Source organism: Pan troglodytes, chromosome 1 (assembly GCF_028858775.2).
Source record: "Pan troglodytes isolate AG18354 chromosome 1, NHGRI_mPanTro3-v2.0_pri, whole genome shotgun sequence".
Taxonomy (NCBI): domain Eukaryota; kingdom Metazoa; phylum Chordata; class Mammalia; order Primates; family Hominidae; genus Pan; species Pan troglodytes.
The window spans coordinates 36,950,548-37,220,500 of NC_072398.2; the positions used below are offsets into that span (position 1 = coordinate 36,950,548).

At 40.7% G+C, this 269,953-nt stretch overlaps 2 protein-coding genes, 1 non-coding gene and 1 pseudogene across 7 annotated transcripts; 1 reads left to right on the plus strand and 3 right to left on the minus strand.

Moving 5' to 3' along the window:
• Positions 1-56,273: 56,273 nt before the first annotated feature.
• Positions 56,274-124,692, minus strand: DTL (denticleless E3 ubiquitin protein ligase homolog). 3 transcript variants are annotated; one of them, XM_525058.7, is made up of 15 exons: positions 124,389-124,692; positions 117,241-117,366; positions 115,595-115,693; positions 113,139-113,200; positions 112,934-113,054; positions 98,042-98,107; positions 95,967-96,079; positions 94,103-94,176; positions 92,665-92,768; positions 92,291-92,395; positions 88,764-88,876; positions 82,716-82,805; positions 80,301-80,436; positions 60,005-60,837; positions 56,274-58,247 (listed from the first exon to the last, which is right to left on the minus strand). In XM_525058.7, exons 1-15 carry the CDS (start codon positions 124,438-124,440, stop codon positions 58,149-58,151), a joined length of 2,193 nt encoding a protein of 730 aa, XP_525058.3. In that variant the 5' UTR covers positions 124,441-124,692; the 3' UTR covers positions 56,274-58,148. The 3 variants fall into 3 exon arrangements, with proteins under 3 accessions (XP_525058.3, XP_016793800.1, XP_063648475.1); XM_016938311.2 differs by lacking the exon at positions 124,389-124,692 and adding an exon at positions 124,266-124,380; XM_063792405.1 differs by lacking the exon at positions 92,665-92,768 and having other exon boundaries at positions 124,389-124,601.
• Positions 124,672-219,910, plus strand: INTS7 (integrator complex subunit 7). Of its 3 annotated transcripts, XM_063790699.1 has the most exons (22): positions 124,792-124,843; positions 124,928-124,987; positions 129,392-129,595; positions 139,132-139,261; positions 140,081-140,227; positions 143,325-143,462; positions 149,487-149,533; positions 153,461-153,660; positions 154,151-154,273; positions 173,225-173,342; positions 178,439-178,573; positions 180,060-180,157; positions 182,735-182,974; positions 184,526-184,663; positions 185,873-186,079; positions 192,549-192,743; positions 193,275-193,378; positions 194,754-194,822; positions 208,560-208,692; positions 214,547-214,645; positions 216,284-216,469; positions 219,142-219,910. In XM_063790699.1, the coding sequence occupies exons 6-22, from the start codon at positions 143,326-143,328 to the stop codon at positions 219,427-219,429; spliced, it is 2,517 nt and encodes an 838-aa protein (XP_063646769.1). In that variant the 5' UTR covers positions 124,792-124,843; positions 124,928-124,987; positions 129,392-129,595; positions 139,132-139,261; positions 140,081-140,227; position 143,325; the 3' UTR covers positions 219,430-219,910.
• Positions 134,671-134,792, minus strand: LOC112207366 (small nucleolar RNA SNORA26). Its single transcript, XR_002941799.1, has one exon. It is a non-coding gene; the product is annotated as a small nucleolar RNA SNORA26 (small nucleolar RNA).
• A 4,646-nt stretch (positions 219,911-224,556) lies between the features above and the next one.
• LOC107970083 (peptidyl-prolyl cis-trans isomerase NIMA-interacting 4-like) lies at positions 224,557-225,001 on the minus strand (annotated as a pseudogene).
• Positions 225,002-269,953: the final 44,952 nt, after the last annotated feature.

The following is a 269,953-nucleotide window of genomic DNA, read 5'->3' on the forward strand; positions in this document are numbered from 1 at the left end:
TGTGGTAAAGACCAGAGATGGGGGTTGGTGGAGATGGTTCTTGATACAGGAGAAGGAAGATTCGTGAACAGGATTCAGAACCTGGGAGCCTGTTAAGGTGGTCCTAGGGCTACCTTCAAGCTCAGACCCCTCATTCGCCGCCTCACTTGCATCCTTTTTCAATGTGTGCTCAGGGACTGCTAAGAGACGCATTCCTCCCCTAACAGGCAATAGCTATGAGGCTTTTAGTTGGGCCAGGTCTTGCAGGACACTCATCCTTCTGTATGATGGTCTCATTGCTGGTATCCTGGGTCCAAGTGTCCCCTACTCATCCTCACTAACAGGGCTCTGGCACTGCTTGTTTAGATGCAAATGTCTGGGGTGGGAGGACGTAACCACCTATAGTGGCACAAAATGCCCAGGAGTCAAGTTAATCCTAAGGATCTGGGGACTAACTCAGATGCAAAGCCTGAGAAACACCTGTCCACAGGCCCAAAGAATGTCTAGGGTTTTAGAGCCATGGATTTGAGACCCAGTTGAGCTAGGACTAAATGAAAGCAGTTTGGGAATAAGCCAATGTAGGGTCCTGGGTTATTTTAGCATCTGCACTTTCTTTAAGGGCCCACGTGTATGTGGGATATTCACAAGTGTGAATTCAGGGTGGTTTTTTTTTTAAATCGGGATTTTTAAATATAGATCTTAAAAATATAGATAAAAATATGGATTTCTGGGCCTTGTCCTTAGAAATTCTGATTCAGTGAGTCTGAGGGGGACTCAGAAAGCTGTCTTTTGAAAACTTTCCCAGTTTACTCCGATGTGTGTTTGGGAATCATCAGCTTAACGAATTAGAGGTGGGGCAGACACTTGTCTGTCAACATCCAAATTTTCTGTCCTCAGCCTTGGTGGTGCGCTTGCCTTCACATTTCTTTTGCCTACCTGGATGACTCCTGCGACTTGATTACCTCCCTGCCCAGTCTTAGCAAAAGTGAGCTAATGTGTAAAGAGTGCTTAGCATAGGGCTGGTACTTAGTAATCACTCAATAAAAGCGGGTTGTTATTCTTATTATCTGTGGTTAAAATGATATGACATGCCTGAGCTGTATGACTCATTGGACCAGGCAGTAATATCCCTTGAACACAGTGGAATTAGGTCAACCTCCTACCACCACTAATCCTGGCATCTCTCCTCCCCCAGTGAGCTTCCTATTTGGCCCTGTTGGGTTCTCACTTGGTGCCAGTCTGACTTTCTTGGGTTTGCTTTCTATTCTTTTGGCAGGACCCAGAGCAGGTGCAATTCCCTTTGTGTTTGTTTAGAAACTGCTCTTCAGTGGTTGAGAGGAGTTGGGCCTCCCAGTCACAGTGTTTTGGTGGTTTGTTTCCATTTCTCCTTTGTGGTTGTGTTTATGACTGTGGTACAACTACTTGGAACTGAAATGTAGTTTCTTTGGAGACAGGGGTATTCTGTAGACACGGTGAAATTCCTTGGACTTGGAGGGTCTCCAGAATGCAATACAATATCTCTAACTGGCTCTAGAACTACCCAGAGTGAATAGGATTCTATTGTTACAGCTAGAACTAGGGTGAATGAATGCAGGATTCTTCATTTATTCAGCCAATGTGTGAGCACTTCTAATGTGCCAGGCACTACTAGTACTGGGAAGAATAAAATAGCCCTGACCATTGCAGCCAAGATTTTCTTTGTTCCCTTTCTAGGCCATCAAGCACAATGCTGCCAGGTTAACCTTCACACACTCACACTCACACTCACAGGTGTTAACACTTACTGTATGTTAGGGTAAAAAGTTGGTAGGGGGCCGGGCGCGGTGGCTCACGCCTGTAATCCCAGCACTTTGGGAGGTCGAGGCGGGTGTATCACCCGAGGTCGGGAGTTCAAGACAAGCCTGGCCAACGTGGCGAAACCCTGTCTCTACTAAAAATACAAACAAACAAACAAACAAACAAACAAGAGGGCATGGTGGCCGGTGCCTGTAATCCCAGCTACTCGGGGGGCTGAGGCAGGAGAATCGCTTGAGCCTGGAAGGCAAAGGTTGCAGTGAGCCAAGATTGCGCCATTGCACTCCAGCCTGGGCAACAACAGTGAAACTCGTCTCCAAAAAAAAAGTTGGTAGGGTATAGTCCCTGTCACTCAGAAACACAAAATTATCCTACTTTAAGGCCTGTTTGGAATGAATGAAATATATTTATTCTACCAAGTGCTTGGGACTAGAATAGAGTTATAATAGAAATGCATGGAGAGTACAGGAGCATGAGAACTAAATCTACTTCAAAGGAGTCATTTGCTGAATACCTACTACATGCCCAGTGATAGAGAAAAACAGCTTCAGCTTCAGAGCTGAGATGTGTGGACTTTTGAGTAACAGAAACCTGAGTTTGTAAACCGGATCTACACACAGCTGTGTGACCTTGGGCAAGCTATTTATCCTCTCTGAGCCTCACATTTCTTGTCTATGAAGTGGAAGAAATAATATCTACCACAAAGCATTATTGGAAAGGATAAAAGAGACTTTTTAAAAAAATTAATTAATTCATTTTTTTGAGACGGAGTCTGGCTCTGTCGCCCAGGCTGGAGTGCAGTGGCGCAATCTCGGCTCACTACAAGTTCCGCCTCCTGGGTTCACTCCATTCTCCTGCCTCAGCCTCCCGTGTAGCTGGGACTACAGGCGCCCGCCGCCCCACCCCGCTAATTTTTTGTATTTTTTAGTAGAGACAGGGTTTCACCGTGTTAGCCAGGATGGTCTCGATCTCCTGACCTCATGATCCACCTGCCTCGGCCTCCCAAAGTGCTGGGATTACAGGCGTGAGCCACCGTGTCCGGCCTTTTTTTTTTTTCTTTCCTTTTTTTTTTTTTTTAAAAGCTTTCAGTCTGGTAGCCTTTTGTTCTCATTTACCACCATATATGAGATCGTTTTTTGGTGCCTGACTGTTGCCCTAGACCATGAGCTTCCCAAGGGTGGCGACTGTCCTATTCAGTTTCGTATCTACTGTGACTGTTGTTTGTTGAAGTGACGGTTTTCAGCTCACCTCTGGTTTCAGAGTCTGCCTACCAGAGACCCTCACAGCTGTTGCTCACGCTCCCATGCTGTGGCCCATGAGCCTGTGGCTAAGCTGAGCTGATTCTCACTGCAGAGGACAATATCAGTACTGGGTCATGGTGCAGGAAGCTGCCTCTGGTTAAGTTGCTCCTTTTCTCCTGCAGGTTTCTGATGTGCCCCTTCCATTTCAGCTTCTACTCACACCAGGTTCTTGAACCCACTTGGCCCCAACCCCTCTCTTGGTGCCTATGTGGGCACTGCCTTGTCTGCCTGCTGCTGACTTCCTGCCTGGCCTGATTCACCAAATCCAAGGCCACCTGGCTCCCTGGTAGTCTGATTGACAGTATTGTATGCTTCAGAAGTTTGTGGTCACACAGGAGCCACCCCAACTGGGCTCTAGATCTCTGACCCAGTGACCTACTGGTCACCTTGTTATCAGCTTGGCCGCCCCAGTTGGACTCTGGCTCCACCTCTACCCACTCAACATAAACGCATTGAGTCCTGAAAGTGTACCAGGCCCTGTGATAGGCAACACGCAGATGAGTGACGTGGTTCTTGCCCTGAAAGACACCTGTAACTGTCCCTGTCTTCAACATTCTCAGGCTAAAAATGATGTTGTTAGAAAAAGAGTCTGCAGCTGGTGAGAGGACTGGTTGCGGGAAAACACCCTTTTCACAGCCACAGTGAGGTTTCTTTGCCTGCTTTGATAAGTAGATAGCAGTGTGCTGTCTGGCAGAGAACTAGGGTGGGATTCTTTACCTGACCTGAAAGAAACGCACAGAAGTGAAGCAGTTATAACAGAAGTGAGACATAGGCCAGGCGCAGTGGCTCACGCCTATAATGCCAGCACTTTGGGAGGTCAAGGCAGGTGGATCACTTGAGGTCAGGAGGTCGAGACAAGTCTGGCCAACATGGTGAAACCCTGCCTCTACTAAAAATACAAAAGTTAGCCAGGCATGGTGGTGCACACCTGTAATCCCAGCTACTTGGGAGGCTGAGGCAGGAGAATTGCTTGAACCTGGGAGGTGGAGGTTGTAGTGAGCTGAGATCGCTCCACTGCACTTCATCCTGGGTGACAGAGCAAGACTCCATCTTAAAAAAAAGTGAGATATAATTTCTGTCCTCACAGAGCTTGGAGTCTGTGGTAAGCAGAATAATGGCTCCTGGAGACGTACACGTTCTTATCCTCAGATGCTATGGCTTTGCTATGCTACATGGCAAGGGGGAATTTACATTATAAACAGAACTAAGGTTGCTAATTAACTGACTGAAATAGGGAGAATGGCTGAGTGTGGTGGCTCATACTTGTAATCACAGCACTTTGGGAGGCTGAGGGGGGAGGATCCCGCGAGGTCAAGAGTTCCATGACCAGCTAGGCAACATAGTGAGACCTCGTTTCTGCAAATTTTTTAAAAAAAATTAACCAGGCATGGTGGCAGGTGCCTGTAGTCCCACTTACTTGAGAGGCTGAGATGGGAGGATTGCTTGAGCTCAGGAGGTCAAGGCTTCATTGAGCCGTAATTGTGCCACAAGCACTCCAGCCTGGGCGATAGAGTGAGACCCTGCCTCAAAAAAAAAAAAAAAAAAATCAGGAGATTATCCTGGATTATCCAGGTGGGCCCAGTGGGATCACAGGATCCTTAAACATGGAAGTTCAGTGTTAAAATGATGTGATATGAGAAAGACTTGATCAGCCACTGATGGCTTTGAAGATGGCCAGGGAACCTAGGAACAAGGGCAGTCTCTAAAGGCCGGAAAAGGCAAGAAAAAGTTTCTCCCCTAGAGCCTCCAGAAGGAACACCTGACACCATGATTTTAGCCCAGTGAGAATCATTTCAGACTTCTGACCTCTAGAACTATAGAACATTAAATGTATACTGTTCTAATCCACTGACTTTGTGGTAACTTCTCATAGTAGCAATAGAAAATAAATACAGTCCGACTGGAAATATGGGAATTAAAGAAGGGATTACAATTCCAAGTGATGTGTGCAGGGACATGAGAAGTAGGGAATGCTGTGGGGATCCCCAGAAGTTCCCTCCCGCCGTGGGCACAGTGGTGGAAGAGTCAGCCAATGCGTTCTGGAGGAAGAGGGCTTGGTACCCTCAGGAGAAGGAAAGGAGCCAGGCAGGAAATCTACTGGAACTGTGTGAGGAGGGCAATGACCTGATCCGTCCAAAGAGCTGTGGGAGGACCTGGGCTCTGAGTGAGGCAGGTGTGCAGAGCTATCTGGGTTGGTTCACCTGGGTTGACTCCTCTGCCTGAAGTTCCTCCCACATGAAGAGGAATTTGGCTAGAGTTCAAAATGTCAATGGTGGATGAATAAATTGGCATAGTCATACAATGAAATGCAGTAAGTCTTTACAACTTCCCCGGTAGGTTCTTGGAAACTGAGACTTTAGGTGAAACCAATTTTACCATAGGCTAATGGGTATAAACAAGAGTTAAGTTCCTTCGGCATATTTCTGGTCGCAGAAACAGCTTCTAAATAAAGACAAAAACACTTCTAATATGAAATGTTTAAATAAACGTGAGCTACATATACGTACATTTAAGGAAGATTAATAAAATCAAGTACGATCACTATTTACCCGCTTATTCCAGTTCAGGATCTCTGGTTGCCAGAGCCCATCCCGGCAGCTTGGGGTACAAGGCAGGAACCCACCCTGGCCAGGACACCATCCTATCGCAGGACACACTCACACACACACCCACTCTCACTCAGACTGGGACCATTGAGGCACACCAATGAGCATCACGGGTACAGCTTTGGGATGTGGGAGGAAACCGGAATACCCAGAGAAAACCACGCAGACATGGGGAAAACATGCAAATTCCACACAGACAGCAGCCCTAGCAGGGAATCCATTTTATTCTCATCAATGTTATAATGAAACAACATTGTTTGAAGATCTGCCGTATTACACTTCAATTAAAAAGTAAATAAAATATTATTTTGGCCTAGGGTGGTGGCTCATGACTGTAATCTCAGCACTTGGGAGGCCAAGGTGGATGGATCATTTGAGGTCAGGAGTTCAAGACCAGCCTGGCCAACATGGGGAAACCCATCTCTACTAAAAATTAAAAAAAAATGAGCGGGGCGTGGTGGCGCACGCCTGTGGTCCCAGCTACTCGAGGGGCTGAGGCAGGAGAATCACCTGAACCCAGGAGGCAAAGGTTGTAGTGAGCCAAGATTTTGCCACTGCACTCCAGCCTGGGCAACAGAGTGAGACTCTATCTCAATAAATAAATAAATAAATACATACATACATACATACATAATATTATTTTACAGAAAAGTGTAAAAGGCACAAACTCTTTGACCCAGAAATTTTCACTGCTAGAATTTGCCTTCCACATGTGCTCTCACAGGGGTTCAAGGGAATGAGGAAGGAGGCTCCCTGCTGAATTCTTTGTAATAGTTAAAAACTAAGGGCCGGGCATGGTGGCTCACGCCTGTAATCCCAGCACTTTGGGAGGCCGAGGTGGGTGGATCGCTTGAGCCCAAGAGTTTGAGACCAGCCTGGGCAACCTGGCAAAACCCCGTCTCTACTAAAAATACAAAAATTAGCCGGGCCTAGTGGCAGGCCCCTGTAATCCCAGCTACTCCGGAGGCTGAGGCACGAGAATCACTTGAAACTGGGAGGCAGAGGTTGCAGAGGTCATGCCACTGCACTTCAGCCTGGGAGAGAGCAAGCCTCCATAAAAAAAAAAAAAAAAAAAAAACCTAGGAATAACTATTCATAAATAGATGATTTAGTTACAGTTAAGGTATCTGTGATATGCCATTCCATGAAACTTACTAAAAGTAAAAAGGCAGATTCATTCTGCCTGATAAATAGAGTGACTATGAGATTTATCCAAACCAGGATTCTTTTGAGAGTGGGAAGGGATTCTACTGATAATTATACTGGGACAAAAACTGTAAACCAGGACTGGCCCAGGCAAACTGGGACATATGATCATACTACTGATAAAGAGTGATTGCCAAAGAAGATTTTTAGGTGAAGAAAGCAAGATGTATAACAGTATGTATAGCATGATTCTGTATGTGTTGTGTTGTGTTGTTTTGTTTTGTTTTGTTTTTACAGAAAAGATACATTCTTATATATGCATACATACTTTTTATAAAAATGTACAAGGAGCTGCTTACCATGGTCTTATCTGAGGAGGAGAACAATTCTACACTAGGCATTTATATTTATTTTACACTGGGTACTTAAATTACTTTTATTACACTGGGTAATAAAATGTGTATTAGTCAGCTTGGGCTGCCATAACAAGATACAACAGACTGGGTGGCTTAAACAACAGAATAATTTTCTCAGAGTTCTAGAGTTTGGAAGTCTGAGGTTAGGGTGCCAGTATGGTTTCCTGGTGAGGGCTCTCTTCCTAGCTTACAGACAGCCACCTTCTTGCTGTGTCTTCACATGGCAGAGAGAGACAGAGAGAGAAAGATTTCTCTCTCTCCCTTCTTATAAGGCCACCAATCCTGTCCAATTAGAACCCCACCCTCTGACTTAATTTAATCTTAATCTCCTCCTAAGAGCCCTATCTCAAAGTACAGTCACATTGGGAATTAGATCTTCAACATATGAATTTTGGGGGGACACAATTCAGTCCATAACATTCCCTAGGAAAGCTGATGACATAATTGTAGCCCAAAAGCTGGCAGGCTCAAGGCTCAAGACTCAATAAAAGCCAATATTTCAATTCAAGTCCAAAAGCAGGAAAAGATTGATGCTCCAGTTCAAGCAGCCAAACAAGAGGCATTCCCTCTGACTTGCAAGAGGGTCAGCCTTTTTGTTCTATTCAGGCCTTTTATTAATTAAACAAGGCCCACCTGCATGATGGAGGGTAGCCTACTCGACTCAGTGTACTGACTCAAATGTTAATCTCATCCAGAAACACCCTCACAAACAAACCCAGAATAATATTCAACCAAATATCTGGGCACCCCATGGCCCATTCAAGTTGGCCCATAAAATTAATCATCACAAAATAGAAATTTGAATAGGTGCAAATATTATTTTCAGGTTTTCTTTTCTTTTCTGCCTTTTTTTTTTTTTTAAGACTGAGTCTTGCTCTGTTGCCCAGGCTGGAACGCAGTGCCACAATCTCACCTCACTGCAACCTCCACCTCCTGGGTTCAAGTGATTCTCATGCCTCAGCCTCCTAAGTAGCTGGGATTACAGGTGTGCACCAACTCACCCAGCTAATTTTTGTATTTTTAGTAGAGATGAGCTTTCACCATATTGCCCAGGCTGGTCTCAAACTCCTGACCTCAAGTGATCCACCCACCTTGGCCTCCCAAATTGCTGGGATTACATGTTTGAGGCACCCTTCCCGGCCACATATATTATTTTCATAATAAAAAAATGCAAATTTAAATAAAGTCATGGAAAGTCAAATACACTTTCATTTAGCAGTGTGCCCCAATCTTTCTCTGTTTCATAGGTTGGCTTCCTTGCCAATCTTTCCCCTCTTAATCCCAGCCTCATCTCCTCACACACCACCCAGTATGAATTGCAGCAGTTGCAACAGGAGGTGATGGGAAAAATATAGTAAATAAATAAACAGCTCGACCTCACAGATGATAAAAATCTCCCCAGGTTTCCGACTGGGACAATTAAAAAAGTAGAGGCTAAAACTTCCAGGGAAAGGTATCTTTAAAGCTACAAACTCTTCACTCAGGTTGTCCATTTTTAGAAAATATTTTTCCTCTATATTCTAAATACTACTGCAGGACAGTAAATTCTTTCTCCCACTCCTTCTTTCCTTCTGCACTGAAAAGGGAGCACATTTTAAAGCTTTTCTCCTTTAGATGATAAGTTCCTTCCAAGAAGAGAAGGGTTGAATTTTAGGTCATATGTCCACCTACTTCCTGAAAGGAGGTCACTTCCTTAGTCCTTATTATGTCCCTGCCTGAGAGCAAGGGAGAGGGACTGTTTCTTGGCTTGGTGGTTTGGTCAAACTGCCTTTGAGGGATCAAATTTGTCTGAAGACCTATTGATGTCCATGGATTTTTTTTTTTTTTTTAAACCTTGAAACCTCTCTCAAGGAAAAGGAGGGGATAGAAACACCCAGATCAAAGGACAGAGAGGGTGGAGGTAGTTTGACTATTTCTATTTCCCTGAATAACTTTTTAATAGGAAGAATCCCTGTCAGACTCATTATGTTTCTGGCGTTTCCCTACTCCTCATGATCACTTAACATTTCTGGCCTCAAAGAGCTTTCCCTCACAATGAGGGGCAGGAGGTGGAGGGCGGAGGTAATAGCACCAGTAAGTGGTTGAGCTAGGGTTTGACCAAGTCTGTCCTCCTCAAAAGCTTGAGAGATCACACATCTGGCCCATACCAGTTCATTCTCTCTTCTCCTTTTTTTTAACCCCCGTTTTTTAGAGACAGGGTCTGTCCATTGCCCAGGCTGGAGTGCAGTGGTGCGATCATGGTTAACTGCAGCCTGGAACTCCTGGGCTCAAGCAATCCTCTCATCTCAGCCTCCTGAGTAGCTAAGACTATAGGAGTGTGCTACCACACCCAGGTAATTTTTATTTTTTAGAGACAAGGTCTTGCTATGTTGGCCAGGCTGGTCTCAAACTCCAGCCTCCAGTGATCCTCCTGCCTCGGCCTCCCAAAGTGTTCAGATTACAGGCATGAGCCATTGCACCTCGCCCCCTCTTCTCCTCATGAGAATTCAGTATTCCTCCCTTCATGCCTTTCCTCAGCTCCTGTGTGTCCCTGCACCTTCTGCCCTCCACACCCTATTCCCATCCTCCCATCCCAACTTCCTTCCAAATACCATTCATTTTTCAGGGTAAACCAGTTCTATCTCTTATTCTTTCATGAAGATTTCCCTGAGCATTGATGTTATCCTAAAAAGATAGTGGGTTTTAAAAACTACTTTAAAAAATGTGCAAAAGATGTTTATTTTTATCATTCATAATAGTAAAGTCATTGACTAGCTGTGGCTCACAAGCAAGCTCCTGGTTGAGCCCAGTGGCAGGGAGCCTCTTGTAGAAGCATTGGATTCTCCAAGCTATTTTTCCAAACTGTGACCTGGAACAGCAGTAGGCAAGGAGCAAACAGCCCGACGGACCCAGTAGCTCTTCACTCAGGGTGAAAGCCAAGCCAGTCATGACTGGCCTGATAGCAGAAGGTACTGGGAGAGAACAGGCTGCAGTTTGCACATCAAATCCCAAGCTGTTTTGCCAGAAATACAAAGGAGTCATTTTCTAAGAGGAAGTCAGCTCTTCCCACTGCTTATCTGGGGCTACCAAAACAACTGTTGGTTGATTTATCAGGGCACAGGGGATGGTGTGGTTTCAGAACAGAACCTGGACATTCATCCAGCCTGCTTCTCTAATTAGAGCATTCTGGCCTTTACCACCCAAACCCATGGGTTCCCATTTCCAGCTGTGTTAGTGGAAAGAGAATCGGAGCTTGAGTCAGATCATCATAAAATGTTGAGATACAAGAAAATCAACAGGAATATTTGTCAGTCTTCCAAAAAATGAAAATAAGGGCAAAGTAGTCTCTTTTTATTTTTAGAATAAACTGAATAAAACAAATGGAATTTATTTAATTTAAAAGATGAGCTCTTAATTTTGATATCATGGTCTTCCTTGTTCTTAATATTAAAATGGCATTTCTTTTGTGCAGTGATGTTGATCATAGATGGTAGCTGATTTTTAAAGCTCTCTCTCTTTTTTTATTTTTTTTTGAGATGGAGTCTTGCTCTTATCTCCCAGGCTGGAGTGCAGTGGCATGATCTCGGCTCACTGCAACCTCCGCCTCCCGGGTCCAAGCGATTCTCCTGCCTCAGCCTTCCGAGTAGCTGGGATTACAGGCACCCACCACCACGCCCAGATAATTTTTGTATTTTTGGTAGAGACAAGGTTTCGCCATGTTGGCCAGGCTGGTGGCAAACTTCTGACCTCAGGTGATCCACCCACCTCGGCCTTCCAAAGTGCTGGGATTACAGGCATGAGCCACTGTGCCTGGCCTAAAGCTCTTTGTAAAGAAAGTAATGACTAAACCCCCTCTCTACTAAAAATACAAAAATTAGCCAGGCGTGGTGGCCTGCACCTGTAGTCCCAGCTACTCAGGAGGCTGAGGCAGGAGAATCACTGGAGCCTGGAAGGCAGAGGTTCCAGTGAGCCCAGATGGTGCCACTGTACTCCAGCCTGGGTGACAGAGTGAGACTCCGTCTCAAAAAAAATAAAAAATAAAATAAAATAATAACTATACTTGAAATCACAAAGTTTGGATACTATAGGTTTAGGTAACTCACTAAAGACCATATACATCTAGTCAGGAACAAAGCTAGATTTGAATTTCTGTTACTAGTTGTATTCTTCTAAGCCACAGAGATACTAAAGGTATGATTGGGGTAAATGATTTTATATCCTGAGCTTCATATTTTGCTTCCATAAAATGAGGGATCATGAAATCTGCCGTGTGTCACGAAGTAATCACTTGGCTAAAATGAGATAATGGAGATGAAAGTGTTACAGTAGGTAGCCAAACAGACATGAGCAGGCAGAACTGTCCCCCACCCCCACCAGGAAAGTCAGGTGATCATCAGGTGATGGTCAGGCAGGTGTTAAGCTGTCTCTCTCAGATGATAATTGGTTGCAGCCGCACCAGGTAAGGGCAGTCTCCCAATAGAAATACCTGAAACTGGTGATCAGCAGCTTCCTGATAAGATCTCAGGAGGTGGGTGAGTGGGCTCAAGCATGAGCACTAAGAGGTAAATTGACGGAGTTTTTTTTTTTTTTTTTTTTTTTTTTTTTTTGAGAGGGAGTCTCGCTCTGTCACCCAGGCTGGAGTGCAGTGGTGTGATCTGGGCTCACGGCAACCTCCGCCTCCCACGTTCGAGCAATTCTCCTGCCTCAGCCTCCGGAGTGGCTGGGACTATGGGAAACCGCCACCATGTCTGGCCAATTTTTTTTTTTTTTTTTTTTTTTGAGACGGAGTCTCGCTCTGTTGCCAGGTTAGAGTGCAATGGCTCGATCTCTGCTCACTGCAACCTCCGACTCCCTGGTTCAAGCTATTCTCCTGCCTCAGCCTCCTGAGTAGCTGGGATTATAGGCACACACCACTGCGCCTGGCTAATTTTTGTATTTTTAGTAGAGACGGGGTTTCACCATGTTGGCCAGGATGGTCGCGATCTCCTGACCTCGTGATCCACCCGCCTCTGCCTCCCAAAGTGCTGGGATTACAGGAGTGAGCCACTGCGCCTGGCCTATTTTTTAAATTTATTATTTATTTATTTATTAAAAAAAATTTTTTTTGAGACAGAGTCTTGCTCTGTCGCCCAGGCTGGAGTGCAGTGGCACAATCTCGGCTCACTGCAAGCTCCACCTCCCGGACTCAAGCAATTCTCCTGTCTCAGCCTCCCGAGTTGCTGGGATTACAGGCACACGCCACCACACCCGGCTAATTTTTTTGTATTTTTAGTAGAGACAGGGTTTCACCATATTGGTCAGGCTGGTCTCGAACTCCTGACCTCAGGTGATCCACCCGCCTCGGCCTCCCAAAGAACAGCCCTGCCCGTTCTTTTTATAAGGACACTGGTTGTACTGGATTATGGGGCCCACCCTACTCCAATATGACCTCATCTTAACTTGAATTCATCTGCAATGCCCCTATTCCCAGGTAAGGTCACATTCTGAGGTACTAGAGGTTAGGACTTCAACATATCTTGTTGGGGGAATATATTTTAACCCATAACAAAGATGAGGTAAATTTTAAGTTGCATTTTAATTAACACCACATGCTCTGACTTTAAGGAAAACAAATTTCTCCCTACCCTTCTAAGAAGAAACACTGTAGGCTGGGTGCGGTGGCTCACGCCTGTAATCCCAGCACTTTGGGAGGCCGAGGCGGGCAGATCACGAGGTCAGGAGATCGAGACCATCCTGGCTAACATGGTGAAACCCCGCCTCTACTAAAAATACAAAAAATTAGCCAGGCGTGGCGGCACACGCCTGTAGTCCCAGCTACTTGGGAGGCTGAAGCAGGAGAATAGCTTGAACCCAGGAAGCGGAGGTTGCAGTGAGCTGAGATCACACCACTGCACTTCAGCCTGGCGTCAGAGTGAGAACCCGTCTCAAAAAAAAAAAAAAAAAAGAAACACTATGAGGCAGAAACAAAGGGAACTGGGGTGGGGCGGGGGTGTGGTGGGGAGTTGAGTTTTAGAGGCAAATTGAAGCAGCTGGTTAATGAACAAACAAACTCCTTGGCTCCTGAGAGACGAAGCTTTTTAGAGCCCAAGTGGCAAATCAGTAGTGACCAAAGCTTGAAAGCAAACTCTAGCAGCACTTACTCCACGGAGAGCTCTCAGCTGGAGGCGGCTCCCCTAGATTAATCTGCACTGCCAGGGAAGGGTGAAGGAACCACAGTTTCTTAAGTCAACACACTTGGGCCTGAAGCAATATTTATTCAGGAGGATCTGAGTTAGGTTCTGCTCTGCCCAGAACTGGGCTGTGCAGTCCCACTTCGCCAGGCCCTGGGGCCAGTTGAAATGACACCAGCACTCTTCTTTCCTACCTGCAGGCCTCCGCTTCCTTCCCAGAGAGCTGTTTTGTTTTTTATCCTGACTCAAAGGATAAAGGCAGCTGTGTTCACTTCTCCAAAGTATTGGGCCAAGGGAGGACATGGTCAAAGCAGGGATTCTGAGACCTTGGGGAAAAAAAATCCCGTCTCCAGGAAGTTTGTGGACCCTGAAACCTGTTACTTAAGGAAGTCAGGGCTGCATTGTAACTTCTGCTAGCCCTCGGCACTTATGCCTTTTATGGGTCCTTCCTCCATAAGAAAATATTAAGTTATATTTTACATAACTGGTATAAAGATGAGTATGATCCAAGCTGGATTCATTATTATCTATCCATTCTTATTACATCCTTTGTATTTTCCTGGTTTGAAATCAAAATTAAAACATTTTTATTGGCCCCTAAAATATTCTCCACGCTGTGCCCACTGCCTATCTGGATAGGTCAGCCCTGGAGAGAGGCTACGCTATTTTTAAGCCTGTGGGTGTGGGGTACAGTAGGAGGGGTGTGTGTGTGTGTGTGTGAGAGAGAGAGAGATCTGGGAGATGATTTGAAATCAGTCCAGTCTAGGCCAGGTGTAGTGGCTCACACCTACAATCCTAGCACTTTGGGAGGCCAAGGCAGGCGGATCACTTGAGATCAAGAGTTCACGACCAGCCTGGCCAACATGGTGAAACCCCATCTCTACTAAAAATACAAAAATTAACTAGGTGTGGTGGCAGGAGCCTGTAATCCTGCTACTCAGGAGGCTGAGGCAGGAGAATCGCTTGAACCTGGGAGGCGGAGGTTGCAGTGAGATGAGATTGCACCACTGTACTCCAGCCTGGGTGACAGAGTGAGACTCCATGTTAAAAAAAAAATAGAACTAAGAAAAAAATAAAATCAGTTCAGTCTAGTTAGAGGGGAATGATCAAGATGACCTTTGAGACCCATGTAAGGTGAAGGAATAGGGTTTAAGGTATCAAGCTGTTTGTCTTCATAGTTAGATGCTCCCATTTCCTCCAATGGACCCCGATGTATGTTCGAATGTAAAGGGCATCTACCTTGTCAGTGGTTGCCTGTTATCCAACTGCAATATCTGGATACCTTGCTCCACATCAGGACAAAAATGTGGATGGGGTTGTGCAAACAGGGTAATGAATGGGGAGAAAGTTGAGAGGAATTACCTGGACCACCGATCTAAACAGGGGCCCAGGATCTGACACGTATCAACACAAATTTTTCCTTGTTGGGGTCCCAAAAAACATTTTTTCACTAGGACCAGAACTATTCACAGTTTTGAGCACAAAGTATTTCATCTTCCATCTAACTTTGTACTCACCTCCCTTCTCCTCCATCAAGGAAAACTGTGTCAACTCTACTGAGTCTAGGAAGCACTGATAGAGTAATTTTAGACTAACCTAGAGGTTGGCAACTTTTTCTGTAAAGGGCCAGATAGTACATATTTTAGACTTTGCAGGCCTTATGGTTTTTGTTGTAACTGCTTAACTCTGCTGTTAGAGTGGACAAGCAGCCATAGACAATATGCAAATAAATGGGCATGGCTGTTCTCCAATAAAACTTTCTTTTAAAAAACAGATGGGGCCTGGTGCGGTGAATCATGCCTGTTATCCCAGCACTTTGGGAGGCTGAGGCTGGCGGATCACGAGGTCAAGAGATTGAGACCATCCTGGCCAACATGGTGAAACCCTGTCTCTACTAAAAATACAAAAATTAGCTGGGCGTGGTGGTGGGCACCTGTAGTCCCAGCTACTCAAGATACTGAGGCAGGAGAATCGCTTGAACCTGGGAGGCGGAGGTTGCAGTGAGCCGAGATTGCACCATTGTACTCCAGCCTGGTGACAGAGAGACTCCGTCTCAAAAAAAAAAAAAAAAAAACCAGATGGAGGGGCCAGGCACGGTGGCTCATGCCTCTAATCTCAGCACTTTGGGAGGCTAAGGCAGGTGGATCACTTGAGGTCAGGAGTTCGAGACCACTCTGGCCAACATGGTGAAACCCTGTCTCTACTAAAAATACAAAAATTAGCCGGGCGTGGTGGGGGTGTGCATCTGTAATCCCAGCTACTCGGGAGGCTGAGACACAAGAATCACTTGAACCCAGGAGGCAGAGGTTACAGTGAGCTGAGATCACGCCACTGCACTCCAGCCTGGGTGACAGAGTGAGACTCCATCTAAAAAAAACCCAAAAAACCAAAAAAACAAAAACAAAAACAGATGGAAAGCCAGATTTGGCCTGTGGTTTATTGTTTGCTGAACCCTGAAGTAACCTATCTTTTATTTCCTGACCACATCATTTTCCTTCTTTCCAGAATATTTTTTGAGTGTCTTTTATGTGCCATGCACTATGTTAAGTACATTATGAGGCCTTGTAATATACATTTTATATATATATATATATATATATTTTTTTTTTTTTGAGACAGAGTCTCACTCTGTAGCTTATGCTGGAGTGCAGTGGCGCGATCTTGGTTCACTGCAATCTCTGCCTCCCAGGTTCAAGTGATTATCCTGCCTCAGCCTCCCGAGTAGCTGGATTACAGGCATGCTCCACCACGCCTGGCTAATTTTTGTATTTTTAGTAGAGACGAGGTTTCACCAGCCAGGGTGGTCTCAAACTCCTGACCTCAGGTGATCTACCCGCTTCAGCCTCCCAAAGTGCTGGGATTACAGGCGTGAGCCACTGCACCGGGCCAAGGCCTTGTAATATTTAAGTTTTCCTGTCCTTTCTCTGGTTTCTTCAATAACCTCGATGGCCTTGTTTTCTTCCATATCCACCCTGAGGCCTAATACAGTGCTGAGCTGAGCATACTCTGGTTTCTTAGGATATTTATTGCTTACATTCTTCTAGTCTCAAAATCAATGGGGAAGGCATTAGTTAAATTCACTAAAACCCACCTATTGGTTTTTGATGTTCAACCACCTTTCCTCTCAGGCCTCTGCTTTCCTCATGGAGCAACCTTCAGCTCTTGCCTGCAAGGCTCATCTTATAGAGCTTTGCTTTCTGTTAACTCTACTTGCCATTTATTTATTTATTTATTTATTATTTTTTTCATTTTTTTATTTTTATTTTTATTTTTTTTGAGGCAGAGTCTCACTCTGTCACCCAGGCTGGAGTGCAATGGCATGATCTCGGCTCAATGCAAGCTCCGCTTCCTGGGTTCATGCCATTCTCCTGCCTCAGCCTCCCGAGTAGCTGGGACTACAGGCGCCCGCCACCACGCCCGGCTAATTTTTTGTATTTTTAGTAGAGACGGGGTTTCACCGTGTTAGCCAGGATGGTCTCAATCTCCTGACCTTGTGATCTGCCTGCCTTGGCCTCCCAAAGTGCTGGGATTACAGGCATGAGCCACTGCGCCTGGCCGCCATTCATTAATTTAGTCAACAAATATTGATTGAGTGCCTACCAATATACTCTAGACAATGCTAGTAAATGTGAACATTTCCAAAATAGAAGATGCAATCTCTACCCTAAGTGTTTATAAACTGTGGTCAACATTGATGGCCCCCAATAAACCACATCTGCTAGTCATGTCCTTTTGAAGACCTTTCCCATATTGACTTGGGGTTTTGTTTTTGTTTTTGTTTTTGTTTTTTGAGATGGAGTTTTGCTCTTGTTGCCCAGGCTGGAGTGCAATGGCGCGATCTCAGCTCACTGCAACTTCCACCTTCCTGTTTCAAGAGAGTCTCCTGCCTCAGCCTCCCAAGTAGCTGGGATTACAGGAGCCTGCCACCACACCCGGCTGGTTTTTGTATTTTTAGTAGAGACAGGGTTTCACCATGTTGGCCAGGCTGGTCTCAAACTCCTGACCTTGTGATCCATCTGCCTCAGCCTCCCAAAGTGTTGGGATTACAGGCGTGAGCCACCATGCCCGGCCATGACTTGGGGATTTGTTGTGTGACTTCTTTGGCTAGTGAGATACTAACAAACATGAAACAAGTAGAAAAGTTCTTGCATACGGAGGCTCAACTTCTTGAAATACGCTCTTTTGGAATTCAGCCACCATGCTGTAAAAAAGTCCAGGCTACCCTGCTGGAGACAGAGGCTCATGTAGAGAGGCCCTGGAAGATGAGACCCCACATGGAGAGATGGGACAATCAGCCCCTCCCTGTTCTAACCTCCTCAGCTGAGGTGTCAGACAGGTGAATGAAGTCCTCTGGGATCCTCCCACCGCTGCGGAGCCTCCAGATGACTGAAGCTGCATGAGAAACATCAAGCCAACCAGCAGAAGAACCACCCAACTGATCCCAGCCTAGTCAGGAGTAAATCAATAGTTGCTACTAAGTTTGGGGGTGGTTTTTCATGCAACAGTAGATAATTGATAGAACAATCAGGAAGAGAGGGGACACACACACACAGAATCCAGCCAAGAAGCTACACAGGCCATAGCTGCTAGATCAAATACATGTACCAGCAATACAGAGCCCAAAGAATAGGGCATCAGGGCAGAGTAGGCTGGAACAAAACCATTGAGGAAGTGCACCGGGCCCTGACTGACAGCTAGGATTTGAATATATGGAAAAGAGCAACCTAAGCAGGGGACAGCCAGGGCAAAGGCTCATTGCCCCTGGATTATGTGCCTTTCAATGGAGATTCTGGGGGCTAAATGAGTCCCTAAGGACTGACTCTAATAATAGATCTTCAGGAACAGTGATGTGAGGAGCCATTTTTGTATGTGGCTGAGGCACCTCCCCATGTCTCTCAGAACACACACGTAGGTAGCAACCTACTCCACTTACTCATAAAGTCAGCCCTGATAAAAATAATCTATTATTTTAGAAACCTCCTAGAGCTAAATCCCCAGGATCCTAATAGAGGCTTAGGGGAAATAGCCAGGAACAGCTAGTTTTCTACCTTCTACTGTATAAAATTGCCAAAGGCCAGGTCTTAGGGTCCCATTTTTCTCTCTCCTGGTCTATCTTATATATACTTTGGTTTCTTGTTGTTAATCTCCTCTGTGAAGGCTAAACGCTTCTCTAACCCCTGACTTTTTGGTTTCCCAATGGCAACACCATCAACTGAGATGCAGAGCTGGACAATTACCACATTATATTGTAGTTGACTATCCACTTCTCTTCATCCTTATCAGAGCACAAGATCCTCAAAGGCAAAGATGTCTTATTTCCAACTTTGTGTCTCTAATGCTTACATAGTGGCCAGCACATAGTAAGTGTTCAATAAATGTGCAATTAATGACTGAATTAATGAGGAACCCAGAATACAACCACCATAAAACCAGGCAAATTAGAGTGGAAACATCACCAGGCACAAATATCACTAACATTGATTGGTACAACTTTGTTCCAGATTCTGTGCTAAGCAGTTTATGAACCTTTTGTTTTCTCTCTCTTTTTGTTTGTTTAGCAGGGTTTTAGTTCAATTTGGAGAGGTTAAATTATTTATCTGCAGAGCTGGAATTCAACTAAGCCCTTCTGTTCCCAAGTTCATGCTAGGTTTTCTTGCCCTCTTGGATATTGAATACTGCCCAACTGCTCCTATGTGAGGGTTCACCAAATAGGGGCAGGAGATAGAGGGGAGATTCACGAGGAAATCTGAGAGAAGTTTTGCTTAGGCGTCAAGAAAGAAGTTAACCCTGAGTGCATGCTGAGGAGGATTAGGATGCAGACAGGAGAGGCCCTGAGAGTCTTTGCATTGGCACAAAGAGAAAGGCCTTGGCACACAGCTTCAGTGGGAATAATAAGGACGAGTTCTTCCCAGGCTGCTCTTTTCTTTCTCAGGAACGAGTTCATGCTCTCTGCAAGGACCGACAGGCAGGAGAGGGCAGCCAGATCTGCCTATTCATAGGGTGGGGTGTTACCACTTAACCTTATTTCCCCAAAGTTTCATGATTAAGACCTGGAGCTAGGGGTGGGGCAGGGGCTTGGCACTGGGGATGGGGTAGACAAGGCACATTTGGGCTCATGAAGGGCAGGGCGGAGCTGGGCTGACTCAGTGGGGCTGCCTTTGGCAGGCAGAGGCAGATCTGAGGAAAATGTCTAACCGCACATTTGTGCCTGTAACTTTGCAGGCACCATTTGGCAGCTGCAGTGCGCTAAGGTCATCTGTGGCTTGGTCTCTGACATCCTAGGCTCGAATTTTAGCATGGCCGTTTACTATCTTTGGCTCTGGCAAAATCATTTAACTTTTCCAAGCTCCCATTTCCCCTTTTATAACATGGGACCAAAAAGCTGGGTTGGGGTGACAAATAAATGGGAAAACACACTGAGTATCAGTTTCCCTCCATCTCCCAGTCCTGACCGGCTCTTACTTGATATTAGCCAGAGCCTTAAAGGGTAGCTTAGTCAGGGCCACATTGTTATTTTCATGGGTCCCTTTCGCCTTCCTGGTTGCTCTCTCCAAAAACAAAAAACAAAAAATAAAAGAAAAACTATATTTTATGACTGCATTAGTATAAACATGATGATAATCCCAACTGGGTTTATTACCTCATATTAATTATTATGCTCATTTTTCTTCTGATTCCAAAAGAAATTGAAATATTTTCATGGGCCCCTAAAAGTGTCAGGAGCCCTTGGTGCTAAGTTTCCTCTGCCTAATGGACAAATCAGCTTTGGTGTCAGGCCACAAGTTATTCCTGCAGGCTCAGGTCTTTTCTTTCTTCCTACATCTTTGAGTCCCGCTGCAATCCAGGTGGTTCAGGAGAGTGAATTCACAAGTGAGGGAGCCTCTTTCCCCTCAGGTCAGTGACTGTGTTGTTTCCCATGGCTGTCTGGCCGTGCTATGTTTCTTTTTCTATCTATGAGTGTTTCTGTGGTTGTTTTGGTGCATCTGCATTTCAGGAGGTAGCTGTTTTGGAGTGGAGTGGGGTAGTGTGAAGTCCTAGACTATGAAGTCCCTGAAACTTTACCTGTTCATTCAACAAATTCTTTTGCATATCTACTACATGCCAAGCACTGTTACAGGAACTGGAGATATTGTGCAATAAACAAAAAGACAAAGTCCCTGTCCTCACGCATGTTACATTCTAGTGGAGGCAGATAGATAGTAAACAAAAATTGACAGCAGGTGGTAAGTGCTAAAGCAGGGCAAAGGGGAGTAGAGGGTGTGGGTGATAAGATGGGAGTAGAGGGCCAGGCATGGTGGCTCATGCCTGTAATCCCAGCACTTTGGGAGGCCAAGGCGGGTGGATCACCTGAGGTCAGGAGTTCAAGACCAGCCTGGCCAACATGGTGAAAACCCGTTTCTACTAAAAATACAAAAATTAGCCGGGCCATGCTGGCGCACACCTGTAGTCCCAGCTACTCAGGAGGCTAAGGCACAATAATTGCTTGAATCCGGGAGGTGGAGGTTGCAGTGAGCCGAGATCGTGCCACTCTACTCCAGCCTGGGTGACAGAGCAAGACCCTGTTTAAAAAAAAAAAAAGATGGGAGTAGAGTTTGTTATGACTTATGAGATGGTCTGGAAACATCTCTGTGTCAAGGTGATATTTGAGCAAAGTCCCAAAGTAAGTGAGGGATGGAGGCATGTGGCTATCTGGGAGAAAAGCTTTCCAGGCAGAAGGAAAGGCAAGTGCACAGGGTCTGTGGCAGGAGTGTCCTTGGTGTGCCTGAGAAGCAGCATGGAGGCCAGAGGCTGGAACTGGGCCGGGGGAAGAGTGGCAGGGGAGGAGGTCAGACAGGTGGCCCAGCGCCAGGACATGGAGGGCTTTGGAGGCTCTTGTAAAGATTTTAGCTTGTAGTCTGGGTGTGATGAGAAGCCACTAAAGGAATTTGTTAGAGAAGTAACATGAACAGACTTAGCTCTTAACAGGATCACTTTGGCTGCTTGCTTGGAATAGATTGGGTGGGGCAAGTGCAGAAGCAGGAAGGCCAGTTGGGAGGCTATAGTGTGTTCCAGGTGAGAGTTCATAGGGATTTGGACCAGAGGGTTAGCAGTGGTGTGCTGAGAGACGGTCAAATCGTGGAGATGAAAGTAGAGCCATCTAATTTGCTGGCAAATTAGATGTGGGGAACCAGAGAAAGAGAAAAGTCAAGGAAGACTGCAAAGTTTCAGACTGGACAAGAAGAATGGAATTGGCATGTACTGAAATGGGTTTAGGTTTAGAGAGAGAGACTTGGCTGTGAACAAGTTAACTTTGAGATACTTTTTAGACTGAATTGCCTCAATCTAAGGCACTGGGCAAGGCTTTGTAACCCCATATGGACCAGTCTTTGGATGTGGGCTGCCCCCAGTGAGGGGGTATAGCATTGAGCCAAGGAAGCTCCCTTCAGCTGCCAGCAATTGCCCGGAGAAGGACACAGCTGTGAGCCATCAATATTCAACACTCTTGGATGCTGAGGAGATGACTGTCTTAGTTCTGAAGCGGGAATTTGGATGTTCTATCAGAGTCCACTACAAACCACAAACCACTCCTTTCACCATTCAAATCCATTTGCTTCTTATAATAAATTCACTCCATCTGGGAATAACTTCTCTAGGATTCTGCTTGGTCTATTTCCTTGGGAAACTTAAAGGTTAGCGGGATGAACTAGCCACCCCTCCCTCCGTCCCCTCTGCTGCAGCTAGTCTTAAGGCCACATCAACATTCATCATCTCCCTCCTCTACTACCCATTCTAGAGTCCCCTCACCCTTCGCTAGCACCTCTGCTGTTCCAAGCGGCTTACCTTGTGTGTGGTATGACCCAGACCTTCATCCCTAAGAAGTCTTAGCCGTGGGTCACCTTGCCTTTCTCAGATCAAGGCTGCACTTCTCCACTTACCTCTATAATTAGGAAAGGAAGTGTCAGGAGATATCTCAGTGGATTACATGAATTTGAAATTCTTCTCTGCCCTCACAGCATAACACAGCCTTATCGCCTTATGATCAGGGTCAATTACGTCAGCCTGTGTGGTCACTCCCTTCCTTGTGTGCTGGTCTCTTGGCATGAGGAGCCTAGTGACTGGGCAGCAGCCATAGCTTTGCTTACTGAAACTACCATACCTCCTCCTGGTGGAAGCATTGTCCCTTTGGAAACTAGGACTTCCAGAGCCACAGAAGCCAAAGTTGCAGAGAAAGGACGCACATATTCCTCCAGGAGGTCACTGGAGTGATGGTAAGTGGGTCTACACCTTGGTTGCTGGACCTATGTATTCTGCCCACTGGGGACACGGTGTCATATCATGGTTGTTGATTTAGGATGATACCCTAGAGGATGACACCTCAACTTTGTGGGATATCAACTCCAATTTGGCACCTCAGCTGCATCATTTTAAAATTGTTTTTTTAATTTTTAATTTTATGGATACATAGTATATATTTATGGGGCACATGAGATATTTTGAAACAAGCATACAATGTGTAATATTCACATCAGGATAAATGGGGTATTTATCTCAGCACCATAGGAAAGGTTTTAAAAAATGGAGTATCTGTGACTTTAAGCATTCATCATTTCTTTGTGTTATGAACATTCCAATTGTACTCAGTTAATCTAAAATGTACAACAAATTATTGCTGACTGTAGTAACCTTGTGTTATCAAATACTAGATCTTATTCATTGTCTCTAACCATATTTTTGTACCCATTAACAATCATTTCCCTCTCCCCCTCCTGCCACGACTTTCCCCACTACCTTTCCCAGCTTCTGGTAATCACCCTTTTATTCTCTATCTCCATGAGTTCAGTTGTTTTAATTTTTAGCTTCCACAAATCAGTGAGAACATGTGAAGTTTGTCTTTCTCTGCCTGGCTTATTTCACTTAACATAATGTCCTCCAGTTCCATCCATGTTGTTGCAAATGACAAGATCTCATTCTTTTTTATGGTCGAATAGTAATCCATTATGTATATGTACCACATTTACTTTAGCCATTCATGTGTTGATGGACACTTAGGTTGATTCCAAATCTTGGCTATTGTGCATAGTGCTGCAATAAACATGGGAGTGCAGATATCTCTTTAATATACTGATTTCCTTTCTATTGGGTGTATACTTAGCAGTGGGATTCCTGGATCATATGGTAGTTCTATTTTTAACTTTTTGAGGAACCTCCAAACTGTTCTCCATAGTGGTTGTACTAATTTACATTGCCACCAACAGTGTACGAGGGTTCCCTTTTCTCCACATCCTTGCCAAAAATTCCTATTGCATCTTTTGGATAAAAGCCATTTGAACCAGGATGAGATGATATCTCATTGTAGTTTTTATTTGCATTTTTCTGATAATCAATCATGTTGAGCACCTTTTCATGTATCTGTTTGCCATTGGTATGTTTCTTTTAAGAAAGGTTTATTTAGATCTTTTGCTTATTTTTAATTAGATTATTAGATTTCCCTATTGAGTTGTTTGAGCTCCTTATATATTCTTATTAATCCCTTCTCTGATGGATAGTTTGCATATATTTTCTCCATTCTGTGAGCTGTCTCTTCACTTTGTTGATTGTTTCCCTTGCCATGCAGAAGTGGTTTTTTTAAATTTGTTTTTTGTTTTTTAGAGATGGGGTCTCATTATGTTGACTAGGCTGGTCTTGAACTCCTGACCTCAAGTGATCCTTCCATCTTAGCCTCCCAAAGTGCTCAGATTACAGGCATGAGCCACTACACCAGCCCTGTGCAGAAGTTTTTAATTTGAGGCAATCCCATTTGTCCATTTTTGCTTTGGTTGCCTGTGCTTTTGGAGTATTAAGAAATCTTTGCTCTGACCACTGTCCTGGAGAGTTTCCCCAATGTTTTCTTTTAGTATTTTCATAGTTTGAGGTATTAGATTTAAGTCTCTCTTTTTTTTTTTTTTTTTTTTTTTTTTAAGACAGTCTTGCTCTGTCGCCCAGGCTGGAGTGCTGTGGCACAATCTCAGCTCACTCCAACCTCTGCCTCCTAGGTTCAAGCGATTCTACTGCCTCAGCCTCCCCAGTAGCTGAGATTACAGGCGCACGCTGCAGCACCCGGCTAATTTTTTTTTGTATTTTAGTAGAGACGGGGTTTCACCGTGTTGCCCAGGCTGGTCTCGAACTCCTGAGCTCAGGAATTCCGCCCACCTCGGCCTCCCAAAGTGCTGGGATTACAGGCGTGACCCACTGCACCTAGCCAGATTTAAGTCTTTAATCAATTTTGATTTGATTTTTGTATATAGTGGCAGACAGGGATATAGTGTCATCCTGCATATGGATATCCAATTTCCCCAGCACCATTTATTGAAGATATTGTCCTTTGCCCCATGTATGTTCTTGGCACCTTTGTCAAAACTGAGTTCACTGTAGATGTATGGATTTATTTCTGGGTTCTTTACTCTGTTCCATTGGTCTATGTGTCTGGTTTTATGCAAGTACCATGCTGTTTTAGTTATGATAGTTCTATAGCATAAGAAGTTGGGTAATATGATTCCTCCCACTTTGTTCTTTTTGCTCAGGATGGCTTTGGCTATTCAGGGTCTTTTGTGGTTCCATATAAATTTTAGGATTGCTTTTCCTTTTTCTGTGAAGAATGTCATTGATATTTTGATAGAGATATAGAGAGTTCATTAAATCTGTAGATTGCTTTGGGTAGTATGAACATTTTAACAACATTAATTCTTCCAATCCATGAACATGGAATATCTTTCCTTTTCTTGTGGCCTCTTCAATTTCTTGCATCAATGTCTTATAGTTTGCATTGTAGGGATCTTTCACTTCTTTGGTTAAATTTATTCCTAGGTATTTTATTTTATTCATAGCTATTGCAAATTGGATTACTTTCTTGATTTCTTTTCCAGGTTGTTCACTGTTGGCATATAGAAATGCTACTGATTTTTGCAGGTTCATTTTGTATCTTGCAACTTTACAGAATTTGTTTATCAGTTCTAATAGCTTTTTTTTCAGCTGCATCTTTAAGCAGCCACTCCATCACTCTATCAGGCCAGTAGCTTTGGGGTATGAGATAGAACTAGTGCATACCTTGGTCATGTGCCCACTTCCACACACCTTTTGCTGAAAAGTAAGGTCCTTGGTCCAAGCCAAGGTTATACTCAATCTCATGTCAGTGGAGCAAATGTTCTCTGGATACTGGTGTTGGCTGAGGCTCTACTGGTAAGAAAGGCAAATTCAAATTTGGAAGATCAATGTGGAATATGTTGTTTTAAAATTAAACTTTTATTTTTGAGATAATTGTAAATGCACATGCAGTTGTAAGAAATACTACACGTACCCTTTATCCAGTTTCCCCCAAAGGTAACATCTTGCAAAACTGTAGTACAATATCACAACCAGGATATGGGCATTGATACAACTACCCAAACTTATTCAGATTGCGCCAGTTTTACTTGCACTCATGTGTGTATGTGCATGTGTTTAGTTCTATCAAATTTTATCACATGGTAGGCTTGTATATCCACCACCGCCATCAAGGTACAGAACAGTTCCCTTCCCACAAGGATCCCTGTGTTTGCCTTTTATAATCACACTCATCTCTCCCTCCCTTTCCCTGTCCCTAACCCTTGACAACCACTAATCTGTTCTCCATTTCTACAATTTTGTCATTTCAAAAATATTTTAGAAAAGACTTAAAAAATTTTATTTTAAGTTCAGGGGTACATGTGCAGGCTTGTTATATAGGTAAACTCATGTCACAGAGGTTTATTGCACAGATTATTTTGTCACCAGATATTAAGCCTAGAACCTGTTAGTTATTTTTCCTGATCCTCTCCTTCCTCTCACCCTCCACCCTCAGGTAGGCCTCAGTGTCTTTTGTTCCCCTCTTTGCGTCCATGAGTTCTTATCATTTAGCTCTCACTTATCAGTGAGAACACGTGGTATTTGGTTTTCTGTTCCTGCATTCATTTGCTAAGGATAACAGTTTCCAGCTTCATCCATGTTCCTGCAAATGAAATGATCTTGTTCTTTTTTATGGCTACATAGTATTCCATGGTGTATATGTACCACATTTTCTTTATCCAGTCTAGCAATGATGGACATTTGGGTTGATTCCATGTCTTTGCTATTGTGAACAGTGCTGCAGTGAACATACATGTGCATGTGAGAATGCTTTATGTTCCCTTGGGTATATACCAAGTAATGGGATTCCTGGGTTGGATGGTAGTTCTGTTTCTAGCTCCTTGCGGAATCACCACATTGCTTTCCACAATGGTTGAACTAATTTACACTACCATGAACAGTGTATAAGCATTTGTTCCTTTTTCTCTGCTCTCTGCAATCTTGCCAGCATCTGTTATTTTTTTTACTCTTTTTTTTCTTTTTTTGAGATGGAGTCTCACTCTGTTGCCCAGGCTAGAGTGCAATGGTGCAATCTTGGCTCACTGTAACGTCCATCTCCTGGGTTCAAGCAATTCTCCTGCCTCAGCCTCCCGAGTAGCTGGGATTACAGTCATGCACCACCATGCCTGGCTAATTTTGTATTTTTAGTAGAGATGGGGTTTCTCCATGTTGGTCAGGCTGGTCTCGAACTCCCGACCTCAGGTGATCTGCCCATCTCAGCCTCCCAAAGTGCTGGGATTATAGGCGTGAGCCACCGTGTGTGGCCTATTTTTTGACTTTTTAATAGCCATTCTGACTGGTGTGAGATGGTATTTCATTGTGGTTTTGATTTACATTTTTCTAATGATAAGTGATGCTGAAATTTTTTTTTTTTTTTTTTTTTTTTTTGAGATGAAGTCTTGCTTTGTCACCCAGGCCTCAGCCTCCTGAGTAGCTGGGATTATAGGTGCGTGCCACCATGACTGGCTAATTTTTGTATTTGTAGTAGAGACAGGGTTTCATCATGTTGGTCAGGCCAGTCTCAAACTCCTGACCTTGTGATCCACTCACCTTGGCCTCCCAAAATGCTGGGATGGCAGGCGTGAGCCACTGTGCCTGGCCCAATGTTAAGCTTTTTAAAAGCATTTTTATGAAATGTTGGAACCATACAGTACAGAATTGACTCTTTTTATTCAGCATAATTGCCTGAAGATTCATCCAAGTTGTTGCATTCATCAATAGTTCATTCCTTTTTATTGCTGAGTATCCCATGGTATGAATGTACCAGTTTGTTTAACCAGCCGCCCACTGAAGGACATCTGGGCCGTCTCCAGTTTTTTGGCTGTTATGAATAAAGCTTCTATGAACATTTGTATACAGGTTTTTTTGTGAACATAAGTCTTCATGTCTCTGGGATAAATGCCCAAGAGTACACTTGCTGGGTCATATGGTAATTGCACATTTGGTTTTATTAAAAACTGCCAAACTGTTTTCCAGAGTTTCTGTACCATTTCACATTCGCACCAGCAATGTATGACTGATCCAGTTTCTCCAAATCCCTGTCAGCCTTTGATGTTGTCATTATTTTTTAATTTTGTGTGTAGTGATATGTCATTATTGCTTTAATTTGTATTTATTTAATGGCTAATGATACTGAATATCTCTCTTCATGTGCTTATTTACTGTCCACATATTCTCTTCAGTAAAATGTCTGTGGATATCTTTTGCCCATTGTCTAATTCAATTTTTTTTAACTGTTGCGTTTTAAGAGTTCTTTATGTATTTTAGATACCAGTCTTTTGTTGGATACGTGCTTTGCAAATATTTTCTTCCAGTTGTAGCTTGTCTTTTCATCCTTTCCACAGGGTCTTTCACAGAGCAAGTTTTTAATTTTGATGAGGACAAATTTATCAAATTTTCTTTTTATGGATTATGCTTTTAGTATCAAGTCTAAGAACTCTTTCACTAACTCTTGGCAGAGCCCAAAGATATTCTCCTCTGTTTTTTCTTTTCTTTTTTTTTTCAGATAGAGTCTTGCTCTGTTGCCCAGGGTGGAGTGCAGTAGCATGATCTTGGCTCACTACAATCTCCACCTCCCGGGTTCAGGTGATTCTCCTACCCCAGCCTCCTGAGTAGCTGGGATTACAGGCATGCACTACGACACTCAGCTAATTTTTGTATTTTTTAAAATGGAGACGGGGTTTCCCCATGTTGGTCAGGCTGGTCTTGAACTCCCAACCTCAGGTGATCCACCCACCTCGGACTCCCAAAGTGCTGGGATTATAGGCGTGAGCCACCGTGCCTGGTGGTCTCCTCTGTTTTTTCTAAAAGTTATATAACTTTACATTTTACATGTATATCTGTGATTCATTTGAGTTCATGGAATAGGTTTTAATCCCCAGTCAAGGTAAACTGTTATCTCTTCCAGACTGAAGAAGGCCCAATGTAATCAACTTGCCACCAAATGATTGGATTGTCTCCTCAAAGGATGGTGCTGTATTGAGACTGAGTAACAGTTTCTGTTTCTGGCAGGTTGGGCATTCTAGACCAGTCTTCGAGAGTGGCACTAACGGGGCCCATGACAGAGGCTATCTGACATCAGCTGGCTGAGTCATTCTGCCTGCTTGGCTGATGCTTTCTTGTGGGAATTAACTTGTGGTACAAAGATCTTCACACTTTGTAACTGTGTCTTCACACACACACACCTCTCAGACCTCCTTGTCCCTAATCCAATCTTTCACCTTCCAGGACCCTGACCAATACAATCAAGCCATTCACCACAACCTATGAATCTTTGTACTTTTTACCTCATGCAACTTCTCTTTCCTCATCAATGAATGACAGATGCATAGGAGCAATGTCTACAGGGAAGATTTCCCCTTACCACTGTCTTTCAGAGCTGCCCTGAAATGGGCTGAGAGGCAGCACCATTTGTGGCTGGACCCATCTGTGAACCAAGGCTGGTGCTTTTTCCTCCTCTATCAGCTGATCCTAAGGGACCACCCAGGTGGTCACAAGTGCGAGCTGCGGGAGAGGTGGTAGATGACATTGGTGTCTGGAAGCTACACTTCCTTTCCAACCTAGGCTCAAAGTCAACACAGCTTCATTACCATATTCAATTGGTAGAAACAATCATAAATTTTCCCAGATTAAAGGAGGATGGAATTAGACTCCACCTCTTGATGTGGGACTAGCAAGGTTGCAAGATTGGAACTATTGGTCCATCTTTGGGAAATACAATCTGTCACAAGGTCTCTCTACTCTGACTGGTCAGAACTTGAATGATCCAAGCCCTGCATGAGCTCTAAGGATGTTTGGCTTCCATCTCCTCAGTCATTGTTCTTTCCCCAGGAGTTGTTCTTTGGCCTGGCCTTGTGGAGTGTCACCCTATGCATGCATTACTGGTATTCAGCTGGAGACTCAATGTTTTATACGGAGCTCTTTCTCTGTGTAGCTCCCTCCTCACTGGTATTTTATCTAGCAAATTCTAGCTGATTTGGCTTCCCCATACTCCAGTCTCTGACTCCTCAACTCAGGAAGACCATGAGGCTCTTTCTGAGTTCTCCTTTCCTGTATTGAAATCTGGAAATTGTTTCCACAACTGTGGGTTCACCTCACTTGTTCCCTTCCCTGAGTGGTCAGTCCTGCACTGCCTTTTGTCTATGTCTGGAAATAGCTGTTTTGTGTGTTTGATCCAGCTTCTTAGTTGTTTAGCAGGAGAAAGTAACTCCTGTTTCAGTTATTTCTCCATAAGTGGAAGCAGAGTCTGAATATATTGTGAAAATAAAGCCAGTAGGGCTGGGCGCAGTGGCTCATGCCTGTAATCCTAGCACTTTGGGAGGCCAAGGCCTGTGGATCACTTAGGGTCAGGAGTTTGAGACCAGCCTGGTCAACATGGTGAAACCTCGTCTCTACAAAAAATACAAAAATTAGCCAGGTGCGGTGGTGCACACCTGTAGTCCCAGTAACTTGGGAGTCTGAGGTGGGAGAATTGCTTGAACCCAGGAGGCGGAGGTTACAGTGAGCCAAGATGGCATCACTGCACTCCAGCCTGGGTGACAGAGCGAGACTCTGTCTGAAAAAATAAATAAATAAATAAATAAAGCCAATAGGATTTGATTATGAGTTGGATATTGGTTGTAAGAAGAAGAAAGACACTAAGGATGACTTCAAGCTTTTGACCTGAAACTGGGAGAGAGGCATGGCTATTACCTGAGGTTAGATCACATTTGGGGTTGTAAGGGTGGGTAAAATTAGGAACTCAGTTTTAAACATGTTAAATTTGAGATGCGTGTTAAACATCCCAGTGGAGATGTCAGCTTTGAAGTTGGATATACAGGCCAGGCATTCAGGCTGAAGGCCAGGCTAGAAACATAAAATCGGGAATTGTCTGTGTACGGCTGGTATTTGAGGCTGAGTCTGGATGAGCTCAATAAGAAAGTGAGTGTAGAGAAAAAAGATAGAAAAGATAAAGCCAAGCACTGAGCCCTGGGCACTCTAATATTAAGTTATTTGGAGAGATGAAGAGGAACTCTTGAGCTGTTTGTGCCAACTCTCCCAACCCATTGTCTCTTACACCCATGACTCTACCCACCCTGTCTGCTCGGTCAGCCTTCTCTTGCCAGCTTTCTGGCACTGACTTCTGCTGACCTGCTTTGTTCTGTGGCCATCCAGCTCCAGGCCTGACCGATCAGTTCCAGGGCTGATTCCGGGCCTTGGAAATGGACTCCATCAGGACTGGTTTTCCGCCAAAGTGTAGCCTGGGAATAAGGCAAATGGCCTGTGACTTCCAGAGTGAGCAGAGCCTTGGCCGGAAGCCCTTGCCAGTCCGTGGTGATGCCTCTCACATTGAGAGCTCCAAAGAACAGGAAAAGGCAGATATATCACCCTAGACAGAGCAAGTAGTTTTCTTTTTTGCCTCAGATTCCGTCCTGGACAATGTTCTGGTGTGGTTGCTTAGTAGTTGCACTCCATGTTATTGACCTCAAAAGATTAAGTGTACATTCCAAACATCCCCAGTTTCCCTATAGTAATTTATTACTGACTGGATAATAGTAATTAATGTTAGCATTATTCATCCTGTCAAATCATATGTAAAAAGAACCAAATGAGGACATTTATTGCAGTGCTATTTATAAAGGTAAAAATATTAGAAACTACCTAAATAACCGACAATGGAGGACTAAGTAAATAAGTTATGACAAATCCATAGTATGCACTTAGTAAAATAATTTTGCAGATATGGGAGATGTTTGTAATATGTTGCAGATTTAAACTTTTTTTTTAACGAGATGGGGTCTTACTGTCACCCAGGCTAGAGTACAGTGGCACAATCATAGCTCACTGCAGCCTCAAACTGGGGCTCAAGTGATCCTACCACCTCAGCCTTCTGAGAAGCTGGGACTACAGGTGTGTGCCACCATGCCTGGCTAATTAAAAATATTTCTTTTTGTAGAGACAGGAGGGTCTCACTACATTGCCCAGTTTAGTCTCAAACATCCGGCCTCAAGCGATCCTCCCACCTAAGCCTCCCCAAGTGCTGGGGCTGGGATTACAGGCGTGAGCCACCACGCTTGGCAGATTTAAACATTTTAATGGAGCAGTACAGTGTGGTGTTCAAGAGCACTTTAGCATAAACAGACTTGAGAATGCCATGACTTGAACTCTAACAATTAATGACTAGGTAGAGAAAATGAACCTGCAAATGAGACTGAGCAAGAGTGGGCAAAGACATAGGAATTAAGCAGGAAGAGTGTTTCATCATAGAAGACAAGGAAAGTTTTTTTTTTCTTTAAGAAAGACCAAATGGTCAATCATTCAACAGTGTCAAATGATGAAGAGCCAAGATGAGGCCTGAAAGGTGACCACTGTATGAAACAACACGAATGTCACTGATGACTGTTGCAAGAGCTGTTCCAGTAGAATAATGAGAGCAAAAGTCAGATTGGAGCGGGTTGAGGGGTGAATGGGAGGTGAGAAATGGAACTAGAGAGTGTAGAACTATTTTGAGGAATTAGAGTGTGTAGAGGCAGAGGATTTTTTTTTTTTTTTTTTTTTACAGGGATATCAGCTCCTTTAAATAACCATGAGATGGATCCAACAGAGAGGGAATGATGAAATGCACAAGAGAGGAACTGGGTAATTTAGAGAGAAGGTTGATGAAAAGGTGGGAGAAAATGGGATGTAAAACACAAGTGGTGGAACTGCTCTTGATTAGACAGTCGGAAGAGAAACTCTTCAATTGCAACAGGAGGCAAGAAGGAGGGGTGCAGGTGTGAGTGGGTTTAAGCATTTGGTAACACAAGGAAGAACTCAAAGATTATGACATCGGTGGAGAGTGGGGGGTGGGGGAGTGTCAGAGGTATCGGGAGAGTGCAGAAGGTTTGAAATAGTTGATTATAGTAGGAATAGTGAGCTATAGCACTAGATTTTCAGAGCACAGTAGTCATATTTTCGAGCATCCTTTGGTCCCATGTGGAATTGGAGATTCTGAATTATAGAGAAACCCATCTGCCTTATGGTGACTTTCTCTGGTAGTATTTCGTTGCCTTAGGCCAGGCATGGTGGCTCACGCCTGTAATCCCAGCACTTTGGGAGGCCGAGGCGGGTGGATCACTTGATGTCAGGAGTTCAAGACCAGCCTGGCCAACATGGTGAAACCTCCGTCTCTACTAAAAATACAAAAATCAGCCAGGTGTGGTGGTGCACGCCTGTAATCACAGCTACTTAGCAGGCTGAGTCAAGAGAATTGCTTGAACCTGGGAGGTGGAGGTTGCAGTGAGTTGAGGTCGCGCCACTGCACTCCATCCTGGATGACAGAGCGAGACTCTATCTGAAAAAAAAAAAAAAAAAAAAAGTATTTGGAAGCTGGGTGCGGTGGCTCACGCCTGTAATCCCAGCACTTTGTGAGGCCGAGGCGGGTGGATCACCTGAGGTCGGGAGTTCGAGACCAAGCCTGACCAACACGGGGAAACCCTGTCCCTACTAAAAATACAAAAAATTAGCCAGGCATGATGGCGCATGCTTGTAATCCCAGCTGCTCGGGTGGCTGAGGCAGGAGAATCGCTTGAACCGGGAGGCAGAGGTTGTGGTGAGCCGAGATCGCGCCACTGCATTCCAGCCTGGGCAACAAGAGCAAAACTCCGTCTCAAAAAAAAAAAAAAAAAAGTATTTGGTTGCAGGAAAGAAGGAAGAAATTAGTTTCCTTCATCTGGGGGTGGGATTTGGCCAGAGAGGAGAGAGAATTTCCCTGCACTGCTTCAAGGCCTGGGTAGATAGATGGAGAGAGCCAGCCGCTCAGCTCTTCTGTGGAAGCACAGCCAGAGGGAAGTGGGAGAGAGCGGTTCTCCATCCCCATGAAAGGAGGTTCCCTGCAGTTCACCTTCTAACTTCCTGTCCCTGGGAGAGCCTGCCCTTTGTTAAGCCTGACAGATTCCCCATGTAGAGCTCAGTACCCCCATATGCTGTTTGCTGTTTTTGCAGGCCTGTCAGGAACAATCCTTTTCAGCCTTCAGAAAGGTCTTTTTTCTTGATCCATACTGTGCTTGGGAATGCACGGGAGGGCCAGGGGTGACCCCCTGAGGAAGGTCACTATTAATGTCCAGTGAGGACAAAACAGCCTTCTTTAATTCTCCCAGCTCACATGATACTCCAATACAGCCCATAAGAAGCAACGGGACTTCTCTTTCCTATGGCCCTTGGCTTCTGCGGGAAGCAAAATAGAATGGAGACACTTATTTTCCTCAGCTCTGTATTTTTTACCCAAAGAGACACAGGGCAGCCAAGTTTGAATTTGTGAATGTGTGGCCCGGCGCGGTGGCTCATGCCTGTAATCCCAGCACTTTGGGAGGCCGAGGTGGGCGGATCACGAGGTCAGGAGATTGAGACTATCCTGGCTAACACGGTGAAACCCCGTCTCTACTAAAAATACAAAAAAATTAGCCAGGCGTGGTGGCGGGCGCCTGTAGTCCCAGCTACTCAGGAGGCTGAGGCAGTAGAATGGCGTGAACCCAGGAGGTGGAGGTTGCAGTGAGCTGAGATCGTGCCACTGCACTCCAGCCTGGGCGACAGAGCAAGACTCCGTCTCAAAACAAAACAAACAAACAAAAAAAACCCAAAAAAACAAAGAATTTGTGAATATGCGACATTCCTAACCTGGTCTCTGGGCCAGGGCTGGTGCTTGGAAGGGAAAGGCTTGGGGAGGAGGATGGAAGGAGTGGTGGCATCAGGTTCCAGCTCAGCCACAGGCTCCAGCCATGCCTCTACTGCTCGGGAGACAGAGGAGTGAGGGCGAACATGGGAAGGTGGCTCTGCTGGAGGGTGGACACTGTTCTCCAAGCAATCTGGCCTTGGGGAAGGAGCCAGTCACCCCCACTCCCACCTGGACATACACACTCCAACCAGGGAAAGGCTGCCCTATGCATCCTGCATGCCTCTGTTACCTCTGGCCAGGGGCAACCCCATTTAATAAGAAGTCACTGGCCAACTGACAAGGATGGGAAGGTGACTTGTCATCTCTGGGCCCGTTCCTCATTTACAACCTGAAAGTTGGACGGGGTAATTTCTTTTTTTTTTTTTTTTTTGAGATGGAGTCTCGCTCTGTCGCCCAGGCTGGAGTGCAGTGGCGTGATCTCGGCTCACTGCAAGCTCCACCTCCTGGGGTTCATGCCATTCTCCTGCCTCAGCCTCCCGAGTAGCTGGGACTACAGGCGCCTGCCACCACACCTGGCTGATTTTTTGTATTTTTTTCAGTAGAGACGGGGTTTCACCGTGTTGGCCAGGATGGTCTCGATCTCCTGACCTCGTGATCTGCCCGCCTCGGCCTCCCAAAGTGCTGCGATTACAGGCGTGAGCCACCGCGCCCGGCCGAACAGGGTAATTTCTAAGGCTCCTTTACTTCTGGCTATTAGTCTCTGGTTGGTCTGAAATGACACTGGGTTTAAATTATTTTACAGTCTTTGGATATCAAGGTCTTCACATGATTCGGTTGATAAGTACAGAGTTCTGGCACTGGTCCCAGGGCTGTGGGGAAGAGCATGATTTGGGAGGGCTCTGCCTTAAAGAAAGGCCCTGATTCTATTTTGCAGGCCTCAGTTTCCTCAACTGTAAAATGAGACTCTGAAGTCTAGAAGATCTTTGAGATCCAGTTGTGGTTCTCTATGCTGAATCTCTGTCTTCATGCAATTTGGATTCCCAGTAACTACATATTTCCTGAGCTATTTGCTTGGCATGTGTGCAGTACTATAGTGGAACACAGTCCCTGTCCTTACGGAGCTCACAATGTATTTTTAAAAATAGTAAGCCACATACACAGGAAAAACTAGTGTAATCCACATCCAAACAAATAATATAGACACCAGAGGATGGCTGTCTCTGGGCATATTGCAGGCCGGAGGAAAGCAGGCAGAGGCTGTGACTAGAGCTTGCTCACCCCATGACTTCCTGCTAACTCGGCTCTTAGAGGGGCGTGGTGGAGCCAGACTGCCTAGGTTCAGTCCTGTCTTCACCGCTTGCAAGCTTTAGGGAAGTTACTCAACCTCTCTAAGCCTCAGTTTCCTGATCTTTAGGATGGGGATAATAAAAGTATTGCCTTGCATCTTTGTTGTAAAGATAAAGTGAAATTATCCATGTAAAGTATTTAGCATAGTGCCTAAGACATAGTTGGTGCTCTATAATGATCCCTTCCCACCCTGACCCGCCAGGAAGCCCAGCTGTGGGAATGACTCCAGATTAGGGAGGGTTCAGTACAGCTGGCCAAGTCCAGTATGACCCGGGCTTAGTGCCAGATCACTCAATTCAAAGTCTAAGTCCATGTCTAGGTAGGACTGGGCATCCTACCTAGAGCATACCATTGTCCTCCTGGTCTACAGGTAATCCCTGCTTTTCCAGGAGAAAAATCTAGGTGCAGATGGAGTCAGGGCAGGATGAGGACTACATGCAAATCAAGGAGTGTCAGGGGCTGGGCGCGGTGGCTCAGGCCTGTAATTGAAGCATTTTGGGAGGTGGATGTATTAGTCAGGGTTCTCTAAAGGGACAGAACTAATGGGATACAGAGATATATAAAGGAGAGTTTATTAAGTATTAACTCACACGATCACAAGGTCCCACAATAGGCTGTCTACAAGCTAACGAGCAAGGAGAGCTAGTCTGAGTCCGAAAGCTGAAGAACTTTGAGACCAATGTTCGAGGGCAGGAAGCATGCAGCATGGGAGAAAGATGCAGGCTGGGAGGCTAGGCCAAGTCTAGTCTTCTCATGCTTTTCTTCCTGCTTTATATTCCAGCCATGCTGGCAGCTGATTAGATGGTTCCCACCCAGATTAAGGGTAGATCTGCTTTTCCCAGCCCACTGACCCAAATGCTTTTTTTTTTTTTTTGAGATGGAGTCTCGCTCTGTTGCCCAGGCTGGAGTGCAGTGGTGCAATCTCAGCTCACTGCAAGCTCCACCTCCTGGGTTCACGCCATTCTCCTGCCTCAGCCTCCCGAGTAGCTGGGACTACAGGCGCCTGCCACTATGCCCGGCTAATTTTTTGTATTTTTAGTAGAGACGGGGTTTCACCGCTTGAGCCAGGATGGCCTCGATCTCCTGACCTTGTGATCTGCCTGCCTCGGCCTCCCAAAGTGCTGGGATTACAGGTGTAAGCCAGCTCGCCCAGCCCTGACCCAAATGTTAATCTCCTTTGGCAACACCCTCACAGACACACCCAGGATCAATACTTTGTATCCTTCAATCCAATCAAGTTGACACTCAGTATTAACCATCACAGCGGAAGCGAGAGGATCACTTGAGGCCAGGAGTTTGAGACTAACTTGGGCAACATAGAGAGCCCCCGAGACCTTGTCTCTGCAAAAAATAAAAAAAATTAGCTGGCCATGGTGCCCTGAAGACCATAGCAAGACCCCATGTCTACCAAAAAAAAAAAAAAAAAAAAAAAAAAAAAAAAAAATAGCTGGGTGCATTGGCATGTGTCTATAGTTCTATTCTCTTCTCTCTCTTTTTTTTTTCTTTGAGACAGAGTTTCACTGTTGCCCAGGCTGGAGTGGTGCAGTGGCACGATCTCGACTCACTGCAACCTCCACCTCTCGGGCTCAAGCGATCCTCCTGCCTCAGCATCCCAAGTAGCTAGGATTACAGGTGTGCATCACCACGCCTGGCTATTTTTTTTTGTTTTTTTTTTGAGACAGAGTTTTACTCTGTCGGCCAGGCTGGAGTGCAGTGGCAGGAACTCGGCTCACTGCAACCTCCACCTCCCAGGTTCAAGCAATTCTCCTGCCTCAGCCTCCTGAGTAGCTGGGATTATAGGCATCTACCACTATGCCCGGCTAATTTTTGTATTTTTAATAGAGACAAGGTTTCACCATGTTGGCCAGGCTGGCCTCAAACTCCTGGCCTCAAGTGATCCTCCTACCTCAGCCTCCCAAAGTGCTGGGATTATAGGCGTGAGGTGAGCCATTGCACTTGGCCTTTTTTGTATTTTTAGTAGAGACAGGGTTTCACCATTTTGGCCAGGATGGTCTCAAACTCCTGATCTCAAGTGAACTTCCCGCCTTGGCCTCCCAAAATGCTGGGATTACAGGTGTGAGCCACTGCACCTGGCCTGTAGAACTCCTGTGTGCAAAGTTAGCTCAATTATTAGGGAGTCGCTTGAGCCCAGGAGTTTGAGGCTGCAGTGAGCTATGATTGCACCACCACACCACCATACTACAGCCCGGATGATAGAGTGAGACCCTGTCTCAAAAACAAACAAACAAACAAAAGCAAAGAATGTCAGGGATTGAGGAAAAGCAGCAGCAAGATGATGGGGTACACAGGGTAGAGTCAGAACAGGGCTGGGAGCTTGCGTGGGTACCTAAAATAGTTTTGTCTGGATTTAGTGTGGAATCCTGGCTTCCTTGTTTAGTTGTTTAGTTCTAGTATTTACTCAAACTTTTAGAGTTGCCCTATTCCAGAGTCACATGCCCATCAAAGATGAATCTGAAATTGAAGTGGCCATAGATGGTAGAGGACCTTAAAATTGTCTCCCTCCAACTTGATTTATGACATGAAGAGATCTTGATGCTGTGGCCAATGGGATCCCTGAGTGTAGACAGCATCTGAATCTATATCCACGCAGAATGAGATAAATATATTGCCATAGAAGAAGATGCTGGCACCAAATTGTGTCTGTATGTGTTTGTTTTTGTTAGTAACTTCTTTTTTTTTTTTTTTTTTGACACAGAGTCTTGCTCTGTTGCCCAGGCTGGAGTGCAGTGGCATGATCTCAGCTCACCACAATCTCTGCCTCCTGGGTTCAAGCGATTCTCCTGCCTCAGCCTCCTGAGTAGCTGGGATTACAGGTGTGAGCCACTGCGCCTGGCTAATTTTTGTATTTTTTTTTTTTTAGTAGAGACAAGGTTTCACCATGTTGGCCAGGCTGATCTTGAACTCCTGACCTCAGGTGATCCATCCGCCTTGGCCTCCCAAAGTGCTGGGATTATAGGCATGAGCCACTGTGCTCGGTCAGCTTTTGTTAGTAATTTCTTAAGGAAGATTTGAGCCTTATGGTAAATAGTACCTAGCACACTGCTTGCTGCATAGTGGACGTTAAATTTGTTTTTTTGATAAATGAGTAAATGAACAAGTGTATGATAGACAGTAAATACTGGCTGCCTATCTTGGTTCATATCTTTAAAAATGGAGATATTATAATCATGTGCTTTCTTCCATATATAAAGTTGATATTCCTGATTCACCATTAAAAGAACATTTACTTTGCATATGTGGTGTGACATAGGCTCTAGTCCTGACCCTGCCAGTAATTATCCATGTGACCTCAAGTAAATGACTAATATTCTCTTGCTTCTTTTTTTTTCCTGTTTATTCTGTAAAAGGAGGTGGTTGAACTAAGCACATGCTAAACCTCCATCTAGATCTGAACTTTTGAGATTACTCTGTGGTTCTAAGATAAGAGCTCCTGTGTACAAAGTTAGCTCGACCACATAGGGACCAAACCTACCAACCTTGTTCCATCAGCACGGTGCTCGAGCTTTAATTGGCTTAGAGTAGTTTAAGGCATCTTTAAACAGAGATCTACAAATCCCCCAGACTCCATCAATGGGCTTTATAGGGTTTACAAACTTGCGCCCCTCCTCACACTCTTATAAGCAACATTTTGTATATAAGCATCTTGTGAATTTTTCTGGGGTATGGGTCCTTAGATTTCAAAGAGTCTCAAAAATGTGGATAACCTCTAAAGGTTAAGAAATCCTGCTCTGTCACCCAGGCTGGAGTGCAGTGGTGTGATCCTGGCTCACTGCAACCTCTGTCTCCTCGGTTCAAGTGATTCTCCTGCCTCAACCTCCCAAGCAGCTGAGACTACAGGACGTGCCACCATGCTGACTAATTTTTGTATTTTTAGCAGAGATGGGGTTTTGCCATTGTTGGCTAGGCTGGTCTTGAACTCCTGACCTCAAGTGATCTGCCTGTCTTGGCCTCCCAAAGTGCTGGGATTACAGGCGTGAGCCACTGCACCCAGCCTGTTTCCAACACTATTGCATTTAATCTGATAAATGAGTAAGTCCCAGTTGTAGCCACAGAAAAACTAATGGAATTCAGAACACAGATCTCACCATTTTTATGCTTTAGACATTTTGACTACAGGGAAGCCTGAAACCCTCTTGATTAATCAACGACAGAGAAAAACATAGAATGCTCTGACTGCAGGACAATTATCTCTGGGCACAATAGAATTCCACCCGGTTGGGCTTATCACAGAAAGGAATCTGTCAGAAAGTTCCCCCAGTGTAGTGATGACCATTACCCGACACAGTGATGTCCAGACTGTCACATAGAAGGGGTCCACACCTGTGGTCATAAGTGGTTTGGGTCTTAGACTGGCACAAACCAGAGGTCAGCAGGTGGAGGATGGGCCAACTGACAGAGGCAGAGACTGTGGGGCTCTCATCACTGCTGTGCTATAAAGTTCTTATGACCATTCAGTGCAAACCACTCAATCTCATTGGATTCCAATTCCTTTACTTATTTATTTATTTATTTATTTTGAGACGGAGTTTCGCTCTTGTTGCCCAGGCTGGAGTGCAATGGCGCAATCTTGGCTCACCGCAACCTCTTACTCCTGGTTTTAATCGATTCTCCTGCCTCAGCCACCCGAGTAGCTGGGATTACAGGCATGAACCACCATGCCTGGCTAGTTCTGTATTTTTAGTAGAGACGGGGTTTTTCCATGTTGGTCTCAAACTCCCGACTGCAGGTGATCCACCTGCCTTGGCCTCCCAAAGTGTTGGGATTACAGGCGTGAGCCACTGTTTCTGGCCCCAATTCCTTTATTTCATAAGCGTATTTAATATGACAGAAATTGAATTCCTAAGAAAAAATCCCAAGGAATCAATAGGATATACTTTTAAAGAAAAAGGTGGGTCAGCATGTAGGAAATTAAGATATTAATGGCTACTCACCTAGAGCCCAGACTTGGGGGATCTGGATGGGTCTAAGGAAGACTGGAGATTTAAGGGAACCAGATCTACTATCCAAGAGCCATGAGTATCCCCAGGGCTGAGTCTGGTTCTATCTGTTTAGCAGAAATTAACCCAAAGGCTGGTCTCAAAGGTTCTCAGGGCCAGTTAGCTCAAGTTTCCAGAGCACTGTGCTCAAAGGATCACAAGTTTGACCTTTGTGATTATGCGACAACTAATGTCACTCTGTTTCCACATTAGACTGAGCCCTAGCTGTAGCCAGGAGCATCACTGGGGACACATGGAGGACTGGCTGGGAGAGTGTGAGTGGCATCCCTGCCTTTGGAAACCAGCTCAAAGTCCACTCTAGCTCAAACTGCTCACCTTAACAAACACCTCAAGTTTGTGTGTGTTCCGCATGTCATCATCATTTTAGGTAATTTTCAAAGAACAAGTGAGCAGCAAAAGAATACAAGGCTCACTCCTAAGGGACTTCAGGCTGAGGCACTAGCCCAGTTGGGATGACCAATGAGATTGACTCCTTCAAGAAGTAAGGACTCCTTTAAGAAGTAAAGACTCAATTCTCCCTGTCTTCGGTGAAGTCACATAACTCCTCTTTCTCACAGGGCCTGCCTCTCTGGGCACCTCAGCCAGTGCCTGCAGGGCTGGTTATCCAAGCTCACACTGAGAGCTGTCGCTGAGTGTCAGGCACACAGAAACGGAGGGCTGGGCCTTTGACAGCAGCTCCCAAAATAAGGTGCCAGGCCCTGCTTCTCACTTTCCCCTTGTGCCCTGTGAGCTGCTGGCATTGCCTTTGGAGCCATTACTCAGCAGACTGAATGTAGCAGAAATAGGATGCTGCACTGACTCAGGAGCCCAGATTCTTTCTCAGGCTGAGTCCTGCAAGCCTGTCTCTTGCACTGCAGTGGAGGGCCCTGGCAGGGCTATGTGGGGACATAACCTGGCCTCTCACTCTCACTTCCTGGCAGGGCAGTAATCCAGGACAGCGTTTTGCTGCTAACTATCCCTGGGCTTTTGCAGGTGTCTCTGTGCCCCTGGGCTGTACAGCACCAGCTATCTGGTGAACACCCTTTCCTTACCTCCTCCATTCTTTTCACACACACTCCTTCCCCCTTCTCATCCTAAATGAAAACCTGGCCTGCCACCAGGCCCCACCTCTCTTCCTCGGGGTCAGAACAGGCTGACATTCTCCAACCTCCTGACCCCAGCTTCTCCAGACCCCGGCTTCCCCACCCTTCTTGGGCACATCATCCTGTTTTACTGCTGGCTCAGTCCACTCAACTGTTCGCTGGTGTCCAGCACATTCTCTTGCCCTCCTCAGTGGCTTAACACCTGCCTTGTAGCTTTCATGACAACTTCCTCTTCTGTCACCTGTTTTTTTACTTTTCTGGTATCCTAGCTTCACTATTGTTTTCTAAAACCTACAAATGACATTAAATTCTGCCCAACCTGTCATTCACTGTAACAAATATACTTTGGACATGGGCATCAGAATGGCCCATATCATACCAAATTCTTACAACCCTACTCTGACCACAAACATCTTAGCTTCTTTCTACCTGTCTGCTTCAGGTAATTCTTCCTCACCTGCTCACCCTTCCCAGAATCTCTTGCATCCTCCACATCCAGCCTGGATCCCTTGGCCTGCCGTTTCCAGGGTGCCCATGGGTCCCGCATACTTTCACTCTTCCCTGGGTCGCCCGTGCTGACTTCCCACCTTGGGTAATCCCTACCTCAGTGTTCTTTGGCTCTGCTCCCAGATTGCTGAGTGCAGCTGAAAACGTACAAGCTCTCTGTGGTGTTGGAGCCTTCAACAACCCATTCCATTAAGACCATGTGTGTCTGACTGTCTTCCCCACCATTTGCACTTCAAGGTAGGGACTTTAGCACCCCCAGGATAATCATAAAAAGTTGAAATGTAGTACATGACTGACACTTGTCTAGGCACCTTACATATAGTAATTTATTTAATCCTCCGATGACAACAGAGAAAGCACTGTTATCACCTTTCCTGTTTTTCAGTGAGGACACTGGGGCTCAGAGAAATGAAGTAACTTGCATAAGGTCACAGGATCAGTAGATAGCAGAGTCAAGATTATGGTATCTGGGTGACACATTTATACTGTTCTCTTCTTAAGAGCTCCGTGGAAAGTTTGCTGACTTTCATCAGAGCTTCTGCTGCAGCTAGCAATCTTTTAAATCATCCCCAGTTCACTCTTAATTGGACGTATGTATATTTCTTTTTTTTTCTTTTTTGAGATGGAGTCTTGCTCTGTTGCCCAGGCTGGAGTGCAGTGGGGTGATCTTGGCTTACTGCAACCTCTGCCTCCCAGGTTCAAGTGATTCTCTTGCCTCAGCCTCCTGAGTAGCTGGGATTACAGGTGTGCGTCACCATGCCCGGCTAATTTTTGTATTTTTAGTAGAGACGGGGGTTTCACCATGTTGGCCAGGCTGGTCTCAAACTCCTGACCTCGTGATCTGCCCGCTTTGGCCTCCCAAAGTGCTGGGATTACAGGCGTGAGCCACTGTACCCAGTGGATGTATGTATATTTCATTTCTGACTCTTTAATACTTCTGGTAAATTTAGACCAGAGATCATTGCTCTCTGGTCCCAGTGGGCATCTAGACTCTCAGGGCATCCTTCCATGCTCTTCTTCCTTGTGTTTGAGTTGAACTAGCTCCCAGATGAGCTTCCCTCAGGGCCCCATGTGCCACAACCCCAGATACCTCCACTGTTCAGCTGGGCTGTGCTGTCCCAGTTCCCATTCTCTAGGGAAGAGAGAAGACATTACAATTGTCATGATGGTTATTTAAAGTCATTTCCATGTCAACAGGCTTTGGAAGCTGGGACTTAAATCCCCCCTCTGCCACTCACTACCTTCCATGGGCAAATCACTTAAATTCAAAGAGATTTAGTTTCTTTCTCTCTTCTCCTCTCTTTCTTTCTTTTTATTCTTTTTTTAAAGGAAGTCTTGCTCTGTTGCCCAGGCTAGAATACAGTGGCACGATCTTGGCTCACTTCAACCTCCGCCTCCTGGGTTCAAGCGATCCTCCCGCCTTAGCCTCCTGAGTAGCTGGGATTATAGGCATGTGCCACCATGCCTGGCGAATTTTTGTATTTTTAGTAGAGATGGGGTTTCACCATGTAGGCCAGGCTGGTCTCAAACTCCTGACCTCAAGTAATCCACCCCCTGGCCTCCCAAAGTGCTGGGATTACAGGTGTGAGCCACCGTGCCTGGCCTAGATTTAGTTTCTTTATCTGCAAAGTGAGAATAATAATGATACTCTTATTAGGGTTATATTTATTAAAGAGCCTTGCACAGAGCCTGGCTCATATTAGGCACTGTAAATATTAGTTCTTTTTCCTTCTCTTACCCCCACACCCCTCTCCTGTCAATTCATTCTCTGCAGATGACCTTTTAGGGTGAATTCTCTCAATTCCCTTGTATTTCTATCAAAAATTTCTCATTTATAGTACAAGTTTCTTAAAAATGAGTTGGCACTTTTAAGGCAATTGCCTTTATCAGACCCTTTGTCACAGTAATTCCACTTCTAGGAATCTATTGTGAAGAAGTAGTTGGAAATGTGTGTATTCTATGTATAATATTCTATAACATAGTTATATCACCTTATATAATCTGTTATCTTTAAATATTTTCCATTATAAGACTCTATATTCTGTGGTTTGTTTTTTATTCTTTTGAGATAGACTCTCCCTCTGTTGCCCAGGTTGGAGTGCAGTGGTGTGATCTTGGCTCACTGCGTCCTCCACCTCCCAGGTTCAAGCAATTCTTGTGGCTCAGCCTCCTGAGTAGCTGGGATTACAGGCATGTGCCACCATGCCTGGCTTATTTTTGTGTGTGTGTGTGTATATATATATATATATATATATATATATATTTTTTTTTTTTTTTTTTAAATAGATACGGGGTTTTGCCATGTTGGCCAGGCTGGTCTCAAACTCCTGGCCTTAAGTGATCTGCCCACCTTGGCCTCCCAAAGTGCTGGGATTACAGGCTTGGGCCACCATGCCTGGCCTATATTCTGTGTTTTTTTTTTTTTTTTTTTTTTTGAGGTGGAGTCTCGCTGTGTCGCCCAGGCTGGAGTGCAGTGGTGCGATCTCAGCTCACTGCAACCTCCGCCTCCCAGATTGAAGCAATTCTCTGCCTCAGCCTCCCGAGTAGCTGGGATTACAGGCGCATGCCACCACGCCCAGCTAACTTTTGTATTTTTAGTAGGGATGGGGTTTTACCATGTTGGTCAGGCTGGTCTTGAACTCCTGACCTCGTGATTTGCCCACCTCAGCCTCCCAAAGTGCTGGGATTACAGGTGCGAGCCACTGCGCCCAGCCAAAATAACTTTTTAAAATTACAGTATTAACATATGCTTCTTGTGGAAAATTTGGAAAATACAGCAAGCAAAAGAAAAAAATCACTTGTGGTTTCTACTATGATTACAGTACATTTCAATGTATGTGTCTATACATAATTTATACCAAGCTTGTCCAACCCACGACCCGTGGGCCACATGCGGCCCAGGATGGCTTTGAATGTAGACCAACACAAATTTGTAAACTTTCTTAAAACGTTATTATTATTATTTTTTTAAGCTCATCAGTTATTGTTAGTGTTAATGTATTTTATGTGTGGCCCAAGACAATCCTTCTTCCAATGTGGCCCAGGGAAGCCAAAAGATTGGACACCCCTGATTTATACCATTTATGTATTTATTTAGAGACAAAGTCTCGCTCTATTGCCCAGGCTGGAGTGCAATGGTGCAATCTCTGCTCACTGCAATCTCCACCTCCCGGGTTTAAGTGATTCTCTTGCCTCAGCCTCCCAAGTAGCTGGGATTACAGGCGCCTGCCACCACGCCTGGCTAATTTTTGTATTTTTTTTTAGTAGAGACGAGGTTTCACCATGTTGGCCAGGCTGGTCTTGAACTCCTGACCTCAAGTGATCTGCCCGCCTTAGCCTCCCAAAGTGCTGAAATTACAGGCATGAGCCACCATGCCCAGTCGATTTATACATTTTATAACAAAATTATATATTATACCTATTTTACAACTTATGTCCTATTTTTTTAAAGTCATTACAGTAATATAATTTCCAATAGCCATATTTTAATTTATTTAAACATTCCCTAAGAATGCTGGAACTGTGTTATCCAGTGTAATACCCAATGTAATACCTACATGAAATAGGGGATTTTCTACCCCATCTTAACTCTGATGCCTAAGATCAAAATTCTTCCTCATGACCAAATTGGCTAAGACTGATGGGATCCAAGATGGTACTCACTTGACCTCTGAAGTACCTCTAACTTCATTATAATCTAATTCCCATACTAAATGACACTCCCACAGCACCATGACAGTTGACAATCACCATGACAATGACCAGAAGAAACCATAAAAGGACATAAAGGAAGGCAGCACTCCTTTTTTTGAGGAGTTTTCCGCCTGTTCCCAGAAAAGACATGAATATTCCTCCCCTGGCTTTTAATGCCCAAAACTTTCATTAAATATACCCTGTATTGGCCGGGCGCAGTGGCTCATGCCTGTAATCTCAGCACTTTGAGAGGCCGAGGCAGGCGGATCATGAGGTCAGGAGATCGAGACCACCCTGGCTAATGCGGTGAAACCCTGTCTCTACAAAAAATATATATATAAAAAAAATTAGCTGGGCATGCTGGCGGGCACCTGTAGTCCCAGCTACTTGGGAGGCTGAGGCAGGAGAATGGCATGAACCTGGGAGGTGGAGCTTGCGGTGAGCCGAGATTGCACCACTGCACTCCAGCCTGGGAGACAGAGCGAGACTCTGTCTAAAAACAAAACAAAACAACAACAACAACAAAAAAAATATATATATATACACCCTGTATCTGTGACTTTCCAGCTCTCACAAGCTGATAAATTGTTTTATGAGTCAAACTCCCACTTCTTAAATTCCGTGGCCATTGAATAAAGCCTGCACTGCTAGATGCTCACTTTTGGTTTTGTGTATTGGCTTTGTAGCATCAAACAGGGAAAGATCCCATTTTTGGGGCACTGGCTTTGTTGGTAACAGAAACATTTAAGCTGTTTCTATTTTTCCAAGATTATACATAACACTGTGATAACTTCAACTGCATTTTTGGGCACTTTCTAAATTATCTCTTTGCCAGTCTCTGTTCCTGATGCCATCCCTCCCAAGCTTCCATTTCTGGGACCCCGAACTACTGCTTCACCTCTCCCATAGCATGGGCCCTGCCTCTGGCTGGCTCCTTCCCTTCTGCCTACAAACATTATAAACTTGGTGCAGGGCACCTATTCTTCCAAACCCTCCTAGATTCTTCTGGCCTTTCCTGGCATCCTCAGCGGCCCCTCTGGCCTCACAGGTGGGGCTCCTCCTCCTGCTTAAGGCAAAGTCCCTTTCCTTCCTGCTTCCCTTGTTAACCCCTCATTGTTATCTGGGTCTTTAAAACCTTCCTTTCTCGCCTGCTTTCTCCTAGCCCATGAACTGATCTAATGTTTCCCATACCCAAGTCCTTTCTTGACCATGACCCCCTCCATACCCTCTCAGTGTCTGTTCTTCTCACTTCTCTTCTCAGCCAAACTCTCTGGAAATGTAAACTGCACTTGCTCTCTCCCATTCCCTGACACTGCCACTTGGCTCCAATCTTACCTTCCAGACTGTCAAAAGCAATTGACATTATTTGTGCTTCATCCTGCTTGACTTTACTGTTTTACTCCTTGAAACTCTGTCCTGGACTCTCTCTCCCTAAAATAGCTTCTCAGTCACCTGTCAGCTCTTTCTCTAATCACCCCTAAATGCTGGCCTTTCTCCACACTAATGGTTCCGAAGTGTGGTCCCTAGACCAGCAGCATCAGCACCGCTTGGGAACTTGTTAGAAATGCACATTTTCAGGCCCCAGCACAGACCTCCAGATAAAAACAAAAAAAAAAAACTGGTGGAGTGTTTGCTCAAGTTTGAGAACTGCTGTGCTACAATCTCCCTGGACAATCTTCTCTATAAACTCCACTTTAACTATTCTTTTCACACCTAATACTCCTAAATTCTTCCCACCCCAGACCCCTCTCCTGAGTTCTAGTCCTATACATACAACTACCTAAAGGGCATCTCCACTGGCTATCCCACAGGTGTCTACAAGGGAAATAATTTCCTCCCATAATCTGGTCATTTCTACTATTAATATACCCCATTCCTCCAAAGGACACCATCTACCCACTAACTGGTGCCAGGATCCTGGGACTCATTTCAGGTTCCTCACTCATATAACCACCTAAGAAGACTTTAGTTTGCCATTTCAGGAGCATCTCTCAAATCAGTAACATCCTCTCATGTGCACCATTATTTTGTTTCAGGCCCACCTTCCTTACTGCATGGATCACTACAATCACCTCCTGATATGGTTTGGCTGTGACCCCACCCAAATCTCATCTTGAATTGTAGCTCCCATAATTCCCACATGACGTGGGAGAGACCCAGTGGGAGGTAAATGAATCATGGGGGCGGGTCTTTCCCATGCTGTTCTTGTGATAATTAATAAGTCTCACGAGATCTGATGGTTTTATAAAGGGGAGTTCCCTTGCATATGCTGTCTTGCCTGCCGCCATGTAAGGCGTGACCTTGCTCCTCATTTGCCTTCTGCCATGATTGTGAGGCCTCCCCAGTCATGTGGAACCGTGAGTCAATTGAACCTCTTTCCTTTATAAATTACCCAGTCTCGGGTATGTCTTTATTAGCAGTGTGAGAACAGACTAATACATCTCCTAACTGGGTTGCCTGCCTAATGTCTGGTTCCTTTGCAATCTACCCTTTACATTACTACAGAACCACTTTTCTAAAATAAAAATCTGATTGTGCTTGTCCCCTGCTTGGTCATTCAGTAGTTGTCTAGTGCCTCAAGATAAAGCCCAAACTCAGTATGGTGGCAATGCCAGGACTTTGTGCCCTACCCCTGCTTGCCTCCACAGTCTCATCTCCTGCTGTTCTTTACATGTTCTCTCTGCTGCAGCCACCAGGGAAACTGGAATAACTTAGAGTTCCCCAGACAGGACATTCTTTCTCATGTCCTCAAACCTCTGTTCATGCTATTGTGCTATTTCCTTTGCTAGGATAATTCTTCACTTAAATATCTGGAAAATTTGTTTTTCTCCAGAGTTAACCTCAGAGTTGGCTTCTGTATGCAAACTTCCTGGGATCCCCAGGCTCATTTTAACGTGCTCCAACAGCCCCCAGATCATGCCTTCAGAGCACTTATCATTGTGTTCTTGTGTTTGTCTGCCCTGTGAGTCCAGGAGCAAGATGAGGATGGGCCCATGTATTGTCTTTGTTTAATGCAATGCCTGACACATAGTAGATGTTCAGCAAATAGCTGTTTAACAAGAGAAAGACTCCTTCTCTTGTCTTGAAAGGAATTTATATCTACTGCTCATTTCCTAGCCACCTGTATTTTTTTCATTCCCAGCCATCTTTCATATCTATCATCCTACTGAAGTAGCTCTTGAGAAGGACAAAGATGTGCTTCATTTAGCCTTATTTAAGTTATCTTCATCAACCTCTCTGCAGCAGTGAACACCCACTTCTCAGAAACTTCTCTTCCCTGGGCTCCTGAGCTGACGCTATTTGAATTCTCTTTCCTTTTGATCTGCACTTTCACTGGTTGCCTTTCTTCTTCATGCATCTTACAACCACTATGCCAAGCACTACAGCAAGCACAGGGGCAGGCAGGTGGTGATAGGGTATGTGCAGTGATGTGCTGGTAAGCTAGCTCTCCAGGAAAAAATAAAAAAGACCCTGATTTGTACCTTCCATAGTGTAAATACTCTTGCCATGACTGAGTATTTACTACTGAGTATCAGGCTACTAACACTTTAACAGCTCACAAAATCCCTGAATATTTAATAATTGGCTGTCATGAGTATAAGCCAGTTCCAGCACAATACTGGGTATAGAGAGATGAGTAAGATCAGTTGGATATGGAGGAGACTAGTCTAGTGGAGGAAATATAGAAATAATTCTAAGACAAAGTGCTAAGCACTGTCAGAGTGTTGAAACCAGACATTATGGGGCTGAGTGGAAGGAAGCTATATTAGGAAAATCTGTGAAGAATTCCTACAGGAAGTGGTGGAGGGATTGAACTGGATCTTTAAAAATGAGGGCTTAAAGGTAGTCATAAGGTGGGAAAACTATTCCAGGCAGAGGAAACATTTTGAATAGCAAAGTATTCAAGTATTCAAAATATTCAAAATACCAGAATAGCAAAGTATTGAGGATAATGGCTAATAGATCAAGAGGACTGGGTGCAAAAACTGTAGGATACCAGCATGGATTCTGCCACTATCTAGCTTTGCGACCCTCTGTATCTTTAAAATAAGAATTTGATTTCTATGCCCCATTTATGCATTGATTTGATGGTGGACCTTGAGGAGAGAAAGAAAATACAAGACTGGGGAAGAAGGAGAAAGGAGGAAATGCATATGATGTGGAACTTTAATAGGCCGCCAAATGCTGCAGTGCTGGCAACGCTGCGGGACCTCCCTCTGTTGGCCACCCCTTGCTGTCTTCTGGCTCAGTCCCAGCTATGAAAATCCCAAACCCCATGCTTGAGCCACAGCACACTTTGCTGAAGGGACAATTCTTTTCTTTTAAACTGAATGAATATACTGAATCCTGACAGTACATGGAGAGGCAACTTAGTTTATCCTTCTGCTTTGAGGGAACAGAGGATTCTCCTGTTTTCCTTAGAAAGTATCAAGAAGACCCACAGTCTCACTTCAGTAGCTTATTCCCTTTGAACTGTTAGCAAGTCTATCTAGGCCTCCCCAATGCCCACCTCTTGTCTATCTTCTCTAGAGAACTATCTGATCTTCATTCCTTTTAAAAAAAACCCTTTAAAAACATCATGAATCATAAAACATATATAGAAAAATGTATAAAACATAAGTGCAAGATATAATTATAGAGCCAACACCCATATAATCACTAACCAGGGCAAGAGACAGAACCTTGCCATAACCTAGGAAGTCCTTCATGTTACTTCCCAAGCACGACCCTCCAGAGGGAACTACTGTTTCATTATAATAATCAAATCATGATTTTGTTTTGCTGTTTACCACCCATGTATATATCTCAATACTAGTATTTCCTGTCTTCTGTTAACACTTGATCTGAATGCAATCATACTGTATACATTCCTCTTTCTTGCTTCTTTTGCTCAACATTCTAACCATTCATTGGCATTGTTGTGTAGCTAGTTCATTCTTTTCCATCTCATTATTATATACTGTTGTTATGAGTATCTCATAGTTTATCCATTCTACTGCGGTCATTTGGATTACTTCCAGTCTTTCACTAGCATAAACGATGCTGCCACAAACATCTTTATACGTGTCCCAGTGCATGTGAGCTTCTCTCGGGTAGAAGGGTGGAATCGTTGGGTCAGAGGGCATGTGTATCTTTATCTTCGTTCTCTGCCGTCATATTTGGGGGAAAGCCTTTCTTCACTTTTTCTAATTTTAACTTCTGTGCTTTTGTTCCTGTTTTCCTATCACTGTGTTCATCAGTCTTCTTCCTGTGCTCCTCTAACACTCTCAGTACTGATTCTAGCTTCTAGTCCTGCATATCCCCTTCCTTCTATAGGTAAGAATGGTTTCTTCTAAGGAGTAATATTTTTTTCATATATTACTCTAGTAGGAAATGTATTTTGAGAGTTCTTCTCTTTTGAATATACTGACAATGTAAAGCACACATTTGATTGATGGGGAGGGCCAGGGGACAGACACTCTAGGATGGGAATTAAGACTGTGGGCTTTGAGTCAGACCAAATCCACAAGCTGCCACTTGCTACATATCCTTGGGCAAGTTATTTAACTTGTGTTTTAGTTTCCTTATCTGAAAAAAAAATGGGGATAATAATTATACCCATTTATAGGGTTACAAGTGGGTATAGGAGTGTGCACTAAATGAAACAATCTACAACTTTGATTATAAGAGGTTTATACATTTGGTCTTCAGGCAGGAAGAGGAAAGACAGGCAGCATTGAGAATGCCTTCAGGTTGTGTAGTGAGGATACCTACTATGAGTTTCTATCTAGTGTTTATACTAAGTCTAAACTCTGTCCACTCCTCCTTGTGGAGTGGCTGGCTAGCGCAGGCATGTGAGATGCTGCCTGTGGCCACAGAATACACAGAGTGAAATGAATTGGCCCATTTAGGAATGAAACCCACAATCCTGGCTTCATGCACTACTCAAATGAGTCCAGTGGCCAAAATGACATAAAAAGGGAGAATATAAATGGGCTTAGAAATGCTGTCAACGTAAACAGGAAGGCAAGAGGACACAACAGGGTAACTCAAATTAACAAGCTGCTCTAAACAGCATCCTCTCTTTGTGCAATTTATTGTACAGGAGAGTTGGCTGGAACAGAAACTATTTCTAATCATTATAATTTTCCTTATCCTACAGGCTTTCCGTGTATAACTTCAGACTCTGTCACTTACACTTCTTGGTTTTAGGAGAGTTTTCCAAAGCCAGATACTTAATTACACGTGCAGCACTCCAAGGCCAATACCTCATTACCTAATTAGGGAGTTGGGAAGTGTTTATCATAATCACGCTCAAGATCTTAATGTTCGTTTTAACTTGTCTTCCTCTTTGTGAAGACATTGATTTTTGGACTCTGAGTCTCTTACTGCCATATAAAACTGTCTAAATCCAAAACGGCTTTTGAGGAAGCAGCATTTCCAACTTGACATTAACGATTGGGCTGAATGTTGCCTCTTATAGAGGCAACAATGCCCACTGGATTTTAATTTCTCAGTTCCTGAACCACTAATAAGTTATTTCAGTTACATTTAATAAATCCTCCTTATGCTTCTTATCAAATAATTCTTGGAAAATTGTGTTTGAATATATTGCAGAAGATGGGGGAAAGGTGAAAGAGAAATTAACAGTCATCCTGAATGATTATCAAGTGACGTGGTATAACAATATTTGCTAACTCCATGTCAACATAGCAAGGCCAGATGGTTTAGTTTTGTTTCAGTAACATATATCATGTGGTAATATATTGATAAAGGGTTGATTTGTATAATTACTTTTAGACCTTGACTTCAGAAGTAAGCAAGGTTGTTATCAAGAAAAAAACAACCCAGCTCTTAACATCTTCATTTGAATTGATAACTGGCACAAACCCATGAAGGGGATACAAGGTGGCAGGACTATTTGCAGGAGCAGATACCAGCTTCTAATAAAAGCATACCACATTCCTTAAGTTCCTGTAAATTGGAAACTAGGGTCCCTAATAGCATCAGTGGCAGCATAAATTCAATGCTTAGATGACAGCTGAAACCCCAATGTTGGATTTATACACCAAAATATCAAGCAAACTTTCAGGGCTGGTATTTTCACACTGATGTGAGAATGACAAGTTTTATTGGCATCAAAAACAGAGTAGCCTGGGGAAGAATCTCATCAAGTGAGAGCAAAGAATCTAGAGTCTTCATTATACTTCAATGAAATGTTTGAATCTTCTTTTGTATCCTACTACTAACAGACAGCAACATGGCTTGTTTTGAGCTTTACCTATTTTATTTGTCTGCTCATGAGCAAGAGAGCACAATAGCCTAACAAGCGAGTACGAGTTGGCTCTTGGCTCTGAAGACCAGCAGCTGCAGCTTCCTCTCTAAAGGTGATCACATCTTAAACAATGTAGCAGAGCTGGGGGCAGCAGTCAGGAAATGGGAGGGTGGGCTTTGTGTGAGCAAAGGCTTTGGTTTGTTTAAGAGTTCAGGATATAGATTTGAAGATTATGGTCTCTTTGAACAGTGGCTACAGGCCACATACGAAATAATCTCCATAATTTTCATGTGTACCTGGTAAGACAAAGTCATGAATTTCAAACTTAATTTTTCCCCACAGACCTACTTGCTCCTTTTGAAAAGTGCTGGGACTGGGAGGTCCAGGCAACATTTATGCTTTTGTTGTTTTTTTTTTAATTACCAGTTGATTCTGATTTGTGAAGACCTTTGCAGACTGCAGCTGTTAGTGGAAAGGGAACAGGAATGAGCTAAACTTTTATGTCCATGTATTGAATATAGATAATAACTCTTGCCCTCCATACTTAACAGCTAACAGCAACTGTTCAATAAAACATTAGGTATTATGTGCCAGGCACTGTCCTAAGAGCTTTACATGTAATAACCACAAAAATCCTTTTTTTTTTTTTTTTTTTTAGACGGAGTCTCGCTCTGTCATCAGGCTGGAGTGCAGTGGCACAACCTCGGCTCACTGCAACCACTTGACTCCCTGGTTCAAGTGATTCTCCTGCCTCAGCCTTCCGAGTGGCTGGGATTACAGGCGTGAACCACCAAGCCCAGCTAATTTTTGTATTTTTAGTAGAGATGGGGTTTCACCATGTTGGCCAGGGTGGTCTCAATCGCCTGACCTTGTGATCTGCCCGCCTCGGCCTCCCAAAGTGCTGGGATTACAGGCATAAGCCACTGTGTCCGGCCCCACATAATTCCATTTTAAGGTAGGAAACCCATTCACAGAAGGGTTAAGTAACTTGTCCACGGACACAGTTAGGGCTTGGATTTAAAGCTAGACAGTGTGGCACTAGGGATCATGTTTTCAACCATTATTTATAACCTTATAAGGAATATAATAAAAACATGTATCCAAAAAGTATTTTACTTTGAGAAGTTAAAAGTTCTAAGCAGCTGCTGAATTAAGTTCCTGGAGGAAAAGTAGGCTTCTAGACAGTACTTGCTACATAATAGCTGATTACAAACAACTTTACTCAAAGGACTTGAAATCTGATCTTTGCTGTTTCTCTCAAATGCTGACTCTGGCCTACTGAAGTATTAAAGTGACTCCTTTGGCAACTGAAAATAAAGGAACTCTTTGCAGACCAGGTGCCTCACACACAGGGCTTGGCACCCAGGTGATATGTAAATGTTGGCTGACTTAAATGCCTTCCAATCAAAGGCATTTTGAAATGTGCTATTCATATTTCACAAAATGGCTTGAATATAAACTATTCAGAATGTCAAAACAAAGGGGCATGTGGCAAGTTAAGGAAATTAAAGAGAAATGGAGTACAAATGGAATATTAAACCTTTTACATTCAAAGTAAAGAACCTAGTTGCATACCCTAAAAATCCTCTTTCCTGGCTTAGCAAGGGATGAACTTTGGGGATCAAGTAAGCCTGTTCTTTAATAACATAATATCTCTCATTTGTGATGTATATGCTTGCTGCAGGCATACCAATATAAACAAGCTGCTTAATATGCTCAGGTGATTTCTTTTTTAAAGGCTGAATTTATCTTATATCATTTCTTAACAACCCCTACACTTTTTAGCTTGCACTCAAACACAGCTCAGAAATAAAACAGGTTTTGCTACCACTTTAGGGAACAAAATGGTTAACTTATAACAAGCTGGGGTCGTATTCCAGGCATCAAAGCATTAAACTTAACTCAAGTCCAACAAAATGTGTTCAGCCTGCCTATAACTTCCAACCAATATCTAAAGAACTGATGCATAATCCAATTTTTTTTACCATAATCCCTGAGAATTTTATGAGTAATGGGTTAATTGGTAATGTGGCATGATCCAAACCTAGGGCAGGCAAAGAATTCCCTGTGAAGACCTGTGTGAGAAGCAATGAGATCTACCGCAAGAGCTCAACTGGGCCTACATTTAGCCCTTTATGGAATTATGAAGCAGAAACCACTTGTGTTGAATTGCCATAGGGAGGAAATTAACTCAGTTTTTCTAGTACAATGTTTTCACTCAGTCTGTCTTCTGACACACATTTGTAAAATGCTGCCCACACTATCTTAGTTGTGGAATTTATTTTTCTCTGTTAGACTACTTGGCCTTTGCTTTAAGAGCAATGTAAAAGGAACTAGGGACTAGGAAAAGCAGAAAAACAGACTTAAAAGCAGTAGTGTGTTGGCTATGACAGGCTCTCAAAAAGCATTTGTTGAACCCACACACTACCTATGTTATGAACATGGCCATAGGCTAATTTCAAGATGGGAGTTAAAGCCGTTTTAAGCTGTTAGGGCTGGGGATGGGGATAATGGGCTGACCCTCAACACAAGAGTAGCTACACATGGTCTTGATCCAACATCAGTTAAATGTGCAGTCCAGATGAAGAGACATTTGAAGAGACTAATCAGTCATCCTCACAAAATTTAATTAAGGGCCCGTGTTGAAACAGCCAAAAGCAAACTCTAATACGGGATCCTAGCAATAGTGCTTGGAATGTATTCAAATGGAAAAGTTTGTGCTGGAAATACTTGTTTAGAAAAAGAACTACATCACTCCACCCTGCTTTATCAAGTAATCCAAGCCATCTTAAATGCTCAAGGTCTGATCCAAGCAAGATGTTTTTTATTAAAAGCTCTTTCAGCTTGAAATAGATTATAACTTTGGGAATAAACATTTTAATGAACAAATAGAAGGGATTCTTGACTACTATAGTTCTTTTTTGTAGACTGCTTCTAGGTAATGCAAAAAGCTCAGAAAAGGACATCAGATAAGGTAAAAGGCTTTATTATTCAGGATCAGCTCAAAGTCTGACATGGACACAGGCAGGGATAATTATCTCATTACAGTTGACCTTTGGCACCCATTTAAAAGTACTAGCTTTCCAAGTGAGACATGTTATACCCAGTAGACTCGGTATAATTTCTGACAGCCAAATGTATCCCAATTTCACTCAGTAGGGCTGCCAGGAGATGTGTAGGGATACAAACAAAATCATCTACTTTATCAATCTTTTTCTTTTTCATGGATTTTTTTCCCCCATTGGCTTTCAAAGCAAGTGAGATAAACAGCGTTACTGGCAGATATTGGTCATAAATAACATCTTCCCAAAGCCCAACAGTCAAAAAACAGACACCAAATATAAGCAGATTAGGCAGACTTCCTAAATATTCAGTTAAGGCTATGGTGTGCTTGGTTTTGACCAGAGAAATTCTATGGCTTCCTTTTATTTTTCTCCCTGGATAAAACTATGCTTACTTGATCCATGCAATTTCAGTTGTTACAGCTTTAACTTATAAGATCAAAGGAATTAAAAAGTTGTCAGAATAGATTTTCAAATAATGACAAAAACTGACATAAAGTCTACACAGTCCTCAGGGATACGGATAAAACAAATGAAGTTTCATGACTGGAAGGAGGCTCCCTTCTAAGTAAATAGTACATAGAAAGTACGTAAAGCCTCTTCCCATGAGGTTACAAAGGTGAAAAATATAAAACAATGGTTCAAGATCACTGATACATAATTGTTGAATAAGGGGAGGGATGTTTAAGATATTTTGCACATTATTAACTTAGAGTCAGTCTATACACTCTCTGTATTAAATAGAGAAAATTCTATTACTTTTTGGCTCAGGGCTATCTATACTAAAAGGCTATTGCTTTTTATGTACATGAAAAGAAACTCAAGATTTATGTTTCTGGTTCTGGATTTTCAGTTAAGAGCTATATTCTGTTACAAAAATATCAATAAGAAATCATCACTTTTTTCTTAAAATCTGATGACTTATTTTTTTTAAAACATTGCAGCCCCTAAAGAACTGATGACTGCACCTGAATTCAAACCCCAAATTGATTTTATAAAACATCTTCCTCTAGTAAATGGCAAAAATCATAACCTCCTGTAGAAAGTGATGTTGGGTTGGCTGACATAGCAGATTGCTTGGTGAAAACATGGGGACCTGAAATCTCATACGGGAGATATATTTGAGAGAAAAAAGACAAACACAGCTTTCTGTTGTTGTTCTCCTAGTTTCTCCAAAGAGTTGACATTTATCACTGCATTTAAAATAAAGATGACTTTAACTCGAGACTGCATTTTAACACTGAACTGATATAAATGTACTTATCTGAGCATCACATTTTTACACATACTTAAAAAAAACCCCACAAAAGCATAGTGAAAAGATTATGTATTTCAAATAAAATTATACATGTTGGAGGCAGAACAGAACCAGGGGTCTTCAGCAGAGGATTTCTCAGTCAGCCTTCACAGGCCTCATGCTGTGGCTGGCAGATACTTTCCACTGAGCATAGAAAGTTTCAGGATAACAAGAAACTTGTTTTTTGCCTCCATGAACTGGGATGTCATTATTATAGAGAAGATGAATAATTTAAAAAGTGAAGACTATTCATTCAAAATGCTAGAGTGACAAATTTACTTTATGAAATTTAAACACAGCATTCATCCTCGGGAAGCTGCATATACATTATGGTAGTAGAACCAGATTAGGTACATTTCAGCGTTGAAAAGATTTTGTCTAAAAATGAAAAGGCAGCTTTCTTAAAGACCAGAGTTATAGAGTCACTCTTGTATTTTTCATCTTGTTTTAGTGGACCAAAGCTCAGTAACTCACTCAGATTAGAATCTATAATTCTGTTGAGTGTTCAGGACCACAGAAGTCCTCCTGGGACTTTCTATGGAAGTATGTGCAGATTTTCCTCATGGAGCTGGGCGTGATGGTGACCTAGAAGAAGAAAGTTTAGATTTCAGAGATTTCCTTGAAGTTCAACTGTTACTAAGTTATTACTAAGGCATACCTTAAATTAGGCTGCCAGAAATTTCATTGTTTAGCCTGCTTTCAGCTCCAAATACTTTCAATGGCAATGTCTCTTTTGGCTGATTTGTACTGACTATAGTAAAAACTTAACAGATGATATGTAGGGAAAGAAGGCATAGACTTCTTATGTGAATAGAAAACATTTACTAGCTAAGTCTCCTAATAAGAAACAAATAAGTTACAATTACTATCCTTTTTGAAATAAATGAATAAATCAGCCCCCCCAATTTATAAACAAGATAGGTATTCAAATGGAAGATGTTACTCTCTTCTGAAGGTTGACATTATCATCATATAAAAGTAAAAAATTTTTAAGAAATGTTAGCTTCAAATAAATTACAAGACCAGCACACTATTTCTACTTTCTAAAGATTTTAAGATTTATGTATCAGTGAAAATAGTTTTTCATTGAAACTACTTTTCTGCTAACACATAGCTGAGACCAGCTCCCTTGAAAAAAAAAAATAGAAATTTTGGCTAGGGATAAAGAGCAGTCATAATTTTGAGAGAAGGAAAGATTCCTTATAACTGTCTTTTTTCTCCACTTTCTACAGCAAGGTCTTGATTGCAGTTTGTGTACTAAGTTGTCTTTAAAATCTATCAGTTTATTTTTCTAAAATTATGGGTCTTCATGAGAGCAGGTGGGGGTTATGAACACTTTTTAAACTCAAACTGGCCTAAGGTTGGTTATCTAGCTTCTGCCCTTTAAAATGGCAGATGATGCTGATCATGATTCTGGATTCTATTTCAATCATCCCGCCACCACAAGAGCTACTGTGAAGTACAGTGGAAACTTCCTTAACCCATCTCCCCTTCACATGCAAACAATAGAAGCTTTTTATTCTCTGACTGGTGCCCATAGCTCACCCAATGCACTCAGCTACTTCTGCCTCCACCACTGTAATGAATCTTGTTTTTCAAGGTTCACAAACCTATTTCTGCCATCAATCACTGATGACTGATATTATCTAATTTAAATATTAAGTCAGTCAATGAAATGAGTCCTAAAAAGATAAGTGACACTACACTGAATGTTAAAAAGAATAGATATAGGTGTCAAAAGTATTACTGTGGTGTGGCAAAATGATTATAAAAGATTGCAGAGAAGTCATAAAAATCTAGAAAGATTCTGCACTCAAATTGTTTTGTAAGGATCTAAGTTTCACTGTATTTTAAATAATCACAAAATGGAATTACAAACTGGAAATCTACTTATGGATGTTGGCAACTTTCCCATGAACAACAGCTTTATCTATAAAAAGAGGATGGCATACTGTCTAACAGGAGAGGGGAGATATTTTTGAATTGATATCCTGGAGCATGATGAAGGCTTTAGTCAATCAGGCAACAGGGCTGAGGAGTATGGACCCTGACAGGAGGGATTTTAATGGGAGTAAGTAGAGTTGCCAGATAAAATACAGCACATTCAGTTACATTTGAATTTCAGACAAACAAAAATAGTTTCTTAGCATAAAAAATTTTTACTAAAAATATGGCCCATGCAAAATTTGTTTTGTATTTATGTGCTGAATTTGGCAGCACTAGGAATAAATAGATTTCTTTCTTAAAAAAAAAAAAAAAAAAAAAGCATCCTGACTTGAGACATCTGGGTGCCTGGCCCCTTTTAAGTTAGGAAATGTATCTTCCCACCACTGCTGACTTACCGGGCTTGGCAATGTCTTTCCGCTCTGTCTCCTGGAATTGGGTGTCTGGGATGACGGACTTCGTGGAGATGGATTCTCAGCCTTCCGTTTGGCTGCCATGGCCAACAACCAGTTTTTATTCTCTGGGGAACTATTCTCTTTGCCTACCATTTCAGACCCTTCTCCACAAGGTCTCAAAGGAAGAGGTAGCGTTCCACAGCTTTCTGAAGCATACGGACTGACAGGAGACGGAGGCTCTGAGATACTTGTACCAGCTCCTTCAATTTTGCTTGATTTGGTAGGACCTAGAGAGTCCTTACTAAGGTCTTCCTGGTTACCAGCAAGGCAGCACAGATCCAAATGAAGATTTTCAACTTGGCCATCAAGCTCAGTCACACAGTTACAACTCTTCACACACTTTTGTTTCACACTCTCCAGACAGCTTGAGTCTAGCCTCCTCTTTACTCTATTTCTAGACTCAGAGCAAGCCTCTGCTTGGGATGACTTCTGGCTCACAGGAATAAGGGCTTTTCTTGGAGACATGATCTTGGTCTCCGAAGCAGGTGGAGTGATGGGTGGTGATGAGGAAGGTGTTCGGGTCACCCAGTTTCTAATCGACATCTTGAAAGATGAAGGTGGCTTGGGAGAGACGGAGGAGACAGAGCCTCTTCTGTTGATGGGAGACCGGGCCTTGGCAGGAGAGGTTTTAATAGAGAACGTAGGAGTATTTGAAGGAAGAGGGAGGTCTCCAGCACAGCTTGGGGCACAAGCTGCGGATGACGGGGAAGAATTGGATGGATTGCACTTTACCCTGGGGGCTTTGGCAGGAGTACTCTGGCTACTTGTTACTGTTACTGAAAAAGAGGAGAGGATCATGAAGATCAGAAGTGAAAGCCATACAAAGTCCCTAAATTCTCATCAAGAAAAATCATAGCTAACCTAATCATCTAAGGGTCAATTTGCCAGTAAGTAGGTATACATCACTTGATTCCAACCACACCCTTTTATCATTTTCCTTTCTCTTTTCCAAGTCACCAACCTCCCAACTATCCCATCATAAAATATATACTTGTAAAAATCGACAAAATACCAAAAAACATAAAGAGAAAAAATTTAAAGCACTTACGTAAACCATGTTTAGCATACTTTCTATATTTGTGCATGTGATACATACTATACATCTCAACTTTTTTCTTTACAAAAATGAGACTTATTTAAGGGGAAAGTGGCAGATAGGAGGCAGGACTAATTTGCCACTCAGACAGACAGAACAGCATGTGGAGACTCACATAGTGAACTTTGGCTCCAAGAACTATCGCAGGAACATACCAGAAAAAACAAAAGAATTAACAGATCCTTTGAAAGAAGTGGCTTGCTGCTGCAAAATCCACAAGACAGCAGAAAAATTGAGTGCCCAAAGTGTGAGAGGGCTCCCGAAGCTGTGTGCTTGGTCGAAGAGGACAACCATCCCTGATAAGAGGAGAACCAGTCTTCAGTCAAGGGTATACGAGTAAATGTGCTCCCCTGCTAGAACCTCCAAACAAGCTCTCAAGGTCCAAAGTGTGAGAAGGTGGCCGGGTGTGGTGGCTCATGCCTGTAATCCCAGCACTATGGGAGGCCGAGGTGGGTGGATCACTTGAGGTCAGGAGTTCAAGACTAGCCTGGCCAACATGGTGAAACCCTGTCTCTACTAAAAATACAAAAATTAGCCAGGCATGGTGGTGTGCACCTGTAGTCCCAGCTACTCGGGAGGCTGAGGCAGAAGAGTTGCTTGAACCTGGGAGGTGGAAGTTGCAGTGAGCCAAGATCGCACGCACTGCACTCCAGCCTGCCTGACAGCGAGACTCCGTTTCAAAACAAACAAACAAACAAAAAACAGTGTGAGAGGGGTAAAGTCCACTTCTGCACACATCCTCACTGAGGATCCAGATCATGGGAGAAGGAGAACTGAAATGAATTTAGAGAGCCAAACAAAATATAAAAGTAGAAGCAGCAGCAGGAAGAGCCCTGTAGGCACTCCTGGTCCCCAGGGAAACCATTTCTGACTATCTCACAGGGGTCTTTGGAGAGGGCAGCCAATGGAATTGGGGAAGGACCATAGGGAGAAGGAGACTTTCAGCTGAACTTTGTAATGATTTCAACTAAGCGTGAATTTTCCTGGGCAGAATCTGTAGGGGGATGGGACAAACAGGAAGTGCAGATATGAGCACAGAAGCTGTGGCAGGCAGATGGACAAGGCCTAACAGCCCTGCTTGCTTTCTCGGCGGGGAGGTTTGTAGTCTAGGGCAAGATCTCCACCCTGTGCACTGGAGGCATGGATATAAATTTGGTTCTCTTGGCTGTTGGGGAAGCACTACAGGAGTGAGACTGGCCTTGCTGGCTGTGGTCTGTCACTTCCGGCTTTCCCCTATTTCCCTGGTGATGTGTATGAAGCAGCAGAGGCAGCCATAATCTCCCTTAGAACGTAACTCCATTGGCCTGTTAACCACCACTCCCATCGCCCAGAGGCCACAGCAAGCCCTGCCCAAGGAGTCTGAGCTCAGACATACTATCCCTGCCCCCACCAGATGGTCTTTCTCTAACCGCCCTGGTGCCGTAAACAAAAGACAAAAACTCGTGGGGCCCTGCTCATTGCCTGAGAAGCCCGAAAACCTATCCAGGAAACCGTAAGGCAAGCTTATATCCCCTGCTATACTACTGCAGTTGATACTCTCTTGAAAGTGCCACCTCCTGGCTGGAGGCCAACCAATTCAAGCCATTACAGCAATTCAACAGAACAACCCTGCTCCAAGAAAGCAGAAAATAACAGCTAATTCTACTGCCTGTAACATCTTGGCCAACCAGAGGTCCTGAGTCTGTCCATGTAATAACTTCAGTGCTAGTATAACTAGCATTCAAGACAACCAGTACACTAAATAAAACTACAACCAAGTACTCTCACACAGTCCACTTCACTCCCTTCCTACCACCTCCATCAGAGCAGGTGCTAGTATCCATGGCATACAGACCTGAAGACAGATCACATCACAGGACTCTTAGCAGACACTCTCCAGTACCAGCCTAGAACCCAGTAGCTCTGCTGGGTGGCTCAACCCAGAAGAGCAATAACAATCACTGCAGTCCAGCTCTCAGAAAGCCCCACCCCTAGGGAAGGGGGAGAGCACCACACCAAGGGATCACTCTGTGGGACAAAAGAATTTAAACAGCACACATTGAGTCCCAGATCTTTCTTCTGACAGTCCACCCAAACGAGAAGGAACCAGAAAAACAATTCTGGTAATATGACAAAACAAGGTTCTATAACCACCCCTAAAAGATTATACTAGCTTACCAGCAATGGATCCAAACCAATAATAAATCTTTGAATTGCCAGAAAAGAATTTAGAAGGTCAATTATTAAGCTACTCAAGGAGGCACCAGAGAAAGATGAAAACCAACTTAATTTTAAAAACAAAACAAAACAGGATGTAGATGAAAAAAATCTCCAGAGAAATAGATATCATAAATAAAAAACAATCATGACTCCTGGAAATGAAAGACACATTTAGAGAAATACAAAATACACTGGAAAGTTTTAACAATAGAACCAAACAAGTAGAAGAAAGAATTTTGGAGCTCAAAGACAAGGCTCTTGAATTAACCCAATCCAACAAAGACAAAGGCAAAAGAATAAAAACTTCTCTGGCCTTGCTCGAGATCTAGACATCCAAATACAAGAAGCTCAAAGAACACCCAGGAAATTCATCACAAAAAGATCATCACCTAGACACACAGTCATCAGGCTATCTAAAGTCAAGATGAAGGAAAAAATCTTAAGAGCTGGGAGGCAAAAGCATCAGGTAACCTGTAAAGGAAAAACCTATCAGATTAACAGCAGATACCCTACAAGCTAGAGGGGATAAAGGTCTTATCTTTAGCCTTATTAAATAATTATTAGCTGACAAAATAATTATCAGCCTAGAATTTTGTATCCAGTGAAACTAAGCTTCATAAATGAAGAAAAGATGAAAGTCTTTTTCAAACGCTGAGAGAATTTGCCACTACCAAGCCAGCATAGTTTACAAAAACTGCTAAAAGGAGTTCTAAATCTTAGAGCAAAACCTCGAAATACACAAAAATAGAATCTCATCTCATAGTGGGGGACTTCAATACAGTAAGTCAACATAGAAACAATGGACTTATACCCTAGAACAAATGGACTTAACAGGTATTTACAGAACATTCTACCCAACAACTGCAGAATATACATTCTATTCATCAGAACATTCATGGAACATTCTCCAAGATAGAGACCATATGACAGGCCACAAAACAAGTCTCAATAAATTTAAGAAAATCAAAATTATATCAAGTACTCTCTCAGACCACAGTGGAATAAAATTGGAAGTCAACTCCAAAGGGAATTCTTAGAACCATGCAACATTAAATAATCTGCTCCTGAATGATCTTTGGGTCAATAATGAAATCAAAATCAAGCTGGAAATTAAAAAATTCTTTGAACTGAATGAAAAAAGTGACACAACCTAACAAAACCTCTAAGATACAGCAAAAGCAGTGCTAAGAGGAAAGTTCACAGCATTAAGTGCCTAGATCAAAAAGTCTGAAGGAGCACAAATTGACAATCTAAGGTCACACCTCAAGAACTAGAGAAATAAGAACAAACCAAACCCAAACCCAGGAGGAGGAAAGATATAACAAAGACCAGAGTAGAACTTAATAAAATTGAAACAACAACAACAAAATACAAAAGATAAATGAAACAAAAAGCTGGTTCTTTGAAAAGATAAACAAAATTGATAGCCCATTAGTGAGATTAACCAAGAAAAGAAGAGAGAAGATCCAAATAAGTTCAATTAGAAATGAAACAGGAAATACTAACAACGAATACCACAGAAATACAAAAGATCATTCAAGGCTACTATGAACACATTTATGCTCACAAACTAGAAAACCTAGAGGAGATGGATAAATTCCTGGAAATATACAACCCTCCGAGATTAAACCAGGAAGAAATAAGAACTCTGAACAGACCAATAACAAGCACTTAGATTGAAATGGTAATAAAAAAATTGCCAAGAAGAAAAAGTCCAGGACCAGATGGATTCACTGCTGAATTCTATCAGACATTCAAAGAAGAACTGGTACCAATCTTACTGAAACCATTCCAAAAGAGAAAGAGGGAATCCTCCTTAAATCATCCTATGAAGCCAGTATCACTCTAATACCAAAACCAGGAAAGGACATGACAAAAAAGAAAACTACAGACCAATATCCCTGATGAACATAGATGCAAAAATCCTCAACAAAATACTAGCTAACCAAATCCAACAGTATATCAAAAAGATAATCTACCATGATCAAATGGATTTCAAACCAGGGATGCAGGGATAGTTTAATATACACAAGTCAATACATGTGATACACCATATAAACAGAATTAAAAACAAAAATCAGGCCGGGTGCGGTGGCTCATGCCTGTAATCCCAGCACTTTGGGAGGCCGAGGAGGGCAGATCACTTGAGGTCCGGAGTTTGAGACCAGCCTGGCCAACATGGTGAAACCCCATCTAAAAATACAAAAATTAGCCAGACGTGGTATCTCAGCTACTTGGGAGGCTGAGGCAGGAGAATCCCTTGAACCTGGGTGGTGGAGGTTGCAGTGAGCTGAGATGGTACCACTGCACCCCAGCCTGGGCAACAAGAGCAAAACTCTAAGAGAAAAACAAACAAAAACACATGATCACTTCAATAGAAGCAGAAAAAACATCTGACAAAATCCAGCATCCCTTTATGATGAAAACCCTCAGCAAAATCAGCATAGAAGGAACATACTTTAAGGTAATAAAAGCCATCCATGACAAACCCACAGCCAACGTTATACTGAACGGGGAAAAGTTGAAAGCATTCCCCATGAGAACTGGAAAAAGACAAGGGATGCCCACTTTCACCACTTCTATTCAACATAGTAGTGGAAGCCCTAGCCAGCCACAGTCAGTCAGAAAAGAGAAATTAAAAGGCATCCACATTGGTAAAGAGGAAGTCAACCTGTCACTGTTAGTAAATGATATGATTGTATACCTAGAAAACCCTAAAAACTCATCCAAAAAGCTCCTAGATCTGATAAATGAATTCTGTTAGGTTTCAGGATACAAAATCAATGTACATAAATCAGTAGTACTGCTATACAACAACAGCAAACAAGCTGCAAATCAAATCAACAACTCAACCTCTTTTACAATAGCTGCAAAACCTAGGAATATACCTAACTAAGGAAGTAAAAGACCTCTACAAGGAAAACTACAAAACACTGCTAAAAGAAATCAGATGACACAAACAAATGGAAAAACACAACCTACGCTCAAGGATGGGTAGAATCAATGCTGTGAAAATAACTATACTGCTAAAAGCAATCTACAAATTCAAAGCAATTCCCATCAAAATACCATCATCGTTCTTCACAGAACTAGAAAAAACAATCTGAAACGTCATATGGAACCAAAAAACAGCCCACATAGCCAAAGCAAGACTAAGCAAAAAGAACAAATCTGCAGGCATCACATTATCTGACTTCAAACTACACTACAAGGCTATAGTCACTCAAATAGCACGGCACTGGTATAAAAATAGGCACATAGACCAATGGAATAGAACAGAGAACCCAGAAATAAAACTAAATACTTACAGACAAATAATCTTCAACAAAGCAAACAAAAACATGAGGTGGGGAAAGGACACCCTATTCAACACATGGTGCTGGGATAACTGGCAAGCCACATGTAGGAGAATGAAACTGGATCCTCATCTCTCACCTTATACAAAAATCAACTCCAGATGGACCAAAGACTTACATCTAAGACCTGAAACCATAAAAACTCTAGAAGATAACATGGGAAAAACTCATCTAGACATGGCCTAGCAAAGAGTTCATGACCAAGAACCCAAAAGCAAATGCAAGAAAAACAAAGATAAATAGATGGGACTTAATTAAACTAAAAAGCTTCTGCACAGCAAAAGAAATAATCAGCAAAGTAAACAAAGAACCCACAGAGTGGGAGAAAGTCTTCACAATCTATGCAACCAACAAAGGACTATTATCCAGAATCTACAAGGAACTCAAAAAAATTGATACGGGAGTGCTGGGAAGGGAAGAGCATGGTCCCTTTAAATGATACGGAATGGGGGAAGGGAAGTGTTGGGCAGAAGAAGGTGTGATCCCTGGCTAGGGCTCCATCCCCACAGACCTAGGTGAGGACAGGCATTTCCTGCCCAAATGTTGCATTTCCCAAGACCACCTTGGCCTGCCACGCCCCCATCCGGTGCCTATAAAAACCCCCAAGACCCTAGCAGGAACACATGGTGGCTGGATGTTGTGAGGAACACATGGGCAGAGAAAGACACAAGTGGCTGGTCGTCAAGCAGACGTTGAGAAGCACGCTGGCAAAAGAGCACACTGACAGGCATAGGCAGTCCGGCAGGCCAGCAGGGCATCAACCGGTGGAATGATGCAGTTTGGTCGGGGCAGTCGGAGGAGAACTGGGGCCGCCAAGGGCCCAACTCCAGGGGAAAACCATTTCCCTTCTGGCTCCCCCATCTGCGGAAAGCTACTTCTGCTCAGTGGAACCTTGCACTCAAATTCTCCAAGCCCACATGTGATCCGAGTCTTCTGGTACACCAAGGCAAGAACCCCGGGATACAGAAAGCCCTCTGTCCTTGCGATAAGGCAGGGGTCTAATAGAGCTGCTTAACACAAGCCGCCTATAGACAGCAAAACTAAAAGAGCACACTGTAACACACACCCACTGGGGCTTCAGGAGCTATAAACATTCACCCCCAGACACTGCTGTGGGGTCAGAGCCCCACAGCCTGCCCATCTGTATGCTCCCATAGAGGTCTGAGCAGCGGGGCATTGAAGAAGGAAGCCATACCCTCATCGCACGCCCTGCAAGGGGGACAAGGGAACTTTTCCGGTTTTAAAATCAGCAAGGAAAAAAAACCAAATAATCCCATCAAAAAGTGGGCTAAGGACATGAATAGACAATTCTCAAAAAACAGATATACACAGGGCCATCAAACTTATGAAAAAATGCTCAACATCACTAATAATCAGGGAAATGTAAATAAAACCACAATGCAATACCACCTTACTCCTGCAAGAATGGCCATAATTGGGGTGGATGTGGTGGAAAGGGAACACTTTTACACTGCTGGTGGGAATGTAAACTAGTACAACCACTATGGAAGACAGTACAGAAATTCTGTAAAGAACTAAAAGTAGATCTACCATTTGATCCAGCAATCCCACTACTGGGTATCTACCCAGAGGAAAAAAAGTTACTATATGAAAAAAACACTTGCACATGCATGTTTATAGCAACATAATTTGCAACTGCAAAAATGTGGAATCAGCCCAAATGCCCTTCAATCAACAAGTGGATAAAGAAAACGTGGTGTATATATATACCATGGAATACTACTTAGCCATAAAATGGAATTGAAATAATGGCATTTGCAGGAACCAGGATGGAGTTGGAGACCATTATCTTTTTTTTTTTTTTTAGATGGAGTCTCACTCTGTCACCCAGGCTGGAGTGCAGTGGCACAATCTTGGCTTGCTACAACCTCAACCTCCATCTCCCAGGTTCAAGCAATTCTCCTGACTCAGCCTCCCAAGTAGCTGGGACTACAGGCATGCACCACCACACCTAAGTTTTGTATTTTTAGTAGAGGGGGGTTTCACTATGTTGGCCAGACTGGTCTTGAATTCCTGACCTCAGGTGATCCACCTGCCTTGGCCTCCCAAAGTGCTAGGATTACAGGCATGAGCCACTGCGCCTGGCCTGGAGACCATTATTCTAAGTGAAGTAGCTCAAGAATGGAACCAAACATCGTATGTTCTCACTTATAAGTGGGAGCTAAGCTATGAGGACGCAAAGGCATAAGAATGATACAACGGACTTTGGGGACTCAAGGTGGGAGGGAGGTAAGGGATAAAAGACTACACATTGGTTACAGCGTACACCACTTGGGTGATGGGTGCACCAAATTTCAGAAATCACCACTAAAGTACCTATCCATGTAATCAAACATCACCAGTTCCCCCAAAACTATTGAAATTTTTTAAAAAAGGAGAGATCACTATATATATACTATTTCATAATATTTTATCTCAAGCAAATTTATTTTTATTATGTATATAGGCTATAATGTGATGGTTTGATACATGCATACATTGTAGAATGATTAAATCAAGCCAACTAACATCACTTCATATATTTTTATGGTGAGAACATTTAAAATCTACTCAGCAATTTTCAAGTACATAGTACGTTATTCTACTCTCTGCTCCTATGAGTTCAACTTTTTAAGATTCCACAAGTGAGATCATGCAGTATTTGTCTTTCTCTGTCTGGCTTATTTCTCCTAGCATAATGTCTTTCAGGTTCATCCCTATTGTTGCAAATGACATTAACTTTCTTCTTTTTCAAGGCTGAATAGTAGTCCATTGTGTATATACATCATATTGTCTTTATCTGTTGATGAATACTTAGGTGATTCCGTATCTTGGCTATTGTGAATAGTGCTGCAGTGAACATTGGAGTGCAGGTATCGCTTCCACATACTGCGATCACTTTTTTGGATATATACCCAAAAGTGAAATTGCTGGATCATATGGTAGTTCTATTTTTAATTTTTTGAGAAACTGCCATTCTGTTTTCCATAATGGCTATACTAATTTACATTCCCACCAGTGTACAAGGGTTCCCTTTTCTCCACATCCTTACCAATACTTGTTACCTTTTGTCTTTTTGATAAAAGCTATCCTAACAGGTGTGAGGGGATATCTCATTGTGGTTTTGATTTACATTTCCCTGATGATTGGTGATGCTGAGCAGTTTTTCATATACCTGTTGGGCATTTGTATGTCTTCTTTTGAGAAACGTCTATTCTGGCCCTTTGTCCATTTTAAAATTAGGAATAACCTGCTTCTTAATATATTGTGAACATTTCCCACATTAATACAGATTTATCATTTTTAATAGCTACAATGTATTCTAAGGTATAGGTATTCTACAACACATTTAACGCTGCCATTAGCATTCTTATATAAACTGTTGAGCAATGCTAGGGCAGAAAGGCACTGCACAGGGGCTCTCAAACAGGAATGCACAGATCTAAAACCTGGCACAATCACTTACTATGTGACTTGGGCATAACCCTTTATCTCTTTGGACTCAGATTCTATATCTGTTAAAGGAGATAGTTTTTCTTTTCACAAGAAGCCATTCAATCAATTATTTGTTAAGGTTATCAGGCCTCACATGGCTTCCCACTTTATTTTACAAATGACTACTATTTTCCACAAGGCAAAAAACATTCAGAATCTCAGTGCTTGCTCTCTGTAAATCAAATCAAACTTAGTAAATAGGACTTCTGTATGTGTACCTGTCCCTTTGTTTACACACAATGGCAAATACTTCAGGCAAATTTTTATGAACTTCATGCTTCTTCCCTCTCGGGCCCTACCACAGACAACACTTTCTCAATTTCCTTCTGAGCTTTCTAGATTGCTGAAATAGCATTCCTGTCTTCAAATAACAAGGGCATTTATTTATTTCTCAGTCACAAAGCCTTTGAATTGTTAACTATAATTTTTAATTCAGTTTAATTACCTAATTGCATTTATATCCAGCTGAATTTAGGATGGGCTGATATAAAAATGCAATCTCTCTTTTAGCATAAATAAAGATTGGCAAGTACTCACTTTAGTCAGTTAATTATCCTGTCCTTTTTTTACCCTGTGCTTTTCACTCCTAAAGCAGTCTTGCCTTGAGAGAGAGAAATTCTACAAATTGACTTTTGCCTAAACTTTTCTCATCAACCATATGTTTAGAACCAGCCAAAATGATACTGCTCTTTTAATAAGGATCATTACTGAAAAACCCCATTTTGTCATAAGATGCCATGAAAAGGACTTAGTAACAGGGACCTATTCATGAAGCCTCTGGTTATGGTTCTCACACTAATGCTCTAGAGCTTGATAACAGCTATTTTTTCAGCAGAAAAGGAAGTTTTCATTTGCTGCACTCCTCGGTGCAGGTTAATAGTCACTGCACAGCTGCCACAGTCATCTGTTCCATTTAAGTGGGTCAAAGTGTACATTTAGGGCAGAAAGTCCTAAAATTTTATGAGTCCTATAATATGCCGATTAACAAGGCAGGATTGGGGAAGAAGGAAGAGCTGGGACAGGGACAAACCAGGTATCTAGGTTTCTGAAACTTGCATGGCACACACTGGAGTATTTACTGATAAGGCTGGTATGAAATTGATGTGTTGGAAAGTTGGGGCATTTCCTCTTCCTTCAGGATGTCATGGTGAAAGAGGAAGTGGTCCATGGGGGTCAAAGAAATTTTGTTAGCTTTGAAGGTTAGCAAATGCTGGGTCAAATTTAAGTGTGTGTGTATATGTTTTTTAAACAGTAACTACATTATAACAGCATGAAAGTTAATGGTAAAAAAATTCAACCAGTACAGAGGGGAAGAGGGTGGAAACAGGATCCTCTTTTCAACTTTTTCATTTCACTTTTACATTCTTGTGCATTCCACAATTTTCTCTGTGCCTATTTAGCACATACAAAGGTATATATGTATCAGACCTTAAAAAACCCCAAAATACAAATGGATTATACTATATATATATCTGTACATGTTCTGCAATTTGCTCTTTTATTTTTACGTCTCTTCATGTAAGTACACATAGATGCATTGCATTATTTTTAACAGGTGCATAGCATGCCATTATATGGGCCTACACATTTAAATATGGCATGCCATTTTCTTTAGTACTTCATCTACTTAAGTGGACCAACTCCTTATTGACCTTAAGCAATATATGAGATTTGATGACATGGTAGCACAGACTGAGTTATTGCCCTAAATGCTTCCTAAAGTTAGTTCCTTCGAAGAATTATACGGAGCCAACTAACAGTTTGCAGCTTCTTTCTTTATTTTTTGAGACGGAGTCTTGTCTTGTTGCCCAGGCTGGAGTGCAGTGGCATGATCTCGGCTCACTGCAACCTTCGCCTCCTGGATTCAAACAATTCTCCTGCCTCAGCCTCCCGAGTAGCTGGGATTACAGGCGTGTGCCACCATGCCTAGCTAATTTTGTATTTTTAGTAGAGATGGGGTTTTGCCATGTTGGCAAGGCTAGTCCCGAACTCCTGACCTCAGGTGATGCGCCTGCCTCGGCCTCCCAAAGTATTGGGATTACAGGCGTGAGCCACCGTGCCCAGCCAGCTTCTTTCTATATGAGAGTTTGCCATCTGGCCTCAGCCTGCCTTTTCAGTACTTTGCTATTCTAGGATCACGTTACAGGACACTACTAGTTGCTTCCTGAACAAGCTGTGTACTGTCACATTTCTTTGTTCATGTGGTTTTCTTGCCAAGTCAGCTCCTCCTTTGCCAGGCAGAAATTCTTCTCATGTTTCAAGGCTCTGATGACAATGTTAACTCCACTGTGAAGAATTCACAACTTCTTTCCTCTTCTCCCACAGAGCTCTCCTCTCACAGGGGAAGTAGGTTCTCAGAGCCCCTTGTTTACACAGCTAATGGCTGTGTGCTATAGTTTTTGAATCTGCCTCCTAGACTAGACTGTGAGCCTCGAGGGCAGCTAATAATGGTTTACTCATCTTTAGGCCCAGTGCCCCTATAATGTGTAGTAAGGAATTATTAAACAATGTTTGTTAAGTTTCATTACTGCTGACAAGGATACAGGTGAGGTTCTAGGGATCAGAAAATTGACTCTATAATTATCCTGCTGACTTGTGAGACTGCAGCAAGCAACTGAGACAGAATAGGTAGGGTTTCCTTCTCTTTAGGATAAGGATAATCAACTTTATCACTCAATAATGCCTAAACCAGAGGTTCTCAATCCTGGCTACATAACAGACCTACTTGGAGCTTTGTAAAAATACAGGTCCAGTCCCATTGAATCAATCACTGGGGATACACGGACTTGAAAAGCTCCCCAGTAGCTATGATGCATAGCCAAGATTGAGGACTATTGGTTTCAACAGTGCTATGAGATCTCTGGCTAAAACACAGGGAAAGAGTGGTAAGCAATGAAGCAGGTGCCGGCTGGGAAAAGTAGGGCAGGGGAAAAGAGGCTATGTCTTAGCACTTAAACCCTTCCAATTAATGTGTTAACTGAGGGGGTTTACAAGCCAGGGCCAGAAGTGAAGATAAGCAGCCCAGGACAGCAATGAAAGGTTGGCGTGGCAATTAGAAGCTTGGGAAAGCAGGGGAACATGATTTTCAAGATGGCAATGTGATTAGAAGCAGCAAATCTGTGGCTGGAAGCTGGCTTAGAGAGTCGAATGGTCAGTGTGCCAGCCTTTGAAAACCCGTGTCAGGTTGTTGCTTCGTAGTGCTCTTCAGAGTAACCCTAGCATCACCCAGAAATGGAGTAATCTAGGCATAACTCTTACTCTGATCTTAACCTGAACTTTTGCCTTGCTCTGCTAGGTTCCTTTTTTTTTTTTGAGACAGAGTTTTGATCTGTCACTCAGGCTGGAGTGCAGTGGCGTGATCTCCACTCACTGCAAGCTCCGCCTCCTGGGTTCACGCCATTCTCCTGCCTCAGCCTCCCGAGTAGCTGGGACTACAGGCGTGTGCCACCATGCCCGGCTAATTTTTTTTGTATTTTTAGTAGAGACGGGGTTTCACCATGTTAGCCAGGATGGTCTCGATCTCCTGACCTCGTGATCCACTCACTCGGCCTCCCAAAGTGCTGGGATTACAGGCGTGAGCCACCACACCCAGCCTGCTCTGTTAGGTTCTAAAGAAGGCAGTGCTGCAGAGTGGTTCTGAGCATGTGTTCTAGAATCAGACTGCAAGGGTTCAGTTATAGACTCTGGTTCTACAACTTCATAGCTATGAGATTTTAAGCAAGTCTAACTTCCTTGACCTTCAGTTTCAGTTGTTTTCATAATTAAATGAGATAATCCAAGTAGGTCCTTAGAACAATTATGCTAGGAGTCAATAATGGCTAACCGTTGTTATTATTACAACTCACATTTGGTCAATATGTAACTTTTTTGGTGACTTGGCTTCTAATACTAAGGATAATTAATGGCACACTAAAAGTACATAGTTAAAAGCAAGATACTTTTCATCACAAATTTTAAAAAATGGTATAGTCATTAACACAAGAATTCCACCTTTGGGAATCTTATTTTAATGGGAAGGGGGACCCTAAATTCAGGGAGGAAAAAACCCCAAGTTTTAAAATATTGGAAACAAATGTTTAAACTACAGTAGAATAGCTAGGTAAATTATGGAACATTTACTCAAGTGTAGTATTTGAAATAGTGTTGCAAAAAAGATAACATAGAAAGTACTTAAGGCTGGGTGCAGTGGCTCATGCCTGTAATCCCAGCACTTTGGGAGACTGAGGTGGGTGGATTGCTTGAGCTCATGAGTTGAGCCCAGCCTGGGCAACATGGCGAAACCCCATCTCTACAAAAAATACAAAAATTATCCAGGCGTGGTGGTGCATGCCTGTAGTCCCAGTTATTGGGAGGCTGAAGTGGTAGGATGGCTTGAGAGAAATCAAATGCGTATTCAGTACAACTATGGTTCTGTTAAAAAGAATCTCTCTATATAAGGGAAAAACCTCAAAAAATAACTGGAAATGTCATTTAAAATTATGTCAAAGTGGAGGGAATACTGATGACTTTTTTTTAAAAATCAGTATTCTCTAATGGCTTCATATGATTCTTTTCTTTTATATTTTCTAAAATGAGAGAGAGAAAAGTACATATAACGACAGGCAATAGAAAGACATCCAAGTTCATGGACCAGAAGATTTAACATTATTACGATGTCAATACTTCCATAACTGATCTACACAGTCACTGCAATTCCTATCAAAATCCTAGCTGGCTATTTTGCAAACAATGACAAGCTGAAACTAAAATTTGTATAAAAGAGACCTGGAACAGTCGAGACAATCTTGAAATAAAAGAAGAAAACAGAAGTAGGATTTCAAAACCTACTACAAAGCTACAGTAATGAAGACAATGCAGAACCATAATAAGGACAGACACATAGATCAATGGAATTGAGAAGTCAGAAATAAACCCTCACATTTATGGTCAATTGATTTTTGGCAGATTTTTACCAATGACGAATCAATGGGCTAAAGAATAGTCTCTTTAACAAGTGATGGTGAGAAAGTTAAATATCCATATGTAAAAAATTTGAATGCCTAACTCACATCATAACACAAAAATAAACTCAAAACGAATCACAGGCCTAAACTAAAAAACTAGAAGAAAGCATTGGAGTAAATCCTTGTTACCTCAGAATAGGCAATAGTTTCTTTGATTTAACATCAAAAGCATAAGTGACAAAGGAAAACAGATAAACTGAACTTCATCAAAATTATAAAGTTACATGTGTCAAGAGACACCATCAAGAAAGTAAAAACACAACCCACAGAATAAATCATTGCAAATCATTACATGATAAGGGACTTATGTCCAGAATATATAAAGAATGCTTACAACTCAACAATAAAAAGACAAATAACCCAATTAGAATATGGGCAGAAGATCTGCATAGGCATTTCACCAAGGAAAATATATAAATGGCCAATAAGCACATGAAAAGACATTCAGCATCACTGGCCATCAGGAAAATATAAATCAAAACCACAATGGGATACTAATTCACACCTGCTAGGATGGGTATAATGAAAAAGATGGACAATAACAAATGTTGACAAGAACATAAGAGAAATTGGAACCCTCATTTTAGGTGTTGAAGATATTCTAGAATTAGATTGTATTAATGACTACATAACTCTAAATATAGTTGACTCTCTGTATCTTGAGTTCTGTATACTGGGTTCCACAGCCATGCATTCAGTTGACTACAAATTGAAAATATTAAAACAAAAACACGAAAAAAGATGGTTGTGTCTGTACTAAACACGTGCAGACTTTTCTTTCCTGTCATTATTCCCTAAATGATATAGTACAACAACTATTAATATACCATTTATAGTGTACCAGGTATTTTAAGTAATCTAGAGATGATAAAAGTATATGGGAAAATGTACATAGGTTATAGGCAAATACTACATCATAGATAATGAATCTGAGCTTCTGTGGACTTTGGTATCTGTTGGGGGTTCCTGGATCCAATCCCCCATGGATCCTGAGGGACAACTGCATACTAAAAGGAACTGAGCTGTATCTTAATTTAACCAAAATCATGACTCTGTGTTAGGAGGATGAGGAATATGAAGGTTTGATAGTGGTGGGACACAGGAAAGGGAGTTAAATCCTCATGTTACAAAGGAAAGAAGTTAATAAAGCTGAAAATTGCAAAAAATAAATAGAAATGCACAAAACTATTTAGAGGTCTAGACATACATATCAAAGAATCAGCAAAAGGATTTGAAAGAGGTTGCCTCTGGGAAAGGGAAACTATGAGGCAGAGGGTCTGTGGACTGCTATTTATCTTATTCAGTCTTGTAGAACTAGCTGACTTATTAAACTGTAATACTAAATTAATGAAAAAAAATTTTTAGGGCTGGGCACGGTGGCTCACGCCTGTAATCCCAGCACTTTGGGAGGCCGAGGCGGGTGGATCACCTGAGGTCAGGAGTTCGAGACCAGCCTGACCAACATGGTGAAACCCTATCTCTACTAAAAATACAAAAATTAGCTGGGCATGGTGGCACACGCCTGTTAATTCCAGCTACTCAGGAGGCTGAGGCAGGAGAATTGCTTGAATAAGTGAGCTGAGATCATGCCACTGCACTCCAGGCTCGGCGACAGAGTGAGACTTTGTCTCAAAATAAAAAGAAAAGAAAAAAAGAAATTAAAAAAAGCAAAGAGCAAAAACAAATAAGGCAGCACCATCAAAGACTACAGAAACCAGACTTAGAACAAAAGACTCCTCTGAAGTCTAGTTCTGCATCTTCTAAGCAACTAAATAAGTCATTAGAAAAATGAACCTGTATATTTTCCCTTTCTCACCTTCAATTCCCCATTAACCTTAGGCCTTGATGGCTGAAGTAAAATGAATCTTTAAGCTTAAAACTCAAGCTTAAAGATAAGAAAGTTTGAAACAGTCACTGAGAGAATATAAGAGTAAATGGACAGGGAAATATGATTGTTGGCCAGTAAGAGTCAACTTGAGGCTAGCAGTAATTAATTGAAAGTGAGCATTCCACAAGGTTGTGTGTTTACCACGTAAGTACAAGTATACAGCACATCTAATGATACCCTGAGGATCCACACTGTGGGTGGCTCACTGCTTGAAGATTTTTGCTCTTGGTTCATTGTTACTCTCTTCAACATTATCTGTCAATTTATGGTGATTAAAAAAATCTATGTACATGATCTTTCCAATACCTTGGTTTCTCAGTTTTTTGACCTCCTTCTTCTATAATCTTGTCCTTTCACTCTCCTAAGCCACTTATTCTTTATCTTATTATTACCAATACCTGGAAATCTTCCATTATCTTAATTTCAATCATCCCATTCATCACCACTTATTTTCCCATCTCCCTTTAGTATTTCAATTCCAACAATCTTTTATCCTCAATCCACTGCTAGTACCACATTTACACTATCCCTTGGCCCCATTATGTCCTTACTTCCCTCCTGATATGGTTTGGCTGTGTCCCCACCTGAATCTCTTCTTGAATTCCCATGTGTTGTGGGAGGGACCTGGTGGGAGGTAATTGAATAATGGGGGCAGGTCTTTCCCATGCTGTTCTCGTGACAGCAAATAAGTCTCATGAGATCTGACAATATTATAAGGGGGAGTTTCCCTGCCCAATCTCTCTGCCTGCCGCCATCCATGTAAAGTGTGACTTGCTCCTCCTTGCCTTCTGCCATGATTGTGAGGCCTCTCTAGTCATGTGGAACTGTAAGTCATTAAACCTCTTTCTTTTGTAAATTGCCAAGTCTTGTATATGTCTTTATCAGCAGTGTGAAAATGGACTAATACGCCTCCTTACCAAGGTTATATCTTATAGTCATAATCATCCTCTGCATCCACTGTCAACTTCCTTCTTCACTTGCATTGCTAAACCACATCCCTGGTTAAATCTAGCTCTCTACCTATAGTATACTTGTACTTGCACAGCAAACACACAACCATGTGGAGTGCTCACTTTCAATTAATTATTGCTAGCCTCAAGTTGACTCTTGAAGCCCAACAATCATATTTTCCTGTCCATTTATTCCTCTATTCTCTCAGTGACAATTTCAGACTTTCTTATCTCTTCTAAAATCTCTACTCCCTTTCTCCCTTATCCTCATTCGCAGTTAATAACCCTGATTCATGTTTTAACATCAGAACAGAAGGAAGCTTCTGTAAGTTATGGCCATCTGATCTCTCCACCTCTCTCCCCACCATCTCTCAGTAGCCTACCTGCACCATGCTTATATATTCCACCTTTTCTCCAATTACTATGGGTCAACTATCCACGTTCCTGGCAAAGGCCTACCCTCCTACTGTGTATCAGATAGTATCCCCTCATGCTTAACATTGCTCCAGCAAATTCCCCTGCATCAATCTCCCCCTCTCTATACGATCCTGCCAATCACTGTGAAATGTTATATTCCTATTTAAAAAAACCCCAGCAAACTTCAACCCTGCTTCTTTCTCCAGCTACCACTTCACTTCTCTTCTTTCCTTTATAACAAAACTCCTTGAAAGAACTGTCTATACTTGTAGTCCCCAAGTCATATACATGAATGACACCAATCAGGCCACCACCATACCACCAAAACAACACTCATTAAGGTCACCAAATAACCCCTATGATTGCCTAATCCATTGGTCAGTTTTTAGGCCTCACCTTATTTGGTATACCAGAAACATCAAATCAAATTCATCCCTCTCTCCTCTTATTTACTTGGCTTCCAGGATGTAACACTCTCCCAGTTTTTCTCTTACTTCTCTGGTTGTGGCTGCTCAGTAGGCTTTAATGGTATTTGTCACCTCCTCAACCTCTAAACATCGGGGTACCCCAAGACACCAGGCCTATTTTTTTTCTATCTATAGCTATCTTCTCCCTGTGTGATAATGAACCTCACATCTGCAACTTCAACCCTGAACTGCAGAATTAAACATCTAAATGCCTCCCTGACATGTCCATTTGGGTGTTTAATAATCATATCAAACAACATGTCCAAATGGAACTCCAGCTATTCCCTCCCAAACTTGCTCTTCCTGCAGGGATATTTATCTAGGTTAATGACACTCCATCTTTTCAGCTTCTTAAGCAAAATCTCTGAAGTTATCCTTGATAACTCTCCCATATAGCCCCACATCTGATCCCTCAACATATTCTGTTGGCTCTGTCTTGTAAATATATCCAAAATTGGATGACTTCTCACCATAGCTTCTGCTACTACTCTGGTCTAAGTCACCATCATCACTTCCGGGATGATCTCAATGGCTTTTTAAAAGTAGCTTTTTGCTTTTACCCTGACCCCCTTACAATTTATCCTCAACACAGGAGCAAGAATGATCAAGTTAATCAAATTATGATACTCTTCTGCTCCAAACCCTCTGGTGGACTTTTGTCTATCAAAATAAAAGCCAAAGTCTCACAGAATTTCATTTTCTACTACTATTCCCTCCCTTTCCTTTGCCTGCTGCAGCCCTAGGGGCCAGCCATGCTAGCCTCTCTGAGGAAGAGAAAATATGCCAAGCATGCTCCTGCTTTAGGGCCTGTGTACTTTTATCTGCCTGGAATATTCTTCTTTAAAATATCTATATGGCTTACTACTTCACTTTCTTTACTCAAATGCCATCTTTTCATTGAGGCCTCCCTGGTCACCTAATATAAAATTTTGATAGCATACTTCACCCTTGCCCTTCTCCCTTTCCTATTTCCTTTATTCCTAAGCCCTTATTGTTATTTGACACAGTATATATTTTACTTTTTTATCTTGTTTATTGCCTCTCACACTAATATGTTAGCTCTATTTACATCTTCAGGATTTTTTATTCTTTTGTTCATTGCTGAATCCCTAGCAACTAAGAACAGGGCCCAGCACATACTGGGTGTTCAAGAAATATTTGTTGAATAAATCCACCACTGTATTACCTTGTGTAAATGATAAACATAGTAGTGCTTGGGAAATACTTATCAAAAAGAATGAATGGCAAGAAGATAGTGCTTTTCTTTAAAAACATACCAAAGCAAGATCAAATCTAGCTTATTACTCTGTACTGTCGGACTAAACTAGTCAAACCATAAAAAACTTGGAAAGTATATGATATCCTTACCTAGGCCAGGTCTTGACTCTTTTTTCTTCTGAGAGGCCCAACCCACCGTGGAAAGTTTATCACCTCCTGGTTTCTCCTCTAAGCCTCTATTCAAGCGCCAGATTTTTAGTGTATTGTCATCAGAACAGGTAGCAATCTAAGAGGGAGTACCAAGAAGGGAATTAAGAAATTTCAATCAAGATTCAAAATACATTAAAAAATAGGTGTGTCTTAAGGCCTTGTGACTAGATAATTATTTTGTCTAATAAACAGGATATAGAAAATAATATTTTAAAGATCATGTACATCCATTTCTTGCTTTCAGGAATCATTCCAGATTTCCAACAAAGCTGACTTTTTAGTTTCTTCTTCATATACATTCTACTAGTATGTCTTTTGTTACTGGTCATTTCTTATCTAATCTAAAGTTCTGGCTCTTTATCATCTTCTGTATAAATACAAAATATGTAGTTAAGACACTCTTTTTACTCTTCTGTTAAATGATCAATCAGTATATGTTACCAACATTCAATTTCTACAACTTTCTTCTGAATTCTGCATGTTGTGCCACATTGCTAAAGTAATGGCACCATTTGCAAGATCAGACTTGGCCCATGACTCTAGTAGGCTGTGACAAGTAGAAGGAAACCATTCCTTTTGAGATTCTTTTTCAGATAGGTAAAGGAGCAATCTGGGAAAACAACAAGTTCACTAGGCTGAAAGAAGTTAAAAAATAACCTTTGTCCCTTTAAAAATATCTGACTATTCTCGATCTTGGTCCCAAGCCTTTTATGGCAGAGAAAGTCCAGCTTGAAGAGCTTGTGGCAAATGGCCACTGGTACCAGAGCTGTTCCCCAGCATTTGTTTATATAATTTCTCTATTTCAGTCACTAAAGAGAAAGAAAAAAAGAATACACGTTCTCTTAAGTCTTGGCCCCCAAGAGACTGGCAGCTTTTTCCTTTCCTTACTGGGAGGCCAAAAGAAGATACACATATTTAACTGTTCAATATGAAATGTTTGGAATCTCACAGTTCCTCTATAGTTTATTAACAATATTGAGCTTTGTACTCAAATAATCTCATATGCAAAATGGGAATAAAGTTATTTGCCCAAAGTAACCACAATCAAATGGAAGAGCTAGAATTTAAACCCAGCTTTCTCCTATTCCAAATGCCAGACATTAAAAACACAAAAACAACACAAACCATATTCTACTTTCCCATTTCTAGGCTTGGGATGAAATTATTTTTAAGACTTAAAAAAGTAGCCAATAAATTAGTATAGGTAAACAGTCCTGCTATTTCCTTTAAGCACAGGAAATAAGGATAATTAATATATGATGTTTGAGATGCACAGGGGTAAGGATAATATATGACGATTGAAAAAAGATAACATAATTAACTGAATAATTCAAAAATCATTCAACTTAGTAAGTCCCATGAAGATGTAACCCTCCATGTTAAAAGAAATTACATGGAATCTCAGAGGAAAAAATATCATTAATATGTAATTTTGGGTGACTAAAGTAATGACTTAAAAAAAAGTAAAGGTCTGCCATGAAGTTGAGCACAGAAATGGTAACAATAAGGAGAGAAATCCACAGCAATACTGGAAGCTAGCAGGGATGCCACAAATAGACCAGACCATGAGAAGTTTCTGGAAGATAAAAAAACAGAAGGGAACAATAGGCAACAAAACCTCAAAACGTCATACGTGAAAGGGGAGACCTCCACAGAAATAAGATTTCCTGTAGAACCCAGAATAACTCAAAGACCAGAGGCAATGGGGTTTGGGAGAATGACTGGAACTTGAGCTACTATTATATGAAATTCCAATAGATACATAGTTTTTAATGTTTCTGGCCTTTCTACATTTTAGGGTTTTTTTGTTTCTTAAAGTGTCACTATAAAAAAATTAAAAGGTGGGCATATTTTCTTCTTTCTGAAGTATCTAAAACATTTCAGACCTACTTACATAGTTTAAGCAATAGATAACCTAACATGTTAAGACTTCACAGTTACCATTTTGTTAGCCATATGTGAAAACCCAAATTGGGCTGTCAAGATGTTACCTTTAATATACTACATTGATAATATCTAAAAAGTAAAAAAGACTAGTTCTCACCTTAGATTGTATTTTTATCTTAGATTTTAGTAGAAAATTTTAATTAACAACTTAATCCTACATTTAGGAAAGAAATAACTGTAGGGAACCAGAAATCTATCCTTATTTCACAGGGCATAATACCATTATGGTATGGGTAGAGAAAAGCAGAATATGCCTGAGTAATGTGAATATAGATCCTGGATGGCCTTTAGGTCTTTAAAATCTCAACTTAAACATAAAAATTTATATCATTCTCAAAACAAACCTTAGAAAAACCTATAAACCTGTGATCTACATTTTAAACCAACTATAGAGATTCATTTACAAACCTTTGTGAAGTCAGATGGACACCAGCACACAGACGTGACCTCTTGAGAATGACCCAGGAGCACAGTAGGAGGTTGCCAGGGTGTGGAGACCTAGTGCAATCAAAAACAAACAAGTCAGCAAAGCAATATTAGATTTCCCAGATAGAGGCCTTTGAATTCAGAAGTGTGTCTTAGAGAGCTTTAGGATTGTTACCAAAGGCCACTAGACCTGCCTAGCTATAGTTGGGAAAAAAAAAAAAAAAGATTTCCAATGGGCAATGAAATATTTCTGTTACTAATCTGAGAAAACACAATGAAAACAGTCAAAATAAGTAAATAACATGAGCTTACACACAAGGATAGTTCTTATTTCCTATCAGGACAACCTAGCCATATATATTTTGACTAAAATTCAAGACTGGCATTGTCCCTTATTCCTTAGGTGGTAAACTTTCTGGAAGGATGTTATCCATCCTTAAGTAGTCAACTCGACAACTCAGTCCTGTTTTTACACAGCATAGACATCTTCAGATCCCTAGTCAGCTACTTCTAGGAACACTAACTGTGAAACCTGAAGATTTCTGAAACATGCTACCAGCTCTCTTGGGACAAGATGATGGTCTTCCTTCCAAAAGAAGACCGTCCTCTTGTCCCAACAGAGCTGGTCACTAACTTTTACAAAACCCAAAGTTATACTCCTTCATTTTGAGTTGGATAACCTTCATTCTGAAGGGGTATAAACTATATTTTACATGGCACTTTGGTATCCTTTCTGAAAAACATTTTTTTCCTCTAAAACTATATTTTAGTTAATTTTCTGAGAGAAGTTTTGAATTTTCAAGTAAGTGTCACTCACATTTTAATATATTTTAATGCAGAAAGAAGGGTTACATTGTACTGTCCTGTACATGTGACTAAGAATCATATTTTCCCATCATCAGATGCCACCAGTTATATACATTTGACAGCATCATACAGCTGACTCATTCAAGAGATGTCAATCTCTTTCATAGGCCATGGGAATTAATCAGCACAATAACGAGTACAAACACACATAACTATTATTAGCATGTGTGTTTCAAAAGAGCAAGGAGGTTGGGGCTGAGAGAAGTTATTCTCTTTTCATTTTCCTGAGGCTCTGAATCATGGCTCATTTGTATGAAGAAAGTGGAGGTGACTCTGGAATGATTATTTGTGAGAATGACTAAGTAAACTTAATAGATTCCCCAGATTATGGTTAAGAGATCTGACACACTGACTGACAAGGTTATTCAACTCAATCATTAATACTCCTCTCTTGGCTTAAATGGTACATATGCAATAATTAAAAAAGCAAAAGAAGACAAAGAGCGGAGTCTAACTTGTCTTGCAGAGTTAATTAAAATTTATCAGAAAGGAAGCTTTTTCCACATCTACAGGAATCTCACTTACTGCCTACTCCTACAATGGCACAGAGATAATTCATTCTTTCACAACGTAACATATTTTAGAAAAGACTTTGAAGATCGTCTCTAACTATCCCAGTAGTCACAGAAATTTTCCTTTCCTCCTCTGTTTGGGATGGCCCCAGTCGATTAAGTTTCTCTTCACCCAAGGTCCAAACAGGTCTGGTAGCAGCAAATTAGAAGGGAGAGGAAATCCTCAAGTCCTACTGAGCATCCCTGGTAGAAACACATTATTGTCTTCCATTGATTCACCCTGCTTATTGCCTATAGCTTTTAATTTCATGATATTGGTCCTTTCTCAGTTTCTGTATTATAATACCTAGGAGAACCTAAATGTGTACACCAAGGGTTAAAATAAGTTTCAAAAAACCCCCTAAATACCCACCAATAGAATATATGCACATTTTTGCATTTATCTATAGGGTTTCAGAGAAAAAAGAAAGAGACCCATTAGGAAAACATTTTGGAATACGTTAACAAGGTATCAATGACGACAGTAAAAGTCTAAGCCAGGCACTTTACATAGCATTAAAAGTGGGGGGAAGTTTCCTCAGAAAGTTAAACAATTATATGACCCAGCAATTCTATTCTTAGGAATAGAATTCTGTTCCTACACTCCCAGGAGAATTAAAAACCTATGTTAAACAAGAACTTATACACAAATGTTCACAGCAGCTTTATTCATGTCAAAAAATGGAAACAGCTCAAATGTTCATCAACTGATGAATGAATAAACAAAATGTGGTCTATCCGCACAATGGCATATTATTCAGTCATAAAAGGGAGTAAGTACTGACACATGCTATAACATGGATGAACCTCGATATTATGCTAAGTAAAAGACGTCACACACAAAATGCTGATTTTGTATGATTCCATTTATATGAAATGTCTAGAATAGCAAATCCATAGAGACTGAATGTAGTTTAGCAGGTGATGGGGAGGAAGAGGGGATTAGAGAGTGACTGTTAAAGGACACGGGTTTTTTTCTGGTGTGATGATGTTTGGGAATTAGATAGTGGTGATGTTGGTACAATACTGTGATTACAATAGTAACTACTCCATTGTAAACTTTAAAATGACTAAAATGGTGAATTTTATGTTATATGAATTCTATCTGAATAAGGAAAAATGGGAGGAAGGGCGTGTTATGGGTTAAAATGAGAAACTAATGTCTACCACGTTTTTATGAACTTTTATGCTTTGATAGTTTAGGACTATCCTAGGGTATAGTATGACTACTTCAAGAAAGATTCATTTCTTCTAATGAGATTCAGGTGGCTTTTAAATCCTTCATTTTTATTCAAATAAATTTTTATTTATTGTCCCTACATTATTATAAGAACATTATCATAATTACGTAACTTCATTTTTTAAAGCTTCCTTTCCCTTTTAAGTAGGAAGGCGACTATTAAGTCTAAGAGACATTTATATCCATGCATTTTGGAGATGCTCAGACACAGAAGACTGTCCTCTCTTACATATTCTACTTTTTGTAAAATAAAGACTTTAATTCAAGGCACAAGGAATCCCAAAGTTAAATCTCCTAGAACTAAGAAGGTACCTCTAGAAGTAAGTGGCTCTAACCTACAGATGTCATAAAGTTATTTTGTGTACTGAAACATACAAAGAATATCAGCACTTTTCCTCACAAAATCTCTTCTCTGCCCAGTTGGAAACCAAGTCTAATCTTTATTTCTGCCATGAGATCATTTACACTTCCTAAAGTGTCAGGCTCAACGTTTCACCAGTCAGTGGTAGAATGACTATGCCAAATCAGTTTATTTATAACCACTTCGATGCTATTCAGTGGCTATATCAGAAACAAACCAGAGAAAAGAGGATGGGGTGGGGGTGAGGCAATAGTTAGGAAATTAAAAAGAAAAGGTATAATATTAAATCTTTTTAAGTCTTGGGCCTCAATATCAGTCCGAATATATTATATTTCTCCTTTGCTGGGCAGTAGTGAGGATTAAGAGGCCATTCTCTTCTGTCTTAAGATACAAAACTCCCTTCTATTTTGTTTTCTTGTGCCCATGGGCTTTTGGCTTTTTAGCATAGAAAAAATTCCAATACTTAAGAGAATTCTGACTTTTTGAACACGTAGAAGAGCAATCTAACAGCCTGGATACTCAGCTTGAATGGAATTGCTCTTAAAATACCACTCTTCCTTTTTTTAATCATGGAAAAGAGAAACTGAGCCACCTCACTAGGCAAATTCAAATTTAGGAGGTGCGAGCTTGCCAGGATCTCAAATATCAGAGCCTGTACACCGAGTTATGTGTGGACAGGCAGAAGAACATCACGTCTGAACCACGTCATTCAACACTGACATGTGACCTAGCCTAGGAATTAAAAAAGGGTAACCCATGTATGTGGTAGCCACTGATTGGTTGTCTGAAAATGGCTTAGAAACAACGGCCAACTATATTTAGTGTATATCTTTAAAGGCAAGTATTCCCACAACCTTCATTCCCTGAAACAAAATTTTAAAAAGGCCTTTGCACTAGAGAAGAGGAAGGAACTTTAACATTTGTCAAGAAAACTTTACACAGATACACATAATATATAATTGTACACATAATTATGTATATATATAATTTAAAAATTTATTAAGAATTTTAAAACTATCAAGAAACTATACAACACATGTAATTGTATACATAATTATGTACATATAATTAAAACTTAATTAAGAATAATTTAACAAGAATGATCAATACATAAGTATTTTTTGAATTATTCTTATATGCTTTTTGTGATGTTGGAAAAAAAAATTTTTTTTTTTTTAACAAGAAACAAACTTTAAAAGATACAGACCTGTGGTAGGAATAAAATCCTCTAGTTAAGGTGGGAGCCAAAGTGGAGAAGGAAACATAGGCAAGACAGTGAGCAAAGAAGAAAGGAAAAAGGTAGCAAAATAAGCATTAAGACCAAATTTGAAACTGAAAATTTTAAATATAAGACAGAGCATTAGTGCCAGCGACATAACATTGTTAAAGTTAAAATCTCAAGTAAGAAGAATATTATAAAGAGGAAACTCCATCTTGTGATGGAAGTCAAGTATATACTTTATAGGCATTTAAAAATATAACAAAAGAAAGAAATATGCTTGTAGAAAAAGGCAGGCCCAACAGAAGCATCTGGGATAGAGCAATATCTCCACCCTGTGACTATTTAGGATATTGTTAGTAAAATTTTAATAAAGTAGTGTTGCATTTTCGCAACTCGTTATATAGAAATCACTTTTCTTTTGTACTTCCCTCAGGATTGGAAGAAATTAAGCTGAAGAATTATGCTTCATACTAAACAGGTTTTACCCCTGTCCTAAAAAAAATTAGCAATATTACTTTCTAGAGCTTGGCAGGATAAAAAATGATATAACTTTCTCTTGAGAAGGGATTTGATACTATCAGAACTATGGGATCTATGAAGTTTTAGACATTATGACTTCAAAACCCAAAATATGTGAACTCTAATCATTCAATTCACCAATGTCAAAGACATTTATGAAGTTACAGGGAAATCTAGAAGATAATTAATTCTTAGTCATGGGTAAACAATGCCTTAATGATCATTCTCTGAATTCCCAGAACATTTCCATAATTAATTATTCCTTCAAGAGACATTTTTCAGTAATAAGCAAGTGCTACCTGTTGTCTAACATTTTTATTTTCTCCACTGGACTTCAAATGGACAGCTTTAAATTTCTTAGCTTACAGTAGACACTTTAGAACTACTGTTATTAAAAAAGTTATTTAAAAGATTATTGGCCAGGCATGGTGGCTCATGCCTGTAATCCCAGCACTTTGGGTGGCCAAGTTGGGCGGATCACGAGGTCAGGAGATCGAGACCATCCTGGCTAACATGGTGAAACCCCGTCTCTACTAAAAATACAAAAAAAATTAGCCGGGTGTGGTGGCAGGCACCTGTAGTCCCAGTTATTCGGGAGGCTGAGGCAGGAGAATGGCGTGAACCCGGGAGGCGGAGCTTGCAGTGAGCCAAGATTGTGCCACTGCACTCCAGCCTGTGCGACAGAGTGAGACTCCATCTCAAAAAAAAAAAAAAAAAAAAAAAGATTAGCAAATAATGCTATTAAATATATAAAAATCTGATAAAGCAGCCATATCTACTTTAGTGGCCTGAAGATCACCTACTTGTAAGGAGAGAATAAAGAATAAATTAATCATAAAAATATTTTTGAGTTTCTGTTTTGTGCAAGGCTCCATGGGTGATTCAAGCACAGGATCCTAGGGATCAAAATACTGTATTCTGAAAGAGAGTTTGAAAACATAGGGCAGAAAGTCAGTATAGCATGTTTTCCAGGATGCAGGACAAAGTAGTTAAGGTTCTTATCACCCTCTGAATTCTCAATTTCCTAATAATTTTTGAAACAGAGGATACGAATTGTCAATTTCTGACAAGCTATGGCCCTGAAAGTGTCATACATTCTGTAGTAGAGTAAGGTTTCAGCTATATTAAGAGCCAAGAGCAACCTTTACTAAATATCTGATGCAGGAATAGTATAGCATGTGGTTACATTAAACTTATCTCATATTGGACAGAACAAATATTTGCAAGAAAACTTCAGTCTAACACTTGTGGGTGAAGTTTAGCAACTTACCTTCCATATGTAGGCAGCTTCATCACTTGAGCCACTAACTAAAAACTGGTCATCTGGACTAAGGCTGGATTTTACATAAAAGGTAGAGTTCTGGTGTCCATTGAAAATAGCCACTGCCAGAGGAAAAAAACCAAATTACTTGGCTCCTATTATTTCTAGTGGTCAAATGGATATAGACAGCATATATATTCTAACAAGTTTTATCACTGTATTGCCTATTGAAGCAGATGATCTAGCTTTATTCATCAAATACAAGGGAACTAGACATTGGCAGAAAAACAAAACCCTAGAAGGAAGCTTTATATTAGATCCAATCTCATGAAATCAGTCTGAGTACTTGGTATGAAAATGGCGATATCAAGAGAAAAAAATTGGAGGGAAAACATTCCTTAAAAAAAGAATCCAGCCAATGTCCAACTTGCAGTAAAATGCCTTTATAAGACCCTCTCTCTCCAGCCCAGGGTAGGATTTTTTCCACTGCATAATATATTCATCTAATTTCCCCCTAGACTTCAGGCCTCTTGAGGATAAATTTTATATCTTACTTTTTCCTCACTAGACTTTATAGTGCTTTGAACAGAGTAGATCCTCAAATATTTGTTCCATGAAAAGGAAAAAAAAAATCAGTGAAAAGTATCATTTGAGTTCTGGTTAAAACTTACTAATAGCTTATGTGGGATGTGAGAATCATTTTAATCCAGCACTTTAAGTAGGCTGAATGGTGGAAGAGCTAGTGGGGTAAACTGTTTATATGTAAGGCACTAGATTAGGTTTAGCCTTCTCACTCTCAATGGCAAAAGGGCAGGTAACCCAATCTAGCATATGTTCTTAACAGGTTCTTCTATCCTAAGAAGGTCAAAACCTGAGGCCTCTGACATCAGAACACTACTAGGAAATACAAGAGAAAAATCTCAATTATTGGAGAATTTAAGGATACCTTTAGGCAGGAAAAAACAATCACACTCCAGAGAGAAAAGTATTAGTAGGGGACTTAACAGCTTTCCATAAGTGCTCACAGGAATCTCTTCCATTTTCTAGAATAAAGCTGGAAAAGAACTTTGTATTTATAGCTTTAAAGGAAAAAGCTATGCAGGCATAGCAAATACTCCTCACATCAGACATTTTTACTGTGAAAGTGAGGCAGGATATGAATCAATTTGTATACACCTATTATCACTGCAAAATAAACAAGCTCCTTTATTCTGAACATTGTTCTAAAACTGTAATTTTTAATCTTCCTCAACTCTCAACTATGAATGGAAAACTCTAGCCTGAATTTCCCACTACACCTGTAAGTATTTATTGCCCTCTGCTGGTCTAAGAAAGGCTGGTATGATATGCACTGTAAATGTTTAAACCTTGCTGAAAATCCTCCTAAAATGTATGTTGGCTTTAATGAGCTCAATTTAATCTTGCTTTGGTGATCTGGGCTCTTAAAGTACTTCCAACCAAGTCTTCCTTATGAACATATAAACACCATAATACAAAGCATGGTAGATCAAGTATCGAATCCAAGATCGATTCAGAAGTTTTGAAAAGGACAAGTAATTACAAGACGTTACACACACACACATAGTTGTCATTCAGTTTTTTTTTTTTTTTTTTGAGACAGGGTCTTACACTGTCACCCAGGCTGGAGTGCAGTGGCAAGATCATGGCTCACTGAAGACTCAAACCTCCCAGGCTCAAACAATCCTCCTACCTCAGCCTTCCAAGTAGCAGGACTACAGGTGCATGCCACCACATCCAGCTAATTTTTTGCATCTTTTTGTCAAGATGGGGTTTCACCATGTTGCCCAGGCTGGTCTCGAACTCCTGGGCTCAAGTGATCTGCCAGCCTCGGCTTGGGTTTATAGGTGTGAGCCACCATGGCCAGCTGTCATTCAATTTTTAAGGAACAAATCGATCTATTAACCTATCTACCTATCTATCCATCTGCGCAAATGAAATTAAATAGAAGCACAGAAAAGGTTTACTAAATTATTAGCAAAGTGTTGGACAGCAGGACACTAAACTCAAGGACCTTTTCAGTGCCACACTGTAGCAAAAATTATATAGAAAGAGCTCTTGTACATCTGATAATATAATCAGGATTAGGCTTTATCTTTCAAGGAAAGATGTTGAAAAGTCTATTTTATTTGACTAACTAAATTAGCAGTTCTCCAAGCTCAGATTCCATTAAGGAAAATAGCAAAAGAAACACCTCTTCCCTTTTCTAAATACTATTGCTCCTGTTTAGAGAAAACTAGACCCAGTGCAAAGTATCAGAAATGCAGACTATGATGCTGCCACCGATACTAAAGTCCTAATAAGATTGCTTGGGGTGATCTTTGGAAAATTCTGTAAGATCTCAGCTAAAATGACAAGTTCTGGGCCGGGCATGGTGGCTCACGCCTGTAATCCCAGCACTTTGGGAGGCTGAGGTGGGTGGATCATGAGGTCAGGAGTTCGAGACCAGCCTGACCAACAAGGTGAAACCCTGCCTTTACTAAAAATACAAAAATTAGCCAGGCGTGGTGGCGGGTGCCTGTAATCCCAGCTACTTGGGAGGCTGAGGCAGGAGAATTGCTTGAATCCAGGAGGCGGAGGTTGCAGTGAGCCGAGATCGAACCACTGCACTCCAGCCTGGGCAACAGAGTGAAACTCCGTCTCAAAAAAAAAAAAAAAAAAAAAAAAAAATTTATATCTATATCTATATCTATCTATCTATAAATAAAATAAAACAAGTTCTGTACTTGAGATTTCTTGTTTATCAGCACTTTTTACTTTAGTGGAAACTGGGTAACTCTGAGGATTGGTTATGGAATTCAAAGTGTTTTTGAAAGATCTATAGATGAGGAATAACCAGGCTACTAAGATGTTGCTTAAGAAATTGATGTTCTTAAAAATAATGTAACCCAAATAACTCTCTTAAAGCATGCCTGAGGCTGGTGATTTGGAAGAGGGAGGGGAGAGGATTAAAAAAAAGAGGAAAGCATGCTTGAGAAACTTGGGTTTTCTTTTTAAAACTATCATTTATTTATTAGTTTTAAGTATCAGATTCTATTTTTAAAGTTTTGAGGAAAAAAAAAGGTGAGGCTGGGGAAAACATCTAGAAATAAAAGGGCCTCTAACATTAAGGAGAAGGCTGAGATAGGCTGAAACTATTTTGGGGGTATGAAAATTTCAGCCCCCTAATTTTAACCAGCAGCCCCTAAAGAGGAAAAAAGCTGAGCAGAAGCACTTTATCTACTCCACAGCTTATTACACCAAAAATTGAGAGAATTCTAAATATAGGCCAAAGGGCATAATTTCAGGAGATACTCTCTATTAAAATAAAGTCACCATGTAAAGCACAATTCAGCTAACTTATGAAATCATCACAAGGAATGTACACTTATGAAATTATCACTGGATGTAATCAAAGATGCCAAAGTCCTCATATGGCTTAATAAGTTCAGTTTAGAAGAAAGCCCATTAAATTATCATCACCAAAAAAAGCCCATAATGCTTTCCTGGTAAGAGAATTTGAATGACTAATATCTTACCTGGAGAAGTCTTCAACCCCGTCATATTAAACATGTAGATGTTATCGTCTGTGCAATTAGCAAATAAAGTAGAGCCAGTGGAATCCAAAATCAGACTTGAATATCCTGGAAAAAGGAAACTTAAGTTAGCATGTCCTGATGATGGTGAGTAGATCTGAGGTTAAAATGTAGAGACAAAAATAGATCATTTCATAAGAATCATCATCAGAATTCTTTGTCCCCAAAATATACACAAACCAAAAACATTCTTCTGAGTTTTTATCTTTTGAACTTCACATATTAGAATTTTTCATATCAATGTTACTGGAAACTAGCCTTTTTTGTTTTTAAACAAAAACTCTTATCTCCCCCAAAAGACCTATACAAAGGCTTACCAAGTTTTCGAGTGCTGCTACCTGGGTACAGGAAAGACTTGGATGCTATGGGTTCTTGTCGATAAGCAGTATAATTCTTACGTAAATCCCATACTTTGATTATCCTAAAAACCAAGGCAAATAAATATTTTGTAGACCTTCTTCCAACCCCAAACAACTTCAATTACACTAAATGTGAAATGACTTTTAATCTAACTCCTCTGGCACATTAACTAGGTACAGTAAGGATATTTCATTGGGAAACAAATTAAAGTATCTTATACTGTTGTCTCCAATATCAGGCTTATAATTCTGACAGAACGGAAACAGATGTGATTTGACCCAGTGATGGGTTACTGGAGTTTACTCTAAGAGAACGGAAAAGGAAGATGAAGGTTGAGTGCCGATAGTAATTGTTCCATTGTTTTTAGAAAATACACTTCCTAAGCCTTTAATATTCTGCATATATCTTTTGATATCATAAGTAGCAAGTTCTGTCCCTGTGGTTATATCTCCATACATAACTCTTTAAATAATCTAAACAAATTGTTCTGTGAAATAAAGTATTTTTTCATTTCATCTATTGAGATAATTGTCTTAATCCTCTACTTCTAGTATGAAGGCAACTTGAAAACACAGACCTGCTATGAAATGACAGTATTCTTGGAAACAAACAGAGCAAGCTTTCACAGTCATTCACAAGCAGAACTAATAACCTTTAGATAATCCTTCATTCCTGCCTGAGAATTTGGTTCAGAGGGTTTTAGTGCCCAGAGGACACAATGGAAATCCTAGTTTGGTAAGCCATCATCTTTTAAATTAAAAATTTTAAGAGAAGGATGCCTTGAGAGATATAATAGGAAGGAAACTTAAAGAGTCTCCATTTGCAAAGAATTAATATTCTACAACACAACCAACAAGCATCACAGAGCAGACTTATTTGGAAGCCAAGAATTCAGACTAATCATGGATGACAGGTATGTGAAAAGTCATTAGACCTTACTATCATCAATCTAGTTAGATTAATCCCAGAAATGTCAATTACATCCCCAGAATCAGATTTCTTCTTTTAGGATATTCTTAAACCTGAAAAAGACAAAACCCAAAGTAACAGAAATTTTACTCTTCAAAATGAGAATTAGTGACTAAATTATGTTGCATAAGGCAAGCAAGCTACCCAGCCAGCTTCTTTTCTAAGATAGCAACAGCAGCTACCACTGCTCTTATGTGCTAGACAATGTGCTAAGCGTGACACATGTATTCTTTCATTTAATTATCCAGCAAGAGTCCTTCAACTAGGTATTTTCCAATGTGATCTATAGTTCCTTTCCTCAGTTGGGGTACTTGCTATGTTGACAGTTGAAAGCACACACATTCAATTATAATGAGACTATGTGACTGCCTCATCACAGTCTCATAAAAAAGATCTCGTCAGAAGAAAAAAGAAATAGACTCTTACCCATCCACAGCTCCTGCTGAGACTAAGGTATTCTCGTCTTGAAAGAGGACCACAGTAACACTTTGCTGGAAATCCTGATAGCACAAGAAAAGAAAAAGAAGAAGATTCTATCTTGGGCATCATAATCTTTACCATCAAGAGAACAAGGTGCTAAAAAACGACTTTTCTCCCTAGACTGACTTAGATGAAGTCTTGTCTAATAATCTCAATCAGATATATATGCTGACCAAGAGGTAATTTTAGCAAGGATCATTAAGTTTTAGTATACAGTGTTAATATTTCAACTTATACTCAAAAAACAAACTGGTGACTAAAAGATTTTGCTTGTCTGAGCCTACTGTATCTACTTAGACTCAGCCCTACTAATATGCTGTGGGTATCCTTAGGAAACTTATTTAACTTTCTTGTGCCAGTTTAATCTCTAAAATGTTGCTGTCTACCTAGATTATCATATAGGAGTATCAAAAGAATTATGAATAAAAGATTATTTCATGCCCTGAAAAAGAGGCCCAGTGGAGTCGTACCTCCTAATTGCTATTACTTAACAAGTTATCTTGGCTCAGAACCAGATTAAATGTCTGAAATGCTACTCGTTTTAACTTCATATGGCCTCTACTATCTGCTTCCATTCACGCTTGTGTCCTGTTCACGGTGTATAGTTTTAAGTCTTAATGTCTTAGCAGTCATACTTCCCCCAAAATATTAACTTGTACCCTACACACCAGGAATATGAAAAAAAAATTACATTAAAGTGAGAAAAAGGGCAATTTTTTAAAGAAAAAGGATATATTATGGGCATTGTTTGAGCTCTGACTGTAAGTTATTAGAGTGGTACTATGTTCTACCCATGTGTTTCTCAATATATTTAACAATATTTTGTCAAATGCTTAAAAATAAGCTGGCCAGGCGTAGTGGCTCACATTGGCAATCCCAGCACTTTGGGAGGCTCACGAGGTCAGGAGATTGAGACCATCCTGGCTAACACGGTGAAACCCCGTCTCTACTAAAAATACAAAAAATTAGCTGGGCGTGGTGGCGGGCACCTGTAGTCCCAGCTACTCGGGAGGCTGAGGCAGGAGAATGGCGTGAACCCGGGAGGCGGAGCTTGCAGTGAGCCAAGATTGCGCCACTGCACTCCAGCCTGGGTGACAGAGCGAGACTCTGTCTCAAAACAAAAAACATATTTTTCTGTAGTTTGTATTACGAAAACAACAGGTATTCTTTCCCCTTAGAAAACTGCATCACAGTACTTAATATGCTTCTTCAAAGTACTCCTCCCCCACTTTTCCTAATGAATTCCACTATAGGGGTGTGTTTGTGTGTATGTGTGTGTTTGTGTCTGTGTGTGTAGAGAGATTTTTAGGGATGAGTAAGGTGAATTTTTAACATGTGCCTCAGGCAACTCTGATGCACACAGTATTTGAAGTGATGGCTATCTCAATTACCCTGATTTGATCATTATACATAGTGTACCCCCCAAAATATGTAACATTATGTTATCAATTTTTAAAAATGTAGATATTGAAATTGTAAAAAAAAAAATCACTTTCTGCTTAATGGCATGAGACAACATCTTATGTTTAATTCAATCTAATTCTTTAAAACCAAAATAAATTTAAAGATATTTATCAACGAGGCTACATATAATATTTTAATTCCATCAATAATATAGGTAAATGGCATTATAATTCAGAATAACTAAAAATTAGAATTTGAGAACCACAAATGTAGGTACTGAATAAGCAATAAACCACTGATATCAAATGAGAATCATGAAGATTCTCATTCACTTAATCAATAGCCTCCCATTTATTCTATCCTACAGATAAGATCTGCACACATGTATACATCTGTAAAACCTTACCACAGAAGGAGCAAGTCCTTTTGAATTCTGTTTCTTCTTGGGTTTTGAAGGGGTTTGCTTGTCTGAGGTATTGTGAGCTCCACTGATTTGATTCACTTGCCTATAAAACCCATCTGAAAGATATTCCAAGGAAATTTAGGTTTCAGGATTCTTACATGCTGAATATAACATGTGTACATAAAACTTCAATATTAAGTAATTTTTGACCAAGTTGGTGAAATTAGAAGCCAGCAGAGCCAGCTGTACTACATCTCCCATGGTGAGACTATAATGTATAAAAAGGGAGAGATGTTTATAACAGCTTTAATAATTGCCAAAACTTGGAAACAACCAAGATGTCCTTCAGTAGGTGAATGGATAAACTTTGGTTCATCCAGACAATGGAATATTATTCAGCACTGGAAAGAAATGAGCTTGATAAAGCCATAAAATGACATGGAGGAAATGTGACTGGGGGAAGTAATAAGATCAGTGGTTGCCAGGGCTTAGAGGGAGTTAGGGATGAATAACTGGAGCACAGAGGATTTCTAGAGTAGTGAAACTATTGTGTATGATGCTACAATGGTGGACGCATGTCATTACATATTTGTCAATATCCACAGAATGTGTAATACTAAGAATATATAACACTGATGTAAATTATAAACTCTGAGTGACAGCATGTGTTGACATAGGTTAACTGATTATAATAAATGTACCACTCAGGCATAGGATGTTGTCAGTGGGGAAGTCTGTGTGTGGGCAGGGCAGGGGCTATATGGGAACTCTCTGTACTTTCTGCTCAGTTTTGCTGTGAACCTAAAACTGCTCTACAAAATAAGGTTTATTAAAATTTTTCTAAATAATTTTATTATTTATTTCAAAATAGCTAGAATAATGGGAGGCCGAGGCAGGCAGATTGCCTGAGGTCAGTTCCAGATCAGCCTGGCCAACATGGTGAAATCCTGTCTGTACTAAAAATACATAACTAGCCGGGCGTGGTGGCATGCACCTGTAATCCCAGCTACTCGAGAGGCTGAGGTAGGAGAATTACTTGAACCCGGGAAGCGGAGGTTGCAGCGAGATGAGATCATGCCACTGCACTCCAGCCTGGGTGACAGAGTAAGACTCCGTCTCCAAAAAAAAAAAAAACAAGAAACAAAAAACCAGAAGAGAAGAATTGTAATGTTCCCAACACAAAGAAAAGATAAATGTTTGAGGTGATGGATATCCCAATTACCCTGATTTGATCATTTCATGTTCTATATATGTATCAAGATATCACATATACCCCTGAAAATATGTAGAACTGTTATCAATTTTTTAAAATGCAGACACACAAAAAAATTTTAATAAATTAACTAAAAGTGAACAGTGAGATAATCATCGTCTGCTTAATGGCATCATGAGACAACCATGAGCTTATGTTTAATTCAATCTAATTCTTTAAAATCAGGCTGGGCCTGGTGACTCACGCCTGTAATTTCAGCACTTTGGGAGGCCGGGGTGGGCAGATCACTTGAGGTCAGGAGTTTGAGACCAGCCTGGCCAACATAGTGAAACCCCATTTCTATTAAAAAAATACAAAAATTAGCCAGGCATGGTGGCGGTGCCTGTAATCCCAGCTACTCAGGAGGCTGAGCTAGAGGAATTGCTGGAACCCAGCGGGTGGGGAGTGCAGTGAGCCAAGTTCATGCCACTGCACTCCAGCCTGGGTGACAGAGACTCCATCTCAAAAAAAAAAAAAAATAATAATAATAAAATAAAATAAATTCTTAAAAACCAAAATAAAGACATTTATCAGTGAGGCTGCGTATTAATATTTTTAAGTCCATCAATAATGTGGGTAAATGGCATTATAATTCAGAAGACAATATGAGATAAATACATGAGTGTAATACTTGTAACAGTGACACTCATGTATTTATCACTCAGGACACTCAGTGAAGATCCTGAGATCTGGAACAGTGAGCAGAAATGGGGAATTATGAGTACATGCCCCCTGGTGGTAATCAGATGAAATCACTAACTCATTCACTCAAAATTAAGTACAGGGTAATCCCAAATCTCTCAAAATTAAAATAGATCTAGATAACCTTTTTTGTTGCACCTGGTATCCCAGACCATAATGTTGCCATCTCTTCCACCTGTACAGAATACAGCTGTGGGGAAATAAACAGATTATTAAGAGGTTAACAAAACCAGTCAATGACACATATATTTCAGTTTAAATTTCCTAGACTATCTATTATGTGCTAGGTACTGTATCTGTCACTGGAGATCAAACATTTAAAAATATATGGCTCAATAACAAATAGGAAAAAGGATTATGAAGAGCTTGAGATGCTAATGTTGAACCAAAACTTCATAGAATCACCCCTCTGTGAATTTTTTAAAACCCATATAAAATATATAGTACAGTTGTAATAAGAATAACAAGAGTCAAAATACAGAGTGCTTCTTATTCTAAATGTTAGCTACTATCCCGCATGTTTTATAAAAATTATCTCAATCCTTGCTATCAACCTTATTAGGTAAGTACCAAGAGAGGCACAGAGAGGATAAGTAACTTGTAAAGGTATTCCTGGCAGTATGAATCCAGAGCTTACACTCCAAACCTCTAAACTGTATTGGCTCAGTATAAAAATATGGACCAGATCCATATGAAGTTTGTTAAAGAGGTTGCCTGTGGGATGCAATGGGATTGGAAAAGGCACTATAGGAGAACTTCAATTTATCTGTAATGTTTTATTCTTTAAAATTAAGCCAGAAAAAAACTCTGCTTCCTGTGTGAAAGAGTGAGCACTTAAACTAATCCACTTGCATTAGTTGTAAATGGGATAAAACACAAAAACAGCTACCTGAGGGGTCTGTGGAAATTGAATGAAAACATGCAATTTTTCTTACTGATACATAATATTTTACATATTTATGGGGTATATGTGATATTTTGATGCCTGCATAGAATGTGTTATGATCAAGTCAGGGTATCTGGGGTATCCATCACCTTGTAGTCATCATTTCTATGTGCTGGGAACATTTTAAGTTCTCTCTTCTAGCTGCTTGAAATATACAATAATTTGTAAGGTGACAATAGTCAGGTATCGAACAATGGAACTTATACCTTGTATCTAACTTTATGCTTGTATCCATCAAGCAACCTTTCTTCATTCCCCCCTCACACCCAATCACTTTCCAGCCTCTGGTTATTTATCATTCTACTCTCTACCTCCATGATACTGTTTTAGCACCTACATATAAGTGGGAACATGTGAAATTTATCTTTTGTGCCTGGCTTGTTTAACATAATGTTGATGTGAATGACATTTCCTTATGGACAAATAGTATTCAATTGTGTATATACTACATTTTTAAAAACTCTATTTGTTCGTTAATAGACAGGTTGATTCCATATCTTGGCTACTGTGAATAGTGCTGCAATAATGTGACTGCAGTTATTCCTTTGATACACTGTTTTTCTTTGGATCAATACCCAATAATGAGACTGCCAGATCAATGGTAATTCTATGTGTTTTTTTTTTTTTTTGAGAAATCTTACTGTTTTCCATAGTGACTGGACTAATTTACATTTCCACCAACAGTGTATAAGAGTTCTCTTTTCTCCACATCCTTGCCAGCATGTTTTGTTTAATAATATCCATTCTAACTGGGTTAAGATGATATCTCACTGTGGTTATTAGACATGTTGAGCAGTTTTTCACATACCTGTTGGCCATTTGTATGTCTTCTTTCGTGAAATGTCTATTCATGGTCTTTGCCTACTTTTTTTTTTTGAGACAGGATCTCACTCTATCACTCAGGCTGGAGTACAGTGGTGTAATCACCGCTCAGGGCTCAGTGATCCTCTCATCTCAGCCCTACCAAGTAGCTGGGACTACAGTAGTACACCACCATGCCCAGTTAATTTTTTTGTATTTCTTTGTAGAGACAGTTTTGGCACATTGCCCAGTCTGTGTTTGCCTACTTTTTAATATTTTGTCTTTTCTACTGTTGAGTTGTTCGAGTTCCTTGTATACATTCTACATATTATTCCCTTATCAGATAAATAGTTTGCAAATACTTCCCATTCAAAAAGTTTTGGCATGCAGAAGCTTTTTAGTTTAGTATAGTCTAGTTTATCTATTTGTTCTTGTTGTCTGTGCTTTTCAGTTCTTGGCCAGCCATAAAATCTTTGCCTAAACCAATATCCTGAAGTGTTTTCCCTATGTTTTCTTCTAGTAGTTCTATTGTTTCAGGTCTTACATTTAAGTCTTTATAATCCATCTTGATTTTTTTTTTTTTTTCTTTTTGAGACTGAGTCTCACTGTGTCAACCAGGGTGGAGTGCAGTGGTGCTATCTTGGCTCATTGCAATTTCTGCCTCCTGTGCTCAAGCGATTCTCATGCCTCAGCCTTCCAAGCAGCTGGGACTACAGGCACGCCTACCACGTCAAGCTAATTTTTTGTATTTTAGTATAGGTGGGGTTTTGCCATGTTGCCCAGGCTGGTCTTGAACTCCTGAGCTCAGGCAATCCACCTGCCTTGGCCTCCCAAAGTGCTAGGATTACAGGCATGAGCCCCATGTCTGGCCTATCTTGATTTTCTTTAATATAGTGAGATAGAGGTACAGTTTCATTCTTCTGCATGTGGATACCCAGTTTTCCCAGCACCGTTTATTGTAGGTTCTTGGCAACTTTATTGAAAATCAGTTGGCTGTAAATATATGGATTTATTTCTGAATTCTCTATTCTGTTCCATTGGTCTCTGTGTCTGTTTTTATGCCATGCTGTTTTAGTTATTATATTAGCTATATTCTTTTTGCTTAGGATTGCTTTGGCATTTGGGTTCTTTTTGGCTCCACATAAATTTTAAGATTGTTCTTTCTACTTCTGTGAAAAATGATGTTGGTATTTTGATGGGGATTGCACTGAATCTGTAGATTGCTTGGGGTAGTATGGCCATTTTAAAAATAATAATTTTTCCCATCCATGAGCATGAGGTCTCTTTCCATTTGTCTCCTCTTCAATTTCTTTGATCGGTTTCATACTTTTCCTTATAGAGGTCTTTCACCTCTTTGGCTAAATTTATTCCTAGGTGTTTTATTTTTTGTAGCTATTGTAAATGGGATTGCCTTCCTGATTTCTCTCTCAGCTAATTCATTATTGATGTATAGAAATGCTATTTTTTTTGTATGTTGATTTTGTATCCTGCAACTTTTAATGAATTTATCAGATCTGAGGTTTTTTTTTTTTTTTTTTTGTAGAGTCTTTAAGTTTTTCTAGATATAAGATCATAACATCAGCCAAGGAAAATACGACTTCTTTTCCAGTTTGGATACTTTTTACTTCTTTCTCTTGCCTGATTGCTCTGGGTAGAACTTCCAGTACCATGTTGAATAGGAGTGGTGAAAAGCGTGCGTCCTTGTCTTGTTCCAGTTCTCAAGGGAAAGGCTTCCAGCTTTTTTCGATTCAGTGTGGTGTTAACTGTAAGTCTGTCATATACAGCCTTTTTATGTTGAGATATGTTCCTTCTATGCCTAGTTGGTTGAGTTTTTTAATTCGGAGGAGATGCTGAATTTTATCGGATTATTTTTCTGTATCTACTAAAATGATCATATGGTTTTTGTCCTTCATTCTGTTGATGTGATGTATGTATCATGTTTATTGATTTGTCTATATTGAGCTAGTCTTGCATTCCTGGGATAAATCCCACTTGATCATGGTGTATTTTTTTTTTTTTTTAATGTGCTGTTGAATTCAGTTTGCTAGTATTCTGTTGAGGATTTTTGCATCTATGTCCATATGTTCTGTAGTTTTTTTGTGTGTGTCCTTGTCCTTGTCTGGTTTTGGTATCAGAATAATGCTGGCCTTGTAGAATGAATTAGGGAGAATTCCCATCCTTTTCAATTTTTGGAATAGTTTGAGAACTGGTGTTAGTTCTTTAAAAGTTTGGTAGAATTCAGCAGTGAAGCCATCTGGTCCTGAATTTTTCTTTGTTGGAAGACTTTTTATTATTGCTTTGATCTTGTTACTACTGATTTGATCAGGTTTCCTAGTTCTTTCTGATTCAGTCTTGGTAGGTTGTATGTGTCCTGTAATCTATCCATTTCCTCTAGGTTTTCTAGTTAGTGTATAGTTGTACACAATAGTTTCTGATGATCTTTTGTATTTCTGTATTATCAGTTGCAATGTTTCCTTTTTCATTTCTGATTTTATTTAAGACCATCTTTCTTTTTTTTCTTGGTTAGTCTAGCAAGTACCTTATTGATTTTATCTTTTCCATAAACCAACCTTTTGTTTTGTTGACGCTTTTTCTTGTTTTTTTAAGTCTCTATTTAGTTAGGCTCTGCTATTTATTATTTCCCTCTATTAATTTGGGGTTTGGTTTGTTCTTGCTTTTCTAGTTCCTTGAGGTACATTGTTAGATTCTTTTAAAGTCTTTCTACTTTTTTGGTATAGGTGTGTATTGCTATAAACTTTCCTCTTAGTACTGCTTTTATTGTATCCCATGGGTTTTGGTATGTTGGGTTTCAATTTTCATTTGTTTCAAGAATTGTAAAAATTTCCTTAATTTCTTCCTTTACCCAAGTCATTCATAATCATACTGCCTAATTTCCACGTATTTGTAGTTTCCAAACTTCCTTTTGTTGTTGATTTCTAGTTTTATTCCATTGTGGTCTGAGAAGATTCCTGATATTATTTCGACTTTTAAAAATGTGTTGAGACTTGTTTTGTGTCTTAACATGTGGTCTAGCTTGGAGAATATTCTGTTTGCTGATGAGAAGAATGTGTATTCTGTAGCTGTTGGATGAAATGTTCTGTAAATATCTCTTAGGTCCATTTGGTCTAACGTGCAGTTTAAATCCAATTTTCTTTCTAGATATCTGTCTAACGCTGAGTGGGGTGGCTGAAGTCCTCAACTGCTATTGCACCGGAGTCTCTCCCTTTAGATCTAATAGTATTGGCTTTATATATCTGTGTGCTCCAGTGTTAGGTATATACATGTTTAGAATCGATATATCCTTTGGCTGAACTGATTTATCATCATAGAATAACCTTCGTTTCTTCTTACTGCTTTTGACATAAAGTCTGTTTTATCTGATGTAAGTATGGCTATTCTTGCTTGCTTTTGGTTTCCATTTGCATGTAGTATCTTTTTACATTCCTTTATTTTCAGTTTATACGTGTCTTCACAGGTGAGATGCGTTTCTTGTAGGCAGCATATAATTAGGTCACATTTGTCTATTTGCCCAGTCTGTACCTTTCAAATGGAAAGTTTAACATGTTTACATTCAACATTATTGATATGTGAAGGCTTATTCCTAACTTTATTGATTGACTTCTGGTTGTTCTGTATATCCTTTGTTCCTTCCTTTCTCTGGTACTTTTTATCATTATGGTTTCATGGTATTCGGTAGTGGTAACATTTCAGTCTTTCCTCTTTCTTGTTTGTGTGTTTACTCACCAGTAGTTTTTATATTTTCTTGTGTTTTCATGACAGTAGATATTGCTCTTCACTTCCCGGTATAAGACTCCTTTTAGTATTTTCTGTACGGCCCATCTACTGGTGATTAATTTCCTCAGCTTTTGCTTGTTTGGGAAAGACTTTATTTCTCTTTTATTTATGAAGGATAATTTTACTGGATGTAGTATTCTTGGGTGGCAGGTTTTTTTTTTTTCTTTAAGCATGTTGAATATATCATCTCATTCTCTCCTGAACTATAAGATTTCTGCTGAGAAATCTGCTGTTAGGTCTGATGGGGTTTCTTTTATAGGTGACTAGATGTTTTTTCTCTGCTTTTAGAATTTTCACTTTGTCTTTGACTTTTGAGTTTGACTACAATGTGCCATGGAAAAAAAATCTTTTTGAATTATATCCATGTGGGGATCTTGGAGCCTCCTGTATATGGATATATAAATCCCTTGCTAGACTTGGGAAGTTTTCACCTATTATTTTGTTAAATAGGCTTTCTAACCCTTTCATTTTATCTTTGCCTTCTGGGACACTGAAAATTCATATATTTGGCCACTTTATAGTGTCCCATATGCCATGAAAGCTTTAGTCATTCATGTTTATTATTTTTTCTCTATTTTTGTCTGACTAGGTTATTTTAAAAGATCTTCAAAACATCTTCAAGTTCTGGGATTCTTCTGCTTGATCTAGTCTATTGTTGAAGCTTTCAAAAGTATTTTGTATTTCATTAAATGAATTCTGTAGTTCCAGAATTTAGCTCTATTTTATGATACCTATCTCTTTGGTAGATTCCTCATTCATTTCCTCAATTATTTTTCTGTTTCTTTGTATTGTCTTTCAGAATTCTCTTCTCTCTCACTGAGCTTCCTTAGTATCAATATTTTGGATCATTTTTCCAGGATTTTGAGAATTCCTTTTTGATTGGGATTTGTTGCTGAAGAATTACTGTGTTCCTTTGGATGTGTCACATATCCTTGCTTTTTGATTTCTCTGTGTTTTTATGTTGATATTTGTGCACCTGGTGTAACAGTTGCTTTTTCCAATTTTTTGAATTTGGTTTGTAGTGGAGAACATTTTCCTGAAGATGTATCTATGGTGATGGTTGGAGAGGACACTTGGCTTTGGTTCTGGAGGCAAGCAGTAGCATAGTCTCTATCATTCCTTTTGGCCATAAATAGAGTCATTGGTATCTGGTTTCGTTGGCAGATTAGAGTGTGGTTTTTAGTGCAGACTGGTTAAGTTTTGCCAGAAATTGAAATACCAGGTGGGCCAGTCTTCAGGCCCCAGTGGTGGCAGCAGTGGTCTGAGCCTTTGTGTCCTTTGGCCCCAAGGCAGCATACGCTGGCACTGGTGTTAATGGATCCAGGCAGGTAGATTCTTGGGCCTTCAGATGGCTTACTCAGGTATTGGAAATGGCAGCAGTGGGCCAGGTGGGTGGGCAAGTTCTTGAGCCCCTGGGCAGGAGGTGTGGAGTGGTGTGGATGATGACAGTAGCAGTGATGAAAAAATCCCCTGGAACCCAAGTGTTGGCGATGGCTGTGACAGGTTGGGCAGGCCAGTCCCTAGACCTGCAGGTTGCATGTACAGGTTGGTGCCAGCTATGGTGGTAGCAGCAGATTGAGTAGGCCCAAGTTTAGACTCTAGGAGGAGTGCTCAGGCACCACTGGTGATGAACTGAACTGGGCAATCCTCAGGCCTCCCAGAGGGTGTGCTTGGGTAGTGGCGGGTATGAAGCCAGGCTGGGTGGAACTGCCCTCAGTGACCCTGGTGGTGCATGCAGGTGCTGGCTATGGAAGGCAGGGGTGGGGTGATCCCCAGGCTTCTGGTGGAATGCTCAGGTAAGGGGCTGCAGCAGCTATGCTGCAGTACTGACATGGAGAGTGGGGTTGCTTTCCCTGGGAGTACCCATAGGCAGGCAGTTAAAGGACTGAGTTTTGCCCACACCTCTGCCCTGCAGCAGCCCAGAGTGGTGGTGGTTGCAGGCAGTGGAATTTGTCCTTGGGGAGTGTGAAAATGTGCAGCTGCCCCTCCACTCAGGGGAATGAGGTCGCTGTGTGCGGCTCCCAATTCAGCCTGGGTGGCAGGGCAGGACACAGTCTGGTGGGGGCTGGGCTCTGAAAATCAGTGTTACAGCTGCTTAGGACTTGAGGGTTTGTGGGACCCAGTATGATATCTCTCTGGAGCAATGCCTCCATCGAGTCTCCAGGCAGCTCCCTATGTTAGTCTCAGGGTCCGTGAGCATCAAGGGGTCTCCCATGGCTATTATTAGGGTTCACAGTGGGTATTTGGGCTGCTGGGGGTCTCTCACTTACTCTTTCCCTGCATAGGAAGCCTCTCCAGATTCCTAGCTGATCCCAGCCAAACAGGCTGCTTTACTTTTCTCTTCTTCCTTGCTTCCGGAGCTTCTTATCACTTCTCTGTTGAATCCCAGTGTTCTCTCTTAGATGATCTATTTGAAGGGTGATTATCTATGATCTCACTATCACTGTAATATCTCACTATTTTGGTTCCACTCTGTGAAAGAGGTGAGTACCAGATGCATCTAGTCAGCCATGTTGAAACCATTCGTCTAATTCAGCACTTTTTAAGTGTCAGGCACTATTCATTCCTTTTAACAGCTTTGGTTGTACAGACTGTCACTCAGGTTCATTTTTCCCCTCTTTTGTTGGAATTTACTCCGCCTAAAATAGAAACTGTTGTTTGAGGATAAAATTTACTCCTCCCTTTAAGTTACCACTTTCCTCCTTTTTTTTTTTTGAGGTGGTGTCTCGTTGTCACCCAGGCTGGAGTGCAGTGGCACGATCTTGGCTCACTGCAACCTCTGTCTCCCAGGTTCAAGCGCTTCTCCCGCCTCAGCCTCCCAAGTAGCTGGGATTACAGGCATGTGTCACCACACCCGGCTAATTTTTTATATTTTTGGTAGAGACAGGGTTTCACCATCTTGGCCAGGCTGGTCTCGAACTTCTGACCTCAGGTGATCAGCCCACCTCAGCCTTGCAAAGTGCTGGGATTACAGGCATGAGCCACTGCGCCCGGCCCACTTTCCTCTTAAACATGCAATTTTTGGAGGAGAGTCAACATCTTTAGCAAATGATTGGCCTGAGATTAAGTTACTGGGTTTTTTGGTGTTTTTTTTGTGTGTGTGTGGTTTTACCTTGAGGACAGCCAAAGTTGCAGCATTAATACCAGGCAGCTAAAATGCAAATTAAAAAATCTGCCATCTTTCAAGCCAGAAGAACCAGGAAAAGGAGACTGGGAGCAACAAGAACAGTCAGAGAGTGAGGGGACGGGGAAAACCTGGAGACAGCTAGAGAAAGGGAACCCATAATTCCGTGTTTAAACTCAGTCCAAGTCTCTGGCTGACCCCTGTACCATATGGGCAAGAGAAACTGAAAGCAGTTTGCAGCTGAGGCTTAAACTAAAGAAAATAATTGAGATAAGATCCACTGCCCTCCTGTAGGTGTGACAGTCTTCAATTTGGATCCAAACAAGTGAATTGCCTGTTAAAAAAGGAACACCAAGGCTCTTTTCTAAGCAATATAACAGAATCTAGAACCCAACATACCACTCGCAATGTCCTGAATATAATCTTAAATTACTTGACTTACAAAGAGCCAGGAAAACGAATAATTCTCAAGGGAAAATAAATCAATGGAAGCCAATCCCAAGATAATCCAGATATTGATTTATCAGATAAGGTTGTAAAGGATACATAACCATGTTAAATGAGTTAAAGAAATGTACACTTAGCCTGGGCAACATGGTGAAACCCCATCTCTACAAAAAATACAAAAATTAGCCGGGTGTGGTGGCATGCACCTATAGCTTCAGCTACTTGGGAGGCTGAGGTGGGAGGATCACTTGAGCCCGGGAGGCAGAGGTTGCAGTGAGCAGATTTCGCCACTGCACTCCAAACTGGGTGACAGAGTGAGACCCTGTCTCAAACAACAACAACAAAAAAAAACAAAAAAAGGAAGAAAAAATATATACACTTGTAATCAATAAAAAGATGATAAATCTCAGCAGGAAACAAACAAACAAACAAACAAATGAAGGTCAGCCACTGTGGCTCATGCCTGTAATCCCAGCATTTTGGGAGGCCGGGGTTGAAAGATCCCTTGGGCCCAGAAGTTCAAGACCAACCATGGGTGAAACCCCATCTCTACAAAAAATACAAAAAGAAATTAGCCAGGCATGGTGGCATGTGCCTATGATCATGCTACTGCCCTCTAATCTGGGCAACAGTGCCAGACCCTGTCTTAAAAAAAAATAAGAAAATTTTAGAACTGAAAACCAGTATCTGAAATTAAAAAAAAAAATCACTGGATAGGCCTAAGAACAGGCTGGAGAAAATAGAGAAAGTGAACTTTAGGACAAATTAATAGAAATCATTCAATTTGAAGAAGAGAGAGAAAAATAGAACTGAACATTAGGCTAAATTAAAGAAGCCAGTCACAGAAGACCACATATTGTATCATTCCATTTGTATGCATGTGTATAATGGGCAAATCTATAGAGACCGAAATTACTATAGTGGTTGTACAGGGTTGGAAGGAATGGGTGAAAGTACTGCTAATGCGTTCAAGTTTCCTTTTGGGCTGATGAGAAGATTCTAAATTTAGATTGTGGTGATAGCTGCACAACTTAGTGAATAAACTAAAAACCACTAAACCGTGCACTTTAAATGGATGAATTTTATGGCTTGTTCATTTTATCTTAAGTTTAAGATAACTGAAAAAAAGAAAACCTCAAGGATGCATGGGATAATTTAGAAAAGTCAAATATATGAGTAATTGAAAAAAAAATATATATGGGTAATTAAGGTAACAGAAGAAACAGTGAGGAGAGAGAATATGAATAAATTAGGCAGAAAAAATATTTCTTTCTTTCTTTCTTTTTTTTTTTTTTTGAGGCAGAGTCTCGCTCTGTTGCCCAGGCTGGAGTGTGGAGTGCAGTGGTGCGATCTCAGCTAACTGCAACCTCTGCCTCCCAGGTTCAAGCGATTCTCCTGCCTCAACCTCCTGAGTAGCTGGGATTACAGGTGCCCACCACAATGCCTGGCTAATTTTTGTATTTTTAGTAAAGATGGGATTTCATCATGTTGGCCTGGCTGGTCTTGAACTCCTGACTTCAGGTGATCTGCCTGCCTCAGCCTCTCAAAGTGCTTGGATTACAGGCCTGAGCCACCACACCTGGCACAGAAAAAGTATTTCAAGAAATGACAGAAAAATTCCTATTCAGTAAAAAGGAATTTACAAATACAAAAAGCTCAACAAGCCTCAAAGAGGAAAACTGTGAAGGGAACCATGACTAGACATACCACAGTCAAACTGCTAGAAACCAAAGACAAAAAATCCTGAAAATAGTCAGGAAAAACAGCATATTATATACAGGGAAATGATTTTAACAACCACAGAGTTCTCAATGAAAGCAGAGATGATAGTGGAACAACTTTAGGCAATGAAAGGAAAAAAAAGCTGTTGACCCAGAATTTCATATCCAACAAAAATGTCCTTCGAGAATGATGATGAAATAAGGACATTTTCAGGTAAAGAAAAACTAAGGTAAATTATTACCATCAGACTCACACTATAAGAAAAGTTAAATACGTTGTTCAAGGAAATGATATCAGAGGAGAGGAAAAAGATGGCATTGCCAGGGAGAAATCATGAGTTCAGGGAGGAATTGTGGGTTCACTTTTTGATATGTTGAATCTGAAGTACTTGCAGAAAGGTTAAGGCTAGGAATATAGATCTGGGTCAACACAAGTAGGATGAAAAACAAAACAAAACTGGTACAGATGAAACTGTCCAAGAAGGTATAGGTTGAAAGCAAAAAAAGGTTAAACACCAAATCCTGGGCCTTGCTAACACTTCAAGCTAGGTAAAAGCAACTATGAAAGAATAAAGAGAAGGACAGAAGGAGTACCAGAGGGAGTGGGATATCACAGATTCTAAGCAAAGACTTTTATTGAAATTCTATAAAAGACCAAAAGTGTAACACATTATACAAGCAGAAGAAAAGACCTGAAAAGTTTCGTGCTTTCTGATAATTAGATAATTAATAACCTTAGCAAGAGTGATTTCAGGAAGAGGGCTAGATGTGGAAAATAGATTAAACCAAATTAAAGGAGATGGAAAATATGAAACAGTAACAACTAAAAGAGAACACAGGGTTAAGATATTTGGGAAAATAGGCCACAGACATTCTTGAGTCTTTCCTAAGGAGAAACAGCCAATAGAGAGGGAGAACTTGAAGATACAGGGTAGTGGGGATACATGTGATGGTGGAAGGTCTTGGGAAGGATCAAGAATGTTTCTCAATTTTAGCTACACATTGAAATCCCTTGAGGAACTTTGAAAAAATAAATGCCTGGCCCACTTGCAAGAGATTCTCATTTAATTAAAACTTGAGAATGAAGAATGAGAAAGAAGGTGTAAATATAGGTAAGTTTGTAGGAGAGGAAATAGAAATAAATTTATAATCAATTTTAATTATCCACTAGAAGTTCTAATACCTGCCCTTTTGCCACACAAAGCACTTATCTGAGTCCATTTTCTTTGCTTTTAGTTGGTAGATACTTAGGGAAGGCAAATTCCATTAGTATGACTATGTCCAGTTAGGATTATTTGTATCCTACCTATGTAGGGTGGAAGGAACTGGACCAAAGATGTTTTCTACCATACTACCTACAAAAACCCCCACAAAACACTAAGTATTTATATGGTCCTCTGATTGATGATAGATCGATTGATTTAATTAATTTATTTTGAGACTGGGTCTCACTCTATTGCCCAGGCTAGAGTACGATGGCACAATCACAGCTCATTACAGCTGCAAACTCCTGGGCTCAAGCGATCCTCCCACCTCAGCCTCCCAAGTAGCTCGGACTATAGGTGCATACCACTGTACCAAGCTAATTTTCTGTTTTCTTAGATATAGGGTCTCACTATGTTACCCAGGCTGGTCGTGAACTCCTGGCCTCAAGCAATCCTTCTCAGCCTCCCAAGTTGCTGGGATTATAGGGATGAGCCACCATAATGAGCTCAGATTAAAAAAAAAAAAAGTATTCATATTTCACCTCACTTTTATGTCTACAATATTTTTGTGACCTAAATAGACTAGGTATTTATCTCATAAAATTAGAAAATGAAGGCCCAAGGAGGTTAAAATCACTTTGCCCAGGAGGCCAGAATAAAACAGAGGGCTTCCATGTTTAGTTGCAAAGGTTTGCCCTGCAAGAGGGCTTATGGCTGATGGAGTGAGTGGAGCTATTATCTATTCTGTTTTACCAAAACAAACCACAGGGCTTGGGAGTAGTATCCGATCAGACTAATTTACACTAGAGTACCTATGAACTACTGAAAATCATGAAAAAAGCCACCTGCCCCAATCTCTAACTCAGTGCCTTTTCTTCTACAGCTCATTGTCATAGGCTGATTCACATGCGGAGTTGTAAAAATTAAGCAACAAGACCAAAAGATATGATGTTTTCCGCTACTCTTTAGTTAGGTAAATTTTCATTATCTTAAAATTATTTTCACAAACTCAGATATGACACAAGAGTGTAGAAAACTAGAACACAAGCATACCTAACTACTTAAATATGTTAATAAAGTTATGCAGAAATAAGAAAAATCATGTCATATTTCCCCTTCAAGGTTCCAGTTTCAACTGCAACCACAGTAGATTAAAACTGACTTTCTTAAAAGTCCAAGCCAGGCTGGGCGTGGTGGCTCATGCCTGTAATCTCAGCACTTTGGGAAGCCAATGCGGGCAGATCACTTGAGGTTAGGAGTTCGAGACCAACCTGGCCGACATGGCGAAACCCTGTCTTTACTAAAAATACAAAAATTAGCTGGGCGTGGTGGTGCACGCCTGTAATCCCAGTTACTTGGGAAGCTGAGGCATGAGAATTGCTTGAACCTGGGAGGTGGAGGTTGCAGTGAGCCAAGATCACGCCACTGCATTCCAGCCTGGGCAACAGAGTGAGAATTTGTCTCAAAAAACAAACAAACAAACAAACAAAAAACCAGTCCAAACCAGCTTAACCTCCTAAATGGCTCAGGTGAATAAATGAAAACATTTGATTTTTAAAACAGAGTACTTTTTTTTTTTCAGTGATAAAGGAGATTGTAATGTCTGTCACTATTATTCAGAGATTAAAGTCAGATTATTTCAGAGACTCCTTTGAGAGAAATGTTTGTTGGTCCATTTAAAAAAATTTATTTAGTGAGAAACAAATGGAAGGAGAAAACAAACAAACAAACAAAAACAGAAATGAAGAGCTTATTCAGACACCACTGATAAGTTTTTCCCTAGCTGCTACAGTACTGTGCTGTTATATAACTCTTAAATCTTCCTTGTCCATTATAACAATATAAACATAGGAAAATCAATTTTAAGTAATAGTTGAAAACATAATAGAAAATTGGGCCATTTGGCCAGGTGTGGTGGCTCACGCCTGTAATCCCAGCACTTTAGGAGGCCGAGGCAGGTGGATCACGAGGTCAGGAGTTCAAGATCAGCCTTGCCAAGATGGTGAAACCCCAGATCTACTAAAAATACAAAAATTAGCTGGGCGTGGTGGCAGGATCCTGTAATCCCTCCCAGGTACTTGGGACGTTGAGGGAGAGGATTGCTTGAACCCGGGGGATGGAGGCTGCAGTGAGCCGAGATCGAGCCTCTGCACTCCAGCCTGGGTGACAGAGACTCCGTCTCAAAAAACAAACAAACAAACAAAAAACAAAAAACAGGCCATTTAAACCAAATACATGATAAATTTTTAGGTAGAAAAAAATCATGTTGTTTATCAGCCTTATAGCTCATTTAGATTAAACAAGCAGAGTTAAAGTAACTCTGTTTTACAAATAGTTAATGAGTGCCCAGTACAAGGTTTTAACTTCAATGAACAATCAAAGTTGAACAATGGTATTGTAGCTGTTTATAAATCTTTACCTTATGTGCAAGATTACAGAAAAACTTATCAAAGACTCTTGACTTTCAGGGACAAGCTAGAGATAATGTCCAGAAGAGTGGGCCTAAAACCAATTTAATTTTATTAAGGTTTTCAGTCATATTAGAATCTTAATCACCTGGCTGGGTGCAGTGGCTCACGCCTGTGATCCTAGCACTTTGGGAGGCTGAGGCAGGTGGATTGCCTGAGCTCAGGAGTTCTAGACCAGCCTGGCCAACATGGTGAAACCCCGTCTCTACTAAAAATACAAAAAATTAGCTGGGCATGGTGATGTGCACCTGTAGTCCCAGCTACTCCGGAGGCTGACGCAGGAGAATCACTTGAACCCGGGAGGCAGCGGAGGTAGCAGTGAGCCGAGATGGCGCCACCGCACTCCAACCTGGGCAACAGAACGAAACTGTCTCCAAAAAAAGAATCTTAATCATCTATGTAGGTAAAGTAGTAACTTTGATAGGGGAAAGGGTAGAAACAATTACAGGTTCTTATCTCCCAACTGCAAAGAAGGTTAAGGAGATGAAAGAAGATAAGCACAAACCTACCTTTCTCAAACTTAGAAAAGGCAACTGACTTGAGGCTGCATTGATGACCTTTGCATGTTCCAATCAGCTCACCAGCTTTTACGTCCCAAAATTTGGCTGTTTGATCACCTGCTGCGGTAACCTTTCAAAAATAAGGTAAGCACAATTTAATAAAGCAATCCCTTATCAGTATTTACCCAGATCCTAATGAAATAAAGTCACTTACAAGTTTAAGTTCACCAGGAACCCAGGCCAGGTCAAAGACGGCATTCCAGTGAGCCATCCATTCTAAACAAAGAAAATGGTAAATGTGAAATGTCTAAATTGTATTCTGTGGTAGCCATATTAATATAACTTTAAATGCCTGGAAAGCTGTAGTAGTAAAAAGATCAGTAGTCGATCATTAGAGAAATGCAAATCAAAACCACAATGAGATATCATTTCACGCCAGTCAGAATGGCAATTATTTAAAAAGTCAAGAAACAACAGATGCTGGCAAGGCTGCAGAGAGATAGCAACAGTTTTACACTGTTGGTGGGAATGTACATTAATTCAACCATTGTGGAAGACAGTGTGGCGCTTCCTCAAAGAACTAGAACCAGAAATACCATTTGACCCAGCAATCCCATTACTGGGTATATACCCAAAGGAACATAAATCATTCTATTATAAAGATACATGCATGCATATGTTCACTGCAGCACTATTCACAATAGCAAAGACATGGAATCAACCCAAATGCCCATCAATGATAGATTGGATAAAGAAAATGTGGTACATATACACTGTGGAATACAATGCAGCCATAAAGAGGAATGAGATCATGTCCTTTGCAGGGACATGGATGGAGCTGGAAGTCATTATCCTCAGCAAACTAATGCACAAACAGAAAACCAAACACCGTATGTTCTCACTCATAAGTGGGAGCTGAACAACGAGAACACATGGACACAGGGAGGGGAACAACACACACTGGGGCCTCTTGAGGGGGAGCATGGAGAGGGAGAACATCAGGAAAAATAGCTAATGCATGCTGGGCTTAATACCTAGGTGATGGGTTGGTATGTGCAGCAAACCACCACAGCACATGTTTACCTACGTAACAAACCTGCATGTCCTGCACATGTACCCTGGAACTTAAAATAATAAAAATAAAGATGCACACATAAAAAATCAGTAGTCAGCACCCTTTGGCATGAGCAAAGAGAATTGTGGACTCACAGAAATTACACATTCCCTTAATTACCACATGAGAACTACTACCATCTGATGTCAAATTCCTTTCCATGAGTTCACTAGTAATATATTCTCTAAAATGGAATCTTTCTGAAATATATTCCAGTTCAAAAATCTTCATGATACTGGCTGGGCACAGTGGCTAACACCTGTAATCCCAGCACTTTGGGAGGCCAAGACAGGCAGATCACTTGAGGCCAGGAGTTAACCAGCCTGGCTAATGTGGTGAAACCCCATCTCTACCAAAAATACAACAACAACAACAACAACAAAAAAACCAAAAACAAAAAGAACTTCATGATGCTCTCTGAATGGAATGTAAAATACTTTAGTTTGACATTCAACATTTTGCATTCTTTAGTCTTTATCTTGGTTGCAAGCCTCATCTCTCACTGTTCTTGATACCTTATTCCAAACAAATTGGTCACTTCCTATTTTATTATATCCTATGCTTTTCTATCTCTAGACCTTTGCTAATGCTTTTCCCTTCACCTGGAGTGCCCCCTTCCATTTCCACTGGTCTAAATACCATAATCCAACTCAAATGCCCCATGCTTCGTAAATTTTCCTAGCCTTCTTTACTACATGAGAGCTTTCTCTTTGACACCAGTGTGTTTTCTTTCTACTTCTACATAATTTATAGTCTTTGTTTTATTTCAGTTATTTCAACACTTGACTTATGGGTTCCAAATTATCAGCTTCTTAAGGTTAGAACTTTGCTTTAAACATGAAAAATTCTTGATTAATATAAGTATTTTAAAGTAACACTTCTCTAACCACATTAAGTGTTAAAGATTCAACTTTTTGAAGAATTGTTTTTAATCCTAAAAAGTATTTTTCTTAACTTTGAGTAAAGGCATTGTCACAGTTAACAGTTATTGACAGATAGGCAGTCCACCATTCACATCTAATCTGGTCCCTAAAAAGACTTAATCAGAAGTTAATATAATTGGGAATGTGTTACATATACTGCAGATGTTTGTCCCTTCCCAAATCTCATGTTATAATTTAATCCCCAAAGTTGGAAGTGGGACCTAATGGGAGGCATTTGGGTCATGGGGGTGGATCCCTCATGAACAGATTAACGCCCTCCCTAAGAGGTGAAAAGATGAGTGAGTTCTCACTCTATTAGTTCCCTGGAGAGCTGATTGTTAAAAAAGAGCTTGGTAGTACACCCTTCTCTTGCCATGTGACCTCTGTATTCATGGGCTCCTCTTTGCCTTCTGCCAGGAGTGGGGGCAGCCTGAGGCCTTCACCAGATGTCTAATATTCTAGCCAGCAGAATCACGCACCAAGTAAACTTTTTCTATATAAACTACCCAGTCTCAGTTATTCCTTTATAGCAACAGAAGACAGACTAAAACAGAATGTGTTCAAATAATAATATACTTGAGGATTTGTAAAGTTTTTTAAATGTTAAAACAAAAATTGTAGACCTAGACTTACCTTTGAAGCACTTCTTTCTGAAACTTTGTGATTCTGTGTTATACAATCGAACAAAGCCTTCTTCATTGGCAACTGCTAGTACATGTTCCATATTGGGAGCTAAAGCAGAAATAAAGAATAAAATATATAAAGAGTAACACAATTTTTTTTTTTTTTCAGACGGAGTCTTGCTCTGTCACCCAGGCTGGAGTGCAATGGTGCAGTTTGGCTCACTGTAACCTCCACCTCCTGGGTTCAAGTGATTCTCCTGCCTCAGCGTCCCAAGTAGGTGGGATTACAGGCATGCGCCACCACGCCCAGCTAATTTTGTATTTTTACTAGAGATGGGGTTTCACCATGCTGGTCAGGCTGCTCTCGAACTCCTGACCTCAAGTGATCCACACACCTCAGCCTCCCAAAGTGCTGGGATTACAGGCGTGAGCCACCACGCCTAGCTACAAAAATTTTTAAGCTTACTCAAAACCACCAAAATTTTCTTCAGATAATCTCTTATTTAGAGAAGGGCTAAATCAAGGGTAGTACTTAAAACAAGAGTGGTACTGGCCAATGGCAAACAAAGGCATATGATGATGTAGGCTGCCAGCAGGCTGAGTCTATTAGTTTTTTTAACCATATTCTTATTTACTTATTTTTACCACAATCATGACTATGTAATAGTCTATTAGTTTTTGTTTGTTTTTGAGAGACAGTCTCGCTATGTCACCTAGGCAGGAATGCAGTGGCGTGATCTCAGCTCACTGCAACTTCCACCTCCCAGGTTCAAGCGATTCTCTTGCATCAGCCTCCCCAGTAGCTGGGACTACAGGCATGCACCACCATGCCCAGCTAATTTTTATAAGGAGTCTATTAGTTTTAAATTTCCTTGTCACAACTTTTTCTTTCCTCTCAAACTATTATGGGTGGAGACAAATACTTCTATTTCTTTTTTTTTTTTTGGAGATGAAGTCTCACTGTCACCCAGGCTGGAATGCAATGGCACGATCTTGGCTCACTGCAACCTCTGCCTCTCAGGTTCAAGTGATTCTCTTGTCTCAGCATCCCAAGTAGCTGGGATTACAGGGGTGCGCCACCTCGCCCATCTGATTTTTTGCAATTTTAGTAGAGACGGGATTTCACCATGTTGGCCAGGCTGGCCTTGAACTCCTGACCTCAAGTGATCCACCCGCCTTGGCCTCCCAAAGTTCGGGGATTACAAGTGTGAGCCACTGTGCCCAGACCTACCTTGGCCTCCTAAAGTGCTGGGATTTCAGGTGTGAGCCACTGAGCCTGGCTGAAGTACTTCTATTTCTGTTCATATATTCCCCAATGAGTCACAGAAAGATACATTCAACCAGATCAAAGGGTATGTATCTACTGGATAAAACAGTTTTCATAGTAGCTGAACCTTTGCAACCCTTTCCTTATATTGATTTTTAAAAAATAGTGCTATAATAGTCCTATGCTTTAGAGGAAATATAGTTATGCTAATGATGTATAGAGATTAAGAAAAGTCTATTTTATAAATCAGAAGACAACAGTTTTTACAAAAACTCTAACATCCACCTAATTTATTTTTCTTTGAAAGGGAAATACTCTAGTATATTTTCCCTATAAGTGTGAAATAGATCATTTCTGTCCAAGCCTTGCCTAGATAGTAATTCTCTTACCAGAAGAGAAGGTACATCCAAAAGGAGGAACTGGGACTCCTGTTTCTCCATAAGAAGTGTGTTCATCATTACCACTGCACTGATAACCAGTCAGAAGCGATTGAAGAGGGTATTGTGAAGACCATCCTAAAACAAGACAATTCCTTATAGAATTTCAATACAGCATCACATTTCAGCATTTTTAACAAATTCAGAGGTAAATATTTGTCCTTAAGAAACTTTAGATATTAACATAGATCCACTTACTATTAATATCTATGGAAGACACCATTTCTGTTATTTCATTAAGGAGTCCTAAGGAAAAAATGAAAGAGCACTTCCAACTTCTGGGGAGGTATAGCTTTGGGCTTACTATCTAAAATGGAGACTCTCACTAGTACATTGAGATTAGAAGAAACAAGAGGCCTTTGCATATTAAGAAAGATCTTCCCCCTTCTCCTACCAAAGAGACAACCACAAAAGCATTCCATTAAAACTGCTATCCCCTTCAATTAAATTCTTATTCCAGAACATCATACAAAATCCAATGGTCAAAGAGCCAAAGAAAATAATATATGTTAATGCAGTTACTATAGCCAGTAACATATTCACCAAATTTACTTCCTTTTTCCTTTAGTGCTGAAATTGTAGGAATCTAAAATGTTAATAGCAGCAATTATAGTATCTTAAATTATATTAGAGAAATTGTAAAGTGAAATGTTATGTACCTACCCCTAGAAAACATTTAGTTAGCCCTGGCTAGTGGTAGTGGGTCAGGGAGTCTTTACAGGAGGTCTTGAAAGATGGGTAAATTTTCACTGAATTTAGAACAGAGAACAAGAGACTCAGGGTAGAAGAAAAGTTTATTCTGCTTGGGTCAGAGATCTAATGTGCACTATGCTCCTACATAGTAAAGACATCTTCAGAGATTTGTTTTTATTATACTGATTTGTGATCAAGACATTTTAAATATATAAAATAAACATTCATTCAACAAGTAATTACTGAAAACCAAATGTTCAATAAGCATTGGAGGAAACACTGAGTTTACAATCTATTGAAAGCATCTTAAATAATTAACAAACTCACATTTTAGGGTACTCTGAATCCTCATTTTCCATCAAAAGTACTATGTGGAGAATACATCTTAGCCTGACATAACCTCAGACAAATCTACATTTGGATGTTCATAGACATAATCTGAAGGAATCAACAGAAGGGCACCAAAGAAATTTAATCCAAATTTAATTAGTTCTGGGGCCATCACGTCATAATTTCAACATCAGATATCATTGTAAAGGAGCTGTTAAAGACCATTAAAAGAATGCAATAGGCCGGGCGTGGTCTCTCACACCTGTAATCCCAGCACTTCGGGAGGCTGAGGCAGGCGGACCACGAGGTCAGATCGAGACCATCCTGGCTAACACGGTGAAACCCCGTCTCTACTAAAAATACATAAAAAAAAAAATTAGCCAGGCATGGTGGCAGGCGCCTGTAGTCCCAGCTACTCGGAGGCTGAGGCAGGAGAATGGAGTGAACCCGGGAGGCGGAGCGTGCCGCGAGCTGAGACCTCGCCACTGCACTCCAGCCTGGGCAACACACTCTGTCCCACCCCGCCCCCCAAAAATGCAATAGTTATGTTGAGGTCACAAGTATTAACCTACGGAATAAGTGTGTAAAAACAAAAGCCTCTGTTCAAAGGTTATGTATATATACACATTTTGGAATTAAAAAAAATCAACTGCAAAATAAAAACTCAAAAGGGACTTTTGAACAACTTGGTTGAAATGAAGATGATACACTCCAAAAAACCTACAATTTTTTACAATTAAACAATGACTCTTTAACTCTGCCTCATTGTCTACAATTAACATCCAAACACCAATAAATGGTGAGTGATTGGTCCTTGCCTACCCCTCTACTTATGCAATCCCTGCAATACACACTTCACTGATGAACCACCCAAAGCTACTTTTGGATCCTTATTGTGTTATCAACATGAAACTGTAATGCTTTCCTCCACAACACATTTGGAAAAAGCTATTATTTCCTCATTGTACAACTTAAGCCCCTGGAGTTACATGCACATATTCCAAGTAGTATACAAGAACATGAGAGTTTTCAGAGACTCAATTTCCAGATACAGTAGTTACCCCTCACCCGTGGTTTCGCTTTTTGTGGTTTCAGTTGCCTATAGTCAACGATGGTCTGAAACTATTAAACTGAAAATTCCAGAAATAAACAATTCATGTTTTAAATTGTGTGCCATTTTGAGTGGCAAGAAAATTTCACACTGTCCTACCCTGACCTGTCCAGGATATGAATCATCCCTGTGTCCAGAGTATCAGTGCTATATATGTTACCTGCTCTTTAGTCACTTAGCTGCTTTATCTGTCACATAGTTGGGAGTAGTAGCCTAATGTTATATCACATGGAAGCTGCTTTGTCTGTCACATAGTTGGAAGTAGTAGCCTAATGTTATATCACAGTGCCTGCCTACGTCATTCATCTCACTTCATCTCTTCATGTTGTAGGTATTATATCATCTCACATCATCATGAGAAGGGCAAGTATAGTACAGTGAGATATTCCGAGAGGCCACCTTCACATAACTTTTATTACAGAATATCGTTATAATTGTTCTATGTTATTATTAGTTATTGTTAATCTCTTACTGTGCCTAAACTTAATCATAGGTATGTGTCTGTATAGTAAAAAACACAGCATACATAGGGTTGGGTCTTGGAACGTATCCTTCAAGGATAAGGAGGTACTACTGTACTCAACTACGATATACAGTCATATGCCATGTAATGGCATTTTGGCCAAAGACAGACCGCATACACAATGGTAGTCTTACAAGATTATAATGGAGCTTAAAAATTCCTATTGTGTCTTAGTTTTTAACAAAAGGTTTGAAAAGTTAAGAAAAGAAAAACATTTAAAATAAAAAAACTTATAGAATAAGAATATGAAGAAATAAAATATTTTGTACAATTATACAATGTGTCTGTGCTTTATGCTACCTGTTACCACAAGGGTCAAAAAGTTAAAAAATTTAAGATGTTTGTAAGTTTAAGCTAAGGTTAATTTATTATTGAAGAAAGTATTTTTTAATCAATTTAATGCAGCCTAAGTATAGAGTGTTTATAAAGTCTACAGTAGTATAATGTCCCAGGTCTTCGTGCTGACTGACTACTCACTCACTGATTCACTCACAGCAACCCCCAGTCCTGCAAGCTCCCATTCATAGTAAGCACCCTCCACAGGTGTACCATTTTTTATCTTTTATATCCTATTTTTACTGAACCTTTTCTATGTTTAAATACACAAATACTTACCATTGTGTTACAGTTGCCTACGGTATTCAATACAGTAATATGCTACACAGGTTTATAGCCTAGGAAAAATATATAGCTTCGGTGTGTAGTAGTTACACTATCTAGCTTTGTGTTTATACTCTGTGATGTTTGCACAATGATAAAATCACCTAATGATGCATTTCTCAAAATGTTATCTCCATTTATAAGCAATTGGATGACTATATACGCATTTCTAAAACTCACCTGTCTGAAAAACCTGATGTCTCTGAGAAGGTTGAGGTACCACTTTTTCCCTTTCCCTTCATCACTTCCTTTCTTCCACTTTATAAAAGAAAGGCATTCCCGTGCCCCAATCTTAAACCTTGCACTGATCCAAAGAATAAAAACTTTTGGGTATCAAATATTTTTAAATAAAAACAAATAAACTGGTGGAACCTTAACTAAGAGATAATTAAATAATTCCTTCAATAAAGGGACCATAAACACCCAAATTCATCTCTTTAAAAACATGTACTTCCAATAAAATTTTACTTTTGGTTAATAATTATCAAAATTGGTAATCTATATTGTTTTAATCAATCATATAGTACTAATAATTGAATTGAAAATTCAATCCATAAAGAAGTTTTAATACTTGGAGGCTTATGACAGAAAACAGCAATTTAAACACATTTTTTGACACAGAAGGGTATGACAGAGTGATCAGTAAAAGAGCTTTTCAAGCATAAAATTAAATTACATTAGGAGAAATTCTGTAGGAGAAATGAAATGGAAATAAATTCAAGAGGAAAAAGCAGCTATATGGAATGTCCAGCAGATAAAGAGGAGTTTGTTTGTATTTTTCTAAAAAATGGATGATGTGATTATCAAATCACTATAGTATTTAAATTATATTAGATACACTTAAAGGAGTGATATAGCATTTTTATTTTTAAAATGTCAATATTCCCAACATGGTCAGAAATTATATTCTTTGCATTTGTTTAAGTTTATAATAAAAACTTTTAGATATCAATTTAAAAATACACAGAAGAGTAATCAGATTTCCATTTTAGAAGGATCATTAGCAGCAATGTGGAGAATAAACTGAAGACAGACAAACTCGGAGGCCATCTGGGAGACTTCTTACAATCCAGACAAGAAGGCATTAGGGCCCAACCTAGGGAAATGGAATGGTAAAAATAGAACACATCCAGCATACAGTAAAGATGCATAATCATAACAGATAAAGAAGAGAGGATGGATTCAAGAGATTTTAACGAAATGTTTTGAATGTGTAACTGTGAGGAAGATGAAGAACTCTTTAATTGACTCAGGTTTCTGGCAGGTTTAAATAATGAGGCCACTCCCTAAAATTGGTAATATTGCAGGTTTGGGGGAAAAGCTGAGTTGTTTTGGGTATTTGAGTTTGAGATGCTTGTGGGATTGACCGTCTAGGTGATAATCAACCCACATAGCTTTTATAGAAATGAATCTCAGGTACAGGAAGTCTTCCAATAACATAATTTTGTACAATGTCATTTCGTTATACTGTTCATGAGGAAAAAATCAATTCCTGTTTGAGGCCATTGGCTGTGTGGAGTTTGTACACGCTCTTCCCATGTTCATAGGGGTTTTCTCCAGGTACTCTGGTTTCCTCCCACATGCCAAAGATGTATGTGTATGTTAGGTTCACTGGTGTGTCTACATGGTCCCAGTAGACAATGAGTGTGTGTGAGTGCTTCCTGTGATGAAATAGTGTCTAGTCTAGAGCTGGTTTCCACCTTGTACCATGAGCTGCCAGGATAGGCTCCGGGCACCCACAGCCCTGAGCTGGAATAAGTGTGTCAGAAAATGAATGAATACAAATAATTGTAAAATAAAAATGGGTAAACTTTACAATAATCATACAAATGAATGACAATAAACGATTTGGTATGAAAGGGCTCAGTGAGCTGCCATATTTGTGATTGTTTTTGAACTGGGTGGTGGTAGGAGGTGCTCCTTCCAATTTTCACTTTGCAAACACTTATTCCTTGATTTAGCCCACCGCCACTATGACCGAGGTCACTCGCTGATACACCAAAACTTGGATAATTATCTCACCTGTTTTTATTATTATCAAATATATGTATAGCACACAATTATTTCAACATTTAATATTAAAAGTGCTTTGAGTCTTTCTTTAGAAGTTCGGTGGTGTTTGTGTGACCAAAATATGCCACTGAAACAATTCTTATTTATATCAAGTAGCCTATGGTAGAGTTAGTTTAGTTATACACTGTTTTCCCTAAAGTCACAGTTTCCAAGAGCCTATCTAGACATTAAGTGAGGACTTACTATATAAGTAACAGAAGGTTGTATGTATGTAGAAGTGGAAGAAGCCCTGGTTGTGGCTGTGATCATCCAAAGGAGTAGGTAGAAGAAGAAAAGGGGTCAAGGATGGAACACCAACACTGAAGAGGAAAGGAGATGATTCTATAGATTGCATATAATAACGAATGAATTTCAGTGACTATTATGTAACAACGAATGAGTACTTGAGAATAGGAAAGAGGGAAGGGAAAGGTAAACACATGGAGAATTAGGAGAAAATCTGTCACAAAATAGAGGCTGAATAGCTCCCCCAGGACACACATATAGTAAGGTGTGGAGGTATAATAAAACCCAGGCAGTTTAACTTCAAAGACAGAGCTCTTAGTCACTGTGCGTACTGTCACTCTTAAACAGAGGACAAAGAAGTTACTCAAACAAGGTCCCAGGAGAGACAGAAAGAGGAGCATTTAAGTATAATTACAAAGATTATCTAAGAGGGAAATAAATAAGGATGGTATAAAGTTTCAGACTGCTAGCAGGAAGTTGAGGGACTACTTCTCAGTCTCTTTCTCAATATTATTTTCCTAGACTCATCCCTGAATATAAAAATTCCCTTCTCAGGTTCGTTTTCCACATAGTTTCAAGGGGAAAAAGAACCTCTGGCTATAGTCGACCTTCACATGAGTGAGATTTTATTTCTGTCCAAGGTTAGTCTGGGTAGTTTAGCTCCCTTATCTGAAACTTACCAAAAAGTTTAAGTTGATGACATCCAAATCTAACCTCAAATCTCTTACTGCCAATGTTTTAGCGTAAGAATATAAGTTAGATTTCTACGTATTAACATGGGAATAAGTTCAACTTATACCATTAAAGTGAAAAAACTGGACATTTTGATCCGATTTCTGAAAATAATAGGTATTACCTCTAGCATCGAAAACATCTGGAATAATATACTTCAATCTATTAACAGAGGTCATCTCTGGCGGATGTGGTTACAGGCATCTTTCACTCTATAATTTAAATTTTTATGACCGTGTAGTAAACGGGGAAAATAAGATTTTGTTCCTGTTAGAAGCAGATATCCTGTCTTCTCTGCTTGACTGAGTTCCTTAACAGCGGGTCATATTCACTGGTATATACCTATAGCACATAGCTGGGCTCACTAAGATTCCACAACAAACGAATGAATTAATCAATGATTAGGAGTTTTGAGCATCTCAAATAACTGTTGAGGGAAACATATACACACAAATGCATGCATTTTCCCGTTAACGCGCAATGGAGATGAAAGCTGTAAGGGGCCTTGGAAGGCAGTTATTTCGACGTCCCTGCCTACGTTACGATTTTAAAAGCCCGATTACGATTACAAGTGTCCCGAGGGGATGAAAGTACAGCTTTCTTTAGTAGTCCCTGCTAACACTAATTTACCCTTGCCATGGGAGAACTCAGAAGCTGAGTTCAGAATTGGAGTCGGCCCTGGTCGGAGGTGGCGTGTGTTTCGGGGAAAATGAATTCCGCCAGCTCCGAGCAGCGGTTGGGACCGTTACTCACCATTTCTCAGGACGCCAAGCTGGGGCTGGCGGAGCACCGAATTGAAGAGCATCAGGGTCGGAGGAAAAGGCTCAGCTGAGAGAAAAGTCGTAGAAATGCCTCCAAGTTCAGCAGAAATCGCAGCTTGCGCCTCTCACAACACAAATCGTTATCGCCTCCAACTCCCGCCACTGTAAGCCCCGGCCGCCAAACTCCGCGCCAAACTGACGTCACGCTCTCTGATTGGCTTCCGAGCGACGTCCGGGCGCCTCAGAGTCATTTCCCCCTTCGGATCCCCGCCTCCTTTTCTCCCAGCCGCGGGAACCTGGAGTCCAAGAGCTCCTTGAGCGCCTGCGCAGGGGGTAGCCGAGGCGCGGACAAACCGCGGGGTGACCAGGGCGCATGCGTAACAGGGCTTGACAGCGCGCGGAAGAAAAACCAGCAAGAAGGCGGCGGGGGAAGATGGCGGTCCTGGGGTAGAGTTTGCAATCTTTCTGACTAGGCTAGTCGAGTAACTATTCGGGTCATGGCGTCAAACTCAACTAAGTCTTTCCTGGCAGATGCCGGCTATGGCGAACAGGAACTGGATGCCAACTCTGCCCTTATGGAATTGGACAAAGGTATTCGAAAGAGGGGCTGAATGGGTGAAACAAGCGTGGGGGGAAGTGGCGCCACCAGGTGGTGGTTGCTTTGGGAGAAGACGGATAGGCGCATGCGCATATCTTCGCTGGGCGGGGAGCGCCTGTGCTTTTGCTGGGGCGTGGGCTTTGACCCCTTCGGGAGGTTGCGGAAAATTTGCAGGATTGTGTGACTGGCCTTATAGCGGCTAAACAAGTAGCGAGCTCTAGTGAGAGGCCCGTTTTGACCACTTGAGGGAGCAGTCCCCCGATTTTCTAAGCAGTGACAGTGGCTAGTTTCTAAGAGACACTGCAAAGAAATTGTGAAATTGGTTTTCAGTCTGTTCAGTTGAGACCAGGTCTTCATGAAATGTGCTGAATAGTAATCTTGCACCGACTTGACAGCGATTCATTTGATTTCCATAGCTCTGTTACCTGCGGGTTACAAGGCAGGCTAAACCTGGCCAAGACCATAAAAAAGCAAGGGCCCTGCTCATTCTCTGCGGACAAGTTCCAGGAGTTCTGTTTCCGTACAGGGAGCAGCTTGGTGTAGAAGGAGCTTTGGGGTTACACTGAGTTAAATTTCAATGCCGATAATTTTATGATTAACTTCATCTAGCCTCGGTTTGTCGTCTGCAAAGTGGGTACAGTACCATTGAGCCGGCAGAATTGTATTAAGTGACTTAATGGTATGCAAAAGAAGCATTTAGTAAATGCTGAAGAGATATACCTCCCTTCTTAGATGTGGATATGGGAGGCAAGGTCGGAAATTTGTTAGTAAAGAACTCGACTAGTAATATGAAACCTTTATTTCATATTAAGGATTTTTATTGTACAGGAAACATTTCGGCAGCTGGTATACAATTAAATCTTGATTAATTGTAGCCAATATATAATGTTGGAGAACTGGACTAGAACTCAGAAGGATTTGAGCCACTTCCCAGTTTTCTGAGTTGGACATGTCTATTAACTTTTTTGGGACTCTTTTTCTGTTTGTTTTTTAAACTGAATATTTTTAGTGGGTTAGTCTAAATAAGAGTTTCTCAGGCTCTTAAAAAAGCTTTTACCTTATTTTGATAAACACAAAAATTTCACAGCCCCCTAATGGGATATTCTTTTGGTTGAGTCTCAGTATCTTTAGTGCACCCCCATCAACCAAGAAAATTATGTTGAACTTTTCTTTCTCTTACCAAATCTTTAGGGGTTTTCTCCTCTGGAAAAAAAAAAAAAAACTATAATACTAAATGTGTTTTTCTTTTTTTTTTGGAGACAGAGTGTTGCTCTGTTGCCCAGGCTAGAGTGCAGTGGCGCCATCTCGGCTCACTGCAACCTCCGCCTCCCGGGTTCAAACGGTTCTCCTGCCTCAGCCTCCCGAGTAGCTGGAATTACAGGCGCCCGCCACCACGCCCGGCCAATTTTTGTATTTTTAGTATAGACGGGGTTTCACCATGTTGGCCAGGCTGGTCTCCAACTCCTGACCTCAGGTGATCCGTCCGCCTCGGCCTTCCAAAGTGCTGGGATTTACAGGCATGAGCCACCGCGCCCGGCCTTAAATGTGTTTTTCAAACACTTTCCTCCTCATTCTGATACATTTCTTTCTTATTCCTCAGTGAAAGTTACAGGTCAGGATAATATCTAATATCCCTACAAGTTCTAAGGACATTTTCTACCATTCTGGTGCAGCTGAGCTTGTCTCATGCTGACAGTAGGATAGTGGTTGTGGAACAGGGATAAAGATGGGGCACTGAAGAGGAGTCTAGAATGGTTTAATTCCTCAAATTTTGCAGTTGTAAGAAAAAAACCACAATTTTTCCTTTTTAAAGAAGAGTTGAAATGAAAATATTTTATATCTGTAGGAAAGAAATCAGGTGTCAATCTTAGACACAGAGTAAGTGATCATTTTCACTCCTCCCAGCAATGCCTGGCGTGAGTATTTTACAGATGAATCTCAGGCTCAGAAAGATGACTTGTTCTTTTTCATCTCATCTGTAGTAACTTTTAAAGCTGTTAGGAAATTAAGTTATAGCCAGTTTCGTGTAGAATATAGTTGAGTATTTTAAATATTGAGTCATTTCATCTTGAACCTGTTAAAGTATTTCTGTTTTGTGAGCTAAAGGTCAGAAGGCTACAAGTTCCAACTCTTTTTTTCGTTCCCAAACTCCAAGGAATACTGTTTCTGAAATATCTCCCCCACCTCAGCATGCACACTCAGACACATGACTTATTTGATCAGGCTTTGTACTAGGAACATGGCAGTTAATGAGACAAAACTCCTGCCCCTATAGAGCTTACATTCTAGACAGCAGATGCAGACACTCAGCAAATATAGCAAACGTGACAGTTAGTGATACATATTATAAAGGAAAATGAAGCAATGAAAGGGACTGGAGAAAACTGATCTGGGGCTGGAGTTGATTTCTTATTTTATGAAGGATAGGCAAGAAAGACCTCCTCAATCAAGTGGAAGAACAGCAAGTACAAAGGCCCTGAGGTAGAAGCCTCTTTTGCATGCAGTTATCTGGAGCAAAGTAATAGGCAATGAGTATAGAAAGATAACCAGAGTCAGTCGGGCGTGGTGGTTCACGCCTGTAATCCCAGCACTTTGGGAGCCTGAGGCGGGCGGATCACGAAGTCAGGAGATCGAGACCATCCTGGCTAACATGGTGAAACCCTGTCTCTACTAAACAAAATACAAAAAATTAGCCAGGCGTGGTGGTGGGCACCTGTAGTTCCAGCTACTTGGGAGGCTGAGGCAGGAGAATGGCGTGAACCTGGGAGGCGGGGCTTCCAGTGAGCCGAGATCACACCACTGCACTCCAGCCTGGGCGACAGAGCAAGACTGTCTCAAAAAGAAAAAAAAAAAGAAAGATAACCAGAGTCCCGTTCAGGTAGGGCCGTGCAAGCCATCAAAAGGACTGGCTTTCATTCTGAGTGAGAAAGGAAACCATGGAGGATTTTCAGCAGGTGTGTGACATGATCTGACTTTCCTTTGAAAAGTATCAGTCTGGCTACTGTGTTGAGAATAGACTGAAGTGGGGAGGGTCAGGGACCCAAGTAGGGAGACCAATGAGAAGGCAACTATAACAATCCAGGGAAAAGAAAATAGTGGCTTAGACCAAGGTGGTGACACTGAAAATGTGTGAAGTGCTGAGATTCTGGATATACTTTCAAGGTAGAGCCAACAAGATTTGCTAATGGATTAGATGAGGATATAAGAGTAAGTGGTCAAGAAAACTTAGAGGTTTTTGGTATGAGCTACTGGGAGGATGTATGTATTGTTGTTTACTGAAATCAAATCAGTTTGGGTCATGTTAAATTTGAGATGTCTCTTAGACATCCAAATGGAGATGAGTAGACAGTTAGGCATAAGATGTAACCTTTGAACGCTATTTTAAAGAAATATTTTGTGGCACTGGTGTCCTTAGAAACACTCAGGAAATGCTGCCATTCATAACCTGTTATATATTTATAACTGTTGTACTTTATTCTGAGCCTTTTGAGCAAGCATTGGCAGTAAGCTGATTGTTTCTGATCTCTATAGGAATAAGTGAATACTATTTTGAAGCTGACTCAATTCCATTACTTTAGGATGTAGTTAGTAACAGGAAAATCATCCTTCATGTGATAGCCATTCATTTACTCAACAGATATTTACTGACCACCTGCATTGTCTCAGGCTCTATACTCAGACTAGGGGCTATATTGGCAAACAAGACATCTTTAAGGAGATTGCATACAAATGTAAGGAGATGGACAATGCTAGATCAAATGTGGTGCCGTTAGTCAGGACAAGAAGTTGGATTTTGTGCAGAGTGCAATGGGAAGGCATTGAAAGTTGTAGGCTGATGGCCATGCTGCCTGAGCTTCTGTAAGACTGAGCATACACAAGCAGAGTTAAGCGTCATAATCAAATACATTACAGCTTATGTTTATCTGACACATTTCATGATATGATCATTACTATACATAATTGGCAATATAAAGGATGCATCTCACAAAAATTAGTGTAACTTTTTCACTAATATAATTTCTTAGTCTAAACATTTTTAGATCAGCTGATGGAAGGTTATCCTGATGAGTTGGGAAAACTTATGCAAGATCTCCTTCCCCCTGGGAAAAGAGGAGTCTCTTAAATGATATTATTCAGCCTATCTGCCTTCTGCAATGTTGACCTTGGAAAGGATGAGATGAAAGCAATGGGGAAGAGAGCAGTGACTCATTCCCTTTCTTGCAGCTGATGCAATGGGAAAGGAGGAAATATAGAGGATAGATTTGTTACTAGAGGTGCTGGTGAATGTAATGCTGTGTGAAAAAACTTGATGGTGTGCTTAATGAAAAATTTAGTTATGAAATAGAGAAATGATGTGAATCAGGACAACTGTCTCTACACTCTGATTTCCCCCTTAGACGCTGTCACCTCACCTGTATTCCAACATACCTGAATTCTCAGACCATCAAAAAAGTTTGTCAAGAAAGACCACAGATTGCTTTTACATTATCGATATGGCTCAGATGTCGTTGGTGTTTCAGTAAACAAATATGAGGCCTTTGGGGAAGTATCTTCATAGGCCCTCCTCAAGAGAAAGGCCTCAGCAGCCAGATTTGTTCCAGGTGACTAATTCCATACCATAACTGATTGATTCAGAAGTAGGCATGTGACCCACACTGAGTCAAACTCTTTCTCCTGAGAATCTCTGCTGCCAGACCACACTTAGTCTGAGAGTGTTGAGAAGCGGACCTATAAAATCATGTAGAATTAGGCCGGGTGCAGTGACTCACACCTGTCATCCCAGCACTTTGGGAGGCCGAGGCAGGCGGATCACCTGAGGTCAGGAGTTCGAGACCAGCCTGCCCAAGATGGTGAAATCCCATCTGTACTAAAAATACAAAAATTAGCCGGGGGTGGTGGCAGGCACCTGTATGTAATCCCAGCTGCTCAGGAGGCTGAGACAGGAGAGTCACTTGAACCCAGGAGGCAGAGGTTGCAGTGAGCTGAGATCATGCCATTGCACTCCAGCCTGGGCGACAAGAATGAAACTCCATCTCAAGAAAAAAAAAAAAATCACGTAGAATTGAAGCTAAGGTGAGACTCTGGGCAACTTAATGCAACATAAAAACCAGCAGCCTGGTTGGTAATTCCTTGATGGGCTATGAACTAATCCAAAAATTCAAGTTTTTACTGAAACCCACAGACTCATTCTTATATATAACTAAGATTTACTGTCTTGGAATTTGCAAAGTGGGTTATTAAATATTCCTAGAAGTTGGTATTCATAAACTCAAATTTGTTTAGAATTCTAGATTAGTATTCTCATGTGCATACTGGATGACGTTGCATACATCTTGCCATGTACGTTTACCGACATTTTCTGAAATTTGGAGGATGGATGCTGCCTTATTAATGCATCATTAGTTTTCACTGTCATTTTACTTGTTTCTATTTCTGCTTTTTAAATATAAAAATGGGCTTTGCCATCAATTTTTTAAGCTGTGGGTTGTATGCTTGTGTTCATATTTCTACCCATGTCCCCCCACACACCTTTTATTAATGTATAGATTTTAAGATATGTTCGTGTTATGGTTCAATTTTGAGTCATCCTCATCTCTTAGCTAAAGCAAATGTATGTCACAAATTGTCCTAAATTGTGTTTGTTTGGTAATGCTTTATTTGTGGTGTTCTTTGTAGTGGATGTTAGTTATGTTGATGGTTGTTTAATATATTTTGAACACTCTTTTTATGCTTAAGGAATGTCCCATATCATGAACCTTGTCTTACCAAGGTAGAAGCAAAAACTTATTTCCTAGTTTCCCTTGCAAGAGTGCAGGATCTGACTTAGGCTCTGCCAGTCAGACACACCTCCTTCACACTGTCTGATTTAGAAGTTAGAGATGCAAGAAGGAAGAGTTGAAGTGTCCACTCACAGTTCTGCCATGGCAGCAGCAGTATTTCTAGCTTACAGCAGCAACAACAATGGCTACGATATTCCTAGATGACAGCAGAGCTAATTGTTGCATCTGGTGTTTCCTATCAAAGACAGGGTTCCTCCATCCAGTTGGTTGGGTAGTGTGGTATTAGGTGTTCCTAGAAATTTAGCCTTAAAAATGTTTCTTAAGCTTTTAATAAACTCATTTTCTGCCTCATAAGCCAGAGTTAGCTTCTGTTGCTTGCAGCTAAGAACTGCTGATAGATGCTACTTGGAGATTTGTGCTGTTTTGAAAACTTGATTAATGTGTATCCCAAACCCCAAGTTTACCATAATTTATGGTATTCCCCTAATTCCCTAGAATTCATCACCTCAGAATTCCACCATTTAATCACTAATTTAAATGTCTCATTCTTGAATCTTAATCTCTTTCTTTCTAGTTGCTTGCTAGAGATGCATTTTAGCATAGTGGTTAGCACTATAGCCTCTGGAGCCACATTGCCAGAATTTGAATCCCAACTCTCTCATTTGTCAACATTGTTGTTTCTTACGCAAATTGCTTAGCTCGTCTGTGCCTGTTTCCTCACCTTTCAAATGGGGAAAATAATGGTACCTAATTTATGTGATTTTTAGTGAGACTTTAATACAGTAAAGTGCTTAAAGTGACTGGCACAGAATAAGCACTTCATGTGTATCATCATTATCATTATGATTAACTGCTATTTTGGCTAGTCTTTATTTTCATTCAGACCTCGGTATTTCACCTCTCTACATTTCTGTACCTGTTTTACTTCTTTGTTCAGCTTAGATTTCATGGTCCTTCATTTTATTAACTTCATTTACTTTCTTACCAGTACTTTAAATTCACATCCAAGGTTCCATTCTACTCATGTATCCCCAAAGGCAGTCAAAATTTGCTGCAGAAAGTCATACAGTGGGGTACATGGCTATCATCATAAATGGGAGCCAAATCCACACTGACCTTCAACATGGACCTGCAGTACTGTAATGTTTCTGCAGTACTACTATGTTTCTTTGGTCAGACACTTCTACCTTCTTCAGTAAGATTTTAGATCTTTTACTTTTCTAAAACCAGAGATCCTGGGGTTTTATGTGAAGTATGATTTGTAAAACTTGACAGCGTGTTCAAAACCTTTAAAAACATTGTGCCAGATAAAAGCTTTCTGAGGACCAAATTCAGCAGCCTAGTAGTTTTCTAACTCCAGTATAATCAGTGTGGGCAGGCTAGTTAAATAAGTTATCAAGTGGCAGAAGTTAACTTCAGAATCTAGGTGCCGGCTGGGCGCAGTGGCTCACGCCTGGAATCCTAGTACTTTGGGAGGCTGAGGCGGGAGGATCACCTGAGGTTGGGAGTTTGAGATTGGCCTGGCCAACATGGTGAAATCCTGTCTCTACTAAAAATATAAAACTTAGCCAGGTGTGATGGTGCACGCCTATAATCCCAGCTACTCGGCAGGCTGAGTCACAAGAATCACTTGAACCCGGGGGGCGGAGGTTGCAGTGAGCTGAGATTGCGCCACTGCACTCCAGCCTGGGCGGCAGAGTGAGACTGTCTCAAGAAAAAAAAAAAGGAATCTCGGTGCCAACCTTTTCAAAGTAGTTAAATAGATGCCTGGGACTCTGCCCCATATATTTAGTAGGTTTGGAGTAAAACCCATAGCATAGATATTTTTCAAAAACTTAACAGATATTGCTGATGCAGAACCAAGCTGAAAACCACTAGCCTGGCAAAAAGCTCTGCACATTTTAAGTGCGAAATAATGTTAGAATAATGAATGCTTTACTACTGCCAAATGAATTTTGAATGAATAAATGATTTTACAGCCTATTTTAGTTCCCCTGGTCTACGTGCATGTTGCAACTGAGTTAAGCACTGTTTAAGTCCAGGCACAGGAAAGGAAGAGAGATCTGTTCTTGTTTTTGTTTTTTTTTTTGGTGGAAGAATACAAAATAAAATATAGGTATAGCAATCACATCCCTCCTTCTTAATCTTATCTCTGGGCTTACAGTAGTATTCTTATGGTTAGTGGTCTTATGACCAGGGCATTCTTCCTGTAGCAAGCAATACAAATAAAATGTCTAGCCCCTCTTAGACTAGAACTGGAATGTGCTGAGCTCCTGTTTTCCAGTGCTTACAAAATTGGCCTAGAGCAAGCAAGATGAGTACCATACTACCCCAACCCAGGGCTGTTGCTAAGTAATAGGCCTTTAAAGCACTTTTTCCTTCTTTTTCACCTTAGCTCCTATCCTTCGGAGCCAGCCTGAATTCTCACTACCTCTTTCCTAAGGAGGGCTCTTACATCAGAAAATACAGAAGAGATTTAATATTCTTTAGTTCATTTACCCCGTGGCGTTGTTACAGAGGAATGAGAGTCTACTTTATCTCAGAGAAAAAAGTTTGATGATATTAGATAAATCAAAACATTCTCTCGCTTCATTCAAAATAATCTTTGTTACATTTTAAATCAGCATGTTTAAACAAATCAATATGGTCTTTGGTTCTGTTTTTCAAGGGAAGATAAAACATGATTATATTCTGTCAAGGAGACTACCTGTACATAGGCTGTTTCCTACTATGCCTTTTTCATCTCAGCCAAGGTTAATTCATTACAAACAGAACTTTACCATCCTTTGTATCTAACTCAGCTACTGACAGTGAGAAGAAAATGAAACAATCCAATTACTGTGGATTTTTTCAACCCCTTTGCCAACACATATACGTAAGCACACATCTCTGTTCCTTCTCTGTTCCTCTCACCTCCATCCTCAGCTATGTCTTTCCCCTTCTCTGCCCTGTGTGTCCCTTGACCCGTTTTTCATATCAGGCTTTTAGAAAAGCCTTTAAGGCTACATGAGCCACACTGCCGGCTACTTAGAATTATCCCTTTTGGCATTGTGTTTGATAGGAAAAGGATTTCTAGAGCTTCAGAGGCAGTTCTTTGTGTGTGTAAGAGGGTGAAGGGGAGGAGGGAGCAGATGAAGGAGGGATGTGTTCTATCTCAGTTAGAAATGTTAATTAATTTTCCCATAGAAACATTTATTATAAATGGTTATTAGGTTCCAGAGTACTGTGAGTGCTGATAGTGCTATTATTTTCCTATGAGGAAATAATGTTCTAAGTACTGAATAACTAACATGAGTGCATTACGGAACATCACCCATTAGTAAATGATAGAAATCACCTATGCAGTTTTACTTTGTGGTTGTCTTTTGTATGAAACATTGTGGCAATTAGGAAAAGCCTTCAGATTTCCTTTGTCTTTTTGTTTTTTTTGGAGACAGGGTCTCTGTCACCCAGGCTGGAGTGCAGTGGCGTGATATTGGCTCACTGCAACCTCCGCCTCCCGAGTTCAAGCAAATCTCATGACTCAGCCTCCCTAGTAGCTGTGATTACAGGTGCCTGCCATCACGCTGGGCCAATTTTTGTATTTAAACGGGGTTTTACCATGTTGCCCAGGCTGGTCTTGAACTCCTGGCCTCAGGTGATCTGCCAGCCTCGGCCTCCCAAAGTGCTGGGATTACAGGCATGAGCCACTGTGCCTGGCCTCCTTTGTTGTTTTTTTTTAAGAATAATCAAAGGTTACTGGACAGAGATATTCTAAGATACTTATTCCTGTGAGGATATAATCAGCATTTTGTGACTGGTAAAATACTAAACAGAGACATTTGAAATTGATGCTGTTAAATCCTTACCAAGGTATTCATTCTTAGTGAATTTTTTTTTTTTTTTTTTCCTGGTACAGCTGTGACTCCAGGCAGGATCCAGAGAGGAGTTTTCCAGTCTCTTCTCTGGGTTTTGTAGAGACTTACTTTATCCTTCTATGTTAGCTTCTTAAAGCACCACATCAACCTTAAAAGGGCATAAGAAAGGGCAAATTCTTAATGCATTTTTTAGAAAATTTAATATTAACTCTTTTTTCTTGGTTGGGTTTTTTTTAAATTGTTTAAAAATCAGATTTAGTGAGGTATAATGTGTATCAGATAAAATTCACCAAATGTATGCAGTCATGAAACCATGACCATAGTCAAGACATAGAATATTTCCTTTACCCCAAAAACTTTCCTCGTGCCCCTGTGCAGTCAGTTCCCTCTCTCTAGCTCCTGGCTACCACCAATCTGTTTTTTGTCCCTATAGTTTTGCCTCTTCCAGAATGTCATATAAAATAGAATCATACAGTAAGTTAAGTGTAGTCCTTCAGGTCTGGCTTCTTTTACTCAGCATAATGATTTTGAGATTGTTTTATGTGGTTAAAATAAGGTATGATTTCACAAATCACGCAGTTTATTACCATACAGAAAGAATTTTCCCTGCCTTTTTCACAATGTTTAGAGAGGGAGAATAACAAGAACACATCTCACAGGGAACACATTTGATAGACAAAGTCCAGAAACCACATGTGAGTGAATACTAGTTTCATTTAGAGTCAAATTAGTAAAGTCTAGTTGCGCATTTAGGATGGAAACAGGCCTCTGTGAATGTAGTCTAATTGAAGTTTGAGGTGTACCTTTCTATGAGATGTTCTCTGGAGAGATGATCAGACCAACACTGGAGATCCATGATGACAACAAGATTTTCAATGCTAGGAGCCATGTCATCAGGGAGGGAGATTACACTCCATGTTCTTATCACAGCAGAAAATTTCACTCACAATAGCAGACTGTGTGTTTGTAATCATTTCAAAGCTGCACAACAGAGATCCACCTTTGTTGTATGCATCAGTAACTGGTTCCTTTTTTATTGCTGAGTAGTAGTTCATTGTATGGATATACCACAATTTGTTTATTCATTCACTAGTTGATTAACATATGTGTTTCCAGTTTGGGGGCTATTAATGAATAAAGCTGCTGTGAATATTTGCATACAGATCTTTGTGTGGACATATGTTTTCATTTCATTTGGATAAATAGCTGAAAGTAGCATTGCTATGTATATAGTATGTTTACCTGCATTAAGAAAGACCAAACAAAAAATAAAATGCCTAGGAATACATCTAACCAAGGAGGTGAAAGATCTCTACAAGGAGAACTACAAAACACTACCAAAAGGAATCTTAGGTGACGCAAATGGAAAAACATTCCATGCTCATGGATTGGAAGAATCAATATCATTAAAATGGCCAAACTGCCAAAGCAATCTACAGAGTGCTATTACTATCAAACTATCAACATGATTTTTCACAGAATTAGAAAAAAAAAACTCTTCTAAAATTCATATGGAACCAAAAAAGAGCGTAAATAGCCAAACCAATCCTAAGCAAACTAACAAAACTGAAGGCATCACATTACCCAATTTCAAACTATTTTGTAAGGCCACAGTAACCAAAACAGCATGGTACTGGTACACACACAGTCACATAGACAGCAGAATAGAGAACCCAGAGATAAAGCTGCACACCTGCAGCCATCTGATCTTCAACAAAGTCGATAAAAATAAGCAATGGGAAAAGGACTCCCTATGCAATAAATGGTACAGGGATAGCTGGCTAGTCCTATGCAGAAGAATGAAACTGGACCCCTACCTTTCACCATATACAAAAATTAACTCAAGGTGGATTAAATATTCAAATGTAAGACCTCAAACTGTAAGAATCCTAGAAGAAAATCAGCATTGGGAAAGAATTTGTGACTAAATCCTCAAAAGCAATTGCGACAAAACCAAAAATGGACAAGTGGGACCTAATTAAGCAGAAGAGCATCTGCACAGCAAAAGAAACTATCAACAGAGTAAACAGCCTACAGAATGGGAGAAAATATTTGCAAACTATGCATGTGACAAAGGTGTAATATCTAGAGTCTATAAGGAACTTAACAAGCAAAAACCAAATAACCCTATTAAAAAGTGGGCAAAGGACATGAAAAAGCATTCTCAAAAGAAGACATACAAGCAGTCAACAAACATGAAAAAAATGCTCAGCTTCAGTAATCATCAGAGAAATGTAAATTAAAACCATAGTAAGATACCATCTCACACCAGTCAAAATGGCTATTATTGAAAAATCAAAAAATAACATGCTGTGAGGCTGTGAAGAAAAGGGAATGCTTATATATACACTGTTGGTGGGAATATAAATTAGTTCAGCCAGTGTAGAAAGCAGTTTGGAGATTTCTCAAAGAACTTAGAACTGCCATTCAACCCAGTAATCCCATTACTGGATATATACCCAAAGGAAAATAAATCATTCTGCCCAAAAGACACATGTACTTATATGTTTATCCCAGCACTGTTAACAATAGCAAAGATGTGGAATCAACCCAGATGCCTGTCAATCATGGATTGGATAAAGAAAACATGGTACATATACACCATGGAATACTATGCAGCCATAAAAAAGAATGAAAACATGTCTTTTGCAGCAACATGGATGCAGCTGGAGGCCATTACCCTAAGCAGATTAATGTAGGAACAGAAAACCAAATACTGTAGGTTCTCACTTATAAGTGGGAGCTAAGCATTGGGTACACATGGACATAAAGAGAGGAACAGTAGACACTGGGGACTCTTAAAAGTAGGGAGGAAGGGAGGGAGAGGGGAGGAGTTGAAAAACTGCTTATTGGGTACTATGCTCACTACCTGGGTAATGGGATCATTCGTACCCCAGACTTCAGCGTCTCACAGTATACCCATTAGCAAACTTGCACATGTACCCCCTGAATCTAAAATAAAAGAAAAATGAAAAGTAAAGGAAAGAGCCAGAGGGTTGTCAAAAGAGCTGTACAGTTTTACATTCCCACTAACAAGGTATGAGAGTTATAGTTATCCCATATCCTCATTAGCACTTGACATTGTTGGTCTTTTTAAAGTTTTTGCCATTCTAGTGAATGTGTAATGGTATCTTATTGGAGTTTTAAATTGTCATTTCCCTGATGACACTGTTGAGTATCTGTTCATGTGCTTATATTTGCCATGCATATTTCTTCCTCAATGAAATTTCAATTCTTGTCCATTTAAAAAGTTGGTTTGTATTATGGAATTACAACAACTGTGGATGAAGTCCTTTATCACATATGTGTTTTGTAAATGTTTTCTTTCAGCATGTGGTTGTCTTTTCATCTTCTTAACAGTGTCTTTTGAAGAGCAGAAGTTTTAAATTTTGATGGAATTTAACTTAGCACTTTTTTATTTTATGGTTTATGCCTTTTGTTTTATCTAAGAATTCTTTGCCTAACCTAAGCTCATAAAAATTGTCTTTATGTCTTCTTCTACATAGTTTATAATTTTAGCTCTTACACTGAGGTCTGTGGTTCATTTTGAGTTAATTTTTGTGTATGATGCAAGTTAAGGGTGGAGGTTGATTCTTTTTGCTTATGCTTATCTAGTTTTTCCAGAATCACATGTTTCAAAGATTATTGTTTCCACATTGAATTATGTTGGTACCTTTGTTAGATCATTGATTTGAGAACTTTCTTCTTTCTTAATATAAACCTTCAATGTTATAAATGTTCCTTGAAGCACTACTCTAGTTGCATCCCATAGATTGTGCTTTTATTTTCATTCAGTTCAAAATATTTTTCTAATTTCTTCTTTCAGCTGTGGGTTATTTATTTATTTGTTATTAAAAAACTTTTTTTGAGATGGGGTCTTGCACTGCTGCCCAGGCTGGAGCACCGTGACACAATCACAGCTCACTGCAGCTTCAACCTCCCAGGCTCAAGTGATTCGTCCACCTCAGCCTCCTCAGTAGCTGGGTCCACAGGCACACACAACCACATTTGGATTTTTTTTTTTTTTTTTAAGAGATGAGGTCTTACCATGTTGTTCAGGCTGGTCATGAACTCCTGAGCTCAAGCAGTCCTTCTTTTCCCAGCCTTCCAAAGTGTTGAGATTACAAGCATGAGCCACCTATGGGTTAAACGTGCTTTTTTTTTTTCTTATTTCTAATTTAATTCCATGTGGTCAGAAAACATATGTTGTATGATTTCAGTCCTTTTAAATGTGTTGAGATTTATTTTATGGCTTTGAATATTCTTAACTCTTACCTTTAAAAAAATTTTTTTCATTATTATGTATCTAAAAGTAGCGATTTCCAGATTACTATTTCAATATACCATTTTTACTTTTAAAAGGGTAATGAATTATACTTTACCTGCTTCTTAAGAATGATTATTTCTTTACTATCTAGTAAATTATATTTGCTATTTTTGCTTTGTAGCCACAAATATGCAAACTGTTCTTCCCTCTCTGTGCTTTTTTTTTTTCCATAGGCCTGAGATCTGGCAAACTTGGTGAACAGTGTGAAGCAGTTGTTCGCTTTCCCAGACTTTTTCAGAAGTATCCATTCCCTATTCTTATCAATTCTGCATTCCTAAAGTTAGCTGATGTTTTCAGAGTTGGGTAAGTCTTTTTAAATTCTCGATGTCCTAAAGTACTTTGTTCATATTTCTTGTTTTATATTGTGGTCTTTTTCTTTTTGCCTTTTAGGACTTCCACCTGGTTAGTTACCATTAGTGGACACACATGACTGTGTGCAGCACATCAGTGTGAGATTTAATGACATTTAAAGCAAAATGAAGAGTATAATTTAGACAATACTTATTTCTTTGGAGAACAGAATAAAATTAAGACAACCTTAATATTTTACTGTGTACTTCAGGAAAATCTGTGTCTTTGTACAGATTGTTTTTGAGAAGTTTCTGATTTAATTTAATAATTTATTTTTTAGCATGAGGTGCATGTCTGTGAAGTACCTGAAACATGTAAGCACTGAATACATGCCTATTTGCTTTTTCTCCCCCGACCATTCCATCTTCTGCTGCTTTCTGCCATTCTCCATGCACTCGTGCTCATATGCACACAATACCACACTGGAAGGAGAAAAGAAGTTGTGGAATAAGCCTAAGAGAAGAGAAAGACCGTCTGATTTCCTGGCCTTGGTTATAATATAGTTTGAGGAGATTTAGTTCTGCTCTAGGTCTTCTCCTTGTGTCACTGCCATTTTGGTGTCTTGCAGCAAGACCGTAGCATAGCTCACTGCTTATGCTTAATGTCCACCTAAAGTACAGACTTTAACTCTTTTAGTAATTAAACAAATAATGTTAAGATTGAAAAATATTTGTGTGTTGCTAAAATTTAATATTATTAGTGTTGCTTTGGTTCCTAATTAAATATTACTTTCTAAAGTGACCTAATTTATTTTATTTCTGGTTTTTCTAGAAATAATTTCCTGAGGCTATGTGTTCTTAAAGTTACCCAACAAAGTGAGAAACATTTGGAGAAGATTCTAAATGTGGATGAATTTGTGAAGAGAATTTTTTCTGTGATTCATAGTAATGATCCTGTGGCAAGAGCCATCACCCTCCGGTATATACCGTATTATAATAATTCACTATGAGATTATTTGAACTGTAATTATGTACAAAAAAGGCAGTGTATTTACATTTTTCATTTTGAGTATTAGGAGTTGTTTATGTTTTTTTGACTAAGAGTCAAGGCAAAACTGTGATAACTATCCCAGTCCGCAAATGCTTTTTAGTTAACATCTGTGTTAACTGTTTTGGTTATAAATTGTTGCCTAACTTGTGTTTGAAATGCATCTCTATGTAGATAGGTGTTCTGATCAAATAACTTGGTGGATCTCAATATAGCTTAGCCTCAGCACATTTTGAACTTCGTGTTCCTGCCCTTGTACTTAATGTTTTCTTTCAGTTTTCTATATTCTTCCTTGATTATGTGATCATTTTTAATGTGATAAATCATATTTGATTTCATTGGAGAACATCAGATATAACCACTATAGTTTCTTTAGCTTTTTCTTTTCTTTCTTGGCATATTTAAACAAATTTATTTGTTAGAATTTCATTTTGTAAGCCTTATATCCAGCTTGAACCATATTCTCTTTTTAGCTCTGCCATTTATAGTATCATATCTATAACTTTTTATATCTTTTGAAATTCACTTTCCTAAATTATAGGGTTCATTTTTGACCTAGCCTGCCCAGACAGTCTTCTTTTTAACCAGGAAGTCTGGGATGTCACATCTTCCCTGAGTGTCCTTTTTTCCACACCAGGAATCAGTTCTTCCTTCTTGTTCAGAATTTAGTGCTTTTGTCATTTCTTTGCCTTTTGAGTGATTAAATTGTGAGTAATATGTGATATTTTAAAGTCAGTTCATTGATTTTCATCTTTTGAAAGCTATATTCAATCGAATTAATTAATTTATTTATTTATTGAGATGGAGTCTTGCTCTGTCACCCAGGCTGGAGTGCAGTGGCGTGATCTTGGCTCACTGCAACCTCTGCCTGCTGGGTTCAGGCAATTCTCCTGCCTCAGCCTCCCGAGTAGCTGGGATTGTAGGTGCCCGCCACCACACTCAACTATCTTTTTTTACTTTTAGTAGAGACAGCATTTCACCGTGTTGGCCAGGCTGGTCTCGAACTCCTGACCTCAGGTGATCTGCCCGCTTCGGCCTCCCATATTGTTGGGATTACAGGCGTGAGCCACTGCACCTGGCCCAGAATTTAAATTTAAGGTATTTTTACCCTTTACTTCAGCAAATATACCTATAGAAAATTTTTAAATGAATCATTTTTAAAAGTTGGTGAATATATGTATATAGATGATTATAGTATCATTTTTGTAGAATGAAAAATTGGGGAAAAATTGACATGGAAATAGCTATTGGTGAACTACTGTATAACTTTTAAAGAGTAAAGTGAGTTGTGAGTCTATATATACTGACATAGAAAGATATTAAGTTTTAAAAAGTAGTCAAATAGTATCCATTTTATTAACTCATTTTGCTAGTTAATATTAATATATATGTTTATATAGGCTCAGAAAAAAATCTAGAGGAATATATACTGTTAACAGTGATTATTTATGGTAGAGTCTTTGGGTTATAGATTACAAGAGGCTTTTCCATTTGGCTTTTTTTGGTAATGTTTGAATTGGTTTTCACAAACATGGTTTTTTTTTTTAATCAAAAGATAATAGAGAAGAATAGAATTTAACTGGTGGAATGAATTTCATAAATAATTTAGAGCTAGCCTGAATATTTTGATAAGAATGTGGATTAATATTTGAATGTTAATCATTTTCCATGCTTGCCCTTCTCTAAGTCATGGCAATTGACTTTTGCCTCAATTCTTTTTTTAAGCACTGTGGTTATCAATAAAGCCAGCGATCTCTAGAAAGCTTCCAAAAAGAAGGATCACTTTAAAGGAAAAAAAATTAGATTGAAATCAGATTTTTCTACAGTAACACTTGATGCAATAAGTATTAAAGGAAAATTGAGCTAAGAATTTTATATCTAATCCAGTTTTCATTTAAAAGAGTAGTAAAATAAAAAGATTCTCAGGCACACAAGGCCTTAGGAGGTTTGCCATATAGGACCTGTTTTGTAAACATTCTAGAAGGAGGTACTCAAGTAGGAAGAGAAAAATTAAGCCAGAAGCAGTGGGAATAAGTCATTAAATGTGTCAGTATTAGCCTAGTCTAATCTTTTCTGGTATAATAGATTAATAGTCATTTGTTATTTCTTTTGAAAGATGTATAATTCCAAAACCTTCAAATTAAATATAAATTACATATTTAGTCCATTTTAGTTTCTTGCTACTAACAGTATTACTTATTTTTAACAGTACTAGGAACAGTACTACTTAATTGAGTGTAATTACAGGGAATAATTAGGTGATTACATGTCACATTGGAAGGTTATTTAGGATGTTGACTTTGAAGAAGGTTGTCATTGTAGGAACATTGTAGGTTTTGTTTACTGCAGTGTTTTGCAAATTTCTAAAATGTATGCCTTTCTGCTGAAAGGATTTTTCAAACTACTTTCTGTAGTTTATACCACAAACAATAGATTTTTTTCCTTTCTAAATGTATAATTTTATTATAAAGTAGACTGTGTTTTCCAAGCTTTACCTTCTGCACCGTTGTTGATTCTGGTGTGAGCCCCAGGGGCGTCCTCAACCACTGCTTTCTTGATCTTGAGGACATTTGAAAATCATCATACCAATATTTACTGATGTGGGAAAAAAAGATTGGGAGCTCTTACTTTTTTTTACTTTGTGTATCTGCTTAACAGCAAAAATGTTGTATTCTTAATGCTTTGCTGAAATGGACTTCTTTATGCAACATTGGAAAATTGATATTTTGATGCTTTAATAATTCAGAAGTTTCCTTCCTGGGCTGTTTGGTACCTGGGATGTACTTCAAGGTGATTGTTAAAAATTTTGCTTTTTAGATAGGCCATTTTAATTTTTCTGACATATTGAAATATGTAAAAGCATTTAAAATTTGAGTCATGGATTTCTAAAGTTATGCTTTATTAACTGGAGTTACATAGAATTACCTATAAACTTTAGTTTTGATAATCTGACTTTGCCTTGCCTCTTACTTTTCTGACCTTGACTTTATTTTATGCCCGATCTTCTTGGGTTTCTCTTTTTCTGTAGGATGTTGGGAAGTCTGGCATCAATAATTCCTGAGAGGAAGAATGCTCATCATAGTATTCGTCAGAGTTTAGATTCACATGATAATGTAGAAGTTGAAGCTGCTGTTTTTGCTGCTGCAAACTTCTCTGCACAGTCAAAGTAAGCTTACAAAAGTACATCCCTTTTAGTAATTTGGCTTCCCAAGAAAAATTTTTGAAGGAAAAACTGATCAACTTATATAAACACTGAGAGATACAGGAAAGTGTAAATGACAAGGTATGTTTTCCAAGAAGGTTTACCTTATGTTGGGGAAACAAGACTTAAATTCATTAAATGGAAAATGTAAGTACAAATGTTGGCATTAATTGTGTAAATGAAACGAGTTTCCAGAAGGACAGGATCAGCATAGATTAGGTGGAGAAGGCTTCATTGGGTAGCAGAAGCTTTGTTGACTGAGGAGCTTCTCCCAGACATGTAGATCTGTAATACTAAATTGCTTACTTACTGTCTTCTAATGTTAATTTGTTTTGCATTAGAGCTGTCCACAGTTTGGCAAAGACAATAACTTGAATTAAAACCAATTTTAACTTATTCAGAATGTCATGTCCTACACTGTTGTTTTACAGAACAGTATTTTGTTTTGGGCAGGAGGATTAAATGTTGACCATGGTTTTATTACTATGTTTGATTGGCTTCTCTTCTGTAAAAGAAAATACAATATCTCCCTGACTGACAGGAAAAGTAGCATTGCCTTCTGGGGTGCATTTTGGTAATATATATGAAAAGCCTTAAACAAGTACATCCCTTTGACCCAGGAAATTCACTTCTAGAATTTATCCTAAGATAACAGCAATATGTACTGATAATTATTTGTATGGATGCTAGTTGTAGTGTTACTTGTAACAACAAAAGAAATGAGAAGCAACCTAAATTTCTTCCATTGAGCTTAGATAAATTATGATCATACAATAGAATACGGTAACAGCTTAAAACCAATGTTTTTAGAAACATATTTGGAAGCAGGTTATATAATAGGTTATATAATATAACAGGTTTGTTTTAAAAAACCCCAATAGCTTATATAATGTAACAGATTTGTTTAAAAAAAATAAAAGCCGTAATATTTGTATTTATGCAATAGAAAAAAAGACTAGAAGGATATATATCAAAATCTTGGTAAGATGGTATATAATTTTTATTTTCTTTTTATAAATTTCTCTATATCTCTATATCTTGGCATGAACAAGTTCCAGTTTTATAACCAGGTGAAGAATAAATTTTTTTTTTTAATTGAATCCCGAAAAGTTAACTTTTTTTTTTTTTTTTTTTTTAGTATTTATTGATCATTCTTGGGTGAGAGGGATTTGGCAGGGTCATAGGACAATAGTGGAGGGAAGGTCAGCAGATAAACATGTGAACAAGGGTCTGTGGTTTTCCTAGGCAGAGGACCCTGCAGCCTTCCGCAGTGTTTGTGTCCCTGGGTACTTGAGATTAGGGAGTGGTGATGACTCTTAACGAGTATGCTGCCTTCAAGCATCTGTTTAACAAAACACATCTTGCACCGCCCTTAATCCATTTAACCGTGAGTGGACACAGCATATGTTTCAGAGAGCAAGGGGTTGGGGGTAAGGTTATAGATTAACAGCATCCCAAGGCAGAAGAATTTTTCTTAGTACAGAACAAAATGGAGTCTCCTATGTCTACTTCTTTCTACACAGACACAGTAACAATCTGATCTCTCTTTCTTTTCCCCACATTTCCCCCTTTTCTATTCAACAAAACCCCCATCGTCATCATGGCCCGTTCTCAATGAGCTGTTGGGTACACCTCCCAGACTGAGTGGCAGCTGGGCAGAGGGGCTCCTCACTTCCCAGACGGGGTGGCTGGGCAGGGGCTGCCCCCCACCTCCCTCCCGGACGGGGCGGCTGGCCGGGCGGGGGCTGCCCCCCACCTCCCTCCCGGACGGGGCAGCTGGCCGGGCGGGGGCTGCCCCCCACCTCCCTCCCGGACGGGGCGGCTGGCCGGGCGGGGGCTGCCCCCTACCTCCCTCCCGGACGGGGCGGCTGGCCGGGCGGGGGCTGCCCCCCACCTCCCTCCCGGACGGGGCGGCTGGCCGGGCGGGGGCTGCCCCCCACCTCCCTCCCGGACGGGGCGGCTGGCCGGGCGGGGGCTGCCCCCCACCTCCCTCCCAAGTGGGGCGGCTGCCGGGCGGGGGCTGTCCCCCACCTCTCGGATGGGGTGGCTGCCGGGCAGAGGCACTCCTCACTTCCCAGACGGGGCGGCTGCCGGGCGGAAGGGCTCCTCACTTCTCAGATGGGGCGGCCGGGCAGAGACGCTCCTCACCTCCCAGACGGGGTGGCGGTTGGGCAGAGACACTCCTCAGATCCCAGATGGGGTTGCGGCCGGGCAGAGGTGCTCCCCACATCCCAGACGGGGCGGTGGGGCAGAGGCACTCCCCACATCTCAGACAATGGGCGGCCGGGCAGAGACGCTCCTCACTTCCTAGACGGGATGGCGGCTGGGAAGAGGCGCTCCTCACTTCCCAGACTGGGCGGCCGGACAGAGGGGCTCCTCACATCCCAGATGATGGGCGGCCAGGCAGAGACGCTCCTCACTTCCCAGACAGGGTGGCGGCCGGGCACAGGCTGCAATCTCGGCACTTTGGGAGGCCAAGGCAGGCGGCTGGGCGGTGGAGGTTGTAGCGAGCCGAGATCACACCACTGCACTCCAGCCTGGGCAAGATTGAGCACTGAGTGAGCGAGACTCCGTCTGCAATCCCGGCACCTCGGGAGGCCCAGGCGGGCAGATAACTCGCGGTCAGGAGCTGGATACCAGCCCGGCCAACACAGCGAAACCCCGTCTCCACCAAAAAATACAAAAACCAGTCAGGCGTGGCGGCGCGCGCCTGCAATCCCAGGCACTCGGCAGGCTGAGGCAGGAGAATCAGGCAGGGAGGTTGCAGTGAGCCGAGATGGCGGCAGCACAGTCCAGCCTTGGCTCGGCATCAGAGGGAGACCGTGGGGAGAGGGGGAGGGGGAGGGGGAGGGAGAGGATAAATTTTTTTAAAATTTAAAAAATAGTATTTGCCTACCCTCCTCTTAAGCTTTTTTTTTTTTTTTTTTTTTTTTGAGATGGAGTTTCACTCTTGTCATCCGGGCTGGAGTACAGTGGCGCAATCTGGGGTCACAGCAACCTCCATCTCCCAGGTTCAAGTGATTCTTCTGCCTCAGCCTCCCAAGTAGCTGGGATTACAGGCGCTTGCCACCATGCCCAGCTAATTTTTGTATTTTTAGTAAAGATGGGGTTTCAGCACGTTGGCCAGGCTCATCTTGAACTCCTGACCTCAGGTGATCCACCTGCCTTGGCTTCCCAAAGTGCTGGAATTACAGGCGTGAGCCACTGTGCCCGGCCCCTTCAGCTATTCTTATCAAACCTTCAGAGTTCCAGGAATTCTTACTGAAGAAGTAGATAATAGAAAGCATATAATTTTTAATTTCACAGATCAAAATTAATAAATAGATGCAGCAGTAATTGATGATCAGAAATACCTGAATAAGTACAGTTCCTATTTGTGCCTTTGAAAATAAGCATTTTTTTCCCTCATTGAGAGAGTCGTTGGTATTGAGAGGACTTTTAAAAATTTCAGTCACACGTCTCTTAACTATGAGGTTACATTCTGAGAAATGCATTGTTAGGAAATTTCATCATTGTGCAAACATTGTAGAGGACTTACACAAATCTAGATGGTATAACCTACTATACACCTAGGTTATATGGTATAGCCTGTTGCCCCAGGCTGTAAACCTGTATAGCATGTTTCTGTACTGAATACTGTAGGCAGTTGGAACACAGTGGTAAGTATATGTATATCTAAACATAGAAAAGGCTCAGTAAAAATACGGCATAAAAGATAAAAATGGTATTCCTGTATAGGGCACTTACCATGAATGGAGCTTGCAGGACTGGAATTTGCTCTGGGTGATCAGTGAGTGAGTGATAAATGAATGTGAAAGCCTAGGACATTACTGTATATTACTGTAGACTTCCTAAACACTGTACACTTAGGCTTCACTAAATTTATTTTTGAAGTTTTTCTTCCTTCAATAATAAATTAACCTTACCTTACTATAACTTTTTAACTTTGTAAAGTCTTAATTTCTTTTAACTTTTTGACTCTCTTATAATAACACTTAGCTTAAAATACAAACATACAGCTGTATAAACATACTTTCTTTATATCCTTATTCTATAAGCTTTTTTTGTTAAAATTAAGACATAGCTGGGCACAGTGTCTCACACCTGTAATTCCAGCTACTTGGGAGGCTGAGGCCGGGGTATCACTTGAGCTCAGGAGTTCAAGACCAGCCTAGGCAACATAGTGAGACCCCTCAAAGAAAAGACACAGAGACACATACATTAACCTAGACCTGCACAGGGTCAGACATCAAGACATCTCTGGCCAATATGAATTTTTCAGCTCTGTTATAATCTCTTGAGGCCACTGTCAATATGTGGTTTGTTGTTGACCAAAACGTTGTTATGCTGCACATGACTGTACTTTTATTGATTAGGAGTTGTGCCTAGGGAATAATTATCATCTGATTACCACTGCCAAGGTGTCAGTGCTTCATAGTCTGTCAGATTAAATATATACTTCCAGTGCTTCCAAAAATAGTTTTCTAAATTTAGTTTCTAAATTTGGATGATAAATTTGTAGTTTAGTGATTAAATTTTATATATGAGAATCACTTTTAGTTCAGTTTTTCTCTTGTGTTCTTATTAGAAGCTAATTTTATTTCACTCTGCGTAATTACTGGTTTTGGAAAATGATTAAGACCAAGTAAGAGAAACAGCAAGATTCTTCACTTGTGGAAATGATGATTAAACATCTAAATTAGCAGTTTATGTAGAAACAGTTTTTAATATACCATGCTTCAATATGATATACTTCTAATTTATTAAAAAATACCAAATGAGTCTCTGTCACCTAGGCTGGAATGCAGTGGCGCAATCATGGCTCACTGCAGCCTCGAACTTCTGGACTCAAGTGATCCTCTCACCTCAGCAATCCCAAATTGCTGGGATTACAGGTGTGAGCTACTGTGGCCAGCTGACAAGACTTATATTTTTGATATCAGTGTTCATATCTTCTCCCGGAAATAATGACCTGGCTTGAGATCACATATCTTGGTCAGTACTGATGGATTTTTTTTCTAGTATCTGTATTGATCAGTTTTGGATATTAAATCAGAGTAACAAGCCAAGCCAAATAAGACCTTTAGAATTTATTTAATCCTGTTCTCCGCCCCCTCCCCCCCACCCCCAATCTCCTACCATAACCACATTTGTTTTATTCTAAATTGCTAGTCCCTGGGTGGCAAAGCAGGAGTTACAAACTCACGTGCTTTCAGGGGCCAGGTGAACATTGTCAGTGAGAGCAATGTCCCCTAGTGGCAACTGTGGTGAACTGAAGCATGTCCACTGCATCTAAAGTGCCCCATGGCACCAGCCTATTGTTAACAGTGCAGGAATGGATGCCCAGTGCTCAGGTTTTTGGCAAAGGAGAGGGGATAATCTGAAAAACCAGATTATTCTATTCGGGCTCACTATATTTAAATGTTGACATTAAGAATTTTTAAAATGTTATTTTAAAAAGAATTTTAAAAATATTATTACACACAAAAAACCTGCAGTCTCCTAGTTTGCAGTTTCTTAGCCCTAAAGGTCTGTAACAGATTTTTAAACTCTAAGTTGTTATAAGAAGTCTTTATATGGTTATTAAAGAAATACTTACTGAATATCCACCATGTTCAGACACTTTTCTAAGTTCCAGAAATATAGGAGTGAAAAAGGTCAGGCCCTGTTGTTATATAAACACAAAATAATTTCAGATGCTTGTTAGTGTTATGAAAAAATAACACTGTATTGTGGTAATGGCCTAAGTGAGCTGCTTTAGAGCAGTGTTGGCATAGCCCATTTGGTGCTGGAGTTTTTGTTTTAGTTGTGTTTCTTACCACCTCCCCTAACCCGAGCACCTGACCTTGGAATATTAGTTGCAGTTTGGAATATTGTATTTCTTCTGCGCTAATTGTGTTTTATTTCTTTTAAGTCCTTAGAAAATATAAGCAAATGTAATTTTTTGGTATCAAAGTTTTTTCTGTTCTCTGTTCTCTTTTTCCAAAGGGATTTTGCTGTAGGAATCTGTAACAAAATCAGTGAAATGATTCAAGGTATGTATTCTTCATTTAGTATTATGAAGTGACTTAATGAGATTTATAATAGTTGCTAACACTAATTAAGTACTTATTATTTGCTAGTCACCATACATTCAAATAATATTTATTAAGTATCTTCTATTTGCCCAAACTTTTCTAAATGCTGAGGATACAGGAATGAGCAAAACAAAGTCCTTACCCCCATCTAACCTACACTCTAGTCAGGGGTGGGGTGTGTGGGAATAGACAAATGTGCCTATGACATTTCTGGTGCTATGGTGAAAAAGTGAGAGAAGAAGGATAGAGAGTCTCAAAAGTAAGTGGTTGGTGGGGTAAGATAAGGGACTTATCTGTTTTATATATATTGATCAGAGAAGGGACTTTTTTGTATATATTGATCAGAGACAGTCTCTGATGAGATGATACTTGAGTGAGACATGAAGGAGAGAAAGGAGTGAGCCATGCAGATATAGTCTTGCATTGCTTAACAATGGGGATCCTGTGTGAGAAATGGGTCCTTAGGCAGTTTTGTTGTTTGAACTTCATAGAGTGTACTTAAATAAACCTAAATGGTATAGCCAACTGTACACTTAGGCTGTATGGTATAGCCTATTGTTCCTAGGCTCTAAGCCTACAACATGTAACTGTGCTGAATACCCATAGGCAATTGTAACAAAATGATTTGTATATCTGAGGTAGAAAAGGTAATATATTGCACTGTGGTGTTACAATGACTACAGGGTCTATGAAGTTACTAGGAATTTTTCAGCTCCATTATAATCGTATGGGACCACCGTCTGTCATGTGGTCCATCATTCACCAAAGCATACTTATGGGGGGCATGATTAGTTTAGGGAAGACTGCTCTGTGTGAGAAAGGCTAATATTATTAGGAGCTCTGGAACTCTCTGCTAATGTCCCTCCAGTGTCTTCCAGTTGCATTTAGAATCAAATCCAGATTCCTTACCATAGACTACAAAGCCCTGGTTTTCCAGTCTCTTATACCATAAGTCATGTGTATTAACCCTATTTATCCTTACAACAGTCATTATGGGAGCCCAAGAGCTCCCATAGGGTTAATACACGTGTCATACCCCTATTTATCCTAACAGTTGTAAAAGGGAGCTCTTGGGCTACAGCATTGCCTGACTCTAGAGAACACCACTTTGTTTATATTCTTATAAAGAGCATTCCTTTGAATTGTGCAACGTGGCAGCCTTGGATAGGTAATACTATTATGTTCGTTTTACAGGAAAGGAAATAGAGCCACACTAAAGCTGAATGATTGGTTCACAGTAAAAAAGCTGATAACTTACAGTTTGGCTTTGAGGCCGATGCTTTTAACCACTATGCTACTGTGCCCTTCTAAGGCATGAATTGCTTAGTGTAGTTATATTTTGCATGCATTTAAATTGTCCTTCAAATTAAAATTAAAGAGAACTTGCTCACTTGCATAAATAATAAAAATCACTTAAAGACCAAGATACAGTGAATGAGCTTTGTTGTGTTCCCCTTTATTCCTTTGTGTTTTTTCTTCCACCGTTAGCAAAAGGGCTTTCCTGCAGAAAAGTATCCTTATGACATTAGAAGGAAGCATCACTTATTCATTGAGCAGGATTTTATCAGTTGCCTGCTGCATCAGACAAGATCTCAGCAGGAAACAGGTGGCACATTTGAATTAAGATAACTCAAGGAAGGTGTAATAAAGGAACCATTCACAAAGGCATGGTCAGGGTATACTATAGGGGATAATGTAGTTCTTGAGCCCGTAATAGCTTTTACCATACCTCTAAGGGTACAGGTTAAAGAGAGGTTACTAGAAAATTGGTATCATGTCAGGAGGGCCACTTTGAGAAGCTAACCTCCAGGAGCACGATGTGACCCTGCAGTGAGAGAACCAGGGAATAAATACCCTGACCTCATTCTTCTCTGCAACTCCTGCTGGGATCTCCATTGGTTAAACCCAAACAAAGGGTAGATAGCAAGGGAGTTGATGAAAGCTATACAGGTGAGCCTTCTAGGATGCTGGAGTATTCTGTGTATCTGATGGCAGTTATATGGGAATATACATATGTAGAAATACATTAATCTGTACACTTAAGATTCATTACCTTATTGTTCCTTAAATTTTATCTTAAAAAAATCTGAAAGAACAGGAATTAGCAGGAGAGAGAGGCAGAGGAAAACACAGGAGTGTGGGTGGAGGAAAATTGGAACCCAAGATATGGAAATGAAAGAGGAGTTTTAGGAACAGAATCCTGACATTTGGTTTTAAGCCACTTTTGTTTCTGCCAAGTAAAATCTCCGAGCCTCCCTAAATCTTTAGTAAAGATGCCTGTAAACACAAAGATCCCTCTGAGTACTGGGTTGAGAATAAACTTGCAGTGGAGGAAAGAGGGGGATATAAGAGTGGAGTCTGCCATGGGGAAAGGCCTAAGCAGGGAGAATACTTAGGAGACTTGCAATAATTTAGTCAAGAGATGGTAGTGGAAATGGATCGGCATGGTAACAACGGAGGTAGAAAGAGTCAGTTTGGGTTTTATTTTGAAGTTAGAACCAATAAGATTTGCTAATACATTTGGAAATGGGATGTGAGAGAATCCTTCTTTCACTAATAAGAAAGACTCCAGGGTCTAAGAACCTATAATGATGTGATTTACTGAGACAGGAATATTTTTGGAGGGGCAGTTTCAAGGTGAAGATCAGTTCTCTTTGGGCCCTATTAATACAAAATGCTTCTGAGACCTCCTAGTGCAGATGACCAGAAGATAATGAGGTACATGCACCTGACGTCGGGGCAGGAGGACGAATGGGTGGCAGCCTTTCACATTTAGCCGATAATGGAAACCATGGGATTATATCAGCTCACTCAGGGAAAGCACATAGAATGAGAAGAGAATTTATTACCAACCTATGGGAATATCAGAAATTAAAGCGTAGACAGACAAGGAGACTACAAAGGAGATTAAGAAGGAACAGCCAGAGAAAGAGGTCAGAAAACAGTAAAAGTGGAAGAGCCAAAGCCATTAGGAGTGAGTTTCAAAGATAGAATGGTCAGCAGTGGCAAGTGCATTCAGAACCTTAAGGAACAAAGTAATAACATGAGCATGATGTGACCCTGCAGAGAGGAAAGCAGGGAATACTCTGATCTCATTCTTTTCCCTCTGGCAAACCCAAGTAGAGGCCATCTAGCAAAGGAGTTTATTGACGTACGCAACTGTTGGACGTTGAAATGCTGTCTTACGTTCATACCCACAATTATTTCACCATGGAAAAGCCAGCAATACGCAGAGTATAGTTAGCTTGTGGCGTGTATGTGGTACATTATGACTGAGAAATTTGTGTTCACCATGACCACAAAGCCATGCCATAGAGAAAAGATTTGTTGGTTTCGCTCCACTGTTGACAGGAAAACGTGGATTAGGGTTAGTCTTCATGGATGCAGTCATGTATGCAATAAAGAAAGGCATTTACTACACAAAGTTCAGAGGACTTCAAAACCATTCTACACACAGTTTATTCACATCCTGATTCTGATTTAGTTGTTGAAGGAAATAATTAAAATCATAAGTATAATCAGACTGTAGCCATCAAGTGTGTGTGTTTGTGTATATATATGTATATGTGTATGTATAATTTTTTTACTATGATAATGAGAGGAAATAGGCAGCAAATATGACTTTGCTTTCTACTGTGCTTTTTAAAGGCAGTTTTTATTATCAGCATGTAGTTTTATAATCATTGAAAAGTTAATGTCAAGATAAATACTTCGGAAAAAATATTGAATTTATCAATTGGTTCTAGTATAATCTTTAATGTTATAAATATATTAGTATACTGTGTTTTTCAAGTGCAATTTTGCTAATTGAGTCACAGCTTTTAAATCTGGAATACTATTAAGGATGATGATCACAAATACCTTGAGAATTCTTTTTGTGTCTAGGTTTAGCAACACCAGTAGACTTGAAGCTAAAATTGATACCCATTCTACAGCACATGCACCATGATGCAATCTTGGCTTCCAGTGCTCGTCAGCTTTTACAACAGCTGGTCACATCCTATCCGTCCACCAAAATGGTGATTGTGTCTTTGCACACTTTCACTCTGCTTGCAGCTTCATCTTTGGTTGATACACCTAAGCAGGTAATTTCAATTTTCTTTAAACTGCCTATCTTTGGTAAACTTACATATTAAATATATGATTAGAAATAAGAAAGTGGCCCACGAGTCTTGAGGACATTAAAGTTCTTTTCTCTAATAAAGGTCAGATTAATTTGCTTTTGCTTGCTTTTTTATTCTCTCTGTTCACAGTACTGATTGTTGGGAGCCCTTGAGGAAAATGAGATGTTATGGGGTACATGGCTGGGTGTGAAGTTGGCCGTATAAAAAAAAAAAAAAAGAAAGGATTGAGTATCTGTTAAATGCCAGGGCCTGTGCTAAAACTTTAAAGTTAAATGGTAGTATTTTACAAACATGGAGAAAGAGGCCCAAATGTGGGCACATAGCTAATGAGTGACAGGGCTCTGATTTGAAGTGAGTCCTGTCCCTTTATAAGTTTCACTAAACTACACTGCATTTCTAATGATCATTTCAGTTACAGTATTGTTTATGGAGTGACTTATTTCCTTTATAGATTCAGCTTCTGTTGCAGTATTTGAAGAATGATCCCAGGAAGGCAGTAAAGAGACTTGCTATTCAAGATCTGAAATTACTTGCTAATAAAACACCACATACTTGGAGTAGGGAGAATATTCAGGTATGTAGAACTTGTAACATTTTATATAGAAAAAATAATATAACATTATAATATAGTAAAATGTTTTGCATTTTTATATTGTCTTTGTCATCTTCTAAGTGGTTGAATATGAAAAACTTCTAAAAGCATTGTTGATGTTTGTGGCAGTTATTTTATAATTGGCACAATAAATACATAAAACTTCTATACTTCAATGTTTGTTTTAGTCAGTGAAACTTGCCACTCAGTTGCTTGTTCATTTTCCCATAGTGGCACTAAGGCTAATTGAGAAGCCCAATTACATTGGTTTGGTTTTTTTATTCTCGTATTTTTCAGTCAATTTGGGGAGAAAAATTTAGGGGCTGAATGTTATCTGTAATGGAGGTAGGGCTGGATGGGCAACTTGGGAAATATATTTCTCTCTTCCTGGAGAGCTGAAGACATTCTTAAGTCTTCTTTTGTAAACAGAAGAGCAGATCTCACTCTTTAGACTTTTAATGTGACATCTTTGACACCATCTGTTACCATCTGTTAGGTTAAATTAATATTTTATGTTTATTTTTTTCTCAAAATAGAACCCTGTTTGTTTACCCATTACCGATAGAAATAACACCATTTTGCAAATAATGCTATTTAAAATGGAACGGTAGTTTTTATCTCTTAGCTTCATGATGATTCCAGTGGATTAAAAATCTTTGAATTTCAGATTATTAAAACTAAACTGCTGTGTTTGTTTTTCTGTTTGTTTGTTTGCTGTTTTCTAAACATCTTTTAATTTACTATATTATGATTTGATAGTCACAGATATCCCAAGATAAGGGCAGTTGTTAAATCTGCATTTAATAGATAAGCAGTTAGGGTTCAGAGAGACTTAATATGCTTAAGAGAGCATCTTAAGAGAAGTAAATTAAGAATTTAATTAAGAGAGCTTCCGTCCTCTGATCCCTAGTCTTACTGCTTTTTCTACTAAATAATGCTATCTTTCCAAGAAGAGAATGTGCCCAGCCACTTTAGTCATTTTAGAGAATTTGTGCAAAGAACCAAAACCCAGTTATTTAGAAAGATGAGTGAGAAGCACAGTATTATTCCTTCTCATTTTTTTCTTATTGTGAGATAGATCATACATACAGAAAAGTATGTAAAATATATAAATAGTTTAAATACCTTTAAGTGAGAAAAGTATGTAAAATGTATAAATATTTTAAATACTTTTAAGCGAAAACCCATGCAACTACCATCCAGCTAGAAATAGAACATTACAGGATCACAGAACCCTGCCTCCTTCCCTTGCGTGGTCCTTCCTGGTTGAAACTTTACACCTTCCAAAAGCAAACCACTATTTTGACTTTCATGATAATAATTTCTTTGCTCTTCTTTTACCTTCTTCACATGTCTTCCTAAAGAATACTGTTTAGCTTTGTTTTTGTTTCTTTTGCTCAGCATTACACTGGTGAGACTCATCCATGTCTTTCCCGTTTAATTGTAATGTACTATCCCATTGTATGAATGTATCACAGTTTATTTGCTCTCGATGGGTTATTTACGCATGGGCCTATTGCAAACAGTGCAGAACATTCTTCTGTTTGTCTCCCAGTGCACACATGCAAATTTCTTTAGAGTGTATACCTGGGAATGAAATTTCTGACTTATAGAAAATGCGTATCTTCAGTTTTAACAGATGATGTCAAACTATTTTCCAAAGTCAATGAACCAGTTTACATTCCTGCTGTGTATGAGGGCGTCCATTAATCACATCTGTACCAACACATAGAATTATCACACTTACGTTTTTTACCAGTTTAGAAGTTGTACTTTTTATGTGTAGCTCCTTGATTATTAAAGAAATTGAACACCTTTTTAATATGTTTATTGACCATTTGGATTTTCTCTTATGACATGGCTATTCAGGTCTCTTGCCTATTTTTCTGTTGATTCGTAGTTATTTTTTATATATTTGGAATACTCATACTTTGTTGGTCCTTGACAATTCTATATAAATTTCAGAATCAGCTTGTCAAATTTAACAGTTTGATTGGGATTACACTGAATATAAAGATTAGTTTGTAAGAAATTGGTAACTTTATAATATTGTCTTCCAGTGCATGAACATGTTGTATCTTTCCACTTATTTTAGGTGCCTTAAATGTGTCTCTTGCCCTAGTCTATTTCGTCTGATATTAATATCACTACTTTAGTTTTCTTTTACATATGTTGACATGATAGGTTGTTTACCATCTTTTTAGTTTCAATCTTTATATATCTTTATGTTTCACATGTTTCTTATAAACAGCATTTAATTGGAGGTTTTTTGGGTTTTTTTGAGACAGAATTTTGCTCTGTCACCCAGGCTGGAGTGCAGTGGTGCAGTCTTGGCTTACTGCAACCTCTGCCTCCAGGGTTCAAGCCATCCTCCCACCTCAGCTTCCCAAGCAGCTGGGACTACAGGTGTGTGCCACCACACCCAGCTAATTTTTGTATTTTTAGTAGAGAATCATCATCATGTTGCCCAGGCTGGTCCTGAACTCTTGACCTCAAGCAATCCACCCGCCTCAGCCTCCGAAAGTGCTGAGATTACAGGTGTGAGCCACCATGCCTGGACTAATTGGATTATTTTTAATGCAGCCTGGCAGTCTTTGTCATTTTCAGATGGAGCATTTGATTCATCTGATTTACTGTGATTTGTCACACATTTGAGTTTAAATCTACCATTTTATTTTGTGTTTTCTCTCTGTCTCCCCTGTTCCTTTTCACTCTTTGGAGGAGAGGGGTGTTTCTTTCTGTATTGATTATTTTTGATATCTTACCATTCCATTTGACTTGACTAGTCTGGAAGTATACAGTGTTGTTAAATATTCTTTTAGTTGTTATCCTAGAAATGAAAATATAACTCATAGTCATTTTTATCAGTCGAAAGTTAATTCTGCTAAAAGTCCTTTGAACACATTTGAATGCCATTTTCATCACTCTACACTTTTATGTATTATTGTCTTGTATAATTAAAATACAAGTTAAATAAAATATAATTAAACTATTTTTTCTGATACAGTTTTGTTATTGTTTAGGGAATTCATTGTTCATTTGCACCTTCCACTGTCTTTGCTCTTCTTGCATCTCAGCTATTTCCTAGTTACTTTTCCTTCTGCCTTCGGAAGGTGCTTGAGTGAGAGTCTGTGGTGGTAAACCCTCTCAATATTTGCTTGCCTGAAAGTGCTTTCATTTTGTCCTCAATCTTGAAAGATGCTTTCTTGGGATAGAATTCCCAGGGCATTGAGGATACCATTCTGCTGTCTACTGGTTTTCTTTATTGCCACTGAAAAATAGTAAAACTCTTGGGAGGGTTGTGTTTTTTTTTTTTTTTTTTGCTTTAAAATTGTTCTCTTTGACTTGATTTTCTGTAGTTTCACTATGAAATGTCTAGTTGCGAATTTGTTTTTAACTGTCTAGACTATGTTTGATTTCTTGAATCAGAAGATTGATGTCTTTCAGCAATTCTGGGAAATTGTTACTTGTAATTTCTTCAGATATTGCCACTGTCTCTTTTTCTCACCTTTTCTTCTGGACCTCCTATTAAATGTATGATAACCCTTCTCCCGTTAATCCCTCATGTTCCTTATCTTGTTTTCTATTTTCTATCTCTTTGTGCTAAGTTCTCAGTAATTTCTTCTTATATATGTTTTAGTTCAATAATTATTTTTTCAGTTTATCTAAAGTCTGCAGATTTGTCTCTGCTCTCTATTTCTATACCCTTTTTCCTTGTATACCTGATTGTTTTTCACTTTGAACTAGTCATTATTCTTGGAGAAGTATGTGTGGGAATTCTTTGAGGCTCAGACCAAAAAGTACATTCCTGTAGAGATTTGCATTTGCTTCCGCTAGGCAGAGATGTCAGACAGTGATAAATGCTGCCAAGAAAACTTAAGTCAGGAAGAAGATTAGTGAATATGGAAGGTGGAGGTTGCAGTTTTAAGTAGGCTGGTTAGGGAAACCCTCACTGCGAAGTTGACATTTGTGCAAAGACCTAAAGAAGGGAATGTCAATTTTGTGGGCCCCTGAAGGAAGGGTATTATCAGTAGGAGAAAAGCCAAAAGGCCCTGAAATGAGAACATTCATGAGTGTGAGGTCAGTGTGACTGTTAATAGAGGAGATTAGTAGGAGGTGATGTTAGGTGATGGTACGGAAGAATAGGCATTTAGGGCCTTTGAGTCCTTCTTAAGGACTTTAGCTTTTTACTCTACATGAGATAGATTGCCTCTGGAAGATTCTGAGCAGAGGACATTATCTGACTTAAGTTCTAAAAGATTATCTCTGGCTTAGCTATATTGAGACTAGGTTGTAGGGGCCCAAAGGCAGAAGCCAGGAGAACATTTAAGAGGCAGTTACAAATAATCGAATTAGAAAATATGTGGTTACCTGAACCAAGGTAGTTGGGGTGGTAGTGAGAAGTGGTAATAGTTTGGATATATTTTAAAGGCTAGAGCTGATGTATTTCCTGGCATAGTGTAGAGAAAGAAAGGTGGCTCTAAGCTTTTTACCATCAACAAATGCAATTGTGATTTACTTGGAATGGGCAAGACTCTGGGAGACTCATTTCTTGAAGTCAAGAGTTTACTTCTGAGTATATAAACTGTAAAATGTCAGACATCCAGGTGGAGATGTCAAGGACATATGCCTGGAGTTTAGTGGACAGATCCAGCTGAGGTTATAAATATGAGAGTTGTCAGTTTATAGATGGTATTTGAAGCCATGAGACTGGATGACTCAACTAGGGAGACAATATGGCTAGAGAAGATTTAGGGAATGATGAACTGAGAAACAACCAGCAAAGGGGCCTGAAAAGGAGTGGCCAGTGATACGTAAGTCAGAATAGTATTTTATAGGGAGAAGACCTTGATCTACCATGAGAGCTACTGCAGCCATATTCGCCAAGATAAGGACTGATAGTTCACCTTTGCGTTTGGCAATATGAAGTCATTGATAACCTTAAGAGAGCAATTTTGCTGCAACGTTGTGGGTAAAAGACTGACTAGAGTGGATTCTGCAGGAAAACAGGAGGGAGATTTAAGGCAGTGAATATGCATTGGTCCCTCAGTATCCGCTGGAGATTGGTTCCAGGACCGACCCTTCTCTAGATTACTTATAATACCTAATACAATGTAATCTTAAGTAAATAGTTGTATTATGTTGTTTTTTTATTTGTATTATTCTTTTTTATTATTATTTCGAATACTTTTGATCTGGATTTGGTTGAATCAGTGGATGCGGAACCCATGAATATTGAGTGCCTACTGTAGAAAACGTTTTAAGAGGAATTCTGGGCCGGGCGTGGTGGCTCATGCCTGTAATCCCAGCACTTTGGGAAGCCGAGGTGGGTAGAGTTCAAGACCAGGCTGACAAACATGGAGAAACCTTGTCTCCACTAAAAATACAAAATTAGCTGGGCGTGATGGCGCATGCCTGTAATCCCAGCTACTTTGGGAGGCTGAGGCAGGAGAATCGCTTGAATCCAGGAAGCGGAGGTTGCGGTGAGCCTAGATCGCGCCATTGCACTCCAGCCTGGCAACAAGAGCAAAACTCTGTCTCAAAAAAAAAAAAAAAAAAAAGGAATTCTGCCCTCAAGGGAGCAGAGAAATGATATGGTATTGCTAAAGGGTATGCTGTTTGTTTGTTTTTATCCTGGGAGGAGTAAACTTGTTTTTTATTGATGGAAATGACCTGGTAGAGGGGAAGAATTGCAACAGCAATGGCCTTGAGTGGGTGAGACTGGAAGGGATCCAGTGTAGAAGTAGATAGGCTTTCTCTAGTTCACATAGAATAGGAAGGAAGACCTTAAGAAGCCTAATGTAGGTGAATGAGTAGGTATTGTGGTAAAAAGTTACAGAAAATCTCTTGTGATGGATTTTTTTGGGTTTTGTTTTGTTAGGTAATTAGGAAACATGGTAATTAGGTATGGTTAAAAATGGAGGAGGCAAAGAGAAAGGTTTTAAGGAAACACAGAAATTCAAATAAACTAGGGAAATACAGGATTGCCATGTAAGATATTTGAGTAAAGCAATATATAATGTGGTGTCTGGCACATACAAATAAATGCTTTTTTAAGGGTAGCTGTAAGTTATATGAAAGGTAAGTTTATTCTTTAGTTTTTCCTTTTTGAATACTTTGACAGATTGTAGGGTTGGGGTTGTGCTGTCTTAAAATGAACTGGGAAGTTTCTCTTTCTATACTCTGGAGTGGTTAAGAAGTATAACAGAATTTTCTGTTTCTGAAGATACAACTTTAAAAGTACCATAAATTTATCTGAATCTAGAACTTTTTCCAGCGATAGTTGTTTTGAGAACATTTCCAATCACTACATGTTATTGTCCTGTCAGTTTTTTACCTCTTCTGCAATCAGTTTTGGTCATTTGTTTCCCATTTAATTTACTTCTCAAATTCATTAGTATCAGCATAAAGAGTCTTTATAACTTCTAATATCTTTGATTTAAAAATTTTTTTTATCTTGTACATTTGTGTTTATATCCCTTTTTCCTTTTTCTTCTTTCTTTCTTTCTTTTTTTTTCTTTGAGACAGAGTCTCACTGTGTTGCCCAGGCTGGAGTGCAGTGGCACAATCTCGGCTCACTGCAACCTCTGCCTCCAGGGTTCAAGCGATTCTCCTGCCTCAGCCTCTCAAGTAGCTGGGATTATAGGCATGAGCCACCCTGCTTAGCTAATTTTTGTATTTTTAGTAGAGACAGGGTTTCACCCTGTTGGCCAGGCTGGTTTTGAACTCCAGACCTCAGGTGATCCACCTGCCTCGGCCTCCCTAAAGTGCTAGAATTACAGGCATGAGCCACCACGCCCGGCCTATATATCCCCTTTTTCTTGATTAGACTTGCCGGAAGCTTTGCTATCTTATCTTTTTCAAGTCCTTGGTACATTCATTTTTATTTTTCCCGTTTAATAATGAAAGCAGTTAAGACCATTAATTTGCTTCTTGGTACAGATTGACCGCATTTCGTAAATTATGTCTTGTATTGTTCTCATTGCTATTGGTTTGAAATGCATTTTTTAAAAAGCCAGATTTATTGTGGTGTAATTTATTTACAGAAACTTTTCTAGGTATGCATTTGGATGAGTTTTTACAAATGTACAAAACCACCACCACAATTGAGATACAGAACATTTTCATTACCCCCAGAAGTTTCTGCAGGCCCCTCTGTAGTCAGTCCTTTCCCCAACCCCTGACAACTACCAGTCTGATTTCTGTTGCTGTGATTTTGCCTTTCCAGGATATAAATAGAATCATATGGTATGTGGCCTTTTGGATATGGCTTCTTTCACTTACCATAATACTTTTAATATTTATCCATGTTGTTGCATGTAGCAATAGTTCATTCCTTTTTATTGCTGAGCAGTGTTCAGATATATGGGCCTACAACAATTTGTTTGTCTGTTCACAAGTTGACGGACATTTGGATTGTTTCTGGGTTTTTGGCCATTATGAATAAAGCTGCAATCATACACGGTTTTGTGTGACATCTCTTGGTTAAATACCTAGAAATGGAATTGCTGGGTTGTGTGGTAAACACTTATTCTGTTTAACTTTGTAAGAAACTGCCAAACCGTTTTCCAAAATTGCGATACCATTTTACTTACCCACCAGCCATATATAAGAGTTATAGTTCTGTATCCTTGCCAGCACTTTGTGTTGTATGGTTTTGTAATAGTGTGTAGTGGTATCTCATCATGGTTTTATTTTGCGCTTTCCTAATGGCTAATGATGTTGAGCATCTTACAGGCTTATTTGTCATCTGTATCTTCAGTGAAGTGCCTATTCTAATATTTTATTCTTTTTTTATTAGTTTTTTTGTCTTTTTGTTATTATTATTTATATATCCTTGATATTAATCCTTTATCAGATGTATGTTTTACAAATATTTCCTCTCAGTATGTATCTTTAGTATCTGTCTTTTAAAAAGAAGTTTTAAGTTTTGATAAAATCTATCTAGTTTATTAATGTTTTTTTCTTTTATAGGTTGTATTTTATCTAAGAAGTCTGCCTAATCCAAAATCACAAAAGTTTTCTCCTAAAAGTTTTATAGTTTAAGTTTTATATATAGCCCTGTGTGATCCATTTTGAGTTGACTTTTGTGTATGGTACAAGGTAGGCATCAAGGTGCTTTGGATAGCCAGTTGTGGCACCATTTTGTGGGGAAAACTTTTCTTTCCCCATTGAATTACTTTAGCATCTTTGTTGAAAATCAGTTGACCATATCTGTATGGATTTATTTCCAAATTCTATTCTGTTTTATTGGTCTGTGCAAATAATACACTGTCTTGATTACCATCGTTTTATGGCAACTCTTGGAATCAGATAGTGTGAGTCCCCTACCTTTGTATTTCTTTTTCGAAATTGTTACGCTGGGTGGGATGTGGTGGCTCATGCCTATAATCCCAGCACTTTTAAGAGGCCAAGGTGAGAGGATCACTTGAGGTGAGGAGCTTAGGAGTAGCCTTGGCAACATAGTGAGACCCTGTCTCTACAAAAAAAATAATTTTAAAAATCAGCTAGGCGTAGTGGTATACACTTACAGTCCTAGCTACTTGGGACACTGAGCTGGCGGGATCACTTGAGGCCAAGAGTTCAAATTTGGCTGTTCTAGGTCTACTGCCTTTCCATGTAAAATTTAGAATCAGTTTGTAAATTTCTATGAAAAAAAAGGCTGCTGGGATTTTTGTTCGTCTTTACATCTAAAGATCAATTTGGGACGAATTGACATCTTAATAGTATTGTGGTTTTTTTTTTTTTGAGTTGGAGTTTTGCTCTGTCACCAGGGCTGGAGTGCAGTGGTGTGATCTCAGCTTACTGCAGCCTCCACCTCCCAGGTTCAGGCGATTCTCCTGCCTCAGCCTCCCAAGTAGCTGGGGTTACAGGTGCGCACCATCACCCCCAGCTAACTTTTGTATTTTTAGTAGAGACGGGGGTTTCACCATGTTGGCCACGCTGGTCTCAGACTCCTGATCTCAAGTGATCTGCCCGTCTCAGCCTCCGAAAGTGCTGGGATTATAGGTGAGAGCCACTGTGCCTGGCCAATAGTATTGTGTTTTTTTGATCCATGAACATGGTACATCTCTCCCTTTTTTTTTTTTTTTTTTTCTGTTTGGAGATAGGTTTCACTCTGTTGCCCAGGCTGGAGTGCAATGGTGTGCAATCATGATTCACTGCAGCCTCAGGTGATCTCCCATCTCAGCCTCCTGAGTAGATGGGACTACAGGTACACGCCACCATGCCTGTCTAATTTTTGTATTGGTGGTATTTTGCCACATTGCCCAGGCTGGTCTCAAGCTCCGGGTCTCAAATGATTTGCCCATGTCAGCCTCTCAAAGTGCTAGGATTCCAGGCATGAGCCACTGCACCTGGCCTATCTCTCTTTTTTTTTTTTTTTTTTTTTTCAGCTCTTCTTCAGTTTCTCATCAGTGGTATTTTTGTTTTGTTTTGTTTTTTCCATAGGTTTTTGGGGAGCAGGTGGTGTTTGGTTACATGAGTAAGTTCTTTGGTGGTGATTTGTGAGATTTTGGTGTACCCATGACCCAAGCACTATACACTGTACCCAATTTGTAGTCTTTTATCCCGCATCTTATCAGTAGTTTTTATTTTTATTTATTTATTTTTTGAGACAGGGTCTCACTCCAGTGCCCAGGCTGGAGTGCAGTGGTGCGATCACGGCTCTTTGCAGTCTTGACCCCCGCCAGGCTTAAGCGATCCTCACACTTCAACCTACCAAGGAGCTGAAACCACAGGTGCACACCAACACCCAGCCAATTTTTGTATTTTTTTGTAGAGATGAGATCTCGCTATTTTGTCCAGGCTGGTCTCAAACTCCTAGGCTCAAGCAGTCTGCCTGCCTCGACCTCCCAAAGTGCTGGGGTTATAGGCGTGTACCACTGCGCCAGGCCACATGGGTGGTTTTTAGTTCAGCATACAAATCTTGCACATATTTTGTTAGATACATTCCTAAATATTTCATGGTCTTAATGCTACTGTAAGTGATTTTTTTAAATATCCATGAGAGCAATTTTTATTTCTTCTTTGACCATGGCATTAGTTTAATGTTTTCTGCTTTTGAAGTGATTAGTTTTCCATATTTGTTGGTGGAATTTTTGTTGTTGCTTTTTGTCATTCTTAAAGTTTATTTGTGGCCCATTGTAGGATCACTTTTTGTAAACAGTTCAGGGGTTTGAAAAGAAGACATTTTTTTTTTTGTTTTGCTTTGTTTTTGAGATGGAGTTTTCCTCTGTTGCCCAGGCTGGAGTGCAGTGGTGCTATCTCAGTTCACCTCAGCCTCCACCTCCTGGGTTCAAGCGATTCTCCTGTCTCAGCCTCCTGAGTAGCTGGGATTACAGGTGCCCACGACCATGCCTGGCTAATTTTTATATTTTTAGTAGAGATGGGGTTTCGCCAGGTTCACCAGGCTGGTCTTGAACTCCCAATCTCAAGTGATCCACCCACCTTGGCCTTCCAAAGTGCTGGGATTACAGGGGTGAGCCACCGCACCTGGCCAGAAGACATATTTTCTATAAGCTCTGTTGACTCTTATTTTATTGGTGATATTACTTAGGTATACTATATCTTAAATTAGTTTTTTTCTCTTTTCAGTGTGTGAAATTTTGATAGTCTTTAGTTTCTCACTCCAGTTTATATTTTTCTTAGTTCATTTGGGCTGCTGTAGCAATACCATAACCTGTGTTGTTTACAAGTAACACAAATTTATTTCGGACTTTTCTGGAAGCTGGGAAGTCTAAAATCATGACTCCAGCAGATTCAGTGTCTGGTGAGGGCCCACTTTCTGTCTTCTTGCTTTGGCCCTCACATGGTGGAAGGGGTGACCACACTCCCTTGTGCTTCTTCTGTAAGGTTACTTATCCCATTCATGAGGGCTCCTTCCCTATGGCCTAATCACCTCTCAAAGTCCCCACCTCCTAATTCCATCAACTTGGCGGTTAGGATTTCAGCATAGGAATTTTCGGGGAGACACAAATATTCAGACCACAGCAATATCTAACCATTTCAATTAAAAAATATTAGGGCTATCTTATTCCATAGAGAGTTTTATCTGCATAAAAGAATCTTCTGTTCTATTTGCAGCCTTGGCCTCATTCATTTTGTTAATATTGCCACTTGCTTGTTTTTCTTTGCATGTATCTTTTGTCTTTGCCAATTTTATTATCCGTTTAACCTTTCTCTGTCATCTAGGTATGATCCTTATAGTTAGATTTACCTCTTTTGTTGCTGAAGTTATTGCTGTCAGGTAAAATAAAGAAAGAAGAAACAATTTACCTCTTTTGACTTAATTCGAGTCTTTAAAAATATGTACCATAAGTTGTTTACATTTATTGGTATAACAAGTTTTTTTGCTTATTTCTTCCATCATTATTTTATGCTGTCTGTAATGCTTTCTGTTTCCTTTGTCCCATTGCTTTTCTTTGCTATTTTGATCAAGTTTTCTTTGTTCTTGTCTTCCTCTAGTGAGTTGAAAGATTTTAATGTGCTAATTAGGCATAATTATTAACATTAAGAATGAAAATTATGATGGCTGAAATGTTGCAAATTTTAAGAGGCCTAATTCTCTTTTCTGCTGCCATTCATCTTCCCCTCACCCCATATCATGTTAAAGTAATCTGGAATCTAATTGCCAGTTATCTTTTTTTTTAATACTATGAAGTTTCTTTTTTGTAATAATTTTTAAAAATAATATTTGCATTGAGCTTTACAACCACATTAACAATTAGTTACATGCAATTGTTTTGTTGATTTCACAGCTATTATTTCTTCATTATACCATATCTTGAATTTTTATTCTGATTTATGTTTCTTATGGATTTTTATGTTTGTTTTGTTTTTTTATTGAACATACTTTTTTTTTAATGTTTGTTTCTTCATGAGGAATTTTTTTCCTCTGGGCACAGTGGCTCACGCCTGTAATCCCAGTACTTGGGGAGGTGGAGGCGGGCGGATCACTTGAGGTCAGGAGTTTGAGACCAGCCTGGCCAACATAGTGAAACCTCATCTCTACTAAACAAAAAAAACTACAAAAATTAACTGGGTGTGGTGGTATGCACCTGTAATCCCAGCTACTCAGGAGGCCGAGGCAGGAGAATTGCTGGAACCAGGGACGCAGAGGTTGCAGTGAGCTGAGATCACGCCATTGCACTCCAGCCTGGGTGACAAAAGCAACACTCCATCTCAAAAAAAAAAAAAAAAAAAAAAAATGTTTTTTCCGTTGCGGCTGAATCCTGAGCATGTTGATTTTAATTAAACAGATGTTGTCAATTAATCATTTTTTATAGCCTAGATATGTTTTTGAAAATACTGAAATACAGCAGGGGAAAACAATTCTAACGATTTAACCTTTTCTAAAGTAATAAGGTGTTGATTTTGAATTTGAATTTTACTCACAATTACCAAGAGTGATTGTATAACAGGTTTTTTACTTATTTCTTCCATCATTATTTTACAATTACCAAGAGTAATTGTAGGGCTTCCCTTCTTCCTTCTCTCCTTTTGTCTTTCCTTCTTTTGTTACTTTCTGCCTTTCTCTCAGCCAGTCTTATCATTGCTGGTTGTTTTTGAGTTTTAGTATTTCAGGTTCACATTGTGTCCATTTCCATTGCTACTTTTTCTGGTTTGTTGGTTAGTATTATAATTTTCAGATGGAATCAGATATTTCAGGTTTAAATGAATAGCTTTCATTCTGTATACCTTTAAAAACCTGAAAGAAGGAAGGGCCTAAATCAAGGTCCAAGTATATTATTATTATTACGGTAGTCAAAAACAATAGTTTCATAGGAAAAACATTTTTTAGTGTGTTTATATTTTTCTTTAGATTTTTTTGATGCCATGCTGGGATAAATAACCATCTTAGCTTGTGTTAATCTCTATTAATAGTTTACAATATCTGATGCTGTAGTCTTTTTTTTTTTTTTTTTTTTTTTGAGTTTTAGTCTCACCCTGTCGCCCAGGCTGGAGTGCAGTGATGCCGTCTCAGCTCACTGCAACCTCTGCCTCCTGGGTTCAAGCGATTCTCCTGCCTCAGCCTCCCAAGTAGCTGGGATTACAGGCACCTGCCACCACGCCCAGCTAATTTTTGTATTTTTAGTAGAGACAGAGTTTCATCATGTTGGCCAAGCTGGTCTCAAACTCCTGACCTCAGGTGATCCACCCGCCTTGGCCTCCCAAAGTGCTGGGATTACAGGCGTGAGCTGCCGCACCTGGCCTGTAGTCTTACTGGAAGAGAATATTTGATTTATGCAACCTCTCTGTTACAGAGCAAAGTATTATTTGTTCCAGATAGTCTCAAAGATGTAAATTTTATTTTTAGCATTATCTCTTCTGAGAGCTTCTAATTTGTACCTTACCTGTGACTAGGAGGAGTGACAAGTTCAGCCTGAGAATTAGTTCTTGTAATAATCTTTTTCTTTGCAGTTAGTACAATGGAGACAGAAAGTTTTGAGGTATTCTGTCTCTGACAGAATACTTTCAAACATAACATTTTTCTTTACTTTAAAGATTATAAACTCCTTTTTACTATACTTTTCTGGAACATATCCCTGGTGACCAGTCCTATTCCAGGGTGTAGGAGAAGCCCCTATTTAGGGATTGACCCAGAAAACAATAATTCAGGCCAGAGCCTCTAGTTGAGTAGTGAGTTAAGCCAGTAGAGAAGGAAATGTAGACCAAATAGTTAGTGAAGAAGGCAGTGGTAATGAATGAGACAGAGGACTCCATTTGAAAAGACAGTTTTTCCTTTTTGTTATGAAAAATGGTCCTGGTAACAATTTTGTAATAGGTAATGTCCACGAACCAGATTTTATATTGAAATGTGATTGACGTACCGTTTCTGGGGAACTTCGTGATTTGCTCTGTTAAGCTTACTGATTTGGATTAATGAACGTTTAAATCAGTGTTTTTTTATTTTATTATTATTATTTTTAAGACAGAGTCTTACCCTGTTGCCCAAGCTGGAGTGCTGTACCACAATTGTAGCTCATTGCAACCTCAAATTCCGGGGCTCAAGTGATTCTCCCACCTCAGCCTCCCAAGTAGCTAGGACTACAGATGCGCCCCACCACACCTAGATAATTTTTAAAAAATTTTTAGTAGAGATGGGACCTTGCTGTGTGCCCAGGCTTAAACGAATATTTATTTACTGAGACTGCTTTAGGTTCCCAATAATGTGCTAGATGACAGAAACAGAATATAACATTGTAAATAATTTTATCACAAGATTTTCTAATATTCAGTGTTTTAAATGGTAAAATTCTTCTTATTTAAAATTATTAATGTTATCATTTTATATAAAATGTCTCACCTAGTTTATTATCACAGAAGGCTAAATATCTATTATACATAGAGCAATCTGAGACATAATATGGAATACATATAAATATAGAACATAGTTCCTAACTTCTGGGGCTGTTTGGTTTAGGATATTAGTCCTAATCACAAGCTAATTAACAGTACAAGGCAGGCCAATTTAGGTAACAAAAAGTGAACAACGGAAATGGCCTAAGTGCTTGAATAAATAAATATAAATTATAGTATTAAATAATAATCACTTTTTAAAGATGCATTCTTTTGAACTTCAAAAACAGCATCTATATCTGCTTTTATTTCCTCATCCCCTGCTCTTTCTTTCATACACTTGCATTTTGATCTGTTTTCCTGTCACTTTGCTTAGGCACTTTACATTTGGCACTGTCAACCTGCCCCTTCTCTTGGCCTCTTTGGCACTTAACTGTCCTCACTCATTCATAACACTACCTAACCTGCACCTTCTCTGTATTCTTCACTGCCCTTTTTCTTCCAAGTTGAGTCCATGGCTCTCTGCTTTCTACCATTTATTCTGTCATTCTTATGGCCTTTCTTAATACCAGTTTGCAGGGCCTCCAACAATCTAGTCCTTTTACCTGAGCTTCTACATTGCTCTCTAACATAGTAGCCTGTATGGGTCACAAAGTGCTTTGACTTTTAGTGGCTTTGTAATCTTACAGACAGTAGATGTTACCTCGCTTACATTTGATTTTTAATTTTAATTCAGTTTTTTAAATGCCAACACATTCATGTGGTCAAAATTCCAAAACTACAAAAGGATGTATAATGACTGTTTCCCGCCTACTGTTCTCTCATCTATGTAGCTCCTTTGCCCAGAGGCAACCAGTATCTATTTTTTTGTATATTTTTCTAGAGGTGTTTTTTATGAAAATCAACAGTTCTTTACAAATATTTACCCCATTTTACAGACAAAGAAGTTGAGACTCAAATATTTCAGTAATTGGCTCAGATCACAGAGTTGGTAGGTGGCAGAGCCAGAATTCTGATGTGAGTCTTCCAGTTAAAAATTTGCTGTATCTTAGATTCCAAATGCCTGGTGGATATTTCTTCTTGGACTTCATATCTCATCCTATTTTCTGTCCTTTTTCTAAAATTGGTTTATCCCCCATAAATTTCAGTCTTTTAAATGGAATCTGGTTACTAGATTTGAAAGTTTGTAATACTTACTGAATCCTTCTTATTCATTTCTTGATATGTAATCTCTTTTAAAATGTCTGTCATACTCATTCACTAGTCTCCATTCCTGCCACCAAGTTCTAGTTCAGGCCATCATGACCACCTGCCTGGATTACTGCCAGAGGCTATAGGTTGGCATCCTTAACTCTCAGTTCTCTTTGTTAACTTTATTTTGTTTACCATTTGCCAGAATTATCCTGCCTAACACTTTAGATGCCATTATTCTCTCCTCTGGCTTCTTTTTTTCTTTTTCATCAGGTTTTAATTACTCTGCCTAACTTTTAAGGCCCTATATCATCTGGCCTAATCCCCCCCATCTTACTTAGCCTCTATCCTTTTGAACATATCTCCTCTTAGGCCAAAATTAAACACCCCATATTCTGGCCTAATTGCCAGAGTATGTGTATGCATTACCTAGACTGTCTTCCCTTCAGTTACCAGAAACATACTGCATCTTTCAGGTCTATTTCCATTCCTTTCATGATAATTTTTGTTGCTGCTGCTGTTTTTCTTGTTAACTAGGTTTTTCTTTCAGTCAAAAAAGTATTCATGTATATGACAAAAAATTTCTAGAGCTCAAAAGTATACCATGAGTGAAATATAAGTCATCTCTTCTCATAGGTCTCCTCTGCAGAAGTGATCACTGTTAATAGTTTCTTACGTATCCTTCCTAAACTTTTTCATCAATATGGAAACGTGTATGCCCCATCTTTTTTTCTTTACAAGTGAAGATACACTATGTGCATGTTCTAAACCTTTTACCTCTTAATATGGGGGAACATCTTATATTAGCAGCTAGATCTACTGCATTTTTTTTTTTTATCAGCTGTGTGCTACTTCCTTTATATACCCAGTTCCCCACTGATGGACATTAGGGTTGTTTCTGATACTTTCACGGTTACTGTTGACATTTCTACATTGAATATTTGTAAAAAAATCAACCTTTGTGAGCATAAATTTTCAGAAAAGAAATTTCTAGGTCTAATGATGGATATTTAAAAATTTTTGAGAGTTAATACCAATGAGTCACCAAAGAGATTTACACCATTTTACTCTTCTGACAACAATGAGAACACCTATTTCCCCATATTCTTCAGTGTTATGTATTATCAAACTTTAACCTTGGTCAATCTGATAGGTAAAAAGTGACACATTTTAATTTAAAATGTTCAAAGTATGAATGAGGTTAGACTATTTAAAAGACATTTGTTTACATTCTTTCTGTGAAATACCAAATTTTTATTGAGTTTTTGCCTATTAGTAAGAACTTTTTTTTTTTTTTTTTTTTGAAACGGAGTCTTGCTCTGTCGCCCTGGCTGGAATACAGTGGCGCAATCTTGGCTCACTGCAACCTCTGTCTCCTGGGTTCAAGCGATTCTCCTGCCTCAGCCTCCTGAGTAGCTGGTACTACAGGTGTGCACCACCACACCCGGCTGATTTTTGTGTTTTTAGTAGAGACAGGGTTTCACCATGCTGGCCAGGCTGGTCTCGAACTCCTGACCTCAGGCAATCCTCCTGCCTCGGCCTCCCAAAGTGTTGGGATTACAGACGTGAGCCACTGTGCCCAGCCAGAACTTTTTATATATTAAGGTTCTTGGTCCTTAATTGATGTTATATGATGTGAATATTTTTTTCTAGGTTTGCCAATTATCTTTTTACTTTGTATTGTTCCATGTTACCTCATAGTATTTTTTACAGTTTTGGTTTTTTATTTGCCATAAAAAAAAAAACAGGGATATAGTTTTATTTTACCAAATGACTGGTTAATTGTCTTTGTAGTTTTGATTAACTGGTATCTTTAATTTAAAATGCCATTATCATATATTAAATTCTAGTATATATTTGAATCTATTCCTTGCCAGTTTTTCTGGATGTTTTCTGATTTTTATTTTTCCACATGATCTTTAAAATCAGATAATCTAAATCATCCTGCAGTTTTGTTGACATTTTTATTGATGGTCATATTAAATTTATTTTAACCCTTTTTGAAATGTTATTTTTAACTTTTTTCCTTAGACTTTAAGTTTTGCTTATTTTCTGAACCTTTATCTTTGTGGGAGAATGGAAATTAATTTAACAAAACAGTTATTTGACTTGTTATATTACATGCAGTTATATGATACAGAATCATGTGATAAAGGATAAGGCAAGAGTCACTGTACTGTGATTATGTATTCATAGTTCACTGCATTGAAAGAAAAACTAGCATCTTATTTTTGGTAATACTTCAAACTACCTGGTCAAGAGTAGAGTAAATGCCAGAAATGGGAGGAAGATAGCTCTGTTCACTTAGAAACTAGATAGAATTCCATATTCGCCGTTGTTTTTAAAAATTACACATATATGAAATAATATTCATATCTCTCTTAAGCAAAATATGGTGGGGGTTTCAGAATAGTTTTACAGAAAAATCGAGACGATAGTACACAGGGTTCCCACATTCCCCCACCATTTCCCCTATTATTGACATGTTACAATAGTATAGTACTTTTGTTATAAATGAACCAATATTGATACATTGTTATTATTAACCAAAGTTCATTCTTTATTCATAATTCTTTAGTTTTACCTAGTGTCGTTTTTATGTATCAACATAGTTTACATTTAGTTATCCTGCCTCCTGAGGCTCCCCTAAAGAGTTTGGAAGTTTGACCTAGTGCTTTTTTTTTTTTTTTTTTTTTTTTTGAGACAGGGTCTTGCTCTGTCCCCCAGGCTGGAGTGCAGTGGCGTGAACATGGTTTACAGCAGTCTCGACCTCCTGGGCTTGAGCGATCCTTCTGCCTCAGCCTCCCAAGTAGCTGGGACCACAGGCACGTACCACCATACCCAGCTAATTTTTCGAATTTTTGTAGAGACAAGGCCTCACTTTGAGCCCAGGCTGGTCTCAAGAACTCCTGAGCTAGAGTGATCCTCCCACCTCAGCCTCCCAAACTGGTGGGATTACCAGAATGAGCCACTGCACCTGGCCTCGATTTAAGTTTTTTAACATGAAAAAAAGTCCTTAATATATAATTTTTCTAAAAGCCAGAAAATGTAAGTGGAGTAGACAGTTTAGAAGTATATTGATGTTGGCCGGGCGCGGTGGCTCACGCCTGTAATCCTAGCACTTTGGGAGGCCGAGGCGGGCGGATCACGAGGTCAGGAGATCGAGACCATCCTGGCTAACACGGTGAAACCCCGTCTCTACTAAAAATACAAAAAAATTAGCCAGGCGTGGTAGCGGGCGCCTGTAGTCCCAGCTACTCGGGAGGCTGAGGCAGGAGAATGGCGTGAACCCGGGAGGCGGAGCTTGCAGTGAGCTGAGATGCGCCACTGCACTCCAGCCTGGGCGACAGAGCGAGACTCCGTCTCAAAAAAAAAAAAAAAAAAAAAAAAGAAGTATATTGATGTTTTAACTTCTATATTCATTTCTCTTCTGCATTCCAGGCACTTTGTGAGTGTGCCCTCCAGACTCCTTATGACAGCTTAAAACTAGGGATGTTGTCTGTCCTTTCCACACTATCAGGGACCATCGCCATCAAACATTACTTCAGTATAGTTCCAGGTAAGGAAAAGACGGGAGATACCATATAAATAATGTGCTAACTCCTTTATCCATATTTATGTTTCAGGTTGTTTCTTCTATAAAACTTTAACATCAGGGAAAAGTTTCAAAAATCTCATACTCCATTACATGCTAGTGATTTATTTGAACATGATTTCTTAACTAATGCCTATGATAACAACATCTCGCATCCTTGATCTTAAGTCAATAATATATTTTTCTAGGTTCGTCCTTTTTTTTTGAATTATATGTGGGTGAAAATATTTTTGAGGATGCTTAAAATAGTTGGTTTGCTTTTGTATATCTCTGACTCAAAGTGCCCTTTGAATTTAAGTACATTTCAAAGGTCAAGTAGTAGTGAGTTTTAAAAGCAAATGTCATATGCTTCCTTTTAGGTGCATATTATTTCTCTGGAAAACAATTAAAATAAAACTTGACTCCAGCCCAATAACACTTTCCTAGTTACCTATTCAAGATGATTAACTCTAAAATGCTTTCATTAATGCCCGGTAAGAAGCTTGCTTACGTAACAGACTTAAAGCTAAACTTTTTTGTCATTTTGGGTTTGTTGTTGTTGTTGTTGTTGTTGTTGTTGTTGTTGTTTTGTTTTAAGACAGAGTGTCACTCTGTTGCCCAGGCTGGAGTGCAGTGGGGGGATCTTGGCTTACTACAACCCCCACCTCCTAGTTTCTAGAAATTCTCTTGCCTCAGCCTCCCGAGTTGCTGGGACTACAGGCGCCCGCCACCACGGCTGGCTAATTTTTGTATTTTTAGTAGAGATGGAGTTTTACCATTCAGCCCAAGCTGGTCTGAAACTCCTGGCCTCAAGTGATCCACCCACCTTGCCCTTTCAAAGTGCTGGGGTTACAGGCATGAGCCACTGTGCCCGAGCTGGTTATTTTGTTTTAATGCAAGTTTTGCGGAACCTCTATTGCTTCCTTTTGTAGTCAGTTAGTTTGAATTAAAGAACTGTAATGTACATTTGTTTGTCCCTTTTATGGCCGCATAGTGTATGATACTTTCTAGGTGTAGGGAATTCCCTGCCACGTAAGTCTTAATAGGAAGCTAAAAAGACCTGATACTCTGTTGTCACACCTCCCTTCCAGCTAGTGTGCTTACATGTGGCTTGGACTCAACTAATCATTTCCATGCCACAGACTGAATTGGGAGCCAGTAACAACAAGGAAGTAGGGATATGAGAGAATGGGGATATGGTGATGTAGCAATGACAGAGCAACATTTGTTTCCAGAATATACTCTAGCAGTGGGTGTTTGCTATGTCTGGTACCCTGTGACAGAAGTTAAGCTGTGACATGAAATAATCAGTAACAATGGCTGCTGTGTCCTCACTGGACTAATTCCATGCATGGTCTTTTGGGCTATGGTCTTGGTTGCTCCCTGGCGTTTTTCTTATTTATTTTCTGACCTTGTTTTCCTATTAGTTTTGCAGGCTTTCCAGTGATTCTCTGAAGTACATTATCAGTTATCTATTGCTACATAACAAAATCACCCCAAACCGAGTAGCTTAAAACCATGACCTTTTTATTTGCTCTAATTCTGTCAATCAACCATTTTGACTGTACTCAGGTGGGCAGTCCTATTGGCCTCACTTGGGGTCACTTGTGTGATTATGGTCATGTATGACCAGGATTGGATGGTCTAAGATGGCCTCATTCACATGCTAGAAATTGAAAGGCTTTCTGCTGAGGCACCGTTTTTATCCATGTGACTCTTGGTGCGGTAACTTGGGTTTGTTTTCAGGACGTTGGTTGGAGCCAAAAGAAAGCAAGCCACCAACACAAAAGCACTTGTCAACCTTTTGCTTGCAGCCTGTTTTCCAATGCTTTATTGGCCAAAGCAAGTCACATGGAATTGGAAGATCACATGGTAAAGGAGCATGTCCACAAGGGATGTGAGAAATTATCACAGCCTTCTTTATAAACAACGTACCATATACCCAGGGTGCTTTCAATTTATTCTTTTTCTGCATAAATCACCCAGTGTGTTTCTTAGCTTGTAGTTAACATCCTTCACCGACATTGCACTTTGAAAGAGCTGTGATAGACAAAGTCTTAATCATATAATAGATGAGAGCTTTCCCATACAAGTAGCCTTTCAAGTGAGGCATATGCAAAGGAGTTTATAAGTATTGAAACTGAGACTCACAAAGGTTTGACGGTATGTCCAAAGTTCACATACTTGTGAAGTGTCTGAGCCTAGGCCTGAACTCAGCGGTCTGACTCAGAATTCTCTTTTTTGTACCAAACTGACTTACATGCACAGTAACTTTATTTTTCTTTATTTTTTAATTCCAAAGACATGTATTAGCATTATATTGGGTTATAATACTTAAACACTTTTCAAGCTAGGTATTTGTCCTTTTATTGAAGTTTGTTAATTTTGGCTTATATATGGAATTAAGCAAAGGCTTAAATAAATAGACTAGATAATATTTATAAAAAATAAAATCAAGGATTTTCCAAAGTTACATTATTTCCATAAATAATGGCAAATCTTTATTTCCGTTGATTACGTTTTTTCAATGTAGCCAAAAGTAGTTTAAAAAGCAAACTTAAATTTAGTATGTCTAAATCATCACTAACAAATGGCTCAGATATATAAGATGTTCAATATCAGACATATTTAAGAAAAAGGCAGCTTAAAACAACACTTGAAATAATTTTAATCCATCAGATTGGCAAGGATTTAGAAGTCTGATAAACATAGTGTGTTGACAAGGGTGTGGGTAAGCAGTCATTGCTGCTGCGAATATAAATTATTAAACTTGTACATAGATGATTTGGAAATACTCATTAAATTACAGATAACCCAGACTTTCCACTTCTAGGAATTTATCTTATTTACATAGTCACACATTGAGAAATGGCATATATACAAGATTATTCTGAGCACCATTTTATATAATAGCAAAATATTATTTCTTAGTAGAGGATGTAATAGCATTAAAAGATCATCAATAGAGGACTCAAAGAAATTATGACACATCACTGCAATACAAATCAATGCAGTTCACTAAAAAGAAAATATGGCATGGAGCAGTCTCCATGATACAATATTTAAAGAGAAATAAAACAAGATGGAAAACAGTATGTGAAAAGGAAAAAGAAAGAAAGGAATAAATGTGCTTGTAAATGTATAGACTCTGGAATGATACACAAGAAGCTGATAACATCGGGTGGGGGAGGAAAACTTTTCTCTCACTAGCCTTTTACCATTTTCTACTCTTTGTTGTACCTTGTAAGCCTTGTGAGTTTATCTTAGAAAATCATTACTAAATAAATAAAAATTAAATTAAAAATAATCTTATTCCTAGAAAACATAGGAAAAGGCTCAGAAATATTAGATTTTAAAAGCAGGATATTGGCCAGTATCTACATATCCTGATTATGTGTGAGTTTTTAAATTGTACTGTTGTACATAGGGGGAAAAAGATTTAAAAGAAATATTTCAGAAAATTAACAGTAAGATCATGCTGGTTTGTGAAATTTGGTATGATTTTTGTATTGTTCTTTGGATTTTTCTGGGTTTTTTTTCTGACTTTTCTATGGTGAGTGTTGGTAGGAATAAAACAAAGAAAAAACAAGTTATAAAACACGTTTGTAAACTTATAGATGACTCCGCATTGTCCATATCACATGGACAAAAAGAATAGAGGAAATACAATTTCCACAGTTTTGAAAAAATAAAGATATAGTTTCATCTTTCTAATGTTTTGCCTAACTTAAAAACACTGAAGGGGCCAGGCATGGTGGCTTACACTTTGGGAGGCTAAGATGGGAGGATCTTTTGAAGCCAAGAGTTTGAGACCAGCCTGAGCAACAAAGCAAGACCCCATCTCTACAAAAAAAATAACAAAATTAGCCAGGTATGGTGGCATGCACCTGTATTCTCAGCTACTTGGAAGCTGAGGTGGGAGGATCACTGGAGTCCTGGAGTTTGAGACTGTAGTGAGCTGTGATCTGTAGTAGGCCATGGTCGCACCACTGCACTCCAGCCTGGGCAACAGAGTGAGACTCTGTCTCAAAAAAAACAAAACAAAACAAACAAAAACCCAAAAAACACTGAGGCTCTCTCTTAAACTTGTATTATATTAAACCAGAAATCAACAAAGTGACCATAGGTCCCATGTCACCTCAGATATTCATGGTTTATGTCTATTGTAATTCTTAGTAGCGTCCTTTTCAGCCTCAAAAAATACGGTCACCCTTGGTATGAGAAACAAAGTTGAAGTTGACGAGAATCATGGAAAAATAAGCAGAGGAAAAGAAGACAGGAATGGGAGACTCTTTTAAGTAGTTGAACAAGCCCTAATCTCCTTATTTTCTTGAAGCTTATTCAGTTATAACTGAGGGCTTCTCTACTGTAAATTACAATAGTTACAACATGAACCTTGCATTCCAGAATTTCAAATGTGAATTTTAAAAATTGCTGCAATCTATAGCATGGAATTTAAGGTATAAAGCAGAAGAGTATAATAACAGGGGCATTAGAACACGACTGATAAGTTTTATGAACTTAATGGCAAGATTCTTAAAATTTTGGGGCTTTGGGCTTTGATTCCATCTGTAAAAATAGGGTGTGTTAAATCAGATGATCCCAAAATTCTTTCCAGCTCTACACTCATGAATTCATATGAGGTATAAATGTATGTCAGCAATCTGAGATGGAAAAAAAAAGCAAATTTAAATTTTTTTCTCTTTTCTCTCCTATCTTGAAAGTATGGTTTTGTCTGACAAGAGGCCTATAATGATACCTGTTTTAATCAGAATTCATTTGAACTCTTAGGATAGTTGTTTTGGCTTTTGTACTGTTAGTCAATTTTTATTAATATTTTTTAAGAAATTATACGTTGATTTTAGATCTTAGTCATTACGAAACTGTTGGCACATACCTATTTTAAGTACCTTAATGGAGAGAAATGCTGATATGTATTGATAGTGGGATTGTGGTAGGAAATTTTGTTGAAGTTTATTGTTAGAGAGTTTTCTCAAAAATTAAGAAAATTGAACCTATGAGCTGAACTGCTTTTGAACTATTTGAATTACAATTTCTACTACTTTTCTCTGCTTTTTTAGGAAATGTGAGTTCTTCTCCCAGATCTTCTGATTTAGTCAAATTAGCCCAAGAGTGCTGTTACCATAATAACAGGGGCATTGCAGCTCATGGAGTTAGAGTCCTAACTAATATAACTGTTTCTTGTCAAGAAAAGGGTAAGTTTGATCAGGACTGATATTATGTATAAACTTTGGTTTAGACCTTGGACAGAATTCTGTTTGATTTTTTTTAATCCCTTATTTTTAGCCTGTGTGCCTTGATCTACAAATTGACTCCTTTCAAAGTGTTCTTAGAGCATGTGTTCTTAAGACTACTTTATCCTTGTGAAAAATAATAAAGAGATGAAGACCTTGGGAGTGGAATTGAAAGGTTTTATGGAGCATTGCCCGTTTCCTTCCACTGCTTACCTTTGCATATATGGTACATATATGGTGGATAGAGATTGCTTAGGACTCTACCCCTTTTGTATAAGGTGGTGTGTTCACTTATACAAAAACCTAGAAAATTTACTTAGGTTCTCCAGGGACTTAAATAACAAATAGTTTCACCTAGAGGCAAGTGAATTCACAGACCAGTGTGAATTAAATTTTCACAGAATTTACTCTAGGTATATGTGGCATTAAACTGACTTGCATAATCAAGGAGGACATGCAAGGAAAATAATGCACATATTTTGTTGTCTACCTAACATCTTTTGACTTGTGTTCAAGAACAAGAAATGCATTTTGGATATTCCATCTGTTTCAGTGCTGATTTTGATCTTCATTAAGGATTACAAGCTCAGTGGTTCCTCTTATCGCCCCTAGCCTTTAGCACTGCTTGTTCCTAGTACCTGTTTTTTTCTAGCAACCTGACCTTCACTAGCCTTTACTCTGTTTGCCAAGCTCCTGCACTCAGGAAACATTTCTTAAAGTTGAAAGTTGATTCTGATTTGGATAATTAAGCCTGTTTTATATTGGCATCGCAAAGAGTATTTTCTCCCATGTAACACAGAAAACTGCTGTGTGTTCTCAACACTGAAATATATTAACCTAAAGGTAACTAATATATTCAGAACTTTCTAAAACCTTCAGAGAAATTTTAACCCTATGGTAGTGAAAAGATGTTCTAGTGCTGCTATTTCATGAGACATCTAAGAGGTTCATTCTTTATGGTCAGACTTAAAACAGTAATAAGGTTATGTGGAGACCTTATTATTTCCTAAAAGTGGTTCAGCTTTCATTAGAAGCTGAAAACTGTTATATCTTAGGTAAAAATGGACCTGCATAATTTATTTCTGATTAGGGAGATTAACACATACTGCATAGTTTGCTGTTCTTAGTATTTTCCTTAGCTAAGCTGGTGACACTATTTCAGTTTTGCTTTATTTATAGCTTTGTGGCTTTAGCTCTTGATTTAATGTGTATATTTTTATAAATACTTCAATAAAGTGGTAGAAATAAAGTCTGAAGATAGACTTTACATTCTAGAAGTAATGCCACATGTACTTTTTCAAGGAAGGTTAGGTTCATCCATTTAATAATTCCCTGTATCTTAAACTCCTTAATGTTTTTTCTAAGAGAGTGTGTATGCATATATATATGTGTGTGTGTTTGTACACACATCACTTGACCATCATAAAGTTTACTGTTTTTCTTCTAGATCTTTTGGCACTGGAACAAGATGCTGTCTTTGGCCTGGAATCCCTACTGGTACTTTGTAGTCAAGATGATAGTCCAGGTGCTCAGGCCACTTTAAAGGTGAAAACTTTTATTTATTAAGTTGTAATAGATATATATGATGGTCTTAGGCAATAGAAAGCAAAGTTAAGCAGACATAGCTCCTGTACTCTTAGAAGTTTTAATCTAAGTGATTAAATCTAACTGATAAAACTACACTGATTTAATCTAACTGATAAAACCACAAAAAAACTGATGAAATGACTGCAGCCAACTCATAAATGTTCATTAATTTAACATAAGCGTTCATTAATTTCCCAATGGTGTAAGCCCTAGTTTATAAGCCCAGGGAAGAATATTTTAAGGAATTTTCACCTTCACTTAGTTACAGAAATCATGTTAGAGATATGCAAGATTTTTAAAATGTGAAATGAGGCCAGGACAGTGGCTCATGCCTATAATCCCAGCATTTTGGGGAGGTCAAGGTGGAAGGATTGCATGAGCCTAGGAGTTCAAGACCAGCCTGGGCAGCATACTGAGACCCCATCTCTAGAAAAATTTTTTAAAATTTAGCTGGACATATTGGGGCACACCTATAGTCCTAGCTACTCATGAGGCTGAGGTGAGAGGATTGCTTGAGGCCGAGAGGTTGAGGCTGCAGTGAGCCATTATTGCACCACTGTTCTCTACCCTATGTGAAAGAATGAGACCCTGTCTCAAAAAAATAAATAAATAAAATGTGAAATGAAACTACTCTTTTTGGAGTGAAACATGAAATATAATTTGTGATGGTGCAAAATTAATAAGGAGAAGCATAGTTAATAGAAGTAAGAAACTGTTAGATAAACGTTGGCGTTAGCTTGTCTAAGGTGTGGTTTCAAGGAAGTCATGGCTCATTTTAGCAGGTTAAGGAAAGTTGTGATATGGTCATAGTGATGAACAATAAAGATAGTAATATCATTAAGTGAAAGCTAATAAGAAGTAGAGAAGGGAAGTAGACAACATGTGTTTGGCAACACATTCTGAGGGGGATCCTCAGAATCCCCTTGGAACCACAGTACATTTAAGACTTTTTTTAAAAGCAAATCTTTTTTCCAACAATTGTGGGTGTCAGTAAAATGCTGGATTCAGCACAGTGGGACATACATAGATGGCCAAGAAAGGTTCCTGTAATAGAGGAGCTTCCCATCTAGAATAGGCTACTGATGTTTATATAGGGGACTATAATACCAAGCGGAACACAATACATTCTCTGATATTTCACAAAAAAAGTGCAGTTCTAATGAGAGGTCAGAGTCGGGAGTGATTAACTTTAACCAAGGGTATTAGGGAAGACTTTAAATAAATGTCATATGAGTTGAGTTGTGAAAGATGGAATCGAATTACAGTAATGAGGAAAGATTGTTTGAGCCCAATGACCACTGTTATAAAAGACTTGAAAGTAAGAATGTACCTGTTGTGGTGGAAGAATGGTGACTAGCCCACTGTGGCTGGGTGAAATAATTTGAGATTTGGAAAAGTAGTTCAGTCATAGAGGATATCAAATAACATGGTATTATGGCTTTGATTCTATAGGTAATGAGATAATATAATTTTAAAGTAATGGTAACCTTTGTCGTAATTATTATTGTTATTTGAATGTCTATTATGTGCCAAACTTTGTTGAAGACTTATATATACATTTCTTTCAGTCCTTCAATAACCCTATAATGAAATGTGTTCTCCTCTTATACACATCAGAAACTTAAGGCTGAGAGAGAGAAGTACCTTGTTCAAAGCCACCTAGCTAATAAGGGGCAAGCTGAGCTTCAGCCCTTGCATTTATCAGACTCTAAAGTTATGTGTGTGCCTGACACCCCATTGATGGCTACATGGCTGCATTGTGAAGGATGGATTGAAGGGCCCATCTTTTCAAGAAATTGGAATTAGGAAGAGATTTATGATGTGGTAGAGAGAATGGAAAAGTGCTAACAGTGGATATTGGAGGCTTGACAAAAGAATCTGTTAGCTATGTGAAAGTGGGAATATTTCTAGGTTTCTAGTTTTTTGGCTGGATATTAGTGATGCCTTTAAGAAGGCCTTGGTAGGAGAAATTCTGTAGCCAAATTGGTTTTTAGATTTCAGTTGAGAAATAAGAGAAAATTGGGAACCTCTTTCCCACTTCAGTGTACTTAGAGTCATCTAAGCCATCTTTTTAAAACTGTGAAACCTCAGTAGCCTCAACACACACACACACACGTATGTTAATTCAGGAATCTATATTTTTATTTTCATTCTGGGAGATGCTGGCATAGTTTACAAGCCACACTTCAGAAGCAGTTCCTGAAAAGTAATGATAGTACAGTGATGGTGACATTTGGCCTATATTTGCCTCTTCAGCATTATTCCTTATGATTTCCATCTTTCTTAAAAGTATTTTAATAGTCTTAGATTGAAATGAGTAGTTGACGTGCAGTCCTAATTTGTTATTTTAAACGTAGTGCACTTCAGAAACCCTAATGTGGGATTCAGTACCTCATATTTCTTATGAAGAAAAATGTTATGCCTACAAGAAACCTCACCCTTGATTTTCCCCAGTAACCTGTACAAAGCTCTTTTCCTTAAAGCTTCATCTGTATCTTCAAAATCTAACTAGTTCATTTTCTTTTTGGCGTGCAGATTGCTCTAAACTGTATGGTGAAGTTGGCCAAGGGCAGGCCCCATCTTAGCCAGTCAGTGGTTGAGACCTTGTTGACTCAATTGCACAGTGCTCAAGACGCTGCCCGGATTTTGATGTGCCATTGCCTGGCAGCCATTGCCATGCAACTGCCAGTGCTGGGTGATGGGATGCTTGGTGACCTCATGGAGCTGTACAAGGTGATTGGACGATCAGCCACAGACAAGCAGCAAGAACTTCTGGTAAAAAGCCCATTTTGAATCTCCTTTGAATGACTAGGATCTGGTCTAGTGGGAATTACTTTTAAGTCAACATTACTATTTGACTTTACTTAAAAAACAGAACAAACAATAGGTTAAATTCATTACCTAAGACCAAAGAGTGTGCTGATATCAAAATAGAATTGGCTTTATGAGCTTTTTACTTTTTTCACTTTTGATTTAGAAAGCCGTGTTTTGTTCACCTCTAAAACTGCTTTCTTCCGAAACCCTGTCAAATCAGCTTAGTATAGCCAAAGCCTTCAATCTCATGTTTTTTTTATTGCAAAGGACAGAATGAAAATGAAACTTTTATCTTTCTTATACAGAGTAAATAATGAACTAAACCCTGTTTTGTACTTTAGAAAATAGAAGTTAAAAATCTAATGATAATAATGACCATAAATTAGCCCAAATTTATGTTTTCCATTCCAGGACCTCTTTAGCTGTTTAGGATCCAGTTTAGGCTTCTGTAGACCCTTGGGGTTGGGAAAGGTACATGCTTAGAAAGAAACAGAAGCTGTGGAAGCTATAAAATGTTTAGTTGAAAAGTTCTGCAGGACTGAGAGTAGGCTACATTCTAAATAATTGTAAATTAAATGAAAGTTGTAAGGTCGCCATTCCATATTGTTCTGTTCATCTTAATTTAGAATGTGGGAAAAAATATAATGAAATAATATATTCAAGCCTGTTTTATGCTTAATCCTCCAGAGGGAATTGTGTAAAAGATTGACCCCATCCCATCATTTGCTGCCAGAAAAGGTTACCTTGATGACCAAATGTATGGATCTTTGTATCAATCAGCTTTGAAATATTAAGAGGCAGTTAGCTAAGTTTATTTTTTATTGAAGTGGCATTTTGAACTAATGGTCCTGATATCTTTTTTGTGAGTACTACTTTAAGACTGTCTTAAATTATGAAACATAATATTCAAAAAATCTGAGGAATAATACAGTGAAAACTCTTGCATTCATTATCTAGCTTAAGAAAAAGGTATTAACAGTTTAGTTGAAGCCCCCTGTTTACCTTGCTGATAGCATCTCCTCCCTTCTCTCAGGTAACCACTATCCTGAATTTGGTATTTATCATTCTCATGCCTGTTATTCTTTTACTACCAAAGTGTATATCCCTAAGTAATACGCAGTATTTTGCATATTTTTAATTTCATGTAAACTTTATCATACTACTTGTAATCTTTTGCATTTTGCATATTTTTGCCTATTTTGCTTGTCATCTATGTTGGTAAGTCTGTCGCTAGTTTATCCATTTTATTTACGTATCTCATTGTTTGATTATGTTATATAATTTATTCATATTATGGGTATTGCTTCTACTTATTTGCTGTTATAAAGAGTGCCCTGAGTGAATAGAATAAATTAATGACTTCAAAATAAAAAATTAAATAAATGTCATTGGAAAACAAATTTTGTTCTTTTGCAGTGGGCTCTAATTAGTTTTCCTCCCTTTAGGGTAGGTTATCAATGACACTGAATAAAATTAAATGATTTTCTTGGTTTTCTTCTTGTCCAATGTTAGGTGAGTTTGGCTACTGTGATTTTTGTTGCAAGTCAGAAGGCATTGTCTGTGGAAAGTAAGGCAGTAATTAAGCAGCAGCTTGAAAGTGTCTCCAATGGATGGACTGTATACCGTATTGCCAGACAGGCTTCCAGAATGGTATGTGTTACCCTTCTGAGTGAACTGGGTTGCTGGAAATGTCAGGTCATGTATCTTCAATTGTATGATTATTAGTTGTAGTCAAAACTAAAAATAAAGATGGAAGTACCTTTTAGTCATGGGTTCTGAAGATGAGGAAGGAAAGGACCTGATTTTTAACTTTTATCATAAAATAATGGTATCTATGTTGTTGGCATTAGTAATGAGGAAGTTAAAATCTGGGCCCTTTCTGGCTGTAGGTTGTTAGTGCCACTTTCATTTTGCTCTGTATTGTTATAACCAAGGCCACCTACCACCCGCTGTTTCTATCTTCCTTTCTCAGTATACCACATCTTTGTTCCTCTCCCCAGTCTTGTCATTCTTAAGTAGAAATGGGAAAGCTTTAGTATGCTGTACTCTTCTCAGCCATATGGAAAGCCTAACAAGTTTTATTAATTTTGTTTGAGAGGAAATAGAAACCTTGGTTAGTACAGAAATCCTGGCCGGGTGGGGTGGCTCACGCATGTAATCCCAGTACTTTGTGAGAGGCCAAGGCGGGCAAATCTCTTGAGGCCAGGAGTTTGAGACCAGCCTGGCTGACATAGTAAAAGCCTGTCTCTACTAAAAATAAATTAAAAAAAAAATCCTTGGGGATAAGTCCAGAGACCAAAGTTTGAGGAAGCATTACTCTAGGTGATTGAAGTGCATGTTCTTAATTTTATGTTGCTTCTCAAATGGGGGAGAAGCACACACTCTTGGCAGGACAATTCTTCATTATACTGTTCTGTCCCAAGCATTGCAGGACATTGAGTATCCCTGGCCCCAGGCATTAAATGGTATTCACATTTCTCCCTACAACTATGCCTTCTCCCCTGGGGTTTCTCTCACCCACTAAATAGTTCATCTAGAATAACATAAAAAAGTATTTATACTTCCTGTATTTTGGGCTAAAGTTCTAGACTTGGTTTATAGTTGATTCCATTTATTTTCTCTTTCGGAACTGTTTTAGTAAAGAATTTCAAGCATTATGTTACATAAAAGCAACTCAGCATATTTTCTCTGAGGAAATATTTAGACAGAGTCTCAGCGAATTACATAATATGAGGAATGATTGTTCAGACTTATCCAAGGTTTGGATTTCTCTTTTAGCTGCTGCATCAACTCTTTCAAATGTAAGAACCTCACCGTGTGCTCCTTCTATTCTTTTTTCTTTTCTTTTTTTGTTTTTAGGGTAATCATGACATGGCCAAAGAGCTTTATCAGAGTTTGCTGACTCAGGTTGCCTCAGAACACTTCTACTTCTGGCTAAATAGTTTGAAGGAGTTTTCACATGCAGAACAGTGTCTCACTGGGTTGCAAGAGGAAAATTATAGTTCAGCACTTTCTTGCATTGCTGAATCTTTAAAATTCTATCACAAAGGGATTGCTTCCTTAACAGTAAGTCCTCTTAATTCACCTTTGGTGGTGATGATTTATGTGAGAGTTCTCTCCCTTCTCTTTTTGGATTGTCCTATTTCAACTAACTTGAGAAAACTGCTGATATGAAATAGGTCATGGAAATAAACCCTTAACCTTTTCCCCTTTTTAACATTCTTAGATTGATAAAAGTTTATCACTTTCTTGTTAAAAATAACTGGGTACCACATGTGAAGAGGATTGCTGAATCCATGCAGAATGGGTAAGTGGTGTGTAGATAGGATCCTCCCTCTACAGACTCTTACTAGTAAGATTCCAGCCTGTGTGCATCAGTACCACCATCAAACATAAACCGCTGACCTCATCTCATACCTGGCAGCTACTGACTAAGTAACTAAAGTTTCTTGCTTTATAGATAAAGAGAAATTATCAAAGATTCTAGTGTCCCACTTTGTATCTCTCTGTGGTATCCTCCTACTCCACATTAACCATTAGCTAGCTACAGTTTCTATTATCTCTGCCAAGAAAATGAAAGGGTTGCAAAGAGATCCTTATGTTTCCTTGAAATTAGTTATATTCCTAAGTAGGAACCTATTCCCTAAAATCAGCATTTTTTGTATTAATGCAAGGGCTTTTTCCCTTTGTAAAGAAGTTATATAATCAACGTTAAACATTTTAAAAATACTGTCACATGACTTTAAAAATTGTATATATTGAGATGGGACCATAAAACTTTTGGTACCTGTTTACGTACATTTATAACATATCTAAAATATTTTGAACGGTGGTCTATCTCAAAAGAAATGTTTCAAAGTAGAAAAAACAGGTGTCACTAAAGAGAATATTCAGACTACTGTGAGGCACATATATTTTGAAGTATTTTATATATATATATATATATATATTCTGGGAAGAGATTGTTGTTTCCTATATTAGGCTAATAAATGCCTCAGAAAATTAAAAAATATAATTACTGGTTGAGATCAATAGAACTATTTCATTTTCTAGTTTATGTGGAGCAGAAAATTGGTAATTATTTAGTACCATAAGTGGTAAGAACTTTGAACAGACAGGCTTACAAAACAGTGTGAGGCAGATGGAATTAAGTTTATGAAAAATTCTGTTGAATATTTGATACTTGTTTAATGATTTGTGTGGTATGTGTATTTAATGAGGCTTGACAATAATTAAGGATTGAATTCTGATACAGGAAGAAAGCACTTGATTGACAGAGAGGAGACCTTGTCTTAGTCTTGGTTCTGCCATTAACACAGCGTGACTTTGGGTGGGTCATTGGGCCTCAGATATTCTCCTTTTGAAATGGAGTTATTTTATTCAACAGATCATAAACACTTGGTATGTGTCAAACACTGTTTTTAGGATTAAGAAAAACAGGAAATAATTCTTCACTTGAGTGTAGTCTACAGGGGAAGGCAGTATGATCCTCAGAGTTGTTGGAAACTTCCCAGAACTCTGATTGTACTGTATACTCTCAGGGTTTTTTTGAGGATTTTTTTTATTTTTATTTTTTAACCTGTTCATTTGGTAAGTGTGGATTTGACAATTGCTTTCTATCTTTTTAACTGAGTAAATATGAGCATGGGCTGCCCCTTTTAACTTACTGATGTGAATGATCCATACCTGAGATCGTACAGCTTTGAGGATCATGCTTTTTATCTGCTTCAGCCACGCTAAACAGGAGAAGTTCAAAATTCTTTGTTTATGGAGACCCGATAGCAAAGTTAGGTGTTTAATTTCTCAATACAATGATTAATGATAGAGTTGTCTTATTTCTTAGGAATAAAAATTATAAAAAGTGTTTATATTAGCTTTCTGTGCTGTGTAACAAATTACTACAAGTTTAGTGGCTTAAAACAATACCTATTTATTATTTCACAGTTTCTGTGGGTCAGAAAAGTCCAGGCATAGGCCAGGTATGGGGGCTTATGCCTGTAATCCCAGTACTCTGGGCGACCAAGATGGGAGGATCACTTGAGCCCAGGAGTTTGAGACCAGCCTGGGCAATGTTGGAAAACCCCGTCTCTACAAAAACAAGTTTAAAAATTAGCCAGGCATGGTGTCATGCGCCTGTGGTCCTAGCTACTCAGGAGGCTGAGGTGGGAGAATCACCTGAGCCTGGGAAGAGGAGGTTGCAGTGAGCTGAGATTGTGCCATTGCACTCCAGCCTGAGACTCTGTCTCAAAAAAAAAAAAAAAAAAAGAAGTAGCAGTAGTAGTCCAGGCATGGCTTAGCTGGGTCCTCTGCTCATGGTATCACAAAATTGCAATCAAGGTGTCTGTGAGGGCCAGTCTCAGATATCTGAGGCTCAAGGAAGCTCAGGGTCCTGTTCTAAGATCATGAATTTGTTGCAGAATGTATTTCCTTGCACCTGAAGAACTTGTGGAACATGGTTCTTCCAGACCAGCAAGAGAATCTCTCACCCTCTTTTAATGGCCTCAACTGATTAGATCCGATTCACTCAGAATGATCTCCCTTTCTACTAATATAAAGTCAATTCATTAGGGACCTAAACTACATCCTCAAAATCTCATCACATTTGCCATATTCCATTAGTTAGAAGCAAGTTTTGGGTGCTATCCACCTTCAAAAGATGTTGTAGGTTTAGTATTCCTTAATGTAAAATGCTTGGAACCAGGAGTGTTTTGTATTTTGAGGTTTCTTTGGATTTTGGAATATTTGCATTATGCCAGTTGAACCTCCCTAATTCAAAATTTGAAATGTTCCAATGAACATTTCCTTTGAACATCATGTCAGTTTCAGATTTTGGAGCATTTCAGAATTTGGATCATTTCAGATTTTAGGTTTTCAAACTAGTGATATTCAGCCTGCCCAAGGTGTGGATACCAGGGAACTTGAATCAGAGGAACCAGCTTAGCGTTCTTCCTACAATAGTTTTTTTTTAATCATTTAAATTTTGTTATTAAATATTGAATAGGCATAATATCTACACATGTATTATGTAGGGCATAAAAAAATACAACAAATATCCAAACAGCCAGTTAGAAAATAGGACATTACCATTGCCTTTTAAAATTCTTATATGCTTGTGAATAATACCCTGGGTCACATAGCAAGACACTGTCTCCTAAAAAAAAAAAAAAGTAAAATTCTTATGTGCACCTCCACATTTGTATACTGTTTCCTTTCCACAAAGGTAACAGGACTTTGCATCTTGTGTTTACTGTTCCATTGCCTTTCTTTATAATTTTTTCTTTTTCTTTTTCTTTTCTTTCTTTCTTTTTTTTTTTTTTTTTTGAGACTGAGTTTCACTCTTGTCACCAGGCTGGAGTGCAGTGGCACGATCTTGGCTCACTGCAACCTCCACCTCCCAGGTTCAAGTGATTCTCCTGCCTCACCCTCCCAAGTAGCTGGGATTACAGGCGCTCTCCACCATGCCTGGCTAATTTTTGTATTTTTAGTAGAGACAGGGTTTCACCATGTTTGCCAGACTGGTCTCGAACTCCTGACCTAAGGTGATCCACCCGCCTTGGCCTCCCAAAGTGCTGGCATTACAGGCGGGAGCCCAATGCCCGGCCCTTTCTTTATAATTTCAACATGCTTTTTTGTAACTCTAAACAAAGTTCTGTTTTATGTTGCTTGTTTTTGAATTTTATGTAAAAAGGAGTCATATTTTTCTTTGACTTGCTTTGATCATCTAAATTATGTTCCTAAGATTCATCCATTTTGTTGCAGGAAACTGTAGGTCAATTTCCCTGCCATATAGTCTTGCATCATAAGAATATACATCAATTTATTTTCCCACTCTATAGTGTTGATAAGCATTTTGATTTCTCCAGTTTCTTGCTGTTACCAACATACTGCTCTGAACATTCTTGTACATATCTTTTGATGCACTTACTGCAAAGGTTTCTCTAGGACAGTGGTTCTCAACCAGGGATGGTTTTATCCTCCAGGGGATATTTGGCAGTATCTGGAGCGTTTTTTGGCTATCACCACTTGCCCAGTTGTTACTGGTATTTAGTGCAGAGGGAATGCACAGGAGAGCCCCCCTCAACAAAGAATTTATTCAGTTCAGAATGTCAGTAGTACTCAAGTAGAGAAAAACCCTTCTCTAGGGCAGTGGACCTCACTCGGAGCTGTGTATCTTCCCCCTGCTCCAATTTGGAAGTGTGTGTGGATGTTTCTTTTTTGTCAGTGATGGGGAGTTGGGAAGCATTGCTACTGGTAGTAATGGTCAGTAGCTAAATACCTAATCTCCTGCAATGCTAAGAATACTCCTGTTCCTGTTTAGAGATATTGCTGTAAGATATTACCTAAGAGTGGAATTGCACAGGTTATGTGCATCTTTAAATTGACTAGCTAATACCAGTTTTTTTCCCAGTGGCTTTACAGATTTAAAGTCCTCCCAGCAGTGTATAAGAGTTCCTATTGCCATACATTTTTCTCTTTGTCTGGTAGGTTCTAAAGCTTATGATTGGCTTTTCCCAGATTACTAATACAATTAGACATTTGTTTCATATGTTTGACCATTTGTGTTTTATTTTCTGTGAAGTTCCTTTTGAAGATTTTTGCTCATTTTCCTACTAGTTTTTATGTCTTTTTCTTACTGGTTTATAAGAGTACTTTATATGTTCTGGATACTAATCTTTTGTTTGCTAAGGTCAATATGAGGTAAAATTGGCCAGATAATATTGTAACTGACTTCTAGAACCCCAAAATCATGTCTGGCTCTTTTGCTAAAAGACTAATGTGAGATAGTATCTAAGAAACAGCATCAGCGTGTTTTAAGTGTGTCATGTCATAGAGGAAAATTTTCACTATGCCTCTGTTTATTGTTAAATTAGCACATTTTTAGTATGTGCCTTTTGTTAAAACTACTTAGTGCTAGGATCTCCACTAGGACAGTTGCCAAATAGTTAAAGGTTTTCTTAGTTCTCTGCCCACCCTGGCTTGCCTTACCATTTACCTTTTCTACCTAGCTAATGCTACCCAAGACTTACCCCGGATACCGCTCCATCCTCATTGAAACTTATTTGTGTGTTATAACCTCTTCTTCCTTGGTGTCTTCTCTGTGCTTTCTGAAGTGTCTACTCAGAAATTATTTTTAAAATTAATCTGAGCTACAGGAGTTTGAGGCCAGCCTGAGCAACATAGTGAGACCCTGTCTCTACAAAAAAAAATTAGCTGGGCACAGCCAGGCACGGTGGCTCTCACCTGTAATCCCAGCACTTTGGGAGGCTGAGGCGGGCTGATCATGAGGTCAGGAGATCGAGACCATCCTGGTTAACACGGTGAAACCCCGTCTCTACTAAAAATACAAAAAATTAGCCAGGTGTGGTGGCAGGCGCCTGTAGTCCCAGCTACTCAGGAGGCTGAGGCAGGAGAATTGCTTGAACCCGGAAGACGGAGCTTGCAGTGAGCCGAGATCGTGCCATTGCACTCCAGCTTGGGCAACAAGAGCGAAACTCTGTCTCAAAAAAAAAAAAAAAAAAAAATTAGCCAGGCATGGTGGTACACACCCTTAGTCCCGGCTACTTGGGAAACTCAGGTGGGGGGATAATTTGAGCCCAGGAAGTTGAGGCTGCAGTGAGACATGATTGTACCACTGCACTCCGGCCTGGGTGATAGAATGATACCCTGTCTCAAAAAAAAAAAAAAAAAAAGAAAAGAAAAGAAAAAGAAATTTGGGCTAGTAGTGGAAGAGGGTAACTTTGAGGCAATGTCCTTTTTTTTTTTTTAAAAACAGTGACTGTCTAGAAACATATTCCTCCTGCCCTTATCTTTCTTTTTCTTTCTGCCCTTGACTTTACAAGGTTCCAGTGATGGGAATTTCAGATTAGGAAGGTAGCAAAGTAATAGGGGATTTTGGGGGATGGTAATGTCCTTGAAGCATCCCTTATGTGATTATCTTCTTTTTTTTTTTGTTTTTTTTTTTTGAGACAGTCTCGTTCTATTGCCCAGGCTGGAGTGCAGTGGTGCGATCTCGGCTCACTGGAGACTCCGCCTCCCGGGTTCACGCCATTCCCCTGCCTCAGCCTCCCGAGTAGCTGGGACTACAGGCACCTGCCACAACGCCCAGCTAATTTTTTTGTATTTTTAATAGAGACGGGGTTTCACCATGTTAGCCAGGGTGGTCTTGATCTCCTGACCTTGTGATCCACCCGCCTCGACCTCCCGAAGTGCTGGGATTACAGGCGTGAGCCACCGCACCTGGCCGTGATTATCTTCTTGATGATGTTCTTGACAATCCACATATTATGGGGTCTTTGTGAATGTAGGCAGTAAGGAACCTTTGAATAGTGATTGTACATACAGTTTTTCAGAGCTGGTGTTTAATAACAATGTTTTTCATTCTAATATTACATTATTCTTTTTATCATTTAGGTCTTTGTCCATCAGTGTTTTTAGAGAACTACTGCACTTGACCACAAACTGATAAATACTTGGTACTGCCCCATCTCACTGTTCTGTTTACTTTGTCTTAAATATCTCTCTTTTTTTTTTCCAGGCAGCTAGTACACCACTGAATCCTTTAAGCTTTCAGTGTGAATTTGTAAAACTCAGGATTGACCTTTTACAAGCCTTCTCTCAACTTATCTGTACTTGTAATAGCCTGAAGACAAGCCCACCACCTGCAATTGCCACAACAATTGCCATGACCTTAGGAAATGACCTCCAGAGGTGTGGTCGCATCTCCAATCAGGCATGTCTTAACTTTCAGTGCATTTTTTATTTACACTTCAGAGGTTTTCGAAGTTATAAGATGAAAAGTTGTAAAATATAAAATCAGTGGCTTAACTCAGACATTATCATAAATGTTTATTAACTCAACTGTCTGGCTAAAAAATAGGCTGATGTGTTATTAGAAAGATAAAGTGATTCATGGTATCTCAATGGGTGCTACATATTTATATAAAGAGAAAGGACAGATTTTTTTAAAAACTTGAGAATGTTTATAACTAAATTATTTTAGTGGAACTTGAAGACGCTAAAATACAAATGTTTTTGTTTCTATATGTCATATATAATAATCTTGTGAACATGTATAGTTTCATTTGCCATTTTTGTTTTTATTTAACAAAGTTTATGAAAATGAATGGAGTGATAGTGAAAAGATGGCAGTATTTTTTTTGAATTGTTATTGTTTGAAGGTGCTTTTTTTTGTTTTGGTTTTTGTGTTGTTTATACAATAATGATAGCATGTTTGTTTGTCATAATTGATTTTTTTTTATAGATGAAACAGTCCATGGAAGAATTTCGAAGCCTTGCTTCTCGATATGGAGATCTTTACCAGGCATCTTTTGATGCTGACTCAGCAACTTTGAGGAATGTTGAACTGTATCCCAAGCTTGCCCTAGTACTTCTTGTTCTTTTTGGAAGTATTCTTTTAAATACAGACTACCTCAGATATGCTTACCTACAAAATACATGTTAAATAACCCTATAAATTTATTATATAGTTTCCCCTTTAAAATATATAAGCAGAATAATCTTACTTTTTAACTTTACCCAGGATTTTAACAAAAAATGGTGACTCGAAGGTGTCTTTTTTATATCCAGAAAGAGCATCCAAAGCAACATCCAAAGCCAGTGTTGCTTACCTGTGCTCACTTGAGCTACAACAGACAACACAACACATTTTCCCACCAAAGAACGTGTGTTTCACCTCACCTTTCTTTGTGGCCAACAGTCCTAGTTTTTATCACCTTTATTAATGATCTCTTCAGTAGCATTAGTTGTCACTTTTTTTTTTTTTTTTTTTTTTGAGATGGAGTCTCACTCTGTTGCCCAGGCTGGAGTGCAGTGGCATAATCTTGGCTCACTGCAACCTCTGCCTCCTGGGTTCAAGCGATTCTCCTGCCCCAGCCTCCCTAGTAGCTGGGATTACAGGTGCGTGCCACCACAACCTGGCTAATTTTTATATTTTTAGTAGAGACAGGGTTTCACCATGTTGGCCAGGCTGGTCTCAAACTCCTGGCCTCAAGTGATCTACCTAAAAGTGCTGGGATTATACACGTGAGCCACCGTGCCCAGCCTGGTCGTCACTTTTAAACCCTTCCTAAGTTCTCCATATTTTCTTATTAGCAACTTCAAATCACTTTTGAAAGGAAGGAATAGAAATTCTTTTTTTAAGTTGTAGGACTTTCCAATCAGTAGTTCTTGGCATTTAGTTTACTGATTGAAACCCGGTGAATGCTATGGGCCCTCTGCCCTACAAAATGCATATATGCAGAGACACCCAAAATGTGCACATAAGTTCAGGGAGTTGCCAGACCTCTTGAGCCCTAGATTAGGAACCTCTGGGATAAAGGCTCCTTAGACCACTGTGTTTTGTTTTTGTTTTTGTTTTTAACTTTTATCAGTGAAGGCTTTATTTGCTTGTTTGTCTCAAACTCTTATGAAAAACCCCTATATCTAAGACAGATAAAAACAGAGTTGCTGTAATTGAATCACGGGGCCTATCACTTGATTTCCCCTTCCCACAGTAGTAGCCTCCGAAGTACCCTTCTTGGAACAGAGTCTGAGGATCACTATTATAGACAACGTATATCCCTTAAAAAGAAAAGGTAGAGCCCCAGACCATTCGAGTTGATAACATTATGATTACCTTCACTAGGCAATCATTCAATCTTGACCAATTTAGTATTCAGGTAATAGAAACCTATAGTGGGTTTCTTCTCTATTTTCGTATGTAACCTTAACATCAATCCAGACAGCAGCAGAGCTGTTTACTGATATCTCATGCAATAGAAGCCCTGATTTTGGATCCAGAATCAGCAAGGTAATTCTAATATTAATAATAGTTGACGTTACAGAACACTTTCTATACATTGTCTTACCTAATTATCAGAAGACTATTTTGGAGCTAGTATTATGGAAGTAAAAACAAAGTGGAAGAATTCTTCAGCATTTTTTGTGGGTCACATAACTAGTGACAAAACATAGATTTACCTCCTGCCTCCTGTTTTCAAAAAGTTAACATGGAAAGATAACTGGGAAGACATTCTTTGAATATGAGCAATTTCTTCTTGTATGTTATAATTATACTATGAAAGATTGAGTTAATGATACAATTAAACTTGAACTTGAGATTTTTTTCCTTTGGCTTCTTAAACCAAAATATCCCTGGTTTTGCTCTTTTAAATTTTTCCCCTCCCCCAATAACTAATTAATTATTCAAAATAGTTGTCTTCATTAAAGAATGATTCCTTTTTCTTTTCCTATTATAGTATTCTCTTTTGGAATATACATTTTCTTTCTTTTTTAACTTTTAAGTTCAGTGTTACATGTGCAGGTTTGTTATATAGGTAAACTCGTGTCACTGGGGTTTGTTGTACAAATGATTTCGTTGCCCAGATTTTAGGCTTAGTACCCAATAGTTATTTTTCTGGTCCTCTTTTTCCTCCCACCTTCCACCCTCAGGTAGGCCCCAGTGTGTGGTGTTCCCCTCTATGTTTCCATATGTTATCATTTATCTCCCACTTCTAAGTGAGAACGTGTAGTATTTGGTTTTCTGTTCCTGCGTTAGTTTGCTGAGGATAATAGCTTCCAGCTCCATCCATCTTCCTGCCAAGGACATGATCTTCTTTTTTATGGCTGCGTAGTATTTTATGATGCATATGTACCACATTTTCTTTATCTGGTCTGCCATTGATGGGCATTTAGGTTAATTCCATGTGTTTGCTATTGTGAGTAGTGCTGCAGTGAACATATGTGTGCCTGTGTCTTTATGATAGAATGATTTCTATTCCTTTGGGTATATACACAGTTATGGGATTTCTTGGCCGAATGGTAATTCTGTTTTTAGCTTTTTGAGGAATCACCACAGTGCTTTCCACGATGGTTGAACTAATTTACACTCCCACCAACAGTGTATAAGGGTTCCCTTTTCTCTGCAACCTCACCAGCATCTGTTATTTTTTGATGATGTAATAATAGCCATTCTGACTGGTGTGAGATGGTATCTCATTGTGGTTTTGATTTGCATTTCTCTAAAGATCAGTGATGTTGAGTTTTTTTTTTTTATATGCTTGTTGGCCATGTGTATGTCTTCTTTTGAAAAGTGTTCATGTCCTTTGCCCACTTTTTAATGGGCTTGTTTTTTTCTTGTAAATAATTCAAGTTCCTTATAGATGCTTGATATTAGAACTTTGTCAGATGCATAGTTAGAAAAATTTTCTCCCATTCTGTAGGTTGTTTGTTTAATCTGTGGATAGTTTCTTTTGTTGTGCAGAAGCTCTTTAGTTTTATTAGATCCCATTTGTCAATTTTTGCTTTTGTTGCAATTGCTTTTGGCATCTTTGTCATGAAATCCTTGCCCATGCCTAGTCCTGAAGGTTGTCTTCCAGGGTTCTATCATTTTGGGTTTTACATTTAAGTCTTTAATCCATCTTGAGTTGATTTTTGTCTGTGGCGTAAGGAAGGGGTCCAGTTTCCATCTTCTGCATATGACATCAGTTATCCCAGCACCATCTATTGAACAGGAAGTCCTTTCCCTTATTGCTTGTTTTTGTCAGCTTTGTCAAAGATCAGATGGTTGTAGGAGTGTGTGGCCTTGTTTCTGGGCTCTCTATTCTATTCCATTGGTCTGTGTGTCTTTTTGTATACCAGTACCATGCTGTTTAGGTTACTGTAGCCCTGTAGTATAGTTTGAAGTTGGGTAGCCTGATACCTCCAGCTTTGCTCTTTTTGCTTAGGATTGCCTTGGCTGTTTGGGCTCTTTTTGGTTCCATATGAATTTTAAAATAGTTTCTTCTAATTCTGTGAAGAATGTCGTTGGCAGTTTGATAGGAATAGCATTGAATCTATACGTTGCTTTGGGCAGTATGGCCATTTTAACAATATTGATTTCTCCTATTCATGAGCATGGAATGTTTTTCCGTTTGTTTGTGTTATCTTTGATTTCGTTGAGCAGTGTTTTGCTTTCATCTCCCCAGTTAGCTGTATTCCTAGGTATTTTATTATTTTTGTGACAGTCATGAATGGGAATGCATTCCTGATTTGGCTTTCAGCTCGACTGTTGTTGGTATATAGGAATACTAGTGATTTTTTATATTGATTTTGTATCCTGGATCTTTGCCGAAGTTGTTTATCAGCTTAAGGAGCTTGTGGGCCAAGACTATTGGCTTTCCTAGATATAGTATCATGTCTGCACACAGGGATAGTTGGACTTCCTCTCTTCTTATTTGGATGCCCTTTATTTCTTTCTCTCACCTGATTGCTCTGGCCAGGACTTCCAATACTATGTTGAATAGGAGTGGTGAGAGAGAGCATCCTTTTCTTATGCCGGTTTTCAGGGGGAATGCTTCCAGCTTTTGCCCATTTGGTATGATGTTGGCTGTGGTTTTGACATAGGTGACTTATTATTTTGAGGTATGTTTCTTCAATTCCTAGTTTATTCAGAGTTTTTTTTTTAATATAATGGGATATGGAATTTTATCAAAAAGCCTTTTCTGCACTGATTGAGATGATCATGTGGTTTTTGGCTTTAGTTCCATTTATGTGATGAATCACATTTATTGATTTGGATGTGTTGAACCAACCTTGCATCCCAGAGATAAAGCCTACTTGATGGTGGTGGATAAGCTTTTTGATTTGTTGATGGGTTCAGTTTGCCAGTATTTTTTGAGGATTTTTGCATCAATGTTCATCAGGGATATTGGCCTGAGGTTTTTGTTGTTGTGTCTCCACCAGGTTTTGGTATCAGGGTGATGCTGGCCTCGTAGATGAGTTAGGGAGGAGTCCCTCCTCCTTAATTTTTTTGGAAAAGCTTCAGTAGGACTGGTACCAGCTCTTCTATGTATACCTGGTAGAGTTTGACTGTGAATCCATCTTGTCCTGGGCTTTTTTTTTGGTTGGTAGGCTGTTTATTACTGATTCAATTTCAGAGCTCATTATTTGTCTCATCAGGGATTCAGTTTCTTCCTGGTTCAGTCTTGGGAGAGTGTGTATGTTCAGGAATTTATCCATTCCTTCTAGATTTTCTAGTTTGTGTCCATAGAGGTGTTCATATTTCTGTGGTGTCAGTGATAATATCTTCTTTGTTGTTTCTAATTGTGTTTACTTGGATCTTCTCTCTTCTTTATTAGTCTAGCCAGCTGTCTATCAAATAGATATTAATTTTTTTTCAAAACACCAACTCCTGGATTTGTTGATCTTTTGAATGTTTTTTTGTGTGTCAGTCTCCAGTTCAGCTCTGATTTTGATTATTTCTTGTCTTCTAGCTTTGGGGTTGATCTGCTCTTCATTCTCTAGTTCTTTTAGTTGTGATGTTACTTTGTAAATTGAGGTCTTTCTAACTTTTTGATGTAGGTGTTTAGTGCTGTACATTTCCTTCTTAACACTAGCTATGTTCCAGAGATTCTGGTATGTTGTTTCTTTGTTTTCATTAGTTTCAAAGAACTTCTTGATTTTTGCCTTAATTTCATTTCTTGCCAAAAAATCATTCAGGAGTACGTTGTTTAATTTCCATGTAATTGTATGGTTTTGAGCGATTTTCTTGGTCTTGATTTCTAATTTTATTGTGCTGTGGTCCAAGAAAGTGGTTATTATTTTCATTCTTTTTCATTTGCTGAAGATTGTTTTGTGTCCAATTGTGTGGCTGATTTTAGAGTATGTGCCATGAGATGATGACGAGAACAATGTATATTCTGTTGTTTTTGGGTGGAGAGTTCTGTAGATGTCTATCAGGTCCATTTGATCCAGTGCTGAGGTTAAGTCCTGAATATCTTTGTTAATTTTCTGCCTCAGTGATCTAATACTGTCATGGAGTGTTGAATTCTCTCACCATTATGGTGAGAGTCTAAGTCTCTTTGAAGGTCTCTAAGCACTTGCTTTATGAATCTGGGTGCTCCTGTGTTGGGTGCATATGTATTTAGGATAGTTAGGTCTTCTTGTTGAATTGAACCTTTTACCATTATGTAATACCCTTGTCTTTTTTTTTTTAATCTTTGTTGGTTTAAAGTCTGTTTTGTCTGATTTAGGATTGCAACTGCTGCTTTTTTCTATTTTTCATTTGCTTGTTAGGTTTTTCTCTATCTCTTTATTTTGAGCCTATGGATGTAATTGCATGTGAGATGAGACTCTTGGCATACCATTGAGTTTTGGTTCTTTATCCACCTTGCCAATCTGTGCCTTGTAATTGGGGCATTTAGCCAATTTACATTAAAGGTTAGTATTGATGTATGGATTTGATCCTGTCATCATGATAGCAGCTGGTTATCATGCAGGCTTGTTTGTGTGGTTGCTTTATAGTGTCTCACTGGTCTGTGTACTTAAGTGTGTTTTTGTAGTGACTGGTCTTTCCTTTCTATATTTAGTGCTTCCTTCAGGAGCTCTAATAAGGCAGGTCTGGTGATAACAAATTCCCTCAGCATTTGCTTGTCTGAAAAAGATAGTATTTTTCTGTCACTTATGAAGCTTAGTTTGGCCGGATATGAATTTCTTGGTTGGAATTTCTTTTCTTTAAGAATGTTGAGGCCAGGCAAGGTGGCTCATACCTGTAATCCTAGCACTTTGGGAGGCTGAGGTGGGAGGATCACTTGAGGTCAAGAGTTTGAGACCAGCCTGGCCAACATGGTAAAACCCCGTCTCTACTAAAAATACAAAATTAGCCGGACATGGTGGCACGTGCCTGTAATCCCAGTTATTCAGGAGGCTGAGGCAGGAGAATCTCTTGAACCCGGGAGGCAGAGGTTGCAGTAAGCCAAGATCGTGCCACTGCACTCCAGCCTGGGCAACAGACCAAGACTCCGTCTCAGGAGAAAAAAAAAAAAAAGAATTGAATATTGGCCCACAATCTCTTCTGGCTTGTAGGGTTTCTGCTCAAAGGGGTCTGCTGTTAAGTCTGATGGACTTCCCTTTGTAGGTGGCCTGACCTTTCTAGCTGCCTTTTTTTTTTCTTTTTTCATTGCGACCTTGGAGAATCATGATTATATGTCTCGAGGATGACCTTGTGAAGTATCTTACTGGGGTTCTCTGCAGTTCCTGAATTTGAATGTTGGCCTCTTTTTCTAGGTTGGGGAAGTTCTCGTGGATGATATCCTGAAATATGTCTTCCAAGTTGCTTCCATTCTCCCTATCTCTTTCAGGACATCAGTGAGTTGTAGATTCGGTTTCTTTACATAATCCCATATTTCTCGGGGGTTTTGTTCATTCCTTTTCATTCTTTTTTCTCTATTTTTTTTTCTTTTTTCTGAGACAGAGTCTCACTGTTGCCCAGGCTGGAGTGCAGTGGCGCGATCTCAGTTCACTGCCACCTCTGCCTCTCAGGTTCAAGTGATTCTCCTGCCTCAGCCTTCTGAGTAGCTGGGATTGCAGGCATGCAGCACCATACTTGGCTAATTTTATTTTATTTTTAGTAAAGACGGGATTTCAACATGTTGTCCAGGCTTGTCTCAAACTCCTGACTTCAAGTGATCGACCCATCTTAGCCTCCCAAAGTGTTTTTTCTCTATTCTTGTCTTACTCTCTTATTCAGAAAGCCAGTCTTCAAGCTCTGTGATTCTTTCCACAGCTTGGTCTGCTTTGCAATTAATTTTAAGGATTGCATTACGAAATTATTGCAGTTTGTTTTTCTACTCTATCAAGTTGGTTACATTCTTTTTTATACTGGTTATTCTTGTCTGTTGGCTCCTGTATAATTTTATTGTGCTTCTTAGCTTCCTTGGATTGGGTTTCAGTGTATTCCTGCTTCTTGATGATCTTCATTCCCATCCATACTCTGATTTCTGTTTCTGTAATTCCAGCCATTTCAGCCCAATTCAGAACCCTTGCTGGAGAGTTAGTGCAGTCATTCGGAAGAAAAAAGGCATTCTGGCTTTTTGAGTTGTCAAAGTTCTTGCACTGGTTCTTTCTTATCTTTGTGGGCTGATGGTCCTTCGGTCTTTGAAGTTGCTGTCCTTTGCATGTTTTTTTTTTTTTAATCCCATTTGATGACCTTGAGAGTTTGATTGTGGTATAAGGTGGGTTTAATCAACTTGCTTCATTTCCGGAAGATTTCAGGGAGCCAAGGCTCAGCTCATAACTCCTGGACTACCTGCTCTGGGGGACTGCTAGGAGCCTCAACTTTGTTCTCTAGCTCCTTGAGGCTAGGAACTGACTGCGCTGGGTAGGGGGCCAAGGTGCTCCAGGGCCACTGGTTACTACACTCCAATGGGTGGTGCCAGCCAAGGCATTTCATTAGGATGTTGGCAGCAGGATCCATCCTCAGTTGCACATACCAGCAGCAGCAACAGCAGCATAACGGGATGCACACTTGTCCACCGCGGCAGGATACTAGCAGGTCTGGGATGCCGGCCTTTGTGTGGGCCTTCACAGCAGCAGCAGAGGCAGCGCAGGTGGCCGGTGGGGTGCAGGGGAACCCTGTTGGTAACTGCACGCCATGGCACTAGTGGTCGTATAAGCATAGGGGCGTGGCGCTGGCGGACACAGAACTGTGTGTGCCCTCTATGTAGGTGGAGGTAGCCACTTAGGGCAGGGGAAGGTCCATTGTTGTTCACGCCTGGTTTCACTCCCAGGGCAATGTTGACAAAGGAGCTCCAAATGCAATGGCGGTAATGTGGGGGTAATGGGGGCAGAATGCACTCACACCAGCAGCAGTGGCAGGGCAAGGTGAACGTGCACTTGTGGGGCTGGGGAGGCAAGATCTGCCCATGCACACGCAGGCAAAGCAATGTTGAGGGTGGCCATGGGCCCAGGGAAAGCTGCCAGTACGGGGAGGGAGCAGGTGAGCCGGCACATGTCCACATGCTGGGCTGCTGTGCTGGAGCTCACTACCAGTTAGGCGCAGTCCACAAGCACAGGAGCTATGATGCAGGCCCCCCAGGACACCCAAGGCTGCACTGCAAGCAGGCACAGCCAGGTTGGGGCCCCAGGAGAGGCCAGATGGACTGGCCCCATCTGATCGTCAAGACTGCTCTGTAGGCTTGAGGTCTGACAGTTCCCTTAGGGATAAAGTCTCCTATGGGAGCAAGTCAGCAAGTTAAGCCTAGAGGGATGGCTGCCCCTGGCCGTATTCCACTACAGATGCTCACACACCAAACCCTTTGGGCTCTGCATTGGCTAGAATACGGCCCCTAACACTTCTCTAAGCAGCCCTCTGTGCCAACTCAAGTGTCCATAGTGGTCGAGGAATTTCCTCCTGCCAGGATTCCAGAGGCCCGTGGCAGTAGCTGGTTGTTTTTTTGCCAGTTCAAGTCACTGTTCCCCCGGTGCGATATCCCCATGCAGGGGTCCCTCCCAGCTTCCTCCCCTTCAGCCCAGCTTCTGTGTCTTCCCTCTGTCCACCCTTAATTTCTTCCCTCTAAAGATCTGTTAGGAGAGGACCAGTCATCCTGGTCTCTTGGTGGTAGCTGTTCCACCTGGCTGTGTCTAGTCAGGCATCTTGCCCATTTACACTATCTATAATTTCAATCTAGTAAGGCCTGAGATTCCAATATCAGTTTCCTCAAAGAGAATATAATCAACAAAGCAGTTTAAATTTCTCTACCCAGATTGGAACAGAGGAAGAAAAAAGGCTGAAAAAATGAAGAGTCAAAGCTGGCCTGTGGGGTAATGTCATTTAGACTAATATGCATGTAACTGGAATCCCAGAAAGAGGGAAAGGGAGAACAGAAAAATATTTAAATGGCTAAAAGTCATTTATATTTAATTAAACATATAAACCCACAGAGCCAAGAATCTTAATGAACCTCTAGCAGGGAAAACATAAAATTAGAGCAAGGCACACGTAACAATCAAATTGCTGGAAACCAATGATAAAGAGAAAAATTTTTTAAAGAGAAAGAAGGGAAGATTATTTAGAAGGGAAGAAAATATTATTTAGAAGGGAAGAAAGATCAGAATGTCTACTGATTTCTCATCAGAAATATTACAAGCCAAAAGACAAGTGGAGCAACATCTTTAAAGTCCTGGAAAAAAAAAGTTAACCTATAATTCCATATTCAGGAAAAATACCATACAATAAATTAAGGTTAAATTAAGACATTTTCAGAAAAAATCTGATAAATTTTGCCATCAGCAGATCTGTACTACAAGAAATGTTAAAGGAACTTTTTTAGGCTGAAAGAAAATTATTTCAGATATAAACTCAGACCTACAAAACTGAGTAAGAAGGATTACAAGTGGTAAATGTGTTTTTTTAATTTTTAAAAAGATATTTGACCGTTTATAGCAAAAATGATGTTTAGGAGTTTATAACATATAGAAGTAAAATATATGAAATAAGACAACGGGGGGATATAGTAGTAAGAATCTTACATTTAGTAGTATATCATTTGACAGTAACTTCTGATAAACTGAGGGTGAATATTTTAAACTCTAGAGCAGCCACCAAGAAATAAAACAAGCCAGTAGAGCCATAAAGTGGAATACTAAAATATAAAACTCCAAACTTTCTAGAAGACTACATTGGAAAACCTCTTCATGACCTTGAAATTGGTCATGATTTCTTAGGACACAAACGGCAGTTACCATAAGAGAAAAATTTGCTGAATTGGATTTAAACTTTTAAATCTGGTTTTGTTAAGATGTCATTTAAAAAATGAAAAAGGTTATGGACAGCAAGAAAATATTCTCAAAACATATTCTATCAAAAGACTTCTATTCAGACATTGCTTTATTAAGAACGCCATACAACTTGACAATCCGATTTTTCTTTGTTTTTTTGAGATGGACCCTCTCTCTGTCGCCCAGGCTGGAGTACAGTGGTGTGATCTCGGCTCACTGCAACCTCCGCCTCCCAGGTTCAAGTGATTCTCCTGCCTCAGCCTCCCGAGTAGCTGGGATTACAGACATGCGTCACCATGCCCAGCAAATTTTTGTATTTTTAGTAGAGTCAGGGTTTCACCATATTGGTCAGGCTGGTCTCAAACTCCCAACCTCAGGTGATCCACCCGCCTCAGCCTCCCAAAGTGCTGGGATTATAGGCATGAGACACCATGCCCGGCTGACAATCCAATTTTATAAAACTGGTAGAGTTTTGGACACTTCAAAAAAGAAGGTATGTTAATATCCAATAGGCACATGAAAAGATGCTTGACATCAGTAATCACTAGAGAAATTAAAATCACAATGAGATACCACTCCCACTAGAACAGATAAGATTAAAAAGACCTTCAGTGTCCAATGTTGGTGCAGATGTGGAGGAGCTTGAATTCATACTAGTATGTTGTTGGGAATACAAAACGATACAGCCACTTGGAAAACTGTTTGACAATGTCATATAAAGTTAAACATAAATTTATCATATGACCACCAATTCTATTCCTACTGTTTTACCGAAGAGAAATGAAAACATGTTTCCACACAGATGTATACACAAATGTTCATAGCATCTTTATTCATAATAACAAATCTGGAAAAACCCAAGTGTCTCTCAGTAGGCTAATGGATAAACAAATTGTAGTATATCCACAAATGAAATACTAAGTAATAAAGATGAATGACCTGTTGATCATTCAGCAGGTCATACAGAAACCATGAGTGCCCTCAGAAACATGCTGTGAAAGAAGCCAAAAGAGAAAATCAGTGAAACCAGAAGCTGGTTCTTTGAAAAGATTAATAAAATTGATAAAACTAGTCTGAGCAAGAAAAAAAATAAATCACTAATAGTAGAAATAAAAGTGGCATCATTACAAATCTTACAGATATTAAAAGCATAATAAGGGAAGAATAACTTTGTGCAAAGAAATTTGCTTAGGTGAACAGGACAAATTTAAATATTCTTCATTAGCATAGACAAAAAATTTTTTTAAAAGTTCAGTCCAACAATATATATAAATATAATACATTAAGACTAAACAGGGTTTATCCCAGGAATGCAAGGTTGGGTTAACATTAGAAAATCAATTTAAGTACTTCGCCATATTGCAAAATAAGAAAAACTAAAGTGGCAAGACTTAACTACTGGTTTCAAGACTTAATATAAAGCTACAGTAACTAAGACAATGTGATGATGGCTTAAGGGTAGGATTGAGAGTCCAGAAATACTCACGTAGTCACTTGCTTTTTGTCAAAGATGCCAAAATAATTGTATGGGAAAAGAATAGTCTTTTCAACAGATTGTGCTAGAACAACTACATATATAAAAGGGAAAAAATAATCTTCCTTACCCCACACCATACACAAAAGAGTATGTATTGTATGGCTCTATTTATATGAACTATCAGGAAACAAATCTTATTTACAGAGATAAAAAGCAAATCTGTGGTTGCCTACCACCAGAAATGGAATTGTTTTGTTAGCAAGTCTTTTATGTAGTTTAGCTGTCCTTAAAGTCCATCATAAAAATGAGCTTCAGTTCTTGTCTTAATAGAACTTAAGATATAGTACAGAGCAGGAAACAGAACTTTGGAGCCCGGCAAATGTGAACATGAATCCCTTACCAGTCACTCCTAGCTCTGTGAATGTATGTCATCTCAGTGAGCCACGTATGCATAAACTGTAGGTAGATAATGATGCCTGTTTCCCAGAGTAGTTGTGAAGATTAAATGAACTAATATATGTAAAATACCTGGCTGAAATGCCTTGTACATAGTAGGCATTAAAATGATAGTAGGGAATAATTAGAGTAGTGCTATGCCAAGCATATTTAAATTACCTACATTGTATTTTCAAAAGTTTAGTTAGAAATGACTTTGATGGGATGTATCTCAAAATAATAAGAGCTATCTATGACAAACCCACGGCCAGTATCATACTGAATGGGCAAAAACTGGAAGCACTCCCTTTGAAAACTGGCACAAGACAGGGATGCCCTCTCTCACCACTCCTATTCAACATAGTGTTGGAAGTTCTGGCCAGGGCAATCAGGTAGGAGAAGGAAATAAAGGGTATTCAATTAGGAAAAGAGGAAGTCAGATTGTCCCTGTTTGCAGATGACATGATTGTATATCTAGAAAACCCCATTGTCTCAGCCCAAAATCTCCTTAGGCTGATAAGCAACTTCAGCAAAGTCTCAGGATACAAAATCAATGTACAAAAATCACAAGCATTCTTATACACCAATAACAGACAAACAGAGAGTCAAATCATGAGTGAACTCCCATTCACAATTGCTTCAAAGAGAATAAAATACCTAGGAATCCAACTTACAAGGGACAAGAAGGACCTCTTCAAGGAGAACAACGAACCATTGCTCAATGAAATAAAAGAGGATACAAACAAATGGAAGAACATTCCATGCTCATGGGTAGGAAGAATCAGTATCGTGAAAATGGCCATACTGCCCAAGGTAATTTATAGATTCAATGCCATCCCCATCAAGCTACCAATTACTTTCTTCAGAGAATTGGAAAAAACTACTTTAAAGTTCATATGGAACCAAAAAAGAGCCCACATCACCAAGTCAGTCCTAAACCAAAAGAACAAACCTGGAGGCATCACACTACCTGACTTCAAACTATACTACAAGGCTACAGTAACCAAAACAGCATGGTACTGGTACCAAAACAGAGATGTAGATCAATGGAACAGAACAGAGCCCTCAGAAATAATGCCACATATCTACAACCATCTGATCTTTGACAAACCTGACAAAAACAAGCAATGGGGAAAGGATTCCCTATTAAATAAATGGTGATGGGAAAACTGGCTAGCCATATGTAGAAAGCTGAAACTGGATCCCTTCCTTACACCTTATACAAAAATTAATTCAAGATGGATTAAAGACTTACATGTTAGACCTAAAACCATAAAAACCCTAGAAGAAAACCTAGGCAATACCATTCAGGACATAGGCATGGGCAAGGACTTCATGTCTAAAACACCAAAAGCAATGGCAACAAAAGCCAAAATTGACAAATGGGGTCTAATTAAACTAAAGAGCTTCTGCACAGCAAAAGAAACTACCATCAGAGTGAACAGGCAACCTACAAAATGGGAGAAAATTTTTGCAATCTACTCATCTGACAAAGGGCTAATATCCAGAATCTACAATGAACTCAAACAAATTTACAAGAAAAAAACAACCCCGTCAAAAAGTGGGCGAAGGACATGAACAGACACTTCTCAAAAGAAGACATTTATGCAGCCAAAAAACACATGAAAAAATGCTCACCATCATTAGCCATCAGAGAAATGCAAGTCAAAACCACAATGAGATACCATCTCACACCAGTTAGAATGGCAGTCATTAAAAAGTCAGGAAACAACAGGTGCTGGAGAGGATGTGGAGAAATAGGAGCACTTTCACACCGTTGGTGGGACTGTAAACTAGTTCAACCATTGTGGAAGTCAGTGTGGCAATTCCTCAGGGATCTAGAACTAGAAATATCATTTGACCCAGCCATCCCATTACTGGGTATATACCTAAGGATTATAAATCATGCTGCTATAAAGACACATGCACACATATGTTTATTGCGGCACTATTCACAATAGCAAAGACTTGGAACCAACCCAAATGTCCAACAACGATAGACTGGATTAAGAAAATGTGGCACATATACACCATGGAATACTATGCAGCCATAAAAAATGATGAGTTCATGTCCTTTGTAGGGACATGGATGAAACTGGAAATCATCATTCTCAGCAAACTATCGCAAGGACAAAAAACCAAACACCGCATGTTCTCACTCATAGGTGGGAGTTGAACAATGAGAACACATGGACACAGGAAGGGGAACATCACACTCTAGGGACTGTTGTGGGGTGGGGGGAGGGGGGAGGGGGGAGGGATAGCATTAGGAGATATACCTAATGCTAAATGACGAGTTAATGGGTGCAGCACACCAACATGGCACATGTATACATATGTAACAAACCTGCACATTGTGCACATGTACCCTAAAACTTAAAGTATAATGATAATAAAATTAAAAAATAATAATAAGTTAAAAAAATAAAATAGAAATGTCTTTTTTCACTTAGAAATATTTTCAGAAATTTGCAGGGGTTCGAAGCAGTAGAGGAAAAAGAAAGAAATCTAGGTTAAACTTATCCCAGCACGCTGTGTATACAGACTTGTCTTCTGAACGTGCCTATGCGTTTCATCTCCATGCTTTAGATTCATGCCATTTCTCTAGCTATGAATGTCCTGTACTTTCCATCTCTCCAAAGTTTACCCATCTTACTTACCTACTGATATGTTCAAGACTCTCTTCTTCTGTGACATTCCTCCATGTTCTGACCTGTTATTTATATATCTAACCTGTTATTATATATCTTTATGGATGGTTTGGCGCTTATCTGCTGGCTTTATTGATAGTCCCCTTTTCAGATGTGTTTATGTCTCTTTCACCTGTGGCAGTAACACTGTCATATTTCCTGGCAACCAAAGAGATTAAGAATTACATAACTTGAAGTCAGACCTGGGTTTGAATTCTGGCTTGCCATTTACTAGCTGTATGACTGTAGGCAAGCTACTTACCCTCCCCTAGCCTCAATTTTCTCACCTGTAAATGGAAATAACTTCATTATTTTAAAAATTAAATGAAAATATGTTGAAAGTACCTGATACATGTAGGCATTAAATAGCCATGCTATTTTGATGGATTAATGAATATTGACTTTTCAGTTTCCAGGAATATGGATCTACTGGAACAGCCCATGCTGATAGTGAATATGAAAGAAGAATGATGTCTGTATATAATCATGTCTTGGAGGAGGTAGAATCACTCAATCGGAAATATACCCCCGTTTCTTATATGGCAAGTGGCATTTGTTTTATTGAGCTTTTATTGTATGGATGTGGGTTTTTCATACATTTATGGCACTTACTGTGTGAGTTCAACAAGTTAACCTTTCTGTGCCTGTTTCCTTATCCATAAAACAGGGTTAATACCTACCTCACAGCATTGTAGTGGGGAGTAAATGAGATAATCCATGAAAGTACTTAGCACATCTCTAGCTGCTACATAGTTCTATTAATATATAAAAATCTGCTCTACCAGAATGCAAATAAAACTTTTTCTTTTTTTAACAATTTAACTGAAGTTGCAATAATTCTCAACGCAGGCTACACATTAGAATCACTTTGAGGGCTTTTTAAAGAATACATTAATATACAGTCCTCACCCCTGACCAGCTAACTCTGAATTTCTGGAATTGGGGCCCAGGCATTAGTAGTTTTACACACACTCAGGTGATTCTGTCATGCTGCCATGGTTGGGAGAACCACTGGACAATTGAAACAGAAAGAACAGGGCTTGTTGGCTGACTGGCAATGAGTCATTTCCTACCAGGTGATGACATTAATGCCTTTCAGTACACTCTTCAGCCTTTACCCTGCTGAATCTCTCCTGCCTTTGGCACTTCCTAAGAAGTTCTCAGAGCACTCACCCTTTATTAAATCTTCTCCCCTGATTTCCCAGTCACAGGACAGGCTAACATACTCTCACCCAAATTTTCTCCTCCCTGTCTGACCATTCCCCAGTGTCTCTGCTCAGGTTTTATAACAAAATGCCGTAGGCTTGGTACCTTAAACAACAGACATTTATTTCTCACAGTTCTGGAGGCAGGAAAGTCCAGTATCAAGCTGCCAGCAGATTCGGTTCCTGGTGAGGGCTTTCTTCCTGGCCCTGGTGACAGCCACCTTCTCATTACATCTTCACATGGTAGGGAGAGATCGAGAGCTCTGGTCACTCTTCCTCTTCTTTAAGAACACTCATCCTGGCCGGGTGCAGTGGCTCACGCCTGTAATCTCAGCACTTTGGGAGGATGAGGCGGGCAGATCACGAGGCCAGGAGTTTGAGACCAGCCTGACTAACATGGTGAAACCCTGTGTCTACTAAAAATGCAAAAATTAGCTGGGCATGGTGGCGCATGCCTGTAATCCCAGCTACACAGGAGGCTGAGGCAGGAGGATCGCCTGAACCAGGTGGCGGAGGTTGCAGTGAGCTGAGATAGCGCCACCGCACTCCAGCCCGGGCAACAGAGCGAGGACTCTGTCTCAAAAAAAAACCAAACAAACAAAAAAAAAACACTCATCCCATCATGGGGGCCAACCTCCAAATGCCATTACCTTGGGGGTTACAGCTTCCACATACGAATTTGGGGGAACACGAACATTCAGTTCCCAATTCCCAGCCTTTGAACTTTACCCCTTGGAGAGTTTCTCTTCTGCTTCTGCTCTTCTCATTCTGTACTTTCATGCTTTATCAAGTGTTTTAGAATAAATAGGATGTCATTAAAGAGTTAGGTTAGATCTAAAGATGGGCAATTCCTTTGACATATTGCTTTCCATGTAAAATTGTCAATAGTATTTACTGAATCGAATTGACAGCTGTTTGACAGTGACATTGTTTGCTAAGGGAGAGTGTAAAGACAATCTTTGAAAGAAATACACACATCTGTGTGAGACAGTGGTTATTTTCATATTCTTCTAAGCTCCATCCTAAAAAATGAAATAGATGCTAAACAGAAACTTCATTTTGATGGAATTGAATATAACGGAATGGGAATTTTCTGCCCAGCAGAAGACACAGTACAGAGAAAAGGGCCCTAGGCTCATTCAGAACTAGGTTCAAATTCTGGCATTGCTGCTCAGCAGCTGTGTGACTTTAGTCACATTGCTTAACATCCTTTTATATGAAGTAGAAAACATACCTGCCTCATAGGATTACTGCGAGGTTTAAATGAAATAATGCTAATTGCCTAGCACAGTGCTGTCATATAAGGAGTGGTTAATAAAAGTTATTTCCCGGTTGGGCGCAGTGGCTCATGCCTGTAATCCCAGCACTTTGGGAGGCCAAGGTGGGCGGATCACCTGAGGTCAGGAGTTCTAGACTAGCGTGCCCAACATGGTGAAACCCCATCTGTACTAAAACTACCAAAATTAGCCAGGCATGATGTCAAGCACCTGTAATCCCAGCTACTTGGGAGGCTGAGGCAGGAGAATTACTTAAACCCGGGAGGCGGAGGTTGCAGTGAGCCGAGATCATGCCATTGCACTCCAGCCTGGGCGACAAGAGTGAAACTTCATCTCAAATAAATAAGTAAGTAAATTATTTCCCTTTTTCTGTATTTCCAAGTTGTACTTTATAGATTTGTTACTGTCTGAGCCTCCAGATTCAGTTCAACAAGTATTTATGGGATCCTAGGGATAGAAAAATGACAAAGACACAGGATCTTCCCTCAAGTTGTCCATAGTCTAAGAAAGAAAGATTTTATAAACAAACACAATACAGTATATGTGCATTAATAGAATTCTGCACAAGGTAGAGATGTAGTACAAAAAAGAGAGTAGTTCACATCAAAAGATAGGGAAAATGGATTGGTGGTGCAGTTGAGAGGGAAGATGTATTTGTATATGAGTTTTCCAGACAGATAAGAAGGGGTTGGGAATCTCAGGTAGAGAACATGTTCAAAAGCAGAGGCATGCAATAGCGTGGTGTCTTCTAGGAACAGTTTGTTATTACTTCAATGTAACATACAGGCTAGGGATTAGAGAGATGAAATCAGAGAGGTAGCCAGCGGCCAGGTGACAAAAGGCTTTGAACACAGTATAAGGGAGTTTGGACTTTGTCCTTAGGCACAGGGGGGCTTCTTAGAAATTGTAAATGGGTAGGAGAGAGAAGTGCTTAATATAGATTGTATATTATCATATAGAAGCAAAACAGGAAATGGCTGGCAGGGTGTGGAATTAGAGGAAAGAAGAATGACTACAAGGCTTTTTCAGTAATCCAAACTAAGGAACAAATTACTAAAATGGCAGTAGGAATGAGAAAAATAGATATATATGAGAGATATTTAGTGAAAATATTTTCAAGGCTGAGTTTTTTAACTAGACATGAGATGATGGAGGCATGCCTTCCAGGTTTCCAGCTTGAATGATCAGTTACACAACTGATTGATCCTTTACTGAGAGAATATAGAGAGGTGATAGAAGATGAAGGTTTTACTTTCAAACATGTTGCTGTCTTTAGGCAGTTGGATAGTAAATACGTTGCAGTTGGAAGAAAGATGGGCTGGGATGCATATAAGGTCATCTGCACATAGAAGTTCTTAAAGTCACGGGAGTGGGGAGAATTGCCTATGAAAAACATGGATTGAGAAGAGAAGACGACAAGGAGAGCATCAGCATTTAAGGAACACACAAAAGAAGAGGCTCTTTAAAAAGAAGATGGCGAAAGGAAGAATCAGAAATAAGGGTATGGACTATTAGGTGGAATTTCATGGAAGGAAGAGCATTATCAGGTGCCACAGAAATGTCAGAAAATACAAAGACTGGAAAGTATCCATTGGATTGACAATTAAGAGAGCATTGTCCAGGCACAGTGCCTTACGCCTATAATCCCAGCACTTTGGGAGGCCAAGGCGGGCGGATCACGAGGTCAGGAGTTTGAGATCAGCCTGACCAACATGGTGAAACCCTGTCTCTACTAAAAATACAAAGTTAGCCAGGCGTGGTGGCGCATGCCTGTAATCCCAGCTACTCAGGAGGCTGATTCAGGAGAATTGCTTGAACCTGGGAGGCCGAGGGTGCAGTGAGCCGAGATTGTGCCATTGCACTCCAGCTTGGGCAACAGAGAGAGACTCTGTCTCAAAAAACAAAACAAAACAAAACAAAAAGCGTTAACGTCTTTCTGCTGGTTTACTGATCATGATATGTAATTTACATTTCCAGACATCTTAATAGTGATCTGCTAATACACCTATGGAGGTCAATACCCAAGGGGCTGTTGACCTCAGATGCACTCCACACTTTTCCAAGAGGGTATTGCAAAATCTGCACCATTCTTTTAAAAGGCAAAATGGTGACTTTCTGCCTGAAAACAGCCTGAAGTCCCTTGTGGTCCTCTGAGTCCACGCTTCAAAGATGTTTCTCTCCTTAGACACTAGTGTGGCATCAGAGGTCCACCAAAGGTGGTTGTCTCTGCAAATACTTTCCAAATTACTTGTTGCAGGAAGCTGATTAATGCTATTTTAACAGTTAAATCTGAAAAAATAGAACCAGTGTCTTTAAATCTGTGTTGTGATTATCTCAGGTAATAGACTTGGCATTTGTACTATGAGTCTGTTGGGCACAAAATGTTCAATTGCCTGAACCCAATAAGGAATGGATTTTTCTGGCTTTTAGCCTTAACACCCAACTTAAAAAAAAAATGTTTACAGCATGAGCAACTAGGTGACACTCTGCTTGAAAGCAGGAGCCTAGAGGGACGGACAGCATACCACATGGTGCATGCAGCAGTTTTCAACCTGTGGTGTTGGGTTTCAATCAGGCTGGTGGGAAAAATATTAGAGATAGTTATAGAAATAGACACAAATCTTCTTGGAAGGCTGAGAAGTTTGCCTAACTTCAGTAATAGATCTGGCTGAAGGCGGCCTGATCTCTTTACCTTTAAACAAATTAAAATAGTAATAAAGAAAGGCAGAGTAGTTTACCTGGCTAGCTTGTTTACTCATATAAAGACTAACCTTTGATGTACGGTGAGTGCTTAAGTGCCTTTTACTCAGAAGTCCACAATGTCAATTTCCCTCTAATGGTGTTGACTCAAGCTTTTGTTAATTAATCTTACTGAATAAATGCGAGTCTGACTAGCTGATCAGGGCCTAGTCGCAACTGTTTACAGGACTCAGCAGGAGCCTGTAAGCAGCTAGGACCCTCAGCTGGACTGGCAGAGCAGAATATCTGAGTGTCAGCATACTTTATTTATCCGTTGCTGAATCGGGTCTGCAAGAACAGACCTCCCGCAGCTAGTGCCCCCCGTGAAAGGAGCGCTGCCTCACTGTGGTGACTTAGGAGGCCACTGAGATGGGAGTAGACTGAGGAAGGGATAGTAGACCAAGCAGGAATGGTTCTGGTTCACCTGAAGTTAAAAGTGTTCTTACGATACTTGCAGTTTTCTTCTATTAGACTGGGTAATCTTTAAAATATCTTTGAACGCTTAAATTCTGATTTTATGACCACTTTCATTAAGGCTCAAAATATTCTCTGCGGTGTTTCTGTACCTCTGCAGTCATGCTGGGATTTTCAAAACTCAGTTAAATGTGTGAAGGAGATTTGAGAAATAAGATATTTTATTAGAGTTTCAGGATTCCCCGACTATATAGTCCTCTTTCATCTGAATTCAACTAAGTTTCCACCACTGCTTACTCTGAGGACCAATGGCCATAGAGACAAGCCACCTAATGAAAGAATGAGCCAGCTCAAAGCCAAAGTCCTGCAAAATGCTCGGGCTTCTTTACCATACTGTTTATCATACTTTGCCATGTGATAGTTACTCTATATTTTAGTATCTAATATAATTGTTTAATAATATACTGATAGTTCTGAGCGCTGTAGAAATGTGGAATTTGCCTATTGCTTGGCCTCGAGGACTGTGGATTTTCTCATTTCTGTCACTTATATTTTATTGAATATACTTCACAATAAAGTAAAAATCTGTAATGAATGATTTAGTATGTATGCACAGTTCCTGGATGTGATGCCTAGTTCTTGATTGGTATGTACCTTTGTAATAATCTATATGGGCATTTGTAGTTTTATACTGAATGTACCACTTGTTGATGAAATTTGAAAATTTATTTTTATTTGATTTAGTTTCTTTTTTCCCCCAGCATACAGCATGCCTCTGCAATGCCATCATTGCTTTGCTGAAAGTTCCCCTTTCTTTCCAGAGATATTTTTTCCAGAAACTACAGTCTACCAGCATCAAGGTAATACAGGAAGAATACTAAGGTTAATATAGGTTTTAAAACCAGGTGTCTTCTGAAGATTATGTAGGACATAGCTACACTTCAGTGTGTTACCATTGGTTTATTGGTTTTTTTGTTTTGTTTTGTTTTGTTTTTTGAGACAGAGTCTCACCCTGTCGCCCGGACTGGAGTACAGTGGTGTGATTTTGGCTCACCGCAACCTCCGGGTTCAAGTGATTCTCCTGCCTCAGCCTCCCAAGGAACTGGGATTACAGGCATCCGCCACCTCACGCACCTGATTTTTTTATTTTTGGTAAAGATGGGGTTTCACCATGTTGGCTAGGCTGGTCAGGAACTCCTGACCTCAAGTGATCCACCCACCTCTGCCTCCCAAAGTGCTGGGATTACAGGCATGAGCCACTGTGCCTGGCTTACCTTTGGTTTTGATAAAACCTAGTTGTAAGCCATTTCTCTCCTTTATCAAGTGGTTTGGTGAAAGAAGTGAATTTGGGAGTTAAACTCTCTCCCTTTTTAATTGTCAGTGCCAAATTCTGTGAGACAGGCATTTGGGTAACTGGAGCTCTGTTGTTTGTCTCTTACCTCCAGGAATAAATTAGTGATTTATCACAGTAGCCTGCAAGGATCTTGAGCTGAGTCTATTCAGACCCAACTTATAGACCCAACTTAGAATGAATCAGATCCAGTAAACTGTCACCAGTTCTTCTTCCAAAGTACTTCTGCCTTTCAGTAACATGTTTTGAGGGGCTAACCAGTGAGTAGAATTAGTATTTTGAAATATTTAAGCCACTCACAATTCAAAAGCTATTTTTGATTCAGAAAATGAAATTGTTGGAAAAGGGAGAAAATTGTCACTTCTAAGAGATCTCCTGGATTATCCTTGTTAGTTAATGTCTTCAGTAAACTTTTACATCCATGCAAATGTTTTGATTACAAATAACAGAGCATTCCATTTCAAAATGACTGGAATAATGAGGAAGATTTGACGATCTAGATAAGAAGTCCTAAAGTAGGATGTCTCCAGGGTTGATCAGTAGTTCAACAACATTATCAAAAAGACTCAAATTTCTTCCATCTTTTCATTTAGCAAGACTTGAGCTTTCTTTAATTGATGTGTTTGGGATTTTTAATACATTTTTGAAGAAAAACTAATGAGAGGTGAAAAATGTCATTTGATTCATTTATAGATATTGACTTTTTTATAGCACAGTGACTTCGTTGTGTAGATAATCCTGGAACTTTAAGTTCATTTACATTTGAATTTAGTTTATTTAAAATTACGTAAGACCAAAGAGACAGCTCTTAGGTAATGAAAATTTATATAATGCCTTTCCCTACTAGAAGTGGTTCATTGTCAAAGAAATGCCTCACCACAAAAATTGGGAGAATAGTGCCTTTGCTTTTTTCTAATTCTCTATTATCCTCAAATAGAACTGAGGTTTGGGATGAAAACCACAGTGATGTTTAGAAGGAGGCACTTTAAAGGTACATCTGTCTTGTCCTGGCACAGTCAGGTCCTGTGGGGGTGGGGGAGTGCACAGTCGAATTTGTTAACCTGTAACCAGTGATTAGCACAGACATGTTTGTCGGAAGGAAGCTTGCTCTTGGTTGTTGGCATTTATTTGAGTGTTGGCATTCCAGCTTGCTCTGTCACCATCGCCCCGGAATCCTGCAGAGCCCATTGCTGTCCAGAATAACCAGCAGCTGGCGCTAAAGGTAGAGGGAGTGGTTCAGCACGGATCTAAACCAGGACTCTTTCGCAAAATTCAGTCTGTCTGTCTGAATGTTTCTTCCACACTGCAGAGTAAATCTGGACAAGACTACAAGGTAATTTAGAAAAGAGCAGAATTGTGATACAGGTTTTATATGAGCTCATTGATGGAAGTTTTCCAGTGTTTTTCATGGTTAAATAGATTGCAGTTATACCTCCAAAGGGATCAGATGGACATAAATTAAAAGCCCACATTGGGGCTGAAAGGAGTTGATAAACACTTCTTTTTCTCTCCCTGAACCAGTTGATAGGGACAAAGCATCCAGGCAAAGATCAAAATATGAGTTTTATTACTGTTGGAGCTGTGGGAAAACCTAACTCCAATGCCTGGCAGCAAGGCCTTTCTAACCGTAGACCCCTGAATTGGATTTTTTCACCCAGCCTCAGTCAGTACGTATGGGAGCCTGCCCCTATAAAATTTATGGCAGGGCACAGAGGACTCAGGTGCCCAAAGCAGAAGAGAAAGAGCAAGTGCTTACCTTCCCATGTCTGGTTCCTGCCCAGAAAGTCACCCATCAGCAAGACTCACCTCCTCCCTGCTAGGTCAGTAATATTAATCTAACGAAAGGTCTCTCTTATGTCAGGAGGTCCCTTCAAATGTCAGAAGTTGGAAAATAAGTGTCTCCCTAACCCACCCATTCCCTCCCCACAAAAAATACACATCTATTTAGTTTTCTCCATTTTAAGTAAATTTTATCATTAAAAAAAGTATATAGCATTTCTATAAAATGATCAGATAAAGTGAAATCTTTTTTTAAGAGTGTAACCCTAGGGATTTGCTGCCTTGGGAACTCAGGATATAGGTAAGTAATAACCTGAATTAGGCTTACATTGTTAGCCAGAGCTAAGATGCTGAATCTGTGCCCATGAAATGCCAGTGTTCCAAATAAAGAATGTTCCTTGCTTTAGACATTTATTTCCGATTCCCTGGTGGTTTATCCACAGTAAATGAAGCAAGGGACCAAGTCCACAGTTGTAGCAGCGAAGTTACTCAGATGCCCAGATTGGCTGTGTCCAGGTTTATTGTGGCATAGCATGGAAGGCAGGGTATCAGTGAAGGTATAAAAAGAGAGCATTTTATTATCTTTGGTGGTTTTAGGTTAAAAAGCCAAGGGAAGGTCTGGTTCTAAACTATTATTACTTTCTTAAGCCATTACTACTTTCTTAACTATGGCAAGTTCCTCTCACTTTGGCACTCTGTCCACTCTGACACGGCTGAGCCTTCATTCTCCTCTTTTCCTCTGTTTTGACTTCTGTGCCATACAGCATGGTACCTTATGTAGCCACTCAATAATTTGTGAATGATGAAAAAATTATTTACTATATTTAGAATACAACTGTTAAAATTGGGTATCTGCTGTCACAGAAGGTTGTAATGAGAATTTACATAATTTATCCCTGTCTGCAACTCTCTCTTCACTTTGAATTTGAAACAGTAGTAACCATGATTCTCTTTGTTACTTGCATATAATTTCTACTGTTAAGAAAATGACATTCAAACCTAGAAGCTATGGTCTTCTGCTTGTTGACCTACCTCTCAAGAGGCATTGATTAAAGTCAGGAAGCTGATATAATAAGCCGAGTAATAACATGATTACTTTGCAGTGTTATTCACAGTGAGTTTGCAGCTTAAAATGCAGCCATCCATTCAGGGCGAGCAGGTTCCCTAGGCCTATTTCTGGTCCTTTTAAGGAAGTTCTTTGGTAGGCATATTCTTTAGGGAAATAAAAACTGTACAAAGGCTAAATGTGAAAAAGTACCTGTACTATAAATAATTCTAAGACCTTGAATTGGTTGGTGACGTCAGTTCATTATTGTTACAGGTAAATGTCTCTGGAAAAGTGACATGATAACTGCTCCTTGAGACACAAAGCTGCAGGGCACATTTATATAATTAATTACACCACAGAAACACGCACATAAACCTAGAGTAATTTGGTCAAATACACATTAAGATCACCTTTATTTGCATTCTCAGGATAAATCTGTCTCTTGACACGTTTCTTCTTGGGTACAGGTAAGAGTACGTCAGCAGGTTTTATTCTGGCCTTTGAAGAACAAAGGCATGAGTGTCTGGCTAAATGAATGAGCCTATAAATCTGCATTTTATAACATATTGTACTTCCAGTCTGAACAAAACAGTGATTATTAAATGAGCAATGTACAAATTGTTCAGTTAATTTGTTAAAGGAGTAAGGAATCACTACATTAAGTAATAAAAATCAGACTAACTGGGGGGGGGGAACCTAACTTAAATTTGCTTAGTGTTTTGTTCTTTTTCAGTCTCTTAGGTTTTAAACTCTCTGGAACAGGTGATTTCATCCTATTTCTTCAGAATATCTCTTCACAGTCTAAAGGAAGATAGGGATTTAGAGATGGGGTTGAGTAAGCAAGGAAGAAAGGCCAGCATGTGAAGGGGCTGTCAACGGCTCTGGGAGCTCATTCTACTCAAGTATAGTGAGGAGCATCACTTAGTAGTTCAGAGTGTAGGCCCTGGAGGTAGTCGGCCTGTGTTCAGATTCCTACTCCGTTCACTAATCATGTGACTTTGGAGACATTACTTAACCTGTCTGCCTTAGACTCCTCATCGGTGAAGCAAGGATGATAGCAGTACCTAATTTTTTATTGTCTGCATGGTCTAAATAAGCTCTTAGAACAGGGCCTAACTCATAGTAAGCACTGAATAAATGTTAGCCATTGTTGTTATTTAACAATTGTTTCATTGCAGATACCCATTGACAACATGACCAATGAGATGGAGCAAAGGGTTGAACCTCATAATGATTACTTCAGTACTCAATTTCTGTTGAACTTTGCTATCCTTGGAACACACAACATTACAGTGGAATCTTCTGTGAAAGATGCCAATGGTATAGTATGGAAGACTGGTCCCAGAACTACCATATTTGTAAAATCCCTGGAAGACCCTTATTCCCAGCAAATTCGCTTACAACAGCAGCAAGCCCAGCAGCCATTACAGCAGCAGCAGCAACGCAATGCCTACACACGGTTTTAACCATGGAATGAATGCACTGCAGACTCTCAAGAGATCAATCAAATTGCCAGAAACAGTTTGCTTTTTCATATGGAATAAGTATTAAAGTTACAGTGTAGTTCATTTATTCATTGATTTTTGTAATGTAATATTCTGGAAAAAATTTCGTTTTCTTAAAAATTTTGTCTGACAGCTGGGTGTGGTTGCTCACGCCTGTAATCCCAGCACTTTGGGAGGCTGAGGTGGGCGGCTCACGAGGAGATCAAGACCATCCTGGCTAACACAGTGAAACCCCATCTCCACTAAAAAATACAAAAAAATTAGCCGAGCGTGGTGGCAGGCGCCTGTAGTCCCAGCTACTTGGGAGGCTGAGGCAGGAGAATGGTGTGAACCTGGGAGGCGGAGCTTGCAGTGAGCCGAGATCACGCCACTGCGCTCCAGCCTGGGTGACAGAGCGAGACTCCGTCTCAAAAAAAAAAATAAATACATTTTGTCTGAAAAATAATTGGGATCCTGGCCAGAAAGATTGTTCTTTCTTGTTTTATTATTACCGTTTTTTCTGTTGCCAAGCTTTTTTTTCTTTCAAGAATAGTCACATGTTGAGATCACTGAACTGGTAAATTTGACCGCTACTCTTCCAAAATACATCATTTGCTGCCTGACTTAGACCTAGGATTCTGAGTTGTTCATGGGGAGGTTCTGACCAGTCACTACAAGGTTTATCCATGGTAGCAGAACCTGAGTCCTTCTGTAGATGGACTTGAAAGTGTTCCGTGCAACATCCAGCCTTCTGGATTATGAAAGCCCACAGTCTAACAGTATTGAAACATCCTGCTGTATTAGTTCAACCACATATCTATCTCTTCCTGTGCTAAAGCAATCTTTATTATTTTCATATTTAATTGAAACAAAGAGCAGCTAGCAATTTCATAGAAAATTAGTTTTTTCTGATGTGTCTGCAACTGTGTATAATACAGACATTTCACATTGTTTCCAAAAGTGAAGAACACTCATTTAATATCTTCAATGTTTTAAGTTAGAAGGGGTGGATCTTTTCCTTTGGTTGGTGATTGGTTTGGTTTATACTTGATGAATTATGCTAGACTGATTGTTTAGAGAGAGCAGTCTCTTTATTACACAGGCTCAGTTTGTTGGGATGCTCAGGGAACAGAGTTTTCTGGTTAGCCAGAAAACCCTTTTTCCTATTTTAATACTGGTTGAAAACCATGATAAAATAGACTTCCTTAGCACAGTATGCTAGATACAACTTAACTGCTTTTTGATTGGGGATCATTTAGGGCTTCAGGATCACAATTTCTAAACATCAGGGATCATATGGTTGCAGATGCCGACGCTATACGTAATTTGGCCAGATGCAGCTCCTAAGGTAAAGCAGGGTACTTTCCCTGGAATTTCCTTTTTAAATAAATATCTGTTTCTTTGCTTGTGTTTTGCCTTTTTCTCTTCAAAGTCAACATTAATTCAAAGGAGAATGGAGCTTAAGTTAAAAAATAAAAAGGGTTTTTTTTTTTCTTTCTTTCTTGTCATGTGGCCTCTGGGACTGAGAAGTGATTTGCAACTTGGGTTTCTCCAAGATTGCTTGCCTTCATGAGCACAACCCATTGTACTGCTAACAGCCAGAACATTCTCATAAAATGTGTACAGATCTACAGTGTCCACTGTGAATGACATCTCTTTAGATGCAGCCCAGTTGTATGAGGTTCACACAACCTGCACAGTCATCTCAGCACCTGGGAACACGTGCTTAGGAAAAATTGCCAGAGCAGTGCAGAACCCCTTGTTCTTTTACCAGGTGTGGAAACAGCTGAATCAGAAAGCCTGGGTTTCACTCTTGGTTCTGATGAATTAGCTGTGTGACCAAGCAAGTCACTTTACCTCTACATCTTAGGGGTTGTTTTTTTTTCTGTCTGTCAAGTGACTGAATTAGACTGGTTTTCTGGATTCCAGCCTAGAGTTGTATTATCAAGTGACTGAAAGACTAAAAACAAACAAAAACATTTCTTAAATTGGAAATCTTTTTTATTTGTAATTAAGTGGCTATTTTCAGGGTTAAAGTTTACAATGTGGATTTCAAGCTTCTGGTGCCATTCAAGGTAGATTTCTCCAGAAAAGAAGCAAATCTTGTAAGCCATCAGTTCCCTTTGAGAACTTCCCAAATGTTATGTTCTTAAAAGATAGGTTTTGATAGATATGTTTATGAACTTTTTAACTTGGTGTATTATGGGCTCCTGGCACAAACTCAGAAAGGAATTTTTTTTTTTTTTGAGACAGAGTCTCGCTCTGTTGCCCAGGCTGGAGTGCAGTGGTGTGATCTCAGCTCACTGCAACCTCTACCTCCCAGGTTCTGGTGATTCTCCTGCCTCAGTCTCCCGAGTAGCTGGGATTACAGGCACGTGCCACCACGCCTGGTTAGTTTTTATATTTTTTAGTAGAGATGGGTTTCACCATGTTGGCCAGGATGGTCCCAAACTCTGGTGATCGCCCGTCTTGGCCTCCCAAAGTGTTAGGATTGCAGGCGTGAGCCACCGTGCCTGGCCAGGAATTATTAAAAGCAAGTCCAAGAAGTTCAGAGTATAACTGAATTGAACATAACTCTGAAGCAAGAAAGACTTATTTTAGTATGTCCGTTAGATCCAGGATTGGAACTCTGATTTAGTAAAGTACTGAATTTTTGGCATCAACTGTTAAACGGTTATTTGTGGTGGGGGAAGCTGTTTATAACTTCAACACTACACTAATGAATGAAAAGAAAAATGAGATGCAGAAAAGAAAGATATGCATACTAATTGTGAAGTGGGCATGTTCCCTAAATTTAGAAATATGAAGGGCACTTGCTGGTTAAAGCTAGGAAGACAGGACTAGTTTTTCTCAGTGCTTCGTCACTTTGCAGTGCAGTAGTGTTTCCTTATCTGCAGTTTTTGCTTTTCACTTTCACTTTGCTTTTCAGTTTCGGTTCCCAGAGGTGAAGATAGACCACATTCACATTTTTATTACAGTATATTGTTATAATTGTTCTATTTTATAATCGCTTTTAATCTCTTTACCATGCCTATTTTATAAATTAAACTTTGGCATAGGTGTGTATGTATAGGAAAAAATGTAGTGTATATAGGGTTTGGTACTATCCTCAGTCATAGGCATCCACTGGGGATCTTGGAACGTATCTTCTACTGATAAGGGGGACTGCTGTGTAGTCCAGTGACTGAGAGCACCAGCCTTTGGGGCCATACTGCCGAGGTTCCAATCTTAACTTTATGACCTTGGACAAGCTACTTAGTCTCTCTATGCCTCAATTTCCTTATTCCTAATAGAGAAACATATTAGTGTTTCATGGGGTAGGTATGAGAATTAAGTGAGTTAGTATAGAATTAATGTATGAAAACACTTAGAACATGCTTGGCATATAGTAAAACATATATAAGCATTTGCTTTTATTATTACTACTACTGTCATTATCCTCCTTAGTATTTTTTTTTCCAAAGTGTTAGATCAGTTCTCACTGAGCATTTTATTACCTTGTCTCTGCTATTAAACACATTTAAGCTATCTTTCCTAATGCAATTTGGGTACATTGAGTAATAATGATCTAAACAAAATAGAATTTCTGTCTACTATGCTATAAATCATTTAATTAAAATATGTAAAGGCAGACATACAAAGAAATGTATATAAATACATTCTGCTGATTGCCTTCAATGATGATAGCAATAGAATGTTGACTATTCAGAAATTAATGTATTCCAGCTTAAACTAAGACCTTCAGACATAACCTTTCTAGCGCAAACCAACCAAGATAGCAGGCAATTTGCAACTGGGGAATATGCCATTTCTCATGTTAAGATACTGTTCAGAGAAGAACAAACCAATTAGACAAGATCCTCAGACTAGGGTCCCAGAGAAGTCAGTTTAAATTCTATTTATAAGACTCATCATTAATCCTTAGATAAGTCACCTGATCTTTCTGTGCCAGTATCTGCCAACAGAATATTGAGAATAAGATGACCTGGCACTTGGTATGTAGAGTATAGGCACCACTGACCAACAGAACTTTCTGTAATGATGGAGGCGTTCTAAATTTGCACTAACCACTACAGCCACTGGCCACATGTAGCTATTGAGTACTTAAAATATGGCTAGTGTGATTGAGGAACTGAATTAATTTACTTTTAATTCAGTTAAATTTATTTATTTATTTATTTATTTAGAGATGGAGTTTTGCTCTTGTTGCCTGGGGGAGTGCAATGGTGCGATCTCAGCTCACTGCAACCTCCGCCTCCCAGGTTCAAGTGATTCTCCTGCCTCAGCCTCCCAAGTATCTGGGATTACAGGCATGTGCCACCACACCCAGCTAATTTTGTATTTTTAGTAAAGATGGAGTTTCATCATGTTGGTCAGGCTGGTCTTGAACTCCTGACCTCCAGTGATTCACCCCCATCGGCCTCCCAAAGTCCTAGGATTACAGGCGTGAGCCACCATGCCCGGCCTCCTTCAGTTAAATGGCTTCATGTGGCTACTGCCTATGGAGTTGGAAAGTGCAGGGAATGAAAAATGAAAAAATGAGAACTGTTACCTTAAGACCTAGATAACCCTTAAGTGGATTTCTAGATAAGGGTGCCTACATTGGAATTCTTTGACTCACTAAAAGTTCCACACGAAAGAGTGTATAGATGACAAGGAGGGTATTTAGGTTCATGCGTTTGCTTTGCTTCTGGTATTAAATACTATGTTGAGGCCGGGCGCGGTGTCTCACACCTGTAATCCCAGCACTTTGGGAGGCCAAGGCGGGCAGATCACAAGGTCAGGAGATCGAGACCATCCTGGCTAACACAGTGAAACCCCGTCTCTACTAAAAATACAAAAAATTAGCCGGGCGTGGTGGCAGGCACCTGTAGTCCCAGCTACTTGGGAGGCTGAGGCAGGAGAATGGTGTGAACCCAGGTGGCGGAGCTTGTAGTGAGCCGAGATTGCGCCACTGCACTCCAGCCTGGGCGACAGAGCGAGACTCCGTCTCAAAAAAAAAAAAAAAAAAATTATGTTGCTCAATCAAACCCTGTTCTTTGCACAATGCCTTGGACTTAGCCTTTACCAGTCACATGGACAATAACAGTATGATGAGATGTAGTGAGAAGTCCAAAGTCTGGTGAGTTGGCTTAATTTGATTTTATTTTCTTCCTTCAACCATAATAATATGATATCCAGATTTTGTCTTTATGGAAGGATCTGTAAACACAGGCTTACCCATCCCACTTACAGGCAAGGCAAATGCTGCTTCTTGAAAAGCGGGGGTCTGTGGTGGGTCATTATCCTCCTTACCCAAGTCGTCCCCTGGCCTGGCTTTTATCTTCACTATATTGTGGAGACACTTCATTGAGTCTCATACTAGATTTTAACTTTTCCATGGCTTCCGTCGTTTTGCCATGTTTTTCGCGTAGAATGTGTCTGTTTGCTGTGTCGCCACCCACTTTGGGGCCCTGAGCCTTCTCATCAGCACTGTTGCTCCCAGAGACGTGTCCCCATTTCCCCCTTTTCCAGAACCGTTTTTTCCTTTGGGCATCATTTTTGAAATTTGCTGTTCTAAAAATATTTTTTTGTTGTTTCCAGATAATTTTTTAAGTAAAATTAATAAAGATGGGGTAATGCCAAATGAATTATAACAATCAGGAAAATGAGCATCTCAATACCCAGAAAGGATGTTTTGAAGAAAATTACATGGTATGCAGAGAAGAAATACTCTCTAACTCAACTTTCTTTGGTTTTCTTGGTGATTTCATTTGAGGGTTTTGATGAATTTATTTGTGGTGATGAGTTAAAAATGTTTAAAGGATTAGGACAAATAAAAGGGAACTAAGTTACACTAAGGAATTATGAGAAGATATTGATGTCTACCCTCTCCTGTTTCCCAAGACCATGGAAGGTGAAAATAGGCTGGAGTTTCCCTCCATCCCCCACTGGAAGCAGTGGAGCTAATGATGCTTTCTGTTTATGTCATCTTGCCCTGATGGCATGAAAGAGTAGTGAGATGAGGAAAGTGATGATGAATTGTTAACACTTGATCCTGCCTTGCTTTGCCTTCATATCCCACCCACCAGCAAAAGCGGACATCCTGTGATTAGGAGGTTCACAGGAGAAGCAGAAGAGAAGACTACTGTGGAAATGCAAATGGAGGAGAGGGACTCTCCCTGTGAGAGCACAACACGTCGCCAGGCCTGAGCTGGCCGTGGGAGAGTCAAAAGGAAACTGACAGGGAGAACCCCCAAGCAACTTGGAGTCTCACTGGACAGAATAAGGCCTATTTTTAGAAAATGTGGTGAGGGCTTAAAAAAAGTGACAAAACACTAAAGAGTACCATTTCTGAAATTCATGATAGTGTCCCCTTGTATGTAACACTCGGGAGAGGATCTTAAGTAATTTAAAAACTGGCCATCGTTTGGCATTTTCTTCTTTTGCAGCATTTAGAATGCGTGTGTCCCTTCTCAGCCTCTTCTTGATGTAATTCAAACAATTGAGTACCTACTACTTGTTATCCAGAGAGGGGCAAAAGAGCATTTCGAAAAAAAAAAAGGCCCCTAAAGTGTGAAGGAAATATTTAACTTCAGGGAGACAGGAGTTTACACTTTAAAAAAAGTTAAATACTGTCTCCTTACAGAAACTGCTGCTGCCTCTGGCCAGGCTGCTGGACGATTTGAACCCCTCCGTGTCACATTTCAAGATATTGGAGTATTAGGGAGAAATAAGTATAATCACAGTATCCCTTCAGCAACATCAGAGCTATCCTACTCAATGATTACCATGTCCCTTGGGATGCTCAAAAGCATATTAGCCTGGCTAGAATTGTTCTCTCTGAGAGTGAGCACATCTGGAATCTCCTTGAGGGCCGTTGACACATGAGAGGGCCTGAGAATCTGTCCTAGGCACTGATTCCCCCTGCCCCCTACTCCCAAGTGGCTGACCAGGAGTAGCTGATGAAAAGAAAACACTCCTGAGCACTGAAGGTAACTCAGCTGACATCACAAGGCACTGCAGCTCAATCAGCATTTGTCAGAGAAGGAATTCGAACACAGATTTTCCGGATGTATGCTAAAGGCATGGCCAGCAAGGGCATAAACCCAAAGGCATGGCCAGCAAGGGCATAAACCATTTTGAGAAGGTATTCTTTGATTCATGCATGAGATGTCTGTCAAACACACAGCATAGCAGGTGCTGGGAATACAGTGGTGGCCAAGCTCCTGGGGTTCACGGCCATGCCACCCCCTCTTTCCTGCAGAGACCATGGGAGGGAGGGTGGTGAGAAACACATTCTGACCCTGACTATTCAGGGTTAGCCTGAGCTTCCTCACGTGGCTGATCATGTTCTCCAGTGAAAGGAGAAAGGAATGGGTTTGGACAGGACTCCCCAGGGCAGAGCCACTGCAGTTTCCTGTGCAGCCCTTCAGAAAGGCTCACTCACCCTGTGTCTCCTTTGGTATTTAACCATCCTCACAACCCACTAAGTTTTTCTTATATCCAACCTAAACCACTCATTGCAATCTTTTAATTTTTACTTTTTAAAAATGAGGGGTCTGTCACCCAGGCTGGAGCGCAATGGCGCAATAATAGCTCACTGCGGCCTCAACCTGAGTTCAAGCGATCCTCCCACTTCAGCCTCTCACTGCAATCTTAAGCCTGCTTCAATTCTCTGCGATTGGGGAAGATGGGAAACTCCCACAAAGCTTTGGCCAGAGGGAAATAACTCCTGTCAGAATTCAGTCTCCCCTGACACCAACTATTCCACATAGAAAAACCCATCTGTCCTTCCAGACCCTACAGAAACACCCTGACCCTGATTTGTCTAACCAAGCACGATCCTTCATATTTCTCTGTAACCAGTATTGTGTACACTCAGCTGCCTGACCCTGGGGTTGGCTGCCATGTGGATAAATGGTGGCTAATGTTATCAGGTCCTGTTAATGGGAACGAACAGCTCTCTCCACTGTCCCACACCCTATATCAGCCACCTGGCTATTCTCCGAGTCTCTGTTTCTTCTCATCACATCTCTCTGAGCCTTGGCCCCTTCATCTGTGAAAGGGGGCTCATAGTTACCCTGTTGAAGAGTTGTGAAGATTAAATGTGATAACACGCACAAAGCCTGGTGCCTGGCGGGTGCCCAACAGATATTGGTTGCCTTCCTCCTCAGTGGTGGATTGGCCAGCCTGGCCCAGTGGCCCAGAGAGCAGCGGGGACAGGAACTTCAGCCCTACAAAACAGTGACATTTCAGGTCATCTCTGCCTTAAAGAAGGATGACGTTCCAGGTCTCATTTGAGGACCTAGAAGGGACTAAAAGCTCTTAGACTCAAGAGGAATGTATCCTTTTCTGTTGGGAGGAGGGTATTTCCATCTCTCAGCCTTCCCTGTCAGCACAAGTCTTGATCCCTGGGGAAGTGAGAGAGGGGGCAGGAGAGTGCCAGGAAGATATGGGAGAAGTATCACCAGTGCAGTGAGCCAACCCAGACATCCTGTCATTCTTTCTGAGACTTATTTGGTCAACTGCAAAATAAATGGGCTTATATCCAAAGTTAGTTCGCACCATCAAATCTACTGGACATAAGCCCCATGGTTCAATGGGTGCTTCATACCTAACTGATCAGAACTCTTTCCCTACTAACAAGGTTTTGGAGAGTTTGCCACCCCCCAAAAATGGAGCAAGAAGCAAGGCGGCTTGCTTCATGTAGGAAGTTTACATTGAGTATAAGGAAGAACTTAGTGAACTCTAGAAACAATTACATACTGAAAGAAGGAAGCATTCAGGCTTCATGGGTGCTTCTGAAGGGCCTTAAGACAGGAAGCCTGTTCAATCACAGAGGTGCATTTGCCAAGAGCCTCTCTGGAGGCAGAGGAATGGACTCTATGACCTCTTGGCCCTATTTTATCAGCAAGATTTCATGGAGGCCACAGCTGCAGACTTCCCAGCACGAGGGCTTTGCCTGGGAGATGGGTTGTGGCCCAGCTCCCCACCAAACACATGCCTTCGAGACTAAGGGCTCAGGCAGTGCAGCCGCAGATATAAATAACCTTCGTGTGACTCTTTCTGTCCTTAGAGCGGATGCCTCCAGCCATTGCCCAGAATGGGATGGAGGGAACAGGAGAAGGGTGCACAGAGAAGTGGTGGGGGTGGAGTGGGGGTGGAGTTGGGGAGGGCTGGGGTTGACAGCTGAGAAGAGAGTGACGGTGAAGAGGCTGTGTTTTCTCTCACCTCCTAAGTGTGTGTGTCTGCATGTTTCTGTGAGATAGGTGTTCATGCAGGGAGAGGAGCTGTCCTACTTTCAGGGAACGGGGTGCTGTTCTTCACAACGTGCTTTCTTTCTTTTCCCACTACCATCATCCTAGTTCACAACCTCATTATGTCTTCCTGGAATATTGCTTTCGCTTCCTAATTTCCTTGCTGCTAGTTTCAGTCTCCTCTGAGTGAACCTTTCTTACCATTGCTTCCCAATTCATTCTTCTTCTTTTTTTTTTTTAAATCTAGACAGAGTCTTACTCTGTTGCCCAGGCTGGAGTGCAGTGGCACGATCACAGCTCACTGCAGCCCTGATCTCCTGGGTTTAAGGGATCCCCCACCTCAGCTTCCTGGGTAGCTGGGATTAACAGGCGCGTGCCACCACATCGGGCTAATTTTTTGTATTTTTTTGTAGAGGCGGGATTTCACCACGTTGCCCAGGCTGGTCTCAAACTTTTGGGCTCAAGCAATCCACCCACCTTGGCCTCCCAAAGTGCTGGGATTACATATGTGAGCCCCCGCGCCAGCTGCAATTCACTCTTCTAGTTAAAAAAAAAAAAAAAAAAAAAAAAAAAAAAAAAAAAAAAAAAAAAAACTGGGTTCCCAATACAGTGCACATTCTTCAATATATCATTGAAGATCCTCCACAATTAGACACAGGCCTAGCAGCCAGACCTCTCTTTTCTTTTCTTTTTTCTTTTTTGAGACGGAGCCTCGCTCTGTCGCCCAGGCTGGAGTGCAGTGGCGCAATCTCGGCTCACCGCAAGCTCCGCCTCCCGGGTTCATGCCATTCTCCTGCCTCAGCCTCCCGAGTAGCTGGGACTACAGGCGCCTGCCACCACGCCCGGCTAATTTTTTGTATTTTTAGTAGAGATGGGGTTTCACCGTGTTAGCCAGGATGGTCTCGATCTCCTGACCTCGTGATCTGCCCGCCTCGGCCTCCCAAAGTGCTGGGATTACAGGCGTGAGCCACCGCGCCTGGCCCAGACCTCTCTTTTCTACGGCCCTCTGTGTGTATCCCAGCCTGCAGTAAAACTGGCACCCTGGGCATTCCATGAGCTCAGTTTGCACTATCTTACCTTTGTGGCTTTGCTCATATTTTCCCTCTATCTGAACACTCTTCCCTCCATCCATGAAAAACCTGTTCGTCCTTCCACGTCCTGATTTCTAGCCAGACACAATACTCAGTATTCCTCCATAGCCCATATCCCAATCCATCTGTGTGAAGCAGTCTAGCTGCATGGCCCTCGGGTTGGAGTCACTGTAGACAAATGGAGGCTAATGTTACCATGTCCTGCCAGGAGCAGCCAGCTCCTTCCACTGCCCCATGCCTCCCATCAGCTCCTTGGCTATTCTCTGGCCTCCAGCCCTGGTTCTCACCCTGGCTTGAAGCAATCCTGGCTGATCTGCCTGCTGGCCATCCCCAGTGTTCGCCTCGGAGACTGAGGCAGAGAGGCAAGCTGTCTGAGCTCTGAGCAGTGGAGAGGCTGGAGCAGGGCCTGCTAGTATCACAGAGGCTCACCGTGGGCCTCAAGTGCAGCTGAGGCTCTGAACTGAGGGCTGAGGTAGGAGGGAGTGGGCAGTGACTAAAACTTGCAAGAAAGTTTTAATTTTTAAAATTTTTTTTAAGAGTACTTATCTATCTCTTTCCTCCTAGTCATTCTCACCCTCCTCCAGCAGCAGCCTCCTCTTGGTCAGAATTTAGAATATGTTGTTGCTTTGGATGGCTGGGGTTTCAATTTCCAGCTAGGTTCTTCCCTGTCCATCCTTCCTCCCTCCTGGCCCTTCTTTTTCCTAGACTATCTACTATGTGCAAATCATCATGTATATGTGTAGCAGGGACAGAGTCCCTGCCCCCAGGAAGCTCCCAGATGTTGTCAGCTATGTCAGGGTACTCAGTGAGTGTCCGTGGTGCCAAGGTCTAGCTGAGGTGTCCAAGTGGCACTGAGGGAGACTTGAGCAGGACACACATTATTTGTGTTGACTAAGGAGGTATATGAAACCTGGAAGACCCTGTGGAAGGTGGAGTGAGCAAGGAAGACACCAGGGAAAACAAAGACAAAGAGGCTGGGCACGGTGGCTCACATCTATAATCTCAGCACTTTGGGAGGCTGAGGTGGGCAGATCATTTGAGGTCGGGAGTGTGAGACCAGCCTGGCCAACATGGTGAAACCCCATCTCTATTAAAATACAAAATTAGCCGGGCATGGTGGTACGTGCCTGTAATCCCAGCTATTCGGGAGGCTGAGGCAGGAGAATCATTTGGACCCGGGAGGTGGAGGCTACAGTGAGCTGAGATGGCGCCATTGCACTCCAGCTTGGGTGACAGAGCAAGACTCCATCTCAAAAAAAAAAAAAAAAAAAGGCAAAGAAAGGAAGCCAGAGGTGGCCTTTTGTTTCCCACCACTGCAGTCAAGCCTGATTCCAGAGCCAGCTGTGAACCCGATTCCTAAAGCTCAAATCTGAGGCTTCTGCTCCTATGTGGGCCGTGTGTCAGGTTGCTTGCCAGCTCGTGTTTTCCCCTCACACCCCTACCTGCCATGTGTTTTCATCTATGGATTCTGCAACAAGCTTTGAACCACAGGACCTCCCTCTGGATGACTGGGTCTGGACAGGTAACCTTGGAAGCTTTCCAAGGCCATGTTTTCTGCTGTAAAGATGGTAAAAGAAAGCCCAGCTGGGTTCCTGCCCCAAATTCCCTGAACTGCCCCACCTTGTGTCCTCACACTGCAGTGAGATATTCATCTTTGTGCTTTTTTTTCAGTAAAGATACGTGACCTTTCCCTCCTCAGAGGCACCCACAAGTCCCTGAGGAGAAATGAAGGGTTAAAGCAACAAGGCAAAGACAAAAACAATGTTCAGCCTTTTCAACATCCGAAATAAAATATTGAGCATAGAAAGAGAGATTTTTGTTGTAATAATAGACAAGAGAAAGAACAGTGGGATGACCATGGCCACTTTGGACATGCTGACTTTCTCATTGCTCCCTGAACCCCAGTACATTGCACGTCTCTGGGCCTTTGTCGGTGCTTGGCTCTCAGCATGCAACGCACTTCTCTCCCAACTCTGCCCAGCAAGCTCCAGCCCATCTCCTACGATTTACCCAAGTCAAAAGTCCTCCTTTCCAGGAAGCAGGACGAACACTGAAGGCCCCGGGGCTGAGTACTACTGGCCTTCTGTTCTACTCTCTAGTAAAGCACCCGGCTTCTGATAACTTTATAATGTTCTGCTCACAGATCTGTCTCCTCTTCTAGACTGTAAATATCCAAAGGGAGGGATTGGGAGTTCATCTTTGCCTTCCTGGTGCTCAACATGGTGGCTGGCACATGGTAGGTAATCAAGAAAGTTTAACTATTTAACGCAAAATTCAGTGTCAAATTACCTAGCCTTCATGCAGTTTCTGTCTGAGCCTTGCCACTGAGAAGTGGCTGTAAACACAAGAGCTATTGCTCAACCGATTCCTGGGTGTGGCTAGAAATGGCAGAGGCTAGTTCAATAGCGGGTGTCCCTAAGCCTTACTGCAAAGGATCCAGCATTCCCTGCCATGCCCTGAAGCAGCCTTATAATTCTGCAATCACTGCTAGATAAGCAGTGTAGCCCATAGGCCCTGAAGCTTGGCTCTTTTGTGACCAAGGTGAAGCCTCACCATCCCTGTCTCTGGGCTTCATGTTCTCCATCTGTCGTGAGGTTGTAGGTCTTAATTAGAAAGCTGTTAGAGATTCCTGAAAGGACTGTTATTGTACTGCAGCACAAAGAATATTATGTCAGGGTGCTATAAGAGCACAGCAAATAATGTGAACGAGGAAATAATAAGGGCACTTATTCCCAGAAGCATATTGATTTAAACCACAAAAGCTCCTTGGAACAGGGCTCAAGAATTATAAAAGCCTGAGCAATCAGCAACCCCTGTGGGAGGGGAGCCCATGCCAGGCAATTGCTGGAGAGTTCATTTGGTTGGTCTTGGCAGGCCAGTTTTGTCCCTCAGGTGTTCTTGCTTTGGTGAAATTTCCCTGTTGTAATGAGCCCAGCCTACCTGCTGGGTTCTAGGGAGAAAGGACCATTATTTCCACATCCTTGGCGTAAGAAGCAAAGGACTGGCCTTAGCACACAAGTGAATTCACTTATCATCCTCTGTGTGATGAAAACAGATCTCCAGATAACAGAAGCTGCATCATCACTTTTGCTTCTAAAATCTGCATAGCAGGTCACACCCTGACCCAGCCACTGCTATCTCTGGACAGCAACTTGGGAAAACCAGTTACTCTGTAAATATGAAAAATAAAAAGTCACCTTAACAAATGCGTCATCCTGGAGTAGAAAAGCATGTTTAAACCTGCTTCCAACAGCAGAAAGGGCAGAGCCTGTAAGAAAAAAAGAATGATGGCACTAATTGGACAAAAATTTTAATTAAAACTTGAAATGGGGGAGCACTGACCCCATTTCTCTGGAGTTTGCACATCCCAGGGGAAAGAAAGAAAACATTAAATGGCAAAAAGTATCATAAGCCAAACTCTAAGATAGAATAAATTATAGGGAATATATTTGCAGCATTCATAATAGATATCAGAGTAATATCCTTAATATATAAAGGCATTTACAAATCATTAAGAAAAAGATCAGCAACTAGCACGGGAAATTGAGAACACAGAGAATCCACAAAAGAAAAAATAAAAATGACAAATGAACAGCAAAAAAAAAAAAAAATGTAATAATGTAGCTATGAGCAGTGGGCCTGCCTGTAGTCCCAGCTACTCGGGAGGCTGAGATGGGAGGAATTGCTTAAGCCCAGGAGTTAAAAAAAAAAAAAGTAATAGTGAAATAAATATAATTTAAAAATGCAAATTTAAGCAATGAATTTAATTTTTACCTATTAGATTGGCCAATTTTTTTTTAGTGGTAAGTGGTGAGTTCATGTTCTAAAGCAAACAATAACTATATTCTATGACCCTGCAGTTCCATTCCTAGTTTCTCCTAAAGAAACCTTTGCACCTGGGCATAAGAAGACACATAGGAGAATGCTTAGAACACCCCTGTTTATAAGAGCAAATGCTGGAAGAAACCCAAATATCCATCAATAGATACATAGATATATAAATTATATATTTGTATAATAGAACACTATACAGTGGTAAAAATGAGTGAATTGTAGCTACATATAGCAAGAGGCATGAACATAAAGTTGAGCGTGTGAAGTCAGTCACTCTAATTCCATTTATATAAATTGTATGGTGTTAGAAGTCAGAATAGTGGTTCCTTTCAGACAAAGACAGTAACTGGGAGGGAGTCAAAAGGGTTTCTGGGGTGCTAGTAATGTTTTGTGTCTTGATCTAGGCGTGTGCTCCCTCAGAAAATGCACCACGCTGAACTTACAATACGTGCACTTCTCTAAAAAAATTAAACAAAAGAAAATAATCAAAAGATATATTTCAATTATTTTTAATAGGTCTGCAGTATAAGAAAAATCACCTCAATTTCTTACTTTCCAAGATATATTAGAGGCATAGAAAAATAATGTAAGAATACATTTTCTTATCATTAACATTCTGAAACATGAGAGGAATCCCCTCAAAATGCAAGGCCCCCTTCATTGTATACAATATTTAGTGTAGCACGCAGGCAAATACAGGTTTACAGATTTCTAAGAAATGGGTCTGGTATCATCTCCTTCTCCTTTGTCCAGCACTTTCTGAGCTGCCAGCAGGGAAGGCATTTGAATATGTGACATACTTCATTTACAAATTTTTTAAAGCAAGTTATAAAAGAATACATAAGTACAATTTAATTTCTATAAAGGAAAAATATGCAGAACTAAGGCACATATTGTTAAAGGATACAAGCATATGTGGTAAAACTAACTAAAAGCAAGGAACTGGTAGAGACACAGTTTAGGAAAGTGGATTCTTCTTCTGAGGAGGAGGAGTGCAGGGATGGGGTCAGAGCAGGCACAGGGGGGCTTCTAGGAGACTGGTGATATTCTAGCTCTGAAGCTAGACGGTGGGTTCACAGATAAATATCTGTGTATTCTTTACGTCCTTCACATTAGAAATATTATTTGTATGTATTTAATATTTAATAAAAACAAATTTAAAATTATTTTAAATAGACTTTTATGCCATTCCTGTTGGGGGTGGGGTGGAGTATAAATTGGTAGAGTTTTTCTAGATGAAAGAGTGGCTATGAGTGAAAAATCATGTAGATTATACTTCTAAGAAATTTTCCTAAAACAGTGATCAGACAAGAAAGCAGAGGTATTATAAAAATATATTTATCAAATGTGGTTTATTAAGACAAAAGTTAGAAACAATCTAAAGTCTTAAAATAGAAACTGATCAAATTATACTACTCCATAAAATAGAAAACTATGTAATATTAAGATTGATGATGATGATGTACATCTGTTGACTGTCATTGAACTACATTCACGATATATTTTTTAGTAAAATAAAGTTTCAAAACATTATGGTTATGGTATGATCTAATTATTTTTAACACAATATATTTTCATGTAAAGGTACATAAGTAAGAAGGTCTATAGCAATATTAATAAGGTGGTTCTTTCTAAATGGTACGTGTATTACTCACAGTCAAGAAAATAGGCCCGGTGCAGTGGTTCATGCCTGTAATCCCAGCACTTTGGGAGGCCAAGGAAGGGATATCTCTTGAGCCTAGGAGTACGAGACCAGCTTGAGCAGCATATTGAGACCCCGTCCCTACAAAAAAAAAAAAAAGAAAGAAAGAAAAGAAAAATTAGCCAGATGTGGTGGTGCACTCCTGTAATCCAGCTCCTCAGGAGGCTGAGGCAGGAGGATTGCTTGAGCCCAGGAGATCAAGGCTGCAGTGAACCGAGATTGCACCACTGCACTCCAGCCTGGGTAAAAGAGCAAGATCTTGTCTCAAAAATAAATAAATAAGCAAAAGAAAATAATCAAAAGATATATTTCAATTATTTTTAATGGGTCTGCAGTATAAAAAAATCACCTCAATTGCTTACTTTCCAAGATATAGTACAGGCATAGAAAAATAATGTAAGAATACATTTTCTTATCATTAACATTCTGAAACATGAGAGGAATCCCCTCAAAGTGCAAGGCCCCCTTCATTGTATACAATATTTAGTGTAGCACACAGGCAAATACAGGTTTACAGATTTCTAAGAAATGGGTCTGTATCATCTCCCTCTCCTTTGTCCAGCACTTTCTGAGCAGCCAGCAGGGAAGGCATTTGAATGTTGGCAGCCTTCAGCTGCATCCACAGCCGCATCTCAGTCAGCACCACACAGCTGCCTTCTGGGGTGAGGCAGCCGAGAGGGCAGGACAGGAGGGTGTGGCCAGGGGACACCTGGCGCTGGAGTAACAGCCCTGACTGCTCTAAGCGGAAGACTGCCACTCTTGACTCAGAACCTCTCCCCATCTCACCAAAACCATCACCCACACCTCTGGAGTGTTTTTAGGTGACAAATTCAGTGATCAGTAAATCACTATAAAAAGCTCTTTCCGGTTGGGTGCGGTGGCTTATGCCTGTAATACCAGCCCTTTGGGAGGCTGAGGTGGGTGGATCACTTGAGGTCAGGAGTTTGAGACCAGCCTGGCCAACATGGCAAATCCCTGTTTCTACTAAAAATACAAAAAATTAGCTGGGCGTGGTGGCATGAGCCTGTAATACCAGCTACTTAGGGGGCTGAGGCAGGAGAGCTGCTTGAACCTGGGAGGTGGAGGTTGCAGTGAGCTGAGATCACACTACTGCACTCCAGCCTGGGTGACAGAGTGAGACTATGTCTCAAAAATAAAATAAAATATAAATCAAATAAAAAAATAAAAAGCCCTTCCAACGGGGAGGCTACTCAGTCTTAAACAGTGGCCAAAGGACTCCTTAGGATTGCTCTGTTGTTCCCCCAAGCTCACCATCTTGGGGACCTTCTTGGTGACCCGTTTCTGACCACTCCTGGTTCGTGACTCTTCCCTCAGCCATGTCTTTCTTTGGTTCTAAAGCTCAGAAAGGCAGCTGGGCTCTGGCGAGAGTCTACTCGGTGAGATGTCCGAATGGCAGCGCCCAGTTGCCCTCTGTGCCCTGTCCTAACTGCATAGTAAGACACAACTCGCGGTGTCTGCGGTGGGGCCCCCGACAGCACACAGCCCTGGAGTTGGGGCCATGAAGTGGTGAGGGAGGCCGAGGGCAGAGAAAGGGCACTAAAGAGAGGCAAAGGCACAGGAGCTGGGGACAAGAAATGGGAAATGTGCCACAGGAATTTCCCTTTCATCTCTGTTTCCCCCCTTTTTAAAAAAGCACAGGCACTTACCTAATGGCTGCCTGTTTCCTAAATAATATCTGGATAGAAAGAAGGATAAATGATTAAATTTGAGCATAGTTTTAATATTGTTTACCCTAGAAACATGCAAATTCATTATTTTTGTCCTAGTCAATCAAACTTAATTCAGCTACATCAGTGTCCATCGAGTGCCTGTGGAGGTGAGGGGTGGGCTAGGCCAGTGAGATGCACAAAGGTGAATAAGACACATTCTTGCCCTCCATAGGTTTCTAGAAATGTCGGAAAAATTCAGTAAAATACAAGCCGTGATGATACCACAGAAGTGAGGAGAGCAACAGAGAAAAAGTAACTCACTTCCAAATTCTACATCTTTATTTATGAGGACTAGAAAGATTTCTGATTCCATCTGTGTGTGTGTGTGTGTGTGTGTGTGTGTGTGTGTGTGTGTGTGTGTGTTTTACTAGAGTCTATGTATTTCCATGTCGTGTTTTCCTGTGTTGTGCTGGCCTAGAATGGGCAATTGCTGTGGCTGATCTTGGGTGTGCAGTAGCAGTGGTGGTGGGCTTCCCTCCAGGAGGCTGCCATAATGGGCCTGCCTCCCCAGACAGCTCCCTTTCTTTGTGCTTCTGTGTCCAAAATTCCCAATTCCTGGGAGAGGAATCTGGGCAGGTCACAGCATAAACATGACCACCTGGAACTATCTAGGGGTGTGTGCATCAGAAGTGCAGGGGAGGTTGTACTGGCCCCAGAGAAGAGCAGCTGAGCAGATAACCCACTGCAATTCTGAAGTATGTACTATCGTTTCCTGTAAGTGTATCTTTAAGTCACTAACACGTGACAGGCAGAAGGCATGGAGGTGCGCAATGATTGCCCTCATGTTTTACATTGTGTGGCAGATCCATTTGTTTTATCTCTTTCTGCAGTAAAAAGCATCGTGTGATGACTCCCTGTTAAGTGACAGTACACCTGACTGCCGAGTCACCTTTTCAGATAAGGTGTGTTCCCCTTTTATTAGGTGCTATAAGGAGCAGTATTCAGATGCTCAGTCGTTTACCTGGCAACCACTTACTGGGTAGCAACTACATGCCTGATACGTGATTGCTTTGCTTGAGGAACCCACAGTCTAAGGTGCTTTAGGAACCCACAGTCTAAGGTGGGAGTCTGTGATATATACAGCAGCAAAGTGACATGAGCCATTAAAAATTAAAGTCTTCTCTTTCAACTGCTTGCCTACATTACAGATGAAATGCAAGGAATACCTACTTCCAAACAGACAAGCACAAGCCTTCTTAGTTGGGACCAAGCACAGCTGGCCACTGCAGCAGCAGGCACAGTGACAAATATTCATTGCAAGTGTACAGAACCCTCATTACACTTTTGGGGGTATCAGAGAGAAAGAACAGGTCTATTTCCTACCCCTGGGAGGGAGTGGAGAGTCTCATGGAAGAGATAGGCATATGTGCAGATGATCCCAGAATTTCCACCTAGGAGGGACACAGGGGCTTCATTTACTTGGGAAGGGGCAGGCTTGGGGACCTGGATTGTTGTGTTTTCACAGGACTTTACCTGAACTGAGAAAACGCCAGATGCTCATGACAAAGAAGGAAGTGTGTGTGTGTTGGCGGGCATGGGATGCTGATGGAGATTAAGAGGGTGTGGCTAAGGCCTCCAACCCTGCTCTTGAAGGCAGCACTAGCCATAGGTAGAACTACACCATACATATAGGAAAGAAACATTGAAACATGCACACGGGAGTCAGGGACCTCGGCCTCAGGTGCCAGCTTTGCCGCTGGCTGGAGCAGGTCTTTTTTCTCTCTGGGCTGCAGTCGGGGGTCCTCTGGGATGCCCCTGTGCTTCAAGAGGCTCCAAAGACAGATGTGAGACAAGTGTGATATGCAGCAGAACCAAATAAACCTTGTCAAGCCAACCTCAGGTAAGGGCTGCTGCTCACTCAGCTTGCCTGGTCAGGACACGTGGCCTTGATTTCCATGGCCTGGTAGAACCCAACCAGCCCAAATGAACAGAAGAGTTACACAACTGAGGAATGTATGTAGACAACAAAAGAAGGAGGTAAAAATAACTCAATCTGCAGGACTAAAAGATAGTTGCATTGTTTAATCATAAATTTACCCAACTAACTACTGATACGTGATCTGATGTGATATATGATTTGACATGTGCTCTCAATTCCTTTCTTAGCAGGAAACTGGAAAATACTTTTTTTTTGACATAAGATCTCACTCTGTCACCCAGGCTAGAATGAGGTGGCACAATCATGGCTCACTGCAGCCCTGACGTCCTGGGCTCGAGCAATACTCCCACTTCAGCCTCCTAAGCAACCGAGACTAACAGGTGCACACCACCACACCCAGCCAACTTTTTTTGTTGTTGTTTTTGCAGAGACAGGGTCTCACGATGTTGTCCAGGCTGGTCTCAAGCTCCTGGGCTCAAGCGATTCTCCTACTTTGGCTGGGATTACAGGAAATCCTCCAAAAGTGCTGGGATTGCAGGCATGCACCACTGTGCCTGACAGGAAAAGACTCTTGAGCACGACTGAGAGATGGGTGTGGGGTGCAGGGTTGTATGTGGAAAGAGAAGAGAGGTCAGGGTCACTCCGAAGTGTCTGGCATCCCAAATCTGCCAATCACCAATTGTGCGACTCGAGGGATACTACTTGGGATTATTGGACCTCAGTTTCCTCATTTGTAAATTGGAGAGAGCCTCCTTGGTGGTTGTGAGGACTAAATGTTAACATAGATATAAATTGTGTAGCACATACTAGGTGCCTAAGAACAGTAGCTACCTGCTTCATTCTTGTTTCCAATACATTATTCTTTTTTTTTTCTTTTTTTGAGACAGCTTCTCGCTCTGTCACCAGGCTAGAGTGCAATGGCGCGATCTTGGCTCACTGCAACCTCTGACTCCCTGGTTCAAGTGATTCTCCTGCCTCAGCCTCCCGAGTAGCTGGGATTACAGGCACACAACACCACGCCCAGCTAATTTTTGTATTTTTAGTAGAGATGGGGTTTCACCATGTTGGCCAGCCTGGTCTTGAACTCCTGACCTCGTGATCCGCCCACATTGGCCTCCCAAAGTGCTGGGATTACAGGTGTGAGCTACTGCACCCGGCCTATTCTTCCTCTCACATGTCCCAAGTTCTCCCAGTCCTCACTTGGCTATACTCTGCTACTCATGTCCCATGTCAACCTGGGTAACAATGTCCTTTTAAGATTTACAGTGTCTAATTCTACATGAAGAAAATTCTGCATTAGACACTTGTCCCAACTCTTGGACAGAGGCCTGAGTCACCATACCCAGCATCTGCCTGCTGAGAGAAGACAATACTGTATGGCCACGGGGTCCCAGCTAAGTGACGGGTCTGGCGAAGCCAGAGGGGTTGGATGGAGACAGACAACAGCCAGCTTCCTTAATTAGGGATAACCTGTAAGGTTGCTTCCAAGCCTAAGATACAATGATTTTGATTTTTTTTTCTCTGATTATTTCATTGATCCAGATAGACTAGGCAAAGTCTAGAGAGTTCAGCTGACTCACATTGAGCAATGGCTGGGCTGGGATCAGAAGCTCTGGCCTTTGAGCCATCATCACAGAGCTGGAAGAGACCTTGAGCTCATCAAAAACAGAGCCAGCTCCCAGGGGGAATTTCAAATCCATGCATACTACCAAAAAATAAAAAATAAAAAAAATAAAATAAAATAAAAAACCACCATGTTCATTTTGAAAGTATTCCTGGATAATTTCCAACTCAAATAGTTTTACTATGTAAATTCCTTTGATAAAATATTTATTTGGCATCTATTCCAGGCAACAAACACACAGTGCTCTCTGAGTTATCTTTGAGCGTATTTGTTTTCTTCCCTAGTGACATTTTCTAATTGGAAATAATGAGTGGGAAGCTCTGGGCAGGGCATCTTGGCATTTGCCTTTGCTGGGTGCCAGCCTGTGTTAAATCTTCAGGCTGCCTGCCAGACACAGAATTGCGACTGGGAATGGAGCTCAGGAAATAGTGCAAAAGGAAACCAGGCAGAGGTCAGAGAGAAGAGGGCTTGAGACTGTAAATAGCATAGTGGTTAAGAGGAGCAGCGGCTGCATCAGACCTTCCCACTGACGCAGGGAGAGGATGAGGAAAGATGGAGATGTGGTGACTGGAGAGGAGGGGCGGATGGAGAGATGGAGGGGGTGTGGGCAGGAAGCAAAGAAGGGAAGCAGGAAGCTTTGGCTGGGCACGGTGGCTCACGCCTGTAATCCCAGTACTTTGGGAGGCCAAGGTGGGCGCATCATCTGAGGTCAGGAGTTCGAGACCAGCCTGGTCAACATTCCTGGTGAAACCCCTTCCCTACTAAAAATACAAAAAAATTAGTGGGGCTTGGTGACGCGTGCTTGTAATCCTAGCTACTGAGGAGGCAGGAGAATTGCTTGAACCCAGGCGGCGGAGGTTGCAGTGAGCCGAGATCATGCCATTTCACTCCAGGTTGGGTGACAAGAGTGAAACTCCATCTCAAAAAAAAAAAAAAAAAAAAAGTAATAATAATAATAAGAAGAAGAAGGAAGCTTCTTTGTCAGAGCCAACCCAATAGCATTTGCATTAATCAGGGCCAAACCATGGAAGCAGAACCACTGATTATTATGGACTAAGGTATTTATTATAAGAATGAGATCTTACACAATGCAGTGGGGAAAGTGGGGAAGTAAAGATCTGAAAAGGGGAGGTGAAGAATCACGAGAGTCACTGCTTGGCCTGGCGTGGGTGAACAAGGTGCAGCTTGCAGAAAGCAAGACAAGTCTGGCTGCCGTCAAGGGCCAGGTGACAAGAGGACATAGAGCCTCAAATTTGGGACCATGTTTCTTTTAAGGTATAGTTGAGAGGAAAATTGTCGGAGAGTTTCTGTTCATCAAGACTAAGTTGCAAGTGGTAGAAATTCTAAAACAAACTGACCTAAGTGAGAAAAAAAGAGAGAGTGACTTTTGGGGAAAGCTCTGGGGTAGCTCGAGGAATCAAAAGAACAATTGCCAGATGATGCCAGGAAGAGTCAGACCTGGGAACTCGACACCACAGACCCTTTCCTTGTTTCCATCTCTGTCTCTCACTGCCTCATTTCTTCTTCCCTCTGGCTGGTGGCCTTGTCCTCCCAGCCTTCTCATGTGGCACATGGGGTCATATTGATAAAGCTCCTTGACCAGAAAGGGAAGATACTTTTCCCTACAAGCTTAATTTAGAAAAATCCCTGGCTTGCTTTTTCTTTCTTTCCCTTTGTTTCTTTCTTTTTCTTCCTTTCTTTCTTTCTTTTTCTTTCTCTCTCTTTCTTTCTTTTCTTCTTTCTTTCCTTCTTCCTTTCTTTCTTGTTCTTTCTTTCCTCCCTTCTTTCTTTCTTCCTTTCTTCCTTCCTTTCCTTTCCTTCCTTCCTCCCTCCCTCCCTCCCTCCCTTCTTTCTTTCTTTCTTTCTTTTTCTTCTTTTCTCTCTCTCTCTTTTCAGATTGATCCTTGGATGAATTCCCAGATCAATCACTGTGGCTAGGTGAGTAGGTTGTTATTACGGTTGAGTCAGGGTCACATGCCCACCCCTGTGGCCGAAGAAGAGGAGGCCAGGGTCCTTTGATCAGCAGCCTCCTCACAACCATGTGGAAGAAGAAAGGAGCAGTTCCCCCATGGAAGGAAGTTCTGTCCCCTGAAGAGCAGAAGAAGTGCTGAGCAGACACAAGTCACAGCTGTCCACTCTGGTGTCCCATGGACTGAATGAAATGTTCCTTAAATTCATTGTTCTCATCCTTACCCATTTTCTTTAATGTTATGCCCACTGCAGCAAGTTTCTGAGAACATTCAACTGACATTTTAAAGAGAGATGTCACAAAGAAGGAAATACTTTGTAAAGAGTGATGCTTAGTGATCATAATCATCTTAGAGACCTAGAGAGATTGAGTGACTTGCTCGAGGCCACTCAATTATTAAAAAGGAGAAGTAGGACTTTCACAGAATATCCCCATGGAATAAATTAATAGTCTGGTTTATACAGCACTCTGGAGACTTGAGCAACTATGAATCCATCATCCAAGGCTTGATCAGATTGTTTTCCCGGACGATAAAGAGCAGACCAGGGCCAGAGTGATTACTCAGAGGTTAAAGAATAACAGACATTACTCGGAATCTGACTTCAGCATGCAACCAGGCAGAGATGATTCACGAAGTGTGTGTCTGTGTGTGTGTGCGCGTGAAATCTTCAGTGTGTGTTTAGATTGCTAGGTAAGAAAAGTAATGTAATTGAAGTCATATACATCTTTTCCAGGAAGAAAAAAGGGACTTGAGATTAGGGTTTCAGGTACCTTGCAAAAGATGGGCAATTTAATTGTTCTCTAAGTTGGCCCTTAGTTATCCACTCTAAAGAGAGCTTAAAACATGCCTGCGTCTTTAGCTCACAATTTATTTCTCTTCTCCTGTTTGTCTTTTGTACTTTGTCAGTGGTTTCCACATTTGGATGTGCATCAAAATAACTGGTGGAACTTAAACAAAAGCATCCAGTCCCCAGCCTGCCCCTGACCCCTACACTCACAATTCGGGCTCCTTGGAGGATTCTAGTACATAGGTGGGGCAGAAAACATCTCCTCATGCTGCAAAATGCTCTCCAGCATGCAGAGAGACTTTGTGTGCTTTATCTTGCCTGATACCCCACAACGGTGAGGACAAGGCCAGACTGGGAAAATAAGGAGACAGCAGTTAAATGGCGTTCCTAAGGTGAGGCAACTTGTAAGTAGTAGAATTAGGAGGACTAGAACCTAGATTTTGCTCCTAATTCAATCAATAAGGATGACTAGGGCTTGGTCTTGACCAACTGTGGAGGAGTAGCAGGTGAAAGAGGCATAACTAACAAGCATAGGTCTACTTTTGCAAGTAATCAATCAAAGTCATACTCTGAAGTAGCATCTAGAAATTAGCACCTTCCACAGGCCGTGCCCTTCCTAAAATGTACCATCTGTATACTCTTTCCTTGTAGAAGGTGTCTTCCCTTCTTGTTCTGGTAATGACCTTGGGAAAGTTGCTTGACCTCACTGTTCCTTGGTTTCCTCATCTATACAATGAGAGTGTTGGATTTGATTACTTTCTGCTCTTGTGCTAGATAGTTACATTGGTTCAGTGACAAGCCCTTGGACGTCATGTGATTGCAAAGGGCTAAAAAAGAGCCCTCTGTATTCTAAGTGTCTGTTGATGCTTTGTCCAGTGGACAAAGCCTTTCAGGTTGCAACGTGGCATAAGAAAAAGCTTAAAATGAGGCTGGGTGTTGTGGCTCACACCTGTAATGCCAGCGCTTTGGGAGGTCGAGGCGGGTGGATCACTAGGTCAAGAGATCGAGACTATCCTGGCCAGCATGGTGAAATCTCGTCTCTACTAAAAATACAAAAATTAGCTGTGTGTGGTGGTGTGTGTCTGTAGTCCCAGCTACTTAGGAGGCTGAGGCAGAAAAATCGCTTGAACTCAGGAGGTGGAGGTTGCAGTGAGCCAAGATCACACCACTGCACTCCAGCCTGGTGACAGAGCGAGACTCTGTCTCAAAAAAAAAGAAAAAGCTTAAAATGAGATAATCCCTGGAAAAGGTGCATTGTGACTCAGACTCATTCAAGTAAAAAATGAAAATGATTGACAGCAAAGGAAGGGGGAAGTGTTCAGAAAATAAAGTAGGAAGGCTGCAGATCTGTGAAGGCGAATGGGGAGATGGGGCTGAAGAACACCCTCAGGGGCTGGAGTTGACCAAAAGAGGGGTGGCAGCAGCAATGTCTGATTAATTTCAGTTTTGCCTGAGGTGGGTTGGCCCTACATGGATTATTGGATGGAAACTGGACTCTGAGCCCCTACTTCTGCCCCAGCCCATCTGGAAGGTTTTGAGACCCTTTTCCCCAAATTTTCTACTACCGAAAGCCCCATAAGGCTGAAATAGACACTAGTGTCCTAAATGGATAAAACATTGATGTTGGCCCTTGCCCACGCTGGCTGCAAGAGCTGGAAGAAGGAACCTGGAAGCTAAGAAGGGAATAGAAAGAAAGACACAAACTCATAAGAATAGTGTCAGGAAGATTAAAGTCACTACAGAGAGGGGCCTTGCAAACCGTGGGCAGGGCAATAAAGAGGCCTATTAGGTGAAGTTCAGGACAAGAAGATGGACTAGTCCCATAGCTTGGGAAACAGCACAGTGATAACAAATCACAGAGACAGAGGAGCCATTCAGCTTCTAAGTGCTTATTCTTTTCCACTATTGGAGACACAGGCAAGTCTCTGAATACCCAGCTGAGCTCAGGGCCTGGCACATAGTAGGGGTACAATAAGTTTGCTCAATGAATGAAGAATGAATGGGAGGAGGCTGAAGAGAAGAAGCCTCTTCAAGCTCAACAACGAGCCCAAGGTATTTGAAAAGGTCCTAAGAGGCATCTTTGCTGTCAACTCAATCCAAGTCAGAAGCAAAAGATCATTATGCCAACAGTCATTGTGGTAGTGGGTTCCTTAGGAAACTACTGAGATGGAGGTTGTCTGCAAGAAGCTTATTGAGGAGTGCCCTTGGGACCCACACCTATGGGGGAGTGAAGAGAGTGCAAGGGCAGAGGGATGGGTTCAACTGTGGTGTAGATGCAACAGAGGTCTCAGGCCAAACCCATGGGACAACTCTTCACAGTTGGCCCACCTTGAGACAAGGGTGTAGGAGGTTAGATTATACTTCCTCATCAACCAGTCAATGGACACGGGCTTCACCCCTGGAGGAAACGTGAACTTGGAACACCTGAGAACTGGCAGCAGCCAACCAACACTGCCAACAGTTGAGGGAATGAGTGACTGGATCTTGAAGATGGGATGTGTGGGCTCACCACAGCACCATGGCATCCACTGCAATAATTAATCCAACTTCCTTATTTGACAGATAAAAAATGTCCAGAGATGAAATCATATAGCTGGTGAAGAGCAGAGCCAGGACATTTCTCAAATGGTCACTAGCAAATTCCCTTAGTGGACTTGGAATTTGGTAGAGGATTCAATAAATCCATCAATATGGATAAGAAGGAGAAATGGTGATTAGATCAATGGTTCCCAAACCTAGCTGTCATCAGCATCACATGGAGGGATGTTAGAATACAGATTCCGGGGCTCCATTTTCAGCAATGCTATTACTCGGGGGTCTGGGGCAAGGCCTGTGAGTCTGTACTTTTTTGTAAGTACCAGGTTATTCTTATGTGGCCTGTCTCTCACCCTGCACTTGGGAACAAGTGGCTAAGATCATAGAACACTGGTCAGATACTAGATTTTTAAACAATCTACACTTACAGACTATTACTGAATGATGTTACTCTGGAAGATCTCAGGTGGGTGCATGGAGGCTCATTCCTGAGTTCTGTCTTATTCAAAAACTTCAACCCTAAAAAAAAGGCTGGGCGTGGTGGCTCATACCTGTAATCCCAGCACTTTGGGAGGCTTAGGTGGGTGGATCACCTGAAGTCAGGAGTTCAAGACCAGCCTGACCAACATGGTGAAACCCCATCTCTACTAAAAATACAAAATTAGCTGGGCATGGTGGCACACACCTGTAATCCCAGCTACTTGGGAGGCTGAGGCAGGAGGATCGCTTGAACCTGAGAGGTGGAGGTTGCAGTGAGCTGAGATTGCACCATTGCACTCCAGTCTGGGCAACAAGAGCGAAATTCCATCTCAAAAAAGAAGAAAAATTACCAACACTCAAAGACATTAATAGGCTATAAATCTACTGAAGATAATCCCCAAACTAGAAGAGATTGCTAGTACTTTGGAGCTCAAATCAGTATTTCAACAGATTTCAACATGTAGCTTGAAGTATCATGTTGTAGGTTGATATTTCTTGACATTAAAGTTGTTCGTGATGTCTTAAATGAAAGGAAGCAGCAGAGAGGCAGTGGGATATGATGGTTTAGAGCACAGATGGTTTAGAGCATGGATCCTAATGGACTGCCCAGGTTCAAATCCCAGCCCCATTGCTTGCTCACTTGCACCTCAGGTTCCTCATCTGTAAAGTGGGGATAATAATATAAAATCATAGTACTTACTGCATCAGGTTAATGTAAGGGTTATGTGAGTTAATATGTATTTAAAAATTATAACTGCCTAGCACATAGTAAGCACGATGTAATACTATTTTTCTGTGTAGTTGTTTCAGTCATCAATTGCTGTTTTAGCAAACTACCCCAAAATTTAGTGGCTTAAAATGACAATTTACTACTTCCCATGATTCTGTGGATTGTTCTGTATCACTTGGTACTGACTGGGGCTCTGGGGCAGCTCACATTTGGTACTGGGACCATCTGGAGCTTTACTGGCGTTCTCAGCCACAGGATTCCATTCTCCTCCATGTGCGCCTCTTCACATGGCTAGTGAGTCCTCCTCACATGGTGGCTGGGCTCCGAGAGATGAAGGCAGAAGTTGAGGTCTCTCAAGACCCAGCCTTGGAAGCTACCCAGTGTTACTTCCACTTCAATCTATTGGTACAGATTAGTCTCAGGCCCAGCCTGGATACACAGGGAGTGGAAACAGACCCCACCGTTCAGTGCGGGGAGTGGCAAAGAATTAGGAGTCATTTTTAATTTACCACAGATGCTTAATCCCACTTGTGTGTGTGTGTGTGTGTTCATGTGTACGTGTGTCTGTGTGTTCATGTCTGCATGTGAGTGTGTGTGTGAGAGAGAGAGAGAGAGAATGTGTGTACGCATAGAAAATGCCTGGAAGAATATATACCAAAATGTGAACAATACTTATCTTGAAGAGGTAAGGTTACAATATGGTTGTTGTTCTCTTCTTTATCTTTGCATGTTTTGCTTTTTCTCCCCCTGAATTTTCCATGATTAAAAAAACGAGGATTTTAAAGCTTAATATGAACCAAAATTGAGATCGTTCTACCAAAAATAAAAGAAAAAGCTAGCTCAAATTCACACAGCATTCCTAAAACCACAGTAGCTAGCTCTAGAACAAAGAAGGTCCTACTCCCACCCCCACACCGCCTTCAGAGCCCGCTGGAGTGTGTGTGCAGTGCTAAATTCTCAGCTCTAAGATTCACAAAGGGAAACATAACATGTCAAGGTGTGAGAGGGGAGACAAAGGTCTGTAAACTGTGTGTTGTGGAGAAGGACTTAAGGACAACTGGGAGGAAGAGAAGGAGACTTGGAGGGGGCATGGTATCATGAACACGCCCTCACTCGGTGTGGGGGAACAGCTGCCATGGGGAAGAGGCAGTAGTTCTGGTCCTACAGAATTAGGAACATTGAATGGCAGTGACACAGAGGCGGAGTTAATATTTTTCATACGAAGAAGAACGCTCTATTTTGTAAAAAAAGAGGCCGGTCACAGTGGTTCACGCCTGTAATCCCAGCACTTTGGGAGGCCAAGGCGGGTGGATCTTCTGAGGTCAGGAGTTGAAGACCAGCCGCCCCAACATGGTGAAATCCCATCTCTACTAAAAATACAAAATTAGCCTGGTGTGGTGGCAGGCCCCTGTAATCCCAGCTACTTGGGAGGCTGAGGCAGGAGAACTGCTTGAACCCAGGAGGCAGAGGTTGCAGTGAGCTGAGATCATGCTACTGCACTCCAGCCTGGGCAACAAGAGTGAAACTCTGTCAAAAAAAAAAAGGAACAAAGATGGAATGAACTTCCCAGGAAGGCCACAACCCCCCTATTCTCCTGCAGACCAGATGCCCATGTCACAGGGGGCGTGGATAGCAGAATCTCACCCTGGGAGGTGCCTGGCCCAGAAGACCCTCCAGGTCCCTTCCAAATCTCAGATTGTACAACCATAGGCTTATGTGGGAGTACAAATAAAATACACACTCATTTATTTAGGAAGCTTAAGTCTTATCCTGGCCAAAGGCAGTGACCCGAAATAAATGACTTCCTGAGATTCCTTTTATGAGGCTATAAATGGAAATTGCCCTTCCTATGAAAATATGATGAATCAACAAATATAACCAGGTAAACATGAGATGTGTGGCAATGTCCTGGGTGTTCAGAAAAGTCTCTCAGTCCACAGTCTTAGACTTTGAGAGGGAAGATATCTAATCACCATATGAACCTAACATTCCTAAATATAGTCATTACAGATGAGTACCTATGGGGGTAGCAAGGGCTGAAAGAGTACATGATTGATTTGTAATAGCAAAGAAAACTTGGGGGCATGTGGAGGCAGGAGTTTTAATAAGTTGTAACCAAGAGATGAGAGGGGTGGGGACTGAGAGAGGAAGAGAGGCCCTGCCCCACATCTCTGTGTTAATGTGAACAGCTTTGGTGGAGGAAAGAAGGCACATTGCCAGTGGAGGAAAGAAAGCACAATCTTTCCTAAACAGATCACAGATATCTTTATTGACTAATATAATAATTATAATCGGCTGGGCGCAGTGGCTCATGCCTGTAATTCCAGCACTTTGGGAGGCTGAGGTGGGCGGATCAGGAGTTGGAGACCAGCCTGCCCAACATGGTGAAACCCCGTCTCTACTAAAAATACAAAAATTAGCTGGGCGTGGTGTCATGCGCCTGTAGTCCCAGCTACTCGGGAGGCTGAGGCAGAAGAATCGCTTGAACCTGGGAGGTGGAGGTTGCAGTGAGCCGAGATCGTGCCACTGCACTCCAGCCTGGGTGACAGATCAAGACTCCATCTCAAAAAACATAATAATAATAATTAGAATTATAATCTCCTCCATTTACTGAGGGCCCACTGGGCAGCAGTTGCTTTACATACATTATCTCATCAAATCAGTCCAATAGCCAGGTAAAGCAGTGACCATTGTCTCCAGGGACCAGGGGCCAGAGATATGAAGAACTATGGCTTTTGGGGTGCCTGCCTAACTCACAAGAGCCCTCTTCACTGCCCCTTGCCCACAGTGGTTGCTCCTAGCACCCTCCATTCAGTGTGAACCCTGCTGTCTGTCCTTGGCTGAGTCAGAGCCCCTCCCCGAGAGAGCACACATCTGGAATTGTGTCCAAGACAGATCCACGCTTTCCGTGGGATGGGAGCTGTAATTTGAAGCAAGGGCAAGGGATGGTCATATTCTGCTATGCTGAGACAGAGGAAGATGGGAGTAGGAGGTGGTCAGGGAGGGGAGGAGGGAGGGAGAGACAGAGACAGAGAGAGAGAGAGAAAGAGGAAGCAGATGCCTAGAGAGATACAGAGACAGAGAGAGGCACCACTTGGCTCCCTGTGGGTGGCTGCCCACTTCCCTGTTTTTGGTTCTTCCTGGGATCTGGGGCCTTCCTGCCCTCCAGTAAAGAGACAGCCCTATAGCTTTATAATAAATTGACTCTTATTACTTATGCCAGCTTGAGTGCCCATGACTCACAACCAATAAGCTCTTACTAATACAAGTGCTTTGTCTATTTGTTAAATAAGGAGCCAGTCTTCCAACACAAGTTTGCACCTATGCAGAGTCCATGAGGAGCTCCTGCTTCTTTTCTGTCTGCTTCAGAGTGGCAGTTTTAAAGTAACATTTCCTAAAAGGAGGTCTGGTGAGACAGTGTGCTCTTTGCATCATCAAGGTGGCCCCTGTGCCAATTAGGTGTCACCAGCCTGAGAGCCAGCTGCTTTGATGAGCACAGGAGCTGACCAGCAGCAATGAAGCTAGTTCACAGAGTTCAGTGGTCACACACCTATCTCCATCATCACATTCTCCCTAGAACAGTGGGCATTTTTCCTACAACACTGTTGCTTTCCACGTTTTAATGGCATGGAGCAGGAGAAATTCCTTTAGGAGCTTGGCTTCCTAAGCCTCTGGCATCTCCCACCTTCACTCTCACCACCCCAGAACTGCGCCTGCTTGCCACACACCTGCTTGTCAGAACTGCCACCATCGCCACCACTTCTCCCAAGCCTCCTCCTGGCCTCTGCCCACAGACTCCCTCCTGGTTGGCTTCACCCTGAACCTTGTCCCCATGTCTATGATAGCCCCAATGACACATTCCTGCTTCTACTTGCTTAGCTATCTGTCTCCCACTTCTACCCAGGGGCCCCTGAAGGGCAAGGTCTGTGTCCAGTTGGTGATGTGTCTCTAGTCCCTATCACAGTGGATGGCACATACTTCGTACTTAGTAAATGTCTGTAGAGTGAATGATTGAAAGAATAAATGAATGATTAAACAAACTCATTTTCTTTCCAGATTCATTTCATTCACTGTCCCTTCCCTCTGACATATGGAGCATGCTATGTTTTACTTCACTAACATTTCTTTTAGGATAAGTTTGTCTTCCCTGTTTCTTTGTGCAACTGAAGGACTTCAGAACAAGGGCTTCTTCCTCTTTCCTTTTCATACCTAGCACAAGGCTTCACATACAACTGGTGTCAATTTGTGTGTGTGTGTGTGTGTGTGTGTGTGTGGTTCTGAGTGTTTTGTTTTAGAGCTCAACATAATAATCTTCATGCTTATTCTTTCCCAGGGAGCTTCCCAAATAGCAATGTCGTTGGTGTCGTGTCCTTTTCTTCCTCTCCTTATGGATGCTCGCTTCTTGACAGTGGACATAGTTCAACATGAGGCTTTAGATTCAACAGGAGTGACCTTTCGCTTAGGCAATCCAGACAGGAATTTACTCAAACATCCAAAAATAGAGACATCTATTTAATCGCCCTAATTGAACTTAGGAAAATCTATCACATCACATTCCTGCACTTTCTGACCTGCCTGAACAGAACAAACAAGAAGTGAAGTGCCTACTGGGGGATCACCCCTGTCCCCACCAGTTAGGCAGCAGGTGCACGCATGCAATGGGTGAGCTCCTGCAGTGGGGGGCTACATAACATGTGCCCCCCTGCTGCTGTAGCCCTTACAGCCTGTTTCCTTCCCACGGCAAGCCAGTGATAGTGGCCTTGAGGCTATAGGATGTGGCTATTAGAGGAGAGAGGGGTGAGAAGGGGAGAGTCAGCTAGGAGGGGCCTGGATGAGTAAGGAGAAGGCTGTGCATGGGTTATGTAGGTCGTCACCACCTCTCGGTGTTCAGGGTGCTGCTCCCCAGTAGTGGCACTTGCCATTTTACTAGACAACCCTTGACATTACATTGCTGCCACCACCTTTGCTCTGGGCCCTCTGGGCAGCAGCAGCTCCCTCTGCCATCCTGGATTACATCACTTGGTTTTAGGTGAGCCAGGACAGCCCCTGGAGAGGAATAAACATGCTGAAAGGGAATTCACAGGAAGGGGAACTGACATTTAAGTGCCTACTTTATGCCAGGCACTGTGCTAGGCTTTTTCCTTTTCTTTCTTTTTTATTAAAGAGTGTAAATATGAAATTCATATATCTTAAATTAGTTATTAGAGCCCCACACAATTAATTTCTTTTTCCCATGTCTGGTTTGCTAAAAATTATTTAAGATCTCAATTCCCCACTGATTTGGCAAGATATGGTGAAATCGATAAATTTTTTTTTTAGACTTAAAAAAAAAGGAAATCCTGCCATTTGCAACAATATGTATGAAACTTGAGGCCATTATGCTAAATGAAGTAAGCCAGACTCAGAAAGACGAATACTGCATGATCTCACTTACACATGAAATCTAAAAAATGTTGAACTCATAGAAACAGAGAGCAGAGGGGTGATTACAGAAGTCAGGGTGTGGGAGAAATGGGGAAGTGTTGCTAAAAGGAACTAATTTGTAGTTGTAAGATGAATAAGTTCTGGAAACCTAAGGTACAGCATGGTGACTATAGTTAATAATAGATTGTATACCTGAAATTTGTTAAGAAAGTAGTTTTTTTGTTTGGTTTGTTTTGTTTTTTAAAGATAGAGTCTTGCTCTGTCTCCAGGCTGAGTGCAGTGGCATGATCTTGGCTCACTGCAGCCTCCACCTCCCGGGTTTAAACAATTCTTGTGCCTCAGCCTCCTGAGTAGCTGGAACTACAGGTGTGCACCACCATGCCCAGCCAATTTTTGTATTTTATTAGACATGGGGTTGTACCATGATGGCTAGGCTGGTCTCGAGCTCCTGACCTCAAGTGATCTGCCTGCCTTGGCCTCCCAAAATGCTGGGATTACAGGCGTGAGCCACTGCCTGAAAGTAGATCTTAAGTATCACCACATATACAGACACACACAAAGGTAACTATGTGAGGTGATGGATACATTACTTAGCCTAGATGTGGTAATTATTTTACAATGTATACATATATCAAACATCATGTTGTACAACTTGAGTATATGCAATTCCTATTTGTCAATTCTACCTCAATAATGCTGAATAGAAATAAATTAAAGTCAAAACCCCCCTCCCTGTTCACATTGGATCAATGGATAATGAACATATAGCCAACATGGGAAATTTTCAAAGAAAAGTAAATATATTACTTTAATCATTAAAAAAGATGTGAAATTGCTTGGCTTTTTGCAGATAATATACATGACAGGAGAACTGTGTCTTATATTTCTGGTCTTCTATGTAGCTCTGACTTTATGGTCAATATTCTGAGTCTCATTCTATTCTCAAAGCAGCAAAATAACTTGAAGGCTTGAGATTGAACATTTTTGGTCTAATTGCTCACCAGAACCCGTTTTCCTCCTCATCCCAGTCACATGTCTCAGCCTTCCTTGTAGTCAGATATGGCCAAGTGGATAAATTTCCTCCAAAGGAATATGAGCACAAGTGCTGTGTATCACTTCCAGGACTACACCTGAATGTGTTTCCTCCCCAGTCTCTTCCCCATTTCCACACACTGAGACTGAGACACGGCAATGATTCAACCAGGACCATGCAGATAACAGCAAGCCCTAGGGAATGGAGGAGCAACAAGATGGAAAAGACTTAGATCCCTGAATGATTAGGTGGAACAGAGCCACCCACTCCTTGGAATGCCCACCTTGAACTGATATGTGAGAAAAAAACCAAACTTTTATTTATTTATTTATTTATTTTTATGACAGTGTTTTACTTTGTCACCCAGGCTGGAGTGCATGGCGCCAACTCAGCTCACTCCAGCCTCAACTTCCCAGGTTCAAGCCATCCTCCTGCCTCAGCCCCCCAGGTAGCTGGAACTGCAGGTGCATACCACCATGCCCAGCTAATTTTTGTACTTTTAGTAGAGACAGGGTTTCGCCATGTTGCCTGGGCTGCTCTTGAACTCCTGGCCTCGAGCGATCTGCCAGTCTCAGCCTCCCAAAGTGCTGGGATTACAGGTGTGAGCCACTGTGCCCGGCCTCTTTTATTTTCTTTAAGGTATGGAATTATTGATCGGTCTCTGTTAGAGAAACCTAACATTATACTAATATAGAAATTAGTATAGAAAATACAGCATTGCTTTTATCAAAATCTGAAATATGTGGCATTGTCTCAGCAGTTGAGCAATAAGAAAATTGATATTATGTACTGGAAAGCCAGTGTCCTTTTTATGCTGAGGCAAAAAAAAAGTTTGGTGGTAATAATAATAATAATAATAATAATAATAATAAGAAGAAGAAGAAGAAGAAGAAGAAGAAAAATAAAAAGAAGAAGAAGAAGAAAAATAAAAAGAAGAAGACAAAGAAGAACTACACCCAGGAAAGAACTTTGGGAGTGGTGACTGGTCCATGGAGCTGACTGAAACCTTCTCAGTTTTTGAGGGAACTAATTGCCAAATAAATTGCAAGCCTCATCAGTAAAAAAGTCTTTAAGCATTTATGCCTTAAAGCAGCACTTGGGCCCCCACATCTGCACCAGCAGGACCAAGCTGTGAAATCTGCATTGCTCCTAAGAGGGCTTAATCCAATACTCACTTCGTATGTTGCAAGAGGGGATAATGGATGAAGAACCTCTCAGAAGGCAAAGCCATCAGTCATGAGGGACTATGGACATACCTCTTCCATACTTTTACCACTTCCTGCCCACTGGGATTAACCATGTTGTTGCATGTAGCCACTGGTCATTCATTTTCATTGCTCAGTAGTATTCCATTGTAAGAGTATACCATAGTTATTTATCTATTCTTCACTGATGGATGTTTAGGTTGTTTCTATTTTTTTTTTTTTGCCAAAATGTACATGAACATTCTTGTACATACTTCTAGTTGCATCTGTGTGCAGATTCCTCTGGGGTATATTCTTAGGAGTACAATTGATGAGTTGTTGAGTACTTTACTAGAAATGCCAAACTGAAAGTGGTCGTACCAGTTATACTTCTTCATGTGATATATTTGTGTTCCCTTTGTTTCATAGTCTTGTTTGCTATCTTCAGGTGTTTTAATTTGGCAACCTTGTAAATATCTACTAGTGTATATATGGGGTTTAATTTACATTTTCCGATTACTAATAAGGCTGAATATTTTTCATGTTGTTTATTGGCCATTTGTAGTTTCTCTTTTGTGACTATTCAAAACCTTTGGAGAGAGCTCCTGGGTTATCTAGCATTTTTATGTTAATTTGTAGGAATTCTTTTATGTAATAATTGATCTTTTACATAATGTTGCAAATATGTTCTCTCACCTTGTGGCTTGTCTTTTTACTCTCTATCTGGTGTTTTGATGAACAGAGTAGTTAAATTTAATATGGTTAAACTTACCTATCTTTTTATCCCTCAGTCTGTATCTCTTCCTATCTATGGTTCACATTCAGGATCTCTGAAAGCTCATCTAATTGGTTGACCAGGCACAGTATAGGGAAATGTGGTGTGGTTGATACTCTCATACCAGACCATTTCCTAGGACCTGGGCCACCTATGGATGTCTGCCTTGGGGTCAATGCCAATCTCTGGATCTAGTAGCTGGGGCCTAAGATGGAGAGTACCATCTAATTTTTATTTACTTATTTGTTTTTTTTTTTTTTTTTGAGACAGGGCTCACTCTGTTGCCCAGGATGGAGTGTAGTGGCCCTATCTTGGCTCACTGCAACCTCCTGCTCCTGGGTTCAAGAGATTCTCCTGCCTCAGCCTCCCAAGTTGCTGGGATTGCAGACACCCGCCACCATGCCTGGCTAATTTTTGTATTTTTAGTAGAGATGGGGTTTCACCATGTGGGCCAGGCTGATCATGAACTCCTGGCCTCCTGTGATCCATCCACCTCAGCCTCCCAAAATGCTGGGATTACAGGTATGAGCCACCATGCCTGGCCTAGAATACCATTAAAAGCAATAAATAGGCCAGGCGTGGTGGCTCATGCTTGTAATCTCAGTACTTTGGGAGGCCAAGGCAGGTGAAACACATGAGGCCAGGAGTTTGTGACCAGCCTGGCCCACAAGGCAAAACCCATCTCTAATAAAAATACAAAACTTAGCTGGGTGTGGTGGTGGGGGCTTGTAATCCCAGCTACTTGGGAGGCTGAGGCAGGAGCATCACTTGAAACCAGGAGACGGAGGCTGCAGTGAGCTGGGATTGCACCACTGCACTCCAGCCTGAGCAACAGAGTGTGACTCTGTCACAAAATAATAATAATAATAATAAAATTAAAATAAATAAATAAATAATGGGGCAGGAGGAAATCAGACAAAGAATAAGATAGCCAAGTCTAGAAATATTACTCTTGGATCAAGAAAACATGATCTACATATACAGTGGAATATTATTCAGCCTTTAAAGAGAAGGAAATATTGTCATTTGCAACATCATGGATGAACCCAGAGGAAATTATGTTAAGTGAAATAAACCAGGCACAGAAAGATAAATGCCACATGATCTCACTTATACATGAAGTGTGGAAAAGTCAGACTCATGGAAACAGAGTTAAATGGTGGTTATCGGAGGCCAGTGGTAAGGGGATTGGGGATATGTTGGTCAAAGGACACAGATTTAGTTAGACAGAAGGAATAAGTCTAAGAGGTCTATTGTATACCATGGGACTACAATTAATAACAATGTATTATGTACTTGAAAATTGAAAAAAGAAAGAAAAATAAATATTATTTACTGATAATAAAGCTCTTAATCCACATCCAGAGATAAAGAAAATAATTAGCAGGAGACTTCTTAGAAGTTATATAATTTCAGAGTATGGGAGTTTGAAAAAAAACTATTTGGTAATTGAATACCTAATAACAATAACCCAACTAAAATGTGATTTTTTACACAGTTTATTGATTAAATTAGGGTGATTCCAAAGTTAGCACCAGGAAGTTATAAGTTTAAAACTTCATGAGAGTCTGTTGAAATGATAACTAAAATTGCAATCTAACAGGTGGCAGTCCAAAGTCTAGAGGGAGGGCAGCCAGTGAGTTAAGATTTGCCAGGGTCCATTGAGGGATTTCCAAGAGAGCTGGATTGGATAGACAACATTCCTGTCACTTCGGGAAGCTCCGTTTCAGTTCTTGAAAATGAGAACATCCTCCTACCAGAAGCCTCAAGCTCAAATAAGGAAAAGAGCTGCTGGGAACTTGCATGGGGCAGACTGCTAACAGGAAAACTCTGCAGGAAAGATCCAGAGAACCAGAAAACAGCTATACCAGAATCACTGGCTCATGCAAACCTATAAGCATTTATCAAATGCCTGCCATGTGGCAGATATTGTGGTGGATACAAAGTTGAAGATAAGTTCCCTGTATCCACTAGAACTCTTCATGTTGCAAGCTAGAAAGAACTTGGCTCCAACTTAATAGCAATTGTTTTGGCTCATGTAAAAGGAAGTTCAGAGGTAGGACAGGCTTCAGGGTTAGATTCATTCAGTAGCTTTTGGGTCATCTCCCATGTACTGGTCTCTTCTTCAGACTGGCTTCCCTCATTGTGCCAGATTGGCTCTTTTTGACATCAGGATTTACAAAAGAGAGGAAAAGTTCTAATGGAGGTTAGAACTTTCCCAGAAACACCTTTCCCAGAAACACCTAGTGAAGATTGCCTTGTTCTTCATTGGTTCACATTGGATCACATGATCTTTCCAAAATTAATTCCTGTATCCAGAGAAATGCCATGCATTGTATGGTTCAGAAACCCAGGCATACACCAATTGGCTTGGCAAACAGCATGGGAATGATTACCTCTAGATAATAAAGACTCATCTCTGGAGCTAGGGGTTGGAATCATCTTCCTCCAAAGCCAATAGGCCAGAGAGTGAATACTGAGTGAAATTTGGGATACTATCAGAGAGTGGCAGAAAGCATACTATGTCATCTTCCAATAAATATCCATTACAGTTTCAATTTGCAAGAAGTTTACAGTTTAGAGGGGAAGACAGGGCTGTAATTTACTCATAATGAAGAAGTGATATGAGAGCTACAAAGTGCTTTTAGAAACTAGAGAAGAAGGCTGTTTATAGCACCTGAGGGATCAAGGAGCTGGGCTGTAATAGATGCATTTTTGAAAGATACAAAAATAGAAATACATTTGTTGCAGGATCCTTGGGGTGTCGCTTTTCTGGCCAGAAACCTCTGTGGCTGTTTGTGCTTTTGTTTGAGTTTTGCTCGGGCCTGCTGGGCTCATTCCATCCACTCGGCCTGGCAGGTTGCACTCGGCTCATACTACTGGTCTGGATCCCACACCTGCCAAGGGTGAGCCAGGTGTGCAGTAGCGAGGGGTGTGTGAGCAAGTGAGTGTGGGGTCTGGCCATGGTGCACAGTGAGGCACACTGGCTGCTGCAGTGGGGCAGGCAGCTCCAGGTGCGAGCATGGGCACTGGCTCTCTGCAAGGCTGCAGCTGGACCAGGTGCACTGCAAACAGCTTCTCACAGCTGCCACTGGGGAACACAGTGGTGCCTGGAAGCTTGGAGACTCCAGGAATCACAGGGCCCCAAAGACGGAGTGACAGCCTTGGCTCAAGGAGCTCCAAAGTCTTGGCTCCCCAAAGGACCACAGCTATTCTCACCTTCTCTTCACCTGTAACATGGTGAGCAAGGGGTGTGTTTCAGTCCTGTTTATGTTATAGCTCTTTGAGCCCTGCCATTTGGCAGTTCCTGAGTTCTTGTCCTGCTCCAGGAAGAATGAGATATGTGGACAAGTGGAGGGTGAGTACGGAGAAGATAAGCTTTATTGAGTGACAGCTCAGAGGAGACCCTGGAGTGGGTAGCTCCTCTCTGCAGCTGGTCATCCTGATGTCTGCTGCTCTCAGTAGAAAGAAGGCCCTGGAGTGAGTAGGGTAGCTCCTCTCTGCAGCTGGTTGTCCCAACATCTGCAGCTCTCAGTAGAGAGGAGGCCCTGGTATGGGTAGCTCCACTCTGCAGCTGGTCATCCTGACATCTGCTGCTGTCAGCAGAGAGGAGGCCCTGGAGTGTGTAGCTCCTCTCTGCAGCTGATCATCCTGATATCTGCTCAGCTCTGGCTGAGCTGGGAGATTTCATGGGCCTCAGAGGTGAGGAAGTGAGCATCACTTGGTCCATGGGTGGCCATGGGTGGGCTCAGAAAAAGCACCACAAGTTCCCATTCTGATTTGTGGGGACTGGCAGCCTGGCCCCCAGCTTTCAAGCCCTCCCTGGCCTGAAGGTGGGGCCTCACTAGGGACCCACCCTCTTCCACCCAGGAGCCTATTTGCCTCCCACTGCCAATGACGTCCAGGCTGTTCGCACCCAGGAGCACCTGCAGGCCAATGCTGAGCTGCCCTCAGCCCCACCTAGGCTTCCCTCCCATGCTTGTTGGTGGCCAAAGTCTGGAGGGGGCCAAGCTGGCAGGAGGCTGTCATGTCAGCACTGCCCCAAGCATGTGCACATCCAGCTAGGTGCGACAGCACCTGGGCTCAGCCCCAACCTTGCTCTGAGATCAGATCAGGTGCCAGGAGTGGGAGACACCAGGCAGCAGGAGCAGACACCTCTGAGCCTATGGGGGGAGGGGGCCTTCCCAGGCACCCAAGAGTGCAGAGATGCCCAGCTCTGCAGCCCCAGCTTGGTGGCTGTAGCTGCACCCAGGGGAAAGGGTTCCTGTATGCTCTGTGGAATGAAATACATGGGTCCATAGCTATGATTTTCAGTGACTGTAGCTGCACCCGGAGGGCAGAGCTCCTCTCTGCTCCCAGCACTCCCAAGAGCACAGGTAGGCCCAGGTCTGCAGCCACGACTTGGGTGGCTGAGGCTGTGCTTGGGAGGGTGGGGCTCCTGCCTGCTCCCAGCACACCTGAGAACACACGGAGGGGAAGTAAGGAATGAGTTAAATGTGTAGTAATATGGAAACATCCAAGTGAAAATATCTGAAGAAAATTTGGGAGCAGACAGACCTTGAGAGGCAGAGTTGGAAGCCATTAGCATAAGAGAAATGAACTGCCATATACTAAATACTACATAGATGTCAGATTTGTTCTAAGCATTTTATTTGTATTATTTCTTTTAACTTTCATAATGCAGCACAGAGAATCCTGTCTTAATTTTACTAAAAAGGAATCTGGCACTTGAAAAGGTAACTTACCAAGGCCATTCAGCTGGTCAATGGATGAGTAGGATTCAAACCCAGTTATTCCAGAATCTGGGAGCTGAAGCTATGAATATGGCCAAGGTTGCTCAGGAATAGAAGAAAGAAGACATTTTCCAGTCTTAGTCTCCAAAATGCAGCAATCCTCAATTTACGCAAATGCTTTGACTTTTTATTAATATATTTGTTCAACATTCTTTTGTTGTCCATAGCTCTTCTTTCCCCATAATGCCTGGGATCTTTTTGGCTACAAGTAACTGGAAACGCTGACTCAGCAAGCCAAAGCAATAAGGAAAAAGTATCACCTCATATAACAAGAAGTCCCAGCTGGGCTTATAGTGGCTCAGGCCTATAATCCCAGCACTTTTGAAGGCTGAGGCAGGTGGATCACTTGAGGCCAGGAGTTCATGACCAGTCTGGCCGACATGGTGAAACCCTGTTTCTACTAAAAATACAAAAATTAGCCAGGTGTGGTGGCAGGTGCCTGTGATCCCAGATACTCAGGAGTCTGAAGTAGGAGAATTGTTTGAATCCAGGAGGCAGAGGTTGCAGTGAGCCAAGATCGGGCCACTGCACTCCAGCCTGGTGACAGAGTGAGACTCCATCTCAAAACAAAAACAAAAACAAACAAACAAACAAGTCCCAATGTGGTCAGTTCCAGGGTTGATTAATTCAGTGAGTCAGCAACTCAGCATCATTAAGAACCCTGATTATTTCCCATTTTGCATCTTCAGCATGTCAGGCCCTTAAGCAAACCATCTTGATAGACAAAAGATAGCAACCAGAGTTCAAGTCAACACATCAAGACCTGACAACATCTGTGGGGAAAAGGTAGGCCACCTCTTCAAGTTTGACCTTTTTTTTTTTTTTTTTTGAGATGCTCTTGGCTCACTGCAGCCTCGACCTCCTTGGCTCAAGGGATCCTCCCACCTCAGCCTTCCAAGTAGCTGGGACTATAGGCAGGTGCCACCAAGCCCAGCTCATTTATTTATTTTTTTGTAATTGTTTATAGAGACAGGGTTTCGCCATGTTGCCCAGGCTGGTCTAGATCTCTGAGCTCAAGCGATTCCCCCACCTCAGCCTTCCAAAGTGCTGGGATTTCAGTTATGAGCCACTGAGCTCGCCCCCACCAACCCCACCTTTTTCATTAACACAACAACAACAACAACAACAACAACAACAACAAAACGATGGCTAATCTGCCTTCACATCCTGTTGCCCAGAATTGTGTTATACACCTATTCTTAACCAATCATTAGCAAAGAGAATAGGATATTGCTTAATTGATTTAGCAAAGTGCATGACCACGTGGAAGACAATGGGTTCAAGACAACAATAAATTAGGGGCCGGGCATGGTGGCTCACGCCTGTAATCCCAGCACCTTGGGAGGCTGAAGCAGGTGGATCACCTGAGATCAGGAGTTCGAGACCAGCCTGGCCAACGTGGTGAAACCCCGTCTCTACTAAAAATACAAAATTAGCTGGGTGTGGTGGTGGGCACCTGTAATCCCAGTTACTCAGGAAACTGAGGCAGGATAATTGCTTGAACTCAGGAGGCAGAGGCTGCAGTGAGCTGAGATCAAGCCACTGCACTCCAGCCTGGGCAACAGAGTGAGATTCTGTCTCAAAAAAAAAAAAAAAAAAAAAATTAGTGCTCTCTTAGAAAGGAGAGAAACCAGAGGACTGGGGGTGGGCCAGAAGTAGTGAGGACGTGGGAGATGAGAGGTTTGAGGAGGCAATCAACATGTCTACTAAATTTCCATCCACATCATATATTCTCAATGGCAGTGATATTCCCCCAGGCAGGCAAATAAATGGTTCAATGAAGATTTTACTCTTTTTATGTGTAAAACAGAAACATACATAGAGTACCTTAACAGATATACCATATGTCTATAATATTAACATTTCATAAGAAAGATGATTAGGAAAAAAATGCCTAAAGCAACTTCCTAGAGAGGGGTGATCATGAAGAAAAGGTTAAGAAACACTGGTCAACATCAATATGTCTTTATCCAGAAATGGAAATTCCTAGAGAAAATGAGCTGTGCTGAACAGAGTACTATGTGGTACTCAAGGCAGCACTTTAAGGACATCTGCAAAGGGGAGTAGCTGTGAGGCAGCTGCTGGTGGCAGTGGTGATGATTATAACAACACCGGCACTCTCTGACCACTTTGTGTATTCTGTCTCCATCTGGTTCAGATCTATACATATAATACATATAATAGCAGCCAACATTACATGTTTTATTTATACCTTTCACTCTTGCCTTTCACTTGGCAAGTATTAACTTGTTAAATCTTCACAACAACCAGTTGAAGAGAGTGTAATTATTATCTACAGTTGGCAGATGAGGAAACTGAGGCATGGAAGGGTTAAATGACTCTCATCAGAAAGTGGTTGAGGGCCGGGCACAGTGGCTGACACCTGTAATCCCAGCACTTTGGGAGGCCGAGGCGGGCGGATCACGACGTCAGGAGATTGAGACCATCCTGGCTAACATGGTGAAACCCTCTCTCTACTAAAAATACAAAAAATTAGCCAGGTGTGGTGGCAGGCGCCTGTAGTCCCAGCTACTCAGGAGGCTGAGGCAGGAGAATGGCGTGAACCCGAGAGGTGGAGCTTGCAGTGAGCTGAGATTGCGCCACTGCACTCCAGCCTGGGTGACAGAGCGAGACTCTGTCTCAAAAAAAAAAAAATAGAAAATAAAAAAAAAAGAAAGTGGTTTAATGGGGATTTGAAAAAAAATTTCGTATTGAAATTTCAAATTAGGATGGCATTCCTTGCTTTCTACAGTAGTGCAAGACTGTGAAAACGGCCATGCAAACAATCTGTAATAATAAATGTGGAAAATTACAATTGTTTCGCGACCTTTAAAAATGTTTGTCAAAGCATTAAAAATGCTCTTACTTGCAGTTGTAAATGTATAGGGAAATGAAAAAATTATTTTAAAAACCCAACATTTATTTAGTACATTATAATTTAAAACATTAGAAACATTGAAAATAGATGTTTTATTTCTTTGTAAAAGATGTATCCGGATAATTTGAACAGTGCTTGCCTTCTCATTGTTTAATGTATGATATGGAGTGGGCATCTTTTTTATGTCTTAGCTTATTGTCACACTCCTGAATTTGGATCAGCTTCCAGCATTTTATCTTTTGCATTTTCAATGATGTAAAACATCTCCAAGTGTGCCCATTTATGCCTAGTGTTCCATTATTGGAACGCTAAGCATGTGGGAGTTATCTTATACATCCTACTGCTCAAGGTCATTGCCAAGGTCTGATTTTCAAAATTCAAAAAATTGCATCCTCAGGCATAAATGGGTTAATGTGAAGGTTTTTTTCCACCAGTGTCACTTCCTCTGGGACATCTTCATCCTCTTTACTTTCCCCATTTATGTTGATGTCACTAGCTCCCCTAGCTACATACACAGAGTCTTGAACAGTGGCGGTGTCGACATTCCCATGGTTCAGAATTTTCTCCTATAATTCTATTTGTGTTTGTCTCGAATTTCACTATTGTTATCACTTTTCATTTGTTTGGTACATTTTCTTTCTTTCTTTCTGGCCAGTTTCCTCTTTTAACTATCCATTTTTTTGGGAAAATGTCATGGGTTTATCACTAGGAGACAAGGAGGCAACATGAAACGTGCTCCCGTCTGTGTGTGAACTGAACCACAGATGGGCAGTGACCAACCATCAACCGACAGACTTTGAAGGAAGTGATGTGACTGACCACTGATCACGATGTGCATCTGTTATTTACACAGTGATTTGGGGACTGAAGCGCCAGCAGCCAAGTTTGTACTTTATGCAATTACTCACATTAATATACCGTGGAAACTGAAATCTGAACTGTGTTGTGGGGTGACTGATGTTATTTAACTAAACTATGGAAACTGAAATCCATGCAGATTGGAGCCATGCAAATTGAGAACTGCCTGTATGGTTGTCCCTCGGTATCCTTGGGGGATTGGTTCCAGGACCCCAGCAGAGACCAAAATCCACAGATGATCAAATCCCTGATATAAAATGGCTAGTATTTGCATATGACATATGCACATCCTCTTTAAATCATCTGTAGATTACTTGTGATACCTGATACAATGTAAATGCTATGTAAATAGTTGTTATACTGCATTGTCTAGGGAATAATGACAAGGAAAAATGTCTGCAAGCCATGGGCCTGTAGTCCCAGCTATGTGGGAAACTGAGATGGGAGGATTATTTAAGCCCAGGAGTTTGAGTCCAGCCTGGCCAGCACAGAGAGACCCCCATCTCTAAAAACAATAAATAAGATAAAATAAAATGTCTGTACATGTTCAGCAGAGATGCAATTTTTTCCAATATTTTTGATCCTCAGTTGAATCCATGGATGCAGAATCCAAGGATGTGGAACCCACAGATCTGAAGAGCCCACTGTATATACAAAGCAGGCAGATTTGTGCAGATTTGTACCGATTTGTACAGATTTTAGACATACAAATCCTAATGTATCCAGCACCTAACTTCAACCATTATCAACTCATGGCCAATCTTGTTTCTGCAACACCCCCATTCATTTTGAAGCAAATCCCTGACATCTCATCATTTCATTCTTAAATAGCTCTCTATGCAATTAAGACTGGGGATTTTGATCGAACTCTATCAAATTCCAGGGCATGAACTTGTGAAAATACACTCGCCAGCTTCCTGGGGAGGGCAGTAGACCCAGGGAAATGGAATGGCATAGTAACAGGTATTTGCTGCTTTCATCCTTACTGCAACCCCATGAAGTCTTATTGTCCTCATTTTTTCAGATGAGGAAACTGAGGCATGGAGGGGCTAAGTGACTTGTCCAAGGTCACACAGTATGTGAGTAGTTGAGTCAGGCATTACATTCAGATCTGATTCCACATCTCATTCTCTTCCTATACATCACAACTGCACAGAAGGGGGTCCTTAACCATCGCTGACTTTCTCATGTGTCCAACCTCCTGTGCCAGTTAGCCCCCAGCTATGGCCAAGAACTTAGGAACCATATATTCCTTCCTTCTTTGCACCCCTGGTCTTCTTGGAATATACTCTGAATGGGAAAACAAACAAACAAAACAAGGACTCAGCACAAATCTTTGCTGAGGCGTTGACTTCTCCCTGTCCTGAGGGAGATGGTTCCTCCTGGCACTGAATCCATTGTCAGTGCCACACTTGTGCCATGCTGAGGAGGGCTCAGAAGAATCCTAGTCTATCAACAACCGTCTTCCCCAACAGTGTCCTCTGCCACCGACTCACAGAAAAGCCTAATGGAACAGGTTACTGGGCTGAGACCTACAATGCCCCCAGCTGTGCCTTATCTGGGCCTGGGCTCAATGACTCTTTGTTTAGTGTTCAAACACCTTAGCCCTGGACTGTGGCCTTTCAGGGCTGAAGGTCTGGCAGGGGAAGGGACTTGCCTGGAGGGATCTGATACTGTGAAAACAGCAGAGAAAAGGAAGAGGGAAGGGGAGGGATGATAAGAAGGAGGAACAGAGGAGAGGGAGAAGAGTGAGAGAAGAAGGAACCGGGAGGAGGAAGAGAAAGAAAAGAAATCCTGCTTGTCATTCTATTGGCACCTCTCTGAACACTGCCACTGATTCTAATGGGACTTGTGTCCCAGCCCATAATCCCTCAAGTGCTAAGAGAATAGGCCTCATAGTGGCTTCTCAGGCTCTTTTTTTTTCTTTTCAACTACAGCTTTCTGATTTCTCTGGAAAACTTCTTTCTATTCCAGAACTAAGGCACATTTTTCTCTTGCTCCTAGAGGCTGTGCAGAGGGACAGGGTCTTTTTGGTCCCCTTTGGCTGGAGTTTCCCAACAGTCTCAGAAATGACTCTGGGTGTGGCTGGAAGATATTTAAGGAAGGAGGTAGGAGGCACTAAGAACAGAGGGACTGGGGGTTGACGAAAGAAGGAAGAAACAAGTGGCCCAGTTTATGTCTATTTAGATCCCAGGCATTATAGCCTTACATATGGCATCCCATCAATTGAAATAGATGGTGACTTTTATCTGCCCAAATCTACTCCTGCTCCCAAATCCTTATTTTTTGGTAACAACATTTACGAATACCCTGTCCTCTGGGAAATTTCCTCTCCCCATTCTCAATGATTCTGATGGGACTGCTAATCACAAAACCCTTCTTGCCTCAGCCCAGATCTGGCCAATCAGAGCCTTCCTTGGGCTTATATATATGGATATTGGGAAAGAGAAGCCCTCCTTCCCTCTGGGGTTGCTAAGGAGAAATTAAATAAAACTAAAGTGGCATGCACCTGTAGTCCCAGCTACTCCAAAGGCTGAGGCAGGAGGACTGCTTGAGTTTAGGAGTTCGAGGCAGCAGTGAGCTGTGATTGCGCCACTGCACTCCAGTCTGGGCAACAGATTGAGACCTTATCTCTATTTTTTAAAACACTGAAATTAGGCTGTGTGCAGTGGCTCATTCCTACAACCCCAGCACTTCGGGAGGCCAAGATGGGAGAAATGCTTGAGGTCAGGAGTTTGAGATCAGCCTGGTCAACATAGCGAGACCCCATCTCGAAATTTAAAAAATAAAAACATAAACTGAAACTATTTGCAACCATTGCCACCCTTTGTATGGAGGAAGCTCATTTGTAGTAGGAGAAAATAAGGGCAACACACAGAAAGAAGTGTGTGTGTGTGAAGAGAGAAAGATAAATTGAGATACATGTTTCTATCTATTTATGTATCTATCTATCTAACCATCCATCCAACCCTGACAACTGTATTTTAGTCCTAAATTATGTTGTAATGTAAACTAGCAATACCTCTGTGAATAAATCTGTGTGTGTGTGTGTGTGTGTAAGCTGGTTTGAGTTGGGTTTTTAATACTTAGAACACAGACAGTCCTAATAGATTCCTTCCATCCTCACAGCAATCCTATGAAGTAGTCAAGGCTCAGAGAAGTACACTGTCCAAAAGTCACGTGGACAGCACTGGAGAGTCGGGATCCATACCTGGTCTTTCCGATTCCCCAGCTCCAAAGCTGGTACTTGCCAGCTCCCAAAAATGGGTTAAACCTGGTCCTGCCCCAAAGTAACAACGCCCGCAAGGAGGGTTAGACCTTTGTACAACTATAAAGCAAGACAGAACATAATGCTATAATATAATAAAGATACAAATATAATTCACTGGGATACACAGGGGAGAAAGTATTTGAGACCAAATTGTGGCTAAGGCATCCCAGGCCTAGTTTGGGGTAGGGGGAGATTACTGCATACTTGGATGCCCAAAGAAACCCCAAAATGACCAAAGCTGTTTCAGGCTTTTGTGGGCACTGACCATTTACGGATGTGTGACCAGCAACCCGTACAACCCTGAACAGAAACTTATTGCTGCGAGCTGTTGCCACTGTTTACAGAGCATGGTGTTGTTGGTGCAGTTGCCCTGAAACTTTTGTTCCGAGAAGTCCCACTTCCCTCCCTCATTCCCCATCTCAGCTCTGCTGCCTGACCAATTGGCTTCCATTACTTCTGCTGTAATCACCGTGAGCCTGTGGCTGGTAGGGGCTGGCAAAAGGTTCAGTATGGATATTTATTTCCCATGCATCTACCAAGGGAAATGAATTTGCACGTGCCATTTGCAAGCTATTTGCAAAGCCTGCAGTACATTCTGTTGTTTCCTAGAGTCTAAAAAAGTGGTTTTCAATCTTTTCTTTTTCCTATTCTAGGCCACTTTAAGCTGGGCAGAATAACCCACAGTCAGTTTGCTCCACCCTTTCTCACATACAAGTGGAAAAATAATGCAAGCATACTATTGAGGCGTCAATGTAAAGTATCTTGGTGGGCGGGATTAGTTGTACATGTGCTTTCGCGATCAAGGCATACATGATTCATATTCAAATTGCAATGCATAATTGTCTTTAGGTATAATTACCAGAAAATTAAAGGCCAAAAATACAATTAAAACAAAGATATATCACTGGTCACCTTAAGCTTCAAACAAATCCCAACTGACTTGATAATGATGAAGCTAAATTAACAGTAAATTACAATTAGAAGCAAGAATGGCAGCAGTTGGAGACCTTGACCCACACATGACAAACAACACTGATGGCAGACTGATGATAAAGCATCTGTCCACACAATGCCAGGGATGGGCAAGGCTCCAACAATGTCGGGCCACGCTTTCTCCAGAGGCCAAACTTCTCAGGGGAATACAAAATCAGAAGCCTCAATAAAATTTGGTAGCACACTGACTTTTATTTATAAATTCCAAACTGGGTTAACCTGTAGTCATTCACTTAGCAAGCTTTTAGTAAGTAGGTCTTAGATGTACATAAAAATGAGTGTGGATGAATTTGTAAATAGCTCTTCCTAAAGATAATTATTTACAGTAGTTCATCCTAAAGGGAAGACTTGCTTTCTTGGGTCAGTTTGAAGCCCGTCAGGTGGGTCTTGGGTAGCATTTAACAATCACTGGTTGGGGCCAGGTGTGGTGGCTCATGCCTGTAATTCCAGCACTGTGGGAGGTAGAGGCGGGGGGATCACCTGAGCCCAGGAATTCAAGACCAGCCTGCGTAACATGGCAAAACCCTGTCTCTACAAAAAATATGAAAAAATTAGCTGGGTATGGTGGTTTGCACACCAGCTACTTGGGATGCTAAGGCGGGAGGATCTCTTGAGCCTAGGAGGTCGAGGCTGCAGTAATCCATTATCGCACCATTGCACTCCAGCCTGGACAACACAGTAAGACCCTGTCCCCTCCACCCCCCACCAAAAAAAAAAAAAAAGGACTGGTTAAAAGGCATTGGAATGCAACTGAATTGTTTGTTATATGCAGGGGTCTTAGACTAAGAGACACGAGAAGTGAGAACCAGAGACATTTGTTTCAACTCTCTTGCTTTCTACTATAAGAGTTATGTCAGGACCTCAGGCAAAAGCTAAGCATTCCAACCTGACACCACCAGTTAGGTTAGTACACAGGCTACTGTAAGTTGGAAGATTTCACCCTTGCTAATTTAAAAGAAGCAACTTCCTCAAAGCAACAAAGGTGAATGTCAGCAATTCACAGAAGCGTTATGATATTTTACCTTTGGCTTAAAAATTAGACAAAAGACTAGGAAACAGTCTGCCAGAAAACCTAGCAGCACCCATCTCCAAAGGGTGCAATACCCAGGTAACTCTACCTTAGAAAATAACACTTCACAATTGTGTAACACTTTAACCTCTCCAAACACATTTGCGTGTGTTACTGCAATCTCCAGAAAAAAGAGTGAGTTTCTGAGGTGTCCTGACTCCCTGACCTCTTTTTTCTTACCTCAACTCTCTCCTTTGGTCCACATGCCTCTGGATTTGTTCCTTTCTCTCTTGTTCTTTCCGTTCAGTTTCTCAGTTCCTGCTTCAGTAGCTTGCTCAGGCCTTGCTTATCCTTAAAATGCTACAGGACTTTTCAGGGTTACTCTGAGTTCAAAAGGAGTCAACATATAACTCAACCCAGATTTGTTGAGTCCTTTTTCAAGAATAAAACGATTTGGCTTTTGGTTGGGCATGGTAGTTCACACCTGTAATCCTAGCACTTTGGGAGGCCAAGGTAGGAGGATGGTTTGAGGCCAGGAGTTAGAGACTGATTTGAGAAACACGGCAAAATCCCATCTCTACAAAAAAATACAAAAATTAGCCAGGCAGGGTGGCTCATGCCTATAGTCCTAGCTACTCTGGAGGCGAACATGGGAGGATCACTTGAGTCCAGGAGTTCCAGAGTAAG

Coding starts and splice junctions, on each gene's coding strand:
- DTL (XM_525058.7), bottom strand. CDS start 124,440: ATGCTCTTCAATTCGGTGCTCCGCCAGCCCCAGCTTGGCGTCCTGAGA. Junction 94,177..95,966: donor AAGGACTTGCTCCTTCTGTG/GTAAGGTTTTAC, acceptor TTGTGCTATCAG/GATTTCCAGCAAAGTGTTAC. Junction 92,396..92,664: donor TAGCAGCACTCGAAAACTTG/GTAAGCCTTTGT, acceptor TCCTTTTTCCAG/GATATTCAAGTCTGATTTTG.
- INTS7 (XM_024351534.3), top strand. Junction 154,274..173,224: donor GGAGTAGGGAGAATATTCAG/GTATGTAGAACT, acceptor TCTGCATTCCAG/GCACTTTGTGAGTGTGCCCT. Junction 182,975..184,525: donor ACAAGCAGCAAGAACTTCTG/GTAAAAAGCCCA, acceptor GTCCAATGTTAG/GTGAGTTTGGCTACTGTGAT.